We start from the raw sequence: 285,947 nt of genomic DNA on the forward strand, positions 1-285,947 counted from the left end.
CTCTGCTGTTGCTCAGGGGCCACTTCGCTTTCCGCATTGGGAGGGACGGTGGCTCAGTGGCAGAGCATCTGCTTGGGAAGCAGAAGGTCTCAGGTTCAATCCCCGGCATCTCCAAAAAAGGGTCCAGGCAAATAGGCGTGAAAATCCTCAGCTTGAGACCCTGGAGAGCCGCTGCCAGTCTGAGAAGACAATACCAAGGGTCTGATTCAGTAGAAGGCAGCGTCATATGGTCCATCCGCCTGAGCGCTGCGTGTTTCCTCAGGCCGAGTCACGCCAGCGGGAGGGTGAGGGCAAAAGCCAGGCCGCCACTGGCTAAAAGGAATGACGGCGGAAGGGCGTGCGTGCTGCCGTCATCGCGCACGGGGGCGTACGTGACACGTCGGCGCCGCCAGAGCCGGATGTTTCAAGATGGCGGCTGCGGGTCTTCGGCTGACGGGGGAGGTCGTCGCTGCCCGTGGGTGCCTCTGAGGGGCCGTGCGGGGCTGACAGGTGCGCCGGGAAGCGGGCCGGGGGGCGGGAGAAGGCGGCGCGGAGGTGGGGGTGGGCCGCTGCTCGGTCGCTCGGGCAGGCCGCGCCTCCTGAGCCGTCTTGGGGACTGAGGGGTTTGCGGGGTGTCGCAGGGGCTGCACACGGGAAACAAGGGAAAGAGACGTGCCCTGTCCCTTTAATAGCTGCTGCGCTTTGTCTTCTTGCAGGACTCTGGGCAATCTTCAAGATAGATAAAACCGCAACAGAACAGAATTAAAATAAGTTTACAGAAATTTTAACAATCCGATAAATAGTAACAGGCCGGACGGTCAAGTGACATTCATGGGCGGGGGGAAGAGAGCAAAATAGATGTAATTAGTAGAGGAGGGCGCCAGCCATGTGGGAAGAAGTTATTGACGTTTTTAATGCCATCAAGGTAAATAAGATCTTATTAAGGTTATTAAAGGCCAAGGCATTTTTTCTCCAGATTGTTGACAAACAGAAATAGGATCTACCCTGCCCCCACAGGATCTGCCCTGCCACTTCTCTTCCCCTCCCCCCATAACACAGTCAGAGGTTTCTGGTTGTAAATGATCATGCAGCAGGTAGAAATTCAACAGACAAAGCCAGTAATAGATTAGGTTTTCTTTATATTACTGTTTTATGAAAAGCAAAACATTGTATTCTTGCACTGAACAGTTGTTCACTTTATCAAACTGGGGAGGAAAGAAAGAATGCACACATGGAGCTTGGTCACAGTGGTTGTAGAATTACTTGATCAGGAAATACTGGACTGTCCAATTCAAAACTGGACACTTGGCAACCATAAACGTAAGAGAAGCCACACTAGTTTAGGCCAAAGAGCCATCTGGTTCAGCATCCCTCTGCAGATGGGGACCAAGAAAGTTTACAAGCAGAATGCAGTGGCTGTGGCTGCCCTTTAATTGTGTTTGTCTGTGTCTTTTATAAAATGCATGCTATCTGGCATTGCATTTTATTACACATATGGCCCAGCCCAACAAGGTCTAATTTCTGTCAGATCCGGCCCTCATAACAAGTGAATTCAACACCTTTCTGAAGTAACCTTGCTCTGTGAACTTCCTAAGCCTTTGGATTTGACTACCTTCAGACATGGAATGTGGGGCTGTATGGACCCATGGTGTAAACCAACACTATTAGTTTTAATTTATGTTTCTGATTTTCTGTCATATTGAAGTGATATGATAGAGAAAGTAAACTTAAAGGCATTCTTTCTCTTAGAGACCAAAAAGCTTTTTTAGTGGTTTAGCTACTATGCCTATGTTTTCAGTTCCTGTGTTTTAAAGGCATAGCATAAATGGTGCAGATGCTTAGCTTACCCTTCTTATAAATGGCAGGTCTTTTAGTCTGTGTCTCTTCTTCTTTTGCAGTGTGCAGGAAGGCAGGGCAGTGCCAGAATAAACACCAGCATTTGGCTTGGCTGCCAGTTGGTCATGCAGCGTCCTCCACAGGCAGTTCCCACAGGGGCAAGTTGCCCACCACCTCTGGCAACAGCACCACGGAACACATACTGGCGAAATGGCCCATTTGGCAGACAGGTGAATGCACAGGCGTCGGTGGCAGCTGGTCCAGTGCAGCCTGTAACAGACCCATTTGCCTTTGGCAGGCAAGCACTAAAAGGCTCTCTGTCGGGCAGTGTTCTGAAAGGCAATCCATCAGCTACACAAGGTTTTTCTCCAGTGACATTTTCTCAATCGGCTGCTATTTATCCTCTCTGCCAACATACTGGGGACAGTTCTCTTGAACTGCAGCCTTCATTACTAGCACCTGTCTCTCAGTCTGGAGCGAACAGCACATTTTTTGATATCACAGCCCCTGTATCTTCAGTACCTGCACATGTTACAAATAAAAGCCTTGGAACGCATCCAAATCTAGAACATAATGAACACAACCCTTCAGGACTTTCTCATTCCATGGAAATCACCTGTGAAAATTCTGTTGGTGGGCAACAGGGATTGGTCTGTATGCCAGATAGGCCTCCAAGTGAGCAAAATATTGGCAGAAACCCCACCAACCCATCCTTGCCATTTTTCACTTTTGCTCAACAAACTGGGGCACAGTGGAAGCCTGCCCAAGATACCTTGCAAGGTCAGACTTGTTCTCCCTGCCCAGAGCCACCCTCCCAAAATGCATTTTATCCTGTTACTCAGTCTACCACCGGTGTTTCCCATGCAACTCCACATATTGTCCCTCAGCAGAGCTCTCCACAGCAACCTGTTGTTCAAAATGCCATGCAGGTACCATTGATGTTTGATGCATCTAGCATGACATGCACTCAGAGCAGCACACAAAATACCACTTGGCAGAGTATGGGAATGGCCAGTCCTTCTCAAGGACAGTTTTCTCAAGAACACTTTTATTTACAACCACTTGAATCAAGCTATGATACTGGTCATTCCACCATTCAGGAAAACAGCCCCTCAGCCCAATCCCAATATGCTTCTGAAACCAGAAGCAGGCAGTGTTCAGCTGATGCAGATTCAGGGAGGATTTCCATGTTTTTCAAAGGAGATGAGACTGAAAATGAGGAGATACTTTCATCAGAAAAAAACAGTGAGGCTGGCAAAGCTGACTTTGAGGCCGGTCAGCAGACTGTAGGACATACATATTACCAACCACTGCATGTGCAGCGAACCTTGTCAGCTGTTTTCTCTCAAACACAGGCATGTGGTAATGTTTCCACTGAAACGGTGCAAAAAAGGACAGATGTCCAGCATTCACCTCGAACTATATGTCAGCCATGTGACATGCAGGGCAATAAAAACATGGCCTGTGTCCCCAAAATCAAGGCTGGCCTTTCTGAAGTTCATGACCATATTGGTATACAGTATGAAAATGTTGAAAATCTGGAGTGTATTCAGAATCAAGAAGTTTTGCCAAGCGAGGCACAGACCCAGAACTGCTCATCACCAGGTGCAGCTTCTGATTCATGCAAATATGCCTCACTGGGGCCACTGCTTCCGAAGAACAGCATTGCTAGCCATGCAGAAGGAGGACCAAACCTTGAAGCACCGGATTCATTGCCTCAACCTGTCCGCCCTGAAAGCAGCTCTTCTAACTACAGCAATTTGAGTCATCGGAGTCTGTCTAGTTCCACACGGCCACGAGAGTTAGGCACCTTCATTCAGCAAGAAAGTGGGAAGCCTGCTGAGGATTCTGCAGCAGGTTTCTTTAAGCAGATTGATTCCTCTCCTTTGGAAGGAAATGCAAGTGAACAGAACCAGACTAAAAAATTCTGCAGCAGTCTTTCTCAGGCACCAACACCAAGTCCCCCCAAACCAATGGGAGTATTTCAGACAAGTGTAAACAGTTCATTTGAGCCAGTCAGGTCTCATGGGTTTGGAGTAAAACCCCTAGAGGTGGACCAGGCCAAGATGGTGGTTGAGTTTAGGGAGAATTGCCCAAACCAAAGGATTACCAAGAAGAGTCCAGCCATACCTGTCATCTCCCCAGGTAACCTTGAACAGCCACCAGACAACTTGGAAACCATTTTCATGCCCCCTCAGTTCCATTCTTTGCCTCTAACAGTTGCTTGTGATGCTGGAAGTGGGTCTGTGGTGGAAAACATACAGTTAGTACCTGAGAAGAAACCATCGACCAGAGCTCAGGGGATCACTAAAAAGTGTGAGAGCCCAGCCACAACACTGTGGGCACCCAATGAATTGCCTGACTTTGGGGGCAATGTGCTTCTTGTCCCAGCTGCCCCTGCAGTGTATGTACCAGCCAAGCAGACCATTCAGGTGGTACAGCCACCTGAGGAAGGATTACCTGGTCAGCAGCCTAGTAAACCTAGACTGGTCCCCCCTTCATCACAGTCTGGAAGTGCATCTGAAAACCTGGAAAATCCTCCTAAAATGGGGGACAATGAGACCCCCCACTCACAGGCAAGCTCAGGCTATGCCAGCCTCCTTTCTTCTCCACCTACTGAGGCTCTGCAAAACCAGCCTATCTTGATTGCACAGCCAAATCAAAGCTACAGCTTGACACAGCCAGTTAACTTCTCTCTAGCAAATCATTTGAACAAGAATGAAAAGAACCATTTAGCCAAAGATCCTGGAATAAATAATAAGCTTTTGCTGGGTGTACACAGTAGCAGCAACCCTTCTGGAGACAACATACCATTATTTACCTTGCAGTCCAGTCCTGTTTCTGCTTTAACCAATCCTAATTTATTAAAAGACCCTCCTACCTCTTCTGAATTAACTTTAAATAAATCTGTAAACTCTCTGGGACAGTCTGCCTCTCAAGTCCCACTCAGCTTGGGTTCCGAAGGTATGCAGGCAGCCAGTTTAGAAGGGTTGCCTCCTGAATTCACTAGGAAGTCTGAAATGAACCCTTCTGGTTCCAGCAGGAACACAAGCGTGGTGTTGGCTTCTACAGCAGGTGCCACGGTGCCTCCTCATGGCAATCCTGCCAAAACTCAGAATGGTTCCAGTGGTCCGGAGCCCACCAGAGCACTTGATTTTACAGCAGCAAAGGCCCTGGAGCAGGGCAACATGGGCAGTTGTACCCAAGTGCAAACTCAGCTGCTTTCTAGTGGCCTTGGAGTGCCTCAGCCAGCCTGTCTTGCTAGACAAATGGAGCCTGAGATAGATGACCAGCAGCCTTTCTATCCACAGGTAATGCAAGAGATGCAGCCTCTGGTGCCCTTGGATAGAGCCACATCCTCACAGCAGCAGCAAATACAGACTGCTTCAGCATCACAAGTATTGCCGTCTAGGCATTCTTCAGTTCCAGCAGGAAATAGTCCTGCCCAGGCACCGATCAACAAGTCTTGCTTGCGGGGTACCCTAGAGGAGAGTTCAGCATATCTGCCCACCAGCCATGGTCAGGCTTCTGCTCACAACAGACAGGCCACATTCAGCCAGCCTTTGAGTGCTGTAGCTACGACCAGCCTGCCTTCTCCCTTGACATCTGTTGGTGGCAGCCAGCCAGCTGGGGTCCCCTCTCAGCAAGACCAGCAGCACCTTTCACCTTCTCAAACAGCATCTGGTCCATCAGCAATCCCTTACTACTACTACAGACATCCTTACGATTCCTGTCCACCTCAGTATCAACCACCTTACATTGCTGCTGACCCAAGGACCACTCACCTATACTATCAGGTAGAGTTGTGTTTGCTCCCCATTTTTCTTCCTGGCATGACTGCGGGTGAGAGGCTGGGTAGGGTGGGGTTGTTGGCAGAGAGCCAAGAAGATTGGGGGGTGGGAGGGTTGCTTTTCCGAAGGAAGTTTTGTTTCACATTAGGGTTGGATGAAGTGGGAAGGTAGGAGCACAACCAATGGGGTGAAATTAAAACAAAAGAGTTTCCGGCTCAACATTAGAAAGAACTTCCTGACTGTTAGAGCGGTTCCTCAGTGGATCAGGCTTCCTCGGGAGGTGGTGGGCTCTCCTTCCTTGGTGGTTTTTAAACAGGCTAGATAGCCATCTGACAGCAATGAAGATTCTGTGAATTTAGGGGGAGGTATTTGTGAGTTTCCTGCATGGTGCAGGGGGTTGAACTAGACCCTGGAGGTCCCTTCCAACTCTATGATTCTAGATGACCCTGGAGGTCCCTTCCAACTCTATGATTCTAGATGACCCTGGAGGTCATTTCCAACTCTATGATTTAGATGACCCTGGAGGTCCCTTCCAACTCTGATTCGATGATTCACCTTGACTGGGAGTGTGTGTGTGTCCCTTCCAGTGAACGTTGGGTTGACTCAACACACTTATCTTCAGATGCTGGGAGAAGCTTATTGCCTTTGTTCCCTCTTTGTGTTCTCTTTGATGGAGAATATGCTTTGTGTGCAGAAAGTTGCAGGTTCAGCATCTCCAGTTAAAACTCTCAAGGATATAAACGATCTCTGAGAACCAGGAGAGTGTCTGCCAGTCAGAATAGATAATCCCTTGGTAGACCAGAGGTCTGCCTCAGTGTAAAGCTGTGTTCATGAGCCTGACCTCTGTGCCAACAAGGCATTGGACAAAGTGAATGCTCAGTCTGATTCAGCAGGGCTCTTTGATGGATGTACTTTAACTGCTGCTTTATGGATCTCTTTGGGGCGAGGTACTTCACCCTTGCACATTCTGCTTCTGATGTCCCATGATTTGGCTTATATGATGAAATCTTCAGCAGGATTTTGGGTGCATTTTGCTTTGCCTTAATGTTATTTGAATTCATTTCAGCCCCTTGATTCTGTAATTAATAAGTCTACATCTGTTCACAAATTAAAGAAGTTAAAGTTTAATTAATAGATTTGAATTTGCATATTTTCAAACTCCCAACATTGGTGTCTTTCAAAATTTACAGCTAAAACTGCCAGCCATTTTCTAGAGGAAAGGCTGTTCATGTTTGTGTATTTTAAGACCCTGCTAATGTACCGGAATCAAAATGGCTCTTCCCCCATATGCCCTTAATTTGCAGAGCTTTACAGCAAAGTTATTCATCTTAAGTTAGGTGGCCTCACCTGCAAGTACAACATTCTGCTTTTTAAAAAAAAACTGATGAAAGAGATTTTTATTTTTATAGTTCAGACATCTTTTTAATAAGTGTATTTAAACTATACATTAATACATTTGGATTAATTTTTTGATGCATATAAAAATAATATTTCAGCTGTGGCCACTTTCCAAAGCTGCAGATTCCAGGCAAAGGTTCCAGAGTTGACACCTTGTTGAGGTTAAGCTGCAGGTGACCTCACGTTTAATTCTGCTGGTTTGCCAGACTCTCCTCATTCTCCCAGTTAAGGAATTGACAGTGCAAAAACTATTCCTTGTTCTGAGTTTGCTTTAATTTTGTATTTGTTTGTGGATTCAAGAGAAAACTCAATATTGACTTCTTGAGTTTTGGTTTCAGACAGGTGCAAGCATAGTGAGGTACTGAGGGCATGCAGTGGACCTCGGGTTAGGAAGAGTACAGAGCTCTTGGTGGGGACTGTTGCAGTTACTTTGGATGAGCTCTTCCCTAGTTCTGATGCATCCAAATATGGGGAAACGTTGACTCTTGAGCCTAATGCTCAGTCACCCTAAATCTGTTTCTCCTAGGAGGATACCTATGGGTGCTATGACCGGGCTTTCTGGCAGTATGACAATGCAGCCTACAGGGATCCTGGAAGCTATCGATACACGGAACCTGAACGGCCCAGTTCCAGAGCCAGCCACACCTCAGACAGGTCATCTTCCAGGTGTGCAGTGCAAAATTCTTTCACAGGGCAGTTGATTGATTTGCAACTTGATGTCTTGTTTGAAGGACACAGAAAGGCCAGTTCCCCACCTCCATTGTCTTTTAAAATAATTGACTGAGGTGCTGAAAGATGTACCTACAGTACAGTCCACATATGGGCTTGGATCTAATGGACAGAATTCTGGTTTGGAGCAGGAATGGGGAGGCAAAAAAGTCATGCTGCATAGGCAGAGATCCTTCTATCTATCCATAAAGATGTCTGACTGAATCCAATACTACTTTGTGTTGCTTGCTATGGTTAATGTAGCAAGCAACACAATGCAGAAGTAAAACAATAATGTTCAGAGTGTCTGGGGTTTAATGTTTGTTTTTTAAAAATCTTATTTTATTGAGGTTATAAAGGAAAAAGGGGGGGAGTAGGATATACACACACAAAACACCCTGTATAAAACTTGTCTTCAGTTAGTCCTTACTATACCAAAATTATACATTTTAACGTTCAGAGTGTCTGGGGTTTTCTGTTTGTTTTTTTAATATCATATTTTATTGAGGTTAAAAGGGAAAAAGAGGAGAAGTAGGAAATATACATACACACACACACCCTGTATACAACTTTTCTTCGATTAGTCTTTTCTATACCAAATTTATACATTTTACGATTCCAAAAATACAGATACCTTTTCTATTCCATTAATATTTCCAGAGTTCTATATTTTATAACTTATAAAAACCCCTATATTTTAACATAAAATATAGTTTTATAAATAAAGTATAAAATATAAGTTATAACTATATATAAATTTTAACCAGTTATAAAAAGCCTTGCCGGGACCAAGAAAGTCTTTTTCCATTTGTCCTTTCAACAATGAGGTCAGTTTGTCCATTTCTGCACATTCCAAAATCTTTACAACTAGTTCCTGTTCAGCAGGAATCTTAGAAGCTTTTCAAGCAGACTAGCTGTTCTAGTGCAAGCATTTCTTAATATGGCGTTTCCCATTTACTGGGTCCTGACTCAGTACTGGGCCAAGGAAGCTTCTTTGCCGGGCCATGGATGCCTCGCCATGCTGCCCATGCCCTCCCTTCCTCCCGTTGCTGCATCCCTCTCCCCCTTGGCCTTTGCACCACCCCCGGGCCAGCCCTCCTCCTGCTATCCTTTTGCTCCGGCGGGCACAGGCTGCTGGCGACGTCGGGGCTGCTGTTGCTTCAGCCACTCAGGTCTGGGTGTTGTTCCTCCCAGCCCCCACCATCACAGAGACCATTGGGGCTGCTGCCGCTTTAGCTACTCGGGCCTGGGTGTCGTTCCTCCCCCCCACACTCCGCCATCGCAGAGACCATCGGGGCTGGCCTCAGCTCTCCCGGTGGTGCCATCATCAGGCACAGCCAAATCCGGCCAGGGAGGCTATGCCAGAAGGACGTGTTGGACAGGACCGCCCCTGCTGCTGATGCTCGTTGCTTGCGTTGGGGCCCCACTGTTGACGGTGAGCCCAGTGGGGCCCCAATGTAGCAATGAGGAGCAGCAGCAGCGGGGTGGTCCCGCCCAACACGTCCTTCCGGCACAGCCTTCCTGACTGGGTTTGGCTGCACCTAATGATGGTAGTGCCGGGAGAGCTGCGGCCAGCCCCGATGGTCTCCATGATGGCAGGGGGGAGAGGAGCAACACCCAGGCTTGAGTGGCTGAAGCAGCAGCAGCCCTTATGTCACCAGCAGCCTGCACCCGCCGGAGCAAAAGGATAGCAGGAGGAGGGCTGGCCTGGGGGTGGGGCAAAGGCCAAGGGGAAGAGGGATGCAGCAGTGAGAGGGAGGGCTGAGAGACAGGCAGAGGGGTGAATGGGGAAAGGAGAAGGCACATGAGACAGAGGTGTGGGGCAATAAAGGGGAAAAGATGCTGGCCAGAGGGAAGCGTTATTTTCCACTCCCCCCCCCCCGTCAGTCAGTCTTTTTCCTTCCTTCCTTCCTTCCTTCCTTCCTTCCTTCCTTCCTTCCTTCCTTCCTTCCTTCCTTCCTTCCTTCCTTCCTTCCTTCCTTCCTTCCTTCCTTCCTTCCTTCCTTCCCATTGCTGAGTTGACCTGGGGGGGAGGGGAGGAGGAAAAGCTTCCTGCCATTTCATGTTTTTCCAGGTTGAGAGCATTCTATATTTTTAGTTTTCTGCCCGTGATCTTTGTGCTTTTTCTTGATGTTTTATTTTTAAGATTGCATTGCAAAATTCCACTATTTTCCTACCTTTCCTAAACAAAATATTGCAAGAGTTTTAAGCATGTTTGTACTTTCCTGTCTCCCAACTCCACCCCCAGAGTCTCCTGCCTCCACCCCTAAATTTTAGTGGGCCATGAAGGAGAAGTGTAGAAATAACCGGGCCATGCGTGGGGTGTGTGTGTGTGTGGAGTTTGGAAAACCCAAGCCTATATCCAAAATCCAAGCCTATTTTTGCCTTCACTTTGTGTTGCTTGCTATGGTTAATGTAGCAAGCAGCACAATGCTAAAGTAAAACAGTAACGTTCAGAGTGTCTGGGGTTTTCTGTTGAAGGAACCAAGGCTAGAAGAGAGAGATGCTGGGGTTGTGTGTGTGTCAGTAAAGGGACTATGAAGCAGGACAAGTGGTTCTGCCTTGCAGAAGTGCAGGAACCATCAGCATACAGTTGTTTCAAGTGCTTGTGAAGAAGTTCTGCATTTCTATTAACAGCAACAAAAACATCATCTGTACTATTTTCTAGGAAACAACAAGTTTCTCCAGTGACTGTAACCTCCCACTCTGTTTTTCAGTGGCATACACCTCTAGGTTCCTCTCATTTAAAAAACAAATCTCTCTCTTTTCTAGACAGGGGTATCCAGATGACTATTATAACACCAAAGGTGGATGGAGCAATTACTATGCTGATTATTATGCAAATCCATATGATTATGAAGGTAGGAGATACCAGTGGTCTGTTTATCCTATATAAGATGGCATTCAAATAAAAGGAGGAAGCAATCATTAATGAGTTCCCAGAGCATCTGTCTACTTCGGTCCAGTCATCTCTTGCTGGATTAATTTCTGACTAATAAGTGGAGATCTGAATAGCCATGTTACTTCTTGACCCAGGTTACAATAATAGAAACTGTAAGGTTTGCAGAGCAGGCACTGGAACAGCAGTGGCCGAATTCTGGAAAAACAAGTTGTTAATGATGTGAGATGATATTTCCGTTACAAGGTTATCTTAATTCATTGTGTCTTAAAAGAAGCCATGTAGTACTGTTACGTGGAAATAGATCTCACTATGAATGCTCTGGAATGATAAGAGAATACCTTGTTGACAGTATAAGCTTGTAACTTTGAGCTGAAATGCAGAGCTTGTCTTAACAGTATGAAGTCTGCTGTTCCCATTGCCTGGTCACTGCAAAGGCCATGACTGTAAAGTGCTTCAGCCTTCAGATGCTCCTGAGTTGCAAAAGCCTGAGTGTCTAGTGCACAGGCGCTGAGGTGATCCTTGATTGCATCTGCAGTTATCTCAAGGTCATATAAGTGGTGCACCCACAATGGTGTTTTAAAATTGATTTTGACCAGTGGTTGTGTATAATATAGGATACTAGTGGATACTCTGCTTGTAGTGGTAGTGTTCATTAAAAGGCCACACAAAGTTTCTGGAATGTCCAATTCTTCTCCCCCCCCTCCCCCCCAAGATCCAGGACGCTGGAACCGTTACCAGTCTACTTATGATGGCAGGCTCAGAGACTCCAGGGGCTTTGACCAGAGGCTCTGGTATGACTTGGAACAGAATTCTTTTCAGAAAAGAGAGGCATATCCATATGAAAACAGGTTTGTAAATGTTTTAGACTTGTTCTCACAGAGTGACACTAGTTACTATCTCTTGAAACACTACATATTTGCAAGACAACAGGATAAAACTTCCTGATGTAGCTTTTTTGCGACAGTTTGGTGTAGTGGTTAAGTGTGCGGACTCTTATCTGGTAGAACTGGGTTTGTTTCCCCACTCCTCCACATGCATCTGCTAATGTGACCTTGAGTTCTCACAAAGCTGTTCCTCTCAAGAGCAGTTCTGGGAGAGCTCTCTCAGCTCCACCCACCCTCATAGGGTGTCTGTTGTGGGGAGGGGAAGAGAAAGGAGATTGTAAGCCGCTCTGAGACTTCTTTGGGTAGTAAAGGATGGGGTATAAACCCATTCTTCTCCTCCTCTTCCTTTCTGGTTTTTTATTTTCTGTCAGTTTTGGAGCTTGACACAATGACAAAGTTTATGATCTGCTACTTTAAAATTTCAGATCGTGGTTTTGAATTGATTTTTTAATTGCTCTGCTGTTGTTGAGAATTGTTTAGACAACTGTATTGAGCCGGATAGCCCAGGCAAGCCCAGTCTCGTCAGATATCAGAAGCTAAGCAGGGCCATCTGGAAATACCAGGAGGGAGAGGCAGAGGTACGCTGTAACGAGCCACTTCTCTGAACGTCCTCTGTGCCCCACCAGGGGTTGCCAGAAGTCATCATGCCTTCCAGGCTTGCATGCACACACACACACACAAATACCCCCCTCCCCAAAAAAGCAGTATACAAATATAAATAAATTGGGCTGCTGTCCATTGAGACCTGTTATTGAGACCGGCTGCAAGGGGTTCATTTTGTAGTAGGGCTTGTCTGCCTGCAGCAGAGTGTGTTGATATTCAGCTTCTTTGGGCTAGAAAAGTTTCTGCTGCCATAAGAAACAACAGTGAGCAACCAAAGAGAGTCCACGGAAAAGTGGAGGTTGGAAAAACCAAGGTTCCATGAAACCAGCCTCAAATAAGAAACCAAAGAAGTAAGAAATTCATATTATTTTACATCACCAAATGTAGAAAATTAAGCCACATATAATATCAACTAAAGCCTCATATAAATATTGGAAATCAAGCCACATATAATGAAAATTAAGCCACATATAATGATAAATCAAGCTTCATGTAAGGACGAAAGAAGGAACTTGATAAAGTGGGAAAGCCGCCTTTAGTTATAGTCCATAAAGTCCAATAAATATGAATCCAGTTCTTCCAAAGTTCTTTCCAAATACACTTAAGCGTGAAGATCTGAACGCAACTATGCACAAGAGTTACATTGTACCCATTTCACAATTGCTGCTTCTCTAGGTGAACATTTAATAATCAAGACATGGCAAGAATGCTTCAAGGCACTTCCAAAAGTCGGGTGCAGTAGCTAAAGTCTTGCTAAAGTCTAGGCAAGGGCTTAAACATGCTTTGAGTATTCTGAGTTATGTATAAAATGAAATCATGCCACGTTTCAAAGAAATCTGAAGTTTTGTCGTCTTTGATTGTTCTGATCTGTTTCATTAATTTTCAGCTATTGCTACCTGCCATAACTCAGAATACCGAAACTGTAATGTTAATATTTCTGCAGATTTCCAACTTTTGGCTATTTGAGCTGCTACTTGTACAATACAATTAATCCTTTAGATGCCACTTTTTTGTTTTGTTTCTCCCATATTATTAACAGAGCTGGTGAAGCACAAATGGTTTGATGTGACATCTTCGTAATTTCTACAAAAATTTTCTTCCAAAACTGACATTACTGGGCACGACCACTACAGTTTTTATTTGTGTTCTCTATTCTTGCAAGATATGCTGGAGTAAGATACCATCTATGTAATAATTTCAGTGATTCTCTCTGAGACATATTGATAGAGCCTTCCTTGTTTGAGTAAACCATATCTTATTCCAAATACTTTGTTTTATCTTTGTTCCAATATCCTTTCCCCATATTAATTTCAAACCATTTAAAGTACTTGAGTCTATGTCAAGTAAGCAAGTGATGACTTGGGGGTTTGTTTATCTTTCCTGTTTGTGCCCCCTTGGATGATGCCTTACATTTCCAAGCCTCTGCTTGCTGTCTGGGTACCTGGATTGAGTCAAGCTTTTAGATGATTGGTTTCTTTATTTCTTTTCACTAGGTAACACTATAGAATACAAAGGCACACACTTGTGAATTGGCTTAAAGGGATCCTTTTGAGGTCTGCTTAGGTTTGGTACAGTGAAATTGTTGAATGGAAATGGGTGCTGAGGTTGGAGTCCTTTGGAGGGAGCAAGCTTGCCTTATGGCTCTCTATGTTTCCCTGCCACTAGTCATGAAGACCACTGGCGCTATGACCCTCGTTTTGCTGGCAGCTTTGAGGATGACCTGGACCCTCGCCGGGACCCCTATGGGGATGAATTGGACCGGCGCAGCATCCACAGTGAGCATTCGGGCCACAGCCTCCGCAGTTCTCGTAGTGCTCACAGCCGCCAGAGCAGCTTCAGCTCTCGCTCTCAACAAGTAAGAGGAGATTAGGCTTTATTTTTTCCCCTCTTAACAGACAGCACTAGAGCTGGTGGGGGAGATATGTCATATGAATGCTTGTTAGGCTGCATGCTCCTGTGAGAATGTGAGAGTACCTGTGGTAAGAAAGACCCACTCTTTCTCTAGCACAGTATTTTGTTTTATGCAGTGGCTGACCAAATGTTTTATATGCAAAACTTGGAGACCAACACTTTCCCTTGTTGTCCCCCGCCCCAAGCAGTTTTTGTTAAGAGCCTCTGAACATGGATGTTTGGTTTTGCTGTTGTTGCTATTGAGAGACATTTCCTCCATAAATTTGTCTAGTCCCATTTTTAAATTAGCTAAACTGGAGGCTACATCCTGTGTCTTGTCTTGAACCATGTCTCACTCTGAACCTCCCTTCCCCCCAATAAGTCTTTTGTGTGTGCAGTTCCCACTGTCTTCAACACAGCTTGCTTTTGTGGATGCAGCAGGGTGCATAAAAATTATTTTTTTTAAAAAATTAAAAATTGGATTTTTAACATTTTAATTGGATTTTTAATTTACTTCGGTTTATTTAAAATGCTTTTTGAGGAAACATCTATCTAAAAATAGTTTTCTATTTAAGAAATAGTCCAAAGTCATGATAAAACAAGGGTTAGTTTTTAGTTATATATTATTAGACTGTATATTCATGCAGTGTTTAAATGGATTCCATCAATCTGTTCACAATATCATGCTTACCTAGAGATTTCTATAAGATCATTTGAGGCAGTTTTTCTATCTAGAAGATAAATGCTTGATTTTGCAGTTCTCGAAACTGAATTTGTGTCTGCAGAGATAACATGCCTCTTCTTCACAGCAAAAATAACATAAATGCAGAGTTAAGAAACTTCAGTCTTATTGGTCCTGTGAAAATCTTTGCAACAGAACCAACTCCTTATCTGTTAAGTACTAAGTTTTAAGAAGTTAAATTAATGTAATATTGTTTGGGTGGAATGTTAAGAGCTAAATGTGAGGAGGGAGAGGCAAGCAGTACAAATGAAAGTGAAACTTTTTGAGCAGAATACTACAGAAATCTTGAAGTCTTTATGAGTATATCATCATGGAAGTGTAAGTAAATAAAAAAATAATATGCTATATAATATTATTTTTAGTTAAATAAAACAATTTAAATGGTTGTTAATGATTATTTTTATGCTTCTAATAAAGTACAGCAGAAAAGTTGTCCAAATATGAATGATTAGCATATTAAACTGGAGATAGTTCACATTGTAGTGATTTTATAATGATCTATATGACTAAAACTAACCTAAAAAATTATTATACTAAAATGAAACCTTCTTCTGTGTTGGGTGAAGTAGGGTGAAGAAGGAATTTTCTTTATTGCACAAGAGAAGGCAGTGCTGAACCAACATGTCCACTTTCCAAGTTGCTCTCTGACCTTCATCTGTATTGTAAATATTAAGGCCAACAAGAATTAGCCTTTATGTAGAAAACCATAATTTATGTAAAGCCTTATTGACTAGTGATCTAAATCATTATTTAAATCAGTTTGATTTAACTCAATTCCATCCTGGTGTGCAGTTCACATTATCTTCAACACAACTTTTTTACTCGTCATGAGGGACAGTCTCCTCCCCTTTGGGTCCTGCCCAAGCCTTGCAGGCCTGGGTGGAAGGGCTGGTATGGGGAAGCCTTGTTCTTGGGCTCCCAGATTGTTGAGCCCCTCTGACATCCCCTTTCTTTGCTACAGTTCTCTGTATTAATGCAAGTACTTGTATCTCTTCTCTAGAGCCAACTTTATCGAAGCAATCATGACCTGACCACCAGTGCCTATGAAGTTGCTAACCAGCCAGCCCCTCTCCAAGCTGAGTATTCGTATGGGGGGTACAGCAGCTTTGAAAGCCAGGCACCTTTTGTGGAATACAGTTATCTAGCCAAATCCACTTGGCCAGCAGCTGAACAAGGTACTACTTAAAATATTTTAGTGGTAGGTTTTTGAGAAAGGTCCATAATTCCACCCTTTCATCTCAAATGTTGGGTAACTTATTATGGATCATACTATACTTTTGCCCCAGAAGAAGAAGAGAAGGTTTTTATACCCGATGTCTCCCTACCCTAAAGAGTCTCAAAGTGGCTTATGTTGTACAAATCTGTATCTGATTATCTCAAGCAAAAGATGAGACAGCTTGTGCTCAGTAGGGTGAAGAAAGAATTTTCTTTATTGCACAAGAGAAGGCAGTGCTGAACCAACATAGCCACTTTCCAAGACCTTTGACAGCCTTGAATACCCTAGGTGACTCATTGGCATATGTTGGCGTACAAACAGAATAATTGATACATTATTCATAAGCAGACGTAAAAAGCATTGGCATGACATGAAACTCCTTGATAGGTTGGAGGTTTTTAAACAGAGGCTAGATGGCCATCTGACAGCAATGAAGATCCTGTGAATTTAGGGGGAGGTGTTTGTGAGTGTCCTGCATTGTGCAGGGGGTTGGACTAGATGACCCTGGAGGTCTCTATTATTCTAGGTCAAGGCACTGTGGCAATCTGTTATAGGCTGAGCACTATGGCACAGTTAATTATGCTTGCACAAAGATTAATGTCCAGTCCAAACTGGTTGGAGGGGGTAGAAGGCCCCCTGCTCTCACTCTAAGCTAGTATCATGTCAACCTATTGATAACGTTGGAATGCAGTTTCTGTCTCAGGGAAGAGCTGCTTTTTATATTGCTAGGTAGACGTTCTTGCAAGCTAGCCAAAGTGCAAAAAGCAGAATGCACTAGGCCTGTTTCACACTTAAAATCACCATCCCTTCCTCTCCTCACAACAGGCAGTTTGTGAGGTGGGTGCGGCTGAGAGTTCTGAGAACTGTGGCTGCCCAAGGTCACCCAGCAGGCTTCATGCAGAGGAGGAGTGGGGAATCAAACCCAGTTCTTCTGGTTAGATTCTGGTGCTTTTAACCACTATGCTACACTGGCTCTCCTCCCACTCCTTTAAGAGGCTCAATGTGATGAGCTGAGGTGTGGTTTTCAGGCTGTCTCCCATTCAGGCATTCTGCATCTGCTGGGTTCCAGCACTCCAGCTGCATCATGTGTCTTCAGATCTTTCTCTCAGGAAAGTGATGGACTCTCCTCCTGAAGATTTGAGGAGGATCTGTGTAAGCATAATTGACTCAGAGATCAGAAGTCTAGAGAAGTGTTAGTTGAAATGTGAGGTCACACTTAATCAGAAGAGGATTTTGCAGAACAAGTGAAAATGTTGAGGGAGGCCATTTTGTTGCCTTATAACTGATGGTATCGCTTTACTATGCTCTGGTAAGATCTCACCTGGAGTATTGTGTTCAGTTTTTGGCACCATATTTTAAGAAGGATATAGACAAGCTGGAATGTGTCCAGAGGAGGGCAACAAAGATGGTGAGGGGTCTGGAGACCAAGTCCTATGAAGAAAGGTTGAAGGAGCTAGGTATGTTTAACCTGTAGAGGAGATGACTGAGAGATGATATGATCACCATCTTCAAGTACTTGAAGGGTTGTCATACAGAGGATAGTGCAGAGTTGTTTTCTGTTGCCCAGAAGGTCAGACCAGAACCAATGGGTTGAAATTAAATCCGAAGATTTTCCAGCTAAACATTAGGAAGAACTTCCTGACAAAGCAGTTCCTCAGTGGAACAGGCTTTTTTGGGAGGTAGTGGGCTCTCCTTCCTTGGAGGTTTTTAAGCAGAGGCTAAATGGCCATCTGACAGCAATACTGATCCTGTGAACTTAGGCAGGCCATGGGAAGGAGGGCAGGAGAGGTTGCATCAGTGCTTAGTTCTCATGGCCCTTTCTTACATGCCCAAGGAATGCTGTTCACCACTTTGGGGTCAGTCAGCAATTTTTCTCCAGGCCAGTTTGGCCAGGAATCCTGGAACTTTTTTTTTGCCATCTTCATTTCATTTTCATTTCATTTGATTTATATCCCGCCCTACCCCACCGAAGCGGGCTCAGAGCGGCTTACAACACAGAGATTCTAACAATAAAATTCGAATTTTAAATACAATAACAGTTTATATAATTAAGAGATTAAAACATTAAAATACATTAAAAATCAGTACATCAATCCAGCACTATGCTATCTATCAGCTTCCTTCAGTATTTTGGTAGTTTTGGTGGTTTGGGTGCTGGTCAGTTATAGGCCAACCGGAAGAGGACTGTCTTACAGGCCCTGTGGAATTGTCCAATATCCCGCAGGGCCCTGACCTCCTCCGGTAACTGGTTCCACCAGCAAGGGGCTGTTATTGAGAAGGCCCTGTCCCTGGTTGACTTCAACCGGGCCTCCTTTGGCCCGGGGATTATGAGCAGATTTTGGGAGCCAGAACGCAGTACTCTCTGGGGAACATATGAGAAGAGAGGGTCCCTAAGGTAGGCAGGTCCTAGACCATATAGGGCTTTAAAGGTAATAACCAGCGCCTTGTACCGGACTCGGTATATTATTGGCAGCCAGTGCAGTCCCCGAAGGCCCGGCTGAATGTGCTCCCGTCTAGGGAGCCCTAGTAGCAGCCGAGCGGCGACGTTCTGCACTAGCTGCAACTTCCGGGTTCGACACAGGGGCAGCCCCATGTAGAGGGCATTACAGTAATCCAACCTTGAGGTGGCCGTTGCATGGATCACTGTTGCTAGATTGTCCCGCTCCAGGAAGGGAGCCAACTGCCTCGCCCGCCTAAGATGAAAAAATGCGGACTTAGCAGTGGCTGCTACCAGGGCCTCCATAGTTAAGGCAGGCTCAAGTAGTACCCCCAAGCTCCTGACCCTGTGCGCCATTGTCAGTGGCACACCATCAAGAGCTGGAAGGGGAATTTCCCCCCCCAGACCGCGGCGACCCAAGCAAAGGACCTCTGTCTTCACTGGATTTAGTTTCAGCCTACTCAGCCTGAGCCATCTAGCCACGGCTTGTAATGCCCAGTCAAGGTTTTCTGGGACACAGTCGGGCCGGCCGTCCATGAGTAGATAGAGCTGGGTGTCATCAGCGTACTGGTGGCAACCCAGCCCATGCCTCCAGGCAGTCTGGGCAAGGGGGCTCATGTAAATGTTAAATAACATTGGGGAAAGAACTGCCCCCTGAGGCACCCCACAATTCAGCGCATGTCTCTGGGACAGCTCACCCCCAATTGCCACCCTTTGTCCCTGACCATCAAGGAACAAGGAGAGCCACTGTAAGGCCAACCCCTGAATCCCCACGTTGGCGAGACGGCAAGTCAGCAGTTGGTGGTCGACTGTATCGAACGCCGCCGATAGGTCCAACAACACCAGCACCACCGAGCCGCCTCGATCCAGATGCCACTGGAGGTCATCCATCAGAGCGACCAGCACCGTCTCCGTCCTATGACCCGGACGGAAACCGGACTGATGGAGGTTGAGAACGGAAGCATCCTCCAGAAAACTCTGCAACTGCAACGCCACTGCCCTCTCAATGAGTTTACCCCAAAAGGGTAAATTCGAAACCGGCCGATAGTGTGTCAATTCGGCCGGGTCTAGAGTTGGTTTCTTCAGTAGAGGGCGGACCACAGCCTCTTTCAGAGGTGCTGGAAAATGCCCTTCCATCAGGGATCTGTTTATGATATCCTGTACAGGATATCTGAGCTCCCTCTGGCAAGCTTTAATAAGCCAGGAGGGGCAGGGGTCCAGATTACAAGTTGTAGGGCGAGCAGATGCGAGAATCCTGTCAACTTCCTCCAGACTGAGAGCGCTGAAACCATCCAGGACACACTCTGAAGACAGGCACGGAGCCTCAGGTTCCCATACTGTCTCCAATATGGCGGGAAAGTCGTGGCGGAGCGATGCAACCTTATCTGCAAAAAAGTTCGCAAAAGCCTCACAGCCAATCTCCAATTCTTTAGAATTTGGTCTGCCTTGTGGCAGAGTTATAAGGGTCCGAATTGTATTGAACAGCTGTGCCGGGCGCGAAGTTGCAGATGCAATCTTAGCCGCAAAGTATGTTTTCTTTGTGGCCTTGACTGCCATCTCATAGGACTTCATTACTTCTCTATAAGATGTTCTAACCGCTTCGTCTCGAGTGTGCCGCCATTGCCTCTCTAGCCGTCTGAGTCCACGCTTTAATTGCCACAACTCCTGGTTATACCAGGGTGCCGACTTTTGGCGGGGGCGCAGAGGACGCCTAGGTGCGATCTCATTGATGGCCCTGGAGAGCCTGTCATTCCAAGACTCTACCAAGTCATCTAAGGAATCGCCAGGGAGCCAGGGATCCCGTAGAGCCGTCAGGAACCGTTCTGGATCCATCTGACTCCGCGGGCGAGCTAAAATATGCTCGCCGCCTAAACGGGCTTGGGGTGGGACATCCACACGAGCCTTGAGGGCATAGTGGTCCGCCATGGCACTGCTTCAGCAGTAACATCGTCCACTAAAACTCCCGCCGTGAAGATCAAGTCTAACATGTGCCCCGCCTGGTGAGTGGGCGTTGTAACAATTTGGGAGAGTCCTAGTGTCGCCATGGATGACACCAGGTCCATCGCCTGACTGGAGGTCGCGTCATCGGCGTGGACATTGAAGTCACCAAGGATCAGGAGCCTCGGATGCTCCAATGCCCAGCCTGCTGCGGCCTCCAGTAGGGACAGTAGGGCGCTAGCTGGTGTGTTAGGCGGTCGGTACACCAGCCAGATCGCCAACCCCTCCCCAACGTCCCACGCCAGACCGGCACATTCAATACCCTCAATCTCTGGGGCCGGGAGGGCCCGGAAGGAGTAAGCCTCTCGTATGAATAGAGCCACCCCTCCCCCCCGCCCGCTAGTCCGTGACTGGTGAAAGACCGAGTATCCTGAGGGCGCCATCTGGGAGAGAGCTACAGTCTCCCCGTCATGCACCCAGGTCTCGGTCACGCATGCCAGGTCCATATCCCGTTCAGACAGGAACTCCCAAAGGGTATAGATTTTATTATTTATGGACCTGGCGTTGCATAACACCAGTGACGGAGGTGAGTATTTTAACCTGGCTCCACTACCTGTCACCGTCGGGATGGGACGCAGGCTGGAAGGGGGCCGAGCCTTGTTATGTCTCGGCCTCCTTCCTTTATAGTTCTGTCTGTTCCCACCGTCATACCTTCCCCTCCCCAGGAGTACTGGAATCCTTCATGAATCTATCTAATCCCCTTTTAAAGCTGTCTATTCCTGTAGCCATTACTACATCCTTTGGCAGCTGATTCCACATTTTTTTAAAATACTGGATTCATACCCTGCCCTCCGAATTTCAGAGTGGCTCACAATCTCCTTTACCTTGCTCCCTGACAACAGACACCTTGTGAGGTAGGTGGGCCTGAGAGAGCTCTCCCAGAGGCTGCCCTTTCAAGGACAGCTCTGCGAGAGCTATGGCTGACCCAAGGCCATTCCAGCAGGTGCAAGTGGAGGAATGGGGAATCAAACCCGATTCTCCCAGATAAGAGTCCGCACACTTAACCACTATACCAAAAAGGCTGTGTAAATTTATTTATTTAGTTAATTTATATTCCACCCTTTCCCAGATGGGCTCAGGGCGGATAACAACATTTTAAAACGGTAAAACAGTAATTGAAACCAATAAAAGTAGACAATACAATTTGGCGGCTCAGTTGGGACATCATAATATACTAAACATAGATAGCATAAAATCAGTATTGTAGCAGAGGTGGTGTCGCAGCATAGGGTCAGCCGATGGAATAGGACGCCCGCTGCCTCAACCAAATGCCTGCTGGAATAGCTCCATCTTACAGGCACTACGGAAAGGTAACAATTTAGTAAGGGCCCGGATCCCTGAGGGGAGCTGATTCCACCAGGCTGGGGCCAAGACTGAAAAGGCCCTGGCCTTGGTTGAGGCTAGTTGGACATCTTTCAGACCAGGGACGGTCAACAGATGTTGAGTACCAGATTGTAATGTTCTCCAGAGCATATATGGGGAGAGGCGGTCCTGTAGATTTGTCGGTCCCAGGCCATATAAGGCTTTAAAAGTTAAAACTAAAACCTTGAAATGGATCCAGTACTCCATTGGTAGCCAGTGCAGTTTGTGCAGCACTGCCTGGATGTGTGCCCAGCTAGGCACTGTTATCAACAGCCGAGCAGCTGCATTCTGCACCAGCTGGAGTTTCCGGATCAGTTGCAAAGGGTAAGCCTGCGTAGAGCAAGTTACAGTAATCTAACCTGAAAGTGACCATCACATGAATCACTGTAGTTAGGTCCTGGGGGGATAGGTAAGGCGCTAGCTGCCTGGCCTCCCAAAGATGGTAGAAGGCAGACCGAGCAACTGCTGTGACTGGTGCCTCCATTGAAAGTGAGGCATCCAGAATCACTCCCAAGGTCTTCAGCTTCTGAGCCAGCACTAAGAACGTACCATCCAGGGTTGGGAGCTAGATTCTTAATCCCCCCGGCCCAGGTACAGGACCTCCATTTTAGCTGGATTAAGCTTCAATTGACTTTGCTTCAACCATCCCGCCACAGCTTCTATGGCCAAGGTCAGATGACCCGGGGCAGAGTCTGGGTGGCCGTCCCTCAACAGATAGAGCTGGGTGTTATCTGCATATTGATAACAACCCAGCACAAAACCTTGGGCAATCTGGGCAAGGGGCGCATGTAGATGTTAAACATCATTGGCGAGAGAACAGCTCCCTGAGATACACCGCATTCCAGCTGGCGCCACCTGGAGGTCTGCTCGCCAAGTGCCACCCTTTGTCCCCGACCATGGAGAAAGGAGGAGAACCACTTTATGGCAATCCCCTGAACTCCAATGTCAGCAAGGCGGAGGGCCATAAGATCATATTTCCTTTTGTTCATCCTGAATCTACTTCCCATCAGGTTCATAGGATACCATTGAGTCCTAGTAGTTTGAGAGAGGGAGAAAAATTTCTCTTTGTCAGCTCTCTCTATCTCATGCATGATTTTATAAACCTCTTATCATGTTCCCCCCTTAGTTGTCTCTTTGTTAAACTAAAAAGTCCTGGAGTCTTCAGGCTTTCCTCATAGGGAAGTTGCTCCGAGCCCTTGATCATCTTGGCTGCTTTCTTCTGTGCTTTTTCCAGTTCTGCAGTGTCATTTTTGAGATACATTAACCAGAACTGCCCTCAGTATTTCAGATGGGGCCACACCATAGATCTATGAACGGCACTATAATATCAGACATTTTATTTTCAGTCCGTTTCCTAATAACCCATAATGGAATTTGCCTTTTTCACTGCTGCTGCAAACTAGGTTGACGCTTTCATTGACCTACTCACTACAACCCCAAGATATTTTCGCCTCTCAGTCTCAGCAAGTTCAGACCACATTAGCCTATACCTGAAGCTGGAATTTTTGTCACCTGACACTGAACTTCACTTGCCACATTTTTGCCTATTCGCCTAGCTTGCGGGGATCCTCTTGGAGCTCTTCACAGCCAGCCTGGGTTTTACCATCCTGAAGAACTTTGTGTCATCTGCAAACTTGGTCACTGTACTAACTCTTAGTTGCAGATATTTTATCAATAAATTAAATAGTACCAGTCCCAACACTAATTCTTACTTATTGCTTACTTCCATCCATTCTGAGTACCGTCCATTAATTTCTACTCTTTGTTTCCTGTCATTTAACCAATTTTTATTCCGTAAGAGGTCTCATCCTCTTAACCCATTATTGCTAAGTTACTGAGTAGTCTTTGTTGAGGTATCTTGTCGAAACCCCTTTGAAAGTCCAAGTACATAGTATCTTCCAGGTCAGCTTTGTCTACATAGTGGTTCACTTTCTCAAAGAATTCTGAATGATTGGTGAGGCAGGACTTCCCTTTGCAGAAGCCATGCTGATTTTCTCTCAGCAGGTTTTGTTCTTCTCTGTGCATAACAATTCTATATTTATTTGTTTATTTATTCAGGTTTTTTTATTCCACCCTCCCCAAATCGGTTCAGGGTGGATTACAACAAAACAGAGTCAAAGAGTCATTACAATAAATCATAGTAGATTAATAACATTTCAAAGGTAGCAGCAATTACAAAAAAGAAGCCTATTAAGGCCACACAAGTGGAGTCACTGGGTACTTCAGTCGATGGGAATTGGAGCAGAGAGGCCAACTGAGGTGGCCTGGCAGAACAGCTCTGTTTTACAGGCCCTGTGGAACAGTAGTAGGCCCTGCAAGGGCCCTGATCCCCAGTGGGAGTTGATTCCACCAGGCTGGAGTTGGAGCAGAAAAGGCCCTGATCAAGACAAGATGGACATTCTTTGGCCCAGAGATAACCAGCACATATTGATCTAGAGTGCAGGGCTCTTCGGGCCACATATGGGGAGAGATGTTCCTTCAGATATGTCAGTCATAGGCTATGTAAGGCTTTAAAGGTTAATACCAACACCTTGAAGTGGATCCAGTACTCAATTGGTAGCCAGGGTAAGTGGCACAATACTGACCAAATGCATGCCTGCATAGGCAGTGCCATCAGTGGGTGTGCCACTGCTTTGTGTACCACCTGAAACTTCCAGATCAATCTCAAGGGCAAGCTCGTGTAAATTGAGTTACAGTAATCAAGCCTGGAAGTGACCACCACATGGGTCACTGTAGCCAGGTCCTGGGAAGAGAGGTAGGGAGCTAATTGCCTGATCTGACAAAAATAAAAGAAGGCAGGCCATCAACCGTGGTGACCCAGGATCACTCCCAGGCTCTGCAGCTTCTGGGCCACCATCCAGGGTGGGCAGCCTGATCCCCACCTCAACCCCTCCCCCCCCCAACTCAAGTACAGGACCTCTGTCTTCACTGGATTGAGTTTCAACCAGCTGTGCTGCAACGAACAAGCTATGGCCTCCAGTGACCTGATCAAATTCGCTGGGGTGGACTCCAGGCAGCCATCCAATGACAGAGCTGGGTGTCAACCACGAATAGGTGACATCCCAGCCCATACCAACTGAGTGAGGGGGTGCATGTAGATGTTAAACAACATGGGTGAGAGGATCACTCCTGTGACACACCACTCTTAAGTGGGTGTTGCAGGGAGAACCTCTCTTCAAGTACCACCCTCTGTCCCCAACCATGGACAGAGGATGAAAACCATTGAAGGGCAGTCCTTTGAACCTCTTATGTTGGTGAGGCAGTAGGTCATGTCAAATGCTGCCATTAAATCTAACAATAATGGCAGTGCCAATCCACCCTGATCTAATAATAATAATTTACCATTTCTGGGTAAGGTAGATGAGAGGGCGGTGGCTGAGCAGCTCAAGATCTTCTTGGATGATGCATCTATCGTTGACCCCTCCCAGTCCAGTTTCTGCCCTGGTCATGGGATGGGGACAGCGATGGTCACCCTTACAGATGACCTCTAGAGGCATCTAGGTAAAAGTTGGTTTCTTTAAGAGTGGATATTTGTTTACAGTTTCTGCAGATTTGTCTGGGACAGATGCTAAGCTGACTGGACTGTAGTTTCCTGGTTCCCCTCTGGATCCCTTTTTTTAAAATTGGTGTTATGTTTGCTACTCTCCAGTCTTCTGGTACAGCAGTTTAATTTAGTGATAGTTTACACATACATAGTGGTTCACTTTCATCTGGGAGGCTGACAGAATTCTAAGCAAAGCCATTAGCTGCCTTGTGCATCTGGTTTGTCCATGGCCCAGAGCTCTGAAAGGGGAACAGATTTTACAGGAGAGTGGGACTTACTCTGGCTTTTGGTAATCTTTTCTATTGTAGTTCCTTCAAGACCTCTGACACCTGAGAAATTTTCTGTGCCTCACATATGTGCAAGATTTGGCCCTGGAGGCTACCTAATAAAGGTATTACCAAACCTTCCCTCTGAGGGACAGCCTGCTTTGGTTGAGATTTGCAGCATGGAGGTAAGTGAGAAACAGGAATGAGTTACCTGAGCACACAGTTTCCAGGAACAACATGTACAGCTGTTGCCAGCTGTAGGCACTCAGATTTCACATATGCGCCCCCCCCCCCCCCCGCTGCCCAAGACTTCCAACAGATAAAAGTGCACATAAAAAATGTAAACCATTCCAAGGCATGCAGGAAGTCCTTGGTATTAGACTTGAAGAGCTGTGCTCCAGAGTAGTCTTACTGGGGGGCCCACTGATGTGTGCCACCACTTGGAATTGCTTGCCAGATAAGGTTGCTGTCTTGAGTTCAAAGTTCAGAGGATGGCCTTCTTGTTTCAGAAGACTTTCAGTTCAGAACTTGTTTCTGGAAGTGTAAGAAATTTTATGTGGCCCTGCAATTTTACTGTGCTGTTTTTAATGCGTATATATAGTTTTGATTGTATTAGTGACTAGCTGCTGCCTTGAGCCCCTGGAAGAAAAGTGAAGTAGAACATCTTCATCCGCTTTACACCTCAGTCTTCAATTGCAGCATATTTATGTCCTCGTGATGTTGCCCCCCCCAGTTGAACCCAGCATGTGATAGCCATGTAACCAAGCTTATTATTCTTTTTAAGCTTATTGTTCTTTTAATCTGTTAAAAAGACCTTCATTATTCTGTATGCTAATTTACTGCCAACCTTCTATATATAAGATAGTTATCTTTGTTTCCATTTTATTCTGCATGCACATGAAAACTCACACCCTGAATAAAACTTTGTTGGTCTTAAATGTGCCATTGGACTCTTAACTGTGTTTAGAACAGCTTCAGTCACATAAGCAAATACACCATGTATTTCTCCCATCAGTAGGGCAATAACACTAGTGAGCTGCCTCACAGTATTGAAGGCAAATAAGGAAAAAAACAGGCCAGCTGGAGACCTGTACTTTGAAGGCTCTTCCCATTTTGGGGGCTTCCTTCACCACCATCCCATTTGTTTTGGGACATTTGTATAGTATCCTGGCCCTGGGTAGGAAGGGTTCTTTTCTCATCCTTTCGCTTATCCCTCTTCCCCAAATTGTAGGTTGAATCCTATCAGGTATAGTCTAAATTTGTTCTGCAGATGCTGACTGTAGCCATGAAATTAAAAGACGTTTGCTCCTTGGGAGGACAGCTATGGCAAACGTAGGCAGTTTAATAAAAAGTGGAGACATAACCCTGCCAACAAAAGTCTGTACAGTCAAAGCGATGGTATTCCCAGTAGTAATATATGGCTGTGAGAGTTGGACCATAAGGAAGACCGAGTGCAGAAGAATAGATGCTTTCGAGTTGTGGTGCAGGAGACTTGAGAGTCCCTTGGATTGAAAGAAGATCAAATCGGTCAGTCCTAAAGGAAATCAACCCTGACTGTTCCCTGGAAGGTCATATGCTGAAGCTCAAATACTTTGGCCACCAAATGAGAAGGGAGCACTCACTGGAGAAGACCCGGATTCTGGGAAAAACAGAAGGCAAAAGAAGAAGGGGACAGCAAAAGATGAGATGGCTGGACAGCGTTACTAATGTAACAAAAACGAATTTGAGCAGACTTCGGAGGATGGTGGAAGACAGGAGGGCCTGGCATGTCTTGTTCTGTGGGGTCGCAAAGAGTCGGACTCGACTCTGCGACTGAACAACAACAATGTTGTTTAACTGTAATACCTGAGTAGACATGGACGATGAGAAATATAGACTTTGGAAGGACTTCATTGTTATTCAGAAGGAAGGAAATTACAGCATAAGTGATGAGATACACCATGTGTTTTCAGACAAAATAAGTTGTCTTTCATGCCTGATGCTGCTTACTTAATTGACAGACCCTGAAGTGCGGAGCAATCATAATGGCACATATTCTTCCCATTAAGTCCCATTGCATTTTGTGTGGCTGACTTCAAAATAAGCACGCTTAGAACTGCAGTATTGGGGCATGTGAACAGTTTTTTACCCTGTCTTCCAGGTGATATTGCAGCATTCTTCAGAACAAGAGGAGATGAGAGTATTCCCTGGCCCGCTAACCAAGTATGTTCAGTGGGGTTTAAGAACTTGCTTTTCATGGCACTTGGGGTCACTCTGGCTCCTTTTGTGTCTGATGTGGGAGGCGCTGTGGGTTAGTGACAGTGTGGCATTCAGCTTAAGCCAGGCTGAAAAAATACTGGTATTTTGGGATATTATTTAAACCAAATACAGATCAGAGAATCTGACTGACTACTGGTATAGCTTAACCCAAAGAAAGACGAATTTTTTCTGCTTTTATTCAGGGATGTTCACTTATACCAGGGGTGGCCAAACTGCTGCTCAGGAGCCACATATGGCTATTTAACACATATTGTGTGACTCTCAAAGCCCCCAACCACCCCATTGACGAGCTTGGAGAAGGCATTTGTCTCTTTAAATCACTTCGCCAAGCCAGCCGGCAGCTTGGAGAATGCTTGTAAAATTAAAGTTGCTTTCTTTCTATGTCCCCCTCCTGCTTCCATCCCCTCATCTATATTCCCTCCCTCCCTCCCTCAAACATCTGACGTTCATGTCTTACAGTTCTCAAACATTTGAAGTTTATTCTATGTGGCTCTTATGTTAAGCAAGTTTGGCCACTCCTGAGCTAAACCAAATGACTCCTCTTGCAGCTCGGTTTAAACAATTCAGAGAAGGGGATGAGGGAAAGGATGAGAGGAGAACTGAGCTGCAAGAGGAGCCAGCCCATGATTGGATGGGGCGGTGAGAGCTGAGAACTCCACGCTGCCTCAGCTGGGGGTTGGCTTCTCTTGCAGCTCAGTTTAAACTGAGCTGCGAGAGAAGCCAGCCCCAGCCAAGGCAAAGCAGAGTTCTCAGCTCCCACCACCCCAGCTGATTCGCTCTTGCCTCCCTGCTGCACACAGGTCCTGTGCAGGACCTCCCCGCCAGGTCTGCTGCTGCACTCAGATCTTGGGGCCAGCTTCTCCTGTAGCTCGGTTTAAACCACTGTGCAGGTGGAGCGAAGCCAGCCCCAGAGTCAGGCTGGCTTTAAAAAAAAAAGGTATTTTTCATCTAGGGTCTATTGGACCTGAAAAATTCAGAGTTTCTGGAAAATCCCAGATCCAAATACCATACTAGTATTGGAAACCAAGATTTTTCAGAAATGCAAAAAAAAAAAAGTCCAATAAACCTGGACTGAAAAATAGCATTGTTGTGTGGCGTGGGGTGAGGGGTTGCACTTCCCTAATGGCCACCTCAAGTTAACTTTTAAGAAAAAATTGAAAAAACTACACACATTGTATTTGGCTAGTATTCACTAACCCTTCCCACAGTGTCTTGCTCCAAATTTAAACTATCATCCAAAAATCCTCTTTTTTATCAGTAGAGTTTAGTGGTTCACAAATACCCAAACTTCAAATCTAACATGTTAGAAAACATGAACAATACTAATGTTGTTGGCATTTATTTATTTATTTCTTCAAGAATGTGTCTGTTTGTGGTGAGGTAAATGTTCATAAGTGAAGACCATTTTTGTGCAGCCTAAAAATAGCTATAATGCTTGACTGTTGTGCTTTCTGCATCAGTTTTCCTCTGAAAAAAACTAATGGGACATCTATAATGGGACATGGCATGGACAGAAAAGCATGATGTCACCCCTGTTGGGTGATTTTTGAAGGTTGTTTTAATGTCCCTGGAAATTTTAAGTAGTGAGCTAGCAGTTGTACTTTGGGGACAGTATCTTAAAAGAACAAAGTTGTGCAGTCACTCTGTGCATTCTATCAAAAATACAAGTTGGGTGACTTTTGTACTAGAGATTTTGTCTTGAGGCCACCGGTACGTTCGCCTGAGGCCCCTGGGAGCCCCTGCCAGTTAGAGGCACCAGTCGTCCATTCCATAATCAGAGTAGGTGTGGCAGATTGAAAATGGCAGTGCTGAAAGACTCTGAAGTCTCATGGGCCAGGTGGACTAAGCTATTTATGTCCTCAGCTCTAGCTCGTTTGGGGGGGTTGACAGACTCCCTCCCTTTTTGCACATTGGACCATAGATTTCTCTCTCCTCCATGCCAACCTGCATGCAACTTGGATGGCAAGTAAAGGGGCATCCCAGAGAGGTCTGTTGTGACTTTCATTCCTCTAGCTTCGGACAGACTTTTGACAGACTCCTTTCCTTCCCTTTTGCACTTTGAATACCCCAAGCATGCAACTTGGAGGGCAAGTAGAGGAGAGTCCGTTGGAGACTCATTGCGAGGTTGGCATCTCTAGCCTGGGAGGAGGGGCATTCTAGTGCATCGCAAAGTCACTTTAATGGCCAGAATCTGTGGAAGTTCATGGTCTTTGGCCTGGGAAACCCATGAACTGCAGATCCATACAAACCTCAATTTATTTTGATCCATGCCTACCCCTAATCTTGACTGTTTCACAGTTTTGGTTTTGTTAACCAATCACACCATTCCCATATCATCTGTAATAGCACAACTATTGGAAAGAAAGATTAAAGTGGAAGATGGGAGAGCAGCTAGTACATCATCACAAGATCAGGCCACCTCTTCCTGCCATGTTATTCAGGAGGGTGGCCTTAAAGGGCATTGCAATTGCCTTCAGCTGAGTTGACTCTGTAGCTGCCTGTGCTTTTCTTTCATGGGATGGAGAGGGGTGTCTTCGCTGACCATGTGGGAGGGGGTGTTGGCCATAGCTGTTTGGAGAGCCAGTTTGGTGTAGTGTGCAGGCTTTTATCTGGGAGAATAGGGTTTGATTCCCCACTCCTCCACTTGCAGCTGCTGGAATGGCCTTGGGTTAGCTATGGCTCGTAAAAGTTGTCCTTGAAAGGGCAGCTTCTGGGAGAGCTCTCAGCCCCACCTACCTCACAGGGTGTCTGTTTTGGGTAAAGAAAAAGAGATTGTAAGCTGCTCTGAGTCCCTGATTCAGAGAGAAGGGTGGGGTATAAATCTGCAGTCTTCTTCTGTGATTGCTGGGACCTGCATTCTAGTTCTTGGTCTTACTGCTTTCTTTTCATTTTCTTTCAGAGATGACACACACAAAGTAGATGTTATTAATTTTGCTCAGAACAAAGCTATGCGATGCAGTCAGAATGAAACTCTGATTGACAGAGAGTCTGCACGGCTGCTCTGGGATTTCATTGTTCTTCTGTGTAGACAGAACGGGGTACGAGTTCTTGACTTTCTCATAAACCTTGTAAAATCCTCATCACCTGTGATTAGTCTTCCAGTTTTGTCTCCTTCGGTTTTTCAGTAGTATACTCAGGAACTCCTTTGCGTATTAGGCCACACACCCGTGATGCAGTCAATCCTCCAAGAGCTTACAGTAGGCCCTGTAAGAAGAGCCCTGTCAGCTCTTGGAGGATTGGCTACATCAGGAGTGTGTGGCCTAATATGCAGTGGAGTTCCTGCTACAAAAAACACCCCTGAGTATAATGGTGAATAGAATATATACAAAATGCTTAGTGGGAGAATCAGAACAATCCAGTAGTCTCTGTGATCAGCCTTAACTAAGCTGGTTAGTCTTGTGGAGCTGTTGCAAGAATAAACTCAGCAAGAAAGTACTTCACACCTTGAGTCTTTCTTAATATCTAAATATAAAAGTGTAGACAGATGCTATTCTCCTTATGCTTCCTGGCAGGTGCCTTCAAGCAGTTAAATTCCATGAATTTATCAAGCGAAACGAAGGAAGCAGGGCTGCTTGGAGTGGTCCACCCTGGTTTTCTGAAGACCTCTGATATGGGGCATGGTTTTGTTTGTTTATTAGATTTGTTGTCTGTCCTTCCCTAAGAATAGGGCTGAGGGCAGCTTACATCAGGAACAGGATGGGGACTCATTACATTGTGGTGTAGAGTGCTGAACTGCAACCTAGATTCAGGTCTCCCCTCTGACAGGGTGACCTCAGGTCATTTGTGCTCTTCATCTTGACCTCCCTTGCGGGGTGCTTATGGGGATGAAGTGTGTGTGTAGGTTACAGTACAGTGGATCATGAATGAAAAAATCCCACTGTTCTGTGGAAGCTTGCTAGGTGACTGTGGGCCAGTCATATGCTCTCAGCCTAGCCTACCTCACAGAGTTGGTGTGACAATAAAATGGAGGAAAGGAGAATAATGGGTCCCCATTGGGAAGAAAGGTTGGATATAAAGGAAGTAAATAAAATAAGTAGTCATAAGTTCAACTGCAGATTTAGAATTTACTTGAAGATTCACTGTATTCTTTAATCCAGTTAAGTCAAAATTTCTAAAATGAGCAGTCTTGCTCAAGATCCACCAGAAGACACTGTTGATGTATCAGAAGAAGGTACCTGATAATGGAAATTACAGGTTCTGGGCAAAATGCATCATCCCACCTTTTGGAAAGCAGAACTGTCCTCTTATTTGTAGAGCACATTGTCCTAGCAGAACTGGTTTCCCAAGGCTAAGAAAGCATTCTTAAGGTCTTGCTGACCCTGACAGTTAGTGCTGTCAGCCCACAGCTTTGCAGAGGAACTCCCACCCAAATCATACTTATCCCTGATCAGAATTCAGGGATTCCACCTGAACTGGGGCATTTCACTTTCCAGGGCCACCCTGATGAACTGGTGCTGCACAGCTAGTGTCTCCAAGTAAGGCTTCTGTGGGAAAGCTTTTTGTATGGGGGAAAAAAATAAAATAAAATAAAATACCAGCCGGGCTGTCATCCAGTTAGAAAGATAGTTAATCACAGGTGTATATGAGAAACAGCCATTCAGAAGCAAAAAATGTAGGGGAGGAATTGTGTTGCAGCAACCCTCATATCTTTAAGAGGCAGTGTCTTAAAAATAATATTGAAGACTGCTGCCCAAGCATTGCACCCCGCTCCCATGTTTCTTGCTGGGGGAGAGGGATGTTCCAATGGATTTCCCTTTCTCCATGGCCTCAGTTCATTGCTTTCTGGGCTCATGCTGCTGTTAGTGTGGGTTGCCTTAAATGCATTCCCTGCAGATCCTCCTTTCTAGTGAGTGGGGACCCAGGAGAGCAAGCCGAGAGTTGTTGGTTATGTATCCTAAAATTCTTTGCCTATCTTCACTTTATTTAGTGTAAAAAATTATATCCTGTTTCTCTGAAAGGCTGAGGGGTGGTGGCTTTGGGATAGATTCAGGTTTATCCTTGATCTTATAACTTGCCCCTGACCATGTGCTTTTCTTGACTTTGTTTATAGACAGTGGTAGGCACAGATATTGCAGAGCTACTTCTGCGGGATCATAAAACCGTATGGCTCCCTGGGAAATCACCCAATGAGGCTAATTTGATTGACTTCACAAACGAGGTTCTGGAGCAGGTGGAAGAAGAGTCTGGGGAAGCTCAGCTCTCTTTCCTCACAGGCAGTCTCATTGCCACAGTTGACAGCCTTGAGAAGGAGACGGAGAGATTCAGGGAGCTTCTGCTTTACGGTCGTAAGAAGGTGAGCAGCATCACTAGAATCCTTGGTGTATTTAGGCTTCTTGTTTTAAGAGAAGACTTTTCTTTCCTCACCCTGTGATGAAGCCGTCCAGGAAGAATTTGATTCTCGATGTCTTGGCCCCACATCCTGTCACAGTCTGGTGTGGGTGGTCAAGAAGTGAAAATCAGGTTGGTGGGGGGAGGAATTCTCAGTGTTTGGAAGCCACCAGGGGCTGGGAGCTGGTTTGTCCTTTATCTTAGTTGTGTTCTCCAGGGATGATGTCCAGTTCAGCGAATGACTGCCATTCACTCCATAGGGGAGAAGTTAAATGTGGTCTTGTGGGTATGTTTCAGTGTATATGAACATAGGGTGGTCTGGCTGTGATTGACAAGGAGATGATCTCATGGGCATATGTGTTCACAATGCATAAGCACACTGCATTTCCATGTAATAACTTCGCAATTTGCAAAGTGATCTTCTCTGCATATCTTCAGCTTCTATTATTATGAGCTGTTTGCTAGTAAAAATCTTGTCATTGGAATGCTTAGCTTTGATATTGTTCTCCCCAATTGTTCTGACTCTGGTTCTGGGTGTGAGAAGAAGAAATGGTCCCCTTGTGTAGGTGTGTCTGGTGGGTTGGAGGCAGAGTCCAGCGGCAGAACACAGGCTTTACACACAGAATATACCAAGTTCAGTCCTGGTCCTCTGTTGCAAAGTCTATTCCTTTGGAGCTATGCATTTTCTATTCATGCAAGTCCACCATCTTGTATGATCAGAAAGCAGCTTGCACCAATGGAACGTACTTTGCAAGTGGAAGGAAAGTACAGGATCTCTCCTGCCTGAGATATTGAAAAGCCTCTTCCAGGTTAGAGAATTCTTTCTCTCTCCCTTGGAAGGATGTATTTCTTCAGGGGATCTATAACTACTTTTCCTCTTGCCCTCTTCTTCTGTCTCAGCTTTTGTCTTGTCTGGGAGATGAATCAGTCTCTGTGCCCAGCCCAGATTGCTGCCTGAGTCTCTTGTTTTCCATATCTGCCTTGGTACAAGCTGGACAGTTGTAATTCCACCTTCCTTGTCTGGGAAGCATTGGCCATTGTGGTGGTTGGAGGTCATATAAGGTGAACAGTAGTCCTTTGTATATTGTATTACACTGTCTGTTGCCCTGCCATTTATACCTGGCTTAACAGGTGCATTCTTTTCTGTGTTAAAAGGATGCTCTGGAATCAGCCATGAAGCATGGGCTGTGGGGACATGCTTTGTTACTTGCCAGTAAAATGGACAGCAGAACTCATGCAAGAGTGATGACCAGGTAAGAAATATCTTTGATCACCTTATTTCAAACAACTGTTAATACCAGGTATAACTGTACTTTATACATCTGATAAGAAGGTTTTTTGCCTATGCATGCTTGTGCCACAATAAATGTGCTGATCTTTAAGGTGCTATAGTTGGGGTCTGCTAAAGGATAATTAATTCAGTTTCCTATTTGGAACTTAGGACTGTCCCATGCATTCCTGTTTTGACAGATTTGCCAACAGCCTTCCTATTAATGATCCCCTACAAACTGTTTATCAGCTCATGTCTGGGAGAATGCCTGCAGCTTCCACGGTGAGTTCAAACAGTAGACAGCTGGTAAGGCTCATGTGTATGGTATCGGTTAGGCTGAGGAGCAATTCCAAATTAAATGAAGAGCTGTTCATTTTGTGTGTGGAATGCAAAACTGATTGTCCTGTTTACTGTGAGTGTAATTAAAACCAAGTAAGATTGCATTTATCCCAAAGCATTTCTAGATGCAGATTTCTGATGGTATTATTTTCAGTCTTTAGAAATGAGGAATACCAAGTCTCATCTAGCCTGCCTCATTAAAAAAAAATTACAAAAATGCTGTTAACCTGCTCAATTGTATCTGTTCTTTCAAACCACATCTTTCTGTGGTACCAACTAGTTATTTCCATTATTATGCGAAGACCTATCCTGCCTTGTTTAAAGCAAATTGACATGGTCTTGTGAAGTCATTTAAATGGTCCTCTGGTAGCTAACATTATAAGCCTCTCCCCTCTTTCTAGTGCTGTGGAGATGAGAAGTGGGGGGACTGGAGACCCCATCTTGCAATGGTACTGTCCAACTTGACTCATAATATGGATGTGGAATTGAGGACGATCACCACCATGGGCGACACACTTGGTAACCAGTAGAGGAGAAGGGGGGTCAGTCTCTGGGAATAGAGGAACTTCTGAATGCTGGCTGGCATTCAGACAGCCGGAGTTCTTAAAATATAAATCATTGTGATGTGCTGTAAATGTACATGTTGATTTATCAAGACTTCCTTTCACAAAATTTGAGGTGGCAAACACCCCCCCCAAAAAAATTTAAACGTAATTTAAGCAAATCATTACACAGATTTAAGAATTCTGTTGCTTGTTGGTTCTGTCAGCAGCTGCTCTTCTGCTTCAGGTGTTGCTGTTCCCAAGGCTTTGGGCTACTAATATTTGTCTCCAGCTGGCATTGGTGGGGCTTGAGCTGCACTTGTGTTTGCCTGCTGTCTTCAGAGTTTTGTGAGCAGCATCCACAGCTGAGGCTGATGCTGACTTGCCTGTGGGAGTCAGGGCAGTGAGCTTTGCAGGAGGAACATCCTTGGTCCTTCCCTCGCAGAGTGGGCAGCTGGGCAAAGGCAGGTGCAGTGACAAAAAGAGAGCTGGCAGGGGATGGGGGGAGGCAGTGCTCAGCAGCTGGCAACTTGCTCCCACTGCTTGCCCTGGGTGGACACATTGCTGAAATGGCCTCTCCTTCTGGCTTCCATTGCCTGCACTTGGATCTTTAAACAACACTTATTGATATGTAGATTCACTTTACTTTATTGCAAAGTCCCAGTTCAGGGGCAGATCCTGATCTTTGATAACTGGCTAACAGGCCCAAGCATGATAGCATGACATTCATAGAATCACAGAATCATCAGAGTTGGAAGGGACTTCCAGGGTCATCTAGTCCAGCCCCTTGCACAATGCAGGAGCTTTACAAATACCTCCTTCCCCCCCACACACACATCTCCCCAGTGATCCTTGGTCCATGCCTAAAAGATGACAAAACCTCCAGGATCCCTTGCCAAACTAGCCTGGAGAAAAAATGCTGACTGACCCCAAAATGTCAATCAGCATTCCCCTGGGCATGTACGAAAGGGCCACAAGAACTAAGCACTGATGCAACCCTTCCTGCCCTCCTTTTCATGATCTGCCTAATTCACAGAATCAGCATTGCTGTCAGATGGCCATCTAACCTCTGCTTAAAAACTTCCCGAGGAAGCCTGTTCCGCTGAGGAACCACTCTAACGGTCAGGAAGTTCTTCCTAATGTTTAGCCAAAAATGTTTGATTTAATTTCAACCCGTTGGTTCGAGTCTGACCTTCTGGGGCAAAAGAAAACAGCTCTGCAACATCCTCTGTATGACAGCCCTTCAAGTACTTGAGATCACCTCCTAGTAATCTCCTCTCCAGGCTAAACATTCCCAGTTCCTTCAACCTTTCCTCAAGGACTTGGTCTCCAGACTCCTCACCATCTTCGTCGCCCTCCTCTGAACCGGTTCCAGCTTGTCTGTATCCTTAAATTGTGGTGCCCAAAACTGAACACAATACTCTAGGTGAGGTCTAACCAGAGCAAAGCGATACCATTACTTCACGTGACCTGGACACTATACTTCTGTTGATACAGCCGAAAATCGCATTTGCTTTTTTAGCTTCTTCAACACACTGCTAACTCATGTTCAGAATATGGTTCATCAAGACCCCTAGATCCTTTTTGAACATACTACTGCCAAAATAAGTCTGCCCATCCTATAATGATGCACTGGACTTTTCCTACCTAAACACAGAACTTTACATTTATCCCTGTTAAAATTCATTTTATTTGTTTTAGCCCAGTTTTGCAGCCTGTCAAAATCATTCTGTATCCTGTTTCTGTCTTCTACTGTATTTGCCACTCTTCCCAATTTAGTATCATCAGCAAATTTAATAAGCATTCCCTCTATTCCTTCATCCAAATCATTTATAAAGATATTAAATAAAGCAGGTCCCAGGATAGATCCTTGAGGCACTCCACTGTCACTCCTCTCCAAGAGGATGAGGAACCATTCACAAGCAGTCTTTGGGTAAAAGGTTAAGGTAGATGAATAAGCACCAGTTGTTTCGGACTCTGGTGTGACATTGCTTTCACAATGTTTTCACAGCAGACTTTTTATGGGGTGGTTTGCCATTGCCTTCCCCAGACATCTACACTTTCCCCCCAGCAAGCTGGGGACTCATTTTACCGACCTCGGAAGGATGGAAGGCAGAGTCAACCTCGAGCCGACTACCTGAACCCAGCTTCTGCTGGGATCGAACTCAGGTTGTGAGCAGAGCTTAGGACTGCAGTACTGCAGCTTTACCACTCTGCGCCATGGGTACAATCTGTCAGTCTGTCACAGATCCACCCAACAGTAACAGGATCCAAACCACATTTCACCAACTTGTCAACAAGAATAGTATATGGAACCTTCTCAAAAGCCTGACTGAAATCAAGATGAACTGTCAATCTACAGCATCCCCCTAATCCAGCAGGGTAGTAACTTTTTCACAAAATACCATAAGAACATAAGAGAAGCCATGTTGGATCAGGCCAACGGCCCATCAAGTCCAACACTCTGTGTCACATAAGAACATAAGAGAAGCCATGTTGGATCAGGCCAACAGCCCATCAAGTCCAACACTCTGTGTCACACAGTGGCAAAAAATTTTATATACACACATACACTGTGGCTAATAGCCACTGATGGACCTGTGCTCCATATTTTTATCTAAACCCTTCTTGAAGGTGGCTATACTTGTGGCCGCCACCACCTCCTGTGGCAGTGAATTCCAGGTTAGGCTGACATGACTTGTTCTTGAAAAACTCATGCGGGCTCTTAGTAATCACAGCCATCCTTTCTAAATGCTCCAGAACTGACTGATGATTTGTTCTAAAAATTTTCCAGGTGTAGATGTTAAGCTGATGGGTCAGTAGTTACCCAGGTTCCCCTTTTTCCTCTTCTTGAAGATGGGGACATTTGCCCTTCTCCAATCTTCTGGCCCCTTGCCTGCTCTCCAGTCATTCTAAATAATAATGGCCAGAGGCTCAGAAATTATATCTGCAAGTTATTTTAGTATCGTTGGTTGTGGTTCATCTGGCCCTGAGGACTTGGTTTCATTTAAGGAAGCTAGGTGTTTTTAGACTACCCCTATGCTGATCCTAGGCTGCAGCTCCCTCCCCTCACAAGAGAAGACTAAGGAAAAGTAGGAATTCCTGTCCCCACAGTGGGCCTTGTTCTTTTTCTTACTTTGTACATAAGAAAAGAATCCTTTTCTGTTGTTTCTAGCATCTCTTGCTAGCCTCAGCTCATATTGAGCTTTAGCTTTCCTAAGTCTTTCTCTACAAGCACTGGTGATTTGTTTATATTCATCCTTGGTTATAAGGCCCTCCTTCCATTTCCTAAATGAGTCTTTTTTATTTCTCAAGCCTTTAGAGCTGTTTATGGAGCCAGCTTGGCTTCTTTAGGCTCCTCCTATTTTCCCTTCTCATAGGAATTGTTTGTGATTGTGTCTTCAATATTTTGCTTTTAAGAAACTCCCACCTCTCTTGAATTCCCTTCTCCTTACATATTTCTGACCATGTGATTTTACCCAGCATAGCTTTCAATTCTTAACCAGGTTCTTTTAAAAGGAACCATTTATGAAGAAAACAGTCATGAATTTAAAATATTGTGATCTGTTTTAGCAGCTTGAGCAAGTAGATAGATTCAGAAGTCAACCAACTTATTTATGGGTCCCTGCTTCTCAGCCACTTAAAATCATCATGTCAGACCTTTGATACTATAAAGCAGGGGTCCCCAACCCCCAGGCCGTGGACCAGTATTGGTCCGTGGCCTGTTAGCAACCGGGCTGTGACTTGTATAATTATTTCGTTATATATTACAATGTAGTCAAAAGGAGGAGGAGGAGGAGGAGGAAGACAACATTGGATTTATATCCCACCCTCCACTCTGAATTTCAGAGTCTCAGAGCGGCTCACAATCTCCTTTACCTTCCTCCCCCACAACAGACACCCTGTGAGGTGAGTGGGGCTGAGAGAGCTCTCCCAGAAGCTGCCCATTCAAGGACAACTCTGCGAGAGCTATGGCTGACCCAAGACCATTCCAGCAGCTGCAAGTGGAGAAGTGGAAAATCAAACCTGGTTCTCCCAGATAAGAGTGTGCACACTTAACCACCACACCAAACTAATAGAAATGAAGTGCACAATTGTATCATCCCCAAACCATCCCCCACTACCCCAGTCTATGGAAAAATTTTCTTCCACAAGACCGGTCCCTGATGCCAAAAAGGGTTGGGGACCACTGCCCTAAAACACCCAAACTGTTAATTGTAACTTTTTTAGTTTTGCAATGTTTTTTAATAGTGGTGAACCTGACACTGTATATTATGTTATAACTCTCTGCTCTTCCACCCAACCAGCACATTTTTCTGATTGTCTCTTCCCCAAGGGCCAATGTCTTCATTCTCCTCCTCCTTTTCCTCCTCCTTTCCCTGAGGTTGCAGGCTACCCACTTAAGCAGTCATATCCATATTTTTCTCTAATGAACCAACATCTGTTTTACAGTTTCAAGTAACAAAATTTTGTATTCATTTTAAATGTACATATTAAAAAGCTAAGACTTTAAACAAAGCAGGAGTCAAGTGGCACCTTTAAGACCAGCAAAGTTTTATTCAGAACGTAAGCTTTCGTGTGCTAAAAGCACACTTCTTCAGACGTGGGGATCAGGTACAGTGGGCTGAAATACATGTAATTTGTTGATGAAGAGGGCAAACTGGCTGGGATCACATGGTGGAACAGTGTGACAGTTTAGAAGGCCATTTGGTCTGGATAGCCATAAAAGGTAATAAAAGTTGCCTTCCAATTGGTGTTTCTGCAAGTCTAGGCAAATCACAAAAGGACTTGTATTTCCTTGTTGTCCACCTAATTTACTTCTCAGCATGTTAAGAAGTAAATTAGGTGGACAACAACAAGGAAATACAAGTCCTTTTGTGATTTGCCTAGACTTGCAGAAACACCAATTGGAAGGCAACTTTTATTACCTTTTATGGCTATCCAGACCAAATGGCCTTCTAAACTGTCACACTGTTCCACCATGTGATCCCAGCCAGTTTGCCTTCTTAATCAACCAACTAAATGTATTTCAGCCCACTGTACCGGATCCCCTCATCTGAAGAAGTCTGCCTGCATACGAAAGCTTATGTTCTGAATAAAACTTTGTTGGTCTTAAAGGTGCAGCTTGACTCCTGCTTTGTTCAACTGCTTCAGACCAACATGGCTGCCCACTTGGATCTATCTACTAAGACTTTAAAAACGTGTGATGAACTGGCCTTGTTAGTGCTTGTAGCAGGTCTCAGATCTTGAAGAAAAAGGCCAGTGATGCTGACTTTGGGAGTCACAGACAGCTTTTCAACATGCTGCCAGCCTGAGTGCCATTATCCAGTATGAGCCTATCTCAAGGTTCAAAAAAGTGGGCAAGACAATGGCACAGTAGGGCTTGTGTCTGGCACCGTGAAACCCTGCAGGGACTGGAGGGCAAGTGTAAGCAGTGAAGCCTCCTGAGCTGGGAGGCAGGACCCAGCTTCTCCCAACAGCTTTGCACCATAGTTTACATACTCTCATCCTGGCATCTTGGCAGCTGTTGGGAAGAGAGCAAGCTGGCTGCAAAGATACCAGAGTAAAACCACCACCCTGGCAACCACCCAGGAGGAGGTGGGTTCGGGGAGGGGGGCGATTTTATTCCTTTCCTCCACAGCCAGCTGGTCTTCCTGTGGGCCCCCTGGCAGCCTCACTCTGTCTCATTCGGAGGGAGGGGGAAGCTGGCTAAGGTTCAGCACTGATGAGGAGCTCTGGTAATTTCAAAGGCTGTAGTTATGAGGTAACACTTTAATAGTATATATCAGTATATATGTGTTTGGTTGGGTGGTGTAGAGAGCACCCTGTGGTCATGTGGCTGTTTTGGTTGACAGTAAATGTCACAGCCTCTCTGTGGGTAGTGGGGTTCGGCCAAAGCATTGCTTACTGATCCTTCCTTTCATGTGCAATTTCAGGAAGTTTGTTTTTTGTTACAGCTTCAAAAGGCCTCTTGGATGCTGCTCACTTTTGCTACCTGATGGCTCAAGTTGGATTTGGAATATATATAAAGAAAACAGCCAAGCTGGTGCTGATTGGCTCAAATCACAGGTGAGGGGAAATAGATTCCTGCTGGACTGCCACCTGCCCTCTCAGGAGCTTTCTCTCTTTGCCATTGCCTGTTGATGGCACCAAGGGTTTTTCTTTCTGGATTTGAGCCTCCCTTCTCATGGTCCCCTGCCCCCTCAGCATTCTGAGCAGCTTTGGTAGTTTGAGAGAACTGTTCTGGCCAGGTAGCTAGTGGTGGCCTGCTTTTCCCACTGTGGAGCTGTAGTTAGTAGTGCTGCCCAAATAAATGATGGTGGCTGGTTTTTGTACTGCTTGTGTTAACCAAGTGGCATCAATGAGTGAGCCCCTGTGGGGTTGTGGTTAGGAGTGTCAGACCAGGATCTGGTAGACCCAGGCTCAGTTCCCTCTCAGCCTAACCTTCCTCACAGGGCTATTGTGAACATAAAATTAGAGGAGAGGAAAATTATGTAAGCTCTGTGTTGGGTTCCTGCTGGGAAGAAAGATGGAATATAAATGCAGCAAATAATAAATTACTGCTTGGGATTCAGCATGTGATTTGCCAGGTCATTAAGTGTAAATATTAACACAATTGGCTGTAAAAGGGGGGGGGCAGCAACTGGTGGCCCTTGGGCTAATTCAAGACCACTGAAAGATGTTGCCTTGCCCCAGTTATTCACCCTGAGGTGTAAGAAGGACCTCAGCTGTAGGGCTTGCAGTGTGACTACATTGATGGGGTGCAACTTGGTTGGGACTATTCCCTCCCCCCCCCCCCCCCCCATCGCTGCAAAGATGCCAGCAAAACTAGTTGCCAACCGGGGCGTGAGTACAAGACGACAGCTGTCTCTGATGCAACACATGTGCTTTTCTCTGTTTTCTTAGCTTATCTTTTTTAAAGTTTGCCACCAACGAAGCCATTCAAAGGACTGAAGCCTATGAATATGCCCAGTCCCTGGGGACTCAGCCATGCCACTTGCCCAATTTCCAGGTTTGGGTCCCTTTTTTCTCATTTCATCCACAAGGTAGTTGCTTATTAGGCCTTGCAGAACCTTGCAGTGTTAACACTGGTTACAGATGCTCAGCAGAACTCACTCCTGTCTTTGTCATTCTGTGAGTTTTCAAAAGAGTTCAGAGCTGGAGTGGCTGGCTGGGATTCAGGGGTCATGTGGACACTGTTAGCTATCCCAGCACAAAGTGTGTCTTCTGAGAGAGAATGCCTGTATACATAAAGCAGTCCTTTCCCAATGGATGAAGACTTGGTGGAAGGCGAAGTCATGGGATTCAGTCCCACTGCCGAGAAGTGATTGAGGAAGTTCAGTGATGGCTAGTGTGCTGGGGCAGGAGGTTCTTTGTTCTTCCCGCCATCACTTCTCACTTCACATTGGCAGCAGCCGAGATGAAAACTGCACTGGGGAGGGGAAATGGCCCATAATGTATCCTGTAGTTGTGATCACTTATGGAGTGTCACATGCTGAGGGTTCAGAATGTTGACATGGCATTGCCTACAAGCTGTCCGTTCTATATGTGTGATGTTTAGCAAGGCAAACCACTTACAGCCTCTTGAATCCTGCAGGTTTTTAAGTTTATCTATGCTTGCCGATTGGCTGAGATGGGCCTTGCTGCACAAGCATTCCATTACTGCGAAGTGATTTCCAAAGCTGTACTTCAGAGTCCTTGTGATTATTCTCCTGTCCTTATCGGTCAGCTGATCCAGGTACAGTACTGCCTTCATGGTGGGGGAACTCATTCTTGCTCAGGTTGGCTGTTTACCCAGAGCACTCATCAGGTAGCAAGCGATCAACTTCAGCTCCCTTGGGCTCTCTGCCGAAGGCAACACTAACTTCCATAGACAGGCAGGGAGCTGAACTTGAAGCCAGCATGGCTTCCTGCCCCTTCTGGATTTGGTGTTGAGATGCTGCTTTCATGCTGCACATTCCTCATTTTCATTGCTCTGTGTTTCAGATATCCTCACAGTTACGACTCTTTGACCCTCAGATGAAGGAGAAACCAGAGCAGGAATTATTTGTTGAGCCAGGTTGGTTAGTGCAGCTTCGAAACTTAGATGGACAGATAAAGGTGAGTGTATCCTCCTTCCTGAATTTATAATCTGAAACATGTTTACTTAGGAGTAATCCCCATGGAGTTCTGTGGAAATTACTCCCCAGTTAAACGTACCTAAAATTGCAGCTTAGGATCTTTTTTTAGCTCAAAAGAAAACATTTACACAAAAACACGCACACGTTGTGTCAGGTTATGTGGTTCCTCAGCCTGTATTTGGCTTAGTAGAAAGAATAGGGACATTTGCAACCCCTGGTGGTCTCCACGCAGTCAGAATCCCCTCCCTCGGTTTCCACCAACCTAGTGGTCAAAAGGAAGCCTATGAAAGACCCCATGAACACAGATGGAAATAGAATCAGCATGATTTAGGACGATCCCTGCTGTGTTCAGGAGAGGAGGGGAAGGGCATGAGAATCCATATGGCAGGTGAAGTTCTGCAGCTTTCAGTTGTAGAAACCTTTTGCAGTGGGGTGCCTGGGCTGAGTCAGGGATACCATGGAGGCATTTTCTGGATTTCTGTTTGTGTTGCTCTCGCTACAGGAGGGTTCTATAGCTTACAGCATAGACCAAGCCACACCCCAGCAATATGTCTGCAGCACACCAAGCTCTGAACTGGACCAGAATGAGGGAATGGGAGCTGGTCAGGAAAAGAACATGGGTCTTGGCAACCCATTGTTGGCTCCCCTGTTGCCTGCAGTGACGCACCCCATGCAGAGCATCCAGCTGATGCCTTCAGGTAGGTGTTTCCCATCTCTTCAGATGTGGAAGACAAGGGCAGGGGACAAAAATCCAGCAGGCCTCTGAGTTACAAGCTGCTGTTCTCCTCAGGGATTCTGCATACTCCGTGATTAAGGCATCAACATGCTGGGTCTTGGGAAGGATCCTTGGTGCCTCTGTATGCATGGGGAGATTCCTGTCTAAGCAAAAGAGGAGAGGTCAGAGCGAGACTTGCTGTTGGCAGAGCCCTTGAGTGTGACTCTAGTAGATCTCTCAGCAGCCTTTGAGGACCACTTCTTGGCAATTAACTAAGAGGCACCATGTTACAATGGCTCAAGCCCTGTCTGCGAGTCTGGTCCCCAAAGGTGGTTCTGAGGGATTCCAGCTATGCTGTTGATGTTCTGAACTGGTGCTTGAAGTCAGGAATGGGCTGAATAAGGGTGAACAAGTTGAAACTTAATCCTGACAAGACAGGGGTTTGCTGGATTTGTAGGAAAAGACCCGCTAAAGAGATAGTTGTGCAAACCGAAACAACCAAAAGCTCACGACCCATATACTGTAGTCTAAATGTATTGTATAACACACTCACAAAAAATTATATACAAAATATTCCAATAGCAAACTCAGTTGCATACAAACATGCTGACTTGAGGAAAATGTCAGCAGTGAGAATTTGCTCCTCCACCCGCTGAACCTGTGTCTCCCTGTTGATTAAAGAGCCCAATTTCTTTGTGCAGTCACAAAGCGCTCGGTGGATGCTTTGATTGGTGTGCAATATCAGATGTTTTTTATATTATCCTTCATTGTTCCAATAAAGGAGCCCCGTGGCGCAGTGTTAGCGCTGCAGTCCTAAGCTCTGCTCACGATCTGAGTTTGATCCCTGGCGGAAGCTGGGTTTTCAGGTAGCCAGCTCGAGGTTGACTCAGCCGTCCATCCTTCCGAGGTTGGTAAAATGAGTACCCAGCTTGCTGGGGGGAAAGTGTAGAGGACTGGGGAAGGCAATGGCAAACCACCCCATAAAAAGTCTGCCGTGAAAACGTTGTGAAAGCAACATCACCCCAGGGTCAGAAACGACTGGTGCTTGACAGGGGACCTCTCCTTTCCTTCATTGTTCCAATACCGGATGTACAACGTGCAACGGTGGACCAGTAAATGAAACCATTTCCCAAATCATTGCTTTGTAGAAAGGCAGACCAGGGGCATGAGAGCTCTCCTGTTTTGGATGGGCTCGTTAACACTCCCCTGGAAAGTCACCTTAGAAGACCAGCTGGCTGCTGTGGTTTGGAGTGCTTTCATCCAGCTGTGCCCATTCCTGGCTCAGTCTGATGTAGCTACATGTCTTAGTTACATCTACTATTGAAATGCGCTCTTATTTCGAGCTATCCTTGAAGAACATTTGGCAGGCTGCAGTTAGATGGCTGATCGGGGCCAGTTACCAGGATCACATAACCCTACATAACAGCAATTACACTGGCTTCTGATCCTCTCCCAAGTCCAATTCAAAGTGTTGGTTTTGAGCTTTATACCTCCTAGATTGTTTGGGACTGGGGTATCTAAAGGACTGTCTTTTCTCATACATTCGTGCCTGAGATTTGAGATCACAGTTTTAAATTGTTGATTTTAATTTGTGGTTTTTCTGTAAGCTGCCTTGAGTTCCTGTAAAGTAGAAAGGCAGCTAATAAATGTTTTGAATACATAAGTTGTCAAGCAGTTACCACTTGGCCTAGGAACACAGTGAAAGTTGCATGATAATGAATCACCTGGTCCCAGTGAGTCCTCCCTTCAAGGCACTGGGAAGGAGAGCAGGGGTGAACTTGGAGGCTAGACAGCCCTGGAAAGGACCTTGCCCCCTTCCTCCCATTCCTTTGAAGGCTGATAATATTGTTGTGATTGCCTAACAACCCCCCACAATGGTCACTGGAATCTCAGGGGCCATCCATTTCTTAAGACTACAGGTGCTGCTTTTGTCATTTGGGGGCTTATTTTATTCTTGATCATTCTTGTGTTGTTTTTAACGATACAAAATTTGAGGCCAGTAACACCTTTAAGACCAACAAAAGTTTTCCAGGATATAAACTTTCATGTCAGAGTTTCCTTTTCCAGATACTGCTGGAAAACTGATGGTGAGCTTTGACTTTGCTAAAATGAAAAGTCAAATAGATTCCTGACTTGTCTTGCTGACAACTTCCTTTTCCAGAAAGTGAAGAAGGAAACAAGGGGATCTGCTATGTTGGACTTGATTCTCACAAACAAGGAAGAATTGATTGAAGAAGCGGAAATAGTGGGCACCCTGGGCAATAGTGACCATGTGATTTTGGAATTTACAGTCTTAGGGAAGAGAAAAGTCTTCCCTTAGACTTATAGGCTGGACTTCAGAAAGGCAAACTTAGAGCTATGCTGGGTAAAATCCCAATGGTCAGAAATACTTAGGAAGAAGGGGGTTCAAGAGGGGTGGGAGTTTCTTAAAAGTGAAATACTGAAAACTCAATCACAAACAATTTCTATGAGAAGAAAAAATGGAAGAAGCCTAAAGAAACTGAGGTGGCTCCATAAACAGCTCTCTAAAGACTTGAAAAATTAAAAAGACTTCTTTAGGAATTGGAAGGAGGGGCTTATAACCAAAGATGAATATAAACAAATCACCAGTGCTTGTAGAGAAAAAGTTAGGAAAGCTAAAGCTCAATATGAGCTTAGGCTGCCCAAAGACACTAAAAGCAACAAAAAAGGGTTCTTATGTTCAGAGTAAGAAAAAGAACAAGGACATGGTAGGCCCATTGCAAGGGCAGGAAAATGAAATTGTAACAGGTAATGAAGAGAGGGCGGAACTGCTCAATTCCTACTTTTCCTCAGTCTTCTCTTCTACAGGAAACAGTCCTCAACATGGCAAAACCAGAACATTTAATGAGGATATGGAGTTCCAACCTAGGATTAGCATAGAGGTAGTACATAAACACCTAGTTTCTTTAAATGAGCTTGTGGATGTAATTTCTGAGCCTCTGGCTATTATTTTTGAGAATTCTTGGAGAACAGTTGAGGTGCCGGAAGATTGGAGGTGGGTGAATGTTGTCCCTATCTTCAAGAAGGGGGAAAAGGAGGATCCAGATAACTACCGACCTGTCAGCTTGACGTCTATACCTGGAAAAGTTTTAGAACAAATCAAACAGTCCGTCCTGGAACATTTAGAAAGGATGGCTGCGATTACTAAGAGCCAGCATGGGTTTCTCAAGAACAAGTCATGTCAGACTAACCTGATCTCTCTTGTTGAGAAAGTGACTATTTTGCTGGATCAGGGGAATGCTATAGAAATAGTTTATCTTGATTTCAGTACTGTCCTTGTTGACAAGTTGGTAAAATGTGGTTTGGATCCTGTTACCGTTAGGTGGATCTGTAACTGGTTGACAGATCGCACCCAAAAAGTGCTTGTAAATGGTTCCTCATCCTCTTGGAGAGGAGTGACAAGTGGAGTGCCTCAGGGATCTGCCCTGGGACTTGTTTTGTTCAACATCTTTATAAATGACTTGGATGAAGGAATAGAGGGAATGCTTATTAAATTTGCCAATGATACTAAATTGGGAGGGGTTGCAAATACATTAGAAGACAGAAATAGGATACAGGATGATCTTGACAGGCTGGAAAACTGGACTAAAACCAATAAATTAAATTTTAACAGGGATACATGTAAAGTTCTGCATATAGGTAGGAAAAAATCCAATGCATGGTTATAGGATGGGGGAGATTTGTCTTAGCAGTAGTATGTGCAGAAAGGATCTAGGGGTCTTAGTGGACCATACGCTGAACATGAGTCAACAGTGTGATGCGGTGGCTAAAAAGGCAAATGCAATTTTGGACTGTATCAACAGAAGTAGTGTCCAGATCATGTGAAGTGATGGTATTGCTTTACTCTGCTCTGGTAAGACCTCACCTGGAGTATTGTGTTCAGTTTTGGGCACCACATTTTAAGAAGGATATAGACAAGCTGGAACGGGTCCAGAGGAGGGCAATGAAGATGGTGAGGGGTCTGGAGACCATGAGGAAAGGTTGAAGGAGCTGGGGATGCTTAGCCTGGAGAGGAAGCAGCTGAGAGGTGATATGATCACCATTTTCAAGTCCTTGAACGGCTGTCATCTAGAGGAGGGTGTGGAATTGTTTTCTGTGGCCCCAGAAGGTAGGACCAGAACCAATGGGTTGAAATTAAATCAAAAGAGTTTCCGGCTCAACATTAGGAAGAACTTCCTGACCGTTAGAGAGATTCCTCAATGGAACAGGCTTCCTTGAGAGGTGGTGGGCTCTCCTTCCTTGGAGGTTTTTAAACAGAAGCTAGATGGCCATCTGCCAACAGTGAAGATCCTGTGAATTTAGGCGAAGGCATTTGTGAGTCTCCTGCATTGTGCAGGAGGGTGGACTAGATGACCCTGGAGATCCCCTCCACCGCTATGATTTTATGACTTTAAGGAGCTACTGTACTCAGATTTTGATCTACTCATACTTTTAAAATGACACTTTATTGTACTACTTTGTGGGCTGCTTGGAGAGGCATTATATGCATTTCCAGATCATATATATCTATTTTTAAATTTTCTTTAGCACCTCCAAACGTGCTTGAAGGCCCAGCTGCCCTGGTGCCCCTTTCCCAGCCAGAGGCTCTTGGTGCTGCTCCATCCTCCGTGGGACTAGGGCCTTCGTTTTCAAATGTATGTGGAGCTGAGCAGGCTGCGCTCGGCCACGGTGTGTCACCAGCACAGATCAACCAGGAAGCAGGTTTGTCTGGGGTGGGGTTAGGGGCTTCTATCTTACTGGGATCATTTGTGTCATCTAGCAATCCAGCATGGGATTTAGTGGGTGGCTGCTTCTCACTTAGGGGGTTTCCTGAGAATCTTCCGGGAACGTTGCATTTGAGACTTCTGTCCATTGCAGGAATCAAGGTGATTGTAGTGTAACTACTTTGGCTTGGGCAGGTCTGGTCAGCTGCACCAGCTGGGGTGGGGGAATGCTCTCTCTAAATAAAAGCCATATTTGACTGTACACCTGTATGTTCCACCAACTGACTGGCATGTTAAGGGCCATAAAGTATGAAGCTCCAGTTGCATCTAGATTAGTGTGGCCTTCAGGCCTGGAGCTAGGGATTCTGCCACCCCAGGACTCTAACCATGCGTGGCACGATAAGGTCACTTAAAAGGGGTCCTTCTGAAAGGGGTGGGGAGGGCTGGGTAAAGAGCGTTCTGATTTGGAATGCAGGATGAAGCACGCGGGCGGCCACAACCCAGCTATCTCCTTCTGAAATGAGGGAGAGGGCTGGACAAGGGGGGCGGGGGCAGGCCCAGCCCAGCCCTCGCCCCCAGCCCTCTGCCTCTTCAGAGGGAGCTGGCTGGGCAGTGGTCATGTGCTTCTTCCTTCATCCCAATTCAAAACTCTCCTCTCCCAGCCCTCTCCCCCCCTTCAGAGGGAGAACGCTCAGCCCATCCCGTACGCAGCCCTCTGCTCTTCAGAGGGAGCTGGCTGGGCAGTGGCTGTGTGCTTCTTCCTGTGTTCCAGTTCGCTGCCCAGCCAGCTCTTTCTGAAGAGGCAAAGGGCTGGGTGAGGGGCGGGCTGAGTGTTCTCCCTCTGAAGTGGGGGGGAGAGGGCTGGGCGCAGAACCAGCGAGGAGCAAGCTCCCTTGGTGTGAGCAGGGACAGGGAGGGGGCGCCCCAGGCTGCTGCCTACCTTGCCGACTCCCACGCACCAGCCCTGGTGGCCTTGATCCTTGCTGGAGGCCTTCCTCCCTCCAGAAGTCTTATGGCTTGACTGTTTTTAGAAGTTACCCCACTGTGTCCCCAGTTCAATTGGTCTTGCAGCTGAGCCAAGAACTGTGCTCTGCTTGTTGGCCACATGCTTGGCTGTGCTGCCGCCCATAGCTTCCCTCCCCCCTTTCACTCCCATCTCTTCTCAGGGACAGAACTTTCCAAAAGACCAGCTCATGTAGCTGTGCTAGAGGTCTGGCTGCTTCTCTAGCTGTGGCTGTCCCCTGCACTCATTCAGTGTCCCAGCAGTGCTGTTTCTGCCCCTTGTGCTGTGGATTTGGAATGGGGAGGTGGATGAGAGAATGATGAAGTCTGTACCTATCCTGATGAATGATTTGGCTGTGGATGCAGCAGAGGCCAAAGAAGTCGAATGGATGGGAAGAGATTGGGAAATAGTTATCTCTGTTTTATTTCTAGGCTTAAGAAATGTCAGTTCCCTTTGCTCTGTTGCTTTTACTTCCTTCAGTGAGGGCTTTACAAACTCTTTGGTACAATGGGCCTTACCAGTCATATAAATAAAAGAAGAGAATGTTGTGCTTATTCCGGGGGCAGAGTTCCACTCCCTGAGGAACAGCATCACTGACTTATCCTATTGTACCTCTTAGCCTTACAGGGAACCACTCATGAGCCTGTCTGGAAGGCTGGACCAGACCCCAGGGATGATGACTTCTATGGAAAAATGGAAAGCATGGTATCCACTTATTGCCCTTTTCTAGGCACATTGCCCAAGGCTCATGTGAAAGCTTCCCACCCTTCCCTGATTTAGCAGGGCCTGGGTAGGGTGCTGTTTTGCATGCCTCTGTGGAGGGAGGTATGGTCTGGCTGGGCAGGTGTAGCACTGGGTGAGCATCTTGCAAGTCACAGAAGGCAGGTGGTTTGACAAGGCCCCTTTTGCCTTGCCATGATATCGTATGGGCAGGATGTGTCAGGGCTTTATCGCCCCTTGGCAACTTGCAGGACTTGTGCAATCTTTGTCTTGCTGCTTAATGAACCCAACTTGTGGCTGAAGGCCCAGGCCTAACCCTGCTCCTCTGTTAGGAAGCTGGCTGAGCTGCTTGTTCATTTGTGGGCTTTGTATCCAACCAGGGCTCGGGCCGACAATCCAGATCTGCCTCCCAGTCTTCAGCCCACATGGTATGTCTCAAAAAAGATTTACTCCTGCTAAATCATTTCTGCATTTTCCTCTTGGAATGACTTTGTATCTCCCATTTATTATTTTGTCCTGTCTCTCCCCCCCCCCCCCACTCTTGAGCTGTTGGCATTGCTTAGAAGTGTCATCTTTCAAAGCCAAGCATGACTCAGTTGCTTGCAATCACAGGGCTTTGGGCGCCGATCTCGGACTACCTCGGAATCCTCTGTGCATTCAATAGGACAAGAGAGACCGAATTCCTTGGCACAGCAGCCCACTCTAACCCGTCCACCGATCCCTGAAGAGAAAGAAACCAGAAAAGAGCCAGCACCCCAGAAGGTAGCTCAAGCTTGCTTCTGCTGCAGTTTCTGATTTCTGAGCTTAGCCAGTGACCTTGGAGGACCAGCCTGTGCCTCCACTTCCTCCCCAGTTTGCTTACCTAGACAGTGCAAGTTTTGCAGTAAAGCCTGCAGAGTATGCAGGTATTGTGATGAGGTGCCTCTCTTAGGGCCGCCCCACACTGCGTCTCTGTATAGCATCTCTCTGCAGTGTTCAAGCAGCCCACAACACGCTTGACAACTAGCTGCTCCTCACTGTTTCTAGCCATCTGCCTTACACAGTTCACTTCTAGACCATGCTTATCCAAAAGGCTTTCAAGGCAGCTTTTGACACCCATTTGAAACAATTTGAATTGTTTGTTGGTTTCCAAGTTAGAATGTTCTCTGGTTTGGGTGTATTCCAGTGTCTGGCACTATTGCCCTCTTTACTGTGCTTCCTTGAAACACTATTCTTGTGCATGAGCGAAGTATGAATATGTCATTTTCCCCTCCCAATGGATGCCAATGCAAACTTCCTGTCAGGTTTTCCCTCTCTATCAGCAACATAACAGAAATCTACTTCTCCATTCTGCTATGACTTTGACCTGCTTGGTACCCAAGGTCTGCTGATCCTCTTGAGGTTACTTATGTCCCGTTCTGGGGGCCTTAACAGCAAACTGATGGGCTCATTTGTTTCCTTGATCACTGACAAGGCTCTGCTTCAGAGTGCCTTGCTTCTGTGAGACGCTATCTTAAATCCCCTGCAGCTTTTCGTAGCCTTAGATTGTAAGCCTTGCACCTGCTTCTTATATACATAGCAGCTACCAGTCCAGAATAAATTTGAGTAATTCAAATGGTGTCTTTGAGTTTAGAGAGGAACATGGCTTGACTGGCTTATGAGGAAAGGCAAGAATGAAGCTCACCTTCCTGATGATAAGAACAAATCGGTAAGTGGTCTGAACCATCATCCAAGGACACCTGACTCTGGTGTGCAACGAGGTTCGCAACAGAGGGGGGGGGAAGAAGTATGTGTTTGGTTTTTTAGCTCATAGTCAGGGTGATGTGCATGTACTTAGCAATTAGCATGTGGGGTTTTAAAGAAGCAAAATGTTCAGTTAGATCGGTGAGGCTTGGGAGTTGCCTGTGACTCTTTGACATGACACCTTTGGCTCTTCTGACTACTTCCCTTCAGTGTGGCATTTGCCCCAGATTTGTGATGGGGCTTGTGATGGGGAGGTGGTTCTCACCTTGGAGCAGCTGCCAAAAGAGGAATGGGTAAAACAGAAAGCATCCCTGAGGTACGTGCCTCATTCAGGGGATGGAGGTAATTGTTGCTCTTCTGCATGATGGTAATTGTGAATGGGGCTCTCCACAAGTGATGGAGTGAGCACTGCTGAACTAGGTGCTGAGTCCAGAGCCTTTTCCAAGCAGTCAAGTACTTGCACTGCCTTCTTGGTTCTCCTTGTAAAAACAGATTTTTTTTTAATGTAGATTGTTTGGGATGAAAAGAAACAGCGGTGGGTCAACTTGGATGAACCAGAAGAAGAGGTAAAGCTGCCAGACTCAGGCTTGGATTGACGCCAGTCAAGCTGTTGAGCAGTACACTTTCACTTCTTAATTTATGTCATTTATAGTTTGCTTTTTCCACTTGGACTCAAGGTGGATTTCAACTAGGGATGGGCATGAGCCAGCTGACAAACTGAAGTTCATAATGTATTTTGGATAGTTCACAGTTCCCAAAGTGATGTTCGCACACTAACAGACTTCCACAAATTTTGATTCAGTTCACGGAGAGCAGAAAATAGGTGAAGTTCCTCCCAACCATTTCACCCCGTTTTTTGTTCACTGACAAAAGCCTTTCTTGCAGGGAGCAGAAAGCAGGAACCAAGCCATTTCTGCTTTCTGGTTTTTGTAGGGAGCAGAAAGCAGGAGTGTGAACATGAATGTCTCACATACCCATACAAACTGGTTTGGTTGGTGAACCGGTTTGTGAACAAAAATGAAGTTCATGCTCATCCCTAATTACAATATAGTGAGGCGATACAATTGACAGGATGGCACATTGAGTGAACAATGCAATAGAAATTAGGGTTGTAGAACCAATCAAGTCCAAAACGGCATTTGCCTTTTTAGCCACCACATCACACTGTTGACTCAAGTTCAGCGTATGGTCCACTAAGACCCCTAGATCCTTTTCGACAAGTCTTCCCCATCCTATAACCATGCATTGGATTTTTTTCTACCTAAATGCAGAACTTTACATTTATCCCTGTTAAAATTCATTTTATTGGTTTTAGCCCAGTTTTCCAGCCTGTCAAGGTCATCCTGTATCCTGTTTCTGTCTTCTACTGTATTTGCAACCCCTCCCAACTTAGTATCATTGGCAAATTTAATAAGCATTCCCTCTATTCCTTCATCCAAATCATTGATAAAGATGTTGAACAAAACAGGTCCCAGGACAGATCTTTGAGGCACTCATCTCCAAGAAGATGAGGAACCATTCACAAGCACTCTTCGGGTGCAATCTGTCAACCAGTTACAAATCCACCTAACGATAACAGGATCCAAACCATATTTTACCAACTTGTCACCTGCAGAAGACCCTGCTGTGATGAGCAAAGCTGCCATGATGGAGTGTGAGGGGAGAGGTAGTGTCACAGATACGAGGCAACAAAAGTACTTAATACCTTAAATTGAGCTCAATAACTGATGAGCAGCCAGTGAAGTGCTTACAGTTAGCCCTCCATTCGAAACTTTTAACACAGTGGTTCCCAACCTTTTTGGCACCAGGGACCGGTTTCATGAAAGGCAATTTTTCCACAGACCAGTGTGTGTGTGTGTGGGGGGGGGAGGTGCTGGGGTTTTTTGCTTCCCCAGGCTGCCCCCCCATGCCCCCCCGGCCCCCCCCGGGGAGTGTTTAAATGAGGGGTAGATGAAGGTTGCTGCCAAGCTGCCCCTTCTGCCCACCAGGGATCTGGGTGGATGAAAGAGCAGGTGCTTTGGAAGGGGTGGATAGGTTGCTCTGCCTCGCTCCGAGGCTGCCTCCCCTGCAAGGGGGGGGGGGCAGCTTCGGAGTGAGGCCAGGCTGCCTCTTTCATCCACCCAGGTCCTGGGCAGGCAAAAGGGGTGGTGCGGTGCCTCTGCCTTGCTCCGCAGCCCGGTTGCTAACAGACCACGGACTGGGGGTTGGGGACCCCTGCTTTAACATATTGAAGCCTCTGCCTGTTGCTGAGAAAGCCAGCAGTGCCCTTTAACCACCAAGCATCAATCCTTTACCTTCCTGCGCTGTTCTCTGCTTCTGTCTTCCTTCTGTGGAGCATTCTGTGCCAATGCAATCCCATATTCCCAAGTTCAGGAAGTCCTCTTCGGCTAATGTCTGCATGGGAGTAGGTGAGGTAGGTGGCCGCCCAGGGCGCCACCTCACCACAGGGGCGGGTGCCCCATCCCCACTCACACCAACCCTTATACTCCAAGTCATCCTTTCTTTGCTCAAAGCAATTGCAGCAAAGAAAGGACGACCCAGTGCCTACCTAGCTCCCTCTGAAGTGGGAGAGGTCTGGGAAGGAGTGAGCTGAGCCTCGCATTCGACGTGCAGCTTAGTCTGTCCCTTGCCTGGCCCTTTCCCGCTTCAGAGGGAGCTGGGAAGAGGCCACGTTCTTCTTTCTTGTGAAGAAGGAAGGATGCAGCCTCTTCCCAGCTCCCTCTGAAATGGGAGAGGACCGGGCAGGGGGTGGGCTGAGCCATGCATTCTGCTTGAAGAAAGAATGCACGGCTCGGCCTACCCCTTTCCTGTCTCTCTTCCGCTTCAGAGGGAGAGGGCTGGGCAAGGAGTGGGCCGAGCAGTGCGTTCTTTTTTCGCTCAAAGAAAGCATGCACGGCTCGGCCCTCTCCCGCTTCAGAGGAAACCTTCGTAAGAAAGGGACGCGGCCTCTTCCCAGCTTCCTCTGAAGCAGGAGAGGGCTGGGTACAGAGCAAGCCGAGTGTTATTTCTCAGCTCAGAGCCAAGAAAGAACTCTCACGCAAAGCACACCATCCCGATGGCATCACTTCCGGTAATGTCATCGGGCTGCATGCGCTTTGTGCATGTGAATACTGTCCTGGGAGGAGGGGTGCCCACAGGGTTCTGCTTGGGGCAGCAGAATCCCAAGCGCTGGGGCTGAACGTCTGTTAAAAGCCTTCTTCAATGAACAGCTAAAGGAAGCGTGAGTAGGAACTCTGCCTTTGAGAGATCCACTTCTGCCCCAATTGAGTTGGTTTCAGTTCAGTATAATTTCATGGGTAGAAAGGCAAGGGAGCCTGTTTGTCTTCTAACACAGGAGCAAATCCATGGTAGCCCCTTTCTGATTTATGCCTAGTATAACCAGAGGCCCAACTTGCATTGGGTCGGGTGTGTTAGCAAAGACACAGTCACAAAGATGTTCCTTCAGAGGCTAATCTTTTTTTGCAGAGCAAGCCACTGCCTCCGCCTCCCACAAGCTTCCCTAAAACTCCTCAGGTGGGTTCCTCTGGACAAGGAGGTCCTCCCAGTGGCCCTGTCAACATGTTCTCCAGGAGAGCAGGTACCCCACCCCCCTCCCCCACTTCAGATTTGTTTTATTCTAAACGGTAGAGCTAAAGTGAATTTGATGTTCTAGTTTTCTGGTTCAGGTTGCTCTCTAGCAATCGTATTTGTTCATACTTTATATGTTCAGACAGCAACGTGAAATATGCGCAACACTTACCAAACCCTAAGCATTTTACTACTTTAACAATATACAGTGGCTTACCTGTCCACAACTCAAATTGTGAATGTATTCAGTACAGCAAAGGAAGAACAGCAAACTGCTGAACTCTGCCACCTCAGAACACAGGTCTCAGATTTGGCTGTTTGAGAGAGGTGGAGTGGGAAGATTTGGAAGGATGAAAAGTTAAAATGCAATTTTTGTAGTAAAGAAAATAAAAATTGCTGTTCTGACAGAAAAAGTCTTGCAGATAATTTTGTCCATTTGTGGGACAAAACTAGTCCTATTTAAACAATTAACATCTGAAAATATGTTTAAACAATTATCATCTTGGAAAATATGTCCACAGTATACAAAGGAATATTCATTGTTTAATGTTTTAGATTGTTACATAAAAAATCTTACCATTTATTTTGAGCAGCAGGGTGGTTTGCATTTCACATAGAGGAAATATAGACTAGGACTTCTTTCAGAGCTCTCCAGTTTGAGGGGGGGATTGGGGGTGATGTCTCCATGTTATAAATTTCTCCACTACCCCCCCTGGCTGCCATGTAATTGTGTTAGAGGAAGAGAGGTGGGCTTTGGTCAGAGGACCTACATCGATAGCCTTGGAAGAGTCCTTATCCAGTTTAATTTTCATAGCTAGAACTTCCTGTGCCCTTACCTGGACAGCCCAGTCTAGCCCAGTCTCATCAGATCTTGGAAGCTAAGCAGGGTCAGCCCCAGTCAGGATTTGGATGGGAGACCACCATGGAAGTCCAGGGTTGTGATACAGAGGCAGGCAGTGTGCAAACCATCTCTTGCCTTGAAGACTCTCCGGGGTCACCATAAGTTGGTTGTGAGGAACCTCCAATACAGCTGGAACTTGTGACAATGCTTATGACTCTTGGTCCTAGGCACAGAATTCCAACCCTTTCTGTTGACATTAGAATACTGTTTGGTAGGAAATGTATTTGGAAGAGGTGTTAGCATCATTTTCACCTCCCCAGGGCCAAATTTTGTACAAACTGGACCCAATTAGGCAGGAGAGGGCTCATCGCACTGCTTGTTCCGCTAGTGTATCCACTGTGCGTGCCACCCACACCTGTCATGTGCTCCCTGGGCACTGTGGAGCGGCAGGCAGGCCAGCTCTTGCTGTAGGGCTCCACTGCTCAGGACTTACTGCTTCTTAGCTGCTCCCTCCTGCCCCCCCCCCACCTGAGCCTGTTGCTGTCTGAATGAGGCCTTGGCCATAACTTATTTGTTTGTTTTACAGCAGGAAACAGAGGACGCTATGTTGACATCTTAAACCCAAGTGGAGCCAAGCCATCCAGTGCTGTCCCTGCTCCATCTGACCTTTTTGCTCCATTGGCCCCAATGCCTATTCCAGCAAATGTGTTTGTACCACACTCTGGTGAGTAGTGCCCAAGGAAAGAGGTCAGGTTCAAGAGGCTGGCCTCCATATTGCCCCCTCTTCATAGGCTTTCCCTGACGTATCTTGCATGCTGTTCTTTCATCCCCAGCCAACTGTTTCCCTTCTAAAAATGCTTGAATCACATTGTCTGTGCTTTCTGGGGTACCTACAAGATGTTTAGTGAAGGGTTGTTTGGTGTGATTTTTGGACGGGCTGGTTTGCTATCAGAATTCATTTTTATTTAGAGAGTTTGTTAAAAGGTGGATGATCTCTAATTTTGACACTTTAAACAGCAATGTTAAAACACTGTGCTTGTCTGCAAAATAACAGACTCTTCTAATGGCAGGGAGGATTCTCTTTGTGCTGGGATCTAAGCCCAAATACCTGTTTGGTTCACACACATTGCTTGATCTTCAGGCTTGTTTTCTTTTTCCTTCTTTTCTTTTCTGGTATTTTTTTGTGTGTGTGTGCATGCACACTTAGAAGTCATTGGACCTCTGGTGACTGATCCCAGCTGGAGGCCTGTAGGATATTCAGGGAGGTGGCTGCAACTGGGGATTTCAAGAAGAGTCTCCCACCCATAGTCGACCCTGCTTAGTTTCCAAGATCTGACAAGATCAGGCTTCCCTGGTCCATCCATGTCAGGGCCTCAGGCTTGTTTTCCATTTCCTCACCTTGGCCTCAGGAATTCAAGGCTTGTTTTGTTTGCTAAACATGTGGTCTCTTCATGCAGCTCTGGAGGAGCAGCAGTCTTTGGAAAGCCAAGGGGTGGAAGAGCAGATGGCATCAGGGAACCAAACCATGCCAGAAATGGGCCATGAACATCCTGTAAGTTGGGGGTGGCAAATGCTCCACACATGATTGGAGGTGAAAGAGCTTGCTGGGTGGCAGTGCTGGGAAGACATGAGAGATACTGGACTTGTGCCCTGACAGGACTGCTCTATGGCAAAGGCATTTCTGTTGTCACCTTAGCTAAAGACCTTTTTAAGCCTGCACCTTTGGTTATGACCTGTGGTTTATTTCCCTATATGACCGATAGAGTGATCATTTCTTTCTCCATAGTACTTAACTTCTGCTGTCCTGCCACCTGGCTCTGAGCTCTCTTCATCCAATCCAGATGGCTCCCAGTTTGGAGAGGTAGGTCTGACTTGCTAAGTGGGTATTTGGGACAGCTGGTGCCATATCTCAAGCCTTCCATTACCTCTGCTTAATCCTTGTGGTCTGGAAAAAGGATAGGAAGGAAAATGTAACTTTGTCTTCAAAATCAGAACTGGTTCAAATTGTAACTGGAAACCTTCTTCTTGAGTAGAACTTCTGCAATCTATGAATGTGCCCCTTCCAAACAAGTAACTTGTTGTTTCTTCTGAATGAGAAAGTGCTTTTCTTTTCCTTTATGCATGCAAGCACCAAAATTACATAGGCTTGCTCTACAGTGACATCCTCAGTGTGTGTTCTGTGATGCCAAGTGTCCTATTTTGATGCAAGCTAACCTGCATTTTATAATGTGGGTAATTTTAACAGCTGGCACTGGGAGATGTCCTTTTCCCCTTTTTTAAAGAGCTAGGATAAGTGAAAGCTTGAGGCAATGGCCTGCATGGTGACTTTTTGATTCCCTTTTTTGTATCTTTTTTTTTTTGCTGTTTTGTAGCTTTCGCGCTCTAGTTCAATGAGTTCATTATCACGTGAAGTAAGCCAGCATTTTGATCAGGTACTTTTGGCTGGCTATTTGCATTGGCTGTCCTTTGTGTTCTGTTCTTCTTTTCCTCACCCACTGCAATTTTTATTTTACATTTTCTCAGTACTTAATGCCTTAAAGCACCTTTTCCCATGAAACCATGAATGGCTTCTTCTGATAATGGCATGGATGAAACTGCCATTTACTCTGGGAGCTGCTGCCTCATCTTGTTTAGTAACTCCCTCAGAAACACCATTTAGAATCTGAACTTATTGAGCAAGGTGGCCTTGGAGTTGCTTGCCCAAAGAAGTAGGGATGGGGTGTGTGTGTGCGTGCAGTTTTGTTTAGTCTTCCTAGAATGAGAGGAGAGGCAAAAAGGGCCAGTTCCACTCCACAGAGTGGGGGTTCCTCCTGCTGGGAGCTTGGCTTCTCTGCCGGAGGGAAAAATTCATTCCAGTCCCCAGAATAGGGGGTTGATAGTATTTATTCTACATAGTAATAATAATAATAATATTTTATTTATATCCCTCCCTCCCCACCGAAGCAGGCTCAGGGTGGTTAACAACATAGGCAGTGTTTTGATTAAAATCCTCAAGGCATTTAATTTAACACTGCTGCTTATGGGATTTTATCATTGGAACCAGAAATCTTCCCAGAGGAAATACACTCTTACTTGCTGCAGTGAAGTTGTAAGGGCTGGTCTGCGTTGCATTTCGGCATTTGATGCTGGTTCTGCTCTCTGCTTCATGTCCTGGGTTCCCCCACCCCACCCCGAGGAGAGCCAGACCACCTGTTCCTGCACTTCAAAGAAGTTTGCCCATGGAAGCTCTTTCTTTCTGAGAGCCAGTTTGGTGTAGTGGTTAAGTGCATAGACTCTTATCTGGGAGAACTGGCTTTGATTCCCCACTCCTCCACTTGCAGCTGCTGGAATGGCCGTGGGTCAGCCATAGCTGTGGCAGAGGTTGTCCTTGAAAGGGCAGCTGCTGTGAGAGCCCTCTCCAGCCCCATCCACCGCACAGGGTGTCTGTTGTGGGGGGAGAAAATATAGAAGATTGTAAGCTGCTCTGTTTGATTCAGAGAGAAGGGCGGGGTATAAATCTGCAATTCTTCTTCTTCTTTCAGCTGCCTTCATAGGGCAGCTGAAGCATTTAAAGCCACCCTTAGTGCCTCAGAGCAAATGAGAATTGATTTGTTTCAGCTGGGCAGTGTTGAGGGAGGGCACTGAGCTTTCTCCAGGCTTCATCAAAAGAAAGCAAGCACTTCATTTTAGTAGATTTGTCTTTTGGGAGCTGCTATGATAATACTGAAAGGCATAGCCCTGCTTTGTTCTTACTCTGAGCTTACTAACAGCCAGTTGGTGGTACTCCAGCTAGCTTGCTCTTGGTGAGCATGCCTAGGGTGTCTTCAACTCCCCCCCCCACCCCATGCTCTATTGCAGATTTTTGCATGGGCCTTCGTTTCAACAGACCCTGTGGTGTTGGTCACACGAAAGCTTCCCAAATACAGGGAACATGAGTATTTTTCTTTATGTCTTTGTATCCATGTGACCCGTCTGCTGCTCTGTACCTAGTTGGGTACAAATGTTGTTGTGCACTCTTTTCTTTTGATCACTACACAGAATAAGCATTGCTTAATCACTCTGGATCTCACTAATGAAAAGTTCTCTGCCCTCCTATAGCCACCTTTGGAAGGACTCCCAGCAGGAACAGTCCAGTTGTACAACCCTGCTCAGTTTGCACAGGTAATAATGATCCTTGTGGTATTCATCCTCACAATAACTCTGAGGATACCAGTCATTCTTTCACTGAGCTGTGGCTGGCACAGGAGGGATATGAAAAGCTAAACCAGAATTTGCTCCAAAATCCATGTCCCCGTTTGAGGTTGGAGAGGCCTCATGGGCGCATTAGGAATATTCTTGCACAAGCCATTCTATGCTGACTTGGGGAGAGTAACACAGAGTATGATGCTTGTGTCTAGATTCAGAAAGTGTTTAGTCCCCCCACCCCCCGTTACGTTGGTAAAAATTAGATCCAGCCAAGGTGTTTGAATTTAACAGTACTGTTTTGCCTTTTCAGTCTGCTGCAGTTCCAGGAAGCTCAAGACTAGGTAGCAGAACTGGACAGAGAAAATACCCCGTTTTAAAATAGCGTACAGCAAATTACTGCTTTGTGCGTGGATATTTGAAGAATTACTCAAGATCCCATGGCACATAGAATCCATTCTCAATAGTGGGAGGATGATCAGTTTGTATGAGTTGTCTGCTTAGATAAATTACCAAACACACCTGTTGTTCAGAAGCCAGATAAGAGAGGGAGAAACCAACAAGCATGTAAGGACTACATTCAGTTTCTTACAAGAATGGAAGGCGCCGGGTTGTTCCCCTCCCTTCAGCTTCCATGACTGGGATTTGGAGACTGCTCTTCAATGGTTCGTTACATAGTTTTAAAAAGTCCTTCCCTATGTGTAGGGAATACACGCATCTCCTTTTAACATTGCGGTTTGTGGCCTTACAGGGATTGGGACACAATTTTTATGCTTATAGACCACCAGCTGGGTTTTATTATTTTCCCAAAGCATTAGGATATTTGGCTGAGATCTTTTTCCTTGCACATCGATCCTTTTTCTACTTTTTCCTTTGGAGGAAAGCATAGCTCATCCAAATAAACAGAGACATATAATGAATGGAAACAACAAAACTGTGATTTGTAATCTAAGAGTTAACTGGAAATGGATTTTCCTTGCATATGTCTATAGTTTGTGTCTAGGCTCCTCGTTAAGTCAACTGTCTGGTCTGAAACAGCAGCTCTTTGTGCAGAAGGCATTGCTGTCCTCTCAGATGAGTCCTCTTGACGTGCAATATGGCTCCTTCTCCCTCTGTTAAAACTCCAGAAAACTAAGCAGGAAGTGGTAACAGCTGAAAAGCTTTCTTTTTTAAACTGTAGCATGGGAGTCTGGTTTTCTGCCCTTCTGTTTCAAATTTCTTCCATTATCACAGTGACTGAGGTCTTAACTAACAGGTGCACCTTTACTAAATTTAAGTGGCTTCAGATTCAGCAAGCCTCTCCAGTGGTTGACCTGAAAGTTCTCTCAGCTTTGTTCAGGAAACCCCTGAAACCTTCATATCTGCATAAAAAAAGTGAGCAGCCCAGCAGGAGGGGAGACTAAATAGCTGTGCATTTGGTCAGTATTACCCTGGCAGCCACTTCACTCAGATACCAATAAGACTGAAGGATAGAATGTTAATGTGGGGGTCTTGTGAATTGATCCCTTATTTGGGTCTAGAAATCCTTAAGTATGTTATGAAGGGATTGTGATCAGGAGGAATTAGTAACAATCCTGCAGCGGCCTGTCACCAAGTCCTTCTCAGATTCATCTTTTCCCTTCTACAGAACATTCTTTTTTCAGATATGTCTTTTCTGTCTGTGTAGACAGCCAAATGTCCTTCAAGAAACTTCTTTGGAGCAAAGAGCCACTGTCTCTCCTAAATGTTAGATTGACAATGTAAATTCTTAAATAAAATATTTTGCGCTCTGAAGCACTTTTCACGTTTTACTTGACTTGTGATTATTGCTGTTGCAAATTGTACATCAGGCTGGTGGATTCTGGGCAGTCAAAGAAATGTGAAGAACAGCAAGGTGAACAAAAATGGGTAATGAGGCTTATCATGAGTGTACATGTTTCTTTCTGCATTTTAAGTTAAATATGGAGCTACTGTAATGGATGTAAATGTACCATTATGATCATCTTTGTAGCTTCTGTGCAATCCCGCCATGGACAAGATGATGCCCGAGCTTTAGGAGAGTAGGAGCGCCCCTCCTCCCTCAGGTGCTTTCCTGCCAAAATAATCAGCTGACTGGAAGGAGAGGTAGTATTCCCTCAGTTCTATTTTTTGCCACCACGGAGAGATGATCTCTACTGCTGTTCTCTGTGTTTTGAGGCTGAGGAGGTTTTATTTCTCAACAATTTTTCTTTTTTGTCATCACAATAAATGGCCATTTGGTGTGCCTTGTCTGCCTAGCGGTTGACACAGCAGAGCTGCCTGCTCTTGTCATTAGTTTTTCCTGAAGGCATACAGATAGAGCTTGGCTCTCTTCAAAGGCCTGTGTGCCAGCTTGGATGAAGGCCTATCCCCCCTTCCTGGTGAGGTTGTGGTGAAAAAGGAGGCTAGACTCAGTGGCCCTCATATCTGCAGGCTTTGCTTGTGTGGCCATGATACCTTCAGTTCTGGGCAACGGGAGGGGACAACTTGGCAGCAAACAAATACAAAAATAGGTGCTTAACAGGCACCATGCAATTGGTAACCTCAATTAATCTTAGGTTTCTATCATGGAGCTTATCCAAAGCATTACAGGCTTTAACCAAGTCTACCTTTGAGTCCTTGAGTTCCATACAGTTGAAACTTCTTTTGTGGAAGGGAGCCTTGTTGCCATAATTTTAGCAAGAAGGATCTTAGAGTTAAGAGCCCTCTGTCAGCGGAGGGGCATTGAAGTTCCAAGAATGAAGAGACTTGTCTTGGTTCAAAACTAAGTTTCCATTTATTGATTACAACAACGTTACTCTCTACGCAGGTTAATTGATACTAATAGCGAGTTAGGTATGAGCTCAGGCATTTATAGGCATACATCAAAGCATAGGGGTTTTAAATCACTTCTCACCATAAGGCAGAGGCTCTGCCACTAAAAGTAACCAGTTCCCATATCTGTTATCTCTTCACTTGCACAGCCTGTCTCTCCTCCTCTGCTGTGGCCTTGCTCGTCCCTGGCAGGCGCCTGGGAACCGGCTAGATGTTTTACACTTCAAAGACCTTTGACACTTTAACCACCCCTCCTTCGCATTCCCCTGTAAGTGTTAGTAAGACCAGAAATCATAGGGTTAGTAGGTTCACATTTCAACTAAAAGTAAACTTCAAGGCATACAAGCTCTCAGTAAGGAAGGATTTATGCATAGTTACTATGGATCAGACTTTGCACCTGTAAAGTGTATGAAGCTCAGAGTCCAAGGAAGCTCTCAGAAATCACAGGATGTTTCACATGAACAGTGGCTGCTTCTGCAGCCTTTGCTACGAGAGTTCCAATAGGGAGCAGCAACTTGGTCTTCTTTTTTTGACCTTTGTTGGTGTTATAGAGGTTAAAAAGATAAAAATAGTCCCTTACACAAGCACCAGTCATTTCCGACTCTGGGGTGATGTTGCTTTCACAACGTTTTCATGGCAGACTTTTGACGGTGTGGTTTGTCATTTCTTTCCCCAGTCATCTACACTTTCCCCCAGCAAGCTGGGTACTCAAGATAAAATGGATCAGAAGGATCTTAGAGTTATAGAATTGATCAGCAAATTTCTATAGAAGCTGCCTTCAAAAGATGAGCTCTCCAGCAGGTGTTGGTCTAGTGGTTTGAATACCTTAATCCCTCCCAGAGTTGTCCAGCTTTGTCAGTGTGGAAGTTCCCCTGCTGAAGGAGAACAAAACAATGGACTTACCTGAAGGTTTCTTCTTCAGCGGAACAAAGTCATCCAAGTTTTTTTCCTACTGAAAGGGAGATTATTATGAACACATTTGTGAGTTCGCTGTTCTGGTTGTCAGTTAAGTGATCCGACATGTCTTGGGGTCAAAAATTCATTAGGAGCTATGCTATTTTAAGGACACGCTCTCTAGGTCCTGGGAGGCATACAAAAATTGGAGAGGAGGCATGACCTAACCAGTGTGAATGACTTAACCTTGCTGAAGAGAAGAAACCTTCAGGTAAGTACAGTGTTTCGTTTTCTGTGTGCAAGATACTAGGTTTTATCCTTGGCATCTCTTACTGAAAAAGTCTGGTAGCTGAGACTCCTTTAAATTATGTCATATATTATCTATGGTGATTTACTCTACCCCCCCCCCCCCACGCCCCCTTCTTTCTCTGATCTGCTGGCTTATCCACCACATTCCCTACAGTTCATCTTCCTGACCTCTCATCTAAATGGAGATTGCCTGTCTCCCATTAATTAGATTACTCAGTTCCGTGCAGCAATTTACCCGTTTAAACAATTTTATTGATAACATATGGTAACAATTTCCGTTAATAATTTCTTTTCATCTATCCCATATGCTTCTTTCTAATCACCCCGCCCCCCGTTACTTGACCCCCGCCAATGTTGTTTACTCAAAATACTAACATTAAAAGGTACCGTTAATTACTAAGAACTAAAATTAATATTCTTCTTTCTTCTAAAGTTTAATCATTATCAAAAATTGTCCAAAGTCCTTTTACTTTCCACTCGTCTTCTACGTAACTTCTAAATTTTTTCCACATCCTTTTAAAATCTTCTAAATCGTAGTCTCTTAAAGTTCTTGTTAATTTGTCCATCTCATTTTTACAATCCAATCCCATTTTTCTCGAATTTTTTTGCTTCCATAACTGCGCATATATTGTCCTAGTAGCTGAAAGCAAGTACCAAATTATAGTTCTATCTTTTTTTGGAAATTTTTCCATTTGTAATCCCAACAGAAAAGTCTCTGCAGCTTTCTTGAATTCATATCCCAAGATCCTAGAAATTTCTTGTTGGATCATCTGCCAATACTTTTTCACTCTTTCACAAGTCCACATATGGTAGAAAGAACCTTCATGTTTTTTGCATTTCCTACATTTGTCTGGCATCTTGTTATTCATCTTTGCCAATTTTTAGGAGTCATATACCATCTATACATCATTTTAAAACAGTTCTCTTTAATACTCTGACATGTTGAAAGTTTCATAGAGTTCTTCCATAAATATTCCCATGTATCCATCTGTATTTCTTTATTTACATTTATTGCCCGTTTAATCGTTTGAGATTTCACTACTTCGTCTTCTGTAGACCATTTTAAAAGTAACATAAGTTTTTGAAATTAATTTTTCATTATCTCCAAGCAGAACTTTTTCCATTTCTGTTTGCTCTTTTCTTATTCCTTCAGTTTTAATATCATTTTCCACCAAACTCTTTATTTGTTGCATTTGAAACCAATCGTATTTGTTATTCAACTCCACAGCAGTTTTCATTTCTATTTTGCCACTTTGTATTTTTAATAGTTTATTGTATGACAACCATTTTTCCTCACCTGTCTCAGCTGTTATTTTTATCACTTCTGCTGGCACTATCCATAATGGTTTTCTTTCATCACCATATTTCTTATATTTCATCCAGGTATTCAACAAATTATTTCTTATATAATGGTGAGAGAAAAAACTATCCATCTTTTTCTTCCCATAATACATATAAGCATGCCAGCCGAATTTATTTCCATGACCTTCCAACCCTAAAAGTTTTTATTCAACAGCGTCACCCAATCTTTTATCCACACTAAACAAACTGCTTCATTATATAATCTTAAATCTGGTAATTGGAATCCTCCTCTTTCTTTAGCATCTATTAAAACTTTCATTTTAATCCTTGGTATCTTCCCAGCCCATACAGATTCCGAAATCTTCATTTGCTATTTGTTAAATTGTTTACTATCTTTCACAATTAGAATAATTTGAAACAAATACATCATTAGGGTTTGTAGGATCTTTCGGGCTCAAGTGCCGTGTTCTACTGGAGAAAGTTTTCCTTCCAGACGTTTCGTTTCGTTCTCAGCTGAGAACGAAACGTCTGGAAGGAAAACTTTCTCCAGTAGAACACGGCACTTGAGCCCGAAAGATCCTACAAACCCTAATGATGTTACCAGCCGTGAAAACCTGAAATCTTTGATAAATACATTATTCTCGGCAAAATATTCATCTTAATTGCAGCTATTCTTCCAAGCAATGACAAGTTAAGCTTATTCCATTTTATCATATCTTCATCCATTTTACGCCATAGCTTTTCATAGTTATTTCTGAACAGGTCAATATTCTTCATTGTTATTTCCACACCCAAATATTTTACTTTAGAGGTAACTTCTCATCCTGTTAGTCTCTGCAACGCCTTTTGTTTATTTACTTGCATATTTTTACATAAAATTTTTGATTTTTCTTTATCAACATAAAATCCCACCAGTTCTCCATATTCTTGTATTTTAGCTAACAACAAAGGTGTTACTTGTGTAGGATTTTCATTTATAAACATTATATCATCTGCAAATGCTCTATATTTGTAAATAAATCCTTTAACTCTCAACCCTTCTATTTCTTTATCATCTTGTATTTGCATCAATAAAATTTCACGAATCATTATAAACAACAAAGGTGAAAGTGGACAACCTTGTCTTATACCTTTGCTGATTATCATTTCATCTGTAAGATCTGCATTTATACATAACCTTGCACGTTGTTCAGTATATATTGCCTTTATCATTCTTATAAAGTTTTCCCCCAACTCTATTTTCTCCATTATTGCAAACATAAAGTCGCAGTTCAAATTGTCAAAAGCTTTCTCTGCATCTGGAAAGAATAATGCAACTTCCTTCTCTGGATGTTGTTCATAATCTACAATATTTACAACAGTTCTAATATTGTCTCTTATTTGCCTTTTAGGGAGAAATCCCGCTTGGTCTTCCTTTATGAAATTTATCAAATATTGTTTAAGTTGTTCTGCCAAAATTCTTGTATATATCTTATAGTCATTATTTAATAATGAAATTGGTCTATAGTTCTTACATTCATGATATCTCTATCTTCCTTAGGAATCAAAGAAATTACAGCTTCCTTCCATGTATTTGGTATTTTCTCTTTTATTATATTCATCAATTTTTGAAGTTTCGGTACTAATTCTTCTTTAAAAATTTTAAAAAATTTTGCTGTATATCCATCTGGCCCAGGTGCTTTTTCAATTTTCATTGCATTAATTGCTGCTTCAATTCCTATTTTTTCAATTGGATCATTCAAATTATTTTTCATATATTCAGTTAAGGGTGCTATTTTAATCTTTTGCAAATACGCTTCCATCCTTTCCTTCTTTACTTTAACACCTTTTTACCCTATAGAGGATGCCCAGAATTGTTTTCATTATTTCTGATACAAACCTAACATGGAAATGTAACAGGGCTTCAACCCTACTGCTTCTGTTGATAAGACTACAGCCACTGGTTGTGTGTGACATGCATTCTCTAACCTTCCTATTTGGATTTCTGATGATGTTACAAATCCAGGGTATAGATCCTTTCACATTTCCCTGGTGCTACGTTTAGAATATGTTTTTCTAGTATGAAACAATTCCAACTGTGGTATGGAGACACTGAGGATTCTAACTTATGCCTTCTCCATTCATGAAGCTTCATGATCCTCTGCCAGGGATTGTCTCTCAGTCCTCATGTCCCACATGGTCAGTGTCCTCACGCAACGCAACCTTATAGATTGGTAGAGAGCCTCACACACTTGGCTGTTCAATGCTGCTTTAGGCATCATGGCCTCTCCAAAAGAGTGCTGTTTTGACAGTCCCTGCAGTTGGGACACTTGTTCAGAGCTCACTGTTCTAAGACAGTTCTGGATGAAGGTTATTATGTGACACTAAGCAGCCATTACAAAGATAATGGGTCGTCTTTGAGAGATTCACACCCACCTCCTTCATTCAGTGAGCTTGCTAACCTCCCCAAGTGGCCAGAAGCCAGAAAGATGAAAATGGGGTTGCACTTACATGTAACACATCCCTCCCTGCCTGCCCCGCTATGAAATCTCTGTAACCTTGGTGTCTTAGGGTCTCTGGCGGCGACATGGAGAGAACCTTTCCTACTCTGATTCGATTTTCTCCCCTCCCCCTTCGGAAGGTAGAAAGCTCTTAGTCCAATCAAACATAAAATATTTCAACATTAGATAGCAAGGGCACCCCCAAAGCAGGCCCTCCAGAGCTGACTAGAGTGGACAGGTAGGAATGGAAATGTTTTCTCCTTTTCCCATCTATTAGTACAGTTAGTGGAAGATCTGATTAGACTAATCATGTTGTTGGTTGTACTTAACAGACATGGTAGAAATGGTACCAGATCACAACCCCCTCACTACGCAGAACAGCATCACCCAATCTGTAGTTTGCCCTTTGCAGCTACAGAACAACTCCCAAGTCTTCCTGGGTAATGCATTTGACTCTAGAACCCTGGAGCCTTGTTTCAGGCATCTGATGTGTGGACCATGCCATCTTATTGAGATGTTTGGAGGCAGAAGTTGGGATTAAGAAGGAAGGGGAAACTGGATCTCCTCCAGGGTCATTTGGTCTTTCCACACACACACCCAGTGACTCCTGCTTCAAGCCCGGAAGATGGCAAAAAACCTCAAAACTCACCATGATTCCTGGCCAAACTGGCCTGGAGAAAAATTGCTGCCTGACCCCAAAGCAGTGAACAGCAATTCCCTGGGCATGTAAGAAAGGCCACAACCCTTCCTGCTCTCTTCATGATCTGCGTAAGTTCACAGAATCAGTATTACTGTCAGATGGCCATCTAAAGAACGAGAGCCCACCACCTCTTGAGGAAACCTGTTCCACTGAGGAACCACTCTGTCAGAAAGTTCTTCCTAAGTTTGGTTGAAAACTTCTGATTTAATTTCAACCTGTCTTCTGGGGCAGTAGAAAACATCTCTGCACTATCCTCTATATGTACTTTAAATTGTACTTAAAGTGCCTATAGAAGTACTTAAGTCCCCTTTTCAGGCATTGAACTCATTTGTTATGGAGGGCCAGATCTGCAAAGTTGTATCTGTAATTTTTTTAGCAGGATTAACAAACGGGAAAATTTATATTTTAATGGTCTGCTTCTGATCCAAGAATCACCTCATCTAGATCATTCTGGCCTGCTTTTAATGTACTTTATGTTGTTATTGCCTGGTTTGTTTTAATAGCATCGGTCAATTTGTTTCCTTCACTGATCTGTTCTAGTAGTTTTGTTTTTATTATCTTAGCTATAAATTGCCTCAAGCAGGTTTCTGCAGAGGTAGCATAAATTTTCTTTAAAAACAATGAGAGCACAACAAAGTAACACAAATACGACAGCTACTTTAAAAGTAAACTGGAAAAAGGAAGAAGAAAAATGAAATTACACAGAAAAGGAATGCAAACTGTGAAGAAGGCAGAGAGGCGGAATTTGGGGCAGCCGCAGCTCCGAAAGGGAGGGGGTCCCTGCCTCTTGAGCCCCGCGCGGCCCTTCCTTCCTTCCCGGCTGCCCCCCGCGGCACCAGCCCGCGCGGAAGGAGCGCCTCGGCCCGGAAGACCCCGCGGAGGAGGCCTCTTCCTGCTGCTGCTGCTGCTGCGCGCGAGGCCCGGCCCGGCCCAGGCGGAAGGGGAAGGACGGCGGACGGGCACGGGGGCCGCTCTGCTACGCGTCGTCTTTGTGGTGCTCAGGCGGAGGGGCTTGAGGGAGGCCTGCCTTGAATCAGGGATATCTTCGCGCTTTTCTCAGCCAGGAATTCATCCGCGGAAGGAGCTTTGCATCTGGCGGACTTGATCTTGGTGAGGATGGCCGTATCCACCTGTGTGGTTCCACACCTTCAGATGCAAGCAAAGGCTTCAGGTGCAAGAGAAAGGCAGCCCTTCATTGCAACGAGGATGCCAGGGCAGTTGAATGTCAGTTGGCACCTTCCATTTTAAATTCTTGGCTAAAGAAGGTAGTGAGCCGTAACTAGCTCAGTGGTATTTCTTGCACTGTCTGGCCTGTTTGTTTATTATGCCCTTTGTTTGCTCCTAAATAAAATACGATAAAATGCCAGTGGAAAAATGCAGAGGGCAACATTCATCTAGGAACTGAAAATACAATAAGACATCTTCAGAGTGTCAGCAAGGGCCATACAGAGATACAAAGCCCAGACAAATAAAAATATTTACACTTGGCATCTAAAACTTTGACGAATAGGTGCCAGGTGTAGCAAGAGATCTGTCTCTCATTGCCCTCACCTTTCTTTAGAGGGTGCCTTGCATCCCTATGGTTACCTGCACTCCAAAGGAAGCCTTTGGGTGATGCCCTGCTGCAAGCCAGTATTCACTTGACCACATGCCTGGGTACATAGCTCAGTCTTAAATGATGCAGACCAGATAGCTTGTTAAGTAGATCTGGTTGTAGCTGGCATTGTTGTACAGTAAATGAAGGGTGCAGATTCAGCCTTGCATAAAAATGAACCCAACCTGTATTTGTGAGTTCTCCCTCCAGCTGACAAATCATGATGATCCCATAGTAGCCCATGCTATGGGATGATTCATGCAGATGTTAATCCATGCTTATTTTGCACAGTATTTTATTCTGTTTTTCAGACATCTGGAAAAAGGGACTGTACAAAGAAGAAAGATGTATGAGTGATAGGGGGTGTGGCAGTGCTTCATCAAAACTCACCACCCTCACAAGATTGGGTGTCGTTTCCCCATGTTTGTAAAAGCGTATCCATGAACACATTTTGCAAAAGGAAAGATATACTCACCCCCCATCCCCCAGTCTGGTTGCTCAAGTACTTTTGGTTTTCCCTAAGTACACTTACCCAGAAGTATGTCCTGTTGAACTTGATGTATGCAGGATCATTACTTGGAAATAAATCCGGTTAATATGTGGAACATTTTTAAGGGAGTCTCAACTGGAAAGCATTATTGTGATCTTAAAACAAAATGACTAGGCAGCTGATCAGTTTCATTGGTGCATTTTACAGTGCAGATTAGTTTCTTTGCATTCCTCTCGAAGACCACTGTCTTCCCTTCTTTTGTGTTCCCCTCCCAATTATAAAAAACATGCCCTCGGATAAACTAAGGGAGGATAATTCTCTGATTTATTTGTAGCTGGTGCCATGACATGAACCCTCCCAATGGATTTTGCCAGAATACAATGCAGCCCTTTACTGCAAGCAATGAGGGTAAGATGTCACAAAACCCACAACCGAAGGGAAATAGTCGCACTGCCAGAAAAGAAGCAGGTGACAGCGGGACTCTTCTTTCAGAGGACCTGCAAGAGGTTGAATCCTCCTTTCTCAATGATGATACTCTAAGATTCCCACCAGAAGGACTTCAATCCAGTATGAAGTTTAATAAATCATTTACTCCAAAGCCTCCCCAGAAACCAAGGCTTGAGCGAACCTCCTCTCTTGATGAACTGATCTGGCGGAGGAGGCGACTCTTCAGAATGAGCCAGGAGAGCCTGACAGATTCTGCTGAGGTGGGCTCCTCTACCAGGTCCCTGCAGGGGAGTCCTGGATGGCTCAGACTTGCCTCCTGCACCAACCATAACCACAACCAGGAGTCTCCGCACAGCTTGTGCAAAGCCTCTGAAACTTCCAGTGTTGGGCAAGGCAAGGTCCGTCTTTCCAACTCATGTGAGAAGATGTCTCTATGTAACAATCCTCAGCTGCCCAAAGTAACACCCATCCATTCTCCCCCCTCTCTGGAACTTGATGGCTCCTTCCGTGCTGTGAGGACAGCTAATAGGATTGACCCGGATTGTGCAGATTACAGGCCGTGTTCCCACAGTTTGTGCACAAGGATAGGCAGCAGCTGGAGGGACACCAAGCTGCACAGCAGAGGGATGGTCTGTGATAACTGCTCCACGGCCTCCATGAAGTCTACCTTCAGCCTTTTGACACCCCTCCGTGTCAGAGATGTGCGGAGCAGGTATGTCTTTGTAGCAGTGGGTAGAAATGGAAAGGCCTGGGGGGAAATCTAGGAAAATTCAGTGGGGGGGGATCTAAACCCATTTTTTCCAATAGAAAGATGGGAACTTTGGAGGAGCACCGAAAAAAACCCCTATGTTATATTTTCCTTTTTTGAATGGGACAAGCTTTTTCTTAAAAGGCATTTCATTCATTCCAAGCATATCAGAAATCTGAAATCTTTTAGTTTTCAACAATCCAAAAAGAACATAGTGTTGAACATTATTTGGATATTTTACTGCAGGACATTACAGGTAATATCCATTTTCCAATAAATTTATTTCACTGTGAACTAAATCCCAACCTTACATTATTATTTTAGACTTTAAAGTGACGCCTCAGATGCTTTCGTATGAGTCTGCTGAAGTCAGATGATTTATTCCCCCCCCCCCCCAGTATGAGGTACTACAGAATCAAACCCAAAGCAAGTTTTAAATCTTCTAGGATAATATTATTTTATTATTATTTATTATATTATATATTTCTCTGCCCTTCCCAGTTGTCAGGTTCAGGGTGGTTTACATCATGTATACACAAACAGATTGAGATATTGTAAGAAAAGTACTCAGATCAGGTTCAGATATTTTTTATTGTACTCTGTATATTTAAATACTGGTTTTGTTTGATTTTAATTTATACCAGTAAAGGTACTGACTGACTGACAGTTTCAGACAGAATATGCCAGTTGTGGCCATTTGTCGAAAAGAATGATTAGGTTACAGTGATCCAGCCTCTGATCTAACCCAGGCCAGATGGTATGCTGGGCTGCCTTTGAGAATGGTTGGAAGATTCAGCTCATCCAAAATGCAGCAACCAGGCTTCCGCTGGGTCTTGGAACAGTGATCTTGTCATTCCTGTGGTGAAAGATCTGCATTGGCTGCCCATCTGCTTTTACACAAAGTACAATGTTCTGGTTCACACCAATAAGGCCCCCAGTGTTTTGGAGCTAGGGGACCTGAAGGCAGTGATGTGGATTTTCTGCGGGGGGGGGGGGGGGGGGGGGTCTGATTTTTTTGAAAAGTATTTAAATAACATTAGCAAAAGACAGCAAATGCACCATGTACATACTTGGACCAAGAACAAACACTGTTGTTTGTCCCTGATTTATATCTCACATTTAATGCATCTAACATGATTGATGTGTAGCTCAGCACACCTGACAACTACTACTTGAAGAACATCCTCCTCCTCTCATACTGTCCAGTCAACAGTGCTCACAAGTTTGAGTGCTCCCACCTGCAGCAGTGATGCCAGTGGTGACACCTTGCCTGTGGAATAGCTCCCCCCCCTTCTTGAGGCTTGCCTACACCTGCTCTTTTGTCTTTTAGATGCTTGGCCAAATCATTTAGTTCTACCAATAAGTTGATCTTTTAAAACTGTTGCTGTGATCAACTCTAGCTTGAGGGCTGTCTTTTATATTTAAGACTTTTTAAGATATAGCATTTAACAAGATTTTAGACATAATCTGTTTCTAGTTGCATGTTGCATTTTCCATTCCTAGCTCTTCACTCCATTTGTGCTGCAAATTAATTACCTTTTCTCAAGTGGCAGAGGAAACTTTATATAAATTCTTTTGTAACATTTCCAATTATGACCTGTGCTAAACTACAGCCTAACCTACAAAAGGACAACGCCCGCATCCCAGAGCCTGGCAGGATTGCAGATCCTGACATCTTGCCCTGCCAAAGATCAATCCCCTTTTGGTTTATGAGGAAACTGCTTGTGGAATTGTTTAATCACTTGACGCTGACATCATAAGCTTTAACCCATTAATTGTGTCCTTCCGAGAAATGCTTCTAGCTAATCAAATAGTACAATACACCCTTAATTATCTTAAGAGTCCAAAATCTGTTTGACTTCATAATGCGGTTGACCATCCATGAAAATGGGGGATGGGGCAGGTGGTTCTGGGTGCCACAGGTCTGGTCCAGGGTCTCTCTGGAGCAGACTGAAATGCAACACAGCGGGTATATGTTTTAAATTCTTCAGCCATTCAAGTTCCACAGTTACACTGTTAACAAGTCTCTTTACCTTGAAGGGGCCTAAAAATTCCCACCCTAGTTTTTTTGCTTGGCTGATGTCACCTTAAATTCTTAGTGAATTCATAACACAGGGTCCCTGGGGTTAATGTCCCAAGTGGGGGAGGGGGCTCTTTTTAACAACTTGATGCTTATAATCCAGCTTTGCTTTCTCTAAAATCTCCTTAGCCACCTCCCATTGCTTGATCAAGCTGTTCCACTACTCAGTTAAATCCCCCTTCCCTGCAGTAGGTTGTTCCCCCAGTCCCAGCAATGGTTTGCCCACAAATTCCTGTCCTACTTGGAAGGGGGTCACCCCTATAGAGCTGTGCAAACTGTTATTGTAGTAACATTCAGTATAGGGTAAAAAGTCCATCCAATCAGATTGCTGATGATTAATATTGCTCCTACATTTCATTTGTTCATACTGTTTGGCCATCAGTTTCTGGATGATAGATAGAGCTCAGTCCTTGTTCCATGCCAAACATCTTTAGAAAGTCTCTCCAAAAGCGGGCCCCAAACTGAAATGACCAGGCTTTATTAGCGGGCCCCTATCTGAAATGACCATGTCAGGAAATGAGTGTAATCTCACCACATGCTGCATAAACAACTTGGCCAGCTTTTTTGCAGTGGGCAGTTGAGTGCATGGCACAAAGTGGGCTTGCTTCGATCTACAATCAGCAGTACACCCTTTTTCTCTTTGCTAAAGTCCATGGATACTGTCAACCAAGGGGGTCTCTAGAGGCTGCAAGAGACCAGTGGTTTTTCTCCCCTACTTTCCCCCATTATACATGTTTAGTATGAACTCACATATTAGATGTCTTTGAGCATGGCTGGCCACCAGAACTGCTGCTGCACCAGGTGTAAAGTTTTTACAAATCTAAAATGTAAGTTTACTATCATAACAATGCTTTAAAATCTCCCCCTTTAAAGACTCAGGAATGTATATCTTGTTCCCTTTGTAGAAGAAGAATTGCAGATTTATACCCCGCCCGTCTCCCTGAATCAGAGACCCAAAGCGGCTTACAATTTCCCATTTCTTCTCCCCTCACAACAGACAACCTGTGAGGTGGGTGGGCTGAGAGGGCTCTCCCAGCAGCTGCCCTTTCAAAGACAACCTCTGCCAGAGCTATGGCTAACCCAAGGCCATTCCAGCAGGTGCAAGTGGAGGAGTGGGGTATCAAACCTGGTACAGACAACCGTCTTCCCCATGTTTGATATCAGTTTTGAAAAGCAACTCTCACTCCCCCTTTAGTGCTTCTGTAATTTTCTCCAACCAAGGGGAAGGGAGGGGGTGGCAGAATTCCTGTGCTTTACTACGTGTCAGAACTGCTTCCCCCAGTTGTGCCTGGGTGGACAAGACAATCAACTCTTCCCTTTTGCTCTCATGTTGGGGGAGGCGGGACACTGCATCTGCTAAAAAGCTTGCTTTTCCCAGGAGATGCTTCAGAGTTAATTGAAACTTAGAGGAAAAATTTCACGCACTGGAGGTGCTTGGCTCCCAGCTTCTGGGGGGATGTCAAGCTCCGATAGTCCCAATAACGATATCCTTTGTTTATTTCAAATAGATTCATTTATTAAGACCTAGAGATGCTTACAGGACAGGTAACTGAAAGAACTGAAGAATCAAAGCACATACAGAAATATATAATAGGGGTTCACATCCGTTACTATTTGGCGGGCACCTTAAGGCGGACACCTTAAGGTCAAATGTTACTATAATAAACAACAAAAGAGGAAGAACTACATATCAAAGAGATAAGGACATTTGAAGCTACTAGAGCATTCCTTCTCACACTCGTGAGACACAACAGTGTTCCATGAGAATCTAAATATCCCCTAGCCAGATGGCCCTGGCTATTAAGTAGTAAATACCACCATTGCGCTTCTAAGGAAAAGGTATATGCAGGAGCTTGACATACTGCCCCCCTCAGGTGGGCCCTCGGGGCTTCTGGGGAAATTGTTTGTAAAATTGTTTAATTAACAGTGGAGTTTTTACATCCGTTTCAGTTATCCATGCATCATGTGAGGGTGGGAAATATTTCCATCTAACCAAATAATACAGCACCTCCCGCTTCAGCTTAGCGTCCAGGATCTCTCCCACTTCATGATGGTTCTGATCCCCCACTGGGGGGCGCCTCTGGTCGGGGGTGCCATTTCGTCCCCCCAGGATCCTGGCGAAGTAAACTGGAATGGAAAATGGGGTGAATTTTACTAAACATTTTAGGCAGTTCTAATTCCACAGTCACTTTGTTTATCACCCTTTTGATTTTAAAAGGCCCCACATATTTGTAAGCCAGTTTCCAGGAAGGTTCATGCAACAGTAAGTTCTTTGTGGACAGAAATACGGTGTCATCCACTTTAAAATCCCAGGTGGGAGAATGATGCTTGTCATAGTGTTTTTTATAAGTCTCTTTGGCGGCCTCTAGGTTCTCCTGGATTGCCACCCAGGCTTCGCTCCATTGGGCCCACCATTGTTCAAAAGTGGAAGGAGGATCCTCCCGTTCTCCCCCCAGCAGGAGAGGGAACGGTTTCCTTTCATAACCATTCACCACACGGAAAGGGGTTGCTTTTGTGGAGCTGTGCATACTGTTGTTGTATCCATACTCAGCAAATGGCAGAAGTTTTACCCAGTTTGACTGCTAATGGTTTACAAAATACTGTAAATATTGCTCTAGCAGCGCATTCGCTCATTCCGTCTGACCATCTTGGGATGGTAAGCTTAACTTAACCCCTGTGCAATGTTAGTCAATTTGTAAAACTCCTGCTAGAAGTTGGCAACGAACTGAACTTCACAAACTTCATCGTGGTCTCTGTGCAGTGTGGGTCTTGCCCTCAGCAACGGATCCTAACTTGGAGACTCCAAAAGCTCGCTTGAGAGTCATTTTTGACGTGCTTTCCAGCACGCCCTGGGGAGCAGGCGCTGTCTGCGCATGCCTGGAGAGAGCGGAAGGCACCCCTCCCACTCAGTTTCTTCCTAACTGCCGCTCGGACACCTACCTCATTATGTTCCTTCCTTAGCTCGTACTTCTCTTCATCTCTTCGTGTTCCTTCTGTATTCTCTTTCTCTTTCTAATATTTCCGTCCCTATCTGCTTTTTTTTAAAAAAGGAGCCTTAGTCTGTGCTTTTCTTTCCTTTCCCCTTCCCCTTCCTCCTCCCTTGTCCGGAGCGTATGGAAGGGAAAACTACTTTTAAAAAGTGCCACAGATGCGGAGCTAAAATTCCATCTACCGACGGTTATTCCCACTGTCTTTTTTGCCTCGGGGAAGCCCACAGAGTCGACTCTTGCCCACAGTTTCGGCAAGCAGGTGCGGAAGAACAGGGCTGCCAGACTTCAGAGCTTTCTTCTTGAAAAGTCTCTCCGGGGAAGAAGAAGAAGAAGAAGAGGAAGAAGATGATATTGGATTTCTATCCCGCCCTCCACTCCGAAGAGTCTCAGAGTGGCTCACAATCTCCTTTACCTTCCTCCCCCTCAACAAACACCCTGTGAGGTGGGTGGGGCTGGAGAGGGCTCTCACAGCAGCTGCACTTTCAAGGACAACCTCTGCCAGAGCTATGGCTGACCCAAGGCCATGCTAGCAGGTGCAAGTGGAGGAGTGGGGAATCAAACCCGGTTCTCCCAGATAAGAGTCCGTGCACTTAACCACTACACCAAACTGGCTCTCCACACCAAACTGTAAAGTGGTTATGCCCACTTCCAGCGATTCGCCGCCTCCCCCACCTCAAGAGGGAGATTCGGCTGTGTCGGCTGCTGTAGCATCACTAAGAAAGCATAAGTCTGACAAATCTGCTTCCCGTCACTCTGAGTCTACTCACAAGTCTAAGAAGTCAAGCTGTCACTTGGAACCATTTGCTTCGACGCCCAAGAAACATCGGGAATCTACAGCCAAAACCAGCAAGTCTGCTCCTTCGGCTTCGATGACCTCGACTTCGATTGCCATCTCGACTCCAATGGCCTCGACTTCATCACAGCGTACCATCCCGACACTGTTGCCTGCAGAACTCATGGCTCCCACTGATGTCATCACTGAGATGCCCCAGCATGCTCGATCTGCAGATGTGATTCCGATCCCATCGAGATCCCCATGACTCCACAGCACCTTGCCTCTAGACATTCTGGAACTGGACCCTAGGCATCTTCTGGACCCGAATGCCTTCCAGGACATCGGGGTTTCTTCCTTGTACAGAGAGTCGAGCTTGTATCAAGACGTCAGGGTTTCTCCCCTGTATAGAAAACTTCGTGAGTTATCCACCCAAGTCTCAACCCAGCTTTACGGAGAATCATCAACCCAATTCTCGACTTGAAACTACAGGGCACCTCTATTTAACAAATGTCTCATTTGTGTTTGTAATATTGTAATCTCCCTCATAATTTTCTTTTTCCCTGGCCTTTTCTTTAATTCACCTTTTTTCTTTATTTCATTTTGAATGTCCAACATCTGTTTATTTTTTGCTTTCTTATAAAGATAGGATAACATAAAGATAATGTTATCAATATTCCTCTCATTACTGCCTCATAGGTATCCCACACCGTCTGGAATTCAATATCTTCTCTGTCGTTTATTTGGAAGAAAGCTTTAGTCTCGTTTTCTAGAGATGTCACTATTTCTTTATTCTGTAGTAAATCTTCATTTAATCTCCATCCTTGATTTTTTCAATGAATTTTTAATCCACATTATTATGATCAGCTCCTATTTTAGGCAAAATCCCAATTTTCTTTGTTATAAGGCCCAAATCTTTAGTGCCCCACAACATGTCAATTCTAGAAAAGAATTATGTCTTGCTGAAAAAAAGGTATAGTCCCGTACATCAGGATTAAATTTCCTCCATAGATCTTCCAGATTTTCTTGTTTAACCAGTTCAAAAAAAGATTTTGCCAATTTTCCTTCTTTATTATTTTTTTTGTTCAGATCTATCCAATGCATTCTGAATTGTTCCATTAAAGTCCCCTATTATCAAAACTTGATCATATGACAGTTCATCAAGTTGTAGTGTAATATCCTTAAAAAAATATATCTTTCATTTTTATCTTCCATTTTTATTTTTAAGTACTAATTTCGGATCCAATTCCTGTTTAACATAAATAATCACTCCCCTTTTCTTCTGCTCAGCCAGGGAATAAAATTCTAATCCCAATTGTTTATTCCATAAAAATTTATAATCCTTCTGTTTTATATGTACTTCTTGTAAACAAACTATAGTACAATTTTGCTTTTTAATCCAGTGAAATGTTGCCCTTCTTTTTTGTGGTGAATTTAGTCCATTTACATTCCATGATAATAATTTGTAATCCATCATGGTGCAAATTCCTTATGTTCTTCATAAAATCTACGCAGTTCCTGTTCATTTGTAATTGTGGTTCTTTTTCCCTGAAGTTCAAAGCTCAAACCTTCAGGTATTATCCATCTATATCTCATTTCATTGTTCTGTAATTTCTCTGTCAGTTTGTTGTATGTTCTTCTGTCATTTATCACTTGCCTTGGTAATTCCTTCATGATTCTTACTCTGCTGCCTGCCACTATCAATGTCTTTTCAAAATTTTTGTTCATAATTTTTCCCACCATTTCTTTTGTCATATATCTTATGAGCACATCTCTTGGTAGATTTTTTTTTTTTACATAGAATGAGTTCACTCTATACGTATAGTCATACATATTTTTAGTCTCTTCAGCATCTTCCTCCAAAAATTCTTCAATTATTTTTATTATATATTCTTTCAAGTCACTTTCTTCCTTTTCAGGTACTCCTCTCAGACGAATCTGAGTCTCCATCAACTTGCAGTCATGGATTGCCACTTTTTCCTGTATTTTCAACAAGGTGGAATCATGTACTTTCATTCTCCCTTCTACCTTCTGCACTTTCTTAGATGTTTCCTCAGTCTCATTTCTGAGATCCTCAATATCTTTTTTAATCTCTTCTATAATTTCTTTATTAGAGGCAATTATCATGTCTTTCATACCTTTCATCATTCTAGCCTCCATTGCCTCTAATTGTTCCTGCATTTCCTTGTACGGGTTTGCTTATGCTCTGACATTTAAAAACACTAAAAATTCTATTCTAACCAATTTCAGAATTAACTATCAGATTCAAAAGATTAGAGCTTGCTTTTCCCAACAAGCCTCATTTTGCCGTCCTCAGAGCCTCCTAGGCTGAGATATTAATTTTTAAAATTTTTATTTCTTTCAAAATGGTGGTCGCGATTTTCTACTTCTCTTTAAAAAAAAATTCCTTTAAAAGCTGCTAAAATCCAATATTGACAATAATGTCCGATAGTATTTATCCTTTCATCACCATCTCAATTATTTCCTACAATTATTAATGTCCTGGAACCTTAAAATTATTATTTTAATTTTGACCTCCTTGCAATGGCCGCTGATGTTTTACTATGGTATTATAGACTTAGAGTAGGCTTTTCATCTAATGCTTCCTGCTTTACTTGCCACCAAATCCCGTTTTCGCTGGTAGAGAGATCTCATGATACTTGACGTACTTCCTGTGTTGACTGTGTATGCTGCAGGTCTGTGACGATGGTACTGAACAACGTGCAAGGCTATGTATAAATGCAGACCTTACAGAAGATATGATAATTAGTAAAGGTACAAGACAAGGGTGTCCGCTCTCTCCACTGTTGTTTATAATGACACTCGAAATTTTGCTGATGCAAATTCAAGAAGACAAAGAAATAGAAGGATCAAAATTAAAAGGATTTATTTATAAGTATAGAGCATTTGCAGATGATATAATGTTTATAAATGAAAATCCAACTCAACACCCTTGCTGTTAGCTAAAATACAAGAATATGGAGATCTGGCAGGATTTTATATAAATAAAGAAAAATAAAAATTTTTATGTAAGAATATGCAAGTAAGTAAACAAAAGGAGTTACAAAAGCTAACGGGGTTGTGAAGTTACCTCGAAGGCAAAATATTTGGGTATGGAGATAACAATGAAGAATATTGATTTGTTTAAAAATAATTATGAGAAGCTATGGCATAAAATGGACGAAGACGTGATAAAATGGAAAAAATTAATTTGTCATTGCTGGGAAGAATAGCTGCAATTAAAATGAACATTTTACCAAGAATAAGGTACTTATTTCAAACTATTCTGATTGTGAAGGACAACAAACAGTTTAACAGATGGCAGAGGAAGATCTCAGAATTTGTGTGAGCGGGGAAGAAACCAAGGCTCAAAATGAAAATTTTAACAGATGCAAAAGAGAGAGGAGGATTCCAGTTACCAGATTTAAAACTATATCATGAACAGTCTGCTTAGTGTGGATAAAAGAATGGGTGATGCTACAAAACAGAAAACTTTTGACGTTGGAGGGTCATGGAAATAAATTCGGCTGGCACGCTTATATGTACTATGGAAAAAAAAGATGGATGGTTTTTTCTCTCACCATTATATAAGAAATAATTTGTTGACTATGTGGCTGAAATATAAGAAACATGGTGATGAGAGAAAACCGTTATGGATAGTGCCAGCAGAAGTGATTAAAATAACGGCTGAAGTGGGTGAATAAAAGTGGTTGTCATATGATCAATTATTAAAAATACAAGGCGGTAAAATAGAGCTGAAAACTGCGAAAGAGTTGAACAATAAATATGACTGGTTTCAAATGCAACAAATAAAGAGTTTGGTGGAAAAAGACATTAAAACTGAAGGAATAAGAAAAGAACAAACAGAAATGGAAATAGTTTTGCTTGGAGATAATGAAAAATTAATTTCAAAATTATATAAACTGCTTTTTAAATAGTCTACAGAAGATGAAGTAGTGAAATCTCAAATGATTAAGTGGGCAATTAATGTAAATAAAGAAATACAGATGGAAATTTGGGAATATCTTTGGAAGAATTCTATAAAGCCTTCAACATGTCATAGTATTAAAGAGAACTGTTTTAAAATGATGTATAGATGGTATATAACTCCTAAAAAGTTGGCAAAGATGAACAATAAGATGCCAGATAGATGTTGGAAATGTAAAAAACATGAAGGTTCTTTTTACCATATGTGGTGGACTTGTGAAAGAGCAAAAAATTATTGGCAGATGATTCAACAAGAAATATCTAGGATCTTGGGATATGAAATCAAGAAAGTTGCAGAGACTTTTCTGTTGGGATTATATATGGAAAAATTTCCAAAAGAAGATAGAACTATAATTTGGTACTTGATCCCAGCTGCTAGGATGCGCAGTATGCGCAGTTGTGGAAGCAAGAAAGAATACCAGAGAAATGGGATTGGATTATAAAAGTTATGGCATGGAGTGAAATGGACAAATTGACAAGAATTTTAAAAGACTATGATCTTGAAACTTTTAAGTTAGAGTGGAAGAAGTTTAGAAGTTATATAGAAAAAGAGTGGAAAATAAAAGGACATTGGACAATTTTTGATAATGATTAAGTCTTAAAAGAAAGAAAAATAGATTTTTTTGTTTTATTAGTTAAGGGTACCTTTAAATATTAGTATTTTAAGTATATAACACCGGTGGGGGTCAAGTAACGGGGGGAGGAGGGGTTAGAAAAGTAATATATGGGATAGATAAAAAGAAGTAATTAATAACGTAAGAATTTATTGTTACCATATGTTACTGGAATAAAATTGTTTTAAAACGAGACTAAAGGGCACCTCTCCATAGGGAATTCTCTCACCACCGCTCTCGTTCACCCATTCCCGTGGATCTCCGCCATGACTTCCACTACGACTACTCCTTGGCCTCGAGATCACCTTCGCCTCAGTACCGAAGAGCTTACAGGTTCTCCAGATCTCCCTCACGTGAGAGACTTCAGTGTTCTCGGTACCGTGATTACACTGAGTACAGGCACTCTCAGAGTCGACATGCTCCACTGGCATATGCTCCTCGACTCCAAGCCTTGGCCTCGACCTCCACCTCGGCTCCGGCTCCTAGGTCTTCGGTCTGAGCTCCTCGCTCACTGATTGCGACGACTTCCTCGGCTCCGATCCGAGCCCCTCGCTCACTGGTAGTAACTATGTCTTCGGCTCCAACAACGCAGCCCACAGACACCAATAAAGGGCTCTCTCCTCCAGATGACTCCGAATCAGTGAGTTCTAGGTCCTCCAGCTCCGATCATCCAGCCTTCCCTGGCTCTGACACGCCTCGCCCATACCGCCTTTCTCCATCCGATGGCTCTAAGGCCTATCTCAACTTAATTTCCACCATGGCAGAGGTTCTCAATGTCACTTTACCCTCTGACACCCCAGTGATCTCTGATGTGGTGCATGACTTAGTGCAAGCCGACCTGCCTGCTGGATCTTTACTGCCAATGCTCCCGGTACATCTTGAGGGACTTAAAGAAGCCTGGGACAAGCCAGCCTCCATTGCACCTACTCCTAGGAAGTTTGACTCCCTTTACCGGGTCCATGCCCTGGATTTGAAGTTTCTCTCCTCTCACCCTGCTCCCAATTCCATTATTGTCCACTTGGCTTCAAAGGCAAAACCCTCACGACACCTTGCTTCACCTGACTGGGAAGGACGTAAACTCGACACCCTAGCACAAAAAATCTATGGCCTGGCTACCACCAACTCCAAGATTAATAACTTTACTGGATGCTTCCCAAAAGCTGGCTCATCAACTGGTTTCAGAACTTTCCAGAGTCAGTAAATACAGTTCGGCATGCAGTGTCCTGCTCCTTCAGGACCTTTGCGTCATCAGGAGCGCTTTGCTCAACTAATCTTCAGAATGACATCAAACAGAAGATTGAGGATCTACCGTTTGACGGTCAGGGGTTGTTCCACGCAGCCACATACGAGGTCCTTATTGTCAGGCATGGGAGTTTCAAATAACCAAGCAGTTGTTGAATACAAAGTCTCAGTTTATTGATAATCCATTGTTGCTTCACGGTGGAACACCTTGAAAGTGATACAGAGTTGACTATAGTATGGGGTTTTAAGGATTACATCAAAGAGCATAAGGAAGACAGCTTAGAGACATAACAAGGATGTGTGAACTATGATAACTATGCAACTTACTATCTTTGCGGTTAAAACTTCCCTCGGTCCCAAGCATTCTTTGTTACTGTTGATAAGTAATGAAGGGGAATTGTTCAAGGGAGGCGCCTCCTTCTCCTCTATCATCAAAGTTACTGCATTCCTACATTTGCTACTCAAAGGTGGGAAAAGGGAAAGGGAGGTGAGAAAGTAAAGGGGGTTCTTAGCTTTGATATGCAGCTATGGGAAAGGAAAGAGCGACTAAAGGAAAAGTAATCAGAATTCAATAATGCATAAAAATAACATGCTTGACACTTCCGTGGATGATGGTCGTAAGCGCGCTAAACGCCTAGGTGTCACCCAGCAACAGCAGTCCCAAACTTTTAACCGCTCCTGGCCCTGGAAACAGCTTTACCTGAAATGTCAACGTTCCCCCAAGCAATTAGAATACTGGCGTCGGAAGGGACCCCAAGGCAAGCAATCCTATCAGCCCTACCAACAAAAGACATGCCCGCTGCCAAGCAAGAAAACTACACCACCCTCAAAACAGTCTCTTTGACTCCCCCCTCCTGCTCTCTCCAAGCTATGCAAGGCTTTCTCCGTTCCTCAGGACTTGGCAGAAGATCACCACAGACACCTGGGTACTCACTATAATTCGAATAGGCTACTCCATAGAGTTCATTTCGCCCCCTCACCATCACTGTTTCATCTTAACTCCTCCATCCCCGTTTCTTCACGAGGAAATCCTAGATCTACTTCGCAGAGGACATAGAACCCGTTCCCCTCCACCTTCAGAAGACGGGGTTCTACTCCAAATACTTTCTAGTCCCAAAACAAGACGGAGGCAGACGTCCAATTCTAGATCTCAGGAAACTCAATGAACGGATAACTTACAAAAAATTCAGAATGATCTCCATTCAGTCAATCCTGCCGTTAATTCCGCAGAACGCCTTGGTGGCATCCCTGGACCTTCAGGATGCCTACATTCACATATTGATAAGGCCTCAACACCAGAAATACCTGAGATTCTCCATGGGTCACCGCCACTTTCAATTTCGGGCCCTCCCATTCGGACTATCCACGGCCCCTCGTATCTTCACAAAGTGTATGGAAGTGGTGGCTGCAGCCCTGTGCCTCCGAGATATCACCATCTTCCCATATCTGGACGACTGGCTCCTGACTGCTCAGTCACCTCAACAGCTCGAACAGGACATTCAGGTCACACTATCGCTTCTAGCATCCTTAGGTCTGTGTGTGAACCTTGCTAAGTCACAACTTACCCCTACCCAGGACCTACAATTCATAGGTGTTCGCTTCTGCACACATCTTCACATGGTTTTCCTCCCTCTTCCACGCAGTCTACAACTCATTGCGACTGCCATTGCTATTCTTCAATCTCCAACTCAACCTGCTGTCGTGTTTCAATGTCTTCTGAGATACATGGCAGCAGCTACATCTGTCATCAAATTCGCCAGGCTTTTGATGAGGCCTCTGCAACTTTGGTTTGTCTGCGCCTTTTACCCTCACAGGCAGCCCCAAACCACAATTCCCACTGAACCCAAGGAGGTCCTCCTCTCTCTTCACTGGTGGGCCCTTCAGCCCAACTTACTTCAGGGGATGCCCTTAATTCTGCCTTCCCCTACCGCAAATGTCACCACGGATGCCTCGAAGTGGGGTTGGGGAGCCCACTTGGAGGACAAGACTATCAGGGGTCTGTGGTCTCCTGCAGAGAGAAAATTCCACATCAACTGCTTAGAACTAATAGCGGTCCACAGGTCCCTTCAATCCTTCCTTCTCTGACGGGTCGTTATGTTCAAATCACATCAGACAACATGGCAGCCGTCTTCTACATAAACAGACAGGGAGGAACAAAGTCTCTTCAACTCTGCCATCTCTCCATTATCCTTTGGAAATGGTGCATCAAGCACAACATTTACATCACTGCAGTCCATCTACCCGGAGTGAAGAATACTCTAGCAGACTCTCAGCTGGGTTTGACTGGACGACCATGAATGGTCACTCAACCCTGCACATCTTCACCGCATCTTCCGTTGCTTCAGGAGCCCCAGTGTAGATGTCTTTGCCACACAACTCAACACCAAATGTCGTCGCTTCTACGCGAGGGGGAACAACGATGCGTTCCTCCACGTTTGGACGGGAGGCCTCCGTTACTTGTTCCCTCCATTTCCACTCATCACACGCTCGATCCTCAAGATCGACAGAGATCAGACAGACTGCATTCTCATCACTTCATAGTAGCCGACACAACTGTGGTTCGCGAGGCTTCTTCAGTTATCCCGCCACTCCTATCGTCGTCTCCCTATGGTACCTGACCTCCTCACTCAACATCAAGGTCAAGTCTGGCACAACAATCCTCAGAATCTACGCCTTACAGCGTGGAGGATCCGACCATAACACTGCCCCCAGAAGTGCAGCAGGTTATCCTCAACGCTAGGAAACAATCCACTAGACATTCCTACCTTCTCAAGTGGAAACGCTTCTCCACATATGTTCAATCTCATGACATTAATCCAGACATCGCTCCTATCCCCTTTATTCTACAGTACTTATTATCATTGCAAGCTTCAGGACTTAGTTACTCTTCACTAAAGGTTCATTAGTCCGCCATCTCATCATTCTATGTTCCTGTTGATGGTCAGACAGTTTTTTCTCATTGCTTGTCTAAAGCTTTTCTCAAGGGACTTCTACGTCTACATCCCCCAGTTAAACCCATCGTTCCTGCTTGGAGATTATCCCTAGTCCTAGTTCAGCTTGTTAAGCCTCTTTTCGAGCCCTTAGCGTCTGTTGACCTACGTTTGCTTTCTTGGAAGACTGCCCTATTGGTTGCCCTTACCTCAGGTAAACAAGCAAGTGACCTGTGCACCTTCTGCTCTGATCCACCTTATACTGTCTTCCATAGTTCCAAGGTGTTTCTTTGGACGGACCCTGCCTTTCTCCCGAAGGTCGTCTCTCATATGAACATATGAAGCTGCCTTATACTGAATCAGACCCTCGGTCCATCGAAGTCAGTATTGTCTTCTCAGACTGGCAGCGGCTCTCCAGGGTCTCAAGCTGAGGTTTTTCACACCTCTTTGCCTGGACCCTTTTTTTTTTTTTTTGGAGATGCCGGGGATTGAACCTGGGACCTTCTGCTTCCCAAGCAGATGCTCTACCACTGAGCCACCGTCCCTCTCCTTTCCACCTTTCAAGTGCCACCTCCTTACCAGCCTTCTTCCCAGAACCCAAGGACTCAGGTCAAAGGATACTACATACTCTCGACATGAAGAGAGCCTTATCCTTCTATCTTGCATGTACACAACCTTTCCGAAAGGACACTAATTTATTTGTAGCCCATGGCAAGCCCCATAAAGGCTCCAAGATATCCATCCAGAGACTTTCCAAATGGGTTAGTGTGATTCAGTTGTGTTATGAGATTGCTAAACAGCCATTACCTGTCAAATTCAGAGCTCATTCTACTAGAGCCGTCTTGACTTTTTTGGTATTTCTGCAAGGAGTATCCTTGGAGGACATTTGTGCTGCTGCAACCTGGTCCTCTCCGTCCACGTTCGTCACGCATTATGCCCTGGACGTTCGTGCTACACGTGATGCCTTCTTCGGCCAAACAGTCCTCCGTTCAGTCTTTCACTAATACTCCTCCAGGTGAGTGCAACATAGTGCAAGGTGAGTGCTTTATGTGAACTAACTATTGTGTTTGCTTACCAGCTGCCAGCACTCACCTCCTGTGTTTAGCTTGTGTGGGATTGCACCCATGTGTGGGACTGCACAGAGACCACAATGAAGATAAACAGGTTGCTTACCTGTAACTGATGATCTTCGAGTGGTCATCTGTGCAGTCACACCCACCCACCTAGCCTTCCCCTCTGCTGGCTCTTTGCTTCCTGCATGGATGTCAGTAGCGGCTGGAAGAAACTGAGTGGGAGGGGCACCTTCCGCTCGCTCCAGGCATACGCAGTCGGTGCCTGCTCCCCAGGGTGAGCTGAAAAGTGTGCCAAAAATAACGCTCAAGTGAGCTTTTGGAGTCTCCGATTTAGGATCCGTTGCCGAGGGCAAGACCCATGTAGATATAGAGTGTTGGAGTGTTAGAGTGTTGAAGGCTAGGACAAACAGATTTAAGGACAGTTTCTATCCAAGTGCTGTGGTTAGGTTAAATGCAGGTTAAGTGCTGTGGTTAGGTTAAATGCAGGGTTATGAAGGATTATCTGTTTTAGATGTATTTAATGGTTTTAATGGTTTAAATGGTTTTAATGGTTTTATGAATGTTTATCCGTTTTAGATGTATTTAAATGGTTTAAATGGTTTTAATGGTTTAAATGGTTTTAGATGTATTTAAATGGTTTATGAATATGTGTGTTTGATGTGTTGGTATGTTTGTGGAAGAGCACCTCATTTCGTTGCTCTCTTTTTGTTGAGAACAATAACAATAAATTTATCTATCTAATATATTTATCTAATATTTATCTATCTATCTATCTATCTATCTATCTATCTATCTATCTATCTATCTATCTATCTATCTATCTATCTATCTATCTATCTATCATCTATCTGTGTGACTGCACAGATGACCACTCAAAGATCATCAGTTACAGGTGAGCAACCTGTTTGTCACTCACTAGCTTATTGGGAAATGAGTGGAGTTTCACCACGTGTTGGAAGAATAACTGCGCTAGTTTCTTAGCTGTGGGTATTTTCAAGCAAGGAATGAAATGGGCTTGCTTGGAAAAGGTATCCACTACTACCAATATCACCGTTTTCCCTTGAGAGAGGGGTAACTCCACTATAAAGTCCAGGGAGACTACCGACCATGGCCAGCTAGCTGTTTCCAGGGGTTATAACAGTCCCGGAGGTTCCCCCACCTTTGTTTAACCATCACACAGATTGGGCAAGAAGCAACATACTCAGAGATGTCCCTTTTCACGAATGGCCACCAAAACTGCCAATTTACTAAATGTTGTGTTTTGATGTACCCAAAATGACCAGCAGTCTTATTATCATGGCAATGTTGTAAAATTTCTTTGTGCAAATTATCCGGTACATACAGTTTCTCTTCCTTGTACCAAAACCCCCCTTCTCCATGGCACACTTCCTTGGGTCAGCTCTCACCTTCTGCTTCAGCTGCTGCTTTTAGCCTCTCCCCACAATGTTCCTCCACATGTAAATGGAGTTTCTGAGATCTTGTCATTACAGCCCCTCTGAGGTGGGAAGGAGAGATCAAGGAATCTATTACGTCTTCCTTTTGGCTATTGTGCTGCAGCAGTCAGGAGAGCGCATCTGCTAAAAAGTTGCGGGAGCCGGGAATGTGTTTTAATTTGAAATCAAACTTGGCGAAGAAGCCCGCCCACCAAATTTGTTTCTCAGTTAATTTCCTTCGGCCTGTCATAATGATCTTCCCCTGGGACACTGTATTCAATAAGTCCTTTATGAGCGGAATCTGGTAGGCATTCGATGCCGAAATCGCGTTAGTGCAAGGTCTCAGCCCCCCTTTTTCTTGCGGAATAACACTGGTGCGTTGTGAGGTGCCGAGGCTTGGCAGAAGAACCCCTTGGCTAAATTCTTACCCAAAAATTTCCGGAGTTCCGTTTTCTCCACCCATCCCATCGGATAGATTTTGGCTTTGGGCAGGTTTTGTCCTGGGATCAGCTGTATGGTGCAGTCGGTGTTTCTGTGGGGAGGTAGCTCATTAGCCTCTTCCTCGCTAAACACAGCTTTGAGATCCCTGTACTCTTTGGGAGATCTCACTTCTTCTACGGTCAAGCATAATATATCATAAATATATGATGTACGGGATATCATAAATAGATCACTGAAGGGCATTTTCCAACGCCGCTTAAAGAGGCAGTGGTCCGCCCCCTCCTAAAAAAACAACTTTAGACCCGGCCCAATTGGCACATTACCGGCCGGTCTCAAATTTGCCCTTTTTGGGCAAACTTATCGAGAGGGCAGTGGCGATGCAGTTACAGACTTTCCTGGAGGACGCTTCCGTCCTTGACCCACTTCAGTCCGGCTTTCGCCTGGGCCATGGGACAGAGACAGTGTTGGTTGCCCTGGTAGATGACCTTCAACGGCATCTGGATCGGGGTGGCTCGGCAGTGCTGATGTTGTTGGACCTATCGGCTGCGTTCGATACGGTCGACCATCGGTTACTGACTTGCCGCCTTGCCGACGCGGGGATTCAGGGGTTGGCCTTACAGTGGCTTTCCTCTTTCCTTGAAGGTCGGGGACAAAGGGTCGCGATTGGGGGTGAACTATCCCGGAGGCGCACGCTTGATTGCGGAGTGCCTCAGAGGGCGGTTCTCTCCCCGATGTTATTTAACATCTATATGCGTCCCCTTGCCCAGATTGCCCGAAGGTATGGGCTGGGGTGTCATCAGTATGCTGATGACACCCAGCTCTATCTGCTTATGGACGGCCGACAGATCTGCACCCCTGAAAATCTGGATCGGGCATTACAGGCCGTGGCTGAGTGGCTCAGACTGAGTGGCCTGAGGCTAAATCCGGTGAAGACAGAGGTCCTTTGCTTGGGTCATCGGGGACCGGGGGGGAAATCCCCCTGCCAGTTTTTGATGGTGCGCCGTTGATAGCGGCGGACAGGGTCAAGAGCCTGGGGGTACTATTGGAGCCCTCCTTAAAGATGGAGGCTCAAATAGCAGCCACTTCCAAGTCTGCGTTTTTTCATCTTAGGCGGGCAAGGCAGTTGGCTCCCTTCCTGGAACGTGACGATCTAGCAACAGTGATCCATGCTATGGTCACCTCGAGGTTGGACTACTGTAATGCCCTCTACATGGGGCTGCCCCTGTGCCGAACTCGGAAATTGCAGTTGGTGCAGAATGCCGCGGCCCGGCTGTTATTGGGGCTCCCAAGATGGGAGCACATTCGGCCAGGTCTTCGGGTTCTGCACTGGCTGCCAATAACATACCGAGTCCGGTACAAGGTGCTGGTCATTACCTTTGAAGCCCTATATGGCCTAGGACCTGCCTACCTGAAGGACCGTCTCTCCCCACATGTTCCCTAGAAAGTACTGAGATCGGGAACACAAAATCTTCTTGTTATCCCTGGGCCAAAAGAAGCCCGCTTAAAATCTACCAGGGACAGGGCCTTCTCTGTTATGGCCCCTTCATGGTGGAACCAGCTGCCGTAGGAGGTGAGGGCCCTGCGGGACCTTACTCAGTTCCGCAGGGCCTGTAAGACAACCCTCTTCCGGCTGGCTTACACCTAACTGGCATAGGAAACTAAGTGTAGTTCTATCAGATTCTTGTTATTTATACTGCCGCAATGCTTAAATGTTTATATGTTTTAAATGTTTTTAAATGCTTTAAATGTTTAAATGTCTTAAATACCTAACTTAAATTTTATGTTTAATTTATCTGTTGTAAGACGCCCTGAGCCACCTGGGTGGGAAGGGCGGGATACAAATCATAAAATAAATAAATAAATAAATAATTTCTCATTTGCTGGGGGTGGATCGGAACCCCAGTCGTCTCGCCACTTATGGCTGTCACAGGCTGGGTCCTTAAAGTCTACGATTTGGTCACCCCACCTAATGTTGGGCTCATGTTTGGCCAGCCAGCCTACCACCAACACCAAGTCAAACAAGGATGAGGGGGCTACTACAAAAATCTCTGTGTCCAGTGGTCCTCTATCTCCACTGATACCAATTGGCTTTGCTCGGCGCAGGGTTTCCCCTTCATTATTGTCCCATCCATCTGTTAAAACTGGATGGGGTGGTGTAGAGGGCTCTTGGCTAGTACCAGAACCTCTACCATTTTGGAGGTAATTATGTCTCTGGTACACCCTGAGTCCACCAAAGCCCTTACATGCATGAAGTGTTTTTGGGCAGGGTTCAACAAAGTTAGTGGGATGAAAAATAAAGTTCCCATGATTTTCACCCTCAGGAATGCCGTTCGATCTCCGACCTGCTGCTCAGTGCCGCTCAGTGCAGGTCACTCCAGTTTCCCGACAGCCCTTCTTCCCAGGATTCCTCTCTAGACTCCAACATTCTGCCAAGATTCTTGTATATATTTTATAGTCATTATTTAATAGCGAAATTGGTCTGTAATTTTTTACATTTGTGACATCTCTATCTTCCTTAGGTATCAACGAAATAACAGCTTCCTTCAATGTGTTTGGTATTTTCCCTTTTGTTCTTATCATGTTCATCAACTTCTGCAATTTCGGTGTTAACTCATCTTTAAAGGTTTTAAAATATTTAGCTGTATATCCATCTGGCCCAGGTGCTTTTCCATTTTTCATCGCATTAATTGCTGCTTCAACTTCTTTTTTTTCAATTGGATCATTCAAAACTTTTCGCATATTTTCAGTTAAGGGTTCTATTTTTATCTTTTGTAAATACTCATCCATCTTTTCTTTCTTTAACACCTTTAAACAACTTGGCATAGTACTTAAAAATTCTCTTTTTATTCCCTCTTGGGTAACCACCTCTCTTCCATCTACCACAATTTTATTAATAATTTTATTTTCTCTCTTTTTCTTCAGTTGCCAAGCCAAATACTTTCCAGGTTTATTTGCTCCCTCAAAAGATTTCTACTGCAGTCTTTTCAAATTCCATTCCAATTCTTTATTTAACAAATGTCTCATTTGCGTTTGCAATATTGTAATTTCCCTTATAAGTTTCTTTTTCCCTGGCCTCTTTCTCAACTCCCCTTCTTTTTTCTTTATTTCATTTTGAATGTCCAACAATGTTTTTCTTTTGCTCTCTTAATTATTCAGAGTAATCAATATTCTTCTCATTACTGCTTTATAGGCATCCCAGACCATCTGAAATTCTGTATCCTCTTTGTCATTCATTTGAAAGAAAGCTTTAGATCTTCTTCGTGGTCTCTGTGCAGTCCCACACATGGGTCTTGCCGCAGGCAACGGATCCATACCTCGGAGCTCCAATAGCTCGCCTATAGCATCTTTTGGCGCGCTCTCCTCCCGCCCTGGGGAGCAGGCAGCGACTGCGCATGCCTGGAGCGGGGGGAGAGTGCCCATTCCACTCAGTTTCTTCCCTTCCGCCGCCCAGACAACACCTACCTTATTGCGTTCCTCCTCTGGCTCGTCTCTTCTGTGGTATCGTACTGCTCTCGTTCTTTCTCTTTCTTATATCTTCATTCCGTTTTTCTCTTACATTCGTCCCTAAAAAAAAAAAAAAAGATAGACCTCTTCTGCACTTTCCGTCTTTCTTTCTCCCCCCCACCCCCACCCCTTCCATCTCTCCTCCCCGTCCGGAACGGATGGAAGGGAAAATTACCTTTAAAAGGTGCAGACAGTGTGGATCTAAGATCCCCTCTTCTGACGGCCACTCTCTCTGCCTATTCTGCTTGGGGGAGTCCCATAGAGTTGACGCCTGTACTCACTGCGCCAGTTTCGGCAGACAGGCGCGAAAAAACAGAGCAGCCCGCCTTCGCAGTTTCCTCATGGAATCATCCTTGAGGGCAATCCCCTCCTCCGATCCGCCACCTCCCCCACAAAGAGCGGGAGATTCGGCTACTTCGGCCCTTCCTGACGTCTCGAGGAAGCATAAGTCCGATAAAAAGACTCTTAAACATTTGGAGAGTCATAAGGTGCCTAAAAAGGTCCGTCACCCCGAACCGACCTCCTCCAAGTCTCATCATTCGAGTCCAGGGGCTTCCAGCCCGAAAACTGCAGTGCCTAAAAAACACCGCGATCAGGCGGCTCCGAACCCCGCCCTCGCATCCGGGTGTGTTCGCGACTCGCATCCTGTCCACCCGGCGCCTACGCAATCGAGCTCGGCGTCTGCGCCATCGAGTTCCATGGTAACTGGACATTCGAAACCGATTCTACCTCCCGAACTCTCGGCGCCGTCCGACGTTATTTCTGACATGCCAACTATCGAAGTCATTCCGATTGGCTCTAGATCGCCCTCGGTACACAGCGATGTACCATCAGACATCCTTGAACCGGATCCCCCGAACTTCCGACCAGAATCCTTCAGGGACATTCCAACTCCCTCGCTTCAGAGGGAGATTTCGACCCAGGTCTCTACCCGTCGATTTCGATCACGCTTTCCGCCTCGACTTCGCTCTCGCTCGAGATCGCCACTCCACCCACGATCTCCGGACGGACAGCATCCCCGCTCCCCATCTCCGCACCGAGATTACTATTACGGTCATCGACGCGACCGCTCTCCTTCCCAATCTCCGTCTCCTCGGCCACGCAGAGCGCATCATAGGGACCTTCGCTCTCCATATTCTGACTTCGAACCCGAGCCGTACTTACAAGACGTCTCCACCCCTCGGCTCCGTGACTTTCATTCTCCTAGATTTCGTGACTCCTACCTTACCAGGGAACGATCCCCATACTATCGCCACCCGTCTCCTTCCTATTATAGTGACCATTATGGCTACCCTTCTCGGAATCGAAGGGCTCATCGGACCCGGGACGACTTCGACTCCTACACGCAACCTCCTCGGTCCCGTCCTATCATTCAATCGCCCACCCCTCCTCGAACCCGAAATATCCCTAGGGCGCCTTCCGCGATGGTGTCTAAACCGACTCAGTCTCCGCTCAAACGGCCTAGGGACCCATCACCACTCGGGTCCAAGTCACCCCTACGGCCGGAATCAGCTTCGGACAGGGATACATCAGACCGCTCTGACTCCGAGGAGCCCCCAGCCTCTCCTGCTTCGGACCGGCCTCCACGGCTTTCACCCTCTGACGGCTCTAAGGCCTATCTCAATCTCATTACAACAATGGCCTCCGCCCTCAACATCTCCTTGTCATCCGACTCTCCTAGGGTCTCCGATGTAGTACACAACCTGGTTCAGACTGACTTCCCTGACAGCTCAACACTACCTATGCTTCCTGTTCACCTCGAAGGTCTCCGTGAAGCATGGGAAAAACCGGCTTCTATTCCTACTATCTCCCGACGTCTCGACTCTCTTTACAGAGTACATGCTACAGAGTCCAAATTTCTCACCTCCCATCCAGCACCAAATTCCATTATTGTCCATTCGGCCACCAAGGCCAGGCCTTCTCGCCACCCTGCTCCTCCTGACCGCGAGGGCAGAAAACTGGACACTCTAGCCAGGAAAATTTACAGCTTTGCCTCCACTAACTCCAAACTGAACAATTACCTGGCCTACTTTGCGGCTTATTCCTTTAACCTCGCAAACCAGATCACTCCACACCTCGCATCTATGCCGGATTCCTCACAGAAGGCTGTTTCTGCTCTCGTCTCGGAGTTATCTCGTGTCTCCAAACAACAAATAAATTCCATAAGACACGCGGTCTCTTGTTCCTCCCGAATTTTCGCCACTTCCGTGGCCCTACGCCGCCACGCCTGGCTGCGCTCAACTAACCTACAGCCGGACATCAAACAAAAGATAGAGGACCTTCCTTTCGATGGTCTCGGACTATTCCATGCGTCCACCGACGAAGTCCTCACCTCGGTTGATGACGGTCGTAAAAGGGCAAAACGCCTTGGAGTCGCACAGCCTCCCTCTCTGGCCTTCAACAGGCAGAGACCATGGAAGCCTTCCTTCCAACGTCGCCGGCATTCTCCCAAAAGTCAGGACTTCTGGAAAAGGAGACCCCAGCACCAAAAGCAGCCTTTCCAACAGAGGCCACGTGCACAACCATCCAAGAAACCTTCGCAGCCGAGCAAACAGTCTCTTTGACTTTCTCAACGCCCCTGCCACACCATCAAGCCCCCTATATCATACTCGTCTACTTCCTTTTTACCCAGTCTGGAATTCCATCACCACCGACTCTTGGGTTCTGACCATAGTGCGTCTAGGATACGCAATAGAGTTCTCTTCACCTCCTCGCCACCACTACTTCATAGCTACCCCCCCCTCTTCACTCCACCATCAAGAAATTCTGGACTTGCTCCAGAAAAAGGCCATAGAACCCGTTCCTCCTCAACATCAAGGGACCGGCTTCTACTCCAGATACTTCCTAGTCCCAAAAAGGCATGGAGGCAAGCGTCCTATCTTAGATCTACGGAGGCTAAACAGATACATCAAGTACAGAAAGTTCAGGATGATATCCCTGCAGTCCATCCTACAGCTAATTCCCAGGGACTCCTGGATGGCCTCCCTAGATCTTCAGGACGCTTACTTCCATGTCACCATTCGACCTCAACATCGGAAGTATCTGCGATTCGCCATGGGTCAGGACCACTACCAATATGTCGTCCTACCTTTCGGCCTCTCCACTGCACCCAGGGTGTTCACCAAGTGCATGGCAGTGGTGGCAGCTGCTCTTCGTATTCGAAATATACCAGTCTTCCCATACATCGACGACTGGCTCTTTATAGCACCAACTCAACAGCAACTGCAAAACAACCTCAACACTGCTCTCACTCTTCTGACCTCTCTGGGCCTGTGTGTGAATGCCTCCAAATCCCACCTCACACCGACCCAGGACCTCAAATTTATAGGGGCTCTTCTGCGCACCTCCCTCCATCGTGCCTTCCTCCCCGAGGATCGAGCGCAAACGATCATGGCCCTAGCCAGGTCAGTTCAACAGCAGCCTCGTCAGTCTGCGTTCACTATCCAACGTCTCCTCGGCCTCATGGCCGCCACAACATCTGTCCTCTACTTCGCCAGGCTACGGATGAGACAATTACAGCTCTGGTTCGTACGAGCATACCATCCTCAGGTGCAACCGCAGAGCGTTTTACTCACTGTTCCCCAGAGAGCACTTCTGTCTCTAACATGGTGGACCCTGCCCAACAATCTCCTCGCAGGCATGCCGTTCCTTCCTACTCCTCCGAGGGCTGTTGTGACCACAGATGCCTCCAAGTGGGGATGGGGAGCCCACTTAGAGGACAAGACTGTCAGGGGACTTTGGACTCCCTCCGAGAGGGCCATGCACATAAACTGCCTAGAACTGATTGCCGTGCATTGCGCCCTTCAATCGTTCCTTCCCCTGATCAGGGACCGCCACGTTCAGATCTCTACGGACAATACGGCGACGGTCTTCTATATAAACAAACAGGGAGGCACCAGATCCCTCCGTCTTTGCCGTATAGCCATGCTGCTCTGGGAATGGTGTGTCAAGCACAACATCTACATGACTGCCATTCACCTCCCGGGTGTAGAGAATGTTCTGGCCGACTCCCTCAGCAGGACCTGCATAGACGACCACGAATGGTCTATCAATCCGACCTACCTGCGACGCATCTTCCAATGCTTCGAAACACCCAAAGTGGACGTCTTTGCTTCCAGGGACAATGCCAAATGTCCTCGATTCTATTCCAGGAGAGGCAATGACGCCTTCCTTCACAGCTGGACTGGTCCTCTTCACTACCTGTTCCCACCAACCCCCCTACTGACTCGGGTGTTGACAAAGATAGCTCAAGATGGCACGGACTGCATCCTCATTGCTCCATGGTGGCCACGGCAACCGTGGTTCACGAGGCTTCTACAAATATCCCACCACACTTACCGCCATCTCCCTCCCTTCGGCGACCTCTTATCCCAGGCCAACGGTCAGGTTCTGCACCACAACCCTCAGGTTCTGGCCTTGGTAGCCTGGAGAATACATCCTCCTGCCTTCCCACAGAGGTAGCCAATGTCATCCTCAATGCAAGGAAGCCTTCCACCAGACTTTCGTACCAACGCAAATGGAAGCGCTTCTGTTCATTTGCATCATCTAATCAGCTGCAGCCAGAGTCAGCACCTCTCTACCTGATCCTGGATTATCTACTTTCCCTTCAAAAATCAGGACTTTGCCATTCTTCCCTAAAGGTTCACCTCTCTGCAATTTCCGCATTCCATGACCCTGTAGACGGCAAGACAGTGTTTTCTCATACCTTGTCTAAGTCCTTTCTTAAGGGCATTTTGCACCTCAATCCACCTGTAAAACCCTTCGTCCCCACTTGGAGTTTATCATTAGTTCTTTCCTGTTTGATGAAGGCCCCCTTTGAGCCTATGGCTACCATAGAACTTAACCTTCTTTCCTGGAAGACAGCATTGCTGGTAGCCCTTACCTCTGGAAAAAGGGCAAGTGACTTATGCGCCTTCCGCCATGATCCTCCCTACACCATTTTCCACAGGGACAAAGTTGTTCTGCGACCGGACCCTGCATTCCTTCCTAAAGTTGTCTCCCAGTTCCACTTATCGACTTCAACTTCTCTACCAACGTTTTTCTCCAACCCATCCGACCAAGGACAACGAGCCCTGCATTCCCTAGATGTTAGAAGGGCTTTGTCTTTCTACCTTGATCGTACACAACCTTTCCGTAAGGACCCTAATTTGTTTGTGGCCTACGGAAACCCTCATAGAGGACACAAAATTTCTACCCAGAGACTATCTAAATGGGTAGTTAGTGCCATTAGGTTGTGCTACGAACTGGCTAAACAGCCTCTGCCTGAAGGCCTTAAAGCCCACTCTACTAGAGCGGTCTCGACGTCTTCGGCCTTCCTGCAAGGCGTCTCCCTAGAGGACATCTGTGCGGCTGCATCGTGGTCCTCACCATCCACGTTCGTCTCCCACTACGCTTTAGACGTTCGTGCGAGACGTGACGCCTCCTTCGGTCAAGCGGTCCTCAGATCCATCTTCCACTGAAGTCAGGGGTGAGTGTATCCGCTTCAATCTCGATGTTGCATAATATCAGGGGTCCTCAAACTTTTTAAATAGGGGGCCAGTTCACTGTCCCTCAGACTGTTGGAGGGCCGGACTGCCGTTACTGTACAAGGCCGCGGGCCGTCAGTTCTCCATCTTCTGCATCTCTCTCCCTTCCCCACACCACACACCCCGGCCTGGGAACTCACCTCACCTCGGTATCACCTCACACTCTGTCTCCGCCGCCTCAGCCCAGTGCCAGAAGTGCGCGTTGCTAACGCGAGTTTAGGTCCAACGTCACTTCCGGTCTGATTTTGCCATAACCCGGCGGGCCGCATAAACGTCCTCAGCGGGCCGCATCTGGCCCACGGGCCGTAGTTTGAGGACCCCTGCATAATATAATGTAATTTGCTTATGTGACTAACTTTCTTCTCTTACCAGCACCCTCCTCCGGGATATTTAGCTGGCTAGTCACCCATGTGTGGGACTGCACAGAGACCACGAAGAAGATAAACAGGTTGCTTACCTGTAACTGATGATCTTCGAGTGGTCATCTGTGCAGTCACACACGCCCACCCAGCCTTCCCCGCTGCTGGCCTCTTGTATTTGTTGCTTAACCTTGTATATTGTCAGTGCCTACGGCGGCTGGAAGAAACTGAGTGGAATGGGCGCTCTCCCCCCGCTCCAGGCATGCGCAGTCGCTGCCTGCTCCCCAGGGCGGGAGGAGAGCGCGCCAAAAGACGCTATAGGCAAGCTATTGGAGCTCCGAGGTATGGATCCGTTGCCTGCGGCAAGACCCATGTGTGTGACTGCACAGATGACCACTCGAAGATCATCAGTTACAGGTAAGCAACCTGTTTTTTCATTTTCTAGATATGTCACTATTTCTTTATTCTGTAGCAAATCTTCATTCAATCTCCATCTTCTCAACTTCTTAGACAATTTTGTAATCCACAGTATTGGGTTATGAGCCCCAATTTTGGGTAAAATCTCTATTTTCCTTGTTATAAGACCTATAACATGTTGTGCCCCACAACATGTCAATTCTGGAAAAAGTTTTGTGTCTTGCTGAAAAAAAAGTATAGTCCTGAACTTCAGGTTAAATTTTCTCCATATATCTTCCAAATTTTCTTGTTTGACCAATTAAAAAGACTTTGGCAATTTTCCTTCTTTGCTGTTATTTTTTCCCCCTCCAGACCTGTCCAATGAGTTCTTAACTGTTCCATTAAAATCTCCCATTAACAAAACTTGGTCATAAGTCAGTTCATCAAGCTGTTGTATAATGGCTTTTAAAAAAGCATCCTTTGCGCCATTAGGCGGATACAATCCCAATAACAATGCTTTTTTTCCATTTAATATTGTCTCTGCTGCTACAAATCTTCCATCTTTATCTTTAAACACTAATTTTGGCTCCAATTCTTGTTTAATATAAAACAACCACTCCCCTTTTCTTCTGTTCAGCCAATGAAAAAAATTCCACTCCCAATTATTTGTTCCATAAAAAATTATAATCCTTTTGTTTAATATGCACTTCTTGCAAACAAATTATATTACTATTTTGTTTCTTAATCCAATGAAATGTTGCCCTTCTTTTTTGTGGTGAATTTAGTCCATTAACATTCCAAGACAGTAATTTGTAATCCATCATGGTGCAAATTCTTTATTTTCTTCAAAAAATCTACGCATATCCTGTGCATTTATAATTGTGATTCTTTTTCCCTGGAGTTCAAAACTCAAACCTTCAGGTATTATCCATCTAAATCTCATTCCATTGTGTCTCAATTTTTCTGTCAACTTTTTATATGTTCTTCTATCATTTATCACTTGCCTTGGCAGCTCCTTCATGATCCTCACTCTACTGCCTCCCACTATCAATGTCTTTTTAAAAATTTTATTTATGATTCTTCCCACCATTTCCTTTGTCATAAATCTTATGATCACATCTCTTGGTAAGTTATTTTTCTTGACATAAAGTGAGTTCACTCTATACATATAATCATACGTGTTTTTAGTCTCTTCAGGGTTTTCCTCTAAAAATTCTGCAATTATTTTTATTATAAATTCTTTTAAATCACCATCTTCCTTTTCAGGTACTCCTCTCAGACGTATCTGTGTCTCCATCAATTTGCAGTCACGGATTGTCACTTTTTCTTGCATTTTTAACAAGATGGAAGCATATACATTAATTCTGCCTTCTACCTCCTGCACTTTCTTAGATGTTTCCTCAGTTTCCTTTCTGAAATCTTCCATGCCTTTTCTAATCTCTGCAATAACTTCTTTTTTTGATTCATTTATCATCTCTCTCACCCCTTTCATCATTCTGGCCTCCATTGCCTCCAGTTGGCCCTGCATTTTTTCTAATGAAGTAGTCCTAATTTTTTCTAATGAAATAGTCGGGGCTGCTTGTGTTCAGACATTTAAAAAACAGCAAAAATTTGGACCTCACCAATTTCCATTTCAACTATCAGGTTCAAAAGAGCAGGACTTGCCCTTCACAACAAGCCCAATTTCGCCGTCCTCGGAGCTCCCAAAGTCAAGATATTTATTTTTAAAGTTTTTAAATCTTCCAAAATGGCGGCCGCAACTTTTATTCCCCTTTTAAACACGTCCAAGGTCCACACAAATAATATGACCAATAGTATTTATCTTCTTACCCTCTTCTCAGTTAATTACAACAATTTTTAATGTCCCAAATTCTTTAAAAACATTGTTTTTATTTTGACCTCCCAGCAATGGCCCCCGATGTTTCTCAATGATAATAAATTCCTAGAGTAGGTTTTCCTTCCATTACTTCCTGCTTTTGTTGCCATGAAGTCTCATTCACACTGGTAAGGAGATCTCACAATACTTGACGTACTTCCTGTTTTGCTTGAATGTGCTGCAGGTCTGTGACGATGGTGCTCTTTTTTCAAAACCGCAGGTAGACTAAACAATAAATCCCTTTCCACTTTTTAGCTCTTTTTAACTGTCCTTTATATTTATAAAGTCCAAATTTCATCTCTTCCTCCCATCTTCTTCCAGACTTTCTAGATTTTCCTTTCCCACCTTTTAAATTTATTCCATTAAGCTGTAAATAGTTCCGGAATGAAAGATAGTAATCTGTACCTTCTTTTCCAATTATCCAAGTTCTCACTGGTCTTTCAAAGTTTTAGATGTTTAGCAAAGTCCAAGAAGGTTAGGATCCTGTCGAGCTTATTTCAAATAAATGACTCTGAAAGCTTCTGCAGATGATGAAAATGCAACACTTCCCGGAGACCCCTCAAAGCCTCAAAGAACCACCCCCCTGGGACTCCCTTTTAGCCAATGTAAATCTCCTCAAAGTTTCCTGTGCATATCTTGGACTAATCTTTAACTGAGAAAAGTAGGCAGTAGGCATTAAATTGCCTTCCACGACCCCGAACAGAAGCTCCAGCCTGCTCCCGTTATGAGAAGCAGCTCAGCTCGACATTTTCCTCCCCCAGAAGTCCCACCGCATCACACTGTTGACTCATGTTCAGCGTATGATCCACGAAGATCCCTAGATCCTTTTCGCACATACTACTGCTAAGACAAGTCTCCCCCATCCTATAACCATGGATTGGATTTTCATTTACCCTGTTAAAATTCATTGTATTGATTTTAGCCCAGTTTGAAGGCCCCTTGGTAGTCCTCAGTCCAAATAAGGGGAGCCTTTGGTTTGGTAGCTCCTGGACTCTTCCCTTTTGCCTTTAAAAGGTATGTTATGACTAAGGCCACCTGTGCAAAGTCCGAGATGAAGATTCTGTAAAAATTACAGAAACAGAGGAATTGTTGTAATGTTGGGTGCGAGGGGCCTGCCAGTCAACAACAGCCTTGACCTTGACTGAGTCCATCGACAGCCCCTGCACAGAGACTCTATAGCCCAAGAAATCTAATTGTTCCTTGCGGAACTCACATTTGGACAGCTTCACAAACAGTTTATCTTTGTATAATGTCTTTAGCACCTCTTGCACCAACTTCACATGCGAGGGGAGGTCCTTGGTATAAATGAGGCAGTCATCTAAATACACCAGGACCCCCTTGAATAAATATTAATCAATTTCATTAATCAAGTTCATGAGCTCACCTTGGGCTCCCTGTAATCCAAAGCTGAGTACTTTGTACTCAAACTGGCCCATTGGGGTGTTAAAGGCTGTTTTCCATTCATCCCCCCCTCTGATGCAGACTTGGTAGTAAGCTTCACACAAGTCTAGCTTAGTTAAAATCCTGCCCTGCGAGGCAGTACTTAGCAAGTCTCTGATTAGAGGTAAGGGGTACGCATTTGAATCAACACTGCGTTGATGCCGCTATAGTCCATACATAGTCTCAAACGTCCATCTTTTTTCTTTCTAAAAAGCACCAGGGCCGCATGGGGAGAGAATTCAGGGCGTATGAACCCCCAGGCCAGGTTAATGTCCAAGAATTTTTGTAACTCCTCCCTTTCTGCGCTGCTCATGGAGTATAGTTTTGAAGAAGAAGAAGATATTGGATTTATATCCCGCCCTCCAGTCTGAAGAGTCTCAGAGCGGCTCACAATCTCCTTTACCTTCCTCCTCCACAACAGACACCCTGTGTGGTGGGTGGGGCTGGAGAGGGCTCTCACAGCAGCTGCCCTTTCAAGGACAACCTCTGCCAGAGCTATGGCTGACCCAAGGCCATGCTAGCAGGTGCAAGTGGACGAGTGGGGAATCAAACCCAGTTCTCCTAGATAGTGCAGTTCAGGTACGTTTGTCTCATAGAAGGCGACAAACCAGTCAGCCGCGGGGCCCGCCAGGTGTGCGCTGATGGCATCGATGCACAGCTGTTCCGAAGGGAATGAGGCACCCAATTGGCTTGAGAAACTCCAGGCCTGGATGATAAAAAACTCCAGTTTCCCAGGGTCCCCATTGAAGCGCATAGTATGACCCTGGACGTTGGGCAGTGGACCTCCTGGTGCAACTGGTGGCCCCCGGAGGCATTGGTTGGGGTCCCAGCGGAGGGGCCCCCGGCAGCAGCTGCAGTGGTGGCTGCCCTCCCGGTGGAGAAACTGTAATATGTAATTTTGCTATGTAACCAATGTGCTTTTATTATTGTAATGTTTGTATTTTATGTTTGTATGTTCTGCTATGTGAGCCGCCCTGAGCCTGCTTTGGCGGGGAGGGCGGGATACAAATTAAATATTATTAGTATTATTATTAAATCCTCAACAATTCACAAAAATCTCATCATATCAATATTATTACCGTAATAAAGATGGGGAGATGAATCAATTGAAGTGTCCAGAAAAATCAGCTCAATGTCCAAAATTCTCAGTCAAAGGTTTAATTTATAAAGATGATTATTTGCAAAATCTGTTTCTTAGTTAATCAGTTGTTCTCTCCAAAGGGATGAGAAAGTAAACTCAGACTGAACAGAGCTCCAGATTACAGCTACAGTCCAGAAGTCCACCAGCATAAGCAATGACTCAGCAACAACTGTCTTCACCTTTTAAAATTTCATGTTCCAGCAATTGGTTGACCCTGACTGTCAGGCAGGATGGCGGATGGTGCTGTACCCTTGTGGTCGCCATATACCTTTAGCAACCACACGTGGCTTTGATAGTTGAGGTGCAGGTAATCAAGATCTTTTTATTGGGAAGTTTGGGAAAGTCCCATCTTCAGAGCTGCCATTTCCTCTTGGGATGAAAAGGGCTTTGTAGTGCTGGCAGGGGCTGGCATGGTGAAGCTCACAATACTCCCATACTAACCCTCTCAACAGCTGATACTTTGCAGTGCTACAGCCCTGCTCAAATAGGCCAAGTGCCCTACCTTCTGTTGCTTTAAGTCTCACAACAGTTTTATGAGGTAGGTCAATGTCATTATGTCCATGTTGCAGTTTGGGGGGAGCGCTTGCCTAAGGTTGCCTATTTTTTATGATGTAACCCGCCCTGAGCCTGTCCTATGGGAAGGGCGGGCTAAAGATTGAATAAAATGAATAAATAAATATTGAATTCATGACAGACACCAGATTTAGGGTCTAATAAGGCAGTATTCTAAGATTCTGTAGCAGGAGCTGACTAGCTGGTATCTTCCGAATTTCTTGAAAGATCTGTCGTCCTGCAGCTGGACACTGGGATTGTTGCTAATGTCAGTAATTTCCCCAGTTTGGGTCTGTTGGTGGTGAAGATGAATGACAGCCAGAAATGTAGCTTCCACATTCCAAAATGTTTTTGGTGACTAGACGCTGTGGATAGACAGTATAGGAAGGGGTTTCTCTGTTCTCTGGTAATTGTAGAATAAACAGCTAAGTGGACCATTTCTGATGTTCCTTAATGTGTAAGCATTCTGCTACTAGAAGCTAGGAGAAAATTATAAAACCATGCTGATATTAATGAAAATTATTGTTTTCTTTTAAGTGTGCCAGGTTTGGAGATGGTTTATTTTTCTATGCCATTGAATCCTGTGTGGAAAGAAATATGAGTGCTTATATTTTTATTTCTGAATTGTCCTTTTCCCACAGAAGTTACTTGGAAGGCAGCCTGCTAGCCAGTGGTGCTTTGCTAGGAGCAGAAGAGCTGAACCGGTATTTTCCTGATCGGAGTGTCAGGATCTTTGTGGCCACCTGGAACATGCAGGGCCAAAAGGTGAGGGAAGAGAGACTCCTGTGGCCTTTTCTGATATCGACCCTTTGTCCATGATAACCATGGGAAGAAAAGAAAAATGCACAATCCCTGGAGTTTTGCAAACACACGCATGCCTGCAAACCCTGTGAACCAGGAGAAAGCAAGCAGGGTGATGCAGATGTTTCTAGTTCGGTTGCTGAATGAAAGCCACTGATGAGCAATGACTTTTGGTGAACCCAGGCCCATAGCTACGGGGGGAGGGCCCGGGTAGGCCAGGCTGCTCTATGTAAAAACCCCTTCCCACTGTAGGACCCCTCCATTCCCAGGCTATTTCTCCCCCCCCTCCCCGATGCAAGGGAGAGCGAGAGGAGACAGCGAAAGTGACAGAGGGAGGGAGAAAGCGGGAGAGCAAGAGGAGGCAGTGACAGAGAGAGAAAGCAGGAGAATGAGAGGAGGCAGTGACAGCAACAGAGAGCAGGGAAGAGAGAGAGAAAGTGGGAGAGCGAGAGGCAGCGAAAGTGACAAAAAGCAGGGGGGAGAGCAACAGAGAGAAAGTGGGAGAGAGAGGGGAGACAGCGACAGAGAGAGAGCAGGGGAGAGAGAGAAAGCAGGAGAGCAAGAGGAGGGAGCAAAAACAGGTTTCCTACCTGTAACTGATGATCTTCGAGTGGTCATCTGTGCAGTCACACTGATGGGAGTAAGGCGCCTGCGCCGATCTCGATCGGTAAACTCAAAAGCTGCGGATTTCCGTGCCGATGTCCAGTGCGCACGCCCAGGAGCCCTACCGCGCATGCTCACTGCGACGGGCGCGGACATCCCGCCAGTTCCTTCTGACCGCCACGTCAGCCCAGAGATGGACCGGCCGCAGTGGGGAAGGAGGGCGGGGAGTGTGACTGCACAGATGACCACTCGAAGATCATCAGTTACAGGTAGGAAACCTGTTTATCTTCTTCGTGGTCTCTGTGCATCACACTGATGGGAGACTAGCAAGCCAAGACCATACCTGGAGGCGGGAGCGACGGTCCATCAACAGGAAACAGACTGCAACACCGCTCGGCCCACGGCAGATTCACTGCGTCCTCGCAAGTCCAGCGCATAATGCCGCACAAACGTGTGCTCGGAGAACCAGGTAGCGGCTCTACAGATGTCATGCAGCGGGACGCCCTTCATAAAGGCCGCCGACGTCGCCATCGCTCGCGTGGAGTGCGCTCTGATGGGTCCCGGCAAGGGTTTCTTGCTCAACAGGTAACGAAGTTTAATAGTCTCCGTTATCCATTTCGACAACCTCTGGGCCGAAATCCATCGCCCAAGGGAAGGCTGGACATAAGATACAAAGAGCCTGGAGTCCTTCCTAAATGACTTCATGCGATGCAGGTAAAAGGACAGCGCCCGCTTCACGTCCAGGGCGTTCAGCCTACGCTCATCGTCATTAGTTGGGTTAGGGAAAAAAAATGGTAAGCAGGTTTCCAGGCTAAGATGGAACGCCGACACCACCTTGGGGAGGAAGGAGATGTCGGGCCTCAACAGCACTCCGTCCTCGGAGAAGCGCAAATAAGGGGGATCGCACCGCAGAGCCGCCAACTCCCCTACCCGCCTTGCCGAAGTGATGGCTACCAGGAAAGCCGTCTTCCAGGCCAGTAACTGAAGGGAGCATGTAGCCATGGGCTCAAAGGGTCTCCCTGAAAGAGCTCGAAGAACCAGAGCCAGATCCCAAGCCGGAGCTAGCTGTCTCATCGCTGAGTACAGCCTCGCAACACCTCTCAGAAAACGCTTGGTATCAGGATGGGCGAAAATGGTACGCCCCTCCAGCTGCGAATGATACGCCGAGATGGCTGCGAGATACACTCGGACTGAGGATACCGAGAGCCCCTTGTCCAAGAGGGACAGCAGGAAATAAAAAATGATAGGTAGGCCTGCCGATGCCGGCTCTCTAGTCTGAGTTGAAGAGAAGTGGACGAACGCCTCCCACTTGTAGGAATACGCCCTACGGGTAGAAGGTTTCCTGCTATTCAGCATCACGAACTGAGCCCTGTCAGACAGGGGTTCTACTGGAGGCGCCAGGCTGTCAACTTCAGCTGCGGGATGTCATGATGCACCACCTGTCCCCCGTGCAGCAACAGAAGGTCTGGGGCCTGAGGGAAGTGGTGGAACACCCCGCCGGCCAGGCGAAGGAGCAGCGGAAACCAATGTTGCCTTGGCCACCAGGGCGTCACGAGAATGCCCTCCGGCTGCTCCCTGACGAGCTTCTGAACTACCCTGGTAATCAGGGGAATGGGTGGGAAGAGGTAGACCCTGTGTCGAGTCCAAGGTACAAGGAGTCCGTCCCCGAGGGACAACGGGTCCGCCCCTCCCCGGCAGCAGAAAAGAGCGCACCTCCTGTTCGCCCTGGTGGCAAACACGTCTAGCTCGGGTGTCCCCCACAGGAGGAAGATAGGGCGCAGGAATTTCCAATTGAGTTCCCACTCGTGTATGGACCCACCCCCTCGACTGAGGAAGTCCGCCTGGGTGTTCAGGTTTCCCGGGAGGTGAATGGCTACCAGCGACACCCCCAAGGCAATGCACATGTCCCATAGGGCTAGAGCCAGTCCACAGAGTCTTCGGGAAACTGTGCCTCCCTGCCGGTTCACATACGCCATAGCCATCGTATTGTCCGTCAGGACTGCCACTGTTCTGCCCCTGAGGGACCTGTGGAAGGACCGGACAGCATGGAATATCGCTAACAGCTCTAGAAAGTTGATATGGTGGTGTGCCTGAGACCGAGGCCATCTGTCTCCTACACAGAACCCCTCCATATGCGCCCCCCAGCCCCACAGAGAGGCGTCCATGGTGATCGTGAGAGACGGAGGTTCTCTGTGAAAGGGTGCCCCCTCCATGAGATGGGCTTTCTGTGCCCACCAGTCGAGAGATGCCAGGACCTCTGGTGGGAGAGTCAAACGGCGCTCGGGAGAGTCCCTTCCGCATTTGAAGTGTGCCAGAAACCAGAGTTGCAGCGGCCGCATGCGTAGCCATGCAAAAACTAAAACCGAAGTGGTGGCGGCCATCAGGCCCAGCAGCCACTGGAACTGACGAGCCGTGCCCGATGGGTTGAGCTGGAAAGCCTGCACCGACCGAATGATGTCGTCTGCGCGATCGGGCGGCAGGAACGCCCTGCAGGCCCGAGAATCCAGGAGGGCCCCGATGAACTGGACCCTCTGTGAGGGTTGAAGCCGAGACTTCTTGTGGTTGACCTGCAGACCTAAGTCCTGGAGCAGAGAGAGAGTAGTGGCGATGTGACACAGCAGAGTCTCCCGAGAGGGTGCGACTAGTAACCAATCGCTATATACGGAAACAGGGTTATCCCCTGTAACCGTAGGAAGGCCGCAATCACCACCATAGTCTTTGTAAAGATCCTGGGGGCCGTAGATAAACCAAAGGGCAGGGCCCGATACTGAAAGTGGTCGGATCCAATCGTAAACCGCAGGAATTTCCTGTACAGGGGGTGAATGGACACGTGGAAGTAGGCGTCTTTTAGATCTAACGTGGCCATCCAGTCCCCGCGGTTTAAGAGAGGGAGGATGCTTGGCAAAGACGTCATCCGGAATTTGAGGTAACTGATGAATAAGTTCAGAGCTCGGAGGTCCATAATGGGCCGCAGGCCTCCGTCCCGTTTCGGAACTATAAAATAACGGGAATAGAAACCCAGCCGGCTTTGATCTGAAGGAACACGCTCGATGGCATCCTTTTGAAGAAGAGAGGTGACTTCTCTCAGCGTGTCCGTAGGGTTGGTAGAGACGAAGGTGGGGGTGGGAGGATTCTGAAAAAACTCTATAACGTAACCCCTCCTTATTATGCCGAGAACCCACTTGTCGGTGGTGATGGCTGACCAAGCCTTCAGGAATGGGAAGAGGCGGGTGTGGAAGAATGACATGGGGGCAGGGCCAAAAGGCAGTCAAAGGCCCTGCTTGGGTTGTTTGGACCCTTTCTGTCTGGACGATTGGGCAGCCGGCGGAGCATACTTCTGCTTTGGCGTGTATGATTGCTTGGAAAATGGCGACGCAGATTTGGGGCGCCAGGGTTGTTCTGGTGACTTAAGGAACGGTTTCCTGTTCCAAGGCTTTGGCCACGGGCGCTTGGACTGAGACCGGGGAGTGGAGACCCCCAGGTTTCTAGATGTTTTTATGCTTTTGTCCATTTCTTGCAACACCGAATCGGTAGTTGCACTAAACAGGCCGGAGCCATCAAAAGGCAAGTCTTCAATATAGGCCTGGGTGTCATGTTGGAGCGCCGTGGATCGTAGCCAGGAGTGGCGACGAAGAGCAATTGCAGTGGTTAGGGCCTTCGCGCAGGTGTCACCTGAGTGTTTGGAAGAGTTCAATTGCTGCTTGGCCAGCAGCATGCCTTCCTTCTGAAGCTTACGAAGGACAGCCTTGCTCTGTTCTGGAAGGGTGGGAAGGAGCGTAGAAACCTGGTCCCATAGAGCATATTGGTACCGGCCCATACAGGCCGCATAGTTGGAGATCTTCACGCCCAAGGACCCTGCTGAGTATAGCCTCCTGCCCATATTATCTAATTTCTTCCCCTCCTTATCGGGAGGAGTAGAATGAGTCTTTTTGGCCTTTGAAGACGACGAAACCACAACAGAGTTCGGTCGCGGGTGATTATACAGGAACTCAGCACCCGATTCTTGTATACGATACATATGATCCAGGCGCCTAGATGATATAGGTGTCGATACCGGCTTGTCCCAGGAGGTCTTAACTGTATGCAGCATGACATTAGTCAAAGGCAAAGCCACAGCAGTGGAAGTGTCCATCTGAACAATGTCAAAAACGCTGTCGGTAATAACAGGCTGGGGTTGTATGGTGGTAAGCGATAGCGACTGGGCCATCCGTTTGATAAGGTCCCCATAGGATTTCAAGTCCTCGGAAGGGGAGATGGGTTGTTCTTCAGATGTCTTCTGCGAAGGGGAGGGTTCCCCGAGCAAAGACACCTCCTGTTCAGCAGCAGATGATCCTTCCTCTGATCCAAGGGATCTAGCTGGAGAGTCTGACTGGTCAGAGACGCGTGGTTCCGGTGGCGATACTGCACGCTTGGGCTTAGGCTTAGGCTTCTCCGATGGGGCTCCATGCCGAGCCGCTTGCCTCGTGTCCTCGACCTCAGGGGGTTTCGACGCCGAAGCAGAAGGCAGACGGCGCGGCGGACGGTATGATGTTCTGGACCGGTAGGAGGTGTCGGAGGATTGATCCCAATCTAGCTGACGAGGAGGGAGCCACGGGAAGGATGGCTGCATGGGGCAGGCCCCATACAAGTATTGCCATTGCCTCTGGTCCCAGGGGATCTGCGCTGGGGGGCGCTGTGGATCGGTATCCCGACATCGAGGCGATCGGCTCCTGAACGATCGGTCCCTGGGTTCTCTCTCTCGGTCCCGAGAGTGTGGGCTACGTGATCGACGAGGTTGGAGTCGAACCGGTGGGCTCCGTTCGGTGCCGGAACGTTGTGCGGACTCGATCTCCCTGTCAGAGTCGGAGGAGATGATGAGCTCCATCAACATCGAGGCGATCGGACGAACTGGGGAAGCAAAGAGCTTCAACGGCGGGATGATCGGTGCCGTCGGGTCCGAAGGGGGATGCAGGAGCGGCGGAGGATAAGGATTTAAGTTTCGGCTTATCCAGCCTCCTCGCCTTCTTCTTCTTCTTCTTCTTCTTCTTCTTCTTCTTCTTCTCCTCCTCGCCCTGCAAGCCCTTATCCTCTTTAGACCGCTTAACAGGTACAGAGGATTCCGACAAGACAGCCGAGGCAGTACGCTTTGTATGGCGCTCGGCGTCGGAAATAGGGCGTTCGGTATCGACCGCTGACGACGTCGATGTAGATGGCAGATCGGTATCGATAGGATGATCGGCCTGTACTGCCGCCGAGCGGCCCGGAGTCAAGGTCTGTTCCATAAGGGCTGCCACAAGCCTCGCCGCCCTATTCTTCCGGGTCTGTCTCGAAAACTTTGCACAGTGCGTGCAAGAGTCAGGGCGATGCAGATCCCTGAGGCACAATAAGCAGAGCGAGTGTCCGTCGTGCGGAGCTATCTTGCTCCTGCACTTGGAGCACCTCCGAAAAAATCCCCACCGTCTTTCCATACGCAGCCGGAAAGGCGGGAAAACAGGGGGGCGGGGAACGGAAATTTCACGTTTCAACCCACGCGCACCCCAAAACAAGCAACTAAATATCTATAATAACTAACTAACAACTATAACTACTATCTACAACTAACTACAAACCTACAATACAAGAGAAGAAAAGTTCACCGACCGAAGCTAGAAAGATCGACTGATCAGCGCGGCGGTCAGAAGAGAACTGGCGGGATGTCCGCGCCCGTCGCAGTGAGCATGCGCGGTGGGGCTCCTGGGCATGCGCACTGGATGTCGGCACGGAAATCCACAGCTTTTGAGTTTACCGATCGAGATCGGCGCAGGCGCCTTACTCCCATCAGTGTGATGCACAGAGACCACGAAGAAGATCAGAAAGCAACAGAGAAGGAGAACAGGAGAGAGAATGCGACAGCGAGAGAGAGAGAAAGCAAGAGAGAGAGCTGGGGCCCGGCGGCTGGCTGCTGGAAGAAGCAGCCAAGCCCCATGGCCCCCCCAGCCGAAATTTTATCCCCTGCCCACCCTCCAAAAAAAATTCTGGCTACGGGGCTGGGTGAACCTTGTGGCCATGAACCTGATTCATATGCCTAGTTAGCAAAAGCCTTTTTGCTTCCATTTTTATTTCAGCAGTAGAACTGTTTCAAAGGGCAAATTTCTGTGTAAACTTAATGTGGAATTGCATTTAAGAGAAGACCTGGGAATGAGAACTGAAGCAGTCAGCTGTTGGTTAAAGCATTCCTTTTTTGGTTAGGAGACTATGCCAAGACTAAAGGATGAGTCTAAAGGATTGTGGGTACAGGGGGAAAGGAAGCGCTAATATCCTCAGGAAGTTTGGTTCCGGATCTGTTTCTTTGGGGTACACCCCAGGGGGCGGAACTCAAAGCTTTCCCTGTGCTGCAGGTCTTGTGCTGTGCTATGCTGCTGCATGCAGGACAGGTCTTGTGCTGTGCTATGCTGCTGCATGCAGGACAGCTAGTGCTTTAATCCCACAAGTAGATTGAAACTGCTGATCTCTACGCAGCCATGAAGCTAGGAGAAGATGATGATATTGGATTTATATCCCGCCCTCCATTCTGAATTTTAGAGTCTCAGAGCGGCTCACAATCTCCTTTACCTTCCTCCCCCACAACAGACACCCTGTGAGGTGAGTGGGGCTGGAGAGGGCTCTCACAGCAGCTGCCCTTTCAAGGACAACCTCTGCCGGGGCTATGACTGACCCAAAGCCATGCTAGCAGGTGCAAGTGGAGGAGTGGGGAATCGAACCCAGTTCTCCCAGATAAGAGTCCACTCACTTAGCCACTACACCAAACTGGCTCTCTTGCTAGGAGGCAATCCAAACTCATTCTAGGCATGGTTGTAGTAGAGCTTAGCAGGGTTTGTTTTTTTCTTCCTCTAAATGCTCACCTGAAGTTTGGAAGTGATTCTTTTTTTTGCAGGAGCTACCTGAGCTGCTGGATGATTTGCTGCTGCCATCAGACCCTGACTATGCCCAGGATATGTATGTGATAGGAATCCAAGAAGGCTGTCCGGATAGGTATGGAAAGGCTGCTTTTCACCCCACCTCCCCTTCCTGGCATACAGCCCTGTTCGCCTTTGACCTTGCAGTCCCCACCCACTGTGTATAGACTGATTCTGCTAGAAGGAGGCTAACCGGGTAGCAGAATCCTTCTGCATCTGGTAACATGGTGTTCTGTGAGGCAGTGTTTCCTAGTTCAATTTTACAATTTACTATAGGTCTTATTCTGAGGGAATCTCCTGAAGGCTGATGTTTGCCATTATTCCATTTTCCTGTTGGGGAACTATTAATCTGACATTAACAAGTCAGGGGCTGAAAGCCCGGCATTCCCTTGTGGCTGGAGGCTTTTGATGTGCCTCTGTTTCCAATGGACAGAATTCCCTGTGACCCAAATCAGGCAGCCAGACATGAGATTCCCTTCCTGGGTAAATAAGGTCCACTGAACTAATGACCTTGAAACCAGTTTCAGTTATTCCATTTCATGTGGCAAACAAACCTGACCTGTCATGAATTTTCCTTTTGAGTTTTGCTTGGCTGTAGTAGAGACTGTCATTTACTGAGAAGTCATGAGGAATGGCCTGTCTTGTCTTCCCTTTCCTAGGCGAGAATGGGAGATCCGCCTTCAGGAGACACTTGGCCCCCACTATGTCATGCTGTATGCAGCTGCCCATGGAGTGCTGTACATGTCAGTCTTCTTGCGCAGGGATCTCATCTGGTTCTGTTCAGGTGTGTTCACCCAGTTCGTGTTTTGACTTTTAACTAGTTCACCTATCGCTAACTTGAGTGATTTGCTTAGTTCATTTATAGCCTGCCTTTGTCATTGAAACTAAAGGCAAATAAGAGGAATGTAAAATGTTAGTTTAAACAATAGACGATAAGGATTTGTTTACTGTTTGCGTGCCACTATAAATTTTTTCCAGGGCTTGGAAAACTAGCAGAGGGCTACCTTTGCAGCATTCCAGGATTGTCTGTGCCTACAGATTGTGTATTTCCCATACAGTGAATCATCTGTACACAAGGGGAGGGGAGACGCGTAGCTTGCCTCGAGGGAGACCGTCATCATGGCAACTCCACGCGTAGGACTGGCATAGGCGCGCGCGCGAGAGAGAAAGAGAGGCGGAGGCAGCCTGAAGGGAGGGCCAGCCCACCTCCTCCAGATTGGCCAGTCCTGGTACATGCGCCACAGCTCATGACAGTTGGGGTAGGGAGATGCAGCCCCAGAGAGGCTGATCACCATCCCAAACCTGCCCCCTGACAGAACAGAGCCAATCACAGACAGACTGTCAAAGGCAAAGGAGAGAAGTCCCACCAACACGGGGAGGGAACAGGAGTGAGGCTGGGCATGCGCGCATGAGAAGCCTGGCTTGTTGTCATGGTGGGGGCGGGGGAAGAGAAGGGGAAGTGTGAGCTGGACTTCCGGTTTCGGTGACCTAATATAGAGAACCCCTGTGCACGAGCTCCCACGGGACTTTCTCTAATCGGGGCGTCAGAGGGGTCCATCTCACTGGTGGACCCGATTCTTGAACTGTGGGAAGAGTCCGAGAGGGCAGACAGCTTGAGGGTGTGAACGGGATTTTCAGTGGCAGCTGATTCCCGAGTCCACTTTCGCTTTGAGCCTCGCTGTCCTGATCGCCATTTTTAATGGCATCTTTACTCTGAATTCTGCATTCTGCATGATATAGCTGGACTTTGATCTACAAGCAATAGTCTGGAAGTCACTTCTCTTTATTTGTTTAAAATTTGGAGGACTGGATTGGGAGGAGCACTGAAGAGCTGAAAAGCTGGAACAGAACGGAGTTAGAGGCAAGTGTGGAGGAGAAGAAGGGGGGGCGGAATCACCCGGCTCCCTTTCCTTTTCACCCTCAAAGGCCTCTGAAAGACTTTGCCTAGGTTCTGGAACTTTTTCATTATTGTTCCGGCAATGCCTTTTTAGCTCACATCGGTGTCAATACAAAGAAACTCCCAGCTGGTCTATACTGAACTGAACTGAGCTTCAAAAAGAAAAAAGAACTTTTGCTGTTTAGCAGTGGCTGCCTTCCGGTGTCAGTATCGGGTGGTGAAGTCTGTCCCATGTAGGGGTGTTGAAAAGACAATATATAGACTCTGAATAAAACTTTGCTGGTCTTAAATTTATAGAGGATTCAGAAAAACGTGGTTTGGTTGTTGGTATAAAGATGTGTATTTGAAGCAAAACTTTGTTGCTTTTAACTACATACTGAGTGAAATGTGACCTGACAGTGGTTTACAAGAATGAGCTACACCTTTCCTGCAGTAAAGAGCTATCTAAGGCTTTTGTCTCTTTTGTCCTTTGGGTCCTTCCCTTTCTCATATTTTGTTGGATTACAAAAATTTTGGTTGGAATATATAGTCATATGGTTTTCTTTTTGTTTGTTTTTTTTCTTTTCCATGTTTTTTTTTTCCTTTCCTTTCTATGGGATACAAAGAATTGGATGACTTATAAATGCTTGGTTGAAGTTTAATACTTTTTTTTTTACTTTTGCCTTTTTTTTGCTGGATTAATTTTTCAAACTTGGTGTTGGGATCTGTTTTTGTTTTTCTTTTCCTTTTTTAGTGTGTGGTGTTTTGGCTCTCATTTTTTTTCTTTTTAAATTCTTCCTATTCGTGGATTACAATGGTTTGTGGATTACAGAAGAGAATTTACCAACTGAATATCTTTGGAAGTGTAGTCTTGGACTTCTATAATAGGCTTTTATGGAACAGACTGGATTGAACTCTGGAGCAATTTTATAGAGTGCTGTCATTGTGAGCTTGACTTTTGCCTTGTTGTTAACAGCTGAACACTTGTCACTAATAGAAGATATTGTTTAGCCTTCTGTTTATCAGTATTTGGGGTTGTCTCTAGAGTGTTGAGATAAACTAGAAGGCGGTGTACCTAAACAAATTAGTGTATTTTTAAAACATTGGTCTTAGCTAACAGAAAAAAGGCGGTGGACACAAACAAGTCTAGGGTGCTTCAAATTAGGTATTTGGCAACATACTGGAAGAAATATTACAGCAAGAAAGCAAGAGAGTAGGAGAAATGGCAGCTGGACTTAAAGAAGCCCCCCCCCCCCCCAAAAAGAGAAAGAACAGAGAAGGCAGAGCTTTGACTCCATCACCTAGCCTACCACCTGGCACAGCAAAGCTTACTGCAACAACTGTGCAAGGAGGCATGAAAGAAATGCAGAATGCCCTGTTGACAGTAATCGCACGCGTTATAATTAGAACCCTCGATGCTTTGTTGGTTTCTGCTGTTTCTTTTCTATTCTCTTGAAGTTCTTTTCTATTCTCTTGAAGTTCTTGTTTAATTTCTGTCATTTGTTCTCCTATATTGTCTACCTTGCCAGTCAGTTTTTAAGGATCCCTGGACCAAAGGAGGCCAAACTGAAAGTAACAAGAGAGCAGGCCTTCTCCGTAATGGCCCCCCACTGGTGGAATCAACTACCGGAGGAAGTGCGAGCCCTGCGGGACTTTAGTCAGTTCTGCAGGGCTTGCAAAACTACCCTCTTTATGCAAGCATATAAGGAGTCCTGAAGACGATACCTGCCATCGAAATATATTTACTGAATAGCACCTTAATTTATTGTAGTTCTTAACTTTTATGTAGTTTTAACTTCTATGTAACCGTTTTAAATGTATGTATTAACTGTATTTTAAAATTGTTTTATGTAAATCATGGGATACCATGTCTTGTTAGCCGCCCTGAGCCTGCTTCGGCGGGGAGGGCGGGATACAAATTAAAGTTTATTATTATTATTATTATTATTATTAGATGCCCAAGTGGTGGACAATACGCAAAAGGTGGAACAGTTGGAAAAAGAACAGAAGATATATGATACTTGAGTTATTTAGTTAGAAATGGACAGAGCAGCCTATATGTTGAGATTTCAAAATGTACCAGACAGATCTGAGGACTTACAGAAAATTCTTAGCAAAGCCCTGGCAGAGGTTCTACAAGTGACTCCGGAGAAAATACAAGAAGAGTTTGATTATGTTAAGAGGGTACCATCAAGTTTCACCAGGAGGAATGAATTACCTAGCGAAATACATTTGAAACTTACAAAGAAGGGAACCAGAGATAATATCTTGAGACAAATAAGAGATAAGTCGGTGGTGATAGCAGGAAATATGGTAAAAATCTTGAAAGAGGTGCCATGGCCAGTCAGACAGAAGAGAAGAGAATATCAAGATCTGACTAATTTTTTAAGAGAAAGAGAAATACCTTATACATGGTCAATGCCAGAGGGCCTGCTTTTCATGTTTGAGAATAAAAGATATAGGATTAACTCCATCTTTAAAGCTCAAAATTTCTTGGAGAAATGTGAGAAAAAGGAAAGAAGAAGAAGGAGAGAAGAGGATGAAGAAGAGAAATCAGATGAAGAAGATATGAGTGGAGCAAAGAAATACCAAACATGGTTGTAGATCAAAAAAGATAGTAATAAGAAGAATCCATAATGGCGTCAATAGTCTCCATTAATGTGAATGGACTTAATTCTCCTATAAAAAGGAGAAAGACCTTCAAATATTTAGCAAAACTGGATACTGACATAATTTGTTTGCAAGAAACTCACATCTTGACAAAGGACCAACATCTCTTGAATAATAAAAAAAACTTGGCAATTTATTTGTAACAGCGGACTTCAATAGAAGGAAAAGGGGCTTGACAACTTACATAAAAGATAAATTTAACCCACAACTACGGTTTGCTTCAGAAGATGGAAGAATTTTATTAGTAGAAATTTCTGTGGAAAACAGGAAAAACTTATTAGCAAATATATACACACCAAATGACCATCAAGAGAAATTTTTCAATTAGTTACATCTTAAGCTTGTAGATTTAGAGTATTCAGAATTTTGCTTAATAGGAGATTTCAATGCGGTTTTTGACAGACAAGTAGATAAAAAATCAGATAAACGAAAAGATTGCAATTGTCAATAAGTTTTTTGAAACTAGCAGGAGAATTAAATCTTGTAGATGCCTGGAGAGCAAGATACCCAACAAGAGATTTTACATATTATTCTACTTGTCATCAATCTTGGTCAAGAACTGATATGTGTTGGCTGTCTGTAGATTTGATGAAAGACTTAGTAGAGACTGAAATCCAACCAAGAGTGATCTCAGTTCACAACCCAGTAACTGTAAAAATTAGAGGAGCTCAAATGAGAAGAAGCTGGAGACTAAATACCCAAATCTTAAAAGATAAACATTTTCTTCAAGAGTTGAAGATTGAAATGGAGTCTTTTTTTAAACAGAATACAACTCATGATGTAAAGATGCAAGTTGTTTGGGATACAGCCAAAGCATATTTTAGGGGGTTGGCAATTAGGTTTAATGCCAAGAAAAAGAAGGAAAGAGCCGAAAACTTTCAAAACTTAATTAAACAAGCAGAGAAAGCTGAAAAAGATTTAAAAGCACAACCCACGAAACTGGAATTTCAAAATAAAATAAAAAAATACAACCCCAATTGAATTTATTACTTGTGGAAGAAGTGGAAAAAAAGTTGAAGTTTGCCAGGCAAAATTATTTTGAACATGCCAATAAGCCAGCAAGATGGCTAGTTTACAGATTGAAAAAGGAGAGCATCAAAAGAAAAATAACAGTTTTGAGGGATGAAAATAATAGAGAAATTTAAAAGAAAGGCGATTTGCCAAATTGTGGAACAATTCTATAAAAAGTTATATGAAGATAAACAAGTCCCAAATGAAGTTTTAGAAGAATAAACAGAATAATCTTACTAAATTTACAGAGGAACAATGAAAAATTTGAATGAACCAATAATAATAAGAGAACTGGGAGAAACAGTAGCATCCCCAAAAAATGGCAAATCACCTGGGCCAGATGGCTTGCCTGCAGAATTTTATAAGGGTTTTGAGGATTGTTTACTGATACCATTTAAAAATCTTATAGAAACGATTCAAAAAGAAATGGAAATACTAAATTCTTGGCAGGAAGCTACAATATCCTTAATCCCAAAAGAAGACACAGATTTGAAAGATATAAAAATTTTAGGCCAATTTCTCTCTTGAATGTGGATTATAAAATTTTTGCTTCAATATTGGCTCAATGGCTGAAGAAAGTGTTATCTGTTATTATACATCAAGATCAAGCAGGATTTCTGCCCAGAAGGTACTTGAAAGATAATGTCAGAACAATATGTAACATAATGGAATATTATGAGACTCATCCAGAAAAACAATTGGCTCTAATCTGCTTAGACACAGAGAAGGCCTTTGACAGCGTACAGTGACAATTTTATGCTCCAACAACTGAATAGTATGGAGAGTGGCCAAAACTTTTTGAGAATGATTCAAGCGATATCAAGCACTCCTTCCAAAGTGCAAAAGTAGTGGTGAATGGCGAACTACCAGAATCGATTCCTATTCAGAAGGAAACAAGACAAGGCTGTCTTTATCACCACTTCTTTTTATTTTAAGTTTGGAGATATTGAACAATCAAATAAGAGAGGACCTAAATATCAAGAGGGCAGTGATCAAGGGCAAACATTACAAGTTGAGAGCTTTTGCAGATTATTTGGTTTTTATATTAGAATAGCCATTGGATTCAATTGACCATCTGACGAATAAGATTAATGAATTTGGCCATTGGGCAGGACTGAAAATAAATTATGGTAAAACGGAATTCTTGGTTAAAAATATGACACCAGAACAAGTTTACCTTCTTCAACAAAAATTAGGATTCTCTAGTAAGAAGAAGGTGAAATATTTGGGTATTTATATTTCGAATTAATGTAGCAATTTAAGTCAGACAACTATGACAAATTACTCAAAGAGATCAAAAAAGATTTTGAGAAATGCTTATATGGCTTTTCTCTCATCTATTTAGTAGCAGAGCCTACTCAGAAGTAGAGGCCAAAAGGTTTTTCCCTATTACATATTTATAGTATAGTTTCATTATAGTATAGAGGATTTCTAGGCAGTGGGGAGTAGCGATTGGATGTTGGGGAGGCGGCTTGCCAAACTCGGCGTGCACAGGGAATGGTGAGCCATTTACATATCTCCCTGAGGGGTTTGTAGGCTCCCGCGGCAGTGGGCCCACTCTTTGTTTTCAGTTTCAATGAGTGCTATAGGATACGCTGCTGTTTTTGCAGATGTAACTTTATGCCTCTTGGGAGGTGCATGTCATGGCCCAAACTCCTTAGGGAGCCGCCTAACCCTGGCCACGCCCCTGATTCCACCTCCTCTTGCGCTGGCGCGGCTCACTGCTGGACTTACACCTCCGCTTGCGTGCAGCCCTTTGGTCCCACATGTCCCCTCCACTGCAGCACAGCTGGACTTACGCAGGCACAAATGTGATTTCCACCGACGTAGGGGATGGTTAGCTCCCAAAGCGCTTTGGGGCCCTTCCAATAGGATTGTGCTCTTAGTGTTTTAACATTTAAATGATAAAGTCGAGGACTTCCAGCTTGGAGTCATGGAGGATTGACGTGCTTCTCATAGAGGAGCAGACCAGAACGTCTGTTCTGGGCAGAGAAGGTGATTCCAACACCTGCTGCCTACATCGTCTAGGCAAGGAGATGGCCAAGACATGCTTATAAAATTCTGAGGAGATTTACTTTGGCTGACGAATTCCAGTGGGGTTCCTTTTTGGCTTTGAAGAGTCTCGGGGGAAGAATTGCATTACAACGTCTACAGAAGACATCTGGGGTCGTTAAATTGACTTAAATTCATCATGAGCCAAAGCTTCTTTGGGACTAATTAATATCTACTTTGGAAGAGGACGGTGCTTTGAAAGGATCATGATTTTTAAAGGTAAAGATCTTTATCACTCCGGGACTAAAATAAGATTTATTTGGAGGAAAAACAAAGGTCTGGATACATTTATATCATATTAAAGTAAAGAAAAAGAAGGAGGGGGTAAATCTGGGACTAAGAGACCACAAGATTAAGAAATGGTAACTTGCAAAAATGTCAGGAGGAATGGGACCCCATTTATAAATGGGCCAAAAGTAAAGGTTTTGGTTTGGAGTAACTAGGTTTCTTTTTGCTTTTCAATCCTCTCCGCCTCCCAGTGTATGACTGGGTATTAGTTTTATGTATAGTGTAGTGTGTTGAAGTGTATAGTAGGTAGTTTGTATGTTGTATGGTTTGTATGATGGTATTTGTGTCTATAGTGTATTTTTGTTTTATGTTTTTTTTTTGTTATGTGCAATCTCTTTTAATAAAACTTTTTCTCCCTAAAAAAAAAAAAAAAAAATCTGGGACTAAGAGAATTAGAGAATAAGGTTAAAAAAAGAAAAACAAAAATTGTTTTGCATACCTGCGGTCGGGTAACAGAAGAGAACTGCAGATCAACAGGACATCACAGGAAGTGGCATCATAGGAGTATCGCAAGACTTCTGAACCATAGAATACGAGACTTTGTGGCAAGAAAGGAAGGAAGCGGCCATTAAGAGAAGGGAAAACTGTAAACCTCCTAGCCCTCTCTAGGGCTATAACCATAGAGAAACATCGGCGGTCATTGAAAGAAGGTCAAAAGTTTATTTATTTATTTATTTATTTAGTGGACTTATATCCCGCCCTTCTGACCGAAGTGTCTCAGGGCGGCTCACAGCATAATAATTCATACAATTCGATTTAAAACATTTACAAATACAATTAAAACCATAATTAGTAAAACAAGATAAAATAAAACCAGCCGTCTATAAGAGCATTTTGTTCCATCCAGAGATGTTCTCATTATCAGTTAAGTGTTATAGGCCTGCCGGAAGAGGGCTGTCTTACAGGCCCTGCGGAACTGCCCTAGGTCCCGCAGGGCCCGCACCTCCTCCGGCAGCTGGTTCCACCAATAAGGTGCCGCTATTGAGAAGGCCCGATCCCTGGTGGATTTTAGACGGGCCTCCTTTGGTCCAGGGATTACCAAAAGGTTTTGTGAACCCGAGCGTAGTACTCTCTGGGGAACGTGTGGGGAGAGACGGTCCCTAAGGTAGACAGGTCCTAGGCCATATAGGGCTTTAAAGGTAATGACCAACACCTTGTACCGGACTCGGAATATTACTGGCAGCCAGTGCAGACCCCGGAGCCCCGGCTGAATGTGCTTCCATCTTGGGAGCCCTAGTAGCAGCCGGGCAGCAGCGTTCTGCACCAACTGCAGTTTCCGGGTCCGGCACAGGGGTAGCCCCATGTAGAGGGCATTACAGTAGTCCAACCTCGAGGTGACCGTAGCATGAATCACTGTTGCTGGGTCGTCACGTTCCAGGAAGGGGGCCAACTGCCTCGCCCACCTAAGGTGAAAAAAGCGGACTTGGCAGTGGCTGCTATCTGAGCCTCCATCGTCAGTTTAAAAGACAACGGGACTTTAAAAATTAGCAGAGCCGGCAAATATCACCATTAGAAGACTAGATTAATTGGACTACGTGATTTGAATTAATTTTGGAGCACTTTAGAAGAAAAAGATTTTTTTAAAAAAAAAGGGGGCAGGAAAGCCGCGGACGCCATTTTGGAGAAAATAAAATTTTTAAAAATTAATATCTCGTCTTTGGAGCTTCAGAGAACAGCAGTTTTGGGCTCATCTGAAAGGGCATGCTCCATTCTATAAAACTGCATTGTTAAAAAGTGATTTGGTGAGGTCAACTGTAAAGCCTATATTTACAATGGGAAGGCAGTGATGTCAGCCCAAAAACCAGGAGCAAAGCAGATACAGACAAGGGCTAAGACGTTGGAAGAAGCGAAAACGTCTAAAACACAAGATCAAATGGATGCCATGGAGGCAAGATTGGTTAACGTGATTAAAGACTCTATAACTGAATGTAAGAAAGAATTAAAAAAAGATATAGAAGTCCTCAGTAAAGATTTCCAAGCAGTGTCAAAGAAAATGCAAGAAGTTGAAGAGAAAGTGAAAGACCATGATGTAAGAATTAATACAGTGGATTCCACAATTAAAAAAATGCAGGAGAAAGCAGTACTACAAGATTGCAAGTTAATGGAAAATCAGATACGTTTGAGAGGGGTGCCTGAAACTGATGAGACTGAATTAAGGACATATATAATAAAAATCATTGCTGGATTTTTGGGAGATGATCCTGATGAAACCAGTTACTTTTATGACTACATCTACAGGGTCAACTCAGACTATGCAAGGAGAAATAAACTACCAAGAGATGTAGTAGTGAGATTTGTGACAAGAGATTTGGTGGGTAGGATTTTAAGTAAACAATTTGAGAGCAAATTGGAGGTGGATGGCAGTAGTGTAAGAATTATGAAAGAATTGCCAAGGAAGGTCATAAATGACAGAAGATTATATAAAAAACTGACTGATAAGCTGAGAGAAAGTGAAATAAGATATAGATGGATACTTCCAGAAGGTCTGGGTTTTGAATACAAGGGGAAGAGGTTTACCATCACAACCACTCAAGACATGGTGAAGTTTTTGCAGGAGAATAAAGAATTTGGGGGTACAAATTAAAAATAGAAAACCATAATGGATTACAAATTATTATCTTGGAATGTAAATTGACTTAATTCACCACAAAAAAGAAGGGCAACTTTTCATTGGATTGGGAAGCAAAAATGTAACAATTTTCAAACAAATTATTAAACAAATGGATTACAAATTTTTATGGAATAAGCAACTAGGTATGGAATTTTGTTCATTGGCTAAGGAGAAAAAAAAGAGGTGTGATTTTTATATGAAGCAAGAATTAGACCCCAAACTGATTTTTAAAGATGATGATGGTAGATTTATTGCGATGGAAGTGATGCTGAACCATAAAAGAACTTTGTTATTGGGATTGTATGCCCCAAATGGAGCAAAATACTCTTTTTTAAGGATATTATGCAACAACTATGAGCAAATTATGTTAATGGGAGAATTTAATGGAACGATTAGAAATATTTTGGACAGATCTGGGGAAAAAAATAATGAAGGAAAACTACCAAAATCTTTTTTTGAACTAGTTAAGCAAGAAAGTTTAGTGGATATATGGAGGGAATTTAACCCTAAAGTATGGGACTATACTTTCTTTTCAGCAAGACATAATTCTTTCTCAAGGATCGATATGTTATGGATTACAAAAAAATTGGGACTTACAACAAAAAAAATAGAGATTCTTCCTAAAATAGGAGCAGACCACAATCCACTAATGTGGTCTGCAAAACCTATAAAAAAGACTGAGATGGTGGATAAATGAAGATTTGCTGCAGAAAAGGTGTTAGTAGAGTCTCTGGAAAAGAAGATTAAAGCTTTTTTTTCAAATAAATGAAAATGAGAACATTCAATTCCAAACAGTGTGGGATGCATATAAAGCAGTAATGAGGGGCATCCTAATTACATTGAACAATAAAGATAAAAAAGCCAAAGAGAAACAAATGATAGACTTACAAAAAGAGATTGGAAAGAAGGAGAGGGAGTTTAAAAAGAGGCCTGGGAAAAAGAAAATTATAAGGGAGATTGCAATACTTCAAGGTCAATTAAGACGTTTGTTAAATAAAAAAGTCGAATGTAATCTAAAAAGGCTTCAACAAAAATCTTTTGAAGGTGCGAATAAACCTGGAAAATACCTGGCTTGGCAAATGAAAAGGAAAAGGAAAAATAAAATTATTAATAAAATTATTTTGGGAGACAAGGAAATTGTTGACCAGGAAGGAATTAAAAGAATTTTATAAATACTGTGCCAAGTTGTTTAAAAGTCATGCGGTGGATAAGGAAAAAATAGATGCATATTTACAGAAAAGTTACAGATATTTACAGAAAATTAATGTAAACTGACAATATGGAGAAGGTACTAAATGAACCAATTGGAAAGGAAGAAATAGAGGCGGCAATTAACTCAGTGAAATTGGGGAAAGCTCCCGGTCCAGCTGGTTTCACAGCAAAATTTTATAAAGTCCTCATGGAGGCTCTACTTCCAAAACTTCAGAAACTGATGAATATTATCAGAATAGATGGGAAAATACCTAATACTTGGAAAGAAGCAGTAATTTCATTGATACTGAAAGAAGATAGAGATGCCACGAATGTAAAAAATTACAGACCAATTTCATTACTTAACAATGACTACAAAATATATGCTAGAATATTAGCAGAACGCCTGAAGCAGCATTTGAATAATTTTATTAAAGAAGAGCAATCTGGGTTTCTTCCGAGGAGGCAAATCAGAGATAATATCAGAACAGTAATAGATATTATTGAATATTATGAGAAACATCCTGAAAAAGAAGTAGCATTTTTCTTCGCAGATGCAGAGAAAGCATTTGATAATGTGCATTGGGATTTTATGTTTGCAGTAATGGAGAAATTGAGATTGGGTGAAGATTTTGTAAGAATGGTAAAGGCGATATACACTGAACAACAAGCAAGACTTGTATAAATGCAGATTTGACAGAAAATGATAATCAGTAAAGGAACGAGACAAGGTTGTCCTCTATCTCCATTGATATTTATAATAAATTTAGAGATATTGCTTATGCGAATCCAAGAAGATAAGGAGATAGAGGGACTAAAATTTAAAGGTTTTTCTTATAAATACAGAGCGTTTGTAGATGATGTAATGTTTATAAATGAAAATCCAACTCAAGTCACACCATTGCTGCTTCGTAAGATAAAAGGATATGGAGAGCTGGCAGGCTTCTATAAAAATAAAGAAAAGTCAAAAATTTTGTTCAAAAACATTTCAAAGATTAAACAGGAAGAACTACAAAGCCTATCAGAATGTGAAGTGACTTCTAAAGTAAAGTATTTAGGAGTAGAGATAACCAACAAAAAACATTGACTTATATAAAAATAACTATGAGAAGCTCTGGCGGAAAATTGATGGAGATTTATCAAAATGGAACAGGTTGAATTTGTCTATACTGGGCAGAATTTCAGCAATTAAAATGAATGTGTTACCAAGAATTATGTTCTTGTTTCAAACAATTCCAATAGTGAAGGATGACAAACAATTTAATAAATGGCAAAGGAAACTTTCAGAATTTATATGGGCTGGCAAGAAACCAAGAATTAAAATGAAAATTTTGACCGATGCAAAAGAAAGGGGAGGGTTCCAATTGCCAGATCTAAAATTATACCATGATGCAGTTTGCTTGGTGTGGATCAAGGAATGGACAACATTATTAAATAGAAAATTATTAACATTAGAAGGCTATGGAAATGTTTTTGGTTGGCATGCATATCTGTGTTATGAGAAAAGTTAGATGGATGGCTTTTTCTTACATCATTATATAAGAAGTAATTTGTTAAAAACCTGGTCGAAATACAAAAAATATGGGGATGAGAGGAAACCACTTTGGATTGTGCCAACAGAAGTAATAAAGCTATACTCAGATATTAATGAAGAGAAATGGTTATCATATAAACAATTGTTAAAAATACAAGGCGGTAAGGTGGAATTAAAATCAGTGGAAGAATTGGATTATAAGTATAATTGGTTTCAATTGCAACAAATTAAAAGTTTGCTTGAACAAGATATTAGAAATGATGGAATAAGACAAGAACGAACAGAACTGGAGAGAATGCTGTCTGGCGGGAATGAAAAATTGATTTCAAGAATTTATAAACTATTATTGAAATGGTCTACAGAGAATTAAGGGGTCAAATCTCAAATGATAAAATGGGCGATCAATATAAATAAAGAAATACAGATGGAACAATGGGAGTATTTATGGAAGAACTCTATGTAGATATCGACATGTAATAATATTAAAGAAAACTTTTAAAATGTTGTACAGGTGGTACATGACTCCTAAGAAATTGTCGAAAATGAATAATCAGGTGTCTGATAGATGTTGGAAATGTAAAAAACATGAAGGATCTTTCTACCACATGTGGTGGACTTGTGAAATGGCAACACAATTTTGGCAAATGGTTCAGCAAGAGATTTCAAAGATTTTGGGTTACAATATAAAGAAGGCACCAGAAATCTTTTTGTTGGAATTACAAATGGAAAATTTTTGGAAACAAGATAGAACGCTACTTTGGTACATGCTTTCAGCTGCACGGACATTGTATGCGCAGATGTGGAAGCAAGATAAAATACCAGAAAAGTGGGACTGGATTATGAAAATTATGCATTGGAGTGAAATGGACAAGTTTACAAGAATCTTAAAAGAATGTGATATAGAAAAGTTTAATAATGAGTGGGCTAAATTTCAGAAATATGTTGAAAAACAATGGAAGGTGAAAGGTGATTTTTGATAATAGTTAAATGTTAGGGGAGAGATAAATGGACTACAGTTAAAATGTGAATATATCCTTTTTTCCCCAACCTATTTTGATAAGGATTATAGTTAATGGGAATATATATTTCTTTAGCTTTATTTTATTTTTATGATAAGGATTGGGGACTAAAGGACTATAACGAAGATGGAAAATAATTGTAGCAAATGGCTCTTTCCTTATCTTTATTTTACTATAGTTATAAGATTTTTTTATGAAGATTCTTAAAATGTTAAAAATACCTTATTTTTCTTTGTATTTTAAGTAAAATGCACCGGTGGAAGTCACGAAAAGGGGGGGAGGGAGGTGGGAAATGTGATGCAATATATTGGTACAATTTTTTTTAATAATAATTGAATATTAATATAATATGTTGCAGAATAATAAAAATTGTTTTACAGAAAAAAACATTTAAATGATAAAGTCATTCAGAGTTCACTCGGTTGCTTCATTTAACAAAATACTTTAAATTTTAATAAGCAAACACTGCCACTTTTGTGAGATGCCTAGGCCAAACCCACAATGGCCATTTTTTTATACAGAAGTTAGAAAGAAGAAGAAAAATGACTGACTGCAAGTTAGTTCTAGCACTGTCTTGACCTAATGTACCTGAAGTGCTTTTTTATTGGCTTTGCCTTCCAGAAGTGGAGTATGCCACAGTGACCACTCGCATCGTGTCCCAGATCAAAACCAAGGGTGCCCTGGGAGTCTGCTTTACTTTCTTTGGCACATCCTTCCTTTTCATCACATCCCATTTCACATGTAAGTATTTTCCACCACACATTTCCCACCAACATAGGCCCTGGGCGGGGTGGAGTGTTTTGTTCCAGAGCTGATGACTTGGACACCATAATCAGATGCTCTACTACTGTCTGGTTTTAAAACTATAGAGAAAAAAGGGGGGCTCCCTGAGTTTAAGCAAGACTATAATAGAAAAAATGTCAGGGTGAAACTATACTATCAAAACATATGTATGTAATGGGGAAACCCCTTTTGGCCTCTACTTCTGAGTAGACTCTGCTCCTAACTGATCTAAGATGAACAATATAAATGTGCACAAAAGGCACTTTAATATTCCAAAGCTTCTACCTTAAACAGATTGCAATATGAAGCACAAGAGTGCACACAGGCACTTAGACATAACCTCTATTCCCAAACACTCTGCATTAAAATTAATTCAAACAGTCTGCAGAAAAATAAATCAACGTGCACGCAGGCACTTTTAGAAGGTTAAGTGTCTACTATTAACTAATAAACCAAAATCATGAGAAAACTGTAATGAATTCTTTCATTCAGATTGCTCACAGATAAAGAAAGAAACAAATTATCCCACTTCACAGTCTTGCACATTCAGTCCACTGTTTTTTCAGTGAGGTGTAGGATAAAGAATAAGTTCATCCACATAAAGCCAGTCCACGTTAGCCGGTGTCAAATGTTTTGTTGCCTTTTTCAAGACTGATGGCTTTTAAGTGGATCTGTGGAGAAAATGCACAACATTCAACAGTACAAAAAATGCAATAAACGTTATACACCTTTAATAAAGGTTGCATATTATTACTCCTTACCCCAAAAATCCTGTATCTTCCTCACAAGGCTCTAGCTCATTCTTTGTAAAGACAGAGTGGGTTCTCAAAGGACCATTGTATCACTCTCTCTCTATGAAGGTTGCCTTCCTGATTGCATGCAGGTGTTGCAATTTAAAGTGACTTACTAACTGAATCTCACCCTATTCACTTCTGATCTATTTGATGCTAGTTTTGTTTTTACAAGAATGGTGAAAAGTCCAAGCATTGATTCAAGCCCAGAGGGGGAAAAGTTCTTAATGTAAAAATAAATTCTCTTTCTGCAGTAAAACCTTAGAGACGTTTTCCCAACTGTATTGTCTAGTCTTATGTGTGTATATCACACAGAATTTCATGTCATCTGCAGTGTGGCCAGCTCTCATATTATGTTCCACAATGGGGGCATCTTTAATTTGATTATGAACCCTAGATTGGTGTTCTAACACCCTTGTTCGTATTGCACGTATGGAAATTCCTGTGTACAGGAATCCACAAGAGCAGACTAACAAATAAACAACTTGTTTGGTTGTGCATGTGGCAAGGAAAGAAAATTTAAGATTTATGTCTTTAGCTGGAGCTGTGAAGCTATCACCCTCAAGCATAAATGTGCATGCTTTGCAGTGTCCACATCTGATGTTCCCTTTTACTCTAGTAATCTGCTCATCTTCTTCGAGGTCTCTGTGCAGTCCCACACATGGGTCTTGCCGCAGGCAACGGATCCATACCTCGGAGTCTCCAATAGCTCGCCTAGAGTGTTTTTGGCGTGCTTTCCACTCGCTCTGGGGAGCAGGCATTGACTGCGCATGCCTGGAGCGAGCGGGAGGCGCCATTCCCACTCAGTTTCTTCCTTTCCGCCTCCCGGACAACACCTACCTTGCTGCGTTCCTCTCTCAGCTCGTCCTTCCCTCAGCTCGTCTCTCCTGTTGGTATCGTATTTCTCCCTCATTCTAGATTTTTCTTCTATCGTTTTCGTCCTTATAAAATTTAAAAAAAAAAAGCCCTTACGCTGCGCTTTCCTTTCCCTTCTTCTCCCCTTCCTCCCCTCCCCCGTCCAGAGCGTATGGAAGGGAAAATCACGTTTAAAAAGTGTCAGAGCTGTGGATCTAAAATCCCCACTTCAGACGGACATTCCTACTGTCTTTTCTGCCTGGGTGAATCTCACAAAGTAGATACTTGCCCTCACTGCACCAGTTTCGGTAAACAGGCACGAAAAAAACGAGCGGCCAGACTTCAAAGTTTTCTACTCGAGAGGTCTCTTCAGGCTACGCCCAGCTCTGATTTGCCGCCTCCCCCACAACGAGCGGGAGATTCGGCTGTGTCGGCTGTCCTTCACGCTCATAAGAAGCATAAGTCCGACAAGAGACCACCTAAGCACTCCAACACCGGCCATAAGGCTTCGAAGAAGTCTCGCCATACCGATTTGTTGGCCTCAGCTCCGAAGGAATCCCGTGATCCGATACGGTTGACTTCCCCGAGGGCTACCACTTCGACAGTTGTAGCGACTTAGATGGCGTCAACTCCCTTACACTCGGCTCCGATCGTGCCACCAGAGCTTTCGGCGCCCTCTGACGTCATTTGCGAAATGCCTCAGCCTCACTCCCCAGCTGCAGTTGAGATTATACCAATCCGATCTCGCTCGCCCTCGGTCCACAGCGTTGTACCATACGACATCCTCGAACCCGACCCCCGTTTGGATCCGAATTTGTCTCAGGAGCATCCCCGTTTGCTGATACGGGCTGGATCCTTTTGGAACATCGGTGTCTCTCCACTCTATAGAGAGTCCTCCACTCAAGTCTCCACCCAGCATGTGCGATCCCGCTCTCTGGTTCGACGTCGTGATCTCCGCTAACGCTCTCCATACCAGGACTATTACCATAGGGGCCGATATGATCATTCCTCGCTCTCCAGGTCACCATCTCCCAGACGCCACTGGGTTTACCGTCGTTACTCCCATTCCCCTTCTGAGGAGAGTTCCTGTCGCTCTACATACCGTGAGTTCGATGTCGACCCCCACATTCGTGACTTCGAATCTCCTCGGTACCGTGAGTTTTCTCGAACCCGAGACCACGCATCTCCTCGATACCGTGAGCCTTCTCGTTCCAGAGACCAGGAGTATCTCTCTTCTTGGGACCGTGAGACCCTTCGACTCTGTGAACCTCCTCGGTACTGGGAACCGTACAGAGAGTCTCTGATGCCTCGTACAGCCTCTGCCACCTTATCTGCTGCACCAGCTACAACCTCTGCATCGGCCTTGACTTCAACTGCCGTACAGGCTAAGCCTTCCGAGGAACGTGCATCCACCTCTGCACCTACCAAGCCTCTGATTTCTCCTGCAACCGAGGAATCTCATTCTGAACTCGGCAGTTCTGACCCTTCCGACTCCGAGGATCCTCCTGCTTCTCCTGCCTCAGATTTGACACAGCCTGCCCGTCTCTCCCCATTGGACGGTGGGAAGGCCTACCTTAACTTGATCACCACCATGGCTGAAGCCCTTAATGTCACTCTTCCTTTGGACTCACCTAAAGTCTCTGACATCGTCCACGATCTTGTTCAGGTAGATTTTCCAGCGGGATCACTTCTACCTATGTTGCCAGTACACTTGGAGGGTTTGCGTGAGGCTTGGGACAAACCTGCTTCGATCCCACCTACCTCAAAGCGCTTTGATTCCCCGTGCAGAGTGCACGCGCCTGACTTGAAGTTTCTAGCCTCCCATCCAGCTCCAATCTCGATAATTGTCCACTCAGCAACGAAGGCCAAACCATCTCGGCACCCTACTCCACCTGATCGTGAGGGCCGGAAGCTGGACACCTTGGCTCACAAGATTTACAGCCTTACCTCAACCAACTCCAAACTCAATAATTACCTGGCTTATTTTGCGGCATATACATTTAACCTTGCCAACCAAATTACTCCACACATCCCTTCCATGCCTGAAACTTCTCAGAAAGCTGTATCCAATCTAGTTTCTGAGCTATCACGAGTCTCGAAGCAGCAGATCAACACTATCAGACATGCTGTTTCGTGCTCATCTAGAGTTTTTGCCTCATCGGTGGCTTTGTGTTGTCACGCCTGGCTGAGATCAACCAACCTACAACCCGACATTAAGCAAAAAATTGAGGACTTACCCTTTGATGGCCTTGGCCTTTTCCATGCCTCTATAGATGAGGTCCTGACGTCCGTAGATGATGGCTGCAAGAGGGCAAAGCGCCTTGGAGTTTCCCAGCCAGCCTCTCAGCAATTCAATCGACCTCAGTCTTGGAGACCATCCTTCCAAAGGCGTCAGTGCTCTCCTAAGCAGTCCGATTATTGGAAGAGGAAGCCTTCCCAGCAAAAACAACCCTTCCAACAAAGGCCTCGCTCTCAGCCTGCAAAGAAGTCTGCTCAACCAGCCAAGCATTCTCTTTGACTCCCCTCTACATCTCACTCCACAGCTGAACCCCTGCTATCAAACACGTCTTCTCCCGTTCTATCCAACCTGGAGCTCAGTCACCACGGACTCTTGGTGCTCACCATAATCCATCTAGGGTACGCAATCAAGTTCGTTTTGCCACCTCACCACCACTACTTCACCGTTACTCCACCCTCCCCTCATCTCAAACAGGAGATTCTGGACTTGCTCCAAAAAATGCTATAGAACCTGTTCCTCTTCACCATCGGGTTTCTACTCACGATATTTCCTGGTGCCCAAGCGGGATGGGGGGAAATGACCCATTCTGGATCTCTGGAGACTAAATAAGTGGATAGTCTACAAGAAATTCAGAAAGATCTCCGTCCAATCCATCCTTCCTCTAATTCCGCAGGATTCCTGGCTGGCATCTCTGGATCTCCAGGACGCTTATTTCCTTGTGACCATCAGGCCTCAGCACCGCAAATATCTTTGTTTTGCCATGGGACATCATCACTTTCAGTACCGATCTCTCCCGTTTGGACTGTCCACTGCGCCCAGAGTGTTTACGAAGTGCATGGCGGTGGTGGCAGCTGCTCTGCGCCTTCGTGATATTCTAGTGTTCCCGTATATAGACGACTGGCTGCTCATCGCTCCTACAGCTCATCAACTGGCGAAGAATCTCAAAACAACACTCCCCCTTCTCGCCTCCCTGGGCCTGTATGTGAATACTGCCAAGTCCCACCTCATACCAACTCAAGACTTATAGTTCATAGGCGCTCGTCTCTGCACATCCCCTCATCTAGTTTACCTCCCCGAGGATCGTGCCCGTACCATTATGTCCCTGGTTCAGGGGTCATGCATACTCCAATGCAACCAGCAATCACCATTCAATGTCTTCTGGGCCTCATGGCTGCAACAACCTCCGTTTTGCGATTCGCAAGACTGCACATGCAGCATCTCCAGCTTTGGTTTGTTCGTGCCTACCATCCACACGTACAACCACAGAACACCATCCTTCATGTGCCTCAGAGGGTTCGTCTCTCCCTTACCTGGTGGACAGTAGCAGACAATTTACTTTGTGGAATGCCCTTTGTTCTTCCTCCTCTGTCTGTCATCGTGACTACAGATGCCTCCAAGTGGGGATGGGGAGCTCACTTAGAGGACAAGACTGTCAGAGGTCTGTGGACTGCACCCGAGAGGGCTATGCACATAAACTGCCTAGAACTCATAGCTGTTCATAGGGCTCTTCAATTGTTCCTTCCATCTGTAACCAACCGACATGTCCAGATCACAACTGACAATATCACCACGGTCTTCTATGTCAACAAACAGGGCGTTAACATATCTCTTCGTCTGTGCCGCATAGCCATCCTTCTTTGGGAATGGTGCATTCAACACAATATTTACCTGACTGCCATTCACCTTCCAGGGATAGAGAATGTCTTGGCCGATTCTCTCAGCAGAATTCGCATAGACGACCACGAATGGTCTCTCAATTCTTGCTACTTGCATCGAATCTTTGCATGTTTTGGGACTCCCAAAGTAGATGTTCTTGCTACGAAGGACAACACGAAATGCCCTCTCTTTTATGCAAGGAGAGGCAACGATGCTTTCCTTCACAATTGGAAAGGTCCTCTTCATTACCTTTTTCCACCAACTGCTCTGATCACCCGATCTCTGCTCAAGATTGCTTGGGATGGTACAGACTGCATACTGATAGCACCATGGTGGCCACGACAACCGTGGTTCACGAGACTCCTTCAAATGTCTCATCATGCTTATCGCCGCCTTGGCAGACAATCTTGTCACACAGGGTCATGGCCAGGTCTTGTCAAGTCTGCTTTAACTCTGGTCAAGCCTGTATTCAATCTTTGGTTCAGGAGAGAGGTATCCTGGGTAAAGCCACACTGTATTCCAATGCTGCTAGCCTGAACTCTCCTCACCCCCCCTCCTTTCCTTTGTTATGTAGTTTTGCTTTGAGATGGGAATATGTGAAAGAGATTATGGAGCCTTCTCAGGCTGGGCGGTGGGGGAGGTTGGAGTCGGGAAGACGCTCAAGGCCAAGCCGGGCCTGAGAACGAAATAGTAACATCAGCATGTGAATGTGCCCTGCATAGTGTGCCCCTCCCTCAAGAATCCTTTTGATGTGTACTTTATATGATTGCCTTCAACTGTATGATCTTTAGTCTTTCAATCTTCTTGTAGTCGAGAACAATGATATCAATAAACTAGATACTTTGAATCAACAAGGCCTTGTTATTGAATCAGCCGACTTGACAGGTCTGGCACCACAACCCACAAATTCTACATCTTACGGCTTGGAGAATTCGGCCACATCCTTACCACCGAAAGTAGCTGAAGTTATCCTGAATGCTCGAAAGCCATCTACCAGGCATTCATACCAGTGCAAGTGGAAGCGTTTCTGCTCGTTTGCATCCTCCCATCATCTTAATCCTGAGTCTGTACCTCTTCCTTCGATCCTGGAATACCTTCTGTCTCTGCAGGGGTCAGGTCTCAGCTACTCTTCTTAGAAGGTTCACCTTTCAGCCATTTCTGCTTTCCACGAGCCTATTGACGGTCAGACTGTGTTCTCCCATAGACTGTCCAAATCCTTTCTCAAGGGCATGTTGCACCTTCACCCTCCCATCAAACCATTTGTTCCTGGTTGGAGTTTGTCATTAGTTCTTTCACAACTCATAAAACCTCCATTTGAACCCTTGGCTACCGTGGCCCTTAATCTTCTCTCTTGGAAGATTGCTGTCAGCGTAGGGTTCATGGACATTCCAACAATGAAGAGACTCTTTTCATTTGAAAATAAGTATCATTTATTGGTTACATCAATGTTACTGCTACGAGAAGTCTTTGAAAGTGATAACATACAAAGGAAAGTTCTGGCCTTTATGGACCAGGATCAAAGCATAGGGATTTAAATCATTCTCATAATACAGTTACTTTCTACTTCTAAGGGGTGTGAGGTTCACACGCTGTTATCTTGGTTAGCTAGCCACCACTGTCCCTCCTCCTCCGCTGCTGGCCTTGTAGCGACTGAGAATGGGCCGCATAATTTCTGCACTTCAAACACCTTTTACAGCCCTTGGCACCAAGCTCCTCTTTCCCCTGCTTTTCTCTCTACATAGCTGAAGTACGGTTACAGTTCATAGGGTTAGTAAACAACATAATAGATTAGGCAATATGGTTAGTATCAAGTTGAACACAAGCTGACATACTGCCCCCCCTAAGCTCTTGCTCGGGGTTTGTCTGGGTGCAGTAGGTAAAATTGCTTAAGGAGCAGCGGGGCGTTGAGATCCGAGGCTTTCACCCATTCATCGCTGCTAGGGGGAAAGTAACGCCACCTCACTAAATATTGCAGAGCTCCCCTGTGCAGCCTGGCATCGAGAATCTCCTTCACCTCGTGGTGTTGCTGGCCCCGCACCTTGATGGGCGTCGGCTCGGGGCCCCGAGGATGCCATTTCAACCCCCCCCCCCGGTCTCGACGGATAAGACTGCAATGGAAAACAGGGTGCACCTTACTGAACAGCTTTGGCAAGTCCAGTTCCACTGTCACCTTGTTGATTACTCGTTTTATTCGGAACAGCCCTAAAAACCTGTAGGCTAACTTCCTGGAGGTTTGTGGCAGTGGTAGATTCTTGGTGGACAGGAATACTGTCTCCCCCACTTTAAAGTCCCACCCTGGGCTATGTTTTTTGTCAAACTGGGCTTTATAGTCTCTTTTTGCCTCTTCCAGGTTTTCCTGTATGATATTCCAGGAGCTTTCCAGTGCCTTCCACCACTGTTGGCATTCAGGAGAGATCGGGGGGTCGTCGCCCCCTGGAAGTGTGGGCAAAGGCTTCCCCTCGTACCCGTGGACGGCCTGGAACTTTGATAGAGGCATGGAGACTATTGTTGTAATTGTATTCCGGAAAAGGTAGCAGGTCCACCCAGTTACTCTGTTGAAAGTTTACATAGCACCTCAAGTATTGTTCTAGAAGTCCATTAACCCTCTCGCTCTGGCCGTCCGTTTGGGGGTGGTAGGCGGAGCTCAGACCTTGCTCCATGCCCATCAATTTGCAGAAATTGGCAACGAATTGTGGCCCGCGGTCGCTAATGACCTTATCGGGAATTGAGTGGATTCGGGCCACATGCACAAAAAACAGGTGGGCTAGTTCTTTTGCGGTTAGGAGCTTTTTACAGGGGATGAAGTGAGCCTGCTTGGAAAAAGTATCAACCACCACCCAAATCACAGTCCTCCCCCTTGAAGGGGGTAGTTCTTCTATAAAATCCATGGAGATTATCGACCACGGCCGCGGCGCGGTGGGTAGGGGCTGTAACAGTCCCGGTACTTTGCCCCCCCTCCGTTTTGCCATGAGGCAGGTTGGACACGTTTGCACAAAGTCCGAAATGTCCTTTTTCATCTGAGGCCACCAGAATTGCCGGTGCACCATGTTCAGGGTTTTTACGTAGCCGAAGTGGCCCGCCAGCTTACTAGTGTGGCAATGGTGTAGGACTTCCGCCCGTAGGGACTTGGGAACGTAAAGTTTTCCCTCATGATACCAGAACCCCCCTTCTCCCCTTTTCAGCCCCTCCGGCCGATCCTCCCCTTCCACTTCAGTTTCGGTGATCAGTTTGTTTCCCCCCCCACGGTTCTTTGATCTGTGCTTTGGACTTAGAACGTGTTTGCACTGCTCCCGCTACTGCTCGGGGGGAAATTAGCGAGTCTATGACCTCCTCTCGCTCGCTCTCGTGCTGGGGTTGCCGGGACAGCGCGTCGGCTAAGAAGTTTTTGGCCCCGGGGATGTGGCGGAGCGTAAAGTCAAATTTAGGAAAGAACCCAGCCCACCAGATTTGCTTCCCTGTGAGTTTCCGCCGCCCGGTCAGGGCTTCTAGGTTCTTGTGGTCCGTCCAGATTTCGAACGGGACCCGGGCTCCCTCCAGCCACGATCGCCATGTTTTTAGAGCAAACGTGACCGCATAAGCTTCCTTGTCCCACACTGACCAATTCCTCTGTTCGCCTGAGAACTTTCGAGAGATATAGGCACATGGTCTTAGGTGCCCCTCTTCGTTTCTTTGCATAAGTATGGCTCCTACGGCCGTGTCGGAAGCGTCGCATTGCACCACGAAGGGCTTAAGCTCGTTTGGGTGCACTAACACGGGTTCGCTCGTAAAGAGACGCTTCAACGTGTCAAACGCCTCTTGGCACTGGCTAGTCCATTTAAGCTTGGCGCTCGGTTTTTTCGCTTCGGGGCCCCTCCCTTTCGTCTGTAATAGGTCAGTGAGGGGGAGGGCCACTTTAGTGACCCCCTGTATGAATGTCCTATAGAAATTTGCAAACCCGATGAAAGATTGGAGCTGTCTACGTGTTCTCGGGGGTTCCCACTCGAACACCGTTTGGACCTTTGCTGGGTCCATGGCCAATCCCTTCCCCGAGACCCGGAAGCCCAGGTAGTCCAGTTCCTCCTTGTGGAACTCACATTTCGATAGTTTGGCATACAGTTTATTTTGGAGCAGCGTGCTCAGCACCTCCTGAACCAGTTTCACGTGGGAGGCCATGTCCTTAGAATAAATAATGATGTCATCCAGGTACACCACCCCCCCCCCTTGTATAGGAATTTCCGCAGGACTTCATTGATAAAGTTCATGAATACCCCGGGGGCCCCCTGGAGCCCAAATGGCATCACTAGATACTCAAACTGCCCCAACGGTGTGTTGAATGCTGTTTTCCACTCGTCCCCCTCTTTTATCCTGACTCGAAAATAAGCGTCCTGTAGGTCCAATTTGGTAAAAATGGACCCCTCCGACACCGCACTCAGCAGGTCTTTGATCGGGGGGATGGGGTAGGCGTTTGACATGGAAATCCCATTGATCCCGCGAAAATCTGTGCAAAGTTTAAGACTGCCATCCTTCTTCTTGCGGAAGAGTACCGGGGCGGCGTGCGGGGCAGTTGCTGGCCGGATAAAGCCCCGCCGGAGGTTTTTGTCAAGGAATTTTCTCAACTCTGCTTTCTCTGCCCACCCCATCGAATATAGCTTGGCTTTGGGCAATGGTTGGTCGGGCAGGAGCTCTATAGCACAGTCCGTTGCCCGGTGGGGGGGCAGCTCGTCCGCCTCACTTTCACTGAACACCCCCTTCAGGTCCCGGTACTCTTTGGGGATAGTTTTCACCTCTATAGCCACACAAAGTTTCTCGTTCTTAGGTGGAGGTCGGGGGCCCCAAATCTCCTTCCAGAGGTGGGAGACGCACCTCCGGTCCGTAAAGTCTATGGTGTGTTCACCCCACTGGATGTCTGGTTGGTGCCGTGCCAGCCAACCCACCCCTAGTACGATGTCGAAGGAGCAGGAGGGGGCGATCACGAATATTTCCATCTCCCAGTGGTCCTCCACCCCCATTAAAATCTCCTGAGACTGCTCCGTGCATGGTTCCCCCCTCATTCTAGTCCCATCCATCTGCTCGAATTCGAGCAGCCGGGGCAGTTTTTCTCTGCCTATCCCCAATAGATCCACCAGTCGCGGGGTGATTATCTCCCGCGTGCACCCCGAGTCTATTAAGGCCTGGGCGTGGATGAATCTCTTTACTTTAATGTTTAGCAATGTCAATGGAATATACATTAGTTCCCCCGATATTCTCACCCTCAATGGTGCCGCTTTCTCTGGGACCTGGCGCTGGGCACCCTCTAGTGCAGGTCGGTCTCGTTTCCCGCTGGCTCCAGCCCCCAGTCTTCTTCCCCGATTTCCTCCAACATTATAGAATCCTCGTCAAGCACCGCCGATAGTGCAGTGCTGCTACGACCCGACTCCTTCAGCTTCCCCGCCCAATGGGTCTTGGACGGTGGCCCCTTTGCGAAGTACGGTTACAGTTCATAGGGTTAGTAAACAACATAAAAGATTAGGCAATATGGTTAGTATAAAGTTGAACACAAGCTGACAATTGCCCTGTTGGTCGCTCTCACTTCTGGCAAGCGGGCCAGTGACTTATGTGCCTTCCGCTCTGACTCACCTTATACAGTTTTTCATAGCAACAAAGTAGTCCTGAGAGCGAACCCCTCTTTTCTACCCAAAGTCGTATCAAAATTTCATCTTTCAACTTCTACTTCATTACTTACGTTCTTTCCTAATCCCAAGGACTCTGGACAAAGAGCTCTACACACCCTCAATGTCAGAAGAGCCTTGTCCTTTTATCTCTCTTGTACACAACCGTTCCGTAAGGACCCTAACTTGTTTGTGACCTACTGTAATCCTCATAGAGGACGCAAAATTTCTACCCAGAGACTCTCTAAATGGGTATCCATTGCAATCCGGTTGTGCTATAAGGTTGCTAAGCAACCTTTACCTGAAGGCCTTAAGGCTCACTCGACCAAAGCGGTCTCGACCTCCTCGGCCTTCCTGGAGGGCGTCTCCTTAGAGGACATCTGTGCTGCTGCATCATGGTCCTCGCCATCCACGTTCGTCTCGCATTATGCCTTGGACATTCGTGCCAGACGGGACGCCTCCTTCGGCCAAGCGGTCCTCAGGTCCATCTTCCATTGAATTCACCCCGGTGAGTGCATTCTTATGTTGTGACTATTAAAATGTTTTTTCCTTGCCAGCACCCACCTTCCTTTTGACTTTCAGCTGGCTAGTCACCCATGTGTGGGACTGCACAGAGACCACAAAGAAGATAAACAGGTTGCTTATCTGTAACTGATGATCTTCGAGTGGTCATCTGTGCAGTCACACATGTCCACCCAGACTTCCCCTCTGCTGGCTTTTTCTGCCTTGGTTTTTACCTCTGTAGACTGTCAGTAGCGGCTGGAAGAAACTGAGTGGGAATGGTGCCTCCCGCTCGCTCCAGGCATGCGTAATCGATGCCTGCTCCCCAGAGCGAGTGGAAAGCGCGCCAAAAAACGCTCTAGGCGAGCTATTGGAGACTCCGCGGTATGGCTCCGTTGCCTACGGCAAGACCCATATGTGTGACTGCACAGATGACCACTCGAAGATCATCAGTTACACGTAAGCAACCTGTTTTTTTTACTTAAGATGTCTGCCTTCACTGACATGTTTTTTAAATTCTTTCCATGCCTCAATCCTATTTCAGGCCCATTTTTACACTCTGGCAGATGTGAAATAATGTACCAGTGTTTCCTTATTATTTTGTTGATATCATAAGTTCTGAAAACTGGAAGGCACATTTAATCTTGTCTGACTACAGTTTTTGTTTGTATTATAACAACTGCCTTCTGTCCCTGTGTTCCACTTCCCTTTTGGCTTTTTGCACTGTATTATTGGGATAGCCCTATTCCTGAGTTTCATTTCCAAAGCCTGAAATTCCTTGATGTGATCTTGTTCAGTTGTAGAATTCCTCTTAACCCTAGGGGCAACCCTGTTTTTTAGATGGTATGGACGATGTGAGGAAAAATGTAGAGTGGAGTTTCTGTCAGTGAGTTTATGAAATACTTCGACTTTTAAATGGCCAGTATCCTGTTTATATACTATGGTATCAAAAAAACTTACTTGTTCATTATGAAAATGGAAGTCAAATTTGATTGTGGAATGTAGAGTTCAGCCACCTTTTGAAATAATGATCTTGTTGGATGCTGAAAAAAGGCAAAGGATGTCATCTATATAATGTCTGAAGAAAATAATATGTTGTTTAAAGAGATTTTTGTCAGAAAAAATATATCGTTCAGAAGAATCCATGAACAGAGTGGCTAAATCTGGGACTACTGGACTTCCCATTGCAATCCCATACGTTTGTAGAAAAAAAGATGTTCCCAACCTGAAATAATTATTTTCTAAAATTAATTCTAATAATTAAATCAAAAAGTAAGTAGGTGGACTTTTTCATTGCAGGATTCCAGGATGTTTTCTGCTACTGCCCTTGCCTCCTCATGTGGGATGTTTGAATACATCCATTGTACTTAAAGTTGTTTCCTGTTGTATCTCCATACCTTCCACTAGATTAATAAAGTATGTAGTGTCCTTTATGTATATGTTTATTTTGCATACAAATGGTTGTAGGTATTGTGCTTTAGGCTCAAGACCCTGATATTATGGGTCTGCCTGGGGTTGGAGAATCCCTCTTATGGATCTTTGGTAGGGCATAAAACATTGGAATCCTAGAATACTCTCTCATTAAAAATTTACTCAGTTGGTCATTTATAATGCCCATATTAAGTGCCTCAGTTACTGTAATCCTGATGTGTCAAGTTGGGTCTTGTGTGCGAGGGGTATAGCGAGTAGTGAGTAGCGTTATTAAGTAGTTGTCAGCGAAGGTTCATTGAAGTTTCCAAAATGAGCAGACTTAGTTATTTGAAACAAAGTTGCCTTTATTGTATTCTCCAAAGTTACTTCAGCATGAAAGACATTGGAACTGATGGCTAGCAGTTCGAGTCATTGGTATTTAACATTATACATCAAAGCATTCACATCTACCCCTAATTCCCAAAACAAAGGCGGTCTTTGCATGTGATACATTTCACACGGCTCCCCCTTATCTTCTACAGTTGGTGGTTACATTTCCCGGCGGCGATGTCCTTGCCGTCTCTAGGGGGGGAGGTGAGAATCTGCCCGGGCACTTTCTACTTCAAAGACCAGCTAACAACCTTTGATATTCCTGGGAAGCTACTCTTGGGCTAGCCCCTACTTGGCCCCCCTTCCACTACTACACTAATACGAGTTAGTAAGCATATATCTTTTATTAATCAGTATGGTTAGTGGTCAATATTCAAGAAGAGTATCAATGAACAGAGTCTGACAGTAGTGTCAGACCATGGTGTAACAATCCTGAACATCTAAAACCACTATAGCTCCCCCCTTATCAGTCTTCTTAATAATAATGGTCTCATCTTGAGCTAGTGCTTATATGGCTTTTCTCTCATCTATTTAGTAGCAGAGTCTACTCAGAAGTAGAGGCCAAAAGGGTTTTCCCTTTATAGTATAGTTTCACCCTGACTTTTTTTCTATTATGGTTTTAAGACTGGGCAGGTCATCTTTTCTGGAGACCATAGTGATGCTTTGGTTTGGTGGTGGTGGTGGTGGGGGTGTTCATGCACATTGTGTCTCCTATAGAGTTTCCAAGAAACTTTCCTCTGAGAGTTCCTGGATTATGGGGAACAGAATGTCTTCCTCATAGACAGCACAGCAGGCAGCTGCAGAATGTGGTCTCTAGCCTCCTTGGCATTTCAGCTTCCCTGCTCTTCTTTTGCCACCAAACAAGTCTGAATCTTTGCAGCAAAGCTTCATGATGTGTATGCTGTGCCTGCTGAAATTTCAGAAAGAGCAGGGTAGGACTTGCCAGTGTTGAGAGGATTTCCTTATCCCTCACTTGGGACTCCTGTCTCCCAGCATTTTGTCCCCCTTGTCAGTTTGCCACTGCTGAAAAAAGATGTTTCTTTTTAAATATTCCTTGGTCATTTAGAACCTGGATCTGGAGAGAACTACACTTAGCTTTCTTGATAGATGCTCACTGGTAAATGAGCTCACTTGGTGTGACTTATTGCTTTGGGGCTGATGGGTGTGCCTACTGGATGCCATGCATTCCCTTAGTCTCTTTGGCCAGGAGTGATCTGTCCTGGGAACTGGAAGCGGCATCCATTTCCTCCCCTTCACTTAGAAATCATTTTGGTTCAACATCCCCAGAAGCTGAGGTGGATCTTTGTCCCCAGCCTGGATTTCACAAGGCCTTACTCAGATATCGGGTTTTTTTTTCAGCTGGAGATGGCAAAGTGTACGAGAGGGTGCTGGACTACAACAAGACCATCCAGGCTCTTGCGTTGCCCAGAAACATTCCAGATACCAACCCATATCGCTCCAGTCTATGTGAGTCACTTGGCAGTTAGGTGTACTTAGCCTCTCTTCATATAAATATTTTGCAGTAAATTTAGCTGTCCTTTCCAACTTAGTGTCACTGCTATGGTGCGCAACAGTGAAACTTTCCATTCTGCAGTAGATTTGTGCTTTAGTTCTGACTCTGGGCTTTGGGGGATACAGATCATTGTGGTTAAAACAATTTATTATAATGTAATATATTGTAATGGTATGTTATCATTTGTCATTAAATATTAATACACATATATCACATTTTCTCCACCACCACCCCTTTTGGTGACCCCCAGCAGTGCCTTCCCCCTTAACAAACATCTCCATATTACTATTTAATTTAGTTTGTTATAAGGTAATAAACTCTATCTATTAAAGAATCTTTCTCTAAAAAGCCCAAAGGTTATAATTATAATCCATCTTCATGGTAGTTCTTCTTAGTCGTTAGCAAGTAAATGAAAAAGTTATAATCCAATAATTCTATTTTTTTAAACTGTAATCCATATATAGTTTCTTTAAAGATTAACCATTGTCAAAGATCACCAAATGTCCTTTAATGTTCCATTGTTTTTCAATATATTTTTGAAACTTTCCCCACTTGTTTTTAAACTTCTCTAGATCTCTCTAAATAGGTTCAAAAGTTGACCTCAGATCGTTAGCATCTGCTTTGCTGCTAATCTTTGCTCCGACATCACTGTTTACCTCTTGCTTTAAATGGGTTCAAAAGTTGACCTCTCAGATTCAGATTTTAAATACACAGTCCTGTAGATTAAATCATGCCCTTTTACATAAGCCCAAAATCGCCGTTCTCTGATGTTCCTAGGGCAAGATATTAATTTTTTTAAAACTTTTTTTACTCAAGAAGGCTGCCACGGTTTTTCTTTCCTTTTAAAAAGTTTTTTCCTTTTTTCTCCAAAATAGTACCAAAATTGATTCTAAGTATATAGTCCAATAGATTTAACCTTTTTAATGACAATATCTGCCGGCTCTGCTATTTTTCAATGGCTAGTTTTCTTTTAATTAATTTTTAAAATTTTGACCTTCTTATAATGGCCGCTGATACTTCTCTATGATTCTGAGTCCTAGAGAAGGCTGGGAAACTTGTTGTTTTTCCCTTCTCCTAATGGCTCCTTCCTTTACCTACCTCCCTTTCTTGACACGAAGTCTCGTTTTCAGTGGTTATGAAGTCTCATGTTTCAATTACAACATTTCCTGTATTATAATCACCAGCTCAGCAAATCTTCTCAGAGGGGTTGTCTATTTCAGACCACAGGTATTCCAAACAATATTTGTTTTTCCTCTTTTAGTCTTAATTCTCCAAGTTTACAAGTCCCAATTTTAACCCCTCCTTTCTCTTCCTTAATATAAGATGATATTTCTGGATCCAGACCTTTGTTTTTATTTTTATTTAGTCTTTTATTAGTCCCGGAGTGATAGATATAAATCTTTTACCTTCTATTCCGATACTCTTCTGCACACTGCTCTCTTAGTTGTTAGATGTTGATCAGTCTCAAAGAAGCTTTGTATCTTGTTGGATTTAAGCCAACTTAATGACCTCAGAGATCCTCTGTAGACGATTGAATGCAGCCCTTCTCGGGGGACTCTTCAAAGCCAAAAAGGAACCCCACTAGAGTCCCTCGTCACCCAAAGTAAATCCCCTCAGAACTTGATAAGCATATCTTGGCTCTCTCCCTGCCTGGAAGAGGTAGGCAGCAGATGTTAAGATCACCTTCTCTGCCCAGAACAGAGGTTCTGATCTGCTCATCGACTGAAGAGCAGCTCAATCCTCTATGACCAAAACCTGGAAGTCCGTCATGGGCTTAGTTCTAGTGCAGGGCATCCTTGGTCTTACTAATTAGTTTTATTAATGAATATTATTACTCTTTAATATTAGACTAATAGTCACTTGCAGTCCCAACCACTAGGAAATATATGTATCTTCGTCATGGTCTCTGTGCTTCACACACATGGGAGTAGGGTGCCTGCACCGACTGTGATTGGTACATAGCAAGCCTGGGATTTTTGTGCCTAGACCCCAGTGAGCATGCGCAAAAACCTCACCACACATGGTCACCTGGCTTGTGCAGACATCCCACCAGTTCCCTTTTGACCACCACGCTGATCAGTTGATCTCCTTTGCTTTGGACGGTACAGTTCTTTCCATTTGCCTGAATCGCTTCCCTTTCGTCTTGTCCTTTGTCTCCGGTTCATTAACAGGCCCATTAACAGCCTGGCTGCACCATTCTACACTAGTTGAAGCTTCCGGGTTTGAGACAAGGGCAGCCCCATGTAGAAAGCATTACAGTAATCCAGTCTCGAGGTGACTGTGGCATGGATCACTATTGCCAAGTCGTTGTATTCAAGGTAGGGGACCAACTTCCTTATCAGCTGAAGGTGATAAAAGGCTGATTTGGTAGTGGCTGCCACCTGGGCCTCCATTGTTAGAGAGGAGTCCAGGAATACCCCTAAGCTTTTAACCTTTGACGCCAACGTAAGTGGCGCTTCCTCAAAGATTGGTAATGAGACCTCCGCTCCTGAATCGCCACGACTTAAATACAGGACCTCCGTCTTCATTGGATTCAATTTCAGTCGACTCAGCCTGAGCCGCCATGCCACAGCTTGTAATACCATGGTCAGATCTTCTGGGGAGGAGTTGGACCGGCCACCCATCAATAGATAGATAGGCTTATGGAAAAGCATTGAAGTTTCTTCAAACAGTGCATCCGCTGAGGGAGTAAAATTCTTCCACCTGATGGCCATTCTCTGTGCCTCCTTTGTCTTGGAGAAGCCCACCAAGTTGACTCATGTGCACATTGTGCCCATTTTCCCGAACGAGAAATAATAGAGCAGCTTGTCTTTCTGCAGCATTGCTCATGTTGGCACTGTCCCCAACCAGAATGGCATTGACTCCCTCGATACCAGCTGATGCCTTGACTCAGTCGTCACCATTGATGTCGACTGTGGTCTCAGTGGGTGACCCAGGCTTGCAGAGCCAATCCCATTCCAACGCCGTACATCTCCTCCCCCGTCCACCTATGCCAGTGTTGGAATCTTTGACACCTGCCAAGAAATGCAGGGAGGATAAGGGATTGAAAGGAGACAAGGCAAAGAGGCACAAGAAAGATGAGAAACATTGGAATTTTGACTACTTTGGTCACACTCTGCCTAGCTGAAACGTCCGGTGTCAGACACAAAAAATTATACTGGTGATTCCCTCGATTCAACTTCTGGCATTGCCGATTCATCAGCTAAGCCCTCCTGGTACCAGGCTCAGTGCACATGCTGCCTATTCAACTTTCCAGCTCTGAGCATAAGCTTGATCTGACACAGCAAACCACTTCCTCCCGCCCATGATCTCACTCTTGCAGGGACGATAGCTTGGCTTCAAACCACGGTGAATTAACACAGCCAAACCCTCCTGTGCCAGATGGGCTACCTCCTCCGGATTGTAGTGTTGACTACAATGTTAACCCCCCCCCCCCATTTTGGCCCCCACCTCTTCACTGCCGTCATCCTGGGATCAGTGACAATATCTCTGTGGAGCCTATCCACTTCACTTGGCCTATCCTTGGCTCCCACCATTGTCAGGCTCGACTGATTCGGACCAAAGACTGTTGGGTTTCTGGCCTGTCAAAACCAGGCCTGGGTAAAATCATGATGAACCAAATGCTGCTAGTTTATTACTCTGTAGTCACCCCCCTTCCCTTTATGGCTGGTAACTGTTGAGAACAAAGTAGTAGGCGCCTTCCCAAGGAGCCTCCTGTGGGAGAAAGATTCGCATAAGAATACAAGGCCAACCTGTTTGATAACTGTCCTGGGAATGTATCTTTGTAGTGAAGTGTGAATGTTCCCCTGCTTCCTCCTCCCCGTAGGAATCCCTTTGAAGTGTATCTTAAAAACTCTTGTATCAATGTATTGGCTTCATTCCTCTCAAGTCATCGGCTTGAACCAAAGTAACGGTTTATCAATAAATGTAGTCTTAGTATCAACTTTGACTCATCATTGAATCCGTCTGCTTGACAACCATGTGACCCACCAGATTGGGACCAAAAATCTGGCGTCCTATAGATCCAGAGTTTCCTACCACCCTGCATGTACCATATTATCAGAATTACTTCTGTTTTGCGATTGGCTCAAACCATTTCCAGTATGAAGCCCTCCCATTTGAACTCTCTACAACCCCATGGGTCTTCACCAAGACTAAGGTGGTGATAGCTGCTCACCTATCAACAAGGAGTGATCTTGTGCCCCTACATCAGGGGTGGGGAACGTCAGGCCGTTTATGGTCCTCAAAATCACTTGGGGATTGCTGGGCCAAGATGAGCCATGTGACCCATCTGGCCAATGAGGATTATGAGGCCCAGCTGGACTGTGCAGCAGCCTCCCTGGGTCCCAGCTGGCTGGCAGGGATCACGGAGCTCAGCCATGCTGTGGGACAGTCTCCCTGGGGCCTGGCTGGCCCACCAGGATCGCTGCGGGGCCTGGAAAAGTCACTGTCACCGTTCAGGTAAGTTTCTCCCTCATTTCTTTCTTTCTTTCCCCCATTTCTTTCTTTCCCTTTATTCCCAATTCTTCCCACCATTTCTTTATTTCTGTTTATTTCCCTTTCTTCCCATTTCTTTGTTTTCTTTTCTTCCCCCATTTCTTTATTTCCATTTATTTCTCTTTCCCCCCCATTTTTCCCCCTTTCTCCCTTCTTCCCTCTCTCTCTGTGGAGCCTGAGTGGTGGGCATTGTAAAGGACTGCTGCTGGGGTATGTGGGTACCTTTAAAGGTCTGCTGGAAGCAGCTGCAGTTTCTGCATGGAGGCAGGGAGGGAGGGGTGAGAGCCAGCTACCAACAGTTCAATTTGCACCTGATTTTCTGAGATGGTGTAGCCTAATATACTAATATAAGGGGATGTAGTCTAATATGCTATTAAGTTCCCGCTGGGCTTTTTCTATGAAAAAACTCTGGACCTAGGCCTAGGGTGGTGGGTCATGGGTGTGTGTGTGCCAAATTAGGCTCTCCCCACATTACTTCAAATAGAAAACCAATTATTTACATTAACTTTGCGGGCCTGGATTGTTCTCCCTCAGCAGAGCACTGTTTTTTAAGTTGATAGTTTTGTATGGCCCGCAAATGATGTTCTAAACATCCAAATGGCCCTTGGCAGAAAAAAGGTTCCCCACCCCTGCCCTACATAGACGACTGGCTGATAGTTGCAGGATCCAGACAACTTCTGCTCTGCAACATAAGGACCATGCTGCACCTTCTACAGAGCCTGGATCTGCAAAAACACAAAGAAGTCACATTTTTTTTATGATAAACAATTTTATTGGTAACATATGGTAGCAAAACTATATCTACAACTTATAAAGACTTAAAGAAAAAGAAAATTTTTTCCTACCCCATATCTTACTTTTCCCCCATCCCTCCCCCCATTACTTGACCCCCGCCAGTGTTATTTACTTTAAAGAAACAAATATTAAAGGTACACTTAACTATTAAAAAAACCCTAAAAATTATATTCTTATTTTTAAAAAAACTTAATCATTATCAAAGATTGTCCAATGTCCTTTTATTTTCCACTCTTTTTCTACGTATCTTCTGAACTTCTTCCACTCCAACTTAAAGAGTTCCAAATCATAGTCTCTTAATTTTCTTGTTAATTTGTCCATTTCACTCCATGACATAACTTTTATAATCCAGTCCCATTTCTCTGGTATTTTTTCTTGCTTCCACAGCTGCACATACAATGTCCTAGCAGCTGAGAGCAAGTACCATATTAAAGTTCTATCTTCTTTTGGAAATTTTTCCATTTGTAATCCCAGCAATCTCTGCAACTTTATTGAATTCATATCCCAAAATCTTGGAAATCTCTTGCTGAATCATTTGCCAAAACATTTTAGCTCTTTCACAAGTCCACCACATATGGTAGAAAGAACCTTCATGCTTTTTACATTTCCAACACCTGTCTGGTATCTTGTTATTCATCTTTGCTAATTTTTTTGGAGTCATATACCATCTATACATCATCTTTAAACAGTTTTCTTTAATACTTTGACATGTTGCGAGTTTCATAGAGTTCTTCCACAAAAATTCCCAAGATTCCATCTTTCTCTCTTTATTTACATTAATTGCCCATTTTATCATTTGAGATTTCACTACTTCATCTTCTGTAGACCATTGTAAGAGTAATTTGTATACTTTTGAAATTAATTTCTCATTATCTCCGAGCAGACCTCTTTCCATTTCTGTTTGCTCTTTCCTTATTCCTTCAGTTTTAATATCATTCTCCACCAAACTTTTTATTTGCTGTATTTGAAACCAATCATATTTGTTACTCAGTTCTTCAGCAGTTTTCAGTTCTATTTTTCCACTTTGTATTTTTAATAGCTGATTATATGATAGCCGTTTTTCTTCGGCTGTTTAGCCGTTATCTTTATCACTTCAGCTGGCACTATCCACAAAGGTCTCCTCTCATCACCATATTTCTTATACTTTATCCATGTATTTAGTAGATTACTTCTTATATAATGGTGAGAGAAAAGACCATCCATCTTCTTTTTTCCATAATATAAGTATGCATGCCAGCCAAATTTTTTTCCATGGCCTTCCAACACTAAAAGTTTTTTATTTAACAACGTTATCCATTCTTTCATCCATACTAAACAAACTGCTTCATGATACAATTTCAAATCTGGTAATTGGAATCCACCTCTCTCTTTTGCATCTGTCAAAATTTTCATTTTAATCCTTGGTTTCTTCCCAGCCCACACAAATTCTGAAATTTTCCTTCGCCATTTATCAAACTGTTTAGCATCTTTCACAATAGGAATAGTTTGAAACAGATACATTATCCTTGGTAGAATGTTCATTTTTATTGCAGCTGTTCTACCCAACAGTGACAAATTGAGCTTGTTCCATTTTAACATATCTTCCTCCATTCTATGCCATAACTTCTCATAATTATTCTTAAACAAGTCAATATTTTTCATTGTTATCTCCACCCCTAGGTACTTTACCTTAGAAGTAACTTCACAGCCCGTTAGTCTTTGTAATTCTTGTTGTCTATTTATCGGCATATTCCTGCACAAAATTTTAGATTTTTCTTTATTTATATAATGTCCCGCCAACTCCCCAAACTGTTGTATTTTCATTAACAACAAAGATGTAACTTGTATGGGGTTTTCATTTATAAACATTATATCATCAGCAAATGCTCTATATTTGTAATCCTTCTAGATCTTTTTCTTCTTGAATCTGCATCAGTAAAATTTCAAGAGTCATTATAAACAACATTATAAACAACAATTGTTCATAATGACTCTTGAAATTTTATTGATTACCTAGGAGTAGAGATAACAATGAAAAATATTGATTTGTTTAAGAATAATTATGAGAAGTTATGACGTAGAATAGAGGAAAATGTGCTAAAATGGAACATGCTCAATTTGTCATTGCTGGGCAGAATAGCTGCAATAAAAACGAATATTCTACCAAGGATAATGTATCTGTTTCAAACTATTCCCATTGTGAAAGATGCTAAACAGTTTGATAAATGGCGAAGGAAAATTTCAGAATTTGTGTGGGCTGGGAAGAAACCAAGGATTAAAATGAAAATCTTGACAGATGCAAAAGAGAGAGGTGGATTCCAATTACCAGATTTGAAATTGTATCATGAAGCAGTTTGTTTAGTATGGATGAAAGAATGGATAACGTTGTTAAATAAAAAACTTTTAATGTTGGAAGGCCATGGAAAAAAATTTGGCTGGCATGCATACTTATATTATGGAAAAAAGAAGATGGATGGTCTTTTCTCTCACCATTATATAAGAAGTAATCTATTAAATGCATGGATAAAGTATAAGAAATATGGTGATGAGAGGAGACCTCTGTGGATAGTGCCAGCTGAAGTGATAAAGATAACGGCTAAAACAGCCAAAGAAAAATGGCTGTCATACAATCAGCTACTAAAAATACAAAGAACTGAAAACTGCAGAAGAACTGAGTTACAAGTATGATTGGTTTCAAATGCAACAAATAAAAAGTTTGGTGGAGAATGATATCAAAACTGAAGGAATAAGGAAGGAGCAAACAGAAATGGAAAGAGTTCTGCTCGGAGATAATGAGAAATTAATTTCAAAAGTATACAAATTACTCTTTCAATGGTCTACAGAAGATGAAGTAGTGAAATCTCAAATGATAAAATGGGCAATTAATGTAAATAAAGAAATAAAGATGGAATCTTGGGAATATTTGTGGAAAAATTCTATGAAATTCGCAACATGTCATAGTATTAAAGAAAACTGTTTTAAGATGATGTATAGATGGTATATGACACCAAAAAAATTAGCAAAGATGAACAACAAGATGCCAGATAGGTGTTGGAAATGTAAAAAGCCCCAAAGTTCTTTCTACCATATGTGGTGGACTTGTGAAATGGCTAAAATGTTTTGGCAAATGATTCAGCAAGAGATTTCTAAGATTTTGGGATATGAATTCAATAAAGTGGCAGAGACTTTCCTGCTGGGATTACAAATGGAAAAATTTCCAGAAGAAGACAGAAGTTTAATATGGTACTTGCTCTCAGTTGCTAGGACATTGTATGCACAGCTGTGGGAGCAAGAAAAAATACCAGAGAAATGGGATTGGATTACAAAAGTTATGTCATGGAGTGAAATGGACAAATTAACAAGAAAATTAAGAGACTATGATTTGGAACTTTTTAAGTTGGAGTGGAAGAAATTCAGAAGATACGTAGAAAAAGAGTGGAAAATAAAAGGACATTGGACAATCTTTGATAATGATTAAGGTTTTAAAAATAAGAATATAACTTTTGGGGTTTTTTTCTTTAATAGTTAAGCGTACCTTTAATATTTGTTTCCTTTAAGTAAATTACACTGGCGGGGGTCAAGTAACGGGGGGAGGGGTGGGGGAAAAGTAATATATGGGGTAGAAAGTTTTTTCTTTTACTTTACGTTTTTATAAGTTATAGATATAGTTTTGCTATCATATGTTACTAATAAAAATTGTTTATTCAAAAAAAAAAAATAGTGAAAGCGGGCAGTCTAGTACCTTTGCTGATTTTCATTTTGTCTGTAAGATCTGCATTAACACACAACCTTGCCCTTTGTTCAGAATATATTGCTTTTATCATTCTTATAAAGCTTTCTCCAAGCTCCATCTTATCCATTACTGCAAACATAAAGTCCCAGTTTAAATTGCAAATGCTTTCTCTGCATCCGCAAAGAATAATGCTACTTCTTTTTCTGGATGTCTTTCATAATATTCTACAATATTTACAACAGTCCTAATATTGTCTCTTATTTGTCTTTTGGGAAGAAAACCAGCTTGATCTTCCTTTATAAAATTTATCAAATATTGTTTAAGTCGTTCTGCCAGAATTCTTGTAAAGATTTTGTAGTCGTTATTCAAAAGCGAGATTGGTCTGTAGTTTTTCACATTTGTAACATCTCTGTCTTCTTTAGGTATCAAGGAAATAACAGCTTCTTTCCATGTATTTGGTACATTCCCTTTTGTTCTTATTATATTCATCAACTTCTGCAATTTTGGTATTAATTCGCCCTTAAAAGTTTTGAAATATTAAGCTGTCTACCCATCTGGCCCGGGAGCTTTCTCATTTTTCATTGCGTTGATTGCTGCTTCAATTTTTTTTTTCAATTGGGTCATTCAGAACTTTTCTCATATTTTCAGTTAGGGGCTCAGTTTTTAATTTTTGTAGATATTCATCTACCTTCTCTTTACTTCAGCACCTTTAAACAGCTTGGCATAGTACTTTAAAAATTCTCTTTTTATTCCCTCTTGAGTAACTACTTCTCTTCCGTCTATCACAATTCTACTAATTATTTTATTTTCTCTCTTTTTCTTCAATTGCCACGCCAAATACTCTCCCGTCTTATTTGCCCCTTCAAACGATTTCTGCTGAAGTCTTTTCAAATTCCATTCCACTTCTTTGTTTAACAGATGTCTCAATTGAGTTTGTAATATTGAAATTTCCCTTAGAATTTTCTTTTTCCCTGGTCTTTTTCTCAGCTCCCCTTCTTTTTTCTTTATTTCATTTTGAATGTCCAATAATTGTTTTTCTTTTTTCCTTTTGTCTTTGTTGTTCAAAGTAATTAACAGCCCTCTCATTATTGCTTTATAAGCATCCCAGACCATCTGAAAGTCTATATCTTCTTTATCATTCATTTGGAAAAAAGCCTTAGTTTCTTTTTCTAGAAATGTCACTGTTTCTTTATTCTGTAGCAAATCTTCATTCAGTCTCCATCTCCTCGATTTTTTAGACAATTTTGTAATCCACATTATTGGGTTATGATCAGCCCCAATTTTAGGTAAAATCTCTGTCTTCCTTGTTATAAGACTTAAGTCTTTAGTTCCCCACAACATGTCAATTCTGGAAAAAGTCTTATGTCTTACAGAAAAAAAAGTATAGTCCCGCACTTCAGGGTTAAACTTCCTCCATATATCTTCTAAATTTTCTTGTTTAACCAATTCAAAGAAAGACTTTGGGAATTTCCCTTCTTTCCCATCATTTTTTTTCCCCTCCAGATCTGTCCAGCAAGTTCTCAACTGTTCCATTAAAATCTTCCAGTAAGAGTATTTGATCGTAAGTCAACTCATCCAGCTGTTGTGTGATATCTTTAAAAAAGGCATCCTTTGCACCATTAGGCGCATATAGTCCCAATAACAATGTCTTTTTCCCACTTAATGTTATCTCAACTGCTACAAATCTTCCATCTTTATCTTTAAATACTAACTTTGGCTCCAATTCTTGTTTAATATATAAAACTACTCCCCTTTTCTTCTGTTCAGCTAATGAAAAAAACTCTGTCCCCAATTGCTTGTTCCATAAAAATTTATAATCCTTTTGTTTAATGTGTACCTCTTGCAGACAAATTATATTACAATTTTGTTTCTTGATCCAATGAAATGTTGCCCTTTTTTGTGGTGAATTTAGTCCGTTAACATTCCAAGACAGTAATTTGTAATCCATCGTGGTGCAAATTCCTTATTTTCTTCAAAAAATCTACTCAACTCCTGAGCATTTGTAATTGTGACTCTCTTCCCCTGGAGTTCAAAACTCAAACCTTCAGGTATTATCCATCTGAACCTTGTGCCATTGTCTTTCAGTTTTTCTGACAACTTTTTGTATGTTCTCCTGTCATTTATCACTTGTCTTGGCAGCTCCTTCATGATTCTCACTTTACTGCCTCCCACTATCAGTGACTTTTCAAAGTTTTTGTTCATGATCCTTCCCACCATTTCCTTTGTCATATATCTTATGACAACATCTCTTGGTAGGTTGTTTTTTTTGGCAAAAAGTGAATTCACTCTGTACATGTAATCATACATATTTTTGGTCCCATCAGGGTCTTCTTCTAAAAATTCTGCAATTATTTTTATTATATATCCTTTCAAATCACCATTCTCTGCTTCAGGTACTCCTCCCAGACGTATCTGAGTTTCCATTAATTTGCAGTCGTGGATTGTCACTTTTTCTTGAATTTTCAACAAGGTGGTGTCATGTACCTTTACTTTCTCTTCCACCTCCTGCACTTTCTTAGCTGTTTCCCCAGTTTCTTTTTTGAGATCTTCCATTTCTTTTTTAATCTCTGTAATAATTTCTTCCTTTGATTCATCTATCATTTTCCTAACTCCTTTCATTATTCTGGCTTCCATGGCATCAAATTGGTCCTGCATTTTCTCTAGTGAAAGAGCCCTTTGTCGGGTCTGCCTGGGTTCAGACATTTAGGCAAAGAAGAAAAAAAAGGGAGAGAAGAAACAAAAAAAAAATAGAAATACCAAAAATTTTGGTTTCACAAATTGCAAGTTTAACTACCAGGTCCAAAAGATCTAAATTTACTCTTTTTGTTAAACTTTATTCCATCTTTCTCTGAGCTTCCTAGGCCAAGATATAATTTTTTAAAAAAATTTTACACCTTTAAAAAATGATGAAATTTTTGACCTCACCAATTTTCAATCTGACAGTCAGGTTTGATAGAGCAGGACTTGCCCTTTCCAGCAAGCCCAATTTCGCTGATTTCTGAGCCCCCAAAGTCAAGATATTTATTTTAAAAGTCTCTAAAATTTCCAAAATGGCAGCCGCGATTTTTACTCCTTCATCAAAAAAAATTTCCTTTTAAAGTCACCCTAGGAGCCCACAAATAATGTGACCAATAGTTCTTATCTTCTTACCCTTTTTCCAGTTGATTCTGACAATTTTTAATGTCCCAGATTCTTTTAAAAACAATGTTTTAAATTTAGCCTCCCAGCAATGGCTGCCAATGTTTCTCTATGATGTATTTTGCTAGAGTAGGTTTTTTCCTTCCTGCTTCAACTCTCATGAAGATCTCACGATACTTTACGTACTTCCTGTCTTGCTCAGAAGTGCTGTAGGTCTGTTCCAGTGTGACGCAGTTGCTTTTACTTCCAAACCACAGATAGACTAAACAAGAAATTCCTTTCCACTTTTTAGCAGTTTTTAGCACTGTCCTTTATATTTAAACAATCCAAACTTCACCCCTTCCTTCTTCTTCTTGCAAGCTTTCTATACTTCGTTTTCCCACCTTTTAATTTTGTCCCTTTAAGCTATAAATAGCTCCGAAATGAAAAGAAAACTTCTGTACCTTTTCTTCCAATTATCCAAGTTTCCACTGGTCTTTCAAAGCTTTAATTGTTTAGAAACGTCCAAGAAGGTTAGGATCCCAATGAGCTTATGTCAAATAAATGACTCTGAGAACTTTTGCAGATGATAACTATGCAGCTTCGAGACCCCTCAAAGACCCTCTCCAGGGCTCCCTTTCAGCCAAGGTAAATCTCTTTTCAGAGTTTCTGTGCAAGTCTCTCACTGAGAAAACTAGGCAGTAGGCATTAATTTGCCTTCTACTACCCCGAACAAAAGTTCCGGCCTGCTCCCGTTATGAGAGACAGCTCAGCTCGGCATTTTCCTTCCCTGGAAGTCCCAAAGGAGTCACATTTGATGCCTACCACCAAAGTGCAGTTCATAGGGGCTATATTGGATATTCAACTGCATGCAGCATTCCTCCCACAGCATAAGGCAAATGACATCATAAGTTTAGTTCACCTCCTTCAATCTCAGGGCAAGGACTCAGCCCTTCAAATCCAGCACCTCCTGGGATTGATGGCAGCTACCACCAATGTGCTAGTCTGTGCAAAGTTGCACAGCACACTGCAGCTGTGGTTTCTGAGACACTTTTGCCTCTCCACAGACTCACCTCTCCCTCAGCTCCATCTCTCTTGGGAGCTTGGGAGGTCACCGAGTCCCTTGATCGGTGGAAACTGGAAGCCAGTCTTCTCCAAGGTGCTCCATTCCACCCACCCAGTCTGTCAGTCACCATCACGACATAAATCTTCCTCTGGGACTGGGGTGCTCATATGAATGGTCTATGTGTGGGAGGACCATGGCCACCATCTTGTGCAAAACGTCATATCAACTTTCTGGAACTTCTGGCAATATTCTTTCAATATGCTCTATGATCCTTCCAGCTTCTCATCTTGTCCTGGACAATTTGCATCCTCACCGCCAACACCACAGTCCTCAGTTATGTCAACCAGCAGTGGGGGACTATCTCCAGAAAGCTATGTGCCCTGGTCCCAGACTGAAGGGTGTTTATAGTGCAAATCACCTCTCAGGAGAATCACCTCTCAACAGCTTCACCTCACAAGTGGGAACTATATTTGTGTTATCTGTACCCAGTCTTCCAGAAGCAGGACCAAACCCTGATAGATGTCGTTGTCACTCAACTGAACCGGAAGTGTCAAATGTTTTGCTTCAGAAGGGGTGCAGACCCTGCATCCCTGGGAGACTGCCTGTTGTTCCATTTGACAGGGTGCTTCCTCTATCACTTTCCTTTGTTGCCTCTTATCACCAAGGTTCTGAGCAAACTGCTGAGGAAGTGCCGCCATTGCATTCTGGTGACCCCATGGTGGCCTTGACAGAACTGGTTTCTGTTACTTCTACAGCTGGCTTGCAGGTCTTTTCACCATTTCCCTCCAAGCCCAGACCTCTTGCTAGGTTAGGGAGGTCAGCTTCTATATCATGATATGCTATATCCAGGGCCGGCTCGCCCACTAGGCAAACTAGGTGCTTGCCTAGGGCGCAGGAGGTTGGGGGTGCCAAATTGGGCTCCCCCTCTCCTGGTACCCCAGGCAAGTGCCTAGTTTGCCTGTCTCCCCTGGTTGCTGCCTGCCCCCTCCTTTCCCTTCCCTTCCTGTCCCTTTGCCTCCTCCCTCCCGAGGTGTGATTAGAGCATGCCGTGACTGGCAGGGTCCAGGTGGCATGCATCTTATCTTTCGAAGAACGCACTGGAAGAGGTTCTGGAAAAGAGGGAGGGAGAAATCTCCAGAGTGTTCTTCAAAAGATTAAATACATGCTGCGTCATGGCCAGTACGGCCCAGGCACGGTCCATTCTGATCAGGCGGGGGGCGGGGGCAACGGGAAGGGAGGGAGCGGGCAGGTGCTGTGCCAAGGTGTACTCGGGGGGGGGGGGGTGACGGAGTGGTGCATTGCAACGCTGTGGGGGGTGCCCTTGGGCTGGTGCTGGCTACATCTCAAGTTAACAGCATGGCAGATCAACTTTCAACATTTTCCACCATGTGTTATTGAATAGTCATAAACTTTCTTAGGGTTACAAATGGTCTAAGTTTGTTGCTTATGCTACCTCTCTGTCTGTTATTCACCCTCTGAGACAACATCTTGCCCCCTCATGGGACATCTCTTTAGTACTGGACAAACTGATGGGGCGTCCCTGCCCTCATCCTCTCCTCTCATGGAAGACTGCATTCTTGGTGTCCATTACCTCTGCTCGAAAGGTGGGAGAATTAATGGCCCAAGGAATGGTTTGTCTCACCCTTTCTCCAGTCTCATGAAGAATGGGGTCTTGCTAGCTCTGGACATAACCTTTCTCCTGAAAGTTGTTTCGGAGTTTCACCTGTGCTCAGAGATGGCTTTAACTGATTTTTTTTCCTGTCCCCTAAAACTAATGAAGAGAGGTATCTACACTTATTGGATGTAAAGAGGACCCTTCTTTTTTTCCTAAAATGGACCAAGGCTTATTGGAAGGACCCTAACTTGTGTCTTATGCGCCCCCCCCCCCCCCAAATGGGCACTAAGATTTCAGCTCAGAGAGTTTCTAAATGGCTAACTGAAACTATCAAGTCCCTGACAGTTATGGTTTGAGAGGGCACTGCTGTTTGTATTGCTGGTATTATCCTTGCTCATTAATGATCTATTATTATGAATTTACATCTATACAGTGTACTAACGCCATACTGTGGCTGTATCCATGAATACTAATCCCCATTGATTTCTTTAGATATTTAGCATTTTGTGTGTAGTGGGATGTTCCAGACCCACAGATGAAAGAGGAGCATGAGGAAACAGCTCTAATCTAGTCTGCACAGGTAACACAGATAGAAACCAACTGAAAAGGGAATTTTTTTTCCTGTTCCCTAAAACTAATGAAGAGAGGTATCTACACTTATTGGAATGTAACCTTGATGGGAGGTTACATTGAGGCCTGAGGAAGGACTGTATATTCAAAAAACTGTTGGTAGGTGCAGGAAATGGAGAGCCATTATTTTGGAACCTATAATTGCTAGAGGTCCGCCAATTCATCTCAGTCTGGCAAGATCTGGTCTTGCGAATTCATGCTATTAACTATTGCTTTGAGCCTCATTAAAGCTTCTTTTAAACCAACCTAAAGAGCCTCATGATTGAACTCAGTCACTCTACTCACGCTGTGGCCACTTTGATGGTGTTTCTTAAAGGTGCTTTGTTGACTAATATTTGTAATGCAGCCACATGGGCCTCTCCACACACCTTGATGAAGCACTGTGCTATGGACATACATCTACACCAGAGAGTGAAGTTGGGCTGTCTAGTGCTGCAAACCATCTGGGCACCCACCTCCTGGTAGGCTTTGCCTCCACACCCGCCTCCTGGTAGGCTTTGCTTAGCATGGGTGTGAAACACAACAAAGAGACCACGACAAAGATAAACAGGCTGCTTACCTGTAACTTGGTGATCTTCAAGTGGTCATCTGTGCATTCACGCCTCCCACCCTCCTTCCCCACTGCTGTTGGTCCTCTTCCTTAGCTGGATCATAGAGTGGTCAGAAGAAATTGGTGGGATGTCCGCATTAGTTGGGTAAGCATGTATGATGGAGCATGGTCACTTCTCTCTAGGCACAGAAATCCCAGGCTTGCTATGTACTGATCAGAGTCGGCGCAGGCACCCTACTTCCCATGGGTGTGAATGGACAGATGACCACTCAAAGGTCACCAGTTGCGGGAAGCAACCTGGGTTTTTATGTATGTATTTTGAAACATGTTTCATGTATTTCATTTAAAAATAAGTTTTACCAACCGAAACGTACTATAGAAAACTTATAAATGTATTGTAGAAATGTATTTGGAAGGTATGTTAAAACTTAAAAAAATACCCACCTTAAGAGGCTATCTAATGATAGGAATGAAGTATGTTGGGAAAAAATGAATGGTAAGATACAAAAAATGTAATTAAAACCAAAAATGAATAGAGTTACTATGTTGTAATTATGTAGTTACAGTTATATACACTACTAAAGTTGTTAGCTAAATTAGGAAATCAGGCAACTTACCATTTGGAACAAAGAGGCAGACTGGGCACTGAAGAAGGAAGCCTTGCCCACAGCAGGTTCAATTGAATTCTGCTTCTTCATCATTTGGGTTGCTGCCTGTCTGTTTTCTAGTCTCCAGCTAAGGACAGCTTGTCCCTAGGACCCTTCCCCTCATTGTTCCGCCCTCTCACTCCCTTGCTTGGCTTTACAGCAGATGTCACAACACGCTTTGATGATGTCTTCTGGTTTGGAGACTTCAATTTCCGCCTGAACGAGGATCGGGAGGTGGTGGAGCAGATCCTCAGCCATGGTTTGGAAACAGACATGTCAAAGTTGCTGCAGCGTGACCAGCTACTGAAGGAAATGGATAATGGTAAGGACAGTCCCATTTTTTTCTTCCCTGAAGCACTTGCAAGAACTTGCAAGTTCTGCACCTAAGAGCTAACACCTGGATGTGAAGGCAATCTGGCTGCAACATCTGTCACCCCATTGATTGCTGGGGTTGATTAGGCTGATCTGGTTGGCTAGGTGGGTGTCCCCTACCTCTCTCACCTCTCCATGTTCATCCCTCCTGAAGTTGCATGCTTGGTGGAAGAGGACAACCATTCCAGATAGAAGTGTACCATTCTTTGGTCAAGGGTATATGATAGCTGAGCTCTCCTGCTAGAACTTCCAACTCAAGTGCAAAGGCCAACACGTGACTCATTTTCATAATGCTAGCTAGAACAGTGATGTGCTCTTGTTGAATTTTGAGGTGTCATTTGAGGTATCTGACACAAATTTGTTTCAGTAAAAGCTTAGGTGTCCATTAGTTTGGTGGTGGATTCCATTTCTCAGAAGCAAGTCTGAATTACTCTGTAGGGATGGAAAGAAACAGATGTGAAGAACTTAGGCCATTATCCTTCACTATGCCACATCTATTCCTTTCAGATGACATCACCATTTCCTGTTCTCCGTTGAAGAAAAGTTTTGCCTCCCATATACTCTGCTTTTGATTGTTACAGTTTTCCTCTTGCAACCAAAGGTGATTGCCCAGTTCATACTCTGCTTTGTGGCAAGCACCATAAGAGGTTTCTTCTTTCCCCTCCACAAACCTTAGTCAACTAGGAAGAGGAATCCGTGATTAATGTTAAAAAGTTCACAAATAAATTGTCACCTTCTGTCCACTTTGTGGTTTGGTGCAGCAGCTGCCAAAGCCAAGAGACAGTGGTTCATGAATGCGCAAAAGGAGTTGCCATGGGAAGCCATGGAGAAAACAAAGTCTGCAGATCCATAGCAGAAGCACTCTTCAACAGCCCTGCCAGATTCCCCCAGCAGCTCTCAGCCAGGAAGTGGCAGCCTCCTAATCACAGCTCCAATCTCAATGCTCTGCAGGGAGTAGCTTCCATCTATTGACCAGAACATGATCATAGCCCAAGATCTTGATCTCACCAACCATTACCATACTCTTTGGCCAGTTTCTACAGGGAAGCTGATTGTCTCATTCTATACCTAACAGCCAGGCAGAAAGGCATAAGTGTTACAGGTAGACAGTCAAGAACAAGCAGAGCGAAAATTGATCATCAGTTTCCTGAGTTCAATCTTAGGGATCTCCATAAGATGCAACAAGCTGTCCAGCTTGAAACACAGGTAGTTTTTTGTAGGAGATATTGAGCCAGCAGAGGCTGGAACTCAAATTAAGGATTATATAGGTAACTGACAGCCCCAGAGTTAGGTCCTTGATCTTGCCAAGATCTGTGCTTTCTTCCTGAGACTAGAGTCCAGCAGCCCTTGAGCTGCCAGGCATGTGCTCTTCTGCCTTGTCTAAACTTTGTTTCTGACCCTTCTTCTTTGTTCCTGAACCTCAAGAGATTTTGAGAGAGGTAGGCTGGAGGCGCACTGGTCCACTCGGTGCCCAGGATCTGCTGGTTGGAGATGATGGAGGAGGTCTTCCCCTGTAGTTACCTGTGTGAAGATTCTCGTGTGGAGTCAAGGAGTCTTCCTCTCCCTCTGAAGAAACTTCTTCTCATGTAGAATCTAGCCAGACCACAGTTTATGGTGTTGGTAGCCTCCACAGTTTTTGAGGCACCACACTCTATACCTCTGAGTCAGTCACACCCTGCTATGGACCCTGGCAATGGGTTCCATAGGTTTGTAGAAGTTCCCAAAGAACTGACATGAGAGATCTGTGTTTACTTACAATGAAAGCTTTAATAATGCATCAGAGTTAACAAAGCACACACTTAGCCAAACCTCAAGACAAAAGCATAAGTAGAACTAGGTAACCCTAAATGTTGGCTGCAACATTTAATCAAGCTATTCCAAACACTTGGATGAGCCAGGCCCTCCTGCAGTTAGGAATAGTTAAGAATGGTGGTGTTGTGTATGAGGACTAATGTTGCATTTACCCTGACTCAGTGGAGCCTTAAGGACCAAGCTTGGGAACTCAAGAACAATGGGCAGCAGGATCCAAATCTGTGCTGCCCTGGTCCAATCACAGGCCCCTTGTTGGTTCAAATGACCCAATGGCGTCCTAGCGCGGGAACCTTGAACTGTATATAGTTGACCCCATTGGCCCTAGTCTCCGGTCTTCTAGTTCAGCTGTTACCATGCTGTACTGAATAAAGGGAGCTATGATCACGGAAACCATGTCTCCTTCATGCATTGAACCCACTATATTATTTTGTTGTTGTTCAGTCGCACAGTCAAGTCCGACGCTTTGCGACTGCATGGACAAAGTCACACCAGGCCCTCCTGTCTTCCACCATCCTCCGAAGTCTCCTCAAATTCGTGTTAGTTACATCAGTAACACTGTTCAGCCATCTCATCTTTTGCCGTCCCCTTCTTCTTTTGCCTTCTGTCTTTCCTAGTATCAGGATCTTCTCCAGGGAGTGCTTCCTTCTCATTTGGTGGCCAAAGTATTTGAGCTTCAGCTTCAGCATCTGACCTTCCAGGGAACAGTCTGGGTTGATTTCCCTTAGGACTGACTGATTTGATCTTCTTGCAATCCAAAGGACTCTCGAGAGTCTTCTTCAACACCACATCTCATTATAGGTGAACTCTAATCTGTGTGAAGGTGGACTTTTATCTGGAGAACCAAGTTTGATTCCCCACTCCTCCTCCTCCATATGAAGCCATCTGGGAAACCTTGGCTCAGCTACAGCTCTTTCAGCCCCACCTCCCTCACAGGGTGCCTGTTGTGGGGAAATGAAGGGAAGGTGATTGTGAGCTGTTCTGAGACTCCTTCAGGTAGTGAAGAGCAGGGTATAAAAACCAACTTGTTTTCTTCTTCACCTGGCTTCCAGTGGGGGGAAGAAACAACCCAGGCCTTGAAAATAAGGCTCTGCTAACAAGCACGAGAATGAGAATGTTCCCTGAGAGCAGCTCATGGTGTCCCCTCCCAAGGGACTCAGGGCAACTAGCAAAGATGGAGTCACCCAGGGCAGTACACACCCTCCCAAATGTACTTGTTCAGGCATCTACAGATCCAAGACTGATTGCAATAGTATTGAGCCCAGCACTGCCGATTCTGGAAACTCTGCCACCTCCACCTCTGCCACTGGAGGTTTGGTCTCCAGTTCAGGAAGATTCTGCCCACTTCCCAGCAACATGGTTTCCTACCCCTTATCACAAATGCTTGCCCTCTCTGGAGATGCCAGTTGATTTGCCCTCTGTGCCATCTGCCATTCAGCACTTTTCCCCAGGATTCATCAGTTTCTGTGGCTTCAAGACAAGGGCTCTTCTGATTCCTTGCCAGATTTTGGATTCATCACCTTTCCAGTGTGACTTTCTGTCCCATGGATTCCGAGCAACTTGTCTATATGGCAACTGTATTTGGGTTAAGGATCAATCGCAGGAAGCCCCAAGCTGAGGACTGTACACCTTGAGTCCCACTCTCTGATTGTTTTTCTCATGCTTCCATCCGTTCTTTAAGCATACAAAAGATGCCTGGCTCAAACCAGCCTTGCTTCCTCCTGTGTCAAAGAGGACTGAAAGTGCAACTAGAAGACTGCAGATTTCTTTTCAGTCGTTCTACACCAGACTCCATTGTAGTAAGCAACCTTTTACCCTCATAAGGATACCTTCTCACCAACAAAGAATTGAAAGACTTTGACTTTTTTTTTTCATCATTAGATTGATAGACATCACTGAGATGAGTTACACTGTCCACTCACTCTACACTCAGTGCTTATGCAGATTTTCTTTAGAAACAAACTGAGTCCAGTGGAGCCTTTAAGATTAACAAAGTTTAATTCTGAGTATAAGCTTTCACGTCCACATAAAAGCTTATACCATTGGACTTTTACTTTGTTCTGTTGGTTCCGACTAACATGGCTACCTGAAGCAATTTTATTTGAAAGTCTTCCACTTCAAGTTGCAGATGGATCTACAGTTCATAGTTTGCCAAGCTTCCAAGTAAAGTAGTTCCCAAGAAAAGGCACCAGCCCCATTTCTTGGGATACTTAGGATGCAGGCAGAAGGTTAGCAAGTGGATCTTCTTTGTGGTCTCTGTGCAGTCCTGCACTTGGATTCTGCACTCTGCACGAATCCACCTCGGAGATTTTTAAAGCTATAGCCTAGGCTTTTTGGCGTACTTTCCCTCCACCCTGGGGAGGAGGCACACGGTGCACATGCCTAGAGGGCGGGGAAGAGCACCACCCACTCAGTTTCTTCCTAACCACCACTCCTGCTAGACCTACCTCACCGTGCTCCACTGTGTTTTCAACGATATAGCCTCCTTGCTATCCCTTCTTCTCACCGTTTGGTATCATTACTCCGATCTCTTCTTACTTCTTCTTCTTAAAAAAAAAAAGACTTAATTTTCTGCGGCTCCCTGCCCCCCCCTCCCCTTTCTCCTTTCCCTTCCTGCCTTCCTCTTGAAATGTTTTTGTATGGAAGGGAAGGAGACCAAAATCACTTTTAAAAAGTGTCGGAGGTGTGGGGCGAAGATTCCCTCTTCAGACGGTTACTCTCACTGCCTGTTTTGCTTGGGGGAATCAGATTGGATTGACACTTTGCCCCCATTGTCTTAACTTCAGCAACAGGCCAGGAAAAACAGGGCCGCCAGACTATGCCGTCATCTTATTGAACAGTCCCTGCGTCCGGAAATGCAGAGCTCCAATGCTTCTAAGCCTTCGCCAACTCCCCAAGCTCCAATGGGAGACACGGCGATGTCGGCAGCTTCAATGACCCTCTCGAAGCCTAAGTCCGACAAACCTAGAAAACATGCTTTCGAGTCGACTTCGGATCCAAAACTGAATAAGCATAAGCGCCATTCCGATCAGTCTGCGGCTCTGACAACTTCAAAGCAGTCTGCACCCTCGAGACCGCTGCTGCCACCGGAGCTCTCAACTCCAACAGACTTTATTTCGGAACCACCAGATCTTATGATGCCGCCCTTGGAATCCATGGTGACTTCCTTGAATCCAACAACTACATCTTCTCAAGTCATCCACGTTCTGTCCAAGTCCCCTTCGGTCCACAGCACTCTACCATCCAACTTCCTTGAGTCCAGCTCGCAGCAGGGTACCGACCAGCGCTCTTGGTTTCAACAACAACACTTCCTTGGACCCGAATCTTTCAGAGACATCCAGGGCAACCCCAAATTACAGCAAGGATTCAAGGACCCCCCTCAAACCTGACAGGCTCAGATCCTTACGGATCCCAGCCTTCACCTCGCTACCAACCTGATCCAAGAGCACATCATCATAGGATTCGATGCTCTCAATCCCCATCTAGGCACCGCTGCTATAGGGAGTCCTCTCACTCTCGATCACCCTCTCTGCGCGAATTTGTGCCCCATAGATACAGACAACACTACTACTCATGCTCTCCATCATTTGACAGATACAAACACATCAGATATTATGACTATGCCTCTCAATATGAATGACCTGGTTCTGAGAAAGCCCCTATTCACACAAGACTCCTCCATCATCTACCATTACTATGGCCCATGCTCAGCACATCCCAGCTCTATTTGGACCCAACTCATCTGCATCAGTTGCAGCTACAGTCTCCAAGCCTCCTCAGGAGACTATTCTGCACTCCCAGCAGACCGTCTCACTGCCTCAACTCGAACAATCCTCATCTTCCACATCTTCACTCAGAAGATTCTGCATCCTCTACCAAAGACTTTCATTTGACATCCCACTAAGCGGATATCTCTAAACCTACGAACCTATCTCCATCTGAGGTGTCAAAGGCTTATCTGGACCTCCTCTCCAACATGGCTGAAGTTTTAAACGTCAAATTATCCAGTGAGATGCCCAAGGTGTCGGATGTGGTGCAATCCTCATAGTCCAGTCCTCATTGCTAGCGGGCTATTTGCTATCAATGCTCCCGGTGCACCTTGAAGGCCTCAAAGAAGCATGGGACATACCAGCCTCGGTTCAATCTACCTCTAAGAAGCTGGAAACCCTCTACAAAATCCATGTCAGGCTCTGTTCATTTATGATACTAGAGAATGCTGTTACTAGCCATATTCAATGCTGCCTAGAAATGCTAACTTAGAAGCTGGGGACAACCAGGAGGGCGGGGGGAAGAGTAGAGGCCACTTCCCATGAATATCAAAGGTTGCCAAGATCCCTTTGAAGCCTGCAGTATGTGCCAAATTCTCACCTCCGCTCTGGAGGCCCAAGGACATTGCTGCTGGGAATTGTAACCACCAACAGACAAGATAAGGGGGGGGGGGAGCGTTGGGAAAAATCTCACATGCAAAGCAACCTTTTGTTTTGGGAATCAGGGGGTAGAAACCATTGCTTTGAAGTAGCTTCATCAGTTCCAATAGTCGCCATGCTGGAGTAACACTGAAGTTTGCAATAAAGACAACTTTGTTTCAAAATATCAAAGTCTGCTTGCTTGTAAGCTTCAATGAACCTACGCCTGACATTCCATGCTTCTGAAGCCGAATTCCTTTTTTCTTACCCTGCCCCAAACTTGATCATTGTCCACTCCACTTCAAAATCAAGACAGACCAAACACCCGGCCCCACCTGACAAGGAGGGCAGAAAACTGGACACTGGGTAGAAAAATGTACTTCCTTACCACCACTGCAGCCAAAATTCACAACTATTTGGCTTATTTTTCTTCATACACATTCCATCTAGTGAATCAGTTCACAGATCTCTTGCCAGACCTTCCAGGTGCATCAAAACAGACATTATCACCCAGCTTTCCAGAGTGAGCAGACAACAACAAATCAATTCTCTCCGTCATGCGGTTTGCTGCTCATCCAAAGCAATGATAACATCTGTTGCTCTTCGCTGCCACACCTGGCTACGTAGCAAGTCTCTTGAACCTGACATCCATTTCAAGGTTGAGGATCTCCCATTTGACGGACAAGGTCTATTTCATTCTACGACAGATGAAATTCTCACCACCGTAGATAACAGCAGAAAAAGAGCAAAGAGCCTTGAGGTTTCTTCCTTCCCAGCAGCTAAACCACAAAAATCCAAAACTTGGAAACCAATTTATAGGAAAAAGTCCAGCTCTCCGAAACAATCTGAATATTGGAGATGCAAGGGCTCTGGTGCAAAGCAACCCTACCAACCAAAACCTAAACAGCAGTCCTCCAAGAAGACAACATCACCCTTCAAACAGTCTCTTTGACTCCCCCCCTTTATGCACCCTATGCGACCTCTGCAACCCTGCCTGCCTTGCCTGGGGATCGGACTAGCACCCTTCCTTCTGGCCTAGGAGGAAATAACATCGGACTCCTGGGTTCTAACAATTATATGCATAGGGTACGCAATAGAATTTCTTTGCCCGCCAAGGATTTACCATTTCATCACAACGCCTGTTTCACCGACTTTGCTAGACGAAGTCCAAGTTCTACTGTTAAAGAATGCCATTGAGCCAGTTCCAACACATCTCCATCGCACGGGATTCTATTCAAGATATTTTATAGTCCCCAAGAGGGACGAGTGAAAACACCCCATCCTGGACCTGCATTGTCGGAACAGATACATCCCTCACAGGAAATTCTGTATGGTCACCCTACAGTCCATCCTCCCACTGATTCCGAAGGGTGCATGGCTGGTGTCCTTGGATCTGCAGGACTCCTACTTTCCTATAACAATCTGCCCTCAGCACTGAAGATTTCTCCTCTTCACTATAGGTGACCGCGTTCTCCTGTTTGGCCTTTCCACTGCTCTGAGGACCTTTACAAAATGCATGGCGGTGGTCGTGGCTGCTCTGAGGCGCCGCCAAATCAATATATTTCCATACATAGACAACTGGCTTTTAATGTAAAGTAAAGTAAGTAAAGTAAAATTTTATTTATATCCCGCCCTCCCCCGCCAAGGCAGGCTCAGGGCGGCTAACAATACAATGACCCAGAACCCTACGCAACTTCGTCAGTCCCATGCTCTTTAACTTGTTCATAAATGATTTAGAGTTGGGAGTGAGCAGTGAAGTGGCCAAATTTGCGGATGACACTAAATTGTTCAAGGTGGTGAGAACCAGAGAGGATTGTGAGAAACTCCAAAGGGATCTGTTGAGGCTGGGTGAGTGGGCGTCAACGTGGCAGATGCGGTTCAATGTGGCCAAGTACAAAGTAATGCACTTTGGGGCCAAGAATCCCAGCTACAAATACAAGTTGATGGGGTGTGAACTGGTAGAGACTGACCATGGGAGAGATCTTGGGGTCCTGGTAGATAATTCACTGAAAATGTCAAGACAGTGTGCGTTTGCAATAAAAAAAGGCCAACGCCATGCTGGGAATTATTAGGAAGGGAATTGAAAACAAATCAGCCAGTATCATAATGCCCCTGTATAAATCGATGGTGCAGTCTCATTTGGAGTACTGTGTGCAGTTCTGGTCGCCGCACCTCAAAAAGGATATTATAGCATTGGAGAAAGTTCAGAAAAGGGCGACTAGAATGATAAAGGGCTGGAACACCTTCCCTATGAAGAAAGGTTGAAACACTTAGGGCTCTTTAGCTTGGAGAAACGTCGACTGAGGGGTGACATGATAGAGGTTTACAAAATAATGCATGGGATGGAGAAAGTAGAGAAAGAAGTACTTTTCTCCCTTTCTCACAATACAAGAACTCGTGGGCATTCGATGAAATTGCTGAGCAGACAGGTTAAAACGGATAAAAGGAAGTACTTCTTCACCCAAAGGGTGATTAACATGTGGAATTCACTGCCACAGGAGGTGGTGGCGGCCACAAGCATGGCCACCTTCAAGAGGGGGTTAGATAAAAATATGGAGCAGAGGTCCATCAGTGGCTACTAGCCACAGCGTGTGTGTGTGTGTGTGTGTGTGTGTATTTGGCCGCTGTGTGACACAGAATGTTGGACTGGATGGGCCATTGGCCTGATCTAACATGGCTTCTCTTATGTTCTTATGTTCTTATGACGTCTCCACCACCATTGACTTCCTCACCAAATTAGGTCTTCGTATCAACTTGACCAAGTCCCACCTAGAGCCAACTCAGAAACTCCAGTTTATTGGCACCAGACTGTGCACCGAAGTTCACCGCTCATTCCTTCCCTGGGAGAGAAGCCAACAGCTCCGGACTCTGGCCAGAACAATTATCTCCTCACCAACGCAGCAGGCGATTGCTTTTCAGAGAATGTTAGGTCTCATGGTGGCCACAACCTCTGTTATTAGAGTGCATACGAAAGCTTACGTTCTGAATAAAACTAAGTTGGTCTTAAAGGTGCAACTTGACTCCTGTTTTGTTCTGCTGCTTCAGACCAACACAGCTGACTACTTGGATGCCTTCATATGGTTTGTCCGAATCTTCCACCCATCCAACACGACCAGGGGGTCCGACTAACTGCCCCACAGAAGTCCTGAAATCACGCCTCTGGTGGATGGAGGAACGCAACCTCCAGGATGATGCCAGAAACGGGTTAAGGACACTAAAGATTTGCAGAGAGTGGCGCATACGCTAGGTAATGTTAACTTGCAGGTATGTATGGAAACTAAACCCTCAGGATGCATAAAACATGGATTCCGATGTCTCTACACTAATGCACAGAGTATGGGAAACAAACAGGAGGAACTGGAAGTCCTAATACAGGGAGACTATGACATAATAGGCCTTACTGAAACTTGGTGGGATGACACTCACAACTGGAATATTAGGATTCAGAGGTACAACTTATTTAAAAGGGACAGACAAATGAGAAAGGGCGGAGGCATAGCAGTATATGTGAAGGAGGTATATACTTGTGAGGAAATATATGAATCTGAGCATGGCATCTCAGTTGAGAGTCTCTGGGTAAAAATAAAAGGAATAAAAAATAACAGTGATATTATGGTGGGGGTCTGCTATAGACCGCCAAGCCACCAAGTACTGCAGCTTTACCACTGTGCGCCATGGGGCTCTTCTATTATATAGAATTCTATTATATAGCTTGTCTATATCCTTCTTAAAATGTGCCCAAAACTGAACACAGTACTCCAGGTGAGGTCATACCTGGACATAATACTTGGATGAGATACTCCTACAACAGATTGCAAAGTTCTCCAAGAGAAGGAACACAGTGATCATGGGAGATTTCAATTACCCAGACATCTGTTGGAAGTCCAACTCTGCTAAAAAAGAAAGGTCAAATAGATTCCTGACTTGTCTTGCTGACAACTTCCTTTTCCAGAAAGTGAAGAAGGAAACAAGGGGATCTGCTATCTTGGACTTGATTCTCACCAACAAGGAAGAATTGATTGAAGAAATGGAAATAGTGGGCACCTGGGCAGTAGTTACCATGCGATTTTGAAATTTACTGTCTTCCCCAAGGCTATACGTAGTCAGACTTATAGGTTGGAATTCAGAAAGGCAAACATCAACAAACTTAGAACCTTTGGGATGAATCGGAAGTTGGAAGGGACCTCCAGGGTCATCAAGTCCAACCCCCTGCACAATGCAGGAAATTCACAAATACCCTCCCCCCCCCAAATTCACAGGATCCGCATTACTGTCAGATGGCCATCCAGCCTCTGTTTAAAAACCTCCAAAGAAGGAGAGCCCACCATCTCCCAAGGAAGCCTGTTCTACTGAGGAACCGCTCTAACTGTCAGGAAGTTCTTCCTAATGTTGAGTCGGAAATTCTTTTGATTTAATTTCACCCCGTTGGTTCTGGTCCTACCTTCTGGGGCCATAGAAAGCAATTCTGCACCATCCTCTATATGACAGCCCTTCAAGTTCTTGAAGATGGTGATCATATCACCTCTCAGCCCAATTCCTTCAACCCTTCCTCATAGGACTTGGTCTGCAGACCCCTCACCATCTTTGTCACCCTCCTCTTGATCCATTCCAGCTTGTCTAACGGTAAAGGTGAAAGCCCCTGTGAAAGCACCAGTCGTTTTCAACTCTGGGGTGATGTTACTTTCACAACATTTTCACAGTAAACTTTTTACGGGATGGTTTGCCATTGCCTTCCCCAGTCATCTACACTTCCCCACCAGCAAGCTGGGTACTCATTTTACCGACCTCGGAAGGCTGGAAGGCTGAGTCAACCTGGAGCTGGCTACCTGAACCAGCTTCCGCTGGGATCGAACTCAGGTCATGAGCAGAGGGCTCCGACTGCAGTACTGCAGCTTTACCACTGTGCGCCACGGGGCTCTTCTATTATATAGAATTATATAGCTTGTCTATATCCTTCTTAAAATGTGGTGCCCAAAACTGAACACAGTACTCCAGGTGAGGTCGTACCTGGACATAATACTCCAGCAGAGTAAAGTGATACCATCACTTCAAGTGATCTGGACACTATACTTCGGTTAATACAGCCCAAAATTTGATTTGCCTTTTTAGCCACCACATCACAAAGTTGACTCATGTTCAGCATATGGTCCACTAAGACCCCTAGATCCTTTTCGCACATAGTACTGCCCAGAGAAGTCTCCCTATCCTATAACCATACATGTGATTTTTCCTACCTAAATGCGGAACTTTACAATTATTCCTGTTAAAATTCACATTATGTGTTTTAGCCCAGTTTTCCAGCCTGCTGAGATCATCCTGTATCCTTTTTCTGTCTTTTACTGTGTTTGCGTCTGTTCCCAATTTAGTATCATCTGCAGATTTAATAAGCATTCCCTCTACTCCATCCAAATCATTTATAAAGATGTTGAACAAAACAGGCCCTAGGACACATCCTTGAGGCACTCCACTTGTCACTCCTTTCCAAGAGGATGAAGAACCATTCACAAGCACTCTTTGGGTGCGATCTGTCAACCAGTTACAGATCCACCTAACAGTAACCAACTTGTCAACAAAGATAGTATGTGGAACCTTATCAAAAGCCTTACTGAAATCAAGATACAGCATTCCCCTGATCCCACAAGGTAGTCACTTTATTAATAAATAAAGTTTATTATTATTATTATTATTATTATTATTATTATTCTCAAAAAAAAGAGATCAGGTTAGACTGACGTGACTTGTTCTTGAGAAAAGAAGGAGGAATTGGTCCTGAGAATCATGGAAAAGAAACAGAGCTCCTATCTGATCAAGAGGGCGGAAAGTTCAGGCCTGTGTGATGGCTACTAGAAAAGTCTCTTTGATGGACAGCATCAGTTGGAGGGGTTCAGTTGGGGCCCTATGTAATGGATCTTTTTAAGGTCCAATTAAGAGAAATGGTGTTGCTTGGGTGGGTTTGAAGGATTCTGCCGTTCCCTTGAAGAATCATTTGATGCAACTATAGCAGGATGAGGCTGATCTTGCCACCAAGCTGAGGATGGAGGATTAAGCCACTACTTAGTGCCTGAGAGATTTGGGGTAAAGACTGGTGAGGTTTGGGGTAAAGCTGATGAAAAAACATGGCTTCTGGAGCCACCACAGATTGGATTTTAACATTTCTAAAACACAGGCTCATCTAGAGATGGTAGTAGGCAAGGCATGGTGTCTGGGCTGCTGGCTTACATGGATAGAGAGGTAGTTGAGAAGCACCTGGCTGCATTGAATGAATACAGATCCCTCAAGCCAGATGGTATGTGCCCAAGAGTGCTCAAAAAACAAAAGCTTGCATAGTCTTTGTCCATCATCTACCAGACCATTTGGAGGACAGGAGACATGCCACAAGACAGGAGGAGGACAGATAGCATCCAGATCACAAGATGTCATAGTTCTTCTGTACACTGCATTAGTCAGGCCTCACCTGGAGTATTGTGTGCAGTTATGGAGGCCTCACTTCGAGAAGGATGTAGACAGAATGGAGTGGGTGCAGAGGAGACCAAACCCTAGGAGGGTTTGGAGGGAGGGACTTGGGAATGTTCAGTCTGGAGAAGAGGAGATTGAGGGGGGGGGCATGATTGCTCTCTTGAAGTATTTGAAGGACTGTCACTTAGAGGAGGGCATGGAGCTGTTCCTGTTGGCAGCAGATAAGAGAATGGGTTTAAATTAAGGGCAGGAATGTTGGATATTAGGAAACAGTTCTTCAATAGTGGACTCAGCTACCAAGGGAGGTACTCACTGGCAGTCTTTAAGAAGCGGTTGGACCAACACTTGTCAGGGATGCTCTAGACTGATCCTGTATTGAGCAGGGGGCATTGGACTAGATGGCCTGTACAGCCCCTTTCAACTCTGTGATTCGATTTGATTCTACAGTCTAATAAAAGTGTTTAGCGTGGTCTCATATAATCTTCTGAAGACCAACATCATATCAATGATCTTGGCTGGATAACTGCCTTTTTAAAGACCTCCGTTCAGTCTCCAAGTGAAGAAGCCAAGTCATCCCATGCTGGGAGGAGGAGTGGGTCCTGAACCAGGATGTCATGAGCTGGCAGAATGATCCATGGCAGTTGCTGTTCCATTGTTAGGATAACATGACAATCTTGGCCTATGGGGGCAATGAGATTACCTGTGTGCTTCCTGATCGATCCTGTTGAGGGTCAAGGAAAGTGTAGAGAAGGTCAGGAGCCACAGCCTGATGGGACTACCTTCTCCTTGGCAAGAATCTTGTTGTCTGTGAACATGAGCAGGTCCTAGGAGCCAAGGAGTCCTAGAAGAAGAAGATGATGATGATATTGGATTTATATCCCGCCCTCCACTCCGAAGAGTCTCAGAGCGGCTCACAATCTCCTTTCCCTTCCTCTCCACAACAGACACCCTGTGAGGGGGGTGGGGCTGGAGAGGGCTCTCACAGCAGCTGCCCTTTCAAGGACAACTTCTACCAGAGCTATGGCTGACCCAAGGCCATGCTAGCAGGTGCAAGTGGAAGAGTGGGAAATCAAACCTGGTTCTCCCAGATAAGAGTCTGCACACTTAACCACTATACCAAACTGGCTCTCCAACTTGGGGTTGGAGTCCTAGCCCAACTTGGGGTTCAGAACTCATTCACCTGGATCCAGTGCTGCCATCTCAGTCAGTTTGACGATGTCCTGGAGATGTTGTGTCTGTGGAGGAGGGTGTTTCTGCCCAGAGAAGTATTTTTACCTCCAGAAGGGAGTATGATCTCCCATCAGTTTACATGGGGCTTTGCCATCATGTTGTTTGTAAGAACAAGGAAGTAAATTCCCTCCACAAGATGTTGGAATGAGAGAAGGGCCAGACAGATGGCTCTGAATTCTAGCCTACTGATGTTATGTTGTTAGATCCAGGTGGGTAGCTGTGTTGGTCTAAAGCAGGGGTCCTCAAACTTTTTAAATAGGGGGCCAGTTCACTGTCCCTCAGACTGTTGGAGGGCCGGACTGTTGTGGTGGCTGCCGTTACTGTACAAGGCCGCGGGCCGCAGGTTCTCCGTCTTCTGCATCTCTCTCCATTCCCCACACCACACACCCCAGCCTGGGAACTCACCTCACCTCGGTATCGCCTCACACTCTGTCTCTGCCGCCTCAGCCCAGTGCCGGAAGTGTGCATTGCTAACGCGAGTTTAGGTCGAATGTCACTTCCGGTCTGATTTTGCCATAACCCGGCGGGCCGCATAAACGTCCTCAGCGGGCCGCATCCGGCCCACGGGCCATAGTTTGAGGACCCCTGGACTAAAGCAACAGAACAAAGAGTCCAGTGGTACCTTGAAGACCAACAAAGTTTTATTCAAGGTATGAGTTTTTGTGTGTGCACACACTTTCATTTCATTATATCTGAAGAAGTGTCATGCACACAAAAACTCATACCTTGAATAAAACTTCATTGGTCTTAAAGGTGCCACTGGACTCTTAACTTGGTTCTGATGTTGTGTTAGGCTTTGGAGTCACTCTATTTGCCCTGGGATACTTAATGGAGGCAGTAGACACTCTGCCCCACTTCAGCCGTAGAGAGTAGTGCCTGTGACTCATCTGTTCTTAGTGTTTCAGCATAATTAAGCTTAGTAAGGGCATGGACTGGGTGTCTGCATACACCCTGGATGTGGATCAAGTGGGTCATTCAACCCATATCAAATACACCTTCCTGCACCGATGGTGAACAAAACATTCCACTTCTCATGGGTGGATGGAAGGATCTTTTTGCTCGCATTGAAGTGGTCCTGGGGATTCAGCAGGGAATATACATCACCTCCAAGGAGTGGCAAGCAGCATTTGGCTTATGTTTATTTTTCCTGCCTTTCTCATATTTCTCTGCCCTGCCTATAACTGGAGCCTTGGCACATGCCTTTCCCCAACATGATGAAATTTTGTGATGAACTCCTAAGGAGAAAAAATGTAACCCTTCATGTTATGCTTCCTTAGGGTCTATTTTCAAGGGGTTCCAAGAGGCTCCCATCCATTTCCGTCCTTCCTACAAATTTGATGTTGGCCAGGACACCTATGACACTACCTCCAAGCAGAGGACCCCTTCATACACGGTAAGGGCTTGTGGGTGGGATGACCACCTATGACAAGGATCACCCCACTAAAATGGTCACCTTGTTGTTGCTTTAGTAGGCAAAGGTAAAGATTTAAACAGTTTTTGGTTTGTCTGAACACACTGGCAGGTAAGGGAATTGACATTTACATGGGGTTTTGGGATGTGGAATAGGTAGACAAATTTAAATATAAATACAGAACTGCTTCTGAGGATGCTGACTTAACAAGAGATGGTTTTAGACTTAAAGCTGTTTGGCTTTCACTAGAGGTATTACAGATATTATGATGCTTATTCTTAGAGGTTACTTGTTCTAGATTTCCTTTTAAATTTCACGTAGTCTTGAGAATGTACATAGCTTTGTCCCTTTGTTTAAGTCTAAGGTCTTCTGCATTCTCTGACAAGGTTGTTATTATCTCCTCTGTAAGAGAAATAACCTGGGCCTTTGACATTTTTAGGGCTTTTCAATGCCATCTCTGAACCATTCAGACAGTAAGCTCGGTTTGGTGTGGAGAGTCGGTTTGGTGTAGTGGTTAAGTGTGCGGACTCTTATCTGGGAGAACCGGGTTTGATTCCCCACTCCTCCACTTGCACCTGCTGGAATGGCCTTGGGTCAGCTATAGCTCTGGCAGAGGTTGTCCTTGAAAGGGCAGCTGCTGTGAGAGCCCTCTCCAGCCCCACCCACCTCACAGGGTGTCTGTTGTGGGGGAGGAAGGTAAAGGAGATTGTGAGCCGCTCTGAGACTCTTCGGAGTGGAGGGCGGGATATAAATCCAATATCATCTTCTTCTTCTTCTTCTTCTTCTTCTTCTTCTTCTTCTTCTTCTTCTTCTTCTTCTTCTTCTTCTTCTTCTTCTTCTTCTTCTTCTTCTTCTTCTTCTTCTTCTTCTTCTTCTTCTTCTTCTTCTTCTTCTTCTTCTTCTTCTTCTTCTTCTTCTTCTTCTTCCTGGAGAACTAGTTCCCTCTTAGGGTGTATTTCTTTGTTTTCACACTGAGAATGTTTAAACTTTTGGAAAGAGTCTCCTACAGAGCCTCTTCTGTACTCCAAGCCACTCCACACTAGCTCTGAAACAGGCTGTTCTCAGATTAGAGTATCACAAGCCACCTCTCTCTCCATCCACTCTCCAACTGTCTGCCTCCCTCTTCCCGACAGTTAGCTGCAGTTCCCCAATCAGAGTGAGTTCCATGAGCTGTCAGTCAGGTCAGCTAACTCAATCTCATCCAGAGCTTTTTTGAGCTGGAACTCTCTTCTGGCTGGCCTGGGTAGTGTTCTGGCTGCCTAAGCCAGTGTTCTGGCTCAGCTGGCATGGCTCAGGGGGCCAAGCCACGTTTGTTGGGTGGCCTCCTGATGTTGCACTGGCTGGTGGGCCTCAAGGGGCCCAGCCACACTTGCATGGGGCCTATGTCGCGCTGGCCAGCAGGACTCAGGGAGCCCTGCTGCGCTTGTGCTGGGGCCTCCCAACATCATTCTGGCCGGCAGGGCTCAGGAGGCCTAGCTGCAGAGTGGCGGGCTTCCTGAGAGTCAGCAGTTTTACAGGTGAGTGGCTCCCATCCCCTTTCTGTCTGTTTCTTTTTCTCTTCTCTTCTCTTCTCTTCTCTTCTCTTCTCTTCTCTTCTCTTCTCTTCTCTTCTCTTCTCTTCTCTTCTCTTCTCTTCTCTTCTCTTCTCTTTCTTCTTTTCTCCCCTCCTTTCTTTTACCCCTTCTTTCCTTCCTTCCTTCCTTCCTTCCTTCCTTCCTTCCTTCCTTCCTTCCTTCCTTCCTTCCTTCCTTCCTTCCTTCCTTCCTATTTCTTTTTTTCTTCTTTTCTTTGTCTATTTGTTTCCAACTCTCCCTCCCTCCCTTCTTTCTTTCCTTCTTTCCTTCCTTTTTCTTTCTTTTCTTTTCTACAAAAAAAGTCCTGCCTATGAGCATGTATATGTCTGCTGTTTGTCACACCACTCCTCAGTGAAATTGCTTGCTTCAGAAAAGAGGGAAATGTCATGGTGGGAAGGGAATGTTGGACTTCTCCACAAAGATTCTTTCTGCTTGTGAAAAAGGAGGACATCCTTAGAGGGTTGACACTTCTCATCCACTTAGAGGACGTAGAATTTCTAAAGGCATTTGGCATCTCTGCTTAACCCATCCATGAAACTTCAAGGCACTGCCAGTCATCATCAGCAAGCAGGCCCATGATCCAAAGCAGAGTCAGGAATTGTAGTTGCAGAGTTCACCAAGTGGTGACTTGTTGCTTCCACATAGAGCAGTTTCCCTTAACTGGCTTTTATAGGGATCTGCTTGAAGCTAATTACTTGGGACTAACCCTTCAACTACTCATCATCAGCATGCAGCTGGTGTTGGGCCAGGAGACATGTGCTTTGTCTTCTTTCCTGGAGCTCCATTCTAAACCTATATCTCTGGTGGTCAAAGGCTGTGGGTGAAAAATGGAGGGTTGGTAACAACCACCTGGGTTTAATCTGTTGGAATGTGGCTGGAAGGTGCGGGTGGCTCTGCATCAGCTGTTGGCTGTGAACTCTGACAAGCCTGCAGCTCATCTTCTTGCTTACCAACTTCAGCTGATTCAGAGTAGGAGTCCCCTCCTCCTGAGGAGTCCTCCTCTCCTGACTGATCCACAACAATTATTCAGGTCGCAACAAGTCCACTGGCAGGATTTGAACCCCAACTTTCCCATTTCAGTTATAACCTGTCTGGACTACATTAACACTGCAGTTCAGTGGGATCCATTTATTAACACACACACCCTCGTTATTTTATAGAAATATATTTCTTATATATATTTGGAATATTTATTAATTTTTAAGGTTTTATTTGTTTTAAATGTTTAATTGTTTACATGTCTAAATATTGTTCAACTTTTATGTCGGATCTATTGTTGGAAGCCGCCCTGAGCCACTTGTGGGAAGGGCGGGATATAAATTCTAAATAAATAAATAATATATAGGAACAATACATTTGAGTGACAAAGTCCATGTTTTACTCAGAGAAGATGCAGTAACCCTTTGCATCTCCAGCATTCGCTCAGTTCCCACTCACCCCATTTTCTCCCACTGTCCTGCAGAGTAGCAGCAGCAGAGGCAGCAGACAGCAGAAGACCTCCAAACTGCTCACTGCTGCTTCCAAAGGGAGAGTGTCTTCTCCTTTCCCCTGTGGAAACTGTTCAGGAAAGCTTCTTTCCTGACAACACTACCTTGTAAGAATGACTTAGCAAACACAACCTCATCAACCAATGATCCACTAGTTCCAACAGCAGCTGCCTTGCTGGATCATACCAGTCTATCTAACCCAGTGTTACATAATCTCAGTGCCAAATGTTTGGTGTTGCATCACACATGCCTTCCTTGAACAGTGTTGCATTATAATTTGTCTTGACATATATACATATACCCCATAACACCTCTGTGACACTGTCATTGCAGTGTTCTCCTTATGAAGTTGTCATTAAAGCACTAGAAGATCATCAGGTCAAAGGGCAAGTATCTGGGCCCTTGGGTTCTATAGCTTAGCCCTAGAGAGACACTTAAAATTGCTGAGTGGTCTTGCCTTAGAGTTCACCAATGGTGTTTCCCCCTCATCACCCCCCTGGGTCCTGAGATAACCTCCCACTGCTCAAAGTCTTAAGGTCCTCCTGCAAAGCAAAGACTACTGTAGCCTGCAAGCCTCAGATAAGTTGACAAGTGGGGCTACAGGCTGTACTACTGTACTGGTCCCTGTATCTCAGGCTGACCCTGTGAAAGGCCCGCTGCCTGATCTGGGGAGGCAGAACACTCTTGGCTGCCTCGGCACTGTGAATGTGCTGTTGCAGACTATCTAAATGTTTGCCCCATACAGTGGCTTCTTGGCTTATCTCCTTTTTAAAAAAAACACACACAAGCATAAAAATCTGGGCTACCTATCTGGGCTAAGAGAGCAAGATAAGGAGCCATAGAATTATAGAGTTGGAAGGGACCTCCAGAGCCAGAGATTCCAGTCCTGCCTTCACAACCCATCTATTCATGCTCTCCTCTCAGGAGTGAGAGAGGCCCTTCCTCCTCCTATATTAATTTCTGCATTTCTCACTCATTCTTTCCCCTTCGTCTCCGCAGGATCGAGTGATATTCCGATGCCGTAATAAGGCTGACATTCATGCTGTGAGATATTCTTCCTGTCTTGGGATGAAAACATCAGACCACCGGCCTGTTTATGGATTATTTCGTGTCAAAGTGAGACCGGGAAGGGACAAGTTAGTACCACATTTGAAGGTGCACTGTTAGCTGACATTTGGGACCTTGGAGCTTGTTAGGCTGCTGATGAGTAGCTGGAATCTGGTGAACAATCTAGTATTTCAGACAAGAGGAAAGTCAGGAAATAAATGTTTTAATAACTAAGAGTTGGAATGGGATGTCACTTTAGTCAGTCTTGACACTTGCAAGTTGTGATGCTTGTCACTTGTGTGGAAAGTATCCCAAGCAGTGGAGGTCTTTCTCATCAGGAGACTATGTCGACAACCCAGATGAGAAGCATTCTGAATGCACCATGAGCCAACAGCCATTTTCATTATCAGAGCTGCTGAGGAAAGTACAGCCTCAGTCCTGGAAGCAGGTGCCAGTGATGCTCTCTTGGGAAAGGGTCAAGGGAGGCTGTGACTTCCTTGGGCCAGGCCTGACCAGGCACCACCCAGAATGTGTCACCCTCCTACCTTCTCTAATACACCAGGAATCTCAGAGGGAATAATGTTTGGAGATTTTATTTATTTATTATTTACATTAGATTTGTATACCGCCCTTCTCTGCATTTACAGAGCTCAGGGCAGTTAACAACATAAGCAATTTAAAATTCAGTTAAAATAACTAAAAAATGACATGAGACTATTACCAAAGCAGTCATACAATGTACATTGCTGTCTTGCTATATGCAGAAGAAATAGAATGGGGAAGGGAGTGCTAGGGAGATGGTACCCATTGCTATCCTCAACCCAAAGCCTGGCAGAACATCTCTGCCGTGCACGCCCTGCAGAACTGCATAAGGGTGCAGAGAGTTCCACCAGGCAGGGACAACCGGATGTCTCTCAGGTCAGGGACACCAGTGAGTTGGTCTCAGTAGAGCTGAGACATACTAGAGGAGGCGATCTCACAGATACATGGGTCCCAAACCACTTTAAAGGTCAGCGCCAAAGCCTTGAACCAGCAGCGAGTGCAGCTGGAACAGAACAAGCTGAATATGTGCGGTCCATGCATTAGGACCGATGCTGCTGCATTATGGACCAGTTGGAGTTTCCAGATCAGTCTCAAGGGCAGGCCAGCACAAAGCAAGTTACAATAAACCAGTCTGGAGTTGAATGTTTTGTGAATTATTGTGACTAGACAGGAAAGGAGCCAGATTTGGCTTTGCTTATGTAACCTACCCAAGCCTCTGGCTGGTAACTGAGCTATAAGATAACTTGACAAAGGCAAAACAAGAATGAATTTTGTTTCAGATAAAACAAGCTGAGGAAAATAATAGTAAGTTACATTCTGGTTAAATCATTACAACAAATCCATAGTTCCTGGTATAAATTTAGTATCACAGTCTCCATTTCAGAACAATGGGAGGGGCCAGTTGAATAACCTGATCCTCCTCCTGTCCTAAATTACTATCCCATTAAGTCAAGCAGGAGCAATTCACAGTTTCAGAAGGCAAAAATAGGCAACTGTGAACCTGCAAAGGAAAGCTACATGCATAAATAAATGGCTTTCTGTAAACTGCAAAACAGAATTAAGGCTTTTTCACACAGCAACAGGGCTGAACTGTCGCAAAGTGGTGAAGCAAAAGACTTTGGCAAAGTGTACAGTTCATACTGCCTGTTGCTGTAGGTAGGACCCAGCTGTGTAATTTTTGCTTTGTTTACCATGTTGTGGTGATGCTTGTGCCTTGTTTCAGCTCTGTTCAGATTCCTGCTTGATTCCAGAGGATAATGCTGAGAGAATGTCCAGCCTGTGGTCACACTGGCACAGAGGCTTTTCTGGGCCAAGGGCAGCTGCTGCTGCTTCTTTAGGATAGGGTGAAGCCTTGCCCAGGATAGCAGGAGCAGCACAATGGCCCCAGCAGGAGTGGGGTGCACCATCTGCAAGAAATTCCCAAATCAGCCACTAAGCACAGCAGCAAGGACAGAGTTTGCCTGCCTGAAGTTTTGGCTGGGGGCAGGGTTGGCCATAAGAATCTCTGGCTAGTCCTATGAAGACCCATTTGGGGATGGGGCAGGGCAAGGACAAGGCTCAGAGAAGGAAGGGGCAAAGCTGGGCATGGCCAGCAGGGACAGAACTCCAAGGATAAAAGGGGAGATGTCATGGGAGAACCTGGCAGAGAAAGAAAGACGACCTGAAAAGACAGTACTATATATAGTCTCTCACTCAGCCCAGAGTGGTTGGAGTTCAGTCTTACAAGAGTAAATGTGATAAGAAAGGATTTATGTGCCTGTTGAAAGTTCAATAGAATTTCCAGCACAGCACCCATCCAGATTAGCAGAGTATTGCAGCTCTTTGGAGCCAGCACAGTGGAAACACAGAGGAACTTGATGAGTACAGACACACTCAAAAAAAATGCAAAAATACCCTTGATAAAGAATAGATGTTTGAAATGGAAGTAATGAACAGGAAGTAAATCTTTCTGTCAGGGATTTTTTGGAATGTATTCCGAGTTGTCTGGTATAATTACTTGTGTCATGCCAGAATAGGCTTCTCGTATGTATGTGATTTTATGGTAGCATTGATTTCTAAAAAAAATAAATTTAAAAACAAAAAATATATATATTTAACATATTAAGAGGACACAACACCATAGTTCATTCATAATTTATTTAATTGTTAAATCACACTCATGGTGATTTGTCTTGTTTTTTCTGGTTGTTTTTTTCTGTGTTTCCTTTTTCGAGCTGGCTGCCAAACAGTAAACATTTCTAGAAATATATCCAGAGCAAGAAAACAGCCAGAGAAGCAGTTGGGCCTTCGGATGTTAGATTGCTACAGAAAGATGGGGAGAGGGCAGAGAAACTCCATTACTTTTTTGCTTCTGTGTTCCTTGTGGAAAATGTGGGGTTTGTAGCCACACCACAGCCACTAAAGAACTGGAGTCAAATTGAGGTGACAAGGGCTGAAATTCTAGCCCTATGGGGGAAATTAAAAAATGCTACGTCTCCAAATCCTGACAGCATGCACCCAAGAGGAACTTAAGGAACTCAAATGTGAGATAGTTGATCTACAAACCTATCACTAAATTCAGCTCCATACCAGAGGACTGGACAGCACCAAATGAAACATTTTTTTAAAAGGGATCCAGAGGGGAACCAGGCAAATTAGAGAATCTGTAATCAAAGACAGAATTATTAGGTCTATGGAGGAACAAAACCTGCTGAGGGAAAATCAACATAGCTTCTGCAAAGGGCAGTTCTGCTTCACCGATCTTTTGGAGTTCTTTGAGAAAGGTTCTCTTATGAATTAAAAATTGGATAAATAACAGGAAGCGACGAGTAGGAATCAATGGCCAGTTCTCACAATGGAGGGAAGTAAGCAGTAAGTAAAAATTGGTGCTGGGCTGGTACTACTTAATTTATTCATAAAAGATCTGGAACTAAGGGTGAGTAGTGACCAGATTTGCTGATTACACAAAATTATTTTCCTTCAGTGGGAGAAGTCATTCAAGCTGGTTAGGTCATGCCTCTTTTTGCTCAGGTAGGGCTATGCAAATTTTTGTGTGGCTCCGTATTGGAAAGATCAGGCTGGTTGTCCAGTTTGAACAGCTCTACTACTTAGGTAAGAGGCTTACTACAAGACAGCCTACCTGGAGCTTACTACATCCAAAAAGAAAGCTTTCTTTCAGAATAAATGGGACCAACTTTACCACTCGATAAAATCTAACGATAATAAGGCCTTCTGGAGAATCATTTCAGGTAATCTAAAAAACAATTCTGTTACTGACCCAAATATCTCTGAGCAAACATGGGTTGATCACTTCTCTAACATTTTTGCTGCCCCATGTGTATCCCCTCCTATCTTAGCAAACCCCTCAGTTACTGATATGCCGGTCTGGCCTCCAGTAACTCTAGAGGAAATCAGTGAGTTATTGAAGGATTTAAAAGCGGGTAAAGCACCTGGCCCTGATGGCCTTCCCGCAGAGGTATTCACAAAGTTTGCCGATTGGTGGCTCTTGCCCCTTGCAAAATTGTTCTCTTTTATCGATCTGCATGGCTCCATCCCTGACTCTTGGCTTGACTCTATAATTATCCCAATATACAAAAAGGGGGGGTTGGAGTTACCAGAAAACTTCCGCCCCATTAGTTTATTATCTATAGTGGGCAAATTGTATGCAAAACATTTAGAACTCCGATTAACCGACTGGATGCGCCTAGGCAACATCATAGGTCCTGAACAGATTGGCTTCTCCAAAGGCAAATCTGCTATGGATCACTGCTGCACTCTGGCCTTCCTTGCTGAAAAATATATGCATACCGGGTCAAAAAAATTATATGCTGCCTTCATCGATTTGAAGGGTGCTTTTGATTCAATAGATAGAGCCCAACTATGGATCAAGCTAGGTTACCTGGGAATGGACCCTCGTTTGCTGTTTCTCTTGAGGAAACTCCATTCTAATACCTTTTGCCAAGTGAAATTTTCTTCTAGCGGTGACTTGACTAGTAAAATCCCAGTGTTAAAGGGGGTAAAACAAGGTTGTGTGCTGGCCCCACATCTTTTTAATTTATTTTTAACTGACCTGGCACAATTTTTGACCCCTATCAATGGTCATCCGCCTAAACTTGCAGGCCGAGCGGTCCCCTTATTACTTTATGCCGATGACACTACCATCCTCTCTTGTACAAGAGTGGGCCTGCAAAGATATTTGAACGCCTTTTATGACTACTGTAATTGTAATTCACTTACTATCAATTATACCAAATCTAAAGTAGTTGTCTTTTCAAATTGCTGGGGCCCACAGAGATGGTTTATTGGCAATTCAACAATCGAGCAAACAAAAAATTTTAAATACTTGGGGATCACTTTTAACCACAAGTTAAACTGGGTTTCACATCGTAACAACACCATCAACTTGGCTAAGTGTTCAGCTGCTCAAATTAAACAGTTTTTTTTTGCAAGGGGCAACCAATTAGTTCCAGCAGCTATTAAAGTATTCAAAGCCAAAACGCTTGCCCAAATCCTCTATGGTATCCCTATATGGATCTCAGCTTTTACCAGGAAAGTGGAGGGCATTCAAGCCTCATTCCTTAGACAAATTCTTGGTTTGCCAAAATGTGTGTCCTACTTTGCTCTCTGCTCTGAAGTGGGTCAGTCTTTGGTGGAGACAAAAGCCTGGATTGCAGTGTTTAAATTCTGGCTCAAAATTCATTTTAGAACAGATCCCAACAGCCTTCTTGATTGTATGAAAAGAGACCCATATATTTCGTCCTGGACAGCAGTGCTTCTGTCTAAACTCAATCAATTGGGGTTAGAGGTAGATGATTTTTCTACCTCTGAAGAGTCATATATCTTCAGATGTATTAAACTGAGACTGTGGGAATTGGAGGAAACGAAATTACGGCCAACTCTCCCTTATACTTGCTCTCCAGCTTCCTTAGGTCTTTATGCTTTTTGTGGCAAAATGCCCAATTATCTATCAGACCTAACCACTCCAAGTCATCGCAGGGCATTTATGTTGGCCAGACTAAACGCGTTTCCCTCCAAAGTTTTACAAGGGAGATATCAGCGAGTCCCTTTAGCCGACAGACTTTGCTCCTGTGGAGCGAATACCCCTGACTCAATCCAGCATATATTGCTTGATTGTTCTTTTTACCATAACCTCCGTAAAGATTTATTTGGCAAGCTTTCTTTTTCTCCAGATTTGTCTATTCTGCCACCCTGTTATTATTTATTGAGTGATACTGAGGGGGTGGTTAGTGAGGCTGTGGCAAAATTTCTGGCTGACATCCTTAAATTTAATTCTGACCATGTTTGAATGTATCTGTAAGCTCGGTTTTATTTTGATTTTATCTCCAATGTTTAAATTTTTATATTCTGTGTATTTTTATCTGAATATATTATGCCATTAAAGGTTTGGTATGGTATGGTAAGAGGCTTATATCTTCCACAAACGTATAACATTTAAGACTATTGTAAAAACAACATAAAGCAGCCGAAATTCATCATCTGAAGATCCTAAAAAAACCCTTTAGGAACTAGCATCAGAAGGCAGTTATGTTGGTCCAATGGAGGGGCAGCAAACCACAGCAGCAGTGCATAAGAAGACCATCTCCATCAACAAAGAGAAAGAAGGAGGTTGGGAGGTGGCCGTGGAGGGCCCCTCAGAGCTGACACATCTGGGTGTGCAAGAAGACCAGGTTCTCTCACTGGATAAGAAGACAAAACAGCCAGCACGCCCAGCTCAACAACCAAGAAACCCTCCGAGGCTACTATGAAGGCAGCAGAACAACATGAATGGGCAGCGAGTCTCATCCTACCCAAACAGGGTCCATGGAACACAGCAGATTTATTCTCCAACATCTCCCAGGGCACGTGGAGTGGAGGCAGGGATGGGCAACTCTTGGGACCAGGCCAGTCCTTCCTCCCTCCCTTTCATGCCAATGAGGCTAACCACCAATATGATGCTGGCCATGAATACAGACCCTAACATGGTGCAGGACCCCTTCCCAGTTTTCCTGCTAATGCAGCCAGCCACCAATATGGTGCCACCAATCCCAGTCCCTTCCTAGCAGGGCAGGATTGGATGTGGCTGATGATGCAGGAGTCACGGACTTAACCCACCTGCATGGAGGGGGGGTCCCCTTCAGTGGCCAGGGAGCAGTGGCAGCTTACCAGTGTTCCAATTTCAGCTGTGGCCACAATAAAACAGGGATCTGGTACTGGGAGGCAGGAAGCAAGCTAGCAGGGGCCACCAGAGGAACATTTCCCCAACTCTGCATGATTCCCCAAGATCGTTGGGGTTGGAACCACCCCCACCCCAACAAAAGTGGCCATAAGGCTTGCAGACCAACCTCCCTTGGAATCTTCTGAGGAAGACAAGGCTCAGACTCATAAGAGCCTGCAGGACGGGGCCAGAACTTGGAAGTTGGCAACCCAGGCTACAAGGCCATGCCCCCTTCCCCCCCAAGTATCAGATTCTGGGGGAATCCTCATTGATAGTAGCATCAATAGAGGAGAACTTGAAGAGGGAGTATGGTCAGGAAAGGAGGCAAGCATCTTCTCTTTGAGATAGGCCATTTCTTCTGCCTACTAAACAAGGCGATCAGCACCCTTAATTATCATTTTGAGGTACCAGAGGCACCGAGGTGGTTAGTGTGCTTCTGTAAACCTAGATTCTATGGAATTCAAACACCCACTGGAGACTAGGGTCTCCCCATTTCCCAGTTTTTTGGAGGATGTCATTAAGGTGGAATGGCCCCTACCGGGCAGCAAAAACACACTGATATCTGTTGCAAAGAAGGTCTACGTGTTGCCAGAGGATGTTATGGAATACCTCAAGGTCCCGCTGGTAGATGCCACACTGCACTCAAAAGCTGTGCTTCCAAAAGACAAGGAAAATGCTCTGAAGGACTCAGTGGACAGGAAGAATGAGGCAGCGCTGAAGAACCTGCTCAAACCTCCAGCCTTGGCGATCAGACCTTCAACCCTGGCCTGGCGATCAGAGCATCAGCAGTGCTGTCAAATTTTACAAGAGGTATTGTCATCTAGGCAGATGATCTGCTGCAGCATATCAGCCCACCGGTCCCTGCTAAAGATTAAGAGGGCAGTTGGATGCATCCTAGAACACCATTCAGTTCTCAGCTAGGGTGCAACCTGCAAATGTTATAAGAAGAAACATATGGCTGAAACATTGGAAGATGAATCTCTTTCCCAAGAGCTACTTTTCAGTCAAAAAGTTCGCTCATGAATGGTTCTTCAGGGAATCGAGCCTGGACAAAATCCTAGTGGAAACAAAGGAGAAGAAAAAAACATGCTCATGTCCTCATTAGCCAGGAGCAGGGACTCCAAAGGCAGGCACCAGCAGTTCTTTAGGGGGATTCGGACAAGCTAGACAAGGAAGTAACGGAAACGACTTCAGAAGCTCTTGTTCCTTAGCACTCTGGGAACCCCAGGGTACAGCAGAGTCAACTGGCAGGTTTCAGACATAAGAACACACCTGTCAAAAACACACCACCTGACTACATGATTGGGGGCCAGCTCCAGCACTTCCTGGAGGTCTGTAGCAACTCAGCCTCAGACAGATGGGTATTTTCAATTATTATAGCGTGTTTACAGAATTATTCCAGAATGTCACACACATTCCACCAGTTTACACCATCCCCACTGCCAAAATCCCCTGAGAGAAGACATTTGTTATGCCAGGCCATCCAATGCCTAGTGCAAATTGGGGCAATAGAGGAGGCCCCAGCAGGCCAGCATTTCAAGGGGGTCTACTCAGTGTTTTGTGATTCCCCAAGAAGTCAGGAAACTAGAGGACAGTCCTGAACCTAAAAAGCCTCAACAACTGGGTCAAGAAATGGATATTCCAGATGGAAGCCTATCTCCATGTGCTGTAGGCAGTTCCTACACTTCTACCATCAGGGGTGCCACTTCCGATTCAGAGTTTTGCCCTTTAGCCTTTCTTCAGCCCCAGGAGTATGACCTTGGTGGCAAAATTGTGACAGAAGGGAATGCGTGTGTACCTTTATTTCGAGGACATTCTTGTTAGGGCAGAACATGCATTTAGGGCAGCGAGCTTCACAAAACAAACTATGGAAATCCTGCAGGCACAGTTTCCTAATCAACATTCTGAAGAGTCACATGGAACCCTTGGTGGACAGTGGCCAAGGGGGTCAGCTGCACTCAGCCACATCAAATCTTAGACACCAAAGACCACAAGCAGGTGAGGACACTGCAGGGAGCATACTGACATAAGGAAGGTGGACACAGTCAGAGGAATCTCACAGTATCAACTGGCTGGAACTTTGGACGGTCAGATTAGCTCTGTCAGCCTTCCAATAGCACCTGCAGAACCAATACATAGTGGCCCACACAGACAACATGTCAACAAAGGCCCTCGTCAACTATTGGGGGGTACCAAATCAAAATCGTTGTTCCTGCAAGCAAAGCATCTGCTAAGCTGGATGGAGCAGAAACTGACCAACCTCAAGGTAAAACACCTCAAGGGTCAAGCGAATCTGGAAGCAGATTGACTAAGCAGGATAGACTTTGGAACCAGGGAAGTGGAGCTTAAACTCAAAGGTATTCATTCAAATTGCAAGATGATTTGGGATCCTGGTGATAGACCTGCTGGAGCCCCCAAGTAATTGCCAATTGAAGAGGCTCCTAATGAGATTCCAGGATCACAGAGCTGAAGGCGAGGATGTGCTGTCTCACCCCTGGCCCATGGGACTAATCTATGCCTTCTGCCACTGCCTCTCATTGGCAGTATGCTCAACAGGATCAGGAGGGAAGGAGCGGAGATTATAGTCATGGCACTTCACTGGCCAAGATGAGCATGGTTCTCTGAGCTGATACACTTGTCCTACATGCCATGCTGAATCCTGTCAGCCAGACAAGATCCCCTATACCTAGACCCATCTTGGCTGCAGCTAACAATCTGTATGTTGAGAGGATGGACTTAGAAGTTCAGGGATTTCTGAGCAAAATATGCTCCATTCAAGGAGACCAGCTACAAGTTCCATATAAAACCACAAGTGGTTGACCTTCAGGAAGTGGGCCAGTAGTAGAAAGTTGGACTCCCACTGCAGCTTTCCTACAAAGACATAGTGGCCTTCCTATACAATGGCTGGAAGCGAGGCCTTAGGCCAAATAAATTAAAGAGGCAAGTTGTAGCCCTCAGTGGTATACTAGGACTTAGAAGGCTAAAGAACTCTCTCTACAAGAACCTCTCTACAAATAAGCAGGTCAAGAGATGCCTGATAGGAGCCAGGCGACTGGCTCCTCCAGTCAGACACTGTTTCCTATTTGGAACCTTCCAATAGTACTAGGGGTGATCACTAAACCATGCTTTGAACCTCTAAGATTGGTGGAACACAAGTTCCTCTCATGGAAGGTGGCCTTCCTGGTAGCAGTAACATATGAACATATGAAGCTGCCTTATACTGAATCAGACCCTTGGTCCATCAAAGTCAGTATTGTCTTCTCAGACTGGCAGCGGCTCTCCAGGGTCTCAAGTTGAGGTTTTTCTTTTTGGGGGGGTTAAAACAATTTTTATTGGTAACATATGGCAGTTATATCTAATACTAATAAAATATTAATAATCACTTAATGCCTTCCCCATACATTACCCTTTTCCCTCCCCCCTCCCCCTCAGTCTTTATAAACATTGGTAACATAAGGTAGCAATTTCTATTTCTACATCCTTAATCATTTTTCACCACCATCCCCTATATTACTTTCTAATTACCCTCCCCCCGTTACTTGGCTCCCGCTGATGATAATAATTCAAGATAATAATATTTAAAGGTACTCTATTCTAATCAAGAACCAATATTTATACTCTATCTTCTTCTAAAACTTAATCTTAATCATTATCAGAAACTACTAACATTTAAAGATACACTTAACTACTAAAACCAAAAATTAATATTCTTCTTTCTTCTAAGACTTAATCATTATCAAAAATTGTCCAATGCCCTTTTACTTTTTCTGCATATCTTCTAAATGTTTTCTACTCCATCTTAAAAACCTCCAAATCATAGTCTCTTAAAGTTCTTGTTAATTTGTCCATTTCACTCCATTTCACTTTAACTATCCAATCCCATTTTTCTGGTATTTTTTCTTGCTTCCACAACTGCGCATACAATGTTTTAGCAGCTGAGAGCATATACCATATTATAGTTCTATCTTCTTTTGGAAACTTTTCCATTTGTAATCCCAAGAAAAAAATCTCTGGCACTTTCTAGAATTCGTACCCCAAGATCCTAGAAATTTCTTGTTGAATCATCTGCCAATACTGTTTTGCTCTTTCACAAGTCCACCACATATGGTAAAAAGAACCTTCATGTTTTTTACATTTCCAACATCTATCTGACATCTTATTGTTCATCTTTGCCAATTTTTTAGGAGTCATATACCACCTGTACATGATCTTGTAACAATTTTCTTTTCTACTCTGACATGTTGAAATTTTCATAGAGTTTTTCCATAAATACTCCCAAGTATCCATCTGTATTTCTCTATTTACATCAACTGCCCATTTAATCATTTGAGACTTCACTACTTCATCTTCTGTAGACCATTTTAACAATAATTTATATACTTTTGAGGTTAATTTTTCATTATCTCCAAGCAAGACATTCTCCATTTCAGTTCGTTCTCATCTAATTCCTACAGTTTTAATATCATTTTCCACCAAACTTTTTATTTGCTGCATCTGAAACCAGTCGTATTTATTATTCAGCTCTTCAGCAGTTTTTAATTCTATTTTGCCACTTTGTATTTTCAATAGTTGATTGTACGACAGCCGCTTTCCTTCATCCGTCTCAACTGTTAATTTTATCACTTCTGCTGGTATAATGGCTTTCTTTCATCACCATATCTCTTATATTTCACCCAAGTATTTAACAAATTGTTCCTTATGTCTCTCTCGGCTTGACTTCGCGAACGAAGATTTAAGAAAGGTGCAGTAGTCCACGTCTGCTGCAGGCTCGCTGGTGGCTGACAAGACCAATGCGGGACAGGCAGGTCCGGCCACAGTGACTGCAGGGAAAAGTCTGATGGTCACTGCAATGGCCTCTCCTACATTATTGCATCCATGGCAACACCTTCTTGCTGGTCCCCCCCCCCCCCCCGTTTTTCACAGAGTTTTGTTCCTTATGTAATGGTAAGAAAAAAGACCATCCAACTTTTTCTTCTCATAATACATATACGCATGCCAGCCAAATTTATTTCCATAACTTTCTACCATTATAAGTTTTTTATTCAACAACGTCATCCAATCTTTTATCCACACTAAGCAAACTGCATCATGATACAGTCTTAAGTCTGGTAGTTGAAAACCACCTCTTTCTTTAGCATCTGTTCATACTTTCATTTTGATCCTTGGTTTCTTCCCAGCCCATACAAATTCAGAAATCTTCCTTTGCCATTTACTGAATTGTTTACTATCCTTCACAATTGAAGTGTTTGAAACAAGTACATTATTCTCGGCAAAATATTCATCTTAATTGCAGCTATTCTTCCAAGCAATGACAAATTAAGTTTATTCCATTTTATCATGTCCTCATCCATTTTACGCCACAGCTTCTCATAATTATTTTTGAACAGATCAATATTTTTCATTGTAATTTCCACCCCCAAACATTTTACTTTAGGGGTTACTTCACATCCAGTTAATTTCCGCAACTCCTTTCGTTTGTTCACTGGCATATTTTTACATAGAAGCTTTGATTTCTCTTTATTAATATAAAGTCCCGCCAGTTCTCCATATTCTTGTATTTTATCTAGCAACAAAGGTGTTACTTGCAAAGGATTTTCATTTATAAACATATCATCTGCAAATGCTCTGTATTTATAAGAAAGTCCTTTAACTCTCAGTCCTTCTATCTTTTTATCATCTTGTATTTGCATCAAAAGAATTTCAAGAGTCATTATAAACAGCAATGGCGACAACAGGCATCCTTGTCTTGTACCTTTGCTAATTGTCATTTCATTTGTAAGATCTGCATTTACACATAATCTCGCACGTTGCTCAGTATATATTGCTTTTATCATCCTTATGAAGTCTTCCCCTAATTTTATTTTCTCCATTACTGCAAACATAAAGTCCCAGTTCAAATTATCAAAGGCTTTCTCTGCATCCACAAAGAATAATGCAACTTCTTTCTCTGGACATCTCTCATAATATTCTACAACATTTACAACAGTTCTAATATTGTCTCTAATTTGCCTTTTAGGGAGAAATCCTGTTTGGTCTCCTTTTATAAAGTTGATCAAATATTAAGTCTTTCTGCTAAAATTCTTGTATATATCTTATAATCATTATTTAGTAATGAAATTGGTCTATAATTCTTTACATTCATGACATCTCTGTCTTCTTTAGGAATCAACGAAATCACAGCTTCCTTCCATGTATTTGGTATTTTCTCTTCCGTTCTTATCATATTCATCAATTTTTGAAGTCTCGGTACTAATTCTGTTTTAAAGGTTTCAAAAAATTTTGCTGAATATCCATCTGGCTTTCCCAATTTTCATTGCATTAATCGCTGCCTCTATTTCTATCTGTTCATTTGGATCATTCAAAATTTTCTTCATATATTCTGTTAAGGGTGCTATTTTGACCTTTTGCAGATATGCTTCCATCTTTCCTTTATCTACATTCACACCCTTAAATAGTTTGTCATAATATTTGAAAAATTCTCTCTTTATTTCTTCTTGAACTATTTTCTCTCCTCTTTCCGCTACAATTTTATTAATTATTTTACTTTCTCTCTTTTTCTTCAGTTGCCAAGCTAAACATTTTCCAGGTTTATTTGCACCTTCAAAGGATTTCTGTTGTAGTTTTTTCAAATTCCATTCCAACTTCTTGTTTAACAGATGTCTCATTTGTGCTTGTAATATTACAATCTCTCTTATATTTTCTTTTCCCTGGTCTTTTCCTCAGTTCCCCTTCTTTTTTCTTTATTTCATTTTGAATGTCCAACATCTGCTTTTCTTTTTGTTTTTTATCCTTATTATTTAGTGTAATCAGTATCCCTCTCATTACAGCTTTGTATGTATCCCACACCGTCTGGAAAGCTATATCACCCTTATCATTTATTTGAAAGAAAGCTTTAGTTTCATTTTCCAGAGATGTCACTGTGTCTTTATTTTGTAATAAGTCTTCATTTAATCTCCATCTTTTTAGTTTTCTAGACAGTTTTGTAATCCACAATATTGGGTTGTGATCTGCACCTACCTTCAGCAAGATCTCTATTTTCTTTGTTATAAGGCTTAAGTCTTTAGTGCCCCATATCATATCAATTCTGGAAAAAGTATTATGTCTTGCAGAAAAGAAGGTATAATCTCTTACAACTGGATTGAACTTCCTCCATATAAGTTTTCTTGTTTTATCAGTTCAAAAAACGATTTTGGCAATTTCCCTTCTTTATTGTTGTTGTTCTTCCCAGATCTATCTAATGAGTTCTGGATAGTTCCATTAAAGTCCCCCATCATCAAAATTTGCTCGTAGGTCACTTCATCAATATGTTGTAAAATATTTAAAAAAAATGTCTTTAGCCCCATTTGGAGCATATATTCCCAACAAAAATTTTTTAGTGTTCAATGTAATTTCCACCACTATATATCTTCCATCTTTGTCTTTAAATACCAATTTCGGTTCTAATTCTTGTTTAATATAAAAAATTACACCTCTCTTCTGCTCAGCCAATGCACAAAATTCTAGTCCCAATTGTTTATTCCATAAAAATTTATAATCCTTTTGCCTAATATGCACTTCTTGTAAACAAATTATGTTACAGTTTTGTTTTTTAAGCCAATGAAACGTCCTTTTTTGTGGTGAATTTAGTCCGTTCACATTCCAAGAAATCAATTTATAATCCATCATGGTGCAAATTCCTATCATGGTGCAAATTCCTTATCTCTCTACAAAATTTATGCAGTTCTTCTGTATTTGTAATTGTGAATCTTTCCTTGAAGTTCAAAGCTCAAGCCTTCAGGTATTATCCATCTCATCCCTTGTCACGCAGCTTTTCTGTTAATTTTTGTATTCCTTCTTGCAGTCAGAACTTGTCTTGGCAGTTCTTTCATCAGTCTGACTCTGCTGCCTCCTACAATCAAATTTTTCCCGTACTTTTATTCAAAATCCTCCCCACCATTTCTCTTGTATTGAACCTTATAACCACATCTCTTGGCAGATTATTCTTTTTTGCATAGAGCGAATTTACTCTATACATAGAGTCATACTTTTGTCTATTTTCTTTGGGATCTTCCCTCCAAGAATTCTGCAATTATTCTTCTCATATATCCCTTTAGGTCATTTTCTTCATCTTCAGGTATACCTCTCAAACAAATCTGTGTCTCCATCAATCTGCAGTCATGCATAATCACCTTTTCATGTAGTTTTAGCAAGGTGGAATCATGTATTTTCACTTTCTCTTCCACGTCATGCAGTTTTTGTTATTGCCACAGTCTCATTTCTAATACTCTCCATTTCTTTTTTTAATTCTTGTTTAGCGTCCTCAATATCTTTCCTTATTTCTTTTTTAGAAGCATTAATCACCTTCATTCGCCTGGCTTCCATCGCCTCTAATTGCGCCTGCATTTTCTCTGTTGAAGCAGCACGGGTTAATCTTGGCTCTGACATGAAAAAAACTCAAAAAAAAAATTTTAGCGCCCTAATTTAGTCCTGAACCATCAAACTCAATACAATAGAGCGTACTCTTCACATTAAGCCCAGTTTCACCATTCTACAAGCTTCCCAGGCTCAGATATTAATTTTTAAAATTTTATTCTCCCCAAAAAGGCAATTGTGACTTTTACTTCCCTTAAAAAAATTACTTCTTCTCCTTTGAGTATTTCCAGCTCTCTCTGCCACAGTCTAACTTGCAATGTTTTAGAATGTCCACTCCACAGTTCCTACTATTTGTAATGCTCCTATCACTTAAAAACTTAATTGAAATTTAGTCCTCCCAGCAATGTCCACCGATGTTTCTTTATGGTAATAAATCCTAGAGTAGGCTTTTTTTTTAGAGTCCATAGTTCTCTTCTTCTTCCTCCAATACTTCCTGCTTATCTGGCCACCAACTCCTGTTCACTGGTAAGAAGTTCTCACGATGTCTGACGTACTTCCTGTGATAATTGGGTGTTTTGCAGCTCTGTGGATCTGGCACAGCTTCAGTAACCACCGATAGACTAAACAAAAAATTCCTTTCTCATTTCCACTCCCTCTTCCAGATTTACAAAGTTCACATTTCACCCCTTCTGTTCACCTCCTTTTAAACTTACAGTCTTTACAACTCCCACCTTTTTCTTCCTTTTAATCAGCTTTAATTAGCTCCGGAGTGAATAGATAGTAATCAGCACCTTCGTTTTGTAGTTTACTCCGATCCACATCAGCTTTTGAAGTTTAGAGTTTATAGTTGTCAAAGAGGGTTCGGATCCTGCCGAGCTTATGCCAAATAGATGACTCTGAACACTTTTGCAGATGCTGGAAAAGCAGCTTATCACTGAAGACCCCTCAAAGCTTCAAAGAGCCCCCTTCAGGACTCTTTTTCAGCCAAGGTAAATCTTCTAAAAGCTTCTATGCTAGTCTTGGACTTTTCTCTAACTGAGAAAAGTAGACAGAAGGCATTGATTTGCCTTTTACTACCCTGAACAGATGTGCCAGCCTGCCCTCGTTAAGGAAGGCACTTCAGCTCGCCATTTCCGATCCCCGGAAGTCCCTCAAGTTGAGGTTTTTCAAACCTATTTGCCTGGACCCTTTTTTGGAGATGCCAGGGATTGAACCTGGGACCTTCTGCTTCCCAAGCAGATGCTCTACCACTGAGCCACCGTCCCTCCCCAGGATTGTGTTGGAAGTTGACTGCGTACCTTCCAGAAGGACTCAGTGACACCCAGAACAGATCCATCTTTCGTGCCCAAAGTCAGCTCAGCTTTTCCTCAAAATCAGCCATTGGTCCTGTCATGCTTGTGCCTGAACCCAAAACATCTCCTCCAAACAGGACTGGCACAGGTTGGATGTGAGCAGGGCTCTACACATTTATCTGAACAGAATGGCCACAGGTCAAATAGTCTGACATCCTGTTTGTCTCACACAGCACCCCAAAAGGTCAACAAAGTCTACTGGGGAAAAAGATCACAAAGTCTACCATTGCTTTTTGGTGAAGTAGGTTGATGCCACCTGCCTGGGCCACAGCTCATTCCACAAGAGCAACAGTGAGCTTGGCTTCTCTTCTGCAGTCTGGAATATTTGCAGAGTGGCAACATGGTCTTCATTCTTGACCTTTGTGAAATGTTATAGAATTGACCAGATGGCCTCAGCAGAAGGGTGTTTCAAGAGATGGTGGAACCATAGAACAAGGATTGTTCCCAACCAGAAGTGCTACTTGGGTAATGTTAACTAACTTACATGACTTCCCTCACTGAAGGAGAATCTAACCCTGGACCTTCTCTTCAGTGGAGTGAAATCAGCCACTTCCCACCCAAAGGGGGGGGGGAAACAACACTGCAAATAGATGATGGGCAGTTGTAGAGGTCTTTGACATAACTGGAGGGTCAGTCTGGATCTCTCCAACAGGAAGCCACCCAAAATTTGCATAGTCCTACCTGAGCAAGCAGAGACATGACCTAATCATCTTGGATAACTTCACTCCATTGAAGAGAAGAAACCTTCAGGTAAAGTCCAGTGTTTCATTGAGATGGTGAAAACCAAGGCTGACTGTTAAGGATCTCGACAAGCTGGGTGAGTGGGCAACAATTTGGCAAACAAAGTTCAATGTTGGTAAGTGTACTGTGAGGCCCATTGGGACAAAAAAAAATTCCTGCCTTCAAGTAATGTGATCTGAACTAATGTGGTCTGAACTTGCTGAGACTGAGGGGGGGAAAGATCTTGGGGTCAGTGAAAGTATCTGCCCCATGAACTGCTGTAGTGAAAAAGGCAAACTCTGAGTTAGGAATTATTAGGAAAGAGATTGAACATAAAACAGCCAATATAAACCTGTCCAACTCCTACATAAATCTATTGGTCAGCCTCATTTGGAATACTAAGGACAATTCTGGTCTCAAAAAAGACACCACAGAACTGGAAAATATACAGAAGAGATTATTAGGGTCTTGGAGCACCTTCCCTGTGAGGAAAGGCTGAAGAGTCTGGGGCATTTCAGTTTAGCAAAGGGACAACTAAGTGGGAACACGCATGGGTGTATAGAGTTGACAAGAAATTTTTTTCCTTCTCCCAACATACTAGAACTTGAAGGCATTCAACAGGGTTCCTTGTCTGATGAAGTGTGCTTAAGAGCACACGAAAGCTTACGTTCTAAATAAAAATTGGTTGGTCTTAAAGGTGCAACTTGACTCCTGCTGCATTCAGCGAAGTTGAAGGGCAGTAGATTCAGGACAGACAAAAGGAAATGCCTCTTTGCACAGCGAGTAATTAAAATGTGGAATTCACAGCTAGAGGTTGTAGTGATGGCCACAGAAATAGACAGCTTTGAAAAGGGATTAGATAAATTCATGGAGGATAGATTTATAAGTGGCTACCAGCCATGGTGACTGACTGGTAGACACATTTATTTTTTTAATTTGATTTTTAGCCTGACTTTCCTGTAGAACAGGCTCAGGGCAGGTTACATCATAAAAACAACAGCCAACCTCTGAATTTCAGAGCAAAGAAGCAACATCAGGGGAATGTGTTGGTCTCTATGCCGTTGCTGACCATCCAGAAGAATTGGTTGGCAACTGTGTGAAACAGGATAGACCTTCCCTGATCAGATCCAGCAGGTCTCTCCCTACATGCTTTATAGGTTGAGAAAGCATAGAGAGGAAGGAAAACTTTGAGGACTGTGATCTTGAGCAAGATAAGGCAACTGCACCTAGTGCTATAAGCTCCCTAAGTGTTAAAAGAGGCAAGTAGGGAGGTAAAGGGAATTGCTTGGAGTTGGATCATAGCAACAAAGGGAGCCACTGACTGGGTGGAAGACACTGACAATGTCCCAGTGTCTCCAGTGGGGCTACTGTCACCCAATGAGCCTGCTCAGCAATGTGGAGATTTGAATCTTCTTCCTCCCCCCCCCCCCCCCCCGCCATGCTGTTTCCTCCAGTGGGTGGGTGGGTGGGGGATAGGCATAAAGACCAAGAGCAGGTCATGATCCAGTTTTGATTGGGAAAACGTGTATGTGAGGAGGCAAACCACCCCACCAGTAACCCCATCCAGTAATGCTGCACTTACTCTCTATGATTATTTGTTAGGATCAGCGTCAGTCAGGTATCAGTCAAACAGACTTCTCTGATAAAACCATAAAGTTTATTAGTACTGAATCTATGTGTGAACAGCCATGCCAGGAATGAGGGCTAATGGTTACAAGAGTAGATACAGAGAATTTGCGTGGGTAATTCTGGTGCCTCACCCTCCGGCCTTCAAGACATTCAAAGTTATTCCCACCAAGTGTCATAACAGTGTTTCCTTAGTCCAGGCAAGGTTGTGACAGTTGGACAGGCCTAGACACTGGTTGCCTTAGCAACATGATAACTGAGCGAGCATGGGTTACACAGGTTCTGAGTTAGCTGCAATTAGCTGCAAAAGTAAAGACGTTTCCTTCCCCCTCCAAACAGATACTAGAATACAGTAAGTTTCAAGCACAGAATGACAGGCACTCTTGACAACAAGATAGGAAGCTCCTGCCTGAATTCCAGTGCCACAACATAATCTGAGCCACAGTGAAATGGACAAGCTTTAGATTCAAGACAGATAAATAAGAGTACTTTTCCATGATTAATATTTTCATGATTAATTTACAGCATTCAGTGCTACAAAATGTGGTAATGGCTGTAAAAGGAGTGGCATATATTCTGCCAACAGTTGTTAGCCATGATAGCAAAATGTAGCCATGTTCCAAAGTGTGGCCTTAAAATATATATAAACAATCTAGTTTGACTGGTGTTTTTCTGTGATGTGGCTGTAGCTACGTTCCATTAATTTAACTGCACCTCTCTGTTTTACAGCATCCCCCTCGCTGCAGGTCAGTTTGATCGAGAGCTGTATTTGATTGGGATCAGGAGACGGATCACAAGGGAACTTCAGAAAAAGCGGGCTGTAAAGGACCAGAAAGGCAGCACTGTCTGTTCTGTTTCCTGACTTGAAAAAGCCACTGCAAGAGGATATCCAAGGCAGCTGCCGGCCAATTCTGCAGTGAAGCTCTGGAGCTGAGCTCTGGCACCTTGTTCTGGGTTTGTGCAGTTAGGTCTTCAAGCTCATCTTGGTGCTGTGCTGCAGCGGTTGGAGGAAATGAGTGAATATCTTGGCTCAAATGCACCTGCCTGTTTGATTAGGTTTGATGTTCTAGCAAGTCTATCGGGGGACATGTAGTTGTGTCCCATATCTCTGCTTTGCACAACTGTTGCCTGAAGTGAGGGACCTGACCATCACACTTTGTGTTCAGAATCAAACTTTCAGCAGGAGCATCTTGGAAACGGTAGCAAGTTCTGTGCTGTCACACAGCAGAACAAGCAGGGGAAAAGTGAAATATATCCAAAGAACACTTTTATAAAAAAAAGCGTTTGGAGTTGAAGCCCTGGTGCGGAAGACCAAAGAGAAGTGAGCTGCTGCTCTCCAACCCTCTCCAGACTCCCACGGGTCCCTCAAGTGCCATCCTTAATCCTGGACAAGGACCAGCCAAGGGCCAAGTTGCAGATTCTCTTTGAAAGAGGCACAAGGCAAGCCTGTCTAATATGGAAACTGCCCTTTTCCGGCTGGCTTGTGCCACTGAAGTGTTGCTTCAAAGCAGGCATTCAAGGCGTTACCTCTTCCCTGTGTTCAAATGCTTGTTGGTCTGGATCATGTTTACATCCAGAATTCCTTTTAATAAATACAAGTCAAATCTTAAGAGATTCTTTCAAACTTACCTTGTGCAGTTTAGCCCAATAAATGAATGTGTTTCTGATACAGTTTCGGCTATTCCCAGCCCACGTTTCCCATTCATTATGTGGCTGATGGGAACAATCTGACATAACTTCATCTGGCCCCATCATTTCGAGTAGGAACTGGTTTCCCGCAAACAAGCCTATAGCTTTCAGAATGCTTAATTCTGCACATTGCAGCAGATTCTGCATTTATTCAAGATGCCATAGCCTGGGGTTGGTTTTGTAATGTACTAAGGAATGGGGGAGGGGGCGAAGATTGGCTGAACTTCCCTTATGTTTTAGTAGGACATAGCAGACCATAGCTACTCTAAGCTGAGCTGCTGCAGCCCTCAAGAGGAGGCAGAGCACTCAGAAGAGCCTAGAGGTAGGAGTAACACAGAAAAAGGTGTGTGTGCAGGGTGGGGGGGAGGAGAATTGTGACCACAAAAAAGAGTGAATTTTAGTTACAGGCTTTGAATTCATGATAGAAAGCCACAGTCAAGCATTCAGCTCCTACACACCCTTAGCACTCTAGTGTTCAGTACAACAGCAGGGATTGTGGGTAGCAATTAAAGGAAGAGTGAACCAACAGTCATCCTTGGTCTCCAGAATGCCCCAGGTGTGATTGCACAGGGCAGTGCTGGCATGAACCTGAGGCTGTGCCCTTAGAGAAACTCTTGTAACAGGCTGCATGCTGCTCAGTTCGCTCAGAGTAGGGTAGTAGAGCAGCAAACAAGTGAACAAAATTTCACTTCTGGCAACCAGCCTTTTTGTTTTCAGATAATATGACAGAATCTCTAAAAAGCCCAAGATGCACATTTTCTCAGTCCACCGCTGGGGAGGTCCATGTCAATATGGGTATATTGATATATCCAATTCCGAATGTGACTCTAGAATGCGGGTCAATACAGCAAAGTGAGACCTTTTTCAGCTGCTGGGGGGGGTGGGGTGTGACTAGCAGCGGGAGCACCCCTAAATCTGTGGAAAAATCTTAGAATGGAAAAAATGAACAGTATTTATTTAAAAACCCAAACCTTCAATTATATCTGCTGCTATTTAGTGGTTTGCCTAGGAACCCCACAAACATTGCAGATGGCTGTAGTTGCTACCAGGAGAGGGGGCCATAAGGAAGACAGTAAGACTGACACCAAGGCAAGTAAGGGGATGGGGAAGAGCAGCAGTGGTAGCAGACAAGCAAATGAACAAGTGACCAATAAGGGAGCAATGGTAGTAGGAAAGGAAGTATGCTGTCAGCAGGGGTGAGTGGGATTTCTGTTCCCATTAAACTTGTAGGTAAAATAATGTCTGCATTCTTATCAATCATGGTTGATTAATCCGATCCAACCTAGCCCCAGCCTTCAGGGCATGTTCGGCTTGCACCAGGGAGCATTTCTGTCCAAATCTCAGCAGGGGGGATGGTCCCCATGTAAAATCCTTGTAAGTGGGGAAAGAAGCACGTTTGTCACAATCTTAATGATAGAATGTAATTCACTGTGCAAAACCTGCATAAATATCTTCTGCATACAGTTAATTACATGTACAGTAATATGCAGGGAAATGGAACATAGACATATACTGGGTAGGGTCTTTCCTGTCAATGGATCAAGGCAGGTGTGTCAAACTCATTTGTTACTGGATCTGATATAAGTAAGCCCTTGTTGGGCCGGGCCATGTATGTCATAAAATGTAACGCCAGGTCGCAGATATATAAACTTTATAAAGGGCACAAACACAAGGGGTTTTTTAAAGCTTAAAACACACTTAAAACATTAGCACACTTGCAACATTTTGTTTAACAGTCTCTAGTGACTGACACCTCTTGCTCTGAATTACTGCATTACAGAAGTCTCTTGCTCAGTGCCCTAGGACCCAGGTGAAAACATGAAATGGCTGGGCATTGTGAGCTTTTGTACATAAGTTGCTTTGTGTGCTGGTCAAGAACATGTGAAGGCACCATGACAAAGACTGAGGGCTATGTGCTTATCTACAAAACTATTGGCTTCCCCAGAGAAATAACTACAATGCCTGTGAGGTTGTGCAAGAACAGGGAGACAGCCATGTACAGTGGTCAGTATCAACCTACTAGCTGGGAAGCCCAGGTTCAAAACCCCCTGTCTACAAAGTCTACTAGATACACACTCTCAGCCCAATCCACCTTACTGGTGGCTTGCTGTTATTCCTCATATGAATAGTCCACAATGCTTTCCTACTGGGAAAAACTGGATCAGGAGGGCATTAATACAGTGCAAAAAAGGGGAGGGAATCCATTTGCACCCAGGAGAGCCCTGGCAAAATGAGCTTAAAAGCGCACACACATGCACACTGTAGCAAGGCAAAAAGTTCTGACCTTGAATAAAACTTGATCTTAAAGGTGCTTTTTGTGTTTCTCTCTTGTGATGCAGCTGAGCAAAAGAGCCTCCCTCTTCCCCCTCCCTCTTTTGCAAGGGAGAAGGTGCCTCAGCCAATGGAGGAGCTTAGCTCTGTAGCTCTGCTGTGCAATTGAAAGAGCCTGGCATAGCTTGAGATTCGATTGAGAGAGCTCTAGTTTTGCCAGGCTCTCTCAGTCATACAGAATCAAAACCAGAGGAAGCTGTGGAATGACTGAGCAAACATTTGAGTAGAAAAGCACACAGCTGAAAATTACTGACACAATAGATAAATAGATGCACATGTTTATACAGAAATCAGCAGTATTAAACAAAAATATATATTTCTACTCATAATGTGCCACATAACACAATACTTAGTTTCAATACATGACCCGGGCGTCCAGGGAGGCTTAAACTAAACATGTCAATGAAAATACTGTGTACCCCATATCCAACTAAGCTACTCTGTGAAATGGTTGGTTCCAGCCTACAGCCCCGTTATTAGAATCATTGGGATTCTACTTTCACCTCCACTGGCAGCCAAGCAGAAGGGCGATGGCCCCCATTATAAAACGTGGAGTGGATTTTACTGCCTCTTCTGGTCTTCGCTACCAGCAGGACTTTGGTGAGTCATGTACTGAAACTGATTAAGTTTTGTGTTATGCAGCACATTGTGAACAGATATATATTTGTATAATACTGCTGATTTCTGTATAAACATGAGTATCCATTTAATTATTGTAATTATTCTGTCAGTAATTTTCAGCTGTGAGTTTTTCTATTCACATTTGCCTTCTTAATCAAACAGCAAAGCTACAAAGCCAAGCTCCTTCATTGGCTGAGGTTCTTCTTCCCACCTTCCTTGGGGAAAGGGGAGGGGAGGAAGAGGGAATGAACCAAAGGCTGCTCTGCTTGGTTGCACTGCACAGAGAAACACAAACATGACAACCAAAGGAACCAGGAGAGGAAGAAGGAGGCAGAGGACAGTTGGACTAGAGCCCTCCAAGGGATGCATTAGGCCCTCGGGCCACACATTTGACACCTCTGGATTAAGGGAATCCAGATCTGCTGACTCCTCCCACTTATTGTACTGATTAGCCAAGTCTTTGTCTTAACCAGAAGCCAGAGAACCATGCCAGTTTCAGAACATCATGTGGCGAGGAGCATGTAACTTCTCTCCCCAAAAAAGAACATAGCAATAATCAGGAAATTCCCTCACAACAGGAGGACAGCAATATAATGTTCAATTACCCCAGATGGGACTGAATTCTCTCCATCCACTGACAGGGAATGGGAGCCCTTAACTAAATCCCAATGCCTCATTCTGAGTCTGAGATAGAATCAGAGTTGGAAGTTTCAGCAATGTGTGCTCCAGGATAATCTAGTCCAACCCCCTGCACAAGTCAGGAAATTCACAAATACCTCTCCCCACACACCCCCATTGACACCTGCTCCATGCCTAGAAAATGGCAAAAAAAAAGCAAGCCCTCCAGGATCCCTAGAAACTCCTGGATAAAAATTGCTGGCTGACCCTTAAGTGGTGAAAAGCATTTCCCTGCGCATGTAAGAAAGAGCCACAAGAATTAAGCACTGATGCTGAACGGTAGGATGTGCCTCTTGGGAGAATAGCTAAATAACTATCATGCACTTCTCTGCACGGGGGAATGGCTGGTGGGCTCCCATGGAAGGCAGCTGCTGTACAAGTGCTTGGTTTATGAAAAAAGACAAAATAGAGGTCACTGAACCATAGAATCACAGAGTTGGAAAGGTCTATAGGTCCATGTGCCTGTAACCTACCTTTATGGAAGTACACCATAAGTAGTGGGGTCCCCATTTTCCTGACCTGTACTGAAAGCTGCTTGTCAGAGAACAGGCCAAGTGGAAAATCACTCTCTGCAAAGGCCAGAGGATTTGTCTGGACTTGTTCTGAATACGTAAGGTTATAACAGGCATCCTCCAGGCAGGCTCCTGTCTCCCCCCACCCTTAGCAATGGAGTATGTAAAGACAATGGGTTCTCAAAATAGGAGTCGATTGCACCTTTAAGTCATCTTAGTTTTTTTCAGAACATAAACTTTTGTGTGCATGCACACTTCTTCCTCATCTGAAGAAGTGTGCATGCACACAAAACTTACATTCTGAATAAAGCCAAGTTGGTCTTAAAGGTGCAATTGACTCCTATTTTATTCTACTACTTTAGACCAGGGTGGCTGCCTACTTGGATCTATCTAAATGGGTTCTCAAGTAAGATATTGCTCATGTCTTAATCTCTGGCTAGCAACTAATGGCTAATCTTTCTTAACTTCCTGTTCCAACCCAGCATCTCTTTGTCTTACCTCTATACTAATGCAAGGCATGTTACACAAATCCTTTGTTTCATACCTGACTCTTCCTCAGAGTATCGAAACCAAATTAATACCTAACATTAAGCCCATCGTGGTCCTTCATGACAAACATTAAGGGTTATTTCTCGCCTTTTCTCTTCAACGGGAAATGGCCCATCAACTACCACTAAGAGCCATTGCAGCCCCGGGTCTCCACCCCTTCAAATATTCTTCACCCCTCTCAGTAATGAGCCTCTTAGATGTGGCACAATGGCCATCTTTAATTTCTACATGGATCTCTGCACATCTGGATTTGGTAAATACTATCTGGCATGGATCACTGTTGCCAAATCATCGTTCTCCAGGAAAGGGGCCAATTGCCTTGCCCGCCTAAGGTGAAAAAATGCAGACTTGGCAGTGGCTATTTGGGCCTCCATAGTTAGGCTCCAATAGTACCCCCAAGCTCTTGACCTTGTGTGCCGCTGTAAAAGGCACACCATCAAGGGCTGGTAAGGGAATCTCCCCCCCACCCCCCCGGACCACGGCAACCTAAGCAAAGGACCTTCGCTGGATTTAGTTTCAATCCGCTCAGCCTGAGCCATCTAGACACGGCTTGTAACGCCAGGTCCAGATTTTCTGGGACACAGGCAGGCTGGCCGTCCTTAAGTAGATAGAGCTGGGTGTCATCAGCGTACTGGTGGCAGCCCAGCCCATACCTCCGGGCAATCTGGGCAAGGGGGTGCATTTAGATGTTGAACAACATCAGGGAAAGTACTGCCCCCTGAGGCACCCTGCAATCAAGCGGGCGCCTCCAGGACAATTCATTCCCGATCGCCACCCTTTGTCTCCAACCATCAAGGAAAGAGGAAAGCCATTGTAGAGCCAACCCCTGAATCCCCGCGTCGGTGAGACGGCAGGTCAGCAACCGATGGTCGACCGTATCGAATGCTGTCAATAGGTCTAACAACGTCAGTACTGCCGAGCCGCCTCGATCCAGATGCCACTGAAGATCATCCACCAGAGCAACCAGCACTGTCTCCGTCCCATGACCTGGACGAAAGCCCAATTGATGGGGATCGAGAACGGAAGCATCCTCCAGGAAACTCTGTAGTTGCAACGCCACTGCCCTCTCAATAAGTTTACCCAAAAAGGGTAAATTCGAGACCGGCCGATAGTGTGCCAATTCGGCCGGATCTAACGTTGGTTTTTTTAAGAGGGGGCGGACCACCGCCTCTTTAAGAGGTGCTGGAAAATGCTCTTCCATCAGGGATCTATTTATGATATCCCGTACACGATACCTAAGCTCCCTCTGGCAGGTTTTAATGAGCCAGGAGGGGCAAGGGTCCAAATTACAAGTTGTAGGGCGTGCAGACAAGAGGATCCTGTCAACTTCTTCCAGACTGAGAGCATTGAAACCATCCAGAACACAATCCAAAGACAGGCACGGAGCCTCAGGTTCACATACTGTCTCCAATGTGGCGGGGAAGTCGCGGTGGAGTGACGCGACCTTATCTGCAAAAAAATTCGCAAAAGCCTCACAGCTAATCTCCAATTGATTAGAATTTGGACTGCCCTGTGGCAGCATTATAAGAGTCCGAATTGTGTTGAACAATTGTGCCGGGCGCGAAATTGCAGACGCAATCTTAGCCGCAAAGTATGTTTTCTTTGCAGCTTTGACTGCCACGTCATAGGACTTCATAAATTCTCTATAAGACGTTCTAGTCACTTCGTCTCGAGTACACCGCCATTGCCTCTCCAGTCATCTGAGTCCTCGCTTTAATTGCCACAACTCCTGGTTATACCAAGGTGCTAGCTTTAAGCGAGGGCGCAGAGGACGTCTAGGTGCGATCTCATCGATGGCCCTGGAAAGCCTTTCATTCCAAGACTCCACCAGGTCATCCAGGGAATCGCCAGAGTGCCAGGGATCCCGTAGAGCCATCTGGAACCGTTCGGGATCCATCTGGCTCCGCGGGCGAGCTAAAATACGCTCGCCGCCTAAACAGGCTTGGGGTGGAACATCCACACGAGCCTTGAGGGCGTAGTGGTCCGACCATGGTACTGCTTCAGCAGTAATATCGTCCACTAAAATTCCCGCCACGAAGATCGTCTAACATGTGCCTCGCCTGGTGAGTGGGAGTTGTAACAATTTGGGAGAGTCCTAGCGTCGCCATTGATGACACTAGGTCCGTCGCCTGACTGGAGGTCATGTCATCGGCATGGACATTGAAGTCACCCAGGATCAAAAGCCTTGGATACTCCAATGCCCAGCCTGCTACGGCCTCCATCAGGGACAGTAAGGCGCCAGCTGGTGCATTAGGCGGTCGGTACACCAGCCAGACTGCGAACCCCTCCCCAACGTCCCACGCCAGACCGGCACATTCAATGCCCTTAATCTCGGAGAGCCCGAAAGGAGTAAGCCTCTCGTATGAAGCCACCCCTCCCCCCCGCCCGCTAGTCCGAGACTGGTGGAAGACCGAGAATCCTGGGGGGGTCAGCTGGGAGAGAGCTACGGTCTCCCCATCATGCACCCAGGTCTCGGTCACGCATGCCAGGTCCATATCCTATTCAAGCAGGAACTCCCGAAGGGTAGAGGTCTTATTATTTATGGACCTGGCATTGCATAACACCAGTGACGGAGGCGAGTAATTTAACCTGGCCCTACTACCTGCCACCGTTGGGATGGGACGCAGGCTGGAAGGTGGTCGAGCACTGTCCCGTCTTGGCCTCCTTCCCTTATAATTCCGCCTGTTCCCACCATCATACCTTCCCCTCCCCAGGAGTACTGGAATCCCCAGGCCAATCATCTCCTGCTGGTGTCCACCAGAACCGATGAAATAGCTGAACCTACTCCCTCCTCAACCCTCCTCTCCCCAGCCAATCTATCAATAAAACTAACCTGCCAATATGTCTAATAGTTATTTAATTAAAAACCCCACCCCAAATCTACCATTGAATCATTAACTAAAAAATTAATTAACTAACTCTACAGGCTCCTTAATTTATAAAACCCTCCCAATTCTCTTCCCCAATTAATTTGCCACAGATATAATTTCCTCAGTTTAGCTAATTAATAAACCAGCAATCTAATTTAAATAACCAATAAGTTAACATTCACAGTCCAGTATTATTAAAATTGGCAGTTAGATCCACTAGGGATAAAGGGTTGAAGGGGGGGGATGTAAACAAGCTGAATAAAGTGCAGTAGTTTAAAGTGTCGGTGCTTGTAAAGTGCAAATGTTCTTATTCTTGGGTGTGCCGTCATCCATAAAGAGCATGTTCTTAGTCTTGGGGCGATAGTCGTGAGGTACAAGTGTTCTTGTGCCAGGGGCTGTCGAGCTGTCTGGCAAGTCTGGGACAACCCACCGTGCAACCTCGGGGACCCAGGGGGGTGCCAGCCTCCTTGTGTCCCTCCAGTCACACAGCCGCTGCCCTCAGGAGCTCTGAAAATCCCAGGCGTTGTACACGAAGGGGGGGGGGGGGGAACGGAAAGATAGAGGCAGTCGTCCCATCGGCAGCCTCAGCCACCTTGGTACTTCGCCTCGTCACCTCTTCCCAGACTCGACCGTCATCGCTCCCACCAGCTCGGCCGGTACCGCCACCACCTCCGGCCTCCCGCTAGCGTCCTCTGGCTTCTCGCTCTCGCTCGGCTCCCCGGTCACACCCGATATCCGACCCACGGCCGGCCCGCACTTCCAACGGCTCAAAGCACGGTTAGTTGTAAACCACGCCGCCCTCCGCTCCGACGCAGCTGGTAAAAGTTTACTTTTTTCGAGGGGAGGATGGGGCGAAGAGATTTGAAAATCGCCACTCGCCTCCTCCAACAGCATATCACTCAGCATAAGAAACTAAGGAAGTATAGCATAACTCGTACGGCAATAAAAGCTGTTATTCGAGGAGCACTAGAGCTGCTCAACCGCCGCCAACTCTGGCTTACCGAAGAAAGTGTGTGTGATTGTATTTTCTAGAATAGAAATACATGTTTCTATTCATGTTCTTCAATGTTATTGCTTGTGTATGTGATTGTATTTTCTACATATATTTCTAGTAAACATTTAAAAATATTTTAACTCTGTCTTCCTTCTGATACTGGATCTTCATATTATTGGTGAAAAGTTCCCTGCTCCAAAAATAGTTCTGCCTCTTGCTAATTCCCCCATCAAGAGGAGGCAGTCAGCATTTCAGATTCCTCCAAAAGGTGCTGATATGGCTCATGGACTATGCAAGCAGTCTATTAATAGCCATGGAACACTGGAACACATGGTCAGCCCATAAGCCACCCAACCATGGTAGCTTTTGAAACCTTGTTTCTCACTGCTAATGGATGGATAATGAAAAAGGACATCAGTTTGCTTCAGCTTTGTTGTACATATTCTTATGTGACAAGCTTTGATGTGTGCCCCCTAATGTGTCAGGCAATGTTAATTCACCTGAATTTAAAATGCTATTAAACATAGTAGCCATGTTAAGCCAATGTTACTAACCCTATAAAATGCTATCCATATCAAAGTGTAATGTTGCCAGTGTACCGTTTGAACTCGCCTTGCAATTACTAACAAATATAAGAGTGCATTCCTTTGATGATAACATGCCTCCGGGGACCAGATGCTAGCGAGTCCCAGGAAGAAAGACCACAGGAAAAAGATGAGAGGTTACTGTGTGAATCTTCACACTTGGACTCCACATTGTTTAAAATATCAGCTTTTGTTTAGAGAAGCCTTTGATGTAGTATCCTTAAGTATGCTTTGCAACATTATTTGGTATCAGTCCCAGTTTCTGCTCGTTCAATGCATATGGATTATCAAATAAAGCCTAACTTTGTATCATTTCAAGGACAGGTTGCTTTGAGATCTAATTGCCTGACATAATGTGTGCCTCTCCTCCCTGAGAGATTGGGGGGTGAGGGCAGGAGGAGAACAGCACCACTGCTTGGGAGCCATGAAAAAAGAAAGGGTGGGTTGCGTAGTGAGGTGGCTCCTAAAAGTTCAGGAGGTGCTTGTGCCCTTACAACTTTATAAAGGACTCAGGAAGGATAGGTGGAGGCCTGAGAAGAGATGCTCCACAGAAAAAGCATTTGATGGTCAGAGACGGGTGTTTTTTTAGGCCTCTGCATGGGAAGGTTGAGGTTGCTTCGACCCAGACCAGACTGGAGAAACTCTAATACTTCCTTGTTGCTATGTATTGTGTTAAACACAATATGTAAATGCCACTCAAGCTGTGATTGACAGAGTCCCTTTGTGAGGCTAGATTATCATTTCAGCATTTTCTGTTCAACTTCTTGATGGAATGAAGAGGACTGCACCTGCTTTCACTAGCAAGTTGCGGGCTTTGGAAATCATCCATCGTGGTTGGATGGCCAGTTGAACTGAGACTGAAAGTCAAGGTCTGCAAAGCTTATGTGTTGCTAACCAGAACCTTCCCACCTTTTGTGGCTTGTAAGATCCATACAGCCAGTTCTCAGTGCAGGGGGGCATGCTTTCTGGTCTTTTGAAAGGGAAAATGGGGGGAAACCCTGAGGCTGAGAGGCCATTGGATACAATCTAGGTCAGGAGTGTCAAACATGCAACCCAGGGGGCCAAATCAGGCCCCTGGAGGGCTCCTATCAGACCACTGAGCAACTGCCTTCCTTCTCCCTCTCTTGCTTCCTTTTGCATCTCAACTTGCTTTGCAAGACTTGCTCAATCACACAGGAGCAAAATCTCGATTTTCTCCATTGGTCGAGTCACCGTCCCCTCCTAGTCTCCTGGGGAGGAAGGGAAAGAGCCAGAGTTTCTTTTGCCCAGTTCCCTGGATCCCATCGGAGAAATACAAAGCACCTTTAAGACCAACAAGTGTTAACGTTTTAAGCATGTTTTTAGTCATGCTTGTCTGTGTCTTTTAAAAAGTTTATCTGTCTGCTACCTACACATGGCCCGGCCCAACATGGCCCGACAGGGTCTCATTTATGTCAGATCCAGCCCTCATAACAAACGAGTTCGACACCCCTGATCTAGGTGCTGCTAGCTGGGCCAGTTTGCTCAGGAGAGAGCTGCAGCCCCAAGGGGGTGCTCTCCCTTGATCACTGACATGTCCTTTCTGTCTTGCCTCAGATGGGCTTATCTGTCCGATAGTGGTGTTAAGCTTCCACTTTCATACATCCCCGTGTTCCAGAGGGCTCCCCACCGAGACAAGCTGGCAGCTGTGAGGATGTGGATTTGACAGAGTAGGATGGTGAAGCCATGAGCAGAAGAAAAGCCTCAATGAGATTGCAGCTGTAACCTGAAGGTGGTCCCAGGTGGCTTGCATTTGGTACAGTAGCTGCAGGCTAGAACTGACAAGATCACAATACCAGTGGAAGACGCTGCACCCACTGAGACCCACATTCTATTCACCTCACAAAGGCTTGTTCAAATATTCAGCTGTGGGAAGGTCTGAAGGAGAAGGTTAATGTCCCCTTGAAAACCTCTATTGTCCTTCATGGCAAATTCAAGAGTCTGCCATAGCTCACAATTTTGCTCTGTATGCACTGCAGATACAAAACAAATCAGGGACAACATACATTCACAATACAGTCATTATCACAACAGGAATAGATGACAAAAAGAAGGCACAAACTCACAGACGTTGCTGACCAAGTATTCCTCTTGAGAGAGACATTACATTTGGCCTGATTCTCTCAGATGGCAACAGTGGGCATCATGTATGAACAGGAATTGCAAGCTTGTGAGTTCACAGAGGAGAAACTTGTGTGGCAGAACTTGTTCTGGCCTGCAGACCCCATTCCACCCTGCCAACCAAGGTTTTCCCAACATCTGAAGAGGTTTTTCTCTCTCCTGTAACCCACTGCCACCACCTGACCTTTTGCAAGAATTACCCACTGGGAGAGTCAGGACTCCCAGCTTCCAAGTTCTGATGCCTTGCCTCTGTGTCTCCTGCTGCCCAGCGCCTGGTCCCCATGGGGACTGTTTACGACCTTCTGTGCCCCTAAAGGAATAGCTGCTTGCCAACTGCCTGCCTTCCCCTAGCGCATCCAAGACAGTGGAGGTCTATGTGGTACAGAGTGCCCACTCCTAGAATCCAAATTATAAAGTATTTATTAAAAAGAAAATGTTCACAAGCCTACTTTTAGCACAGCACCAGACTGAGCAAGGAATACAAAAGAAATGGGTAAAATGCAATTCCTCTGAGTTCCTGCTTGCTTTTTGACATCTTCCCAGGGACTACTCCATTGAAACATATTTTTTGTGATTAAAAGAGAACTTTGGTTAAACAACAGTATGAAAGTTTTAAAAGGAATAGAAAAAGTCAGTTGAGAGAGTTCATTAAAAAGCGCTGAGCAGAAAGATGACTGGTCAGGTTGAATGGATTGTAACAAGTCTAAGGCTTGGGACACAGCTAAAGGCAGCTGAACAAAGGGAAGATGGAAGGAGAGGAGCTGATACACTTAAGAAAATACCTGTAAGGAAAAGATCAGTTTAGAGCCAGCTAAGTTAAAACAAGCTACTGATCTACGTTTTGCCAGGAACTGTCCGATTTTTAGTTTGCCAGAGCTGCTGAGTCATCCTAATTAACAGTTGGGCTGGAGGAGACAAAGGGAGCTGGCCAACTTTCCCCCCTCTGCTTCCAAGATAAAGCCAAGCAGGAGAAAAAAGCTTTCTTATCGCATGCATCTTGTGAGGGCAGGAGAATTTCCTGCTCTCACAGGACACACGTGATAAGAAAGCTTTTCCTGCTCTTGGAGTCTGGATTTATTTGGTTTTAACTGATTTGTTATTGTATGTAAACCTCCAAAGGCACTCCAATTTTCTTTGCTTGGTGAGCACTGGCATTAGAATTGTTCTTGCCTTCTCTGTATTAATAAAGAGCCTTTTCATCTGATTTGTGAGAGTGAAGCGTGCACCTTTGAATCAGGGCTACAAGCAAAGACCCACAGCCGGGAATCATACAACACTAATAGCCAAGGGAGCCTATATGGTGCATACTATATGGTGGCTAAAATGAGAGTTTGAATTGTGGCAAGTTAATTAGGGAAGAATTTATTGGGAGGGTTTTTTATAATTGATGAGCTTTTGGAATTAAAAATTGATCTGTGGCAAATTAATTAAGGAAGGATAATTATTGGGAGGATCTTATAATTAATGAGCTTTTAGAATTAAATTAATTTAAATTTTAGCTATTAATTGTGGGAAGTTTTAGATGGGATTTAGTTAAATAGCTATTTAATAAATTGGCAGATTAGTTTATAATAGATAGATAGGCTGGAAGGAGGGGGGTGGAGGAGAGCGTAGCTCTAACGGTTCCATCAGACTAGGAGGACACAAACAGGAGATGACTGGCCTGGGGATTCCAGTACTCCTGGGGAGGGGAAGATATGACGGTGGGACGAGGCAGTATTATAAGGGAAGGAGATCGAGACATAATAGTGCTCGGCCCCCTTCCAGCCTTCGCCTCATCCCGACGGTGACAGGTAGTGGGGCCAGGTTGAATTACTCGCCTCCGTCACTGGTGTTATGCAATGCCAGGTCCATCAATAATAAGACCTCTGTCCTGCGGGAGTTCGAACAGGACATGGACCGGGCTTGCGTGACCGAGACCTGGGTGCGCGAGGGGGAGACGGTAGCTCTCTCCCAGACCGTTCCCCCGGGATACTCGGTCTTTCACCAGTCACAGACCAGCGGGCGGGGGGGAGGGGTGGCACTCCTCATACGAGAGGCTTACTCCTTTAGGGCTCTTCCGGCTCCAGAGATCCCAGGCATTGAATGTGTTGGCCTGAAGTGGGATGTTGGGGAGGGGTTGGCAATCTGGCTGGTGTACCGACCGCCTAATGCACCAGCCGGCGCCTTACCATCCCTGGTGGAGGTCGCGGCGGGCTGGGCGTTGGAGCACCCAAGGCTTTTGGTCTTGGGTGACTTCAATGTCCATGCCGAGGACGCGGCCTCCAGCCAGGCGATGGACCTGGTGTCATCCATGGCGACACTAGGACTCTCCCAGGTTGTTACAACACCCACTCATCAGGCGGGACACATGTTAGACCTGGTCTTTGTGGCCGGAATATCAGTGACTGATATTGCAATGGAAGCAGTGCCATCGTCAGATCACTTTGCCCTTAAGGCTCATATGGAGGTGTCACCCAAAACCTGTTTAGGCGGAGAGTGCATTTTAGCTCACCCGCGGAGCCTGATGGACCCGGAACGGTTCCTAATGGCCCTACGGGACACCTGGCCCACTGGTGATTCCCTGGATGATCTGGTAGAGTCCTGGAACGATGGGCTCTCCAGGGCCATCGAGGAGATCGCACCCAGGCGCCCTCTGTGCCCCCGCTCGAAGCCGTCGCCTTGGTTTAACCGGGAGCTGCGGCAACAAAAGCGGGGACTCAGATGACTGGAGAGGCAATGGCGGCGTACTCAAGACGAAGTGACCCGAACATCTTATAGAGAGAGTTTGAAGGCCTATGAGATGGCAATCAAATCCGCAAAGAAAATATTCTTTGCGGCTAAGATTGCATCCGCAACTTCGCGCCCGGCACAACTGTTCGACATAATTAGAGGACTTACAATGCTGCCGCAAGGCAGACCAAATTCTATTGAATTGGAAATAGGCTGTGAGGCTTTTGTGAAATTTTTCGTGGATAAAATTGTGTCACTCCGCCCCGACCCCCCTGCCAGTTTTGAGACAGTTAGCGAAACCGAGGCCCCGAGCCTGTCTTCGGATTATACTCTGGATGGCTTTAGCCCCCTCAGCCTGGAGGAAGTTGACAGGATTCTCTTATCTGCTCGCCCAACAACTTGTAAATTGGACCCATGCCCTTCCTGGCTTATTAAATCCTGCCAGAGGGATCTCAGATATCCTGTACGGGATATCATAAATAGATCCCTGACGGAAGGGCATTTTCCAACGCCGCTCAAAGAGGCTGTGGTCCGTCCCCTCCTAAAAAAACCATCTTTAGATCCGGCCCAATTGGCACACTATCGGCCGGTCTCAAATTTGGCCTTTTTGGGCAAACTTATTGAGAGGGCAGTGGCGACGCAGTTACAGACTTTCCTAGAGGACGCTTCCGTCCTTGACCCATTTCAGTCCGGCTTTCGCCCGGGACATGGGACGGAGACAGTGTTGGTTGCCCTAGTGGATGACCTTCAACGGCATCTGGATCGGGGTGGCTCGGCGGTGCTGATGCTGTTAGACCTGTCGGCTGCGTTCGACACGATCGACCATCGGCTACTGACGTGCCGCTTCGCCGACGCGGGGATTCAGGGGTTAGCCTTACAGTGGCTTTCCTCTTTCCTGGTCGGGGACAAAGGGTCGCAATTGGGGGGGAGCTTGCCTGAAGGTATGGGCTAGGGTGTCACCAGTACGCTGATGACACCCAGCTCTATCTACTGATGGACGGCCAGCCGGTCTGCGCCCCGGAAAAACTTGATCGGGCACTACAGGCCGTGGCTGAGTGGCTCAGACTGAGTGGGCTGAAGCTAAATCCTGCGAAGACAGAGGTCCTTTGCTTGGGTCGCCGCGGCCCGGGAGGGGGAATCCCCCTACCAGTTTTTGACGGTGCCCGGGAGGGGGAATCCCCCTACCAGTTTTTGATAGCGGCGGACAGGGTCAGGAGCTTGGGGGTGCTATTGGAGCCTTCTCTAAAGATGGAGGCTCAGATAGCAGCCGCTGCCAAGTCCGCATTTTTTCATCTTAGGCAGGCAAGGCAGCTGGCCCCCTTCCTGGAGCGCGACAACCTAGCAACAGTGATCCATGCCATGGTCACCTCGAGGTTGGACTACTGCAATGCCCTCTACATGGGGCTGCCCCTGTCCCGAACTCGGAAATTGCAGCTGGTGCAGAATGCCGCAGCCCGGCTGTTATTGGGTCTCCCAAAGTGGGGACACATTCGGCCGGGTCTTCGGACTCTGCACTGGCTTCCAGTGATATACCGAGTCCGGTACAAGGTGCTGGTTATTACCTTTAAAGCCCTATATGGCTTGGGACCTGTCTACCTGAAGGACCATCTCTCCCCACATGTTCCCCAGAGAGTACTGAGGTCGGGAACACAAAATCTCCTCACTATCCCTGGGCCAAAAGAAGCCCGCTTGAAATCCACCAGAGAAAGGGCTTTCTCCGTTATGGCCCCTACATGGTGGAATCAGCTGCCGGAGGAGGTGAGGGCCCTGCGGGACCTTGTTCAGTTCCGCAGGGCCTGTAAGATGACCCTCTTCCGGCTAGCCTACACCTAGCTAAGATGAGAACTCAATGTAGCTTGCTTGACGTCTGTTCTATATGTCATTGGAATGTTTACTGGTTTTTAAGGTTTTAACTGTTTTAAATGTTTAATTGTTTATATATTTAAATTGTTTAATTTTTATGTTTGACTAATTTCTGGAAGCCGCCCTGAGCCACTTGTGGGAAGGGCGGGATACAAATCATGAATAAATAAAAATAAATAAAAAAAATACTAATGAAATAAAAATAGAAAGGTACATGCGGGTGGGGGGATGTGGCTATAGGCATAGACGCAGAGTTGCATTTCTTTCTTGTGTCAATTTTCTTGATTTAGAATAGGTGAAATAGAAATAGGTTCTATTTACAGTAAATAAATTTCAAATCAATTCTTATATCTAGCAATTTACTATACTGGTTTCCATATTCTATTAGTATCGTTAAAGGCAGCTTTGCAGTGAACGGTTAGAATCCTCAAGCAACAGCAACCATCTAAACAGTCCTAGTGTCACATACTTATTTTGATTTATTTCCACTCTGCAACAACACACAAGACAAAAGTGACACCCCACACTTTCACAGGGGACCCAGCTCCTTCTTCAGACACTCCTATAGCTGAGATTTAGGACAGAAACCTACCTTTGTGTAAGCTGAATGCACTCTGAAAGTTTAAAGATGCAATAAACATCAACCAGTACATAAAAAGGATAGTTACAAAAATGACACACCTGGAATAACATTCTTTCAGTAGTGGCTAAATGGTTATTTCAGATGGACACCATGACCATCTCAAGAGTGATTTCTGATTTCACACATGGGCACTACCCTGCTCTTCATTCAAAATGCTTCCTCCCAATTTTTGGACATCAGTCTTCCTTGGCGTCAGCTGAAGGTTACAGCTGGTTAATTTGATCCCATCTTAATGTATAGATGCATATTATCTTACCTATATAGATTTCACATGCATGTTTGCTCAAATCCCTACACTATTCTATAAAGAACAATAACAGTGATTTTCTGATGGTTAAAGGAAGATTGGTTTACTACCTACTTTTTAGTGCTAGCCTCAGAAAGTCTTTTCTGTGGACAAGTAAAATCAAGATGATACAGGATGCCTAACCCACTGAACAGTTTATTGGCATTTTTTCCCATGGTGAGCAACAAGTCCTGGTGAATGGCTCACGGTCATCTGATACAAGCTGTTACCATGGTTGAAAACTCAAATCCCAGAAGCACCCAAGGCAGCTCTCTCAGCACCCCTAGAAGTCCTGCAGGGCCGCAAGCCGACACACCAGAGCAGCTCTGGAGCATGAGCCGAGCGGCATCCTGTTCTGAGCCACAGGAAATCCTTGTTTGCAGCTTTAACGAAAGAGCCGGTATAGCCGTGGGAGTCGCCCATCCTTACTGGAAAGGGCTGCCTGGATATGTTCGTAACTGGGCAGCTCTGTCAAGTCCCCCAGTGCAGCCACTGCTGGCTTGTTATGCAGCATCTTTGTCACCACTCTCTTGATGTCTTCTGTTCCTACTTTGCCTAAAGCAGAGGGAAACAAAAGCCATCAGCTGTGCCCCAAAGGCCATGGGAAGCCATAAATGAGGCTCACTCCCATTTCCATATCCTTTCCCTCTCAACAAACAAATGCAGAGTCATGCAATTTAAAGGAGATACAGAATGAATGCTTTTAACGTGAAAGACAGAAAGCCAGAAGAAAGGAAGAGGCTGCAGCAGACGAAGAAGAAAGCTTGGCAAGGCCACTGAATGCAAGAATGAGAAGCATGATGCAGGAACAGAAGGCTGGTCTAAAAGATGGCAAAACGTTCTAAGATGCTCTCCCAAGCTGAAGAAGAGGCTCCGGATGCAAGCAAACAGGCTGACTCACCTATCAGAACACAGAGCTCGTGAGGCAGCTTCCGTGTGCTTGTTGCCAACACCTGCCGCCCAACATCCTCAAAGATCACTGGCCGGGATTCCAGGTTCATCATAAGCATGGACTGTAGCTGGGTCTTGGCTCGCTCAAGCTCAACCTGAACCACAGAATCAGAGTTGGAAGGGAGCTCCAGGGTCATCTAGTCCAACCCCCTGCGCAATGCAAGAAACTCACAAATATCTCCCCCTAAGTTCACAAAATCAGCATCACTGTCAGATGACCATCTAGCCACTGTTTAAAAACCTCCAAAGGAGGAGCGCCCACCACCTCCCAAAGAAGCCTGTTCTACTGAGAAACCGCTCTTACTGCCAGGAAGTTCTTCCTAATGTTTAGATAGAACCTCTTTTGATTCAATTTCAACCTACTGTTTCTCGTCCAACCTTTTGGGGCAAAAGAAAACAATTCTGCACCATCCTCTATATGACAAGCCTTCAAATATTCAAACATTGTGAATTCTCAGTAGTCTCCTCTCCAGGCTAAACACACTCAGCTCCTCCAACCTTCCTCATAGGACGGTCTCCAGACCCCTCACCATCTTCATTGCCCTCCTCTGGTCATGTTCCAGCTGAAATTATGGTGCCCAAAACTGAACACAATACTCCAGGTGAGACCTAATCAGAGTGCAGTAAAGCAATACCATCAGTATGCTTGATCTGGACACTATACTTGTTGATACAGTCCAAAATCACATTGGCCTTTTTAGCTGCTGCATCACACTACTGACTCACGTTCAGTGTATGGTTCACTAAGACCCCTAGATCCTTGTTGCACATACTTCTGCCAAGACAAGTCTGCCCCATCCTATGCATTGGATTTTTCCTACTTAAATGCAGAACTTTATATTTAACCCTGCTGAAATTCATTTTACTTGTTTTAGCCCAGTTTTCCAGCCTGTCAAGATCACCCTGTATCCTGACTCTGTCATCTGCTATACCTCCTAATTTAGTATCATCTGCAAATTTAATAAGCATTCCCTCTATCCCTTCATCCAAATCATTTACAAAGATATTCAACAAAACAGGTCCCAGGATAGATCCTTGAGGCACTCCACTTGTCACTCCTCTTCAAAAGGATGAGGACCTATTCAAAAGGACTCTTTGGGTATGATCTGTCAAACCAGTTACAGAACCAGCTAACCGCATCTTACCATTTCTCAACAAGAATATTTTGTGGAACCTTATCAAAAGCCTTATTGAAATCAAGATAATCTATGTCTATAGCATTCCCTTGATCCAGCAAGGTAGTAACTTTCTCCAAAAAAGAGATAACGTTAGCCTGACACAATGTTCCCTCTAAGCTTAGTGTGAGCTAGCTCAGTTTTTTAGCCTCTGGCTCACACATTTTTGTCCTAGCTCAGGAAAAATGCCCCTGGAGCAAACTAATTTATGTAGTAGCTCACAACTTTAGTGCCAGTAGCTCATAAAGTAGAATTTTTTCTCACAAGACTTAGAGGGAAGTATTGGTCTGATATAACTTGTTCTTGAGAAACTCATGCCGGCTCTTAGAAATCACAGCCATCTTTGCTAAATGCTGAAGAACTGACTATTTTCTCTAAAACTTTTATATCAAATATAACAAACACTGTGTTCAATAACGCTACAAAATATAATGTACAAAGAAATATATTCAACAAATACTGACACAATCCTTTTTGTACCAACTCCATACGCAATAAAGTCCTTCCAACTAAACAGTCTCTTAACTCAAGCAGTCTCTTAATGTTGTTCAGTTGTCTTCAGATGAATGTATATTCTTGAAAAGTAGCCTCAAAATTTAATTCCAGACTAATAGCCTCAAATTATAACCCCCCACTATGCAATTTCTGGATTTTGAAGCGCATTTCAGTCACTGGCCCTTCATCAGGTAAGGTATATTTCCTTCAAAAAACCCTCTATTTCATAAAATCCTTACAAACACTTTCAAAGAAAATGTTTTTAGTGTGGCTTCCTTTCAGGGTCCCGATTACAATGTTACACAGTTTAACAGCTTCACATGATTCAGAATTCAGGTCTTATTCCAAAACACCCAATATTTTACTTTTAAGAAGGAGCAAGAGACTATGGCTTCAGACCCTGAAGAGGCAACCTGATTCACAAGGCCACTGAAACTATTTAGTATTTAGTCACACACAGAGAGAGCATCAGTATCATAAACCAATGAAAGTGCAGGATACAGTGAAGTTGAGGCAGAGTGCTGAACCATGTGCATCCCTGAGGCAGTGACCTCTGTGATCTCTCAGGCCAGAATCAGAAAGCCACTGGCAGGAACTCACAACTTGCAGGCAGCTCTACTGTAATGAATATGGACAATACTAGAAGAAAACCAGCAAATTTGAGGAACTTACCTCTCCCACTGCTCCTGCCATTAAAATGAACTCGCGAGTAATTATTTCCACCATTTCTCGGACCTTGCAGAAGGAAAAAGGACATGAAAGATGGCCAGTCAAAGCCTCTTGTTTCTGGCTGGAGAGGCTGGTGGGTGACAGAGCAGGAGCAGCTCCTGGTTTGAAAAGCTTAGCACTGCCCAAAACAGTATGCTGCTGCTGTACACGGACCAGCAGCTACTTTGGCTGTTATCTTACAAATTCTCTCTGGAGTCAGCAATTTGCTGTATATACTTATATGACTTCTTTTCTTTCTTTTTGCATTGTGCAGGATACCTTGGGAAGGGCTGTGTCAACAGACAGAGCAGAAATTTCTTCAACAGTGATACAGGTAAGGTGCCACCTCATCTCACCCCCGGTGGCAGCACTAACAACTGGCTATTAGCTCAGAGAAAGGATTTTATTTATCTAAAATATTTATTAGCCACCTTTCTTCCATATGAGCTCAAGATGGCTTAAAAATCTATAAAATAAAATACATAAAATCCATTTTAAAATACAACATTAACATCACAGTTTAGGACAGCTAGTAAATTAAATGCAGTCCTAAATAAAATCATCGTCGCCTGCCTCCTAAAGATGAAGCGGGTTGCTCCATGAGCTAAAGAACACAAACTCAAGGAACCAAGAAGAGCCACCCACCTGTCTTGGGTCTGCACTGGCATGGATACACAGGAGACCTGTGTCTTCATAGCTGTGATGGTATGAGGTGGCATTATACATCCAGTGATGCCTGAGGAGGATGAGAAAAGTCTCAGTTGTGGAAGAGCAAACCTGTATATAATAATAATACCAGGACAAGAAACAGCCAAAAGAGATCACTGCAAAGGGGTGACATGATAGAGGTGTACAAGATCATGCATGAGATAGAGAAGGTAAAGAAAGAAGTATTTTTCTCCCTCCCTCACAATACAAGAACTCATGGACATTCAATAAAATTGCTGAGCAGTCAGATTAAAATGGATAAAAGAAAGTACTTCTTCACCCAAAGGGTGATTAACACATGAAATTCACTGCCAGAGGAGGTGACGGCAGCTGCAAGCATAGACAGCTTCAAGGGCTGCCCTTGTCTCAAACCCAGAAGCTCCAACTAGTGCAGAATGCTGCAGCCAGGTTGTTAACGGGTCTTCCCCTACAGGGGAACATTCAACCTGTGCTGAAAGCGCTGCACTGGTTGCCCACTGGTTGCCATGCTAGCTGGGGCTGATGGGAGTTGTAGGCAAAAAAGAGAGCTACTGTTGGCCACCCCTGGCATACTGGATTCGTTTCAAGGTGCTAGTTCTTAGCTTCAAAGCCCTATATGGCCAGCGACCTGCATACCTTAGGGACTGCCTTTCCCCACATGTTCCCCAGAGAGCACTTTGGTCTGGGTCAAAAAAACCTGCTTTCAATCCCCGGCCCTAAAGAGGCCAGGTTCTGTCAAGCATTAGATCTCAAAATAACCAGTCCTTGATTTTGAAACAAAGTATTGGTTTATTGATAATCCATTGTGCTCGGATAGGCAGCAGAATGGAAGTGATACATTGCACCTCAAGAATACCAGCTTTAAGGGGCACATCAAAGAGAACTTAGGAATTCTACTTCAGCGTTTGAAATTCACACGCTTGCTACCTTATCTTCTATTGCGGTTTAGCTACATCCTGGGTTGAGACTTAAGCCTGAGAAAGTGTTCCCAGGAAGGTTTTATCTTCAAAGAGGACATTCCTGCATTTGCTACAAGTGAGAACTAAGACAGAGGTTACATAGCTTTGATGTGCAATACATTGGAAAACAGCTATCAATGCAAGCAAACCATAAAAGAAACAAGATGCTTGACATACTGCCCCCGCTAAGTTCTTGCTCGGGGTTTGTCTGGGTGCAGTAGGTAAAATCTTTTCACCAATATCGGGGCCCGGACATTGGATGCTTCCACCCACTGATTGCAGCTTGGGGGAAGTACTTCCATCGTATAAAGAAGTGAAGCAGTCCCCTTTTTATTTTAGCATTCAATATTTCTTGCACCTCATGGTGACTCTGACCATCCACTTGAATTGGACTGGGCGCTGGCAGGAGGGGATGCCAACTCATAGCCCCCAGATCTCGCCGTAGAAGGCTGCAATGGAAAACAGGCTGTATTTTACTAAGCAATTTGGGTAACTCTAGTTCCACAGTCACCTTGTTTATTACTCTTTTTATTTTAAAAGGTCCCAAATATTTGAACGTCAGTTTTCTTGAAGTTTGTGGTAATGGCAAGTTTTTTGTTGACAGGAAAACCGTTTCTCCTACTTTGAAGTCCCACTCTGGCGCATGCTTTTTATCATACTGCCTTTTGTATTCCTCTTTGGTAGTTTCTAGATTCTCTTGAATCATTTTCCACCCTTTTCCCAACGTCCCCCACCACTGTTCAAACGAGGAGGGAGTCGGAGTGTTACTGCCTCCTGGCAGGAGTGGAAAGGGCTTCCCTTCATACCTATTCATGACCTTGAAGGGGGAGGTTTTAGTAGAACTGTGAATGCTGTTATTGTATCCATATTCGGCAAAAAGCAACAGCTCTACCCAGTTCGTTTGCTGGTAGTTTACATAGCACCGTAAGTATTGTTCTAGAAGCGCATTAACCCTCTCCGTCTGACCGTCCGTCTGTGGATGGTATGCGGAAATCAAGCCCTGCTCCATCCCAGTTAATTTGCAAAATTCCTGCCAGAAGTTGGCAACAAACTGTGGGCCCCTGTCACGGAATGAGTGTACTTTCACCACGTGCTGGAAAAATAAATACGCCAATTTCTTTGCATTGGGTAATTTTTTACACGGGATGAAGTGAGCCTGCTTTGAAAAAGTGTCCACAATCACCAGGATCACTGTTTTGCCTTGGGAAGCGGGTAATTCTACAATAAAGTCCATGGAGACAATGGACCAGGGGCGCTCTGTGGTTTTAGTTGGTTGTAATAGCCCGGGAGGTCCCCCCCCTTCTTTTAGCCATGATGCACACCGGGCATGAAGAGACATATTCAGAAATGTCTTTTTTCATCTGTGGCCACCAGAATTGTCTATTGACCAAGTGCAGGGTTTTCACATACCCAAAATGGCCTGAAAGTTTGCTATTATGGCAGTGTTGAAGCACTTCCCTCCTGAGGCTTTTAGGCACATAGAGCTTTCCTTCATGGTACCAGAAACCACCTGGTCCTTTACTAAGCCCCTCCGGTTTTTCCTCCCCTTCCAATTCGGCCTCTTCTATTAATTGATTCCTCCCCCCAAGGCTCTACTGGCTCTCTTTTCTTCCCAGAGCGAGTGGTGACCGCTCCAACTATGTGGTTGGGGGATATTATAGAGTCTACCACCTCCTCTCTCTGGCTGTCATGCTGGGGTAGCCGGGACAGGGCGTCGGCTAAAAAGTTCTTTGAGCCTGGGATGTGCTTGAGAGTGAAATCGAATTTGGCAAAGAATCCTGCCCATCGGATTTGTTTCTCTGTTAGTTTTCGGCGCCCCATTAGCGCCTCTAAGTTTTTATGGTCAGTCCAAATCTCAAACGGCACTCTCGCCCCTTCTAGCCAAGATCGCATGTTTTTAAAGCAAAAGTCACTGCAAACGCCTCTTTATCCCACACAGACCAATTGCGTTGCTCAAGAGAATTTTTTGGAAATGTAGGCGCAGGGGTGCAACCTCCCCTCTTCGTCAGCCTGCATCAGTATTGCTCCTATGGCCACATCGGAAGCGTCACATTGTACCTTAAAGGGCTGGAGCTCGTCGGGGTGGCTCAGCACCAGCTCGCTCGTGAACAACCGCTTCAGTTTGTCAAACGCTTGCTGGCACGCGGGAGTCCATTTTAACTTGGCTCCCAGTTTTTTCGCTTCTGGACCCTTCCCCTTGGTCTTTAAGAGATCTGTTAGAGGCGACATGACTTGGGCGAACCCCTGAATGAAGGTCCTATAAAAATTTGCGAATCCGATAAATGATTTTAACTATGTGTTCTCGGGGGTGCCCACTCTAACACCGCTTGTATTTTGGCTGGATCCATGGCCAGCCCCTTCCCTGACACCCAGGTAGTCCAACTCTGTTTTGTGGAACTCACATTTTGATAGTTTAGCATATAGTTTATGCTCATATAGAGTAGAAAGAACCTTTCTCACTAGTTTCACAAGTGACTCCATATCATTTGAATAAATAATTATGTCATCCAGGTACACCACCACCCCTTGATACAGGTATTCTCTCAAGACCTCATTGATGAACTTCATGAACACCCCGGGTGCTCCTTGTAACCCAAGTGGCATCACCAAGTACTCAAATTGATCCATCGGAGTGTTAAACGCTGTTTAACACTCATCCCCCTCCTTAATTCGCACCCTGAAATACGCATCTCTCAAATCCAGTTTGGTAAATATTGTCCCTTCGGAGACTGTACTTAACAGGTCTCGGATCAGGGGAATGGGGTAGGCATTGAAAGTGGAAATCCCATTTATCCCTTGAAAATCCGTGCAAAGTCTAAGACTCCCATCCTTTTTTCGGAAGAGTACGGGCGCTGTGTGCGGGGCGGTTGCTGGGCGGATGAACCCCTTTTGAGATTCTTCTCTATGCACTTTCTCAGTTCTGCCTTCTCCGCCCACCCCATGGAGTACAGTTTTGCCTTGGGCAGCTCTTGCCCGGGAATGAGTTCAATCGCACAGTCTGTGCTCCGGTGAGGAGGGAGTTCGTTAGCTTCCTCCTCACTGAATACTCTTCTCAAGTCTCTGTATTCCCTGGGGATAGCTCGGACCTCCTCCACCGCCACACACATCTTCTCATTTCTAGGGGGGGTGGGGTTCGGGTCCCCACGATCCAACCCATTGGTGGTGTTTGCACCTATTGTCTGTAAAGTCAATGGTTTGATCCCTCCACCTAATGTCCGGCTCGTGTTTGGCCAGCCAGCCTAAACCCAGGACTATATCAAAGGAAGCCGAGGGGGCAATTACAAACAGTTCCGTGTCCCAATGGTCCTCTATGCCCACAGGCACCCTCTGGATTTGCTCCATACATGGCTCGCCCCTCATTATGGTCCCATCCATCTGTTCAAATTGAATAGGATGGGGTAGCGGGGTTTGTGTGAGTCCGAGGGCGTCCACCAATTTGGGAGTAATTATCTCCCTTGTACACCCCGAGTCAATTAGGGCTCGGGCGTGTACAAACCTCTTGAGCTTCGGGTTTAGCAAAGTCAATGGGACAAAAAACAAAGACCCAGTTATTCTCACCCGCAGTGGTGCTGTTAGATCCACAACCTGCTGCTTGGCACCCTTCAGTGCAGGTCATCCTCATTTCCCGCCGTCTCCGTCTCCCAGGACATCTCGCTCAGATCATTGAGGATGATGGTTTCCTCCTCAGGAATGGCGGAAGCGGCAGTCCTCCCCCTCGCCAATTCTTTGGACCAGGACGAGGCTATCTTGGGCGTGGCTGCTGGAGGCTTCGGAGCAAGGGGGGCCTCGAGGTTTCTCCGGGCAATCTGCCACCAGGTGGTTCGGGTCCCCACACTGATAGCACCTGCGCACGGGGGGAGGAGGTTGGTGATTTCCCCTGCCTGCAGCCGCCCTGAACCTGCTTCGGCGGGGAGGGCGGGGTATAAATAAAAATTATTATTATTATTATTTTTCCCATACAGCTAAACCCCTGACCGAGACTCACGTCCCCCCTTACTCCCTTGCTGCAGTTGACGTAGGGCCACTCTTTTCATGTTGGTTTCCACTTCCCCTGCCAATTGCACCCACCCTACCAACGTGGTAGGGCATGCTTGCTGCAGGGCTTGACCAGCAAACTCGCGTTCAGGCCCCTCTGGAACTGCTCTATCTTCATCAACTCACTCCAACCCCGGACCTTGGCTGAATTGGCTCTGAAGTCGGCCACATACTCATGCACTGACTTCGCCCCTTGTTGCATTTCCTGTAGTGCGGTGATGACTCGGGTTTCTTGCAGGGGGACTTCATATTGGGTGAGCAATGCTTGCAGGAATCCTGCCACGGTGTCTAGCTCAGGGCCCCTGGTCTCGTACAGACTCACGTACCATCTTCGGGCTGCTCCCTTTAGCTTGGACCCAAGGTTGTCCACTCTGCTGAACTCATCTGGGAATGTATTCCCCCAATAGTGCATATAGCTATTGGCTTGAATCGAGAAGTATTCTACTTCTGGGTCACCAGGTCTCTCCCCCTCCCATAGTCTCGAGGACCTAGTAGCATTGGCTGGGGAGCTGGGGCCACTAGTTGCCCCGGGACTGGAGGTGGCCCCACAGGTGGAGCCGGAGGTGCCACAGGTGGAACAGGCGGCACCACTGGTGGTGCCCTTGCTGGAATCTCCGGTACTCCCCTTGGGTCCGGTCTCAGCAGGCGGTCGATCTGCCTCCGCATCTCCTGCGCCATGAATGCGGCGTTGGCTTGGATCTCGTCTCTCAGCCCCCTCGCCATGGTTATCATCTCCTCTCTCACCATCTCCAGGATGTCTGGCTCCCCCGGGCCTTTTCCTCCGTCCTCCCCTTCGAAGTCGGAACCGGGTGGCGCTCTGCCGCCATCCTTGGGTCGGGGTTCTTTACGTCCATCCCCCTCTTCCAAAGGGCAACCCTCACGGCCTCCCCCTGGTGCTCCACCACCACGACCCCCGCGGGATGGTCTCGTTAGGATGATCTCCCTGCGGGGCTGGCGCTTCGTCCATCAGGGTAGTGGACATTCGTGGCTCCCACTTCTGAGGGGTGATGAACAGCTTCTGTACGTGTAGAGGGGACCCGCGCCCCGCGACTCACCTCGATGATGTGCCAAGGGGGGGTCCGCACCTCTGTCCTCTCCAACGGATTAATCGGTTCACTGTTAGCTGGTGCTCCTTCAGCCGTTCAGCTTGAAAGTTGCCAGGTCAGTTGAATTTTTAAAGGATCACTTCCAAAATGTCAAGCATTAGATCTCAAAATAACCAGTCCTTGATTTTGAAACAAAGAATTGGTTTATTGATAATCCATTATGCTTGGATAGGCATCAGAATGGAAGTAATACATTGTACCTCAAGAATACCAGCTTTAAGGGGCACATCAAAGAGAACTTAGGAATTCTACTCCAGCGTGGAATGAGCTCCCTGAAGAGGTCAGGGCCCTGCAAGAGCTCGTACAGTTCTGCAGGGCCTGTAAGACGACACACTTCCACCAGGCATTTACAAGTTAGATCACTGGCTACTAGTTTCCGAAAAATATCTGGACCACCTCTTGCAATCTGCTCTATATAGAACATCTGATCCATTAAGACCTGCTTTATGGAAAACACCTGGCTGGAATTGCATGACAACACACTTCAGATTATAGCACCTTTTTAACAATTTTTATGTTTTAAACTGCTTTTATTATTTTTATGTTTTATTATATGTTTATATTCATGCATATGCATGACCATGTGAGATGCCCTGAGCCTGCCTCAGCAAGGAGGGAGGGATATAAATTGAATTAAATAAAGAGGGGATTGGATCAACATCTGGAGTAGAGGTCCATCAGCGGCTATTAGCCACAGCGTATTGTCTGGGGCAGGGATGCTCTGTATTCTTAGTGCTTGGGGAGGGGGGCACAGTGGGAGAGTTTCTAGTGTCCTGGCCCCAGTGGTGGACCTCCTGATGGCGCCTGGCTTTTTTGGCCCTGTATGACACAGAGTGTTGGACTGGACGAGTCATTGGCTTGCTCCAACATGGCTTCTCTTATGTTCTTAAGATTAAGAAAGGATTTTCATTCTCCACATCTCACAGTTTGCAGAGAAACTGTACATACCATCAGACAACATTATTAAGATAAAGGCTTGTCTAGGGGAGGAGCTGCACCATCCCACTAAGTGTATACCACTGCAAGCTAAAGGCACTGAATGTCTCACTACACTAGAGTGCAGAGATCAGGAACAAGAGTCTCTCTGCTGGAACCTGCAACCGCTCTGGTGGAAAGAGTTCTGAGTGACCCAAGAAGAGGTTTATGGGCTAGTTCATAGCAGAGGGCAGCTGTGATCCAACTGATGAATCTTTGTGAAGACAGCCTCCTGCCTTTGGGCCTAACTAGCAAACAGCCCGGGATCTTTCCTAAAGGAGGCAGCTCGGTTACAGCAGAATGATAGTGCTCTCTGAACATTCAACAAATGTAAGCCCTCTCTGCTTCTAAGACTGGACTGGAGAAGCAGATGGAGATAACCAACTTGTGGTTCAGATGAAACACAGAAGCCTCCTCAAGTAGAAATGTGCTGAACGCATAACCACTTTGTGAATCTGGTAACAAGGAGGCATAGAACTCATTGGTTTTCCTTGCAAAACAGAAAAGTCACAGATCACAGGCAGCTGAAGGTTCCAAGATGGAGGTTAGTAAGGTAAAAGAAGGGGATGGCAAAGAATGAGGTGGTTAGACAGTGTTATTGATGCAACAAACATGAATTTGAGCGAACTTATGAGGATGGTGGAAGATAGAAGGGCCTGGTGTGATATGGTCCATGGGGACCCAAAGAATCAGACTCAGCTCTGCAACTGAACAGCAACAAAAGTTGTTTAAGGAATTTTTTGACCAATGTTGTGGAATACTATGAGAAACATCCAGAAAAGGAAGCGGCTTTATTTTTTGTAGATGCAGAAAAAGCCTTTGATAATTTGAGTTGGGACTTTATGTTTGCAGTAATGGAAAAAATAAACTTAGGGGAGCATTTTATAAAGATGACGAAAGCAATATATACGGAACAAGCAAAATTGTGTATAAATGCAGATCTTACAAAAGAACTGAAGGTAAGCAAAGGTACAAGACAAGGATGTCCATTATCACCATTGTTATTTATAATGATTCTTGAAATTTTACTACAACAAATACAAAATGACAAAGAAATAGAAGGATTAAAAATCAGAGGATTCTCTTATAAATATAAAGCTTTTGCAGATGATATTGTGTTCATAATAGAGAATCCGATCCAAGTGTCACCATTGCTGTTAGCTAAGATAAAAGAATTTGGAGAGTTAGCAGGACTATATATAAATAAAGAGAAATTGAAATTTCTATGCAAAAATATGCAACCAAATAGACTTAAAGAATTGCAAACTGTAACGGGTTGTGAAGTCACTACTAAAGTTAAATATCTTGGATTGGAAATAACTATGAAGCATATTGACTTGTTCAAAAATAATTATGAAAAATTATGGTGTAAGATGGACAAAGATTTGATGAAATGGAATAGACTTAACTTGTCCTTACTGGGCAGGATAGCTGCAATTAAGATGAATATTCTGCCAAGAATAATGTATTTGTTCCAAACTATCCCGATTGTGAAGGATACAAAACAATTTAACAAATGGCAAAGGAAGATTTCTGATTTTATATGGGCTGGAAAGAAACCAAGGATTAAGATGAAGATTTTAATAGATGCCAACGAGAGAGGTGGTTTCCAGCTCCCAGATTTAAGATTGTATCATGATGCGATTTGTTTGACATGGATTAAAGATTGGATAATGCTGTTAGATAAAAAACCTTTACAGTTAGAAGCTCATGGGAATAAATTCGGCTGGCACGCGTATTTGTATTATGGAAAGAAGAAGATGGAAGGTTTTTTCTCTCACCATTATGTCAGAAATAGTTTGTTAAACACTTGGATAAAATATAAGAAATATGGTGACGAGAGAAAACTGCTTTGGATAGTGCCAGCAGAAGTAATAAAAATAACAGCTGAATCTGATGAAGAAAGAGCGATGTCATATAATCAACTGCTCAAGATACAAGGGGACAAAATTGAATTAAAATCTGCAGAAGAGTTAAATAACAAGTATGACTGGTTTCAAATGCAACAAATTAAAAGCTTGATGGAAAATGATATTAAATCGGATGGAATTAGACGTGAGCAAACAGAACTGGAAAGGGTCCTGCTTGGGGATAATGAAAAATTAATATCGAAAGTATATAAATTATTATTGAAATGGTCTACAGAAGAAGAAGTAGTAAAGTCTCAAATGGTAAAATGGGCAATTAATGTGAATAGAGAAATACAAATGGATACATGGGAGCACCTTTGGAAGAACTCGATGAAGATCTCAACTTGTCAGAGTATTAAGGAGAACTGTTTTAAGATGATGTATAGGTGGTATATGACTCCGAAAAAGCTGGCTAGGATGAGTAAAAAGATGTCGGATAGATGTTGGAAATGTAGAAAACATGAAGGTTCTTTCTTTCATATGTGGTGGACTTGTGAAAAAGCGAGAGAGTATTGGAAGATGATACAACAAAAAATCTCCAAAATTTTGGGCTATGACTTTAAGAAAACTGCAGAGACTTTTTTGCTTGGATTACAATTAGAAAAATTTCCAAAGGAAGATAGGACTTTAATCTGGTACTTGCTCTCAGCTGCTAGAACATTGTATGCGCAGCTGTGGATACAAGGGAAAATACCAGAGAAATGGGATTGGATTGTGAAAGGTTTATCGTGGAGTGAGATGGACAAATTAACTAAAACTTAGAGACTATGACATAGACATATTCAAAAAGGAGTGGAAGAAATTTAAAGGATATATGGAGAAAGAGTGGAAAGCAAAACGATATTGGACAATTTTTTAGTATTAGTGAGAAAAGGAAAGCATTGAACTTTGATAGATTAGTGGTACCTTTATAATGGAACTCAAATTAATAACTTTGGGGAAGTCAAATATTGGAGGGGGGGGTAGAAATATCATATGGGTTAGTATAGAAAATGACAATTAAATATTGTAACCATATGTTATTAATAAATTGTTAAAACAAAAAAAAGGAATTTTTTGACCAAGCATTAAAAATAAAACACCCTGGATAAGGACTGCAAGACAGAGGTAGCAGTAAAATAGGCCTTAAGAACTGAATGCACCAATCCTAGAGACTGCAAGACAGAAATAATTGGATAGGTGGTTCAGATAACATCCTTGTTGTGAGCCAAAGAGAGCAAAATGCTTCTGCTTGATTCATCAGACTTCCCAACACTGAGCACCACCTCTTTCAAGGCACCCAAAGGCAGTGCTCTGGAAGGCTCCTCCAAGCCATCGAGCTAACAGTGTCTGGATGAACAATCTTGCTGTGATGTTGAGATCAAGATGGATGAGTTTGTTTCCAGATCGCTGGAGAGCCTTAGCAAATCAGGACTGCTGCAGATCACGTGGAATAATAAAGATGAGGTCTGCGGCATTCCAGCCTATCTTTCTGTTGAATCTTGATTATAAGGGGGAGGAGGGAAGATGACACAGTGGCAGTATTTCAATTGCCAGAAAAGGCATCCTCTGAGGAAATGACGACCTCCTGTGGAACAGAACTGACTGCTCAAGAATTCCCTTCAAATATGGCTTAGGGAGGCAGGACATTTCTGCCCTTGGTTTCAAAATTTCCAAGATATGTTACATATCTTTGTGTAAGGCTGCCCTTATAAATTGTTATATCTTTGTTGAGAAAAGATGCAGCTTCTCCCTTTAACATGTAAGCCTAATAAAGAAAGAAATGAAAAGTAACCAAGGAGAGAAAAACAAGAGAAACCTATAAAAGATCAGAGTAAAGTTTGAGTCTAGTGGGGCACCTTTAAGATCAATGAAGTTTTATTCTGGGTATAAGCTTTCATGTGCATGCATAGTTTTTCAGATACAAAAGCTTATACCCAGAATTAGAGGGCAGAGGATCTTTGAGTCTAAAAACAGCTCTAGAGGTTTCTAAATCACAGCTCTGTGCTCTAGAGAGAAGCAGACAAAAATATTTCCAAAGATTTGTTCATTGTACAAAATCTTCAGGATGACCAGAAATGGTGAGTGCCACAGAAATGCACTGGGGAGCAGGAACCATGGTAAAGACGGGAAGCTTGCAACTCCTGCAAGTTTGCATCCAATTCAGCTTGCCCTTCCCCTGCCCTAATCGCCTGCAGATAGAGCAATACCCTCTAGTTTCTGCCCTGTATGCAGTCGGGAGTGAGTCAAGCTCAGGAGGAATTGATATGCAGGTCCATGTCCATCCCTGTTGCCAGCAAGGTCTCAGCCAACTGGCCCCTACCTGGGTGCCACCTGTTACCAACTCAATCATGGGCACTACTACAGGGATTGCCATCCAGTGGTGGAATTGCTTGTTCCTTGACAAAAGACTCACCGGTTGAGCACATTGAGATACAGCCGAGTGAACATGCCTTTGCCTGGCCCTCCAGCAGAAAAAGATCCACCTCCACCCATCATCATGTTTAAGACAGCAAAGGGAATGAAGTCTTCTTCCTGAAACAAAGAAAAAAGGCTGGCTCAGTTATATACACTGGGCTGGATTCTGCCTTTTCCCTCCCACTGCAGGTCTCTGATCTCCAAGGAATGCTGCTCCTGGGGAACAGGAAGGACAATATGAGGGTCATTTTCAGCAGGTAGGGAGAATTGGTGGAAATCTCTAATTTATTCCAACCCCAAAGCATTCAAGGACTGTTTGCATCCTGCCTGCTTTGCATCCACTGGAAACAAAGCATCTGAGTGAGGAATTCTGGAACTGATGCTTACCAGAAATGAACAGGTTTCCAGCCCAATCATGATGTGGGCCAATTCTGGAATTGGAGTGGGTCCCAAACTCACATTAGACATGTCCTTTTCAAGCTGAGGAAAGGGAGGAAGAAATTAAGTGTGAAATTGGACTAGAAAAATGTGGCCTTTTATGATGAGATGAAACCAGCAACTTCACAGAGTGAACTCAGATGCCATGCCTGCAATGCCTTCTCCCCTGTGATCTTCCAAGTGCTTCTCTCCCACCCACCTACTGACCCACTTTCTTCTGTTCCCCTCTACCATCTTAGGGGTTTGGGGGTTTTATTTTTTTCTGCTCCAAACTTGCCATCCAACCCTCTTATGTTTTACTTTTTTTATCTTTCTCTCTCCACCTTCCCTGCACTGACAACTAATTGAGGCTTGGAATTCTCAGCCATGTGGCTTGACTCTGTCATTGATTTAAACAACTTAAAGGCCTTGAAGAGCCTGAAAGGTTTAGACACGACTAGGACTCACTGCCAGCCTGGCAACAGGATAAACCAAGATGCTCACATTCTTCAGATCTAAAGAACATGGTTGTTTGCTAAATAGGAAAACCCTTACACTCCATCAACCGCTTTATTCTGCAAAGAGGCGGTCACCCACAAGCTTCATCAAGGTAAGGACAGACTCGACTGATACGGCTGAATAATGCCACAGCACTCACATGAACCTCCTTGCCACCACCACTTCAGCAGAGCAAAGGAAGTCCATCATGCTGCCTAAGAGGCCATGGTGTCAGAGATGCCACTGAGGACAGTAACTACTGGTTTCAGCAAGTTTTGCTGCAAAGAACTACAGAAGTTCTGGCAGCAGAGGCAATCCTGGTTACAATCACTGCTTTTTAAAAGAAATCAGTCAGAATACTGTTCTCTGGGGGAAACTACAGTCAGGGAAGCCAGTGCTTCAATCACCACAGGCAACATCAGGGCCACAGATCCTTCCCAGCACTTTATTGGGTCTGACAAGCTCAAGATGAGGGAACAACCTGACACTGAGCCACAGGCATAATTTCTGGGGTGTAATCAATCTAGGCATAAACAATGCAAGTCAGGGGATCTAATGTCGAAATCTGGGAGTTACGGAACTAAGAGAACCTTGGGCAAAGCAGAGTTCGTGAGGCACACAGATTCCCCTGCTTCCAAAGAAGCTGTTATTTCCCGACAGCAGGGTTGGGGCACAATGCATAGCTCTGTGATTCTGCTTGATGGTTTCATCCCCTCACCATCCTTTAAGTGAAACTGGAGCAGGAAATAAAGTGAAGCTCCCTTTTCAGCTCTTCTCCTGAGGAAGAGAAGAAATGTATAGACACAAGTAAGTAAGCATCTGGAAGGTGCTGATAGGGCTTACAGGTTTGCAGGAAACACTGAGGAAGAGTGGATTATATGGCATAACAGGCACTCAGAGTCTTACAGGAATGTGCACAACTTCTGTGAGAAACCCCCCAAGCTGATGAAGTTGAGAACATTCAGGTAGTTCTGCCAACATCGGACATTTAGGTTTCATCTGTGAGACGTAATCCCATGATCATGTCTTCCCAAAGTTGTGTGTTCTTTTCCTCATCCTGCCTTCAAGAGGGAAAAGAATCACTGAGCAAGCAAGAGCAGGGAGTGAGAGAGTGATGCAGAAGGGCACTTACCATCCAGTTCTCTGCCTCCAGACAGAAATTAACTCAAGGGAAGAGGAGTAGAGTCTCCACTTTGTCTCCCAAGTGCCTAACTTCAGAAGTGGCAAAATTGCTCTTAAGCCTATTTTTGCTCTCCTTTCATAATTATTCCCTTGCCCTCTGGCAGTAAACTACCTGGTTTGGAATCAGAAAAAGGAACTACAAGCAGGCCTTGAGTATTTAAAAAGAATGAAAAAGCAGGAGAGAAGAATGCTGAGAATACTCAAACCAAAACTAACCTGGGAACACAGAACATGTCTGCCCACAGCATACACAGATGCTAGAGCTCACCCTGTCAGATCTTGCCCCTCAAATATTCCAAAATGAAAGTGAGAAGAGAGACACAGCTGTGGCTGGCTTTATGTCCCTATGGTCAACTCCAGGTAGTAGAAAACATAAAGTAGGCACTATGCATCTGTTTTGTATGGGTGGCAGCTCAATTTAAATGAGAAGCTGCGTGAATACAAAGCCACAAAGGAATGTGATTTTGCCTCACCTAAGGGTCACATTCAAATCAGGCCTGAAGCGTTTGGAAAGGTTTTTCTGGATTCCATCTACTGCGTTTGTACCTCAGATAAAACAACTCAGTCACCAACAGGCTCTCGACTGCAATGAACTAAGTGATCTTTTTGTCCATTTCACCATTACAGATATCCCAGGAATAACTTTGGATGCACTCATGCAACGTCAGGTCTGAGCAAAGGATAATGGTGGTTCTTGTTTCGCCTTACCTTGAGGATCCCACCAGTGTACTGGGCAACTGACTTGTCTACCTCCTTTACTGACGCACTTCCCCATACTGGCTCGGTTCCCAGGAGGTACTTTTTGGCACAGTCCACAAGCCTGTCATGCTCAATCCCAACAGCAGCCAGAACCATCCTGTCAGGTGTGTAGTAATTTTGCAAGTATGAATGCAGGACTTCTCTATTAATTTTCTCTATGTCCTCTGGTAGACAGAATCTGCTCAATCCCACAGTGTTTTCTCTGTAAGCTGCCTGTGGAAGGCAAAAAAAAGGTGGGGGGAAGAGCACAAAAATGAATTTGGATGAGACACATAAGCATTCGCCAGCTTGAGAGTAAATGGAAAGGTCCTCTTGTGGATCAAAAACTGGCTGAGTAATAGGAAGCAGAGAGTGAGTATAAATTGGCAGTCTTCGCAGTGGAGGACGGTAAGCAGTGGGGTGCCGCAGGGCTCGGTACTGGGTCCCATGCTCTTTAACTTGTTCATAAATGATTTAGAGTTGGGAGTGAGCAGTGAAATGGCCAAGTTTGCGGATGACACTAAATTGTTCAGGGTGGTGAGAAACAGAGGATTGTGAGGAACTCCAAAGGGATCTGTTGAGGCTGGGTGAGTGGGCGTCAATGTGGCAGATGCGGTTCAATGTGGCCAAGTGCAAAATAATGCATATTGGGGCCAAGAATCCCAGTTACAAATACAAGTTGATGGGGTGTGAACTGACAGAGACTCACCAAGAGAGAGATCTTGGGGTCGTGGTAGATAACTCACTGAAAATGTCAAGACAGTGTGCGTTTGCAATAAAAAAGGCCAACGCCATGCTGGGAATTATTAGGAAGGGAATTGAAAACAAATCAGCCAGTATCATAATGCCCCTGTATAAATCGATGGTGCGGTCTCATTTGGAGTACTGTGTGCAGTTCTGGTCGCCGCACCTCAAAAAGGATATTATAGCATTGGAGAAAGTCCAGAAAAGGGCAACTAGAATGATTAAAGGGCTGGAACACTTTCCCTATGAAGAAAGGTTGAAACGCTTGGGACTCTTTAGCTTGGAGAAACGTCGACTGCGGGGTGACATGATAGAGGTTTACAAGATAATGCATGGGATGGAGAAAGTAGAGAAAGAAGTACTTTTCTCCCTTTCTCACAATACAAGAACTTGTGGGCATTCGATGAAATTGCTGAGCAGCCAGGTTAAAACGGATAAAAGGAAGTACTTCTTCACCCAAAGGGTGATTAACATGTGGAATTCACTGCCACAGGAGGTGGTGGCGGCCACAAGCATAGCCACCTTCAAGAGGGGTTTAGATAAAAATATGGAGCAGAGGTCCATCAGTGGCTATTAGCCGCAGTGTGTGTGTGTATGTATGTATGTGTGTGTATATATATATAAATATTTTCTTGCCTCTGTGTGACACAGAGCGTTGGACTAGATGGGCCACTGGCCTGATCTAACATGGCTTCTCTTAAGTTCTTATGACAGGAGAGGCTGTGGAGAGAAGGGCCTCCTTTTCCTGTAAAAATCAGACCTCCCTTTCCAGCTCTGTGATATCAATGAGATTTGTGCTTGGCAAATGGGTTCAGGATCATGACAGGTTCTGATCTTTTTGGGGGGGAGGGGGGAATTCCATGCATTAAAAGGAAGCATAGGTGCATGAAAGGAAGGCATGTTTATTACTTCCACCATTCTTCCTGGAATTTGAAACTAGAAGATTCCAAGGTAGGTATCGCAGCGCCCGACCTCACGGCCTCACTGGATCTCTTTATTTCAGTCTCTTCGGGGTATTTTACTTGTTTTGTTCGATGGGACCACAGCAGCTTTGTTTATTCTTCCCACAAAACATAGGCTCTTGAGAACTTTAACTTAAACCACAGATTTATTGTAACACAAAGTTCTTAACTTGGGGATATGGGAGATATTTACACAGGCTAGTACGTTGTTCAGTTGTTTCAGGCTTTACAATCACTTTTACTTTTCTTGTAGTCTCTTTCAGTTACACAAGTCACAGTTTCCCTATAACTCACTCTCCACCTCTAGCCAAGGTCTGGCCTCTTGGGATTGATGTGTCTAGTCTCATCCCTTGACTGCAGTCTCTCCTCTCAGCCCTTCCTGGTGTCTCAGACCCACATTCACTCCCTCAACCACCTCACTAGATCTTCAGAGTTGTTCCTAGGTGTTTGTGACCATTCAGGTCTTAACTGACTCACACACACAGCCCTCTTGGCTGGGTTTGTTGAGCTGGCAGTGTCTGGAAGACTTCCCCGTCTCCGCCTCAAGCTCCTTCACAGGATCAGCTGCCCTCTCAGCCCTTCTGGCAGGCTCGAACTGACCCTCTCAGTCTCTGTCAGGTCCCCACTGACAGACTCCTCTGACAGGCACTTTCTCTGTCAGAAGCCAACTTGACTGCCTTCCTCTCTCAGCAGTTTCTGTCTCTCAACTACTTTCCCTCCCTGAGAGCTCCGAGCACTTTGCCCCCACCCTCAGGTCACCTGACGCAGCCCTGTGCGTCCTCAGTTTATGGTTAACCCATTGCTTTCCGTCACATGTCCCTCCCCCTTTTGAGACATTGCGCAAGGCGAAAGGTCTCAGCCTTTTGCTGAGCAATGGGACATGGGCACACTTGCTTGGGTTACACTATGTTATAACTCTTTTGTCATAACACCAACTTCAAAATTATATACATTCTTCATCAGTTCTACAGTCTAACATTCTTTAACACTACTATACAAACAGACTTCTCAAACTTTACATTCTTCTTGACAATGCATCTGCAATCACATTTTGCTTCCCAGGGATATGCTGGATGTCAAAGTTGTAATCTTGGAGCTGTAAACTCCATCTTATCAGTTTGCTGTTTGTATCTTTCACCTGGTTCAACCATTTCAGGGGAGAATGATCTGTACACAGTGTAAACTTCCTTCCCCATAGGTATGGTTTCAATTTACCTATTGCCCACACAATCGCTAAACACTCTTTTTCAATTACTGAGAGGTGTTGCTCTCGGTCCAATAACTTTCTACTCAAATACAGAACTGGATGATACAGTCCTGCCTCTCCTTGCTGACTTAATGTTGCTCCTACCCCAACATTAGATGCATCAGTAAAGAGGGTAAACTCCTTTGAAAACTCTGGAGTTCTCAACACTGGTTCAGTGGTCAGAACCACTTTCAGATGTTCATAAGCTTGTTCACACTCTGCATTCCAGTTTACTGGATCAGGGTTCTTCTTCTTGGTGCACTCACATAGCGGTGCTGCTATCGTGCTAAACTCAGGTATGAACCTCCTGTAGTATCCTACTACGCCCAAAAACGCTCGAATTTGTTTCTTGGTTTGGGGTCTAGGCCACTCATGTATGGCTTGCACCTTTCCCCAATCTGTTTTGATCTTACCTCCTCCTAGCACATGCCCTAAATACTTAACCTCGGCCATGGCTAGTTGACACTTAGATGCTTTGATGGTGAGACCCGCATCTTTCACTCGTTGTAACACAATGGCTACATGCTGCAAATGTTCCTTCCATGTAGCACTGTAAATAGCAATATCGTCAATATATGCAAGAGCAAATTCTTTCAGTCCCACTAACATCTTATCAATTACTCTTTGGAATGTGGAGGGAGCATTCCTTAACCCAAATGGTAATACAGTAAACTCAAAGAGTCCCTCTTTGGTTACAAACGCTGTTTTCTGCTGATCTTTAGGATCCATAGCTACCTGCCAATAACCTTTTGTCAAATCTAAGGTGGTAATAAAATTGGCAGCTCCAATTGTCTCGACCAACTCATCTATGCGAGGCATTGGATACACATCTGGTACTGTGATCTTATTCAGTCTTCTGTAGTCCACACAAAACCTCATGGTTTTGTCCGGTTTGGGTACTAGGACTACAGGTGAGGCCCATGGACTTTCTGATGGTACAATTAAACCCAATTTCAACATTTCTTCTACCTCCTGCTGTACATACTTGGCATTCGGGCCGGTCACTCTATATGGTTGGAGTGCTACAGGCCTCGAATCCCCTGTGTCAATCTTGTGACACGCTAGGTTTGTCTTACCTGGTACATCTGAAAAAATTGTTTTGTACCTTCCCAATATTGTTTGTAATTGGCCTCTTTGTTCTCCATTAAGAGAAGGGGCGAACTGAACCTCATTAATGGTCTTTTCCTGGGATATTTTCCCCCAACCCGACAATTCAGTTCCCGCACACACTCCCTTCTTTGCAATTAAAACCAAATTACCCCTGTCAAAATAAGGTTTTAACATGTTTACATGGAACACTTTACATTGTTCACCATCTTCACTTAAGTTCACTACATAGTTCACGTTGGAGACCTTATGGGCGATGGTATAAGGTCCCTCCCAGGCCACATCTAACTTGTTCTTCTTCCTGGGCTTCAAAACCAGTACTCTGTCTCCTGGCTTGAACTCTCTGTCTCTGGCTTTGGAGTCGTACCACTGCTTCTGCCGTCGTTGCGATCTTCTCATGTTGTCTGCAGTCTCCATCATCTGCTTGGCAATTCTTCCGGCGGTGCATTCTTCTTGCTTCTGCTGAATGAGCCGCTGCAGTTCTGTTTCACAAGTGGTGATGCACAGCTGGTATGTGGATGGGGAAGCTATACTGCTCAAAACTTGTACGGTTGGTTTCCTAGCTTGGACAACAGTTCCATTAGTTGTCTTGGGAGAGGATGACAAAGGAGCACACATGCCAACTGACGACTCTGCTCGAAGAGGCTTGCTGGTCTGGACGATTTCTTGCTCTGTTGCTTGGCTGTGTCCTCTGCTCACTGGTTGGGCCACCTCAGAGGGTTCCAAAGAGCCAAACATGCTCTCCCATTCTTCTTCTGTCATCTCCCCAGTTCTCTGCCATAGTTCCTTCAGGCTGTCATCTTGTTGCTGCTCTCTGAGGAATTCTGCAGCAGGGATGGTCTGCAACATTGTTTCCTCTTCTTCTGCTGGTTGCTCTACCAACACCTCAGGCCCCAGTTCTTGCCTGCTTCTTGTAACAATGTTTACAAGATTAGCTTGCTGTCTCTTTAATTCAGCAGCTAAATCATTGCCCAATAAAAGCGATGTTCCTATGTCACTCAGGTCTCCCACAATCCAATCACCTTGGAACTCTCTATACTTGATAGGAACTTCTGCTAGGGCCACTTCAAATGTAGGTCCTTTAATGCCTTTTATGGTGTAAGATTTCCCAGGCAAATACTGATGACTTTTTACTAATCCTGGCTGTATTAGGGAAACTTGCGCCCCTGTGTCCCTATAAGCCTTGACTTCCTTGTCATTTACTGTCACAGTTTCAGTATACTCACTCAAGCTTTCCTGTACCTTCCACACTTTCAGAACACTATTGGGTCTTTCTGGTGGTGTGTTCTCTGGAAGTGAGGGGTTTGTTTCTACTTCTTTCTGTTGACCTTGCACCACTTTAACTGTCTTAGCTGGTGGGGTCTTTTTTCCTTTTTCTGGGCAAAATCTGGCATAGTGCCCTATTCCCCCCCACTGGAAACAAGCAGCCTGAGTCTTTCTGTAAGGAGGTGGACTGGACCGCTTTGCAGGGCTGTTGTTACCCGCCCCAGACTTCTCTGGAGAGTTCCAGACTTGGGGTTTTTTAGTTGGAGCAGTCCACATTGATCTCCCTAGATCAGATTCAATCTCATCTAGAATCATAGCTGCTTCTTCTACTGTCTTCAATTTCTTGTCTCTCAGAACCCACCTATACTGAGAGGGGACTTGGTTATAAAACTGTTCCAAGCCCACTAAGTTTTTCAGGTCTTCTAAAGTGGAAACTTTACTCCCTTCTACCCATCTGTTAAGGGCTCTGTCTAACCGACAACCTAGTTGAGAGTATGTTTCTCCAGGCTTTCTTCTGATTTCTCTAAATTTTTTTCTGCTTTGCTCTGCTGTTAAGCCAAAGCGAACTCTGACCCTTTCCTTGTACAATTGATAGTCAGAGGTCTCCTCATCCCTCAGTTCAGAGTAGATTTCACTCAACTCTCCACAGATCTGAGGTCTCAAATAAATCATTCTGTCCTCATCAGCAACTCTTAAATCCTTACAGGTTCTTTCAAAATTAAACAAAAAAGCTTCTACATCATCCCCTTTTTGGTACTTGGGGAATTTCTTTTGTTCTACTGTGAGGCGCCTTTCACTTCTAGTATCACGTTGAAACTCTGGCTTTCCCTGAATCTCCTGGAGTTTCAAACTGTACATTTTTTCCTCATGTTCTCTCTCTAATTCCCTTTCTCTGCGTTCTCTCTCATTTTCCCTTTCTCTGTGTTCTCTCTCTCTTTCCGCTTCCCTCTCTCTTTGTTCTCTGTCCTCTCTTTCTGATTCCAGCCTAGCCATTTCCATTGCTTTTTCTCTTTCTACTTGAATTTTGGCCATCTGAATTTCTTTTTCTGCTTCTATTCTGGCCAATTCCAACTGTATTTTCATAGCCTCTATGCTCTGACTAGGATTCTCCTCAGGAATCTCTTCCTGTGTCTGCCCATCCCCCGTGGCTGTGGTAGTTCTCTTAGGAGGAGCCATTTCTGACAGGAATTTTTCACAGAACTGTCTTAATTCCTTTACTGCAGTGTCCCTCTACTTTCTGTGTGTCTTAGTGACCTTATATTGGGGTTTTCCTTCGAAATCCCGACGCTGGCAACCAATTATCGCAGCGCCCGACCTCACGGCCTCACTGGATCTCTTTATTTCAGTCTCTTCGGGGTATTTTACTTGTTTTGTTTGATGGGACCACAGCAGCTTTGTTTATTCTTCCCACAAAACATAGGCTCTTGAGAACTTTAACTTAAACCACAGATTTATTGTAACACAAAGTTCTTAACTTGGGGATATGGGAGATATTTACACAGGCTAGTACGTTGTTCAGTTGTTTCAGGCTTTACAATCACTTTTACTTTTCTTGTAGTCTCTTTCAGTTACACAAGTCACAGTTTCCCTATAACTCACTCTCCACCTCTAGCCAAGGTCTGGCCTCTTGGGATTGATGTGTCTAGTCTCACCCCTCGACTGGAGTCTCTCCTCTCAGCCCTTCCTGGTGTCTCAGACCCACATTCACTCCCTCAACCACCTCACTAGATCTTCAGAGTTGTTCCTAGGTGTTTGTGACCGTTCAGGTCTTAACTGACTCACACACACAGCCCTCTTGGCTGGGTTTGTCGAGCTGGCAGTGTCTGGAAGACTTCCCCGTCTCCGCCTCAAGCTCCTTCACAGGATCAGCTGCCCTCTCAGCCCTTCTGGCAGGCTCGAACTGACCCTCTCAGTCTCTGTCAGGTCCCCACTGACAGACTCCTCTGACAGGCACCTTCTCTGTCAGAAGCCAACTTGACTGCCTTCCTCTCTCAGCAGTTTCTGTCTCTCAACTACTTTCCCTCCCTGAGAGCTCCGAGCACTTTGCCCCCACCCTCAGGTCACCTGACGCAGCCCTGTGCGTCCTCAGTTTATGGTTAACCCATTGCTTTCCGTCACAGTAGGGTTAAAAATCATCATTTCCTGCTGTCATTATCTGATCCAATGCAGTTATTTTTTATATGAATAAACAATTTTTATTAGTAACATATGGTAGCAAAACTATATCTACAACTTATAAAAACTTAAAGTAAAAGAAAAAACTTTCTACCCCATATCTTACTTTTTCCCCCACCCCTCCCCCCGTTACTTGACCCCCGCCAGTGTTATTTACTTAAAGGAAACAGATATTAAAGGTACACTTAACTGTTAAAGAAAAAAAAAAACCCAAAGTTATATTCTTATTTTAAAAACCTTAATCATTATCAAAGATTGTCCAGTGTCCTTTTATTTTCCACTCTTTTTCTACGTAACTTCTGAATTTCTTCCACTCCAACTTAAAAAGTTCCAAATCATAGTCTCTTAATTTTCTTGTTAATTTGTCCATTTCACTCCATGACATAACTTTTGTAATCCAATCCCATTTCTCTGGTATTTTTTCTTGCTTCCACAGCTGCGCATACAATGTCCTAGCAGCTGAGAGCAAGTACCATATTAAAGTTCTGTCTTCTTTTGGAAATTTTTCCATTTGTAATCCCAGCAGAAAAGTCTCTGCCGCTTTATTAAATTCATATCCCAAAATCTTAGAAATCTCTTGCTGAATCATTTGCCAAAACTTTTTAGCCCTTTCGCAAGTCCACCACATATGGTAGAAAGAACCTTCATGCTTTTTACATTTCCAACACCTATCTGGCATCTTGTTGTTCAATTTTGCTAATTTTTTTGGAGTCATATACCATCTATACATCATCTTAAAACAGTTTTCTTTAATACTATAACATGTTGCGAGTTTCATAGAGTTCTTCCACAAATATTCCCAAGATTCCATCTTTATTTCTTTATTTACATTAATTGCCCATTTTATCATTTGAGATTTCACTACTTCATCTTCTGTAGACCATTGTAAAAGTAATTTGTATACTTTTGAAATTAACTTCTCATTATCTCCAAGCAGAACTCTTTCCATTTTTGTTTGCTCTTTCCTTATTCCTTCGGTTTTAATATCTTTCTCCACCAAGCTTTTTATTTGTTGCATTTGAAACCAATCATATTTGTAACTCAATTCTTCTGCAGTTTTCAGTTCTATTTTCCCACTTTGTATTTTTAGTAACTGGTTGTATGATAGCTGTTTTTCTTTGGCTGTTTTAGCCGTTAACTTTATCACTTCAGCTGGCACTATCCATAAAGGTCTTCTCTCATCCCCATATTTCTTGTACTTTATCCATACATTTAGTAGACTACTTCTTATATAATGGTGAGAGAAAAGGCCATCCATCTTCTTTTTCCCATAATACAAATACGCATGCCAGCCGAATTTTTTTCCATGACCTTCCAGCACTAAGAGTTTTTTATTTAACAACGTTATCCATTCTTTCATCCATACTAAACAAACTGCTTCATGATACAATTTCAAATCTGGTAGTTGGAATCCACCTCTCTCTTTTGCATCTGTCAAAATTTTCATTTTAATTCTTGGTTTCTTCCCGGCCCACACGAATTCTGAAATTTTCCTTTGCCATTTATCGAACTGTTTAGCATCTTTCACAATAGGGATAGTTTGAAACAGGTACATAATCCTTGGTAAAACATTCATTTTTATTGCAGCTATTCTACCCAACAATGACAAGTTGAGTTTGTTCCACTTTAGCATATCTTCCTCTATTCTACGCCATAGCTTCTCATAGTTGTTCTTAAACAAGTCAATATTTTTCATTGTTATCTTTACCCCTAGGTATTTTACCTTAGAGGTAACTTCACAGCCCGTTAGTCTTTGTAATTCTTGTTGTCTATTTACCTGCATATTCTTGCACAAAATTTTTGATTTTTCTTTATTTATATAAAGTCCCGCCAACTTCCCAAACTCTTGTATTCTCATTAATAACAAAGGTGTAGCTTGTATGGGATTTTCATTTATAAACATTATATCATCAGCAAATGCTCTGTACTTATAAGTATATCCTTTTATTTGTAACCCTTCTAAATCTTTTTCTTCTTGAATCTGCATCAATAAAATTTCAAGAGTCATTATGAACAACAATGGTGAAAGCGGGCAGCCTTGTCTAGTACCTTTACTGATTCTTATTTCATCTGTAAGATCCGCATTAACACACAACCTTGCCCTTTGTTCAGAATATATTGCTTTTATCATTCTTATAAAACTTTCTCCAAGCTCCATTTTTTCCATCACTGCAAACATAAAGTCCCAATTTAAATTATCAAATGCTTTCTCTGCATCCGCAAAAAATAATGCTACTTCTTTTTCTGGATGTCTTTCATAATATTCTACAATATTTACCACAGTTCGAATATTATCTCTTATTTATCTTTTGGGAAGAAAACCAGCTTGATCTTCCTTTATAAAATTTATCAAATGTTGCTTAAGTCGTTCTGCCAGAATTCTTGTAAATATTTTATAGTCATTATTCAAAAGCGAAATTGGTCTATAATTTTTCACATTTGTGACATCTCTATCCTCTTTGGGTATCAAAGAAATGACGGCTTCTTTCCATGTATTTGGCACGTTCCCTTTGGTTCTTATTACATTCATCAGTTTCTGCAATTTTGGTGTTAATTCATCTTTAAGAGTTTTAAAATATTTAGCTGTATATCCATCTGGCCCGGGAGCTTTATCATTTTTCATCGCATTGATTGCTACTTCAATTTCTATTTTTTCAATTGGATCATTCAAAACTTTTCTCATATTCTCAGTTAAAGGCTCAATTTTTATTTTTTGTAGATATTCATCTATCTTTTCTCTCTTTACTTTAACACCTTGGAACAACTTGGCATAGTACTTAAAGAATTCTCTTTTTATTCCCTCTTGAGTAACTACTTCCCTTCCATCTGCCACAATTCTACTGATTATTTTATTTTCTCTCTTTTTCTTCAATTGCCACGCCAAATATTTCCCCGTCTTATTTGCTCCTTTAAACGATCTCTGCTGAAGCCTTTTCAAATTCCATTCCACTTCTTTGTTCAACAAATGTCTTAATTGAGTTTGTAATATTGAAATTTCCCTTATAATTTTCTTTTTCCCTGGTCTTTTCCTCAACTCCCCTTCTTTTTTCTTTATTTCATTTTGAATATCCAATAATTGTTTTTCTTTTTTCCTTTTATCTTTATTATTCAAAGTAATCAACAACCCTCTCATTACTGCTTTATAGGCATCCCAGACCATCTGGAAATCAATGTCTTCTTTGTCATTCACTTGAAAAAATTCCTTAGTCTCTTTTCCTAGAAAAGTCACTATTTCTTTGCTCTGTAGCAAATCTTCATTCAGTCTCCATCTTCTCAGTCTTTTGGACAATTTTGTAATCCACATTATTGGGTTATGGTCCACTCCAATTTTAGGTAGAATCTCTATCTTCCTTGTTATGAGACCTAAGTCTCTAGTTCCCCACAACATGTCAATTCTGGAAAAAGTCTTATGTCTTGCAGAGAAAAAAGTATAGTCCCGCACTTCAGGGTTAAACTTTCTCCAAATATCTTCTAAATTTTCTTGTTTAGCTAGTTCAAAGAAAGACTTTGGCAATTTCCCTTCTTTCCCATCATTTTTTCTCCCTCCAGATCTATCCAGTGAGTTCTCAACTGTTCCATTAAAATCTCCCATTAAGAGTATTTGATCATAAGTCAACTCATCTAACTTTTGTATAATGTCCTTAAAAAAAACATCCTTTGCACCATTAGGTGCATATAGTCCCAATAACAACGTTTTTTCCCCATTTAGTATTATCTCCACTGCTACAAATCTTCCATCCTTATCTTTAAATATTAACTTTGGCTCCAGATCTTGTTTAATATAAAAAACCACTCCCCTTTTCTTCTGTTCAGCTAACGAAAAAAATTCCATTCCCAATTGTTTGTTCCATAAAAATTTATAATCCTTTTGTTTAATATGAACTTCTTGCAAACAAATTATATTACAATTTTGCTTCTTGATCCAATGAAAAGTTGCCCTTCTTTTTTGTGGTGAATTTAGTCCATTAACGTTCCAAGAAAGTAATTTGTAATCCATCATGGTGCAAATTCTTTATTTTCTTCAAAAAATTTCCTCAACTCCCGGGTGTTTGTAATTGTAACTCTCTTCCCCTGAAGTTCAAAGCTCAAACCTTCAGGAATTATCCATCTGTACCTTGTGCCATTGTCTTTCAATTTTTCTGTCAACTTTTTGTATGTTCTCCTCTCGTTTATCACTTGTCTTGGCAGCTCCTTCATAATTCTCACTCTGCTGCCCTTTACTATCAGTGACTCATCAAAATTTTCCTTCATGATCCTTCCCACCATTTCTTTTGTCATAAATCTTACCACCACATCTCTTGGTAAATTGTTTTTTTTGGCAAAAATCGAGTTGACTCTATACATATGTTCGTACATGCTTTTAGTCTTCTCTGGGTCTTCGTCTAAATGATCCAATGCAGTTATTAAGGACTCCCAGTGCGGCCCCCACAAACAACCCACTCATGAGATTTTCTGGAGTGATATACCACATCTATTGAGACTACTGGAGGGAACCAACACACAAACCATTCTCAGGATGACACCTACATATTTCCAAACACTGGTGAAAGAAGAGGGGCTGTACCCAAGGAGTACAACCCCTTACTGCTGGAAGCAATACTTACTGATGGAATGTCTACCAAAGTCTCGAGGCAGCAGGAGGAAGGTTGCGGGCCTAACTTGCCTGGGAAATTATAGATGTCTGTATACAAATGCTAGAAGTGTCCAAAGTAAAATTGGTGAGTTGGAATGTTTAGTGTTGGGAGAAAACATAGACATTGTGGGAATTTCAGAAACTTGGTGGAATGAGGAGGATCAGTGGGATGCAGTGATTCCTGGATATGTTATATCGGAAGGGTAGGGAGGGAAGGGTTGGAGGTGGGGTGGTTCTGTATGTCAGAGAGGGTATACAGTCCAGTAAGACTGAGGTCAGAGAATTAGATTCCCTTCTAGAAATCCTTTGGGTCGAAATAGAGGGCCCAAAAGGAAATTTAACTATGGGAGTTTGTTATCGCCCAGCAAATCAAAAGAGAGAGGACAATTATAATATGATGGAAGGATTAAAGATAGTGGCTAAACGTAAAAACTGTGTCATAATAGGTAATTTTAACTATCTGCAATATAGTCAATATGTGTTCAGGTTGAGAGAAAGAGATTGAGTTTCTAGATGCTCTCAATAACTGTGCTATGAAGCAGATGGTCACAGAACCTAACAGGGGAGAGGCAATCCTGGATTTGGTCCTAAGTAACGCCTAAGACTTGGTGAGAGATGTAAAAGTGATTGCACCACTTCGGAACAGTGACCATAACATTATATTGCTTTCACCATTTGTATAAATAGGGAGTTGCCCCAAAAGACCAGCACAACCACGTTTAACTTTAAAAGGGGTAAATTCTCTGAGATGAGGAGGCATGTGAATAGGAAACTGAAAGAAAAGGTAAATACAGTCAAAAGCCTTGGGGAAGCTTGGAGGCTATTTAAAAAGTACAATTCTAGAAGCTCAGATAAAATATATACCACAAGTTAGGAAAGGCACAAACAGGTATAAGAAAAGGCCTGCATGGTTAACAAAGTAATGGAAGCTGTAAAAGGTAAGGAGGACTCCTTTAATCGGTGGAAAGCTAGTCCAAGTGAGATTAATAAAAGGGAACACAGGCTGTAGCAAATCAAATGCAAGACTGTGATCAGGCAGGCAAAAAGGGACTATGAGGAGCATATTGCAAAAAACATAAATACTAACAATAAAAATTTCTTCAAATACATTAGAAGCAGGAAACCAGCCAGGGAGGCAGTGGGGCCCTTGGAAGACCAAGGGGTAAAAGGATTACTGAAGGAGGATAGGGAAATGGCTGAGAAGCTGAATGCATTTTTTGCCTCCGTCTTCACTGTGGAAGACAAGAAATGTTTGCCCGCTCCAGAACCATTTATATTGGAAGGGGTGTTGAAAGACCTGAGTCAGATTGAGGTGACAAGAGAGGAGGTCCTACAACTGATTGATGAATTAAAAACTAATAAGTCACCAGGTCCGGATGGCATACATCCAAGAGTTCTGAAAGAACTCAAAGCTGAACTTGTGGATCTCCTGACAAAAATATGTAATCTTTCATTGAAATTTGCCTCCGTTCCTGAGGACTGGAAGGTAGCAAATGTCACCCCCGTCTTTAAAAAGGGTTCCAAAGGAGATCCGGGAAATTACAGGCCAGTCAGTCTGACATCAATACCGGGAAAGTTGGTAGAAACCATTATCAAGGACAGAATGAGTAGGCACATTGATGAACACAAGTTATTGAGGAAGACTCAGCATGGGTTCTGTAAGGGAAGATCTTGCCTCACTAACCTGTTACAGTTCTTTGAGGGGGATGAACAAACATGTGGACAAAGGGAACTTCCTGTCAGACATTGTAACTTACCTGTTTAATGTGCCTTACACTGCTTATGTCCCCTTGCCCTGACTAACTCCATTTTGAATGATTCTGTTGACCCTGTGAATAAAGTCTTGCATTTCAAACACTTTTGCAACAGCTACTAACTCCCTTGGGAAATTCTTAGCATAGCACTAACAAATGTAACAGCTCTTTGAAGATAGCGAGCCTCAAGGTAACCAGCAGGGTTCCTTCCTTGAGAAAGAGATAAGGGGGCCTGGGAACCAGCTATTGCATCTCAAAAGTGTGAGAATGGGTTTATTATCAAAGATTTCAGGTTTTCACGGCTGGTAACATCATTAGGGTTTGTAGAATCTTTCGGGATCAAGTGCCGTGTTCTAATGGAGAAAGTTTTCCTTCCAGACATTTCGTTCTCAGCTGCGGAGAATATCCTCAGTGGCGTTGCAGCCGGAGCAGGCGCTCAGACCTTCTTGGCTGCTGTGCATTGAGTGGAGCCAGGGCTGCTGGAGAGCTGCTATTTGTAGGCTGGAGGGGGTGTGATGAAAGGGCAATTGGTTTGTGGATGTGCCCATTGTTTGGTGGGGCTTCCTGGAAGGGTAGTGATAAGGAAACTGGCTGTTGAATGTGACCATTGTTCTGTGTTAATTGCTGGGAAGGTTGGAAGGGGTTTGAAGATAAGGAAGATGGTTGTTGACTGTGCTGATTGTTCTGTGGAATTTGCTGGTTGTTCTGAGACTTTCTGCAATTTATAGTCTGTAGGGTGTTTTGCAGAGCTGGGTACCAAGATTGGTGGATGAAAATGCCTTCTTCCTTTCTGTTAAAATTGTGCTGGTGTTTGTAAATCTCAATAGCTTCTCTGTTCAGGCGGGTATGATAATGTGAGACCGTAGAAAGGACTTCAGTTCTTTCAAAGTGGATGACGTGGTCTCCTTCTTGAAGTGCATGTTCAGCTACAGCTGATTTTTCTGGCTGAAACAAGCGACAGTGTTCGGTGAGACGGGTGTTGATACTGCGTTGGGTAGTGCCAATGTAGACTGCACCACAGGAGCAGGGTATTTTGTAGACTCCAGGGGTTGAAAGTGGATCTCTCATATCTTTGGCCGAGCGCAGCATGTGGCGGATCTGTTGTGTGGGCTTGAAGACTGTGTCAACATTATGGCGTTTGAGAATTTTGCCAATGTGGTCGGTGACAGATTTTATGTAGGGCAACTCCAACAGGAATTACACCACCTCAAACAGTCACTGCAGGCCAATGGATACTCCCAACAAGAAATTAGAAGAGCCCTCCATCCCAGGAGACCATCCACACCAAATCCCGAGCCACACACAAATATGGGTACAGCCTTCCTGCCCTACATAAAATCTGTCACCGACCGCATTGGCAAAATTCTCAAACGCCATAATGTTGACACAGTCTTATTAAAAATACAAAGTGGCAAAATAGAATTGAAAACTGCTGAAGAGTTGAATAATAAATATGATTGGTTCCAAATGCAACAAATAAAGAGCTTGATGGATAATGATATCAAAACTGAAGGAATAAGAGAACTGTTTTAAAATTATATATAGATAGTATATGATTCCTAAAAATTGGCAAAGATGAACAATAAGATGCCAGACAGATGTTGGAAATGTAAAAAAACATGAAGGTTCTTTCTACCATATGTGGTGGACTTGTGAAAGAGCAAAAAAGTATTGGCAGATGATTCAGCAAGAACATATGAAGCTGCCTTATACTGAATCAGACCCTTGGGTCCATCAAAGTCAGTATTGTCTTCTCAGACTGGCAGCAGCTCTCCAGGGTCTCAAGCTGAGGTTTTTCACACCTATTTTCACACCTATTTGCCTGGACCCTTTTTTGGAGATGCCAGGGAATGAACATGGGACCTCCTGCTTCCTAAGCAGATGCTCTACCACTGAGCCACTGTCCCTCCCCTTAGAAATTTCTAAGATCTTGGGATATGAATTCAAGAGTACTGTGTGCAGTTCTGGTCGCCGCACCTCAAAAAGGTGAATGATTAAAGGGCTGGAACACTTTCCCTATGAAGAAAGGTTGAAACGCTTGGGACTCTTTAGCTTGGAGAAACGTCGACTGCGGGGTGACATGATAGAGGTTTACAAGATAATGCATGGGATGGAGAAAGTAGAGAAAGAAGTATTCTCCCTTTCTCACAATACAAGAACTCGTGGGCATTCGATGAAATTGCTGAGCAGTCAGGTTAAAGGGTCACCAAAGGGTGATTAACATGTGGAATTCACTGCCACAGGAGGTGGTGGCGGCCACAAGCATAGCCACCTTCAAGAGGGGTTTAGATAAAAATATGGAGCAGAAGTCCATCAGTGGCTATTAGCCACAAAAAAAAATTGCCACTGTATGACACAGAGTGTTGGACTGGATGGGCCATTGGCCTGATCTAACATGGCTTCTCTTATGTTCTTAAGAAAGTTGCAGAGACTTTTCTGTTGGGATTACAAATGGAAAAATTTCCAAAAGAAGATAGAACTGTAATTTGGTACTTGCTTTCAGCTGCTAGGACATTATATGCGCAGTTGTGGAAGCAAGAAAAAATACCAGAGAAATGGGATTGGATTATAAAAGTTATGACATGGAGTGAAATGGACAAATTAACAAGAATATTAAGAGACTATGATTTAGAAGTTTTTAAGACGGTGTGGAAAAAGTTTAAAAGATATGTAGAAAAAGAGTGGAAAATAAAAGGACATTGGACAATTTTTGATAATGGTTAAGTTTAAAAAAAAAAAGAATATAAATTTTTGTTTTAATAGTTAAGGGTACCTTTAAATATTTAAATTTTAAGTAAATAACACTGGCGGGGGTCAAGTAACAGGGGGAGGGGTGGGTAGAAAATAATATATGGGGTAGATAAAAGAAGTTTTTAAAGATTTAAGAAATAGATTTATTGCCATATGTTACCAATAAAATTGTTTTAACCAACAAACATGTGGACAAAGGAGACCCAATAGATGTTGTTTACCTTGACTCAGAAAGCTTTGATAAAATTCCTCATCAAAGGCTCCTAAGTAAGCTTAAGAGTATGGAGTAAAAGGACAGGTTCTCTTGTGGATCAAAAACTGGCTAATTAATAGGAAACAAGGAGTGAGTGTAAATGGGCAGTTTTCGCAATGGAGGACGATAAGCAGTGGGGTGCCGCAGGGCTCAGTACTGGGTGCCGCAGGGCTCAGTACTCAGTACTGCTCTTTAACTTGTTCATAAATGATCTGGAGTTGGGAGTGAGCAGTGAAGTGGCCAAGTTTGCAGATGACACTAAATTGTTCAGGGTGGTAAGAACCAGAGAGGATTGTGAGGAACTCCAAAGGTATCTGTTGAGGCTGGGTGAGTGGGTGTCAACGTGGCAGATGAGGTTCAATGTGGCCAAGTGCAAAGTAATGCACACTGGGGCCAAGAATCCCAGCTACAAATACAAGTTGATGGGATATGAACTGGCAGAGACAGACCAAGAGAGAGATCTTGGGGTCGTGGTAGATAACTCACTGAAAATGTCAAGACAATAAAAAAGGCCAACACCATGCTGGGAATTGAAAATAAATCAGCCAGTATCATAATGCCCCTGTATAAATCGATGGTGCGGTCTCATTTGGAATACTGTGTGCAATTCTGGTCATCGCACCTCAAAAAGAATATTATAGCACTGGAAAAAATGCAGAAAAGGGCAACTAGAATGATTAAAGGTTTGGAACACTTTCCCTATGAAGAATGGTTAAAACGCTTGGGGTTCTTTAGTTTGGAGAAACGTCGACTGCGGGTTGACATGATAAAGGTTTACAAGATTATGCATGGGATGGAGAGGGTAGAGAAGTACTTTTCTCCCTTTCTCACAATACAAGAACTCGTGGGCATTCAATGAAATTGCTGAGCAGTCAGGTTAATACGGATAGAAGGAAGTACTTCTTCACCCAAAGGGTGATTAACATGTGGAATTCACTGCCACAGGAGGTGGTGGCGGCCACAAGCATGGCCACCTTCAAGAGGGGGTTAGATAAAAATATGGAGCAGAGGTCCATCAGTGGCTATTAGCCACTGTGTGTGTGTGTGTGTGTGGGTTCAGGTAGCTGGCTCCAGGTTGACTCAGCCTTCCATCCTTCCGAGGTCGGTCAAATGAGTACCCAGCTTGCTGGGGGGGAAGTGTAGATGACTGGGGAAGGCAATGGCAAACCACCTCGTAAAAAAGTCTGTCATGATGCGACGTCACCCCAGAATCCGAAATGACTTTCTTGCACAGGGGACCACCTTTACCTTTATGTTTGCATAGCAGAAGTCTATATGACTGTTACTTGGCAAAAGCTCACAATAATTCTCAATATTGTCTAATAAATTATAACTAACCACATTTCTCTCTCTCTGAAATCACTGAACAAATCTTACTTGGTTATATACAAATTACTTAAATACTTTTGTCTTGATCTGTCTGCATTCTATTACTTTTTCATTCCTAACATTTATGACATTAGGTCACTGTAAACATAAGCATTACAGACACGTGTTACTCATGTGTTGCTCTTAAATCTTTCTTTTAATTCTTACTTTAATCTTTAAAGCTTTCCACCCTGATTTTGATCTATGTATCAAAAAAAATATCCAAAAATTTCTCTTGAAATTCTAAATTTGGTTTGTTATGCAAGTAAGTTGTTAGCTTTGTCACTCTAATATAACCAGTAATTTTTCCAGTCAGTTAATTCTGGGCATAATTCGGATTTCCACTAATATGCAAATGCACTCTTGCTGCTGTCACCATATATTTAAATAGTTCACTATGGATTTTTGATATATTAAAAAAAAAAGTAGTCCCCTGTGCAAGCACCAGTCATTTCCAATTCTGGGGTGATGTTGAATTTCACAACATTTTCACAGCAGACTTTTTACATGGCGGTTTGCCAATGCCTTCCCCAGTCATCTACACTTTCCCCCCCAGCAAGCTGGGTACTCATTTGACCGACCTCGGAAGGATGGAAGGCTGAGTCAACCTGGAGCCAGCTACCTGAACCCAGCTTCCACTGGGATTGAATTCAGGTTGTGAGCAGAGCTTAGGACTGCAGTACTGCAGTTTTACCACTCTGTACCACAGGGCTCTTCTTTTGATATATTAAACAGTAATATAAAGTATATTTTAGATTCATCAGAAAGTTAGTTTTTAATATCTTTTGCATTTTTTCATAGATCTTTATCCAATATTTTTGGCTTTGTCACAAGACCACTACATACAGTATGATAGAATGTTGAACCTGTACTTTTACATTCCCAACATCTGGCACTGTAGTTCTTGTTAGTTTTTGCAATTCCTTTAGGTGATGTACTATCTAAAGAACATTTTTTATTGCTTTTCTGTTAACATCTGGGATTCAGTGAACTTAATTTCTTTTGTCCATAAGTTTTCTCAGTGGCTCATATGGCTCTAAAGTTCTTCATCCATTTGATCATACAGTCCTTCACTTGTTCTGTTTCTGTTTCATATTGCAATAGCATTTTTATTGTGAAAAACTCAAGCCTTGGTAAATGTTCTGCTCCAAAAACAATTTCATATACATTTCTCTGTCTCACATCTCTATGAAGGCACTATGAACCATGACGAGGGGCTCCATAGGTTCTCAGAAATTCCAAATAAACAATACAAAAGATCCAGTTTTCTTCACAAGGAGATCTTGAATAATGCAACAAAGATACAGAAGATGCAGACTAAACTTCCATCAGCTGGGCCTCAAGTGTGCACATGCACAGCAACACTTAGGAAGACCTCAAGACCACAGGCATGACTGAAATTACACATTTTATACACTAAATGCTGGCTACAAGTCAAAGAATAATTATGCTATCTCAAATACCTTGATGAACCAGGCTGACTTGCATGTAATTGGCTTCCAATGGCGGAAGAAGCAACTGTGGCTTTGAAGATAAGCTCTGCTAACAAGAATATAAGAGAGGGGGGGAGCCAATCAACATTCTCCCATGAGAATTTTGGGAGTGGCAGATCAACATCCTCCCATGAGAAGAGAAGATTGGATTTATACCCCGCCCTTCACTACTTGAAGGAGTCTCAGAGAGGTTTACAATCTCCTTTCCTTCACCTCCCCACAACAGGCACCCTGTGAGGTAGGTGGGGCTGAGAGCTCTGACAAAAATTGCTCTTTCCAGAACAATTTCTGGCAGAGTTATGACTGACCCAAGGTCACTCCAGCAGCTGCAGGTGAAGTGGGAAATCAAACCTGGTTCTCCCAGATAATAGTCTGTGCACTTAACCACTACACCAAACTGGTTCTCTGAAGGCAACTAAGCGGCAGACTAAGCACCAACTAAGCGGCAGACTAAGCACAAAGGTGGAGTCACCCAGCCCATACAGATGGGAACAGCGCTGGGGAGATCAGATAAGTTTCTGGTGCAAACTTTAGGAAACACAAGGTTGAAGTACATTTGCCTACATAAAGACCCTCACAATTAAAAGTATTTAGAAAATACAGGTGGTCCAAGATGTGAACCGGGTCTTACTGCAACGTGCTCAAAGAATTTCACACACCTCCAGTTGAGTCTGGGATACAATTCCAAGGGCTTGTGTAGAGTCTGGAATACCCAAAGGACCTCCCAGAGAAGACTGACTATTGAGATCATGACTGAAGAACCTGTTCTGCTATGAGACTGGTGGGGTCCAAAAACAGGGTCTCAAATGTTCACCGTAAGTTGCCTGAAAACATTACACTCTGTCTCCAAAAGAGAAGACCTTACGCTACTTCAAAAGAGCCTAGGGCACATCTTTGGGAGACACTGAGCTGTGCAGAAGCCACTAAGGGCATCTCAAATTGCTCAGTCAATAGTTGGATTTGGCACAAAGACAAAAATGTTCAAATGGTATCCAGAGTTTACCCAAGGCATCACAAGGCCCTTAAGCAGTTCTCAGTGATATCTTTGGGATTTAACTGCACAGTACAGGGAACTTTCAAGCACAGAGTACAGTTTTGTTCCTGGGAAGATTAAAACAAATCCTTTGTAAAACGTACCGAATGAATCATCTCTGTGAGTAATGGTTCTGGATCTGGTCTCATATTTAAATCCTCCAACTCAAAGCGAACTGCCATACGAGTCATCTCAATCTCCTCATCTGTACCAAGAAGAAGGAACAAGGATAAGTTCCATGGAATCCAAGCCCACACAGTGCAAGACTGTGGGCGGGGCATGTCACAACAGGCTCCACATATCAGAATAATCCCTCCCCAAATATCAAAATAATTAGAAACGGCAAACAACTATCAGTTGAGTCATAATTTGACAGGTTTTGCTGGAGCAGGCATCTACACACCTTTTTTCCTGCCACCACGCACCCCTTGCACCAAGTCAAACTGCTGTTACTTGCTGTAACCGGCGACACAATGGAAACTGTGCTAATGCAATGTCCCATGTCAGATCCTGACACAATGCAACAGTCCTTACTATGTTTTTATTGGCAGGAAAAGTGGTTCAAGGAGACATTTATCTGCTCCTTAAAATGTCAAGGTCTCTACTATCTCACCTGACAACCTGGGCTGTAGAACCACATCAGTCAGCAAGCTAACTACAGTATCCAGGCCTTTAACATCTGCAGAAACTGCATACATTGTAGTATCCCTAAAAGGGAAGCAAAACAGGATTAACATCTGGTTTAAGACTTGTGGCTTCAGGATAGTTGTTTCCCAAAACTTTATAGTTAATTTTTATGGATTCCAGCAGGCTCCTCAAATAATACAATAAGCAATCTTTAAAATGGTAGTATGGGCAGCCAATTAACTGAAGCAACCACAGCCCAACATTCAAATGATAAAGAAAATCCTCTGTGAGGGAAGATGGCGGTAAGTACAAAAACAACAAACAAAATGCAAATTCCAATAAGAGTAACAAAACTGTAAAGACAACCTGCAGGACATTAATCATAAATCCTTATGGACAAAAAAAAAGGAAAAGTATTGTTGGCCTTAAAAGTAGATCCCAATCTGAAGAAAAAGGACAGAATAATACTAGCCATGTGTTTCAATTAATACAAAAGCACACCTTGATGCCTGGCAATCACAGATACCACCATGTTTTTCCAAAGTGAGAAGGATCTCATCCTTACTGCCAAACTGAGCTGTGGACTGACAGAAAAGAGATAAAACAGTAAACATTTTGGTTTAAATCACGTTTCAATTTTTGCAAAATGGGGATGGATTTTAACAGCTTAGGAGAACTAACAGAAATCAGTTAAAGAGGATAACAGGGCACATTTGTATGCTTCACAGGGGCTCTTGAATGACTTACGAAGAACACATTTATGGTCTCCAAGAATGCAGAGGGAAGTTCAAGAAGACAACTATAAACCATATTACTTACAGAAAAAGCCAGCTTTTCCAGAAAATGAGAAATGCCACCAACATATTTTGCTTCATATCTTGATCCTGAGTTTATAAGAACTGTTGGAGCAAAAGAGAAAGGATGTGGGTCTTTTTGCACCCTAAAAAGACCTCACAGCATCCTTCCAAATCTACATTCCCAGCCAGCCAAAAGATCCCTATTCTGATTCTGCTGCCCTTGTTTGGCATTCCCATTCGGCACAGCATCATGGTGCTACCCAACTTTTCCTTCAGATCCCACCCTTCCTGTAAACTTTCTGGCCTAAGCCAAGGTTGGGGTGGGAAGTAAGAATGCACAAACCTATGTTAATGGAACTGCACATACTTGCATTTCCTGCAGCTTCTACATTCACCATGAATAGTTGAAGCAACTTACAACATTTAATTCAGATGCACAAAAACACAAAAATGGAATAAAACCCAAAGATACTCAAATAATTAAATCTAATTAGAAATAATTTGAATCAGAGAAAAAGAATGAAAAATGTCATCTGTATCTCCTCCATATTTTCCATGCCCACCTCCTTCAGCCTTCTGAACCAGTTCCAATTTGATTACATCTTTCTTAAAGTGTAGCATCCAGAACCACATGCAGAACTTCAGCTGTGGTCTAATCAGCATAGAGCAGACAGAAACTATTACTTCTAGTGATGCAGATGCCATGCTTCTATAATGCACCCTGAAATTGTATTACTGTTTCTGCAGCTGCATCACTCTACCTGTACACCTAAATCCTTGGTGGAAATTCCCCATGATTATTTTCAAATAAAACTTAACAATTTTTTTGTTTTTCCTCTTTCTTTGATGAGCAATAATTGTATGGAAAGAGTTTCCCAAACACTGATCACGATGAGAGAAGAAATATTAGATTATACCAGCAACACAATCTCATCCCCAGTTAGAATTCTGGTGGTAGGTTCATCAGACCTTCATGTTTCTTTTGCCCATGACAGAACAAGTGTCCTCATGGTTTAGAAACCTTCAGAGATTCCAGGTCAGAAATGCCCTTAGACAATAGCAGGTGTGCAAGTCCAATATGGTCATTTATGGCAACCTCAGATCCCCCTTGCATTAGGGGCTTGCAAAGCAGTTAGAGCACAGTCTTGAGATCAAGTCTCAAGGGCTTCTACCAATACAAAGTTGCCCTCCCATCTGCTATAGGAAGCTCTGATACATTTGTATCTCTGCTCAAACCAGCTGAAGGAAGACAAAAATTTGCCCAGTGTCAGGAGGACACAGCAATGGAAAGCAGCCAGAACTCGAAACATCTGATCTGCTCCCTATAAAACCACGACAGAGTCCTACTTACTCCCAACAGTACAGAACTGGCCGAATTTATTCTGTGAAGCCACTTTCAGTCCATTCTCAAGCGTGGTCACTTTTGTCTCAAAGCCCTGCTGTGTGTCAACAGTCGCAAAGAGAGGCTTCGGCACCCCAGGCAGAGGTGCTGTCAGCGGAATACTCGGATAGCTGTTCCCGCTACTGCTGTAGCTGCGGTAGGCGAGCAGGCCAAGCCTAGAGCGAGAAAAGAGACATTTGGGCTGAAGTCAGGCTCGGGGAGGCCGGGGGGCGGAGGCCGCGGCAGCCAGCCCTCACCCACCTGCGCGCCGGGCCCCACGGGCACCTCCGCGCCACGCTGGCCGCCATCTTGGCTTCGTTCTGGCCCCGCCTCTCAAGTGACGCCACCCGTGCGCGACACCCAACACCTGCCCAATGGCGGCTCCCCTTCAGTGCCGGAAGCAGCTTCAGACCCCGCCCCTTTCCGTCGCTTGTGGGGCTTCCTGCCATGGCTGCTCGCGACCGCTCCGCAGCCGGTGAGACGCGGCGCCTCTGATTCGAGCCGCAAGGAGCCTGCAGGCGGGAAGGGCGCGGGGCGGGAGGCGGGTCCTGAGGCCTTGGGGATGGGGAGGAAGAGTGCCACTCTCCACACCTCATTCCGCATCCTTTTCAGATGGAGCTGTCGAAGAGGCCAACCCCTTCTCCTTCAAGGAATTTGTACGGAGCCAGAGCCAGCGTGAAGCTGGGGTGGATAGCAGTGGAGGCAGCAGTACTAAGGCGAGTGAAGCTTGCTTGTTTTTCTTGGTGGAGTAGCTGGTGCCCCTATAGGCTCTGGGTAAAAGTCGGATCTACACGGATCTTCATGAATTCATATGATTTTTACATTGAAATGAAATCAAACCAGTCTTATTCTGTAGATCCTGTCTAGACTGTAGAAAGGACTACAAAAATCATGCCTCCACGAATTCGTGGCACCTCAGCAGTGCAAAAACAGGGTTCCAAAGCACGGATCCTCATGAATTCATAAGATTTTTAGGGTGAAATGAAATCAAACCACCATCATGTTGTAGATCCTCTCTTAGACTATAGGCAGCACCAGAAAAATCATGCCTCCATGAATTTGTGCCACCACAGCACTGAAAAAACATGTTTCCAAACCACGAATCCTCATGGATCCTCATGATTTTTGCTTTGGACCACCCCAAGATCACCAGCCAATCACATATTTCCATGGGCAGATTTTGCACCATGGCTTCATGGCTCTGCCAGGGACCAAAAACTTGGTTATAAACCATGGATCTTCATGGATCCCCATGATTTCTGCTTTGGATCCTCCAAAGCCCTACATTCCAATCACATATGTCCATGGGTAGAACTTGCACCACAGAAATCATGGATCCACAGCTTTGTGGTAGTGCCAGGGACCAAAAATCTTTTTTGAACTACAGATCCTCATGAATCCACGTGATTTCTGCTTTGAATCCCCCCAAGTCCTCCACCGAAACATATATCATGTCCATGGGCAGAGTTTGCACCACAGAAATCATGGATCCACAGCTTCGTAGCAGCACCAGGGACCAAAAACTTGGTTTTGGACCACCGATCCTCATGGATCCACATCATATTTGCTTTGAATCCCCCCAAACTCACCATCCAATCACATACCATGTCCATGTGCAAAGTTTGCACCACAGAAATCGTGGATCCACGGCTTTCTGGCAGCTCCAGAAACAAAAAACTTGGTTTTGAACCACGGATCCTCATAAATCCATGTGATTTCTGCTTTGGATCCCCCCAAGTCCTCCATCCAATCACATATGTTCTTGGGCAGAGTTTGCACGCCAGAAATCGTGGATCCACGGCTTCGTGGTAGTGCCAGGGACCAAAAATCTTTTTTGAACCACGGATCCTCATGGATCCACGTGATTTCTGCTTTGGATCCCCCGAACCTCACTATCCAATCACATATCATGTCCATGCGTAGGGCTTGCGCCACAGAAATCATAGATCCACAGTTTTGTGGCAGCACCAGAGACCAAAAACTTGGTTTTGAACCACGGATCCTCTTGGATCCACATGATTTTTGCTTTGGATGCCCCCCAATATCACCATCCAATCACATATCATGTCCATGGACAGAGTTTGCACCCCAGAAATGATGGATCCACGGCTTCGTAGCAGCGCCAGGAAGCAAAAATGTGGTTTTGGACTACAGATCCTCATGGATCCACGTAATTTCTGCTTTGGATGCCCCAAAGCTCACGATCCAGTCACATACCATGTCCATAGGCAGAGTTTGCAACCCAGAACTCACGTGGAGCCACAGCTTCGTGGCAGCGCCAGGGAGCAAAAACGTGGTTTTGGAACATGGATAATCATGGATCCATATGATTTTTGCTTTGGATCTCCCCAAGCCCTCCATCCAATCACATATCATGTGCATGGGCAGAGTTTGCACCCCAGAAATCATGGAGCCACAGCTTCGTGGCACCGCCAGGGACCAAAAAACTGATTTTGAACCACGGATCCTCATGGATCCCCATGATTTCTGCTTCGGATCCCCTGAAGTTCACCATCCAATCACATATCATGTCCATAGGCAGAGTTTGCACCACAGAAATCGTGGATCCACGGCTTCGTGGCAGCACCAGGGACCAAAAGACTTGTTTTGAACCCCAGATCCTCTTGGATCCACATGATTTTTGCTTTGAATCCCCTCATGCTCACCATCCATATCATGTCCATGGGCTGAGTTTGCACCACAGAAATTTGAAAGGGAGTGGCTTTGGTAGAGCTGTGCAAACTGTTATTGTACCCATACTCAGCAAAGGGAAGCAGCTCAACCCAGTTCGTTTGTTGGTAATTCACATAACACCTCAAGTATTGCTCCAGAAGAGCGTTTACGCATTCCGTCTGTCCGTCCGTCTGTGGGTTGTAGGCGGAACTCAGCCCCTGCTCCATGCCTACCAATTTGCAAAACTCCCGCCAGAAGTTGGCAACGAATTGCAGTCCGCGGTCACTAATGACCTTGTCAGGGAATGAGTGTAATTTAACAACATGATGGAAAAATAAGTAGGCTAGTTTCTTCGCTGTGGGGAGCTGCTTGCATGGGATAAAGTGGGCTTGTTTTGAAAAAGTGTTCACCACCACCAAGATCACCGTTTTGCCCTGAGAAGCTGGCAGCTCTACTATAAAGTCCATTGACACTACCGACCATGGTCGATGGGCTGTGGGGGTGGGTTGAAGAAAGCCCGGTGTCTTGCCTCCCCTTTTCTTGGCCATGACGCAAATGGGGCTGGAAGCCACAAACTCTGAGATGTCTTTTTTCATATGTGGCCACCAAAACTGTCTATTAACCAGGTGCAGTGTTTTTACATATCCAAAGTGGCCCGCCAGCTTGCTGCAGTGGCAATACTGCAGGACTTCCTGACGGAGGACAAGATTCTTATCTTATTGTTACTGTTAGTCTTCCGGGGATGGCCAGGCGGCTGTCCCTGGAGGCGTTTTATCTTCAAAGGGGGGAATTTCTGCCTTTGTTAGTATCAAGGGGAAGAAATGTTCACATCGAGCATTGGCAACATCTGCACTTTCTACTTTGATATGCAAGGTCTTTTCTCATCGTTAGTAACAGTGTTTAAAGATGGCGACAGTTCAGCTAAGCATTTTATTCAGTAAAGTTACATCGGCTGACACAAATCCTCATAAATCCACATGATTTCTGCTTTGGATCCCCCCAAGCCCTCCATCCAATCGCATATCATGTCCATGGGCAGAGTTTGCACCACAGAAATTGTAGATCAATGGCTTCTTGTCACCACCAGGGACCAAAAACTTGCTTTTGAACCACAAATCCTCATGGATCCCCATGATTTCTGCTTCGGAACCCGAAGTGCACCATCCAATCATATATCATGTCCATGGGCAGAGTTTCACCACAGAAATCATGGATCCATGGCTTCGTGGCAGCGCCAGAGACCAAAAACTTGCTTTTGAAGCACAGATCCTCATGGATCCCCATGATTTCTGCTTCGGGTCCCCCGAAGTGCACCATCCAATCATATATCATGTCCATGGGCAGAGTTTGCACCCCAGAAATCATGGATCCACAGTTTCATGTCAGCGCCAAGGACCAAAAGCTCCTCTTGGATCCACATAATTTTTGCTTTGAATCCCCCCAAGCTTACCATCCAATCACATATGTCCATGGGCAGAGTTTGCACCACAGAAATCATGGATCCACGGCTTCGTGGCAGCGTCAGGGAGCAAAAACGTGGTTTTGGACCAAAGATCCTCATGGATCCACGTGATTTCTGCTTCGGATGCCCTGAAGCTCACCATCCACTCACATATCATGTCCATTGGCAGAGTTTGCACCACAAAAATCATAGATCCACGGCTTCGTGGCAGCACCAGGGACCAAAAACCTGATTTTGAACCACGGATCTTCATAGATCCACATGATTTCTGCTTTGGATCCCCCCAAGCCCTCCATCCAATCCCATATCATGTGCATGGGCAGAGTTTGCATCACAGAAATCGTGGATCCACAGCTTCGTGGCACCGCCAGGGACCAAAAAACTGATTTTGAACCACGGATCCTCATGGATCCCTGTGATTTCTGCTTCGGATTCCCTGAAGTTCACCATCCAATCGCATATCATGTCCATGGGCAGAGTTTGCACCACAGAAATTGTGGATCCACGGCTTCGTGGCAGCACCAAGGACCAAAAAACTTGTTTTGAACCCCAGATTCTCTTGGATCTACATGATTTTTGCTTTGAATCCCCTCAAGCTCACCATCCAATCACATATCATGTCCATGGGCTGAGTTTGCACCACAGAAATCATGGATTCACGGCTTCGTGGCAGCACCAGAGACCAAAAACTTGGTTTTGGAACACGGATCCTCATGGATCCATATGATTTTTGCTTTGGATCCCTCCAAGCCCTCCATCCAATCACATATCATGCGCATGGGCACCACAGAAATCATGGATCCACAGCTTCGTGGCAGTGCCAGGGACCAAAAAGTTAGTTTTGGACCACAGATCCTCTTGGATCCACATGATTTTTGCTTTGAATCCCCCAAAGCTCACATCCAATCACATATGTCCATGGGCAGAGTTTGTACCCCAGAAATCGTGGATCCACAGCTTTGTGACAGCGCCAGGAACCAAAAACCTGATTATCACATATTATAATAATATAATAATAAACTTTTATTTATATCCCCCCCCGGCCTGGGCAGGCTCAGGGCGGCTAACAAGACATGGTAAACTGTCGGAGTCCAGCCCTGACACCTTAGGTGCGGAGAGAAAGATTTATAGGACAATAAAAACTCAGAGATGACGTCTTGATAAGGTTCAAAGCGTGCACCAGAAGCTTGCGCAAGGAATCAGTTTTCTCATAGCCCCTCCTTGCCACCTCTGCACCTTCTTTTATTCACAATATGACATCACAACATTCCACCTGCATCAGCCTATAAATCACCGTGTGTACCCTGCCTGGCAACAAGGGGCGCCTGCGTACATTAAACAACCAGCATGTTTTTTCACATAGCACTACAAAGCTTCAATGCACAACACTCTGTCCACCGTCACATCTCTCAGCCCTCACACTGCACTCCCACAGTAAACCATGATACAAATAAAACAGAATACATAATTAATAATTTAAACAGTAAAATCAATAAAACAGTATAACATTATATCATGTCCATGGGCAGAGTTTGCACCACAGAAATCATGGATCCACAGCTTCGTGGCAGCGCCAGGGACCAAAAGCTTAGTTTTGGACCATGGATCCTCATGGATCCACATGATTTGTGCTTCGGCTCCCCCGAAGCTCACCATCCAGTCACATATCATGTCCATGGGCAGAGTTTACACCCCAGAAATCATGAATCCACGGCTTTGCGGCAGCTCCAGAAACCAAAGACTTGGTTTTGAACCACGGATCCTCATAAATCCACGTGATTTCTGCTTTGGATCCCCCCAAGTCCTCCATCCAATCACATATCATGTCCATGGACAGAGTTTGCACACCAGAGATCATGGATCCACGGCTTCCTGGCAGCGCCAAGGAGCAAAAACATGGTTTTGGACAACGGATCCTCATAGATTCACGTGATTTCTGCTTCGGATGCCCCGAAGCACACAATACAGTCACATATCATGTCCATGGGCAGAGTTTGCACCACAAGAATTGTGAATCCACAGCTTCGTAGCACCGCCAGGGACCAAAAACTTGCTTTTGAACCACGGATCCTCATGGATCCCCATGATTTCTGCTTCGGATCCCCCCAAGCCCTCCATCCAATCACATATCATGTCCATGGGCAGAGTTTGCACCACAAAAATCTTGGATCCACGGCTTTGTGGCAGGGCCAGAGATCAAAAACTGGGTTTTGGACCACTGATCCTCACGGATCCACATGATTTTTGCCTTGGATCCCCCCAAGATCACCATCCAGCTGCATATCATGTCCATGAGCAGAGTTTGCACCACAGAAATCGTGGATCCACAGCATCGTGGCAGCAGCAGTGACCAAAAACGTGGTTTTGAACCACGGATCCTCATGGATCCCCATTATTTATGCTTTGGATCTCCCCAAGCTCATCATGCAATCACATATCATGTCCATGGGAAGAGTTTGCACCACAGAAATCATGGATCCACCGATTGGTAGTAGCGCCAGGGACCAAAAATCTTTTTTGAACCACAGATCCTCATGGATCCTCGTGATTTCTACTTTGTATCCCCCAAACCTCACTATTCAATCACATATCATGTCCATGAGTAGCGCTTGCACCACAGAAGTCATAGATCCACAACTTCGTGGCAACGCCAGGGTCCAAAAACTTGGGTTTGGACCACGGTCCTCTTGGATCCATATGATTTTTGCTTTGAATCCCCCCAAGCTCACCATCCAATCACATATCATGTGCATGGGCAGAGTTTGCACCACAGAAATCGTGGGTCCACGGCTTCTTGGCAGCGCCAGGGACCAAAAACTTGGTTTTGAACCAGGGATCCTTTTGCATCCACATGATTTTTGCCCTGGATCCTCCCAAGATCACCATTCAGTCACATATCATGTCCGTGGACAGAGTTTGCACCCCAGAGATTATAGATCCACGGCTTCGTGGCAGCGCCAGGGAGCAAAAACGTGGTTTTGGACCACGGATCCTCATGGATTCACGTGATTTCTGCTTCGGATGCCCCAAAGCTCACCATCCAGTCACATATCATGTCCATGGGCAGAGTTTGCACCATAGAAATCATAGATACACAGCTTCGTGGCAGCGCCAGGGACCAAAAACTTGGTTTTGAACCACCGATCCTCTTGGATCCCCATGATTTCTGTTTTGGATCCCCCCAAGATCACCATCCAATCACATATCATGTCCATGGGCAGAGTTTGCACCACAGAAATTGTGGATTCATGGCAGCGCCAGGGACCAAAAACCTGGTTTCAGATCATGGATCCTGGCTGGACATTTCCGCTCTTCCCTGTCTGGGTGACGAGCTGGTTTTTGCTTTCCTGCGGAGACTTATGTACCCTATTGGGTTTAGAACACTCTGCAGGATCCACAGCCCTCCTGCACCTCCTTAAATGATCTGGTAGGGGACTGGAATTTCCATCTCACTGAAGCCATAGAAGAGATTTCACCCTGATGTTCTCTGTGCTGCTGTGCAAAATCATCCTCCTAGTAAACAGAGGAAATCCAGGGGATGAAACAGGAGCACCAACAACTAGAGCGAGTTTGACAGCGTACTTGTGACGAGACAGCTTGAACAACTCATAGTATGTTGGTGAAGTCCTATTAAATGGCAGTTAAGGCTGCGAAGAGGAAGTTCTCTTCAGCCTCCATCGCATCCACTCCACCGCTGGCAGTGACATCATTGCGCCAGGGGCATTGCACTGGGGATGCTCTAGGAGTTGTGTTAAAACTCTATGGTACCATAGAGCAAGTTGAAAGAGTCACAGCCAGAAACCATAAAGAGTCACACTGAAAATGCTCTAGAATTTGTGGTAAAACACTATGGTGCTATAGTTTTTGCTGCGACTCCTAGACTGTCCCTAGCACAATGTCCCTGGCGTGATGACATAACGTATGGGTGATGTCATCATGCCAGGGACAGCACATGATGACAGGGCTCTTTGGGTGCAGGGATCCCTCCAGCGACCTGCTTCCTGCGGCCAAGTTGGGGCCTTCCAGGCTGGGAAATCCCCCACTCCCCATTGGAGCTTGGCAGGCCTACTCACACCATGCTCAAATGTTTAAAACAATTTGGTCACTAAGATCCCTCACAACTAGAGGCTCAAACAGAGGAAATAATTTGGCTATTAGTTCTGAGGCGTTCATGAGCTTTTTCACGGATAAAGTCTTGTTGCTCCGCAATGACCTACCTGCCAATTTCAATACAGTGAATGAACTGGAGGCCCCATGGCCGTCTTTGGGTTCAGTATGTGACTCTTTCAACTTGTTCTCTTCTGCCGATGTTGACAGGGTCTTGGGAGCTGTTAGACCTACCACTTGCTTACTAGACCCATGTCCCTTGTGGCTGGTTAGGGCTGGTGATGTGAAGATCCAGGGCCATGAAGGAAATTATCAACCTGTCCCTAGAAACGAGGATATTTCCAGAGGGCCTAAAGGAAGCAGTGGCTGTACCACTCTTAAAGAAGCCATCGTTAGATCCTGTGGATCTGGCCAGTTACCGCTCAGTATCAAATCTATCGTTTCTGGGAAAGGTAATTGAGAGAGCAGTAGCTGAGCAGCTCCAGGGCTTCCTGGAGGACATATCGGTGCTAGATCCATTCCAGTTGGGTTTCTGGTTGCTCTAATCAGATGACCTCCGAATGCAGCTGGATCAAGGCGAGTTGGCACTGCTGTTATTATTGGATCTCACAGCAGAGTTTGATACAGCCGACTATGATCTGTTGACTTGATGACATGAGAATACGTGGCTTGGCCTTACAATGGCTCTCCTCTTTTCTCCACGGACGAGGACAAAGAGTGGCGCAAGGAGAGGATGTGTCCTCATGACACCCCCTGGTTTGTTGGGTTCCTCAAGGGGCACTCCTCTCCCCTTGCCCAGCTGGTATGGAGTTTTGGGCTAGGGTGTCATCACTATGAAGATGACACTCAGCTGTATTTGGTGATCGATCAGCCTCAATCCCGTCATCCTTGGCTGTGGGTTTGGAGGCTGTGGTGGGCTCACTGAAGCAGAGTAGGTTGAAACTGAACCACTCAAAGATGGAGGTTCTGTGGCTGGGGGGACCGGGGTTGGAGCTGGAGTGTAGGTTGTCTGCTCTTGATGGGGCACCCTCAACACCGGCACCAACAGTCAAGACCTTGGGAGTGACCTTGGATGCCTCTCTTCCAGTGGAGGCCCAGGTCACACATATTGCTAACACTGCATTCTTCCACCTACGCCAAGTCAGGCAACTAGCTCGCCTCCTGCTTCGTTCAGACCTAGCCACAATAATCCTCCAGGCTAGATTACTGTAATTCACTCTACGTTGGCCTACACTTTAACCTGGAAACTAGGGTAGCCAATCTCCAGGTAGGGGCAGAGGACCCCCCTGTTTGGAGGTCCTTCCCCCACTTTAGGGTCATCAGAAAGCGGGGGGGGGGGGAGGGTAGTGTCTGCTGGACACTATTATTCCCTAAGGAGACTGATTCCCATAGGGTATAATGGAAAATTCATCCATGGCTATCTGGGACTCTGTGGGGGCTGTATTTTGTGGTAGAGACATCCAGTGCCTCTCCCCAAAATACCCACCAAATTTCAAAAGGATTAGACTAGGGGGTCCAATTCTGTGAGCCTCAAAAGAAGGTGAAACGTCGACTGCGGGGTGACATGATAGAGGTTTACAAGATAATGCATGGGATGGAGAAAGTAGAGAAAGAAGTACTTTTCTCCCTTTCTCACAATACAAGAACTCGTGGGCATTCGATGAAATTGCTGAGCAGACAGGTTAAAACAGATAAAAGGAAGTACTTCTTCACCCAAAGGGTGATTAACATGTGGAATTCACTGCCACAGGAGGTGGTGGCAGCCACAAGTATAGCCACCTTCAAGAAGGGTTTAGATAAAAATATGGAGCGCAGGTCCATCAGTGGCTATTAGCCACAGTGTATGTGTGTATATAAAATTTTTTGCCACTGTGTGACACAGAGTGTTGGACTTGATGGGCCATTGGCCTGATCCAACATGGCTTCTCTTATGTTCTTATGTGCCCCAATCCTTCACTATTTCTAATGAATGGAGGCCATTTGAAACATGTGCAGTCCCTTTAAATGTGATGGCCAGAACTCCCTTTGGAGTTCAATCATGTTTGTCACTCCCTTGGTCCTGGCTCCACACCCAATGTCTTCTGACTCCACCCCCAAGTCCCCAGATATTTCTTGAATTCGACTTGGAATCCTAATTAATCCTGTTATAAGATGACCAAGGAAAACCTGTATTCTAGCATTGCAAAAGAAAGAGTGAAAGAAGACTGTGAAACACAAGATTGCTGCAGAGATTTTCAGCCGAATCAGAGCTGTGGGCTCCGTGTTGAGAAATCACCACAGGGGCCAATTTTGGATTGGTAACACCATGAAAAGGGAGAATGAGCTTCATCCTTCTCCCTTACCCCTTTTTTGAGCCCAAAGAGCCACAGCCAGCAGAACTCGCAGAACTGGGTGGGTTAAGCATTCACTGACATGCTACGTGATGATCCATGTTTCTACCAAAGTTTCTTTATAGAATTGGGTGTCCCAAAATGATGTTTTTTGTGCCATAGTTTGTGGACCCTGCTGTGAAATGTAACTCGATTTTGCATTTCAGAGGGTCCAATCAATAAGTATGAATCTATGAGAGATCTGTACTTTAGATATCCGATTTTGTAACATGGTGGTGTGGAAATGATTGAGTAAGCTTCCGTGCCACAAACAGTGGCCAGCAATGCGATAAGTGAGTAGATGTTGAGTTTGTGGTGCTCACACACAAAGTTTAGAAAATTCATTCTTTGACATTCTGAGGATCCATGAGGATCTGTGATCTGGAACTCTGTTCTTGCTCCATGGGGTTGCCACAAACCCATGGACCCATAACTTCTGTGGTGCAGACTCTACCCATGGACATAATATGTGGTTTGATGTTGATGTTCGGGTGACCCCGAGCAAAAACCATGAGGATCCATGTGGTTCCATGGTGCAGGACCATTTTTTGCTCCATGGTGTCACCACAAAACTGTGGATCCATGGTAATGGGATATAAGTTGTGGCCATTGACAAGATATATTACTTGAGGGGGAGCTTGGGATGATATGAAGCAAGAACAGAAAAATCTATTAGGATCCATGGTGCAGGACCAGTTTTTGCTCCAAGGTGTCACCAAAAAGCCGTGGTTTTAGGATATAAGTTGTGGCCATTGACATAATATATGACTCCAGGGGGAGCTTGGGGTGATCCGAAGCAAGAACAGAAAGATCTATTAAGATCCCTGGTCTGAAACCAGGTTTTTGGTCCCTGGCACTGCCACGAAGCCGTGGATCCATGATTTCTGTGGTGCAAACTCTGCCCATGGACATGATATGTGATTGGATGGTGAGCTTCGGGGGATCTGAAGCAGAAATCATGGGAATTCATGACGATCCATGGTTCAAAACCAAGTTTTTGGTCCCTGGTGTTGCCATGAAGTCGTGGATCCATGATTTCTGTGGTGCAAACTCTGCCCATGGACATGATATGTGAGTGGGTGGTGATCTTGGGGGGATCCGAAGCAAAAATCACGAGGATTCATGAGGAGCCTGTTCCACTGAGGAAGCACTCTTAACTGTCTTAATGTTGAGCTGGAAACTTTTCTAATTTAATTTCAACCCATTGGTTCTGGTTCTACCTTCTGGGGCCACAGAAAATAATTCCACACCATCCTGTATATGACAGCCCTTCAAGTACTTGAAGATGGTGATCATATGACCTCTCAGCTGCTGCCTCTCCAGGCTAAACATGCCTAGCTCCTTCAACCTTTCCTCATAGGACTTGGTCTCCAGCTCCCTCACCATCTTCATCGCCCTCTTCTGGACCAGTTCTAACTTGTCTATATCCTTCTTAAAATGTGGTGCCCAAAACTGAGGTCTTACCAGAGCAGAGTAAAGCAATACCATTATCTCATGTGATCTGGACACTATACTTCTGTTGGTACAGCCCAAAATTGCATTAGCCTTTTTAGCCACCGCATCACACTGTTGACTCATGTTCAGCGTATTGTCCACTAAGACCCCTAGATCATTTTCGCACATACTACTGCTAAGACTAGTCTCCCCAATCCTATAGTCTTACATTGGATTTTTCCTACCTAAATGCAGAACTTTACATTTATCCCTGTTAAAATTTATTTATTTATTTATTTATTTATTGGATTTATATCCCGCCCTCCCCGCCGAAGCAGGCTCAGGGCAGCTCACAACAGTAAAAACATTTACAGATATTAAACATTAACTAATTAACAACCTTAAACAATATAACAATTTAAACATTTCAAAAACCATTTGTGAACAAAATTTTTATTTTGCAATATATTGAAAAGTATTCTACTATCAAAATTTAAATATAGTTCATCAATACATTGCACAATTTCTTACCCCTCCCACCCTCCAAATTGTGACCTCCACTGGTATACAAAACAAATTAAAAACCTTTTAAAAGTAAAAATTCACATATATAGAATCTTAACTAAAAGTTATTATTCATTTAACTTTATCTTAACTCCAATATAACTACTATTCTTATTCTTTTACTCATTACTTACTTCTTAATCCTCAATATTACAGATTTAATCAGATAACCATAATCTATTCTTCTTTGCACTTTTAAAAATTCAATTATTACTTGTTAAACATTAAACATATATTTCATAATCCTTAAATAATCACTAAAAATTATTCAAATCTTAATCTTATCACAACTCACATAAACTTACTATATAAACTCAGCTACTTCAGTAATCACAGTCCTTTTTCTCTTTTAGAATTCAGTTAATATTATCAAAAACCACTAAATGTCTCTTCACCTTCCATTGCATCTCCACATAATTTTGAAATTTATTCCAATCTTCTTTAAAGTTCTCCAAATTAGTTCTCCCTGAGCCACCTGGTGGGAAGGGCGGGATACAAATTACAAATAAACTAAACTAAAACTAAACAAATTATATTCTTTTAAGATTCTAGTAAATTTGTCTAATGGAGTACAAACTATTATCTTGGAATATAAATGGACTAAATTCACCACAGAAAAGAAGGAGAACATTTCATTGGATTAAAAAACAAAAATGTAATATAATCTGTTTACAGGAAGTTCATATACAACGTAAAGACAGTAAATTTTTGTGGAATAGAAATTTGGGGTTGGAATTTTTTTCATTAGCAGAGCAAAAGAAAAGAGGGTTGGTTTTCTACATCAAAGAACAACTTGAGCCAAAATTAATTTTTAAAGATAAAGAAGGAAGATATATTGCTGTCGAGGTGATGATAGAGGCCAAAAAAACATTATTATTAGGATTATATGCACCCAATGGAGCGAAAGATAAATTCTTTAAGGACATAAATCGACAAATGGATGAAAAGACATACGATCAGGTATTGATGATGGGCGATTTTAATGGGACAATACAAAATAATCTTGACAGATCAAGCCAAAAGAAGAATGACAAAGAAGGGAAGCTACCCAAATCTTTCTTTGAGTTGATTAAACAGGAAAATTTAGAAGACATTTGGAGAAAGTTTAACCCCAAAGTAAGACACTATACATTTTTCTCAGCAAGACATAATTCTTTCTCTAGAATAGACATGTTATGGGGTTCCCAAAGCTTGGGCCTCATAACAAAAAAAAATTGAGATTCTACCAAAGGTCTGGGCGGACCATAACCCAATATGTTGGTCTACAAAATTGCAAAGGAAAACAAGAAGATGGAGAATTAATGAGGATTTGCTACAAGATAAAGACAATGTGCTATTCTTAGAAAAGGAGACTGCAGCATTCTTCCAAATAAATGAAACGGAAGATATGGAATTTCAAACAGTATGGGACACTTACAAAGCAGTAATGAGGGGACTATTAATTACATTGAATAATAAAGACAAAAGAGCAAAAGAAGAAAGGTTGTCAGCATTGCAAAATGAAATAAATAAAAAAGAAAGAGACCAGGGAAAAAGAAATTAATAAAAGAAATTACGATATTACAATCCCAAGTTAAGCACTTGCTGAACAAAGAACTAGAATGGAACTTAAAAAATCTGAAACAGAAATCGTTTGAAAGTGCAAATAAACCTGGCAAATATTTGGCCTGGCAATTAAAAAAAAAAGAAGGAAAATAAGACTATAAACAAAGTTATGGCTAATGGGAAAGCAATAGTGGATCAAGAAGGAATCAAAAGAGAATTCTTTAAATACTATGCAAATTTATTTAAAGGTGTGAACATTAGTAAAGAAAAAGTGGATGAGTATTTACGGAACATTCAGGTGGCGCCTTTGACGGATTACCTGAAAAAGACATTAAATGACCCAATAGAGAAAATTGAAGTAGAAGCAGCAATAAAAGCAATGAAAGAGGGTAAAGCTCCAGGGCCAGATGGATTTACATCAAAATTTTATAAATCTCTTAAGGATGAATTAACACCCAAACTGTTGAAGTTGTTAAATACGATAAGAGAAGAAGGGAAAATTCCAAGGACTTGGAGGGAAGCTGTAATTTCTTTGATTCCTAAGGAAGACAGAGATATCACAAATGTAAAGAATTACAGACCAATCTCATTGTTGAATAATGACTATAAGATCTACTCAAGAATTTTAGCAGAGCGATTGAAGCAATATTTGATCAATTTTATAAAAAGACCAAGCCGGATTTCTTCCTAAAAGACAAATAAGAGACAATGTAAGAGCTGTAATCAATGTCGTGGAATACTATGAGAAGCATCCAGAAAAGGAAGCAGCCTTATTTTTTGTCGACGCAAAGAAAGCCTTTGACAATTTGAATTGGGACTTTATGTTTGCGGTAATGGAAAAAAATTAATTTAGGGGAACAATTTATAAAAATGACAAGAGCAATATATATGGACCAGTATGCAAAACTGTGTATAAATGCAGATCTTACCAATTGAGAGTAAAGGAACAAGGCAAGGATGTCTGTTATCACCATTGTTGTTTATAATGACTCTTGAAATTTTGCTACAACAAATTCAAAAAGACGAAGAAATAGAAGGTTTAAAAATCAGGAGATTCTCTTATAAATATAAAGCTTTTGCAGATGATATAGTGTTTATACTGGAGAATCCGATTCAAGTGTCAGCATTGTTGCTAGCTAAGATAAAAGAGTATGGAGAATTAGCAGGATTATATATAAACAAAGAGAAGTTGAAATTCTTATGTAAAAACATGCAACCAAATAAAATAAAAGAACTACAAAAGGTGATGGGATGTGACGTCACAACCAAAGTTAAATACCTTGGAATAGAGATAACAATGAAAAACATTGATCTATTCAAAAATAATTATGAAAAACTGTGGTGTAAGATGGACAAAGATTTGATGAAATGGAATAGGCTTAACTTGTCCTTACTGGGCAGGATAGCTGCAATTAAGATGAATATTTTGCCAAGAATAATGTATCTGTTTCAAACCATCCTGATTGTAAAAAATGCCAAACAATTTAACAAATGGCAAAGGAAAATTTCTGACTTTATTTGGGCCGGAAAGAAACCAAGGATAAAGATGAAGATTTTAATGGATGCTAAAGAGAGAGGGGGTTTTCAACTTCCTGATTTAAGATTGTATCATGATGCAGTCTGTTTGACATGGATCAAAGATTGGATAATGCTGTTAGATAAAAAACCTTTATGGTTAGAAGCCCACAGAAATAAATTCGGCTGGCACGCGTACATGTATTATGGGAAGAATAAAATGGACGGTTTTTTCTCTCACCACTATGTTAGAAATACTTTACTAAGTGCTTGGATAAAATACAAGAAATATGGGGACGAGAGAAAACCGCTGTGGATAGTGCCAGCAGAAGTAATAAAAATAACAGCTGAATCCGATGAAGGAAGAGAAATGTCATATAATCAACTGCTCAAGATTCAAGGAGACAAAATTGAATTAAAATCCTCGGAAGAGCTAAATAATAAGTATGATTGGTTTCAAATGCAACAAATTAAAAGCTTGATGGAAAATGATATCAAATCGGAGGGAATTAGACGAGAACAAACAGAACTGGAAAGGGTCCTGCTTGGTGATAATGAAAAACTGATATAAAAACTATATAAGTTATTATTGAAATGGTCCACAGAAGAAATAGTAAAATCTCAAATGGGCAATAAATGTGAATAGGGAAATACAAATGGATGTATGGGAATACCTTTGGAAGAGCTCAATTAAGATATCAACTTGTCAGAGTATAAAACAGAACTGTTTTAAGATGATATATAGGTGGTATATGACTCCAAAAAAATTGGCTAAGATGAGCAAGAAAATGTCAGATAGATGTTGGAAATGTAAAAAACATGAAGGTTCTTTCTTCCATATGTGGTGGACTTGTGAAAAAGTGAAAGAATACTGGAAGATGATACAACAAGAAATCTCCAAAATTCTGGGCTATGACTTCAAGAAAACTGCAGAGACATTTTTGCTTGGATTACAATTAGAAAAATTTCCAAAGGAAGACAGGACTCTAATTTGGTACTTGCTATCAGCTCCTAGGACTTTGTACGCGCAGCTTTGGAAGCAAGAAAAAATACCGAAGAAATGGGACTGGACCATGAAAGTTTTATCGTGGTTTGAAATGGACAAACTAGGACACTAAGAGACTATGATTTAGAGATATTTAAAAAGGAGTGGAGGAAATTTAAAGGATATATCGAGAAAGAGTGGAAAGTAAAAAGACATTGGACAATTTTTTAGTAGTAAGAACATATATATTGAATTTTGATCAGTTAGTAGTACCTTTAGCATTGAATTTGAATTTATAACCTCGGGGAAGTCAACATTGGAGGGAGGGGTGATTGAAATGTCGTATGGGTTAATACTGAAATAATTAAGAAATAATTAAGTTTTGTAACCATATGCTATCAATAAATTGTTTAAAACAAAGATTCTAGTAAATTTGTCCATTTCACTCCAGTTAAGAACCTTTAAGACCCAGTCCCACTTATCAGGTATTTTGTCTTGCTTCCACATTTGCGCATACAGTGTTCTTGCAGCTGAAAGCAAATACCACAACAATGTCCTTTCTTGCTTCGGGAACCTTTCTATTTGTAATCCCACCAGAAAAACATCCGGTGCTCTCTTGACATTATAACCCAAGATTTTCGATATCTCTTGTTGAATCATAGACCAAAATTGTTTTGCCTTCTCACAAGTCCACCACATGTGGTAAAAAGAACCTTGCTGTTTTTTACACTTCCAACACCTATCCGAAACGTTATTGTTCATTTTTGCTAGTTTTTTAGGTGTCATGTACCATCTATACAGCATTTTAAAACAGTTTTCTTTTATGTTATAGCACGTTATTTTCATAGAGTTCTTCCATAGGTGTTCCCACGTCTCCATTTGTATTTCTTTGTTAAAATTGATTGCCCACTTAATCATTTGAGATTTTACCACCTCCTCTTCTGTAGACCATTTCAATAATAGTTGATCCTTGAAATCAGTTTTTCATTTTCACCCAACAGCACTTTCTCCATTTCTGTTTTTTCACGTCTTATACCTGTACTCCTGATATCTTTCTCTACCAAGCTTTTAATTTGTAAAAATTGAAACCAATCAAATTTATCTTTTGAGCTCTTCCACCGACTTAATTTCTATTTTGCCTCCATGAAATTTTAGCAGTTGCTCATAGTGTCAAGTCGGCTGAATTCAATAACGAGTCTCTTGATAAAGTAGCAAGTTTATTGTAATCAGAACTGTGGACCATGGCAGAGATTGAAGGACTGAAACACATATGCACTAATCCAGTATTTAAAGTATGAATCTAAAGGATTCCTACGGGGGGCAATCTATGCAACACATCTTCACACTAGGATGCTACTTCTTTCGTTCCCAGACCGAAGTCTTGACACCCCATACTCCCCACAGAGAACAAGGCTGGGAAGGCGCCACTATCTTGTTCACAGGTTAGCATTTCAAAGCAGGTTACACAACAAAGGCATTTCTAGAGAGGGGGCAGGAGAGTGAGCTAGCAGCCCCCGGTGTACACTGTAAAGTACCCAGACTCCTTCACTTCAGAACCAACCTTAATACAGATATTGAGTAACCCATAGCAGACTTGACATACTGCCCCCCCTAGGATCCCCCTCCTGCCGGGCGGCCTTGCAAGGAGGGCGAGTCACATTTATGGCTCCGGAACTCGGGCCCCGAGAGGCTCCGGCACTCCCCCTTCGAGGGGAGGGTTGGTGAATCTTGTGAATGCCATTTGGACGGCCCCGGAGATCTGCGCAGTAGGCTGCAATGAAAAACAGGGTGGACTTTACCAAGAGCAGGGGGGAGGTCTAACTCTACTGTCACCGGGTTGATTACCCGCTTGATTTTGAATGGCCCTGAGAACTTAAAAGCCAATTTCCTAGACGGTTGTGCCAGAGGCAGGTTTTTTGTTGACAGGTACACGGAGTCCCCCACCTTCAAGTCCCAGACTGGCACATGGCTTTTATCGTACTGTTTCTTATACGCCTCCTTGGCCAGCTTCAGGTTTTCTTGAATGGCTGGCCAACATTGGCTGGGACCTTGCCACCATTGCTCGAAACTTGAGCCCGTCAATCCCTCCCCCCCTGGCAGCATGGGGATCGGCTTTCCCTCATACCCGAACACTGTTGCAAAGGGAGATGCTTTTGTGGAACTGTGAGCGCTGTTGTTGTAAGCGTATTCAGCGAAGGGGAGGAGGTCCACCCAGTCCGACTGGCGTAGGCTCACAAAGCACCGTAGGTACTGCTCTAGCACCCCGTTCACTCTCTCAGTCTGTCCGTCCGTCTGGGGGTGATAGGCAGAACTTAGCCCCTGTTCCATCCCTAGTAACTTACAAAACTCCCGCCAGAAGGTGGCAACGAACTGAGGCCCCCTGTCACTTATGACCTTGTCAGGGATGGAGTGATGTTTGGCCACGTGGTCGAAAAATAAAGTCGCTAGTTTCTTGGCCGTGGGTAATTGGCTGCAGGGGATGAAGTGGGCTTGTTTTGAAAACGTGTCCACCACCACCAGTATGACTGTTTTCCCCCGGGAGGGGGGTAGCTCGACTATGAAGTCCATGGACACCATGGCCCATGGCCGTTTTGCTGTTTCCAGAGGCTGTAGGAGTCCCGGGGGTTTCCCCCCCCTCCTTTTTGCCATCACACACACCGGGCAACCAGCTACAAAGTCCGACACATCCTTCTTTAGGGACGGCCACCAGAACTGCCGGTGCACCAAGTGCAAGGTTTTTACATAGCCGAAGTGCCCAGCTAATTTGGAGCAGTGACATAGTTGGAGAATTTCTTTCCTTAATATTTCCGGGATGTACAGTTTCTCCCCCTTGTACCAAAGAGCGTCTTTTCTTTTCTGCAACCCCTCCGGCCGCCCACCTCCCTCCCGTTCGGCCTCTAGGGTGATTCGTTCTTTGCTTAGCCCGCTCAATTCCTTTTTCCTCTGCGAGCGGGTAGTGACCATAGCCGCCACTTGTGTGGGGGGGATCAGGGAATCTACCACTTCCTCTCTCTGGCTCTCATGCTGTGGGAGCCTGGACAGGGCGTCTGCTAGGAAATTGCGGGTCCCCGGGATGTGTTTCAGGGTGAAGTCGAATCTGGAGAAGAAGCCCGCCCACCTGATTTGCTTTTCACTCAATTTTCTTTTCCCTGTTAGTGCCTCTAGATTTTTGTGGTCCGTCCATATCTCAAAGGGCACCCTGGCTCCCTCCAACCAGGACCTCCAAGTTTTCAGTGCAAACATGACAGCGAAAGCCTCTTTGTCCCACACTGACCAGTTCCTCTGCTCCTCCGAGAACTTTCGCGAAATGTAAGCGCAGGGTCTCAGCTTCCCCTCCTCATCCCTCTGCATGAGAATGGCTCCTACGGCGACGTCGGAGGCGTCGCATTGGACCACAAACCCCTTCCGCTCATCTGGGTGGCTTAAGACCGGCTCGCTTGTGAACAGTTGTTTAAGCCGGTCGAAAGCCGCCTGACAAGTCGGTGTCCAATTCAGCCTGGCCCCTGGTCGCTTTGCCTCCTCCCCCTTCCCCTTCGTCTTCAGGAGGTCTGTTAGGGGCAGAGCGATCTGGGCGAACCCCTCAATGAATGTCCTATAGAAATTGGAGAATCCGAGGAAACTTTGGAGCTGTCTACGTGTCCTCGGGGGGGCCCACTCTAGAACTGCCTGAACTTTGGCTGGATCCATGGCCAGCCCGTCCCCAGACACCCGGAAGCCCAAATAGTCTAGTTCCGTGCGGTGGAACTCGCATTTAGACAGCTTGGCGTAGAGCTGGTGCTTCAGCAGGGTGGCCAGCACTTCCCTCACTAGTTTCACATGGGATTGTTCGTCTTGCGAATAAATAATGATGTCATCAAGGTACACCACCACCCCCTTGTACAGAAATTCCCGCAATACATCATTTATGAAATTCATGAACACCCCCGGTGCCCCTTGCAATCCAAACGGCATGACTAAATATTCAAATTGCCCCATCGGGGTGTTGAACGCCGTTTTCCACTCATCCCCCTCCTTGATGCGCACTCGGAAGTACGCGTCCCGCAGGTCAAGCTTTGTGAAAATCTTCCCCCCCGCCACCGTGCTTAGCAAATCTTTGATGAGGGGGATGGGGTAGGCGTTTGACATGGAAATCGCGTTAATCCCACGAAAATCCGTGCAAAGCCTAAGACTGTGGTCCCTTTTCTTTCTAAACAACACGGGGGCCGCGTGGGGGGCCGTCGCGGGTCTGATGAACCCCCTTTTCAAGTTCAAGTCTAGGAATTTTCGCAGCTCCTTCTTCTCAGCCCACCCCATTTGGTAGAGCTTGGCCCTGGGAAGGCTTTCCCCGGGGATTAGTTCTATCGCACAGTCTGTGCTCCTGTGGGGGGGTAGCTGGTTGGCCTCCCGCTCACTAAATACCTCCATCAGGTCGCGGTAGGCGTCCGGGACATGGTGCACCTCTTCCACCAGGACGCACGCCCTCTCCCGAGCGGCTGGCGCTCGTGGCCCCCATGCTGCCTGCCAAAGGTGCTGGTTGCAACTTGGGTCGGGAAATCTGATGGTCTGGGCTCTCCAGCGGATGAGGGGCTCGTGCTTTTCCAACCACCCCACTCCCAGGACCACGGGGTAGCCGCAGGCGGGCGCGATCACAAACGTCTCTGAGTCCCAGTGATCCTCAATCCCCAGGGGGCACGGCTCAGTCTCTTGCGTGCAGGGTTCCCCCCCCATTACTGACTCATCCATCTGTTCAAAGTGCATGGGGTGGGGCAGTTGTAAGCGTTTCAATCCCAGAGCCTCCACCACCTTGGGGGAAATCAGCTCTCTATTACAGCCCGAGTCTATGAGGGCCCGGATCTGTAGGAACCTTTTTAGCTTTGGGTTCAACAATTTGACCACTATAAAGTACAACCTTCCCGTGGGTCTCACCGTGAGCGGTGCCTCCTCTCGGTCGACCTGCTGGTTGGCACCGTTCAAAGCAGGTCGGCGTCGTTTCCCGCCGGCTCCTCTTCCCACGCCAGCTCGGCCAGCTCCTCTGACAGACGCACCTCCTCCTCTTGTAGGTCGTCTTGCACCAGGAGCGCGCTGCTCTTCGCCGCGTCCTTAGGGCGGCCGGTGGTTTTCTTGGGGCCGGGGGTGCCCGGGCGGGTGGCTCCCTGCGGTGGGGCGGCCCCGGTGGCTGATTGGGGGCAGCCGGAGGCTAGATGGTTGGGGTCCCCACACCGAAAACAACGTCGGGGCCCCCCCGGGGCAGCCACCGCCTGCTTCTTGACTTTAGGTGGCTCAGCCTTCCCGGGGCTTGCTTTCGGCGTTCCCCTGCCGGCGGCCAGTGCTTGGCGCAGCATCGCCACTCGTTTCAGGTTGGTCTCCACCTCCCCCGCCAGCTGAATCCACCCCACCAGGGTATCGGGGCGGGCTTGCGTGAGCGCTCTATCCAGGATGCTCGGGTTCAGCCCATTGGTGAAGTGCTCGATCTTCATCACCTCGTTCCAGTTCCGAGCCCGGGCGGCGTTGGCCTGGAAGTCGGCCGCGTACTCCCGGATGGATCGGGCCCCTTGCTTCATGTTCCGCAGCGCCGCCAGCGCTCGGGTTTCTTGCAGGGGGTCCTCGTACTGGGTCAGCAGGGCCTGCACGAAAGTGTTTACGAAATGGAGGACCGGGCTGTTGGTTTCGCATAGGCTCACATACCACTTCTTCGCTGCGCCCCGTAGCTTCGACCCGAGGTAGTCCACGCGGCTCATCTCATCGGGGAATGAGTCCCCCCAGTAGTGCATGTAGCTGTTTGCTTGGATCGCGAAGTAGTTCACTTCCTCCGGGTCCCCGTCGAACGTGGCGTCCAGCTCCCGGGCCCCCCCCAGGTCTCTTTGTCTGACCGGGGCAGGGGGGGGCGCCGCTGGGGCTTGCGGGGCCGCTCCGGGTGGAGGAGCGGCGGGGCCCTGTCGAGCCGGGGGTCCCCGCGGACCCGCCGGGGCTGGCTGTTGCTGGCGAGCCCCGGTCACCCCCAGCGCCCTGCCCAGCTGCGCGGTCAGGGTCTGCATCTGGTCCTTTAGGTCTCTCACCGCCCCGTCGATCTCCCTGCGGACCATCGCGCGAAACGTCTCATACTCCTCATCGGTCTGGTCCTTGGGGCTCGCCCCTCCGTCCTCCGCTCCGCACTCGGCCCCTTCGCTTCCACTCTCGAGGTCCTGCGCCCCCGCGGCGCTGGCGCCTTCGCTCGCCTCGCCCGGGTGGACGGCGGCGGCCTCGGCCAGTTGGACCCGCTTGGTGTGGCGGGTCATGATCGCCTCCCGACGGACCGGGGCTTGATCCATCAGCGTAGTGGAGGTTCTTGGCTGGTATTGCCGTGGGGTCGCCACCAGCTGAAACTGGTGGATGGATGTGCCAGGGTGTCTCGGCCCCCTCCACTCTGGTTGGGAATCCTCCATTCTCCGGAGACTGTTCGGACATCGCCTTTTCAGTTGCCGGAAAGGTTGAACTCCAAGATAGTGAGTCCTTCAAAATGTCAAGTCGGCTGAATTCAATAACGAGTCTCTTGATAAAGTAGCAAGTTTATTGTAATCAGAACTGTGGACCATGGCAGAGATTGAAGGACTGAAACACATATGCACTAATCCAGTATTTAAAGTATGAATCTAAAGGATTCCTACGGGGGGCAATCTATGCAACACATCTTCACACTAGGATGCTACTTCTTTCGTTCCCAGACCGAAGTCTTGACACCCCATACTCCCCACAGAGAACAAGGCTGGGAAGGCGCCACTATCTTGTTCACAGGTTAGCATTTCAAAGCAGGTTACACAACAAAGGCATTTCTAGAGAGGGGGCAGGAGAGTGAGCTAGCAGCCCCCGGTGTACACTGTAAAGTACCCAGACTCCTTCACTTCAGAACCAACCTTAATACAGATATTGAGTAACCCATAGCAGACTTGACACATAGGTAACCCATTTCTCTTCCTGTGAACTTTGAGACAACTTTATGACTTCAATTAGCACTATACAAAGCGGTTTCCTCTCATCACCATATTTACTATATTTTTCCAGGTATTCATCAAAGTCCTCCTTATATAATGGTGTGGAAAAAAACCATCCAACTTTTCCTTCCCATAGTACATATACGCATGCCAACCAAAAACATTTCCATGGCCTTCTAATACCAATAGCTTTTTGTTAATCAAAGTCATCCAGTCCTTAATCCAAACCAAACAAACTGCATCATGGTATAACAATAAATCAGGTACTTGAAAGCCTCCTCTTTCTTTCGCAACTGTCAGAATTTTCATCTTAATTCTTGGTTTTTTACCCACCCAAATAAATTCTGAAATCTTTCTTTGCCAGAGATGGAATTGTTTCTTATCTTTCACTACTGGAATAGTCTGAAAGAAAAACATAATTCTTGGTAGAACATTCATTTTAATTACAGATATCCTCCCCAACATGGATAAGTTCAATTTATTCCACTTTAGCATATCCCCTTCAATTTTATGCCAGAGCTTTTCATAATTGTTCTTGTATAGATCAATGTTCCTCATCGTAATCTCCACACCCAAATACTTGACACAACTTCACAAACAGTAGCATTTTGTAACTCCTTCTGTTTACATGATGACAAATTTTTACTAAGGATTTTAGATTTTTCATTATTAATATGAAAGCCTGCTAGCTCACCAAACTCTTTAATTTTTTTCAACAACAAAAGGTGTTACTTGTAATGGATTTTCATTGATAAACATCACATCATCCGCAAATGCTCTATATTTGTAGGAAAAACCTTTCAACTTCAGACCCTCTATCTCATTATCTTCATCAATTTGAGTCAGTAAGACCTCTAGGGTCATTATAAACAACAGCGGAGATAGAGGTAGCCTTGTCTTGTACCTTTGCTGATTATCATTTGTTCAGTCAAATCATCATTCACACAAAGTTTGGCTTGTTGTTCTGTATAAATTGCTTTAATCATCCTTATAAAATCGGCTCCTAATTCCATTTTTTCCATCACTGCAAACATAAAATCCCAATTAAGATTATCAAAGGCTTTTTCTGCATCTTCAAAGAATAAAGCCACCTCTTTTTCTGGGTGTTTTTCATAGTACTCTACAATGTCTATTATTGTTCTAATATCTCTTATTTGCCTTCTGGGGAGAAATCCTGCTTGTTCCTGTTGAATAGAAATGTTCAAATGCTGTTTGAGTCGTTCTGCTAGAATTCTAGCAAATATTTTATAATCATTATTCAGTAGTGAAATCGGTCTATAGTTTTTAACATTTGTGGAATCTCTTTTCTCTTTCGGTATAAGTGAAATTACACCTTCTTTCCATGTATTTGGTACCCTCCCCTCTTGCCTGATACAGTTCATCAATTTTTGAAGTTTGGGTACTAATACTTCTGTCAAAACTTTATAAAATTTTGCTGAAAAAGGACCCAGAGCTTTACCTATTTTCATTGAACAAATTGCTGCTTCAATTTCCATTTTCTCAATTGAATCATTCAAAAATTTTCCCATGCTTTCACTTAAAGGTTTCACTTTTATTCTTTGCAAATAGGCCTCAGTTTTCTCTTTATTCACTTGTTGGCCTTTAAATAATTTGGCATAAAATTTGTAGAATTTCCTTTTAATTCCGGCTTGATCTAAAATTTCTGAAATAATTTTATTTATAAATTTCTTCTCTCTTTTCTTCTTTAATTGCCAGGCCAGATACTTCCCTGGTTTGTTAGCGCCTTCAAAAGACTTCTGCTGCAACCTTTTTAAGTTCCACTCCACTTCCTTATTCAATAGGTGTCTCAGTTGGTTCTGTAGAATTGTAATCTCTTGCAATATGTTTTTCTTCCCCAGTCTTTTCTTCAGGTCATTTTCTTTTTTGCCTATTTCTATTTGTGAGTCCTTCATTTGTTTTTCTTTAGCTCTTTTATCTTTATTTTTCAGTGAAATTAGTATTCCTCTCATAACAGCTTTGTATGCGTCCCATACGGTCTGAATTTTAACATCTTGATCTTCATTCATTTGGAAGAAAGCTTTAGTTTCTTTTTCCAGAGATTTCACTACTTCAACTTTTTGCAGAAAATTTTCATTTAGTCTCCATCTTCTACACTTTTTCACTTCTTTTGCTAACCACAGTAATGGATTGTGGTCTGCACCTATTTTCAGAAGAATATTTTATTAGTAATAAGTCCCAGGTCCTTCGTAGACCATATCATATCAATTCTCCAGAAAGTGTCATGCCTTGCTGAGAAAAAACTATAATTTCGTACCTTAGGATTGAACTCTCTCCAAATATCTTCCAAACTTTCTTGCTTTACTAATTCAAAAAAAGACTTTGGCAACTTGTTATCTTTATTCTTTTTATTTCCAGATCTGTCCAAAGAGTTCTTAATAGTTCCATTAAAGTCTCCCATTAACGCTCATAAGTCAAGTTGCTGCAAAATGTCTTTGAAAAAGGCATCTTTCGCCCCATTAGGGGCATATAGTCCCAGCAACAATGTCTTTTTCTCATTAATCCACCTCCACCACAATATATCTACCTTCATTGTCTTTAAAAACCAATTTCTGCTCCAGTTCTTTTTTAATATAAAAAACCACTCCTTTTTTTTATCTTTTGCTAGTGAGAAAAATTTTTCTCTCAAAGCTTTATTCCATAAAAATTTGTAATCCAATTGCTTAATATGTACTTCTTGTAGACAAATTATATTACATTTCTGCTGTAAGACCGAATTGTTTAAGCAGGCCTTCGATGCTTAACTGAAAGAGGGCTGCCACCGGACATCATATAGAATGCTGGTGATCGTTGTTCAAAAATTCAATGCCGCCTATATTGTACTGATGCAGAATGGTTTTTAAAAATTGAAAATATAAATTATGGTTTTATATGTTTTATTGGTTTAATTGTATTGACGTGATGTTGTGAGCCGCCGGAGAGGGCAGGATATAAGTCAAACGTAATAAATAATAAATAAATAATTTTTAATCCAGTGAAAAATTGCCTCTCTTTTTTGAGGTGAGTTAAGTCCATTTACATTCCAAGAGATTAATTTGTAATCCATAATGGTTTTTACAATTATTCTGTACCCTCGAAATCTTTATTGTCCACCAAAAATTCATTCATTCCTTGGGTGTCCACTATTGTTTTTCTCAGTCTATTATACTCAGAGCTGAGACCTTCAGGTAAAATCCATCTATATCTTATGCCTTCTCTCTTAGCTTGTCAGTCAGTTTCTTGAATTGCTTTCTGTCACTGATGACCTTTCTCGGCAATTCCTTCATGATTCTCACTCTGCTTTCCTCCACAACCATTAGGCTACTAAACTGCTTGGTTAAGATCCTTCCCACCACATTCCTTGTAATAAATTTCAGTACCATGTCCCTGGGTAGCTTGCGCTTTCTGGCAAATTCTGAGTTGACCCTATATATATAGTTACACATACGTTCCACCTCAACTGGGTCTTCTTCCAGAAATTCAGCCAAAATTGTAGCCATATACTGCTTCAAATCC

General features: G+C 44.4%; 3 protein-coding genes across 5 annotated transcripts; 2 read left to right on the forward strand and 1 right to left on the reverse strand.

Moving 5' to 3' along the window:
- The first annotated feature begins 387 nt into the window (after positions 1 to 387).
- On the forward strand, positions 388 to 62,640 carry SEC16A (SEC16 homolog A, endoplasmic reticulum export factor). Its single transcript, XM_060251732.1, has 31 exons — positions 388 to 489; positions 1,878 to 5,612; positions 7,531 to 7,670; positions 10,485 to 10,573; positions 11,327 to 11,462; positions 13,767 to 13,956; positions 15,734 to 15,908; positions 25,599 to 25,741; positions 27,697 to 27,758; positions 30,715 to 30,853; positions 32,866 to 33,108; positions 34,299 to 34,396; positions 34,614 to 34,695; positions 35,154 to 35,271; positions 41,252 to 41,363; positions 42,201 to 42,306; positions 42,892 to 43,032; positions 43,281 to 43,394; positions 43,917 to 44,112; positions 48,678 to 48,851; positions 50,476 to 50,561; positions 50,957 to 51,004; positions 51,189 to 51,338; positions 52,189 to 52,263; positions 52,808 to 52,864; positions 55,764 to 55,875; positions 57,293 to 57,430; positions 58,164 to 58,258; positions 58,493 to 58,567; positions 60,784 to 60,846; positions 61,181 to 62,640. The coding sequence occupies exons 2-31, from the start codon at positions 1,941 to 1,943 to the stop codon at positions 61,250 to 61,252; spliced, it is 7,101 nt and encodes a 2,366-aa protein (XP_060107715.1). The 5' UTR covers positions 388 to 489; positions 1,878 to 1,940; the 3' UTR covers positions 61,253 to 62,640.
- Positions 62,641 to 71,726: 9,086 nt separating this feature from the next.
- On the forward strand, positions 71,727 to 200,149 carry INPP5E (inositol polyphosphate-5-phosphatase E). 3 transcript variants are annotated; one of them, XM_060251195.1, is made up of 10 exons: positions 71,728 to 72,606; positions 105,639 to 105,762; positions 113,294 to 113,391; positions 113,975 to 114,099; positions 128,189 to 128,308; positions 143,179 to 143,286; positions 160,122 to 160,283; positions 175,512 to 175,627; positions 179,706 to 179,861; positions 199,269 to 200,149. In XM_060251195.1, the coding sequence occupies exons 1-10, from the start codon at positions 71,795 to 71,797 to the stop codon at positions 199,293 to 199,295; spliced, it is 1,848 nt and encodes a 615-aa protein (XP_060107178.1). In that variant the 5' UTR covers positions 71,728 to 71,794; the 3' UTR covers positions 199,296 to 200,149. The 3 variants fall into 3 exon arrangements, with proteins under 3 accessions (XP_060107179.1, XP_060107178.1, XP_060107176.1); XM_060251193.1 differs by having other exon boundaries at positions 71,729 to 72,606; positions 179,706 to 179,842; XM_060251196.1 differs by lacking the exon at positions 199,269 to 200,149 and having other exon boundaries at positions 71,727 to 72,606; positions 175,512 to 175,641.
- A 16,389-nt stretch (positions 200,150 to 216,538) lies between these two features.
- Positions 216,539 to 259,164, reverse strand: PMPCA (peptidase, mitochondrial processing subunit alpha). Its single transcript, XM_060251215.1, has 14 exons — positions 259,095 to 259,164; positions 258,804 to 259,009; positions 257,475 to 257,554; positions 257,157 to 257,239; positions 256,642 to 256,736; positions 256,133 to 256,233; positions 235,214 to 235,477; positions 232,796 to 232,888; positions 232,407 to 232,525; positions 220,985 to 221,075; positions 220,304 to 220,366; positions 217,912 to 218,056; positions 216,857 to 217,565; positions 216,539 to 216,762 (listed from the first exon to the last, which is right to left on the reverse strand). Exons 1-13 carry the CDS (start codon positions 259,139 to 259,141, stop codon positions 217,396 to 217,398), a joined length of 1,557 nt encoding a protein of 518 aa, XP_060107198.1. The 5' UTR covers positions 259,142 to 259,164; the 3' UTR covers positions 216,539 to 216,762; positions 216,857 to 217,395.
- Positions 259,165 to 285,947: the final 26,783 nt, after the last annotated feature.

The sequence above is a fragment of the Heteronotia binoei genome, chromosome 12, assembly GCF_032191835.1.
Source record: "Heteronotia binoei isolate CCM8104 ecotype False Entrance Well chromosome 12, APGP_CSIRO_Hbin_v1, whole genome shotgun sequence".
NCBI classification, from domain to species: Eukaryota; Metazoa; Chordata; class Lepidosauria; order Squamata; family Gekkonidae; genus Heteronotia; species Heteronotia binoei.

Coding starts and splice junctions, on each gene's coding strand:
- INPP5E (XM_060251193.1), top strand. CDS start 71,795: ATGAACCCTCCCAATGGATTTTGCCAGAATACAATGCAGCCCTTTACT. Junction 105,763..113,293: donor GGAACATGCAGGGCCAAAAG/GTGAGGGAAGAG, acceptor TTTTTTTTGCAG/GAGCTACCTGAGCTGCTGGA. Junction 160,284..175,511: donor ACTGAAGGAAATGGATAATG/GTAAGGACAGTC, acceptor ATGCTTCCTTAG/GGTCTATTTTCAAGGGGTTC.
- PMPCA (XM_060251215.1), bottom strand. CDS start 259,141: ATGGCGGCCAGCGTGGCGCGGAGGTGCCCGTGGGGCCCGGCGCGCAG. Junction 232,889..235,213: donor ACACTGGTGGGATCCTCAAG/GTAAGGCGAAAC, acceptor CCCTTTCCTCAG/CTTGAAAAGGACATGTCTAA. Junction 221,076..232,406: donor TATCTCAATGTGCTCAACCG/GTGAGTCTTTTG, acceptor CATCCTCCTCAG/GCATCACTGGATGTATAATG.
- SEC16A (XM_060251732.1), top strand. CDS start 1,941: ATGCAGCGTCCTCCACAGGCAGTTCCCACAGGGGCAAGTTGCCCACCA. Junction 34,397..34,613: donor CATGCAAGAGTGATGACCAG/GTAAGAAATATC, acceptor CTGTTTTGACAG/ATTTGCCAACAGCCTTCCTA. Junction 51,005..51,188: donor CCCAGTCTTCAGCCCACATG/GTATGTCTCAAA, acceptor TTGCAATCACAG/GGCTTTGGGCGCCGATCTCG.